Source organism: Hoplias malabaricus, chromosome 2 (genome assembly GCF_029633855.1).
Source record: "Hoplias malabaricus isolate fHopMal1 chromosome 2, fHopMal1.hap1, whole genome shotgun sequence".
Classification (NCBI taxonomy): domain Eukaryota; kingdom Metazoa; phylum Chordata; class Actinopteri; order Characiformes; family Erythrinidae; genus Hoplias; species Hoplias malabaricus.
Genome location: NC_089801.1, coordinates 80,852,591 through 81,071,759, shown reverse-complemented (window position 1 = coordinate 81,071,759; position 219,169 = coordinate 80,852,591). Strand labels below are relative to the sequence as shown.

Genomic DNA, 219,169 nt, shown 5'->3' with positions numbered 1-219,169 from the left:
GTTGATGATGATAACTCAAAAGCCTTTGCTATTTTACGCTGGGTAACACCATTCTGGTATTGCTGCACTCTTTCTGCGCAACAATGGTGGAATTGGTGATTCTCTTACTATCTTGGCTTCAGAGACACTGACACTGAGAAGCTCTTTTTATACCCAATCATGTTGTCAATTGACCTAATTAGTGTTAATTGGTCTTCCAGCTGTTCATTATATTCTCAATTTCCTTTTTCCAGCATGAGTGCTTGTGGCATGGGTAGCTTGCATGTCTGGAAAGGCACCATTTAATGCAGAGAACTATGTTCAGGTTATAGAACAACATATGGTTCCATCTAGACATCATCTCTTTCAGGGAAGACCCTGCATTTTTCAACAAGATAATGCCAGACCACATTCTGCAGCAATCACAACATCATGGCTATGTAGGAGAAGGATCCGGGGACTGAGATGGCAGCCTGCAGTCCAGATCTTTCACCTATAGAGAACATTTGGCGCATCATAAAGAGGAAGGTGCGACAAAGAAGGCCCAAGACGATTGAAGAGTTAGATGCCTGTATTAGACATGAATGGGAGAGCATTCCTATTTCTAAACTTGAGAAACTGGTCTCCTCTGGCCCCAGATGTCTGTTGATTGTGGTAAGAAGAAGGGGGAATGCCACACAGTGGTAAAAAATGGCCTTGTCCCAACATTTTGGGGATTTGTTTATGCCATGAAATTTTGAAACAACATATTTTTGCCTTAAAATGATACATTCTCTCAGTTTAAACTTTTGATCTGTGATTTGTGTTCTATTCTGAAAAAAATATTAGATGTTGGCACCTCCACATCATTGCATTCAGTTTTTATTCACAATTTGTTTAGTGTCCCAACTTTTTTGGAATCCGGTTTGTATGAAAAATAAAATCAAAGTGACTTTTTGCAAAGGGAACACAAGATGAATAAATAAATGTAGTCCTATGTGGAACATTAAACAACTAATAACCTAAGTAATAAACTAAGGCCAAATAGCATGCAAACTAATAAGTGAATATTCAGTTCTTTCTTAAGTGTACATGTGGATACGTGGAGGTAATTTGCATATTTTCCTAAACTGACTGTGTCTCGACAGTGTTACTGAGAACAGCATCTGAGGGGACCTGATGAATTTCAGCAACACAAAGGTCACTGTCAAAGGTGATAGACAAATTGGTTTGTGTCAAGAAGTGTTCCTCAAGCTGCTCTACTAGGTTTAGGGCTTGGAGTTTGTACTGGTTGACATAACTAACCAAAGGGGAATTCGAGAGGGTGAACGCGTATTCAGTATTATCTGCGTGAAGTCTCAGCTGAGAACATTTGCAGCTTCTCAGCAGCTTGAGGTAGGCTGTTGTTTTTTGCATCATATTGCAATTTTGGCACTGATGGAATGTGCTGTGGTGATAAGTTGTCTTGCCTGGTGTTGCAGACTGGGCACTTCATTGATGCACATATTTCAAGTGCACTGATCGTCCCAGTAAGTGATGTCACCCCTATTTGTGGTTGTTGTCGATGTGTCGGAAACATTGAGATCACTGATTTCTTCAACTACTGTCGATAGGGTTGTTGTTAACTGTATATTTCCGTCATATACACGGGTTGATAGGTCTGTGAAGCAGTAAGACGATAGAATCTTAAGGGCGTTCACATGCTTTTCCCACAACTGTAGAGTTACGTGTGCAGTCCTGTCTGAGATGGAGGCATTCTGTAGTTCTCGTTCTGTACCTCGTACAACAATGGTCGGGGTAGTTGGTGCAAGAGACAAGACTTTGGCTTCGACAAGACTGACCTTAAAGAATAGGAATAGAAGAAATCTTTGAGTTTTATGTTTTTATATAAGTTGTAAATTATTTAAATTAAAGCGACCGTAAAGTATATAACTTTCTGCCTGCTGGCATGGTTGCAACCTCTAAGTTCACTCTTTGCTTGAGTTCCAGGGACACAGTATGAAAAAGGCAGAGTTGTAACCGTTATAGCGCTTCAATTATTGACAATGACGTCAAAATCCGACGTCAAAATTCCTCTGAAACCTAGAACACATAAATGTATATATGAAAAAATGTCACTTATGTCATCTCACTTATTGAGATGTTTTAACAATATAAAGGCTGAAACCTGAGGACAAGACCCCTATGTCTTGCAGCGCATTAGTGGACTAGTAGATACATTTACATATATACATGAAACAAAGCAGAGAAGGACAGAAATGTTGTCAGAAAGAGATATAGCTCTATTAAACTTTGTTAGATTACATTTTTTTAGTTTGGATCTAGGTTCATTGATTTATTTTGTGCAAATATTTTTATTGCACCATTTACACTTTTACACAGAGGTACACAAAGAGATTTAGTTATTTGTATTCTATTTGAAAAATTTAAGGTTACATTTGAGAGACAAATTGATCAATGTATTTCTAGATTCATTCCTTTTTGATTGTAGTTTATTATATAAAAATAAACAAAATTAATGTTTACCTTTATCTTGGACTTGGTAAAGTATGGCAATATCTGTTGCATTTACAAATGTTTTTGTAGTGTTTTAGGTTTTAGTTGGTATCCAATAGTTAATGTTTAATAATTAAAAAAGGAAACCTGGACAAGTAATTAGACAACCAAAAAAAAAAGTAAATGGTGCAAAGATGATGTAACAAATGATTTTAGCTACTGATGAATGCTGGAACAGTATTTTAGCTTGAAGCTGCAGTAAAATAATAAATACTATATATATCTGTCAAGACAGACAAAATCTGTCAAGAATACTTAAAGTATTTAAAAAATCTTAATTTAACAAATGACAATCAGCTTTGGGTGAGTGTTCAGATAGTCTAGTTGTGACATTTTAGTGTCTGGGCTGTTTTAAGTCTCGATTTATTGGTTGGTTTCTCTGCCGTTCTTTGGTGAAAATTCTCACTTTCTTATTGAACTATGTAGAGTCCGCCATTTGGCTAGGTTCGAGCAAATGTGCATTCAAAAAGCTAGACGCCATGTGCATTAGTTAAAAAAAAACCTGGAAAGACAATAAGACAAGTCAATAAACAACTAGTATTGTGCAAACGCCTTAGCCTAGTTCTGCATATTCATCCCTGAAGCCCAGAATGCAAATCCTCCCCACTTAGCCTTGCTGCTAACAAAAAACAAACCAGGCTATAACTGTTTCACAACATAAATATATAAAAATTTTATTTTTTGTGAAGAATCAACAACAAGTGGGACACCATCTTGAATAAAATAAAATATCAAATAAAAAACTGAAAAGTGGGGCATGCAATATTATTAACGCAAGAGGGCCGAATAATATTGCTCGCCTCACTTTTCAGTTTTTTGTTAGTTTGACACATCCAATAAAATTCATTCCACTTCACGATTGTGTCCCACTTGTTGATTCTTCACAAAAAATAAAAATTTCATATTTATGTTTGAATCCTGAAATGGGGCAAAAGTTTGAAAAGTTCAAGGGGGCCAAATACTTTCGCAAGGCACTATATATTCTGCTGTTGCATCAGTGGTCTCTTCCCTGCAGTTACATAAGCATGGCATGCTGTCCTCTGGTTTGCTCTGTAGCGGACGGATGCTCTCATTTGATTGGTTTTCATGTAGGTTATGTTCAAAAACATAGACAGCTAGGGTTAGTTTACAACCTATACCCCACCACCTCTAACCCTTCCCAACTCCAACATCCTAACAACTTGAACATTAATAATTATCAAAATTATGAAGAACTTGAATTACTGTGTATTTCCAGATTCTGTTTAAAAACAGCTGTGCAGTCTGCCTTCCAAGCATCACAGAAAAACAACTAACTCAAATGCTTTTGCCATATGATATGAAAATGCACAAGGTCCTTTCCCATGGACTTCAGAAAATATCTTTCTTATCTAAGCGAAGCATATACAGTGAAATTCTACCAAAATCATACAGTTGATAGCCAAGAGGCCCCTCTGTTTAATGGCAGTGGAATGGTTTAGGCATTATGGGTAATTTTTGAGAAATCCATATTGGAATGTATTCAGTATGAGTTTATGATAAAAGTACACAGTGAAATTCTACCAAAATCATACAGCTGATAGCCAAGAGGTCCCTCTGTTTAATGGCAGTGGAATGGTTTAGGCATTATGGGTAATTTTTGAGAAATCCATATTGGAATGTATTCAGTATGAGTTTATGATAAAAGTACACAGTGAAATTCTACCAAAATCATACAGCTGATAGCCAAGAGGTCCCTCTGTTTAATGACAGTACAGTGGTTTAGGCATTATGGGTAGTTTTTGAGAAATCCATATTGCTAGGTATTCAGTATAAATCCATGAGAATATTATACAGTGAGCTACCTCTGTTTAATGACAGTAAAAGGTAATCTGTATTTCTACATGTCCACCAGGATTACTATTCAAAGCCAGTTAAGTGTTTATAGAAAAGTAAAAAAAATACGTAAATATATGAAATAATCAAAGCATGTTTTGCCGATTTAAAACGAAATATATTCCTAATGGCTTGTTAATTTTAGTCCATTTTAGCATTGCGTGCATTTATTTAGTAACAGAGACATCGCTGCTCAAACGCGGGTTTCAGACTCTCTATCTGTCCCAAAGCGGATGTGGTGTTCTCCGCAATGAAAAACCGTAATGACGCGCCTATACGTGCATTCGGATTTGAAACGCGGATGGCTTGACCGTCAGTTTCCAAAGTGCGGATAGCTTGACTCCAGTCTCTCTGCGCTGGTATCAGTAGGTCAGGGAGGCGCAGTGCTGTAGTTTTAAAAGGCTCTAATAATGTAAAGAATGGCCACGATTTTTTTTCTTTCAGGCGAGTACATGTTTTATTCTAACATTTACAGAATTCTCTCTTTGCTTCTTTCTATTTTTGCCTCTGGATTTTGCACTTACTGGTTCAGGAGTACTTCTCTGTGTTCTTGTGCTTGATCTCTGCTCTTTTTTCGTATTTCCGCTATATCATATATCATGTTTAACAGATATTCACTAAATTAAAAAACAAATACAGTTACTATGTACTTGCTCCAGTGCAATCTGTTTGTTTTAATTGTTTTAAGTACAATATACAAAAGTATATTTATTTTTAAAATAATTGGTTGATACACAAAATGATTGACAGTGTCTCCGCCTCCTCGCTGTGCCTATTGGTTCTCCGGGCTGCAGTTACACTTGCGTGGGATAAATAAAGGAGCCAGGTGGAGGTGAAATCGGGCAGGAGCAGAAAGTAAAAGGACCGTGCGCGCTGTTATGGAAAGTCTGAATGATGCGATTTAATGCGGTAAGTGAATAGTCATTGTTTATATTATTTTTTAACGTGATATCAGCTGAGTAGATTCACATCGTGTATAAACAACCTAACCTCTCAAACCCGAGCTTGTAACTAGCGATAGAGTTCGAGGCTTAGCTCTTCTCCGAGGACACATCTCACATGAAGAAACGTCCTGCCGTAGCGCACATCACTGTCACAAAATACTCCCAGTAATAAACTACAAGCAGGACATTTAGGCAGGATACACGACTTTTCGGTCAAATGCCATAGTAAAGTTGTTTATATAATCAATTCTCGACACATATTTGCATTGCTGAAGTGAGGAGTGTTAAAAAAAGCACGACTAGTTTTCCACTTACAGATTCCTTCGACAACAAAACACAACCACATCAATACAGTTTTATAAATACACCACACTTCTCATTAGTGTAACTACAGCAGGCCAAATCTGACAAAAACTTTAAGTGATAAGTTACTGTAGTACAATCGAGATCAATGAGATTATTTATGTCCTCGGTTGTAGGGCTGTATTTCCTGAACCTTTCTACTGAAAACCCCCTCTGAAAGGCTCATAATATCCACCTCAGAATCAGGTAACATCTGATGGATGTTATCACTACTTCATGTGTTTGTCTTGATTTCAGCGTGAAACAGTTGAAGTGAGTCTTCAGTTGTGTGATAATTTATTAAAAACCAGTAGAATCATAAACAGGTTCATTGCTGTCCTGTTCTCAATTTAATCTCGATAGTTAGAAGAATTGTTTACAGTGTATTAAACATTTAATTGATGTAAAACAAAACGAAAAAGTCCAGATGAACATGTTTACTTTACTGACTTCAGTAAAACTTGACCAGACTGTGTTCTGAAAATATGTCTGTGATTACCAATTCAATTTCCTGTTCCTTCTTCTAACAGATATGGATCAATCTATACCTTATTTCCATTGTCTGTATAAAACATTAGGCAGTTGTGCATGTGGCTGACTCCCAAACAATTCCTAAAGCTGTTAAGGACAATGCACTTGCTGGGAGCAGAAGCCAATGTTTGAGCACTAAGTTAAGCACGACGAGTGCTTTTTCTATCCTCATGTGTCCAGTAAATATATTCAAATGTTATCAGTGAATACAGACCGGTTTGAGAAGTCACTGTGTTTTTGGGTTTTAGGGACATGTTGTTTTGAAATGACAGGCTTGTCTAAGTCTCCCCCACCCCCCCCCCCCCTCAACTATCTAGTGACAACCTTCTTGTGAAAATGTATTTCATAATCATAACTCAATAATAAAGCTCAGGTGAGAAAATCAAGTGAGAATGTAATATTTGTAGTCCAACCGTTTGTAGGTCTGATAGACAGGTAAGACTTGTACTCATGTACTGTGTGTTTAAGCCAGAAATATAAAATATAAAATATTTGTTTTACAGAGAGGATGTTTCCATGTATGTCTGTGCTGATTCTCACTGGCTTCATCGAGATTACATCAGGTATGTGATCACATAGCAAATTATTCTTGAGTGTGTTCAGAAGAAAAAGAACATGAAGGATCGCCTTTATTGATCCTCTTATGGCAATTGATTCTCTGCATTTTACCCATCTGTGGTAGTGAACACACACGCACAACACAAAGGGGGCTGCCAAGGGCACTTCAGCCGTGGATGAATTTTATTCCTGTTGGTCCTGGGAATTTAACTTGGTACCCTGTGGCCTCAAGCTCACTTCTCTAACCTTGGCCTATGGCTGCCCCCTCCGTTTCTGGGAAAGTTGCATGTCACTAATTCAAGCCTATGGGCAACCAACATTTGGTAAGTATTGTGAACAGTTGAGGTCATGTTTATGAATGTAACTCATGTTTGTTGTTGTTCAAGTTGCGCAAAACATTAAGGTGGTTGGTCCAGTTGATCCTGTTGTGGCGTACAGTGGTGAAGATGTGATTCTGCCCTGTTCTCTCCAACCTAACACCAGTGCTGAGGATATGAGAGTAGAGTGGTTTAAACTGGAAGAGACGACCCTAACGGTGCACCTCTACAAAGATCATGCAGACAGAAGTGATGAGCAAGCTGAGCGTTACATTGGGAGGACGAGCTTATTTAAAGATCAGCTGAAAAATGGCAACACTTCTCTGAAACTCTCAGGAGTCCGACCGTCTGATGAGGGAGTTTACAATTGTTTAATTGAGTCCAGCTCTGGGTACGATGATATAAATGTTCATGTTAAATTTAAGGGTAAGCTTCATCAAAGGTTCAAACAACCCAGCCATTTTCCTGAAACCATTTTCAATATACATAATATATTCACATATATTATTATATACTATCACCATTACCACGTATTTATTGTAAAATTTACAAAAATAGTTCCTCTCTGAGAATATATATATATCTATTACCTTATTTCTAACACTTCTGTAATATCTTGTTTTATCTTTCAGGACAAGGTTTTCATGCTTGGAAAATTGCTGTTATGTGTATTTCACTTTTTAGTTTTGGATTAATTATATTTGCAGCTTTTATTTGGAAAGGTAAGTTTAACTAACCAAAGCAATAGGACGATGTTCCACACCGTGTGACAGACTAGCCATTAAACAGATTTCGACCACACACAAAACTAAACAGAAAAGTAGAAAAAATTACTTCCATATCAGATATCAATATAGAAACATAAAAAGGGTGATACAGAAGTAACATCAGCATTATGGAGACAAACAAAATGTGATGACGATGTTGGTCTCAGATATAACACTTGCAAAATTACATTGTTTCTACGTTCTCTTTATGTAGAATGTATAATGTACATCTTAAACTATCAAAATCAGATTTTTTTTTGCAGTGATCAGATTATGTTCATTTAAACTTCTTTGTAATGTGCTATTTATTAGTAAAACTAACAGACATGTTTGTATGTGGATTGGCTGGATAAATAGTTACAGACAATGAATAAATGATATACACAGATCAGTCATAATGCTCTTACCACCTTGCTTCCTTGTTGCTACACTCACTTTCCATTTATCTCAGCTCCATTGACCATACAGGAACATATTGTTGTTCTACAATTATTGACTGCAGTCCATATGTTTCTCTGCAAACTTTTGACCCCTTCAACTCTTTTCTTCCAAGGTCAGGACCCCCAAATAACCACCAAACAACAGTTATGATTTTGGTGGTGAATGATTTTCAGTAATACAGGGGCCCTGACCTTGTGGTAGTGTGTTTTTTACTGGTATGAATGGATCAGACAAAGCAGTGTTAAACCCCTCAGTCACTGCTGGACTGAGAATAGTCTAAGCAAAAATAACCAGCTGAAGGCATGCTGTGTCCAACACAAACTGTGCAGCAACAGATGCGCTACTGTCTCTGATCTCTAAGGTGGACCAGAATTGTAAGTGTGCCTAAAAGTACGGAGACATATTAAAATACATTATTGATTTTCAAAATGAACACGGTCGTAACTTAAAATTACAGCTTCAAAAGGATTTTGACACTCCTCCAACCTGCAAAATTGAGAAGCGTACCTCTCTCACTGCCCTGTGCGGCTGCTTCTCTAAAAAAAAAAAAAAAAATGATGCCAACTTAGCGATTTTTCTTAGTTTTTTTTAAAATGAAGCGACTACTGACAAATCTAGCAAATTTTTCTGGTGTTATTCAAGACGTATCAGCACTTCTTTACTGTCCTCAATGAGTGAGCCCCTCCCCCGTCCCAAACACTCACTGGCTGTCAGTCTCCCAGTAGGTGCAGTCAGAGCAGAGAGACCCACATCCTCTGCACTCTGCATCCAAACTTCAGATGAATCGCTCATGTGTAAGCTGCTAATTATCCCACCCTGGATCAGTGCTTTGAGGTGACAGTGTATAATATATGTTTATTTCAAATTACTGAGGACAAAACAAAAAAAATCCACATTTTAAGATTATATAGGTAAAAGATCTAGATAAAAAATTAAACATTTGTGCTTATTACCTCTTACTTAATACAAATTTCATAATATGAAATCATCTGAAAATTCATTCATTGTCTGTAACCCTTATCCAGTTCAGGGTCGCGCTGAGTCTGAAGCCTACATGGAATCACTTATGGAATGGATTTAAAAGAAAAAGAACTGTTTTTTACAAGGCTTAGGTGTAAGTTGTCTGTAAAACTCATTTGTAACTGGAGATGTTTAGTTTTGGAGCTCTGTCGCTAATGCAGTTAGCTGCCTCCCAAGAGATATTTCCACCTTAAGTGATCCAAAACAGCAACAATAATCCAATATTACCCATCTATGGAGCAGGAATAGAGCAATATCCTCATCTTGGTTAGTGCTTTTGAAAGTTTGGAGTTCTCTCTGTTGTCTAAAAAATGACTGATGCCTTTTCTGTACCATGAGCAGAGAGAGAAAGATAACTAGCATAATGGACTAAGACTTACTTTTTACTCATTTACTTACACTTGGGCTTCATAAACACATTAGACCCATTTTAAGCATGCAAACTAATTGAAAAGCAGAAAATGGTATGGAAACAACATCCGAATTTAACAAAAAGTGTTTTGTATTACAATTGTGAATGTCACCTTTAACTACCTTCATGTTTTTGGATGATAACAGTAAATATTTTTATTTCTAGGTTCTCCTCTACATTCCGAAAGGAAGCTGTCTCCTGCACAGTGCTCAGCAATAGCCTACATGCGTCTCCACTCAGTGAATACGAGGAAGGAGTGGGATCTGAAGAAATACAATACATCAGAGGATGGTTATAGGAGACTTATCCCAGCGATCACAAACTGCAGAAAAGCTTGGTGAATGATAAATACTTTAGTACTAGTAAATACCAGATGCATAAGGAAATTGTTATAGTTTATATACACATACAGGTTGGAGAAGAACTGCTGGATTTCATATTACATGAGCAAAGCAAATTAATCTCAAAATCATGTCACTGCAGCTCATGGCTTAAAGTGAATAACAAGAATAACATTGATTTGAATAAAAGCTACTTTTTCTACATTTGTAGCTTAGTTGGTTTTAATCTCAATGAAGAGTTAATTATCACACTGAGTGAAGCTCTACAGTCAAAAAACACTTCCCTAAAAGAACTGGATCTCAGTTACAATGAGCTGCAAGATTCAGGAGTGGAGAAGCTCTGTGATGGACTGAAAAATTCACTCTGTAAATTGGAGATACTCAGGTCAGTGTCACTGATAATCAGTTATGATCTTTTACACTTGGTACAAGTAAAACAAGAGGTTGTATTTACTGTGCTTTTGCAGACTTATGATGTGTAAACTTAGTGAAGAATTTTATGACACCCTGCAATTAGTTCTACAGTCAGAAAACACCACTCTGAAAAAGCTTGACCTCAGCAACAATGACCTGCAGGATTCTGGAATGGAGAAACTCTGTGCTGGACTGAAGAGTTCACACTGTAAACTTGAGAGACTCAGGTCAATATCAACATTTCATGTAAATCTGCATTTTTAAAAATACGTAAAATATATTTCATTAACATTATTTCATAAGTACAGTGTAAGGTATGACGGTCTAAAAGAATTTGCTCAGGTCCACACACAGAGTTTCCAGTTTATTAGATAAGCTTGTCTCATATCTATCTTTCCAATGTCCACCTAACTTTATTTCCACTTGGTGTATAAATATAAACTGGATGGGTTGAGCTGGGGGAAAGTCATGAAAACATGTCATTGAAATACAGCTGTCACTTTTGGCTACACTGACTTAGAATATGAGTGTGGTGTGCAAAATATGCAACATCAAACTTGCTTACAACCGTTTGACAAGTACTATGTTCAGTCACAAAGCTAACGCATCCTGCACTGTTGCTTGATCCAGTAGGAGAAAGTATATCTAAGGCAAACTTCAGTGATGGTGTTCACTTACAGATGGCACAAAGGTTATTCCCTTACTCTGAAACAAAGATGGCAGTGAGAGATTTGCTGCCTTTCATGTTTCATAGACAGTAACAACTTCGAAGGACTGATGAGCCATGTAAAGTGTGTCCAAACTTTTTCAAAGTGGGCCAAACTGGCTCATATCATATAAGGGCCAGTCTCACTTTCCAAATATATTATTCATAAATTATTTATAACAGTGTATTCAGAAAATGTGAAAAACACACATTTACAAAACAGTGTGTATATATTAACTACTGAATTTCATCTTAACTGCCGCAGGAGATCAAAAGTGTAAAATCCAACATTTTACTGCAGTTACCTCTCTTGAAATCGCCAGTTCTCAATGTGAACTTTGCATTTTTAATTTTTTTGTTTTTGCTGTACCCATCGCCAGTTGTTGTTCTGTGAATTACTTCATTGTCCTAGAGAAACAAATACTTTTATAGTTTAGCTTAACACAATGGTGCAATATCCCATACATTAACACAATGCTTCCACCATCAGGTGAAAGAAAAATCTGCCAAGTGCCAGCAGGCCACTACTGATGTATTCTTAAAAGTGATACCACAGAACAATTAAAATTTACAACAGGCCGCATTTGGCCCGGGCCGGACTTTGATGTCCGCTCCAGAAAGACCATCACAAAAATAGTAGGAAGGCTATACAAAGAGAGTTAATGACATGAAAATGAAATCTAAATGACAAATTATGTGGCATTCACAACAGATGCCTGAATTGCCTTAACAAGAGGGTTTACATGAAATTAACCTGGCAATACATCCAATGAGAGGATACCATAGAGTTTTGTTTTGCAGACACAAGGTATGGAAGAATAAAACTGCACAAAATATAGCAGCTCCTCTCACAACAGGCACTGAAATATAAGGCTTGCAAAACAAATCAAGATGCTCTATTAAAGCTTCCCAGCAGTTGGTGGAAAGTGGATTTGCAGGTTTTATTGCTGCTGGGGGTTTTGTTTGTTTGTTTTATTATTTTTGGATCTCCCATGCCAACTGGTTACACATTTGCTAACTTACAGTTACTCAAATAGAATTTTTCTTTTGAATGCACATTACTAGTCTAAAATGAGACTGTTATATTCCATATTTTGTTTACTCCACAAGTTGTCTTGCTTTTAAAGATTCTTGTTACTCTCTGAAAGATTGTGATCTTGCTATTTTGTATATGGGCATGCAGGTTGAAGAAAATAAAATGATGAACCACATATTACAGGAAATATATCTTTGAAACTTGCATTCATTTACTCACTTCTTTTTCTTCCTCTTTTGTAGATTAGCTGGTTGTAATCTCACTGAAGGCTTAATTAAAACTTTAAATGAAGTTCTAAACTCACAAATATCCTCTCTGAAAGAACTGGATCTTAGTGACAATGACATGCGGTGTTCAAGACTGGAGAAGCTCTGTGTTGGATTGACGGGTTTGGAGATACTGAGGTCAATATAATTATCCAGACTCTGAAAAATTGGGACAATATGGAAAATACAGTAAAGAAATTTCCATGTTTTGTCTGGTCAATTTATTTTTTTTATATATACATACATTCTTTATTTCAGGCCTGAAACACTCCAAAATGTTAGGATAGGAGCAATTTAGAGCTAGTATTAAGGTATAAAATACAAAACAATGATGTGATTTCAAACAGGTGATGTCAACATGTGACTGTAATCATTATTTGGTACAAAAACAGTATCCAAGAAAGTCGGAGTTTTTCAGGAGAAAAGAGCTGGTTCTACACTGTTTTTAGAAGCACAGCTGGCCAACTAACAGTCAGCTGTGTTTCAACACACCACAGCTGATGCTTTTCCAGTGAACTGAGGATCAAAACACACATATTTAAAGGATATACACTCATACCTGTGAGCACAAAGTCGAGGGAAGTGTCTTCTGAGTATTATGTCTGTTTTCAGATTCCTACCTCACACTTTTAATTTCAGCAATAAACTAAACACTTGGCTTGGGTTTTTCCCCACCCATTTTCAGTGTGAGACATCACCACTCTGCTCTTACAGTGTCCTCTCCCTGTGGCTCTCTTAAATGCACATGAATGAAACCTCTGTCCTTGTACTTGCAGACACAAGAGAAATTTGACACAACACACAGACGTCATAAATACAGCCTTCTTTTTTATATACCATGGCACCACCCAATCCTATTGGCAACAATTACAAAATGAGAAATGCTTTACTCTCCCAACGTTTTTAGGAATGTGTTGCTGGCCTAAAATGCAGAAATTAACAAATGAAATTAAGTTGACCTAAAACATGAAATATCTTTGGTCTATGCAATTTTATTTGCTTTTTTCCATATTGTCCCAAGTTTTTGCAGATTCAGGGTTGTAAAAAAAAAATTAAAAACATCCGGCTTTGTGAATTGTATATAAGATCTATTATATATATTGTTTTAATATAGAATTATGATGTGTAAACTCAATGAAGAGTCCTGTGACACTGTGCAGTTAGTTATACAATCAGAAAACTCCTGTCTGAAAATTCTGGATCTCAGCTACAATGACCTGCAGGACTCAGGAGTGGAGAAGCTCTGTGCTGGACTGAAGACTCCATGCTGTAAACTGGACACAATTATGTTAGTATTACTGATAGCCTGTTTATATTTTGTCTGTTTCCAGATAAACATAATGATAATAATAATGAACAACAAATAATAAATATAACAACTTAATTAACTAATAAATAAAGTACATTTTAAATAAATAAATATACATTTAATCTACTCAAAAATGTTAGTTGCTTCACAGTAATTTGTTTACTTTCTTCATATAGACTGTCTGGGTGTCATCTTGGGGAACAGACTTGTGAACATCTAAGTTCAGTTCTACAACTGGCAAATTTCCCTCTTAAAGATCTTAACCTCAGTAACAATGACCTGCAGGATTCAGGAGTGGGGAAGCTCTGTGAAGGACTGAAGAGTTCACACTGTAAACTGGAGAAACTGAGGTGAGATTCTTGTGAATTACTTGAAAGAGTAGTACAATTTTAAATCTTCCTCTTAAGTGTTTAAGCGAATTTAAATATTAATAGTAAATGAGTAAAAATTATATATTTCATGGTTCTTAACACAGACTCCAGGTTTTTCCACACAGGTTTTTAAAGTGGGAGCTTCTTGTTTTAAATTTGGGAACAGTTCTCATCCACATAAACATTTCTGATGCACCTCAGATGTTTTATAACATGCCTCATAAAAACAAACACATTTAAAGGAAATCATGCAAATTAGGAAAAAATCCACAGGTGTTTATCCCTCTATGAGAGACTACAGAGAGAGTCAAATGGGCCAAAACTCATAGAAGGAGCTTGTGTCCAATATAAAATGCCTTTAGCTTCCTTGCAGCTTCCCTCACTTTTAGCAGAGTGCAAAGGACTTAGACCCTTAAAATGAATCTAAATAAGAGTGATGCTTGTATAAATTTATATATAATTATAAATACAAAATAGGATATTCTTTTTTAAAGGAATGTTTTGTGAGTGACTGTGAAGAAAAAAAGTTGTTTCCAGATGATTTTCTTGATGGTATGAATTTGTGATATAAACAACACACTTTATTCAGTATAATGATAACCTCAAATAAAACTGCACTGCCACAAGGAGAGATGTTTGACACAGAATATCACTATTAATGTTATTTGTTTCTATTTTTATTTCAGCACATAATATCTTACTGCTCAGATAATAGCTTCTTAAATCTATTTTCTCAGGTGCCTAAAAACTTTTGCACAGTACTGTGTAACTCTTAATCCATTATTCGTCTAATGCCTCACTATGCTTTCCCATAAAAATATACATAGAACAAAACTAAAAAGTACAGATTTGAAAGTACCCTGCATCTGGCCCAATTCACATTGGCACTGTCGGCTGGTGAAGCGATTGCCATTGCAGTTAGCACACTACACTGATCAGAGCTTTTTATTAAATACTGCATATTAATCGTATGTGGCCCATATCTAAAAATAAAAGACAATACTCGTAACTGTCTGGAAAACGTTAAATGCCATACAGTTATAGGTAAGCTTTGTTAATATTGTAATATTTTTGAATACTGATGTAATGACTGGGACACGAACGACAGAAATCATTATGATAAATAGGGTTAATAAGGAGACAGTGCCGTGCTGAAGGGAGGACACTGTTATTTAAGTTTTTGAAGATGACTGGACTGGAACGACAGCTTTAAAATGAATGAACTCTGCATGAGAAAATGGAAGCTGGCAGAAGCGAACCACGTAAAAACACAGAAGAAGCAAACCAGCCAGAACATTTGCTTTCTTTTGCTTTTTTGTGTTGATTTTAAGGCTTTCTGCTGCAGCTCCTCAATCTGAGTGCTTCCTTATAAGGTGGACATTTGAAATTCATGGGCAGAGAGTATGGTAGTGATATGTTAATTAAATGTTAGTTAAAGTAATGTGCACGTCCTCCCAATTTGCAAACATTTGGTATGCACTAAAATACATGTTCTACGAAAAAAAAAACCTGGGGTGCAATTCTCAATAACAATATATCTTAGTGATTTAAGAACAATTTTAAGAGTGATCTAACCTTAAGAATGCCATTATTGCAACAGTTTCCCAAGAGCCTCCTAGTCTCCAAGCTTATGAAGGACATTTAAGTAGCTCTTTGTTGACTCCACCCCAGCGTCTGTTCTGAATAGGCACTGCCAATAGAAAACTGAACCACTGATTTACATACATTTGTTCATTATAACACAAAAGTATCATTAATAATAATTATAAAAAACAAACAACAAATAAGTATTTACATAATTTTTAAGTAATAAAAAGAAAACATTTCACTTGCAATTGCTGTCATGTAAAGACTTTAAATAGGCACACAATTTACTTTTTTAGGTATTGTGGCAGTTTCATTAACTCCAAGCCTTTTTTTCCAGACCTCAGTTCTTCTCAGATAGTTCAGCAGATGCAAATTGATGCAAGGATAATTTTTGTTTCTTTCTTTTCTCAATTAAATGTTGCATTTAATTACATGTCTGTTAAGTGGTGTCTCAATAAAATATTTGGAAAAACATTACTTTCACTCAATAAATGCCTTGGAGACTACTTTAAGTTTTTTAAAAAGAGAGACAGGAAAAAAAAGTTAATGTTATTAAGTTAAATAAACGCATCCCTAATGATTTGCATTCGTGCCTCCTATTGAGCCTGGTAAAATCCTTCTCTCCTCATTCCTGGTAAAACTGCAGGAATATGTCCTTCCTCTCCCTCCTCATCTCCCTCAATCTCCTCATCAGGACGCTGTATGCCAGCCTACACTGCAATGTTATGAAGCATAGCACATAAATCAATTATGGCACAGCTGCCTTCTGGTGAACACTGAAGCCCCCCTGATGAAGGCACCGAAAATGCATTTTCAAAATGCCCAAAGCTCTCTCCATGACACTGGGTGTTCTGTGGTGTGCCCTGTTATATCTCTCTTCAGCCTCTGTCTGGAGATTCAGGACAGGAGTAAGTAAATAGCTTTGGAGTGGATAACTGCCATCACCCAGGATATGTCCACCAGCAAATGCACCCTCCCTTGCTATCTGACACACTCCAGAATTGATCTCCACCCTAGGCAGCCTAGGCAGTGTCACAGAGCACATCATACCATCATCTTCTCAAATGGCATCTCTGATTTAGGAACAATATTCTTTGCACCATTGTCAGCCTTCCTCTTGGTTACATTTGTGCTTAATTAATCAGTCAATTTGTTTGGTTAAGGGTTAACATGCTCAGTAGGCAAATTTGTAACTGTTGCTTAGAAAATAATACATGTATTAATTTATTACTATGACTGTTAAACTGGGGAAAAATTGAAGTTATATCATTCATATGTGTATATCAATAAATGATATGTTTGAGTTAAGAAGAACTTAGTAAGTTATGAGTGGGTCAGACTGCTCTTACATTTATGAACTGGTTTAAGTACTTGAAAAAAATTGTGGGTTTAAGTATGTGAACATTCCTCCGTTTTAGGCCATTAAATGGCATTTGTGTATACATAACTAGGTTTTGAGACAGACCCATGAATTATAATAGTTTGGTTATCTTTGTTAATATGTTTCAGTTACATCATGTTTTATATATATATTAGGTTTGCTTTCTAATTTGTAATTATTAGTTTCTAAACACCAGGTGAAATTTCTTTACTTTGTTTTCTCTGCTCCCTGCAGTTTATCTGGATGTATGATCATGGAGGAAGGTTGTTCTACTCTGGCTTTAGCTCTGAACTCTAACCCTTCACACCTGAAAGAACTGGATCTGTCCTACAATCACCCAGGAGACACAGGAGAGAAACTGCTCACCAATAAAAAGGAAAATTCAGATTGCAGTCTGGATACACTCAGGTATATAAAATTGTGTGTGTGTGTTTATGCTGGCCACACTAAAAAGGCTGTTTAAATGCAGTGCACTTTAGGTGCACACAGCATCCTCTCACCACTCCTGGAAGTCCAAACTACTTTTTAGATACCTGAAATATTTACTGTCAGTGCATCACCTCTGAGTGAGGAGGGGGAGGTTCTGAGGATAAAAAGGCTGGGTTTTTAAAATATAGATAAACCTGTGTGTGTTTTTCATTTTGCATTTGAATTTGCTTACACCATATGTTTATAAGCATTTGTCAGAGACATGGCTTCATGAAGCTGTTTTTCTCGAGCTATTGTGTTTCATAGTAGTTTGGAAATTTGCTTTACTGAATTCCATGATGTAATATCAATTGAGTAAATAGCCTTTAGGACTGCTGGTGCTGCTTCATTGCTGTTGGTAAGTTTTTTGAGCCCCTTTTGCCTGTGCCACTCCTTTTCCCATGACTTACCAGGGTGACTTCAGTTTACGTGTAGACACTATGTGAAACGTCTAATGATTTAATGGCTGTACTGGAATGTTTTCATCCTAAACAGCATGTTAACATTAATGCACACAGTCATGACTACACTCTTGTTCTAATTTGTATTTCAGGATTAGAAAGGGTCTGTGTTACTTGTTCACATGTTGGTACTTTTTTAACCACGACTATGGAGGGAGAGCTTGATTTGAGCAATAATTTGTAGGCTTCCCTGTGAATTTCAACTTATTTTTATAAGCAAATTTGCATGATGGTCCACCTGAAAATTAAAAAGAGATGTGAAAAATTAAGAAAAAAAAAACACAGACAATAGGTGGCACATTACATTTTTTGTCTCTGAAAGTGCATTTTCCTTTTTAATTTGAATCTTTTGCACAGTGCAGTTGAATTTGCACATTGCATTTTCATTTTCATTTTTCCACGTATTGTGCAGTTCATGAAGAAAAAAAAGCCAAGCCAAAGTAGTATTAGTGTTACCCACCAAGTTAGCCCTTTCTTTTTAAGTTTGACTATGAAATACCACAATGGTTTAGGAAATGAAATGAAAAAAAGCTTTTCTTAATTTTTTGCCGTTATTTCAATTAATTTTTAATCTTGTCATGCTATTTGCACACACATAGAGAAAAAGAAATTACAAAGGTATTTGCATTTTAATTTTGACTGGATTTACCTCCAATACAACACTAACCGTACACGATGAAATCTTAAAATTCTTTATTATTTAGTATTTTTATCATCATCATCATTATTATTAATATTATTATTTCTTACAGGATGGACCATGCAGGAGAAAGCAGAATAAAACCAGGTCCAAAGAAATGTAAGTTAACTGTGATCAGTGTAAATGTTCACACAGGAGTTAGGATGTGCTCTGTGTCATCAAATAAATTTATGTCAACCATGTGCTTGTGACTCTTCATGTGATCTCTTGCCACACCACTTTTATGTCATGTGACTGATGTTCACAGGTGCCTCTCCTGATCTCTTGCCATGTCCCTTCATTTTTGTTACACGATTGTTGTTTACAGGTGTCTCTCCTTTCTCAGTATGTATATAAGCCCTGTTCCTTTGTTTTTGTTTGGTAAAACGTTTTATGTGCTTACCTTAGTGTTTGTCTGTTCCTTGCTTTGTCTTGTTGGTTACCAGAAACACAAACTAAGAAGAAAGACAGGACAGTGCGTGTGGTCTGAGAGTGATGGAATTTTATTTAGTTTAGTCCAGTGTGAAGTACTGTAATGTTATTAATATAAATCAGTGCTTATATTTCATTCCTCTTTTAATCAGTAAGTGTTTTTAGCAGATATTCAGGACAAGTGTGGCTGAAAAAAATAGAAACAGCTTCAGGCTCTGCAGCCCTGCCTTCTAATCTCCATCACTGGAACTGGTGGAGAAAGGGACCTTTCCATAGCCTGCCTGCTGAAAACAATAGTAGTTGGTGTTTTTGTTTTTGTAATTATGTTATGTACTATTCACATGGCATTATATGTGTGATTTTGGATTAGATTAGATTTGTGCTCATTTTACAGCTTTCAGTGCCTTTCCATTGTATAATGTTAATATTTTCCAAAATATAAAACTCATATAAGCAGTAGCTAACTGTAGCTGATTCTGAAACATCTGGCTATTGTTTATTGTTGGTTTGATCCCCACGAAGGAACAGCACTGTCCTCTTTCCTCAATCCACAGCTGAAGTGCCCTTGAGCAAGGCACCAAACACACTTTTGCTCTCACTCTGGTTGTGTGTTCACAGCCCTGAATGCACTAGTGAGTGTGTTCAGTGCCACAAGTGGGTTAAATGTGGAAGACACATTTTGTTGTCCATTGTACAATTACAAATAGCTGCACATTACAATACACACTATTAACCAAGTAGCCAATTTTGTGATAAAGTTTGCTAAATATTTATGCTGCTGTTTCCAAACATTATTAGCATAGTTTATATTTTAAGGGTTGCCATGACCTGTCACAGAGGGGTTGTAGAGTCCAGTGTAAACTTTTCATGGGGCCCAAAATCTCTCTTAGTAAAACTTCCTGTTATTAATGCTAGTTAAGGACTAATATCACATTTTCTGCATAAGAAGTCCAACTATTTGCAAGAAATTTTAGAGAATTGTATTTGTCATATAAATGTCATCTTTGGGCTAGAGAGATCTTATTCCACCCAATATTGGGCTGTGGAGCAGTATACTTGTGTTCTCTGCAGGTGATGGAACTCCATCCAGTACCTTTGTGATGAGTTGGAATGATGGTTGTGATCCAGAAAAAATAATTTAATATCATGACTTCATTCAGGTTTTCATGACTGAAAGCCACTGAATCCTCAAAGAAAAGAAGCCGGACAATCTCACTATTAGGGGTATTAGTTATTACTCAGTAAATGAGGAAACATATGTGTTTTTAAAATAATTGAGTAATTCTCAGAAAACCTGTGGTTTAGTTAATCATTAATTGTTAATTGTTATTTCATGTCTGTTATTGTCATCTTAAAATTAGAGCTGGGCAATTAATCGAACACTAATCGACATCCAGAACTTCTAATTCACATAATATTGTCTATATTTTTATTCTCTCATGCCCCCACTGTGTGATCATGTACTGTCCCTTTAAAACCATGCTACCAAGCTGTAGTCATGTGATTCTGCCACAATTTGCCACATGGAAGCAACCTAAATGCTGAAGCAGACCAAGTGACTCAAGCAAAGAAAAACACAGCGTCTGTGGTTTGGACATGCTGTGTTTTGACTTTAATTAAGATGACACTGAACAAAAAGAAGTCAAATATAAACAGTGCTCAGAAAAAAAGAGAGGAACAGTAAAATTACAAAAAATAAAACTGGAGCATATCTACAGCACAAGCCTCATCACTGAAATATGAGGTATCATAAATACAAAAACAAAATAATATTTAATTAATCGTAGTTATGGTAAAATGTACAATTAATCATGATGTTGATTTGTGCTCTTATCGCCCAGCACTACTTCATATTGTTATTTGACAGTTGTTTTTATTTTCATGTTTTCTGGTGTGATTTGTACTCACTTGAGTTGTGTATTTCATTGTCCTTTGTGTATCTTATTGTGTGCAGATGCCTGTGAGCTCACACTGGACCCAAACACAGTGCACAGACGGCTCTCTCTGTCTGAGGGGAACAGGAAGGTGGAGTGTGTGGAGGAAGAACAGAGGTATCCTGATCATCCAGAGAGATTCAGTGTCTGGCCACAGGTTCTATGTAGAGAGAGTCTGACTGGACGCTGTTACTGGGAAACTGAGCGGAGTGGGGGGAGGATTGATATTTCAGTGGCGTATAAATCAATCAGGAGAAAAGGGTACAATGTTGACTGTGGGTTTGGAGAAAATGAAAAGTCCTGGAGTCTGATCTGCTCTAATAACAGTTACTCTGTCTGTCACAATAATAACATCACTGCTCTCCCTCCCCCTCCCTCCAGCTCTAATAGAGTAGGAATGTATATGGACTATGAGGCCGGGACTCTGTCCTTCTACAGCGTCTCCCCTGACGCGCACACACTCACACACTTACACACACTCCACACCACATTCACTGAACCTCTATGCGCTGGGTTTAATCTTTGGAGTTCAGACTCTTCAGTCAGTTTGACTCAGATAGAATAGTTCTGTGTTACTGAGTATTATTTGATGATTTTTAAAGTACACACACACACACACACACAAGCACACTAAACTGCACTATGTATTTTTAATTATCAAACAAATATTTCCAGCCACACTGTCTGAGAAGCGTTCTAACCAGTTTGAAATATCCAGTGACAATGAGGCAGTCAAATTTTCTCCAGGACTTAAAGGTAAACTAGTCCACTTCAGAAATATGCTTCAGTGAACTAGAGTCTTACAGTCCTTATTGACTCTGTGAATGAATTCTAATTTGTTTTCAAGAATGTATTCACACATTTGAACTAATGCAAGTACGCATTTTAACAAATTGCTATTACATATGTTGTCATCACATTACAGCTACTAATGAAACAAAAAACTTTACTTCAATTTCTATAAAATATAATTTCAATAACAAAGACATTTCCTAAGTCGGGTTCTGCATACGCCTCGAAGCAGCTGACTTCACAGCATGTCATGTTTGTGTACAGTGGCAATGGAGGAGAACACTTTTCCACGTGTGTGTGTGTGTGTGTGTATTACCACTATTACAGAGGTAAGGGAGCAAACAACATTCCTCAGCGGTGGATTCTGAGGAGTTTTTTTCTGAGCATAGATTTAAGCAGCTTCATGTACGTTTTAAAAAAGTCTCTTGCAGATTTTTTCAATTTTAATTTATGATTTGTACATTTTTACTAGGGCAACAATAAAGAGCCATGTGCTGAGAACGAGCACATGGTCGGGAAAACAGACATGACAGGACGAGGGCGTGACACCCCTAAAAAAAGTTTTTTTTTTATTATCATTATTATTGCTTAAATATATATAGGCAAAGAAAGATAAATTCAATTACAGTGAAGGTAATTTTATACATGTTTAATATTGCTGCTATTGCTGAATAATGTTCCTAAATAAAGTATGGAAAGAACTATTTTGTAATTTTTGTACTTTCCAGATTTGTTCGTTGATTTTAGTTAAACGAGGGCGGCGGCGGATGGGATGCCAGTAGTAACGTAAACTTTCATTTCGCATACTGTGTTCGAATGTAGGATGCTTGATTTGTGCCACCATTATTTTGAATTTTGCAGTGCTACCAATTTTCGCTTCATAGCGAAACGCGGTATATCGCTATGTTTTTGAATAACCTGACTAAAAAAGACAGTGAGGGTGTGAGTTTTCACTACGTTTTCAAACACAGCCTACATAACAACCAATCAAATAAATGCATCTGTCATCTACAGCAACACAGACCAGCACTTATTTCCCATTTTATCCATTTAAAACACAACCAAGTTTTTAAACGACCAAGTGCACATCATGTCACTAAAACCTGTAGCTACCTACTAGAGAAAAACTTACATTTGTTGTGTAATACCAAGCTTGATTTCTCCATTCCACCTTAAATAGGTGAATAAGTGAGGCTCTTCTACACAATTCTTACTTCTTAATTTGTTTAAAACACACACACACACCACAGAGAAAAACGCGAATCTGCATCAATTTCTTTAAAGCAAACAATATTATTTACACCTTTCAATCATGTTGTTATTCACCTTCTTCGTATAAAACAAAAACAGTCCTAAAACCTTTCAAACGTCACCATGCCTCATTTTTTTTTAAATAAAATACAAAATCTATGGTCTTTACTCCTTTTAATCTATTCATAGGCATCTGTACTTTGTTCAGAAATGGCTTGCTGTTACCTGTTCAGGAGGACATTTGCCAGCTTTTGTTCTGTTATATGTTGCTGCTTGTCTGCCTCCACTTTTCAAATACTCTGGTCATGGAGATGTTTAGAAGGGCAATGGGTCTTTTTGGGTCTGGTAAAATATAACATTAACTCTGTTCACTTGGTTATTTCATGGCTGCAAGACACTATAGAGCTGGGCACACGGTGGACTGTAAAATCTTTTTTTTTTTTTTTCCTGGACTGTAAAATCATTGGGCAGAGGGTGGGATCACAGGCAGGGCCTTGGAGGGCAGGATCATAGGATCTCCGCTCTGGACTGGGTGTCACGCCCTCGTCCTGTCATGTCTGTTTTCCCGACCATGTGCTCGTTCTCAGCACATGGCTCTTTATTGTTGCCCTAGTCCCGCCTTTGTTCCGCCTCCTCGTCTGTGTCTCATCTGTTACCCTGCCCCCTTGTTATCTGTCCAGGTGTATCTTGTCTGTGTCTTGTATTTAAGTTCCCTTGTGTCTCTCCTGTTTGTCTGACTTTTCAGGTTTGTTTGTTCTCAAGTTATGGCGTGTTGTTTATCTCCCGCTTCTAATCAGGCTGTTATTGTTTCCTACTTTTGTAATTTTGTGTATTTCCTGTTCCTAGTTATATCGTGTTGTTTCTTCCCATTCCAAGTCATGTCGTTTTGTTTAAAATCTTAGTCTTGTTGTTTCCGCTGTTGCCTGTCTTTGTTTTGTTATATCCTTTGTTAAATTAAACTCGCTGTGTTTTAGCAAGTGCGTTCGCCTCCATCAGTCCGCTCCGTGATCCCTGACACTGGGACTCTCAACTCTTTCTGGAACAGCACTGTCACAGCATACCTGCCAACTAAGGACATCTCAATGCTGCTCCTTTAGTATTCAATGACTTTCATGGCAGCTACTAAACCACTTCCTGCTGGCTTGATGATCTTAGCTGTTTTAAGATCAACTCTGATGACTCTATCATGTTGTGCAACTACTGCCCTTTATTGCTGTGGCATTTTGAGGGCTTTTATTACCATTCACACCATCCCTCTTCACTCTAGAATGTTCACTCTAGAATTGTGGATTCACTAACCCTTTTTCACTTACCTAATCATGATCCAGGGCACCAATCAAACCCTCAACCAAACTACCTCTTAACCTGACCGTTCTGTAGCACTTAACTAGCATTCCTGTCATTTTTGGGGTACGGCTTCATACGCATTCATAAGCTGCCCTGTACTCCTTCCCAAAAAATTTGAGTTCACCTCCCGTTATCAACGCTTCGTTCAGAAGCCTGCATCACTGATGGTATGGGGTTGCATGAGTGCTTGTAGCATGGGCAGCTTGCATGTCTGGAAAGGCACCATTAATGCAGAGAACTATGTTCAGTTTCTAGAACAACATATGCTCCCATCTAGATGTCATCTCTTTCAAGTAAGACCTTGCATTTTTCAACAAGATAATGCCAGACCACATTCTGCAGCAATCACAACATCATGGCTACGTAGGAGAAGGATCCGAGTACTGAAATGTCCAGCCTGCAGTCCAGATCTTTCACCTATAGAGAACATTTGGCGCATCTTAAAGAGGAAGGTGCGACAAAGAAGGCCCAAGACGATTGAACAGTTAGAGGCCTGTATTAGACATGAATGGGAGAGCATTCCTATTTCTAAACTTGAGAAACTGGTCTCCTCTGTCCCCAGACGTCTGTTGAGTGTTGTAAGAAGAAGGGGGGATGCCACACAGTGGTAAAAAATGGCCTTGTCCCAACTTTTTTGGGATTTGTTGACGACATGAAATTTTGAAACAACATATTTTTCCCTTAAAATGATACATTCTCTCAGTTTAAACTTTTGGTCTGTGATTTGTGTTCTATTCTGAATATAATATTAGATGTTGGCACCTCCACATCATTGCGTTCAGTATTTATTCACGATTTGTTTAGTGTCCCAACTTTTTTGGAATCCGGTTTGTAAGAAAAATAGAATCAAAGTGACTTTGTTGCAAAGGGAACACAAGATGAATAAAAAAATGTAGTACTATGTGGAACATTAAACAACTAAAACAGCTAATAACCTAAGTAATAAACTAAGGCCAAACTTAAAAAGTGAATATTCAGTTCTTTCTTAAAAGTCTGCATGTGGATACGTGGAGGTAATTTGCATCTTTTTCTAAACTGTCTCGACAGTGTTACTGAGAACAGCATCTGAGGGGACCTGATGAATTTCAGCAACACGAAGGTCACTGTCAAAGGTGATAGACAAATTGGTTTGTGTCAAGAAATGTTCCTCAAGCTGCTCTACTAGGTTTAGGGCTTGGAGTTTGTACTGGTTGACATAACTAACCAAAGAGTAATTGCAGAGGGTGAGCGTGTATTCAGTATTATCTGCGTGAAGTCTCATGGTCCCAGATAGCAGCTTGAGGTAGGCTGTTGTTTTTTGCATCATATTGCAATTTTGGCACTGATGGAATGTGATGATGAAAGTTGTCTTGCCTGGTGTTGGACCGGGCACTTCATGATGCACATATTTCAAGTGCACTGATCGTCCCAGTAAATGATGTCACCCCTGGTTCTGTGGTTGTTGTCGACGTGTCGGAAACATTGAGATCACTGATTTCTTCAACTACCGTCGATAGGGTTGTCGTTAACTGTATATTTCCGTCATATACATGGGTTGATAGGTCTGGGAAGTGGTAGGATGATAGAATCTTAAGGGCGTTCACATGCTTTTCCCACAACTGTAGAGTTGTGTGCAGTCCCGTCTGAGATGGAGGCATTCTGTAGTTCTCGTTCTGTACCTCGTACAACAATGGTCCGGGTAGTTGGTGCAAGAGACAAGACTTTGGCTTCGACAAGACTGACCTTAAAGAATAGGAATAGAAGAAATCTTTGAGTTTTATGTTTTTATATAAGTTGTAAATTATTTAAATTAAAGCGACCGTAAAGTATATAACTTTCTGCCTGCTGGCATGGTTGCGACCTCTAAGTTCACTCTTTGCTTGAGTTCCAGGGACATGGTGTGAAAAAGGCAGAGTCGTGAGCATTATAGCGCTTCGATTATTGACAATGACGTCAAAATCCGATGTTCCTCTGAGACCTAGAACACACGAAAATGTATATATGATGAAATGTCACTTACTTTTTCATTGTGACGTTTTAACAATATAAAGGCTGAAGTTTAGAACCTGAGGACAAGACCCTTATGTCTTGCAGCCCATTAGTGGACTAGTAGATACGTTTTGTTATATACATGAGACAAAGCAGAGAAGGACAGAAATGTTGTCAGAAAGAGATATAGCTCTATTTAAAATGGTTAGATTACATTTTTTTAGTTTGGATCTAGGCTCACTGCTTTATTTTTGTGCAAATAGTTTTATTGCACCATTTACACTTTTACACAGAGGTACACAAAGATAGATGTAGTTATTTGTATTCTATTTGAAAAATTTAAGATTATATATGAGAGACAAATTGATCAATGTATTTCTAGATTCATTCCTTTTTGATTGTAGTTTATTATATAAAAATAAACAAAATTAATGTTTACCTTTTTTTCTGGACTTGGTAAAGTATGGCAATATATTTGAGGTAAACACTGTTGCATTTACAAATGTTTTTGTAGTGTTTTAGGTTTTAGTTGGTATCCTATAGTTAATGTTTAATAATTAAAAAAGGAAACCTGGACAAATAATTAGACAAACAAAAAAAGTAAATGATGCAAAGATGATGTAACAAATGATTTTAGCTACTGATGAATGCTGGAACAGTATTTTAGCTTGAAGCTGCAGTAAAATAATAAATACTATATATATATATATATATATATATATATATATATATATATATATATCAAGAGAGACAAAATCTGTCAAGAATACTTAAAGTATTTAAAATTTTAATTTAACGAATGATAAGATCAGCTTTGGGTGAGTGTTCAGATAGTCTATTTGTGACATTTTAGTGTCTGGGCTGTTTTAAGTCTCGATTTATTGGTTAGTTTCTCTTCCATTCTTTGGTGAAAATTCTCACTTTCTTATTGAAGTATGTAGAGTCCGCCATTTGGCTAGGTTCGAGCAAATGTGCATTCAAAAAGCTAGACGCCATGTGCATTAGTTAAAAAAATCTGGAAAGACAATAAGACAAGTCAATAAACAACTAGTATTGTGCAAACGCCTTAGCCTAGTTCTGCATATTCAACCCTGAAGCCCAGAATGCAATTCCTCTCCACCCCCACCCCCCACTTAGTCTTGCTGCTAACAAAAAACAAACCATGCTATAACATTGTTTCACAACAGGCAAGCGGTGGATATTTGCCTTAGGAAAATATCATTCCTTCCGAGCTCTTAGTGTTAATAGATTACGAAATTACTTTCGTCTTACATCGTCTTTTTGACATTTTGCAGAGATAACACAGTCCCATTTTGTGCTGCTTGAAGAAAGGCTTGCCTCTTGGCCGGACTAAAAACCACTGTATCGTGAAATTCTTCTCGGTCAGTTTGAAGGACAGCGTTGATTAATTGTGTGAATGAATACTCTTAAAAGACATATCATAAGCTAACTCTATGGCATGATAACTCACGTGATATTTACACATTCTTAATTCTTAACGTCTAACCTTGAACAGATGTGCACTCCAGGCTTTTAACACACTGACATCAATCATAGTGTTGGCCCAGGAGGGCTGAAGTGTAGGTGCATGTTGTTGACATTGAAGTGCATTTCTGACTCCCTAAATTTTAGTCTCTCGGGAGAGGAGTGCTGGGAAGAGAGGCCCATTGTCAGCCTGGCCGATAACGAATGTCTTCGGGGTCACAGCATTCACCTGAATCTTGCATGTGGGGCATTGCTTAATCTTAATCTATAAATATATGTTTAATGAAGGTTAATGTGGAAGTGGAGTGGGGACATTCAGGGACATCACCACAGTCCAGCAGTTTCCACAGTCCTCCATTTTCATGGAGATACGGGTTTCTGCTCTGCCAGTGGTTGATGAAGCCAATTAGACTAGCTTACACACTTCAGAGATCAATGAGTTTCTCCAGTTCTTGACTTCAGGAAACAGTCATTACAATGACACCCAGTGGCTTGGAAGTGTCAGATTCTGTAATTAACCAACGTGATGTGAGAGAGACACTCTCTGGAATATAAATAGCTTCAAAAAGATTATTTCTTAAATAAGTTGCACATTTATTTTTATGTAAAAATAACAAATAGAGAATTTTAAATTATTTTTTAAAATAAAACCTTTTTCTTCATTTATGTCTACTATACATTAACTGGCATAATGTGGGAAAATATCATATTACAGTTACAATGCATATACTCTACTGGTATTGCTCTATGGCATGAAAAATGGTGGCGGTAATATCCATATTAATTATTGGACAGTCGCTGATAGGGCTGCATGGATCTGACCTGAGACCTCCTTATATTTCTGGATGCATTCATTCCCATTTCACAAACAGATCTTGTGGAACATCTGCAATTTTCTGGTGTGTTTTCATGAAGCAACAAATCATTGATTGTTTTAGCGCTTTGTACATCAGCACTCACTGCAGAGCCTTTGTTTCAGTGATTGTTTATCTTTGATTAAAAATAATAATAATAATAATTATATATATATATATATAAAAGAATATATATATAAGAATATAACATGCTCCCAATTGCAGATTCAGGTCAAACAATATTTCGCAACTCAACGAACAAAAGAGTAAGCTTAAATATTCAAAAGATTCTCCACAAGAGGGCGCAGTTAGATCACAGATTAAACCTTTGAAATCACCTGCCATGATGTAGTTTATACAATAATAATTTGCAATGTAGCTTTTATTATATTTTTACAAAAGCGTATTTTTAGATGTTTTATTCAATATTTCAAGTAGTTTGTGATTGAAAAAAATATAAATGTACTGTAAAAATTTGGTTACATTTATTCATCAGTTTGTTACCAATGATAAGTTACATTCACTATAACTTTCAATGGGAAATGTTTCATTTTCTTTCTCAGTATTAACAGTATCCTCAATGATTTTTGAATCTTCCACTGTTTAGATTTGTCTAGTTATTATTATTGTATATCATATTTTATGCATGTACAGAGCTTTTTCTGCTGGTGTACTGGGATGTCTATGTTTTAAATAGTAAATAAATTAAATAATCTTGGCTAATAAGGACTTGCTTCAGTGTTGTAACAAACATTTTTTTCAGTTGATGGTGAAATCCAATAATTGGTCAAATTAATTTATTTTTGAAACTTTAGGTTCATGTGCAGATGCCCCAGATCATCCCTCTGGTTTTTAGATGTTTCTATGTCATATACAAGCTGAATGTGAACAACTAAATGGGGTCACAATGTCATACTTAATTTCACTCAGTAAAAGGAGGGTGTGTAACTTTTGGTGCATAGTATAATATATATAACTAAGATAACGTAGCCTATTTTTAATGTGACTAATACTACTGCTTTCATACTGATACTATGAGGCTAGTACTTCTACTGTGGCACTGAAGAAAACACCAGGTATTAACAACTATAGACACTTCACAGCTAACGCCTTCTTGGACTTATTTTCTCTGATAAACCATTGGCTGATGCCAGAAATGATTGACAGTGACTCCGCCTCCTCACTACTTTTATTGGTTCTCCGGGCTGCATGGGGTACATGACAGAGACAGGTGGAGGTGGAATAGGGCAGCAGGTGGGACCAGAAAATAAAAGTAACACCGATTGTGGACGCCGTCAAGGAGAGAACATGAGATATAATGTGGTAAGTAAACAGTTTTTATTGATAGCAGCTGTGTAAACGTTCCATATCATGTCATTTACAGCTTAAATTGTGTGTGTTACCAGTGCTAACGTAATGATCAACATTTAGCTTCACTTCCAGACCACAACTCCCACTGTGAATTAAACATCCTGCCATAGTGCACATCACTCTGTCAGAAACATCTCCCAGCACTATAATTACAGACAGGGCGTTCTACTGACATATCCTCAGTAGAGAAGATATGTGAAGATATGATCTTTTGTGATTAGTTACAGTAGTCAAATTGAGATCAATGACATTATTTATGTTGTAAGACTGGATTCCCTGATTAGGACAGAGCTGAACTTCTTTACTGAAGACTGAAAGAATCTTTGGTCTCAGATTTCTGATGGGTTGTATTGTTTGTCCTGGATTTCAGTGACAAGTCCAGTGACTTTTTAAATTAAATATTATTTTACAGTAGTATTATTGAATAGTTTTTATGGCATCCTGTTATTTTTTATGGCAGTAGCTGGGGGATTGATTTGCAATATGTTAAAATTATTGACGTGAACAAAAACAAGTCCAGAAAAATATGTTTGCTTCAGTGACTTTTAGTGAAGCCTGCCTGGAATGTGTTCTGACTTGTTTTTGTTCTTCTTCCTGGTTTATAATGCCATTCAGAAAAAGGTGCTTGTTATTGCAAAATAAATTTCCTGTTCCTTCTAGAAATAAATAAGACTAAATCTCTAGTTTGTTTCCACTCTCTGTATTAAGCATTAGGCTGTTGTGCATGTGACTGACTCCCAGACAGCTTTTAATGGTTTTACAGTATAATGCTCCCTCTGGGCACAGAAGCATGAGTTATGCATGACCAGTATGGAGCCATTTCAGATGGAGAATGAGAAAGAAAAACTCAGCTGTTTGTAGAAGACTTGTAGAAGTTTCCCCAGTGACAGTGAACTAACTTGTGACCATTCATTCATAAAAATGTACTTCATAATTCATAACCCAATAATCAAAGTAAGCTGATTACTATGTAATCATTCAACCATTTGTAGTTCTGATAGATGAAGTTTGTGCTGATGTGGTGTGTGTTTGTGCCAAACATAAAAGATAAAATATTTGTTTTTTAGGGAAGATGTTCCTCTGTGTGTCTCTGCTGATTCTGACTGGCTTCATGAAAACCATATCAGGTATGTGATTACATAGCAGATCAGGTCACTAAAAACTCTGAGTGTGTTCAGAGCAACAACCGGCCCCCAAAAATGTATTTGGCTATTGTTTGTTCAACAGATGAGGTAATATTTATATTTGTTGCTCTCTTAGTTGCACAGAGCATTAAGGTGGTTGGTCCAGTTGATCCTGTTGTGGCGTACAGTGGTGAAGATGTGATTCTGCCTTGTTCTCTCCAACCTAACACCAGTGCTGAGGATATGAGAGTAGAGTGGCTTAAACTGGAAGAGACAACATTGACGGTACACCTCTACAAAGATCATGCAGACAGAAGTGATGAGCAAGCTGAGCGTTACAGTGGGAGGACAAGTTTATTTAAAGATCACCTGAAAAATGGCAACACTTCTCTGAAACTCTCAGGAGTCCAACCGTCTGATGAGGGAGTTTACAATTGTTTAATTGAGTCCAGATCAGGGTACGATGATGTAAATATTTATGTTAAATTTAAAGGTAAGGTTCATTAGTTTCAAACAACCAAAACATCTTCCTAAAATCATTTTCTAAAATATTTTAATGTATCATTTATGCAAACCTGTAATGTCATCAAACTTTACATATATTATACAATTCAATAAATAATTGCTTACTGAGAATATATATTTATAAATTAACAGAAATATGTTTTTTTAGGACAAGGTTTACAGGCTTGGAAGATTGCTCTGATCTGCATTTCACTTTTTAGTTTTGGATCCATTATATTTGCATCTTTTATTTTGAAACGTAAGTTTTACGGACCATTTCAAAAGCATCTCGCTAATTATTGCATATAATTTTAATACATAAATAACTTGTTAATTTGCACCCAGTGATTCTGGGTAGGCTCAACCCTGACCCTGAACTGAATGATTACTGACTGACAGACTTTGAGTTATTATTTTATTAGTTTCTAAACAAAGATTTTACATAGGTAAATGTGTAATGTTATTTGTATTTTGGATATTTTATTTAGATAAACAGATACACACACATGTTTATGGATTGATTGGCCATGCAAAAGGCCATGCATGTCTGTACCTGTGAGTGACTGAGTGAGTGTGTGGTGCCCTGTAATGGACCCATGCCCCATCCAGGTTGTGTCATCCTACATTGTGCCCAGTGATTCTGGGTAGTCTGTGTGTTGTAGATTAGGCAGGTGTGTCTAACAGAGTGGGTCGTGAGTGGGCACAGTGTTTAAACGCTCCAGCACCACTGCTGTGTCTGATTCACTTGTACCAGCACAACACACACTAACACACCACCACCGTGTCAGTGTAGCACTGAGAATGATCCACCACCACATCATACCTGCTCTGTTGGGGTCCGGAGCGCTGAAGAACAGGGGGAAAGTGGGATAAGAATATGCAGAGTAGTGGACTACAATCTGTACTTGTAGAACCACAAAGTGCTCCTGTATGATCTGATGGTCAGGTTGAGATGATAAGGTGGACACTGAAAGAGGTATTCAGTTAAGTGTTATGGGTGATCACTGTTTTAAGGCAAGCCTAAGAGGAAAAATTTAAATAACTTTTACTTTTATGGAATGAACATTGATATATTGAAAGAATTATATAACATGAACACAGATTCCATCTCAGTGTTCATTCCATTTATATCAAAATTCATTAAATATAGAGGGCATGCCTAGTAGAGATGCACCGATTACATTTACACATGTCCATTACACAAAGACAACAGAGAAAAAACACAGAAGGGAAGGAGGTGATGGTGAAGCAAAAAGCAAATGAGTGTCATTCATTTGGCCACTGTGACTGACTGTTGGTTTTGGTATTGGAAGCCACAGCTCTCGAATAATCACCTGGATTTAGGTGCTTGTAGTGTTAAACAAGCTGATGCTGATGTTATCTTCTCATTGATTTTTTCCCCTTAAAGCTAAAATGTAATTTAGGTAGGCAGCCGTTTGCTTCTTATTTACAGTTTTCTTATTCAGTTTAATGGGTCAGTTTTCAAGGCCATGCAGGGACATGCCGCACCTGTTATCTTTTGGTAAATTAAAAATATTGATCTTTATCTTATGTAGAAGTTTGCAAATGTTTAAGATGCCTGTTAAATAACGTCTCTGGAGAGAATAAACCTAAATATGGAATGTTACTGCTTTAGTGCATAGTTCAGGGTTTTTTTTTTTTTAAACTGTGGGGAAAAAAGTCAATGTTTTATTTTCCATATGTTTTATTTATACATATATATATATATATATATATATGTGTGTGTGTGTGTGTGTGAAATGGTCTAGGTCAAATAAACTTTTGTTAAATTATTAATTAATTTAATGACATTTTTATTTGAAAAAACACTCATCAAGTTTTATTATGTTTAGGTTTTTGGATGATACATGTAAATATTTTTTATTTCTCTTTAGGTTCACCTTTACACTCCAAAAGGAAGTTGTCTCCTGTACAATGCTCAGCAATAGCATACATGCATCTCCACTCAGTGAATGTCAGGAATGAGTGGGATCTGGGAAAATACAATACCTCACAAGCAGGTTATAGGAGACTTATCCCTGCGATCACAAACTGCAGAAAAGCTCGGTGAGTGAGTGATGTAGTAATTGTATACTGGTAAATATGCAGTTTAATGAACCACGTTACATTTTAAATATGTATGCCTGTATTCCTCTTCAGCTCACCCCACAATTATTACGATTTCATGTAGTAATGAAAAATTTCTTGGTTTTGGAATTTTGAAATTGTGATTGTTTGCATGCACATGCAGGTTGGAGAAAAATATTTTGTTGGCCTAAGCAAATTCATCTGAAAACCATGTCACTGCAGCTCATGCCTAAAAGTGAATAACACAAACAGATTCAAATACACTCAACTAAAACCCCAATTCAACAGAAAGTGGAACCCTGAGCAAATTCATTCATTTGTTAATTTTCTATAATCACTTAACCAGTTCAAGGGTGCGGTGGGTCAGGGGCCTACACAGAATCACTAAGCAAGGGTGGGAACATATCCTGAAGGGTGCGTTAGTCCATCACAAGAGAACACACTCTCACACATTCACTCACACATATGGACACTTTTAAGCAAGCTGATCCACCTACCAAAGTGTATTTTTGGACTATGGGAGGAAACCGGAGCACCTGGAGGAAACCCACATGGACACAAGGAGAGGATACTAAACTCCTTATAGAGTGACTCTGAGCAGGGCTCAAACCCACAACCTCAGGAACCTGGAGCTGTGTGACTGTGAAACTACCTGCTGTGCCGATGTGCAAATCTTTTAAAATCTATAATTATTTGAAAATAAAACAAAGACAATACTGCAAATGTTGAAACTGGGAAATTTGTTTAAAAAAAAATATTTGCCCATTTTGAGTTTGATACCTGCAATAGGTTTCAAAATATTTGGGATGGAGGACAAAATGCTTAAAAAAAGGAGATAAATTGACAACATGTCAGTGACAGGATTGGGTTTATGAAGAGCCTCTCAGAGAGGCTGAGTCTTTCAGAATTAAAGATGGGTAGGGGGTTCACCTCTCTGTGAAGGACTGCATAGACTAACAGTGAAATAATCCAAACCTTAAAATAGTACATAAATGGGGTATTTCATCACATACAGCTCATAATATTATTAAAACTGTCAGAGAATCTGAAGAAATCTCCATATGCAAGTGACAAAGCCCAAAACTAATATTAGCTAACTCTGGTCCTGTGCCCTCAGACGGCACTGAATTAAATACAGATTCATTTCTATAGTGAAAATCACTGCAAGGGCTCAGAAACACTTCCCAAAACCACTCTCTGTGCACACAGTTTTTCACTGCAAACACAACTTAAAACTCACAAATGCAAATAAGAAACCAGATACAAAGAGGAATATATAAACAATGTCACCATCTTTGGGCCCAAGCTCATTTAAGATGGACTGAGTGGAAAAGTGTCCTGTGGTATGACAAATCATGGATGCTGTGTCCTCTGGGCTGAAAAGGAGAGGGATCATCCAGCTTGTTATAAGCACAAAATCCAAAAATAAGCATCAATGCTGGTATGAGGGGGCATAAATGTACATGGCATAGATGACTTGCACTTCTGTGAAGGCACCATTAATGCTGAACAATATAGATGATGCAGGTTTTGGAGCAACATCCTGCCACGCAGACATATTTTTCCATTCATATTCAGAACTACAGTGGCAGGTCTTCTCAGTTCCCATGTTTACAGTGTATTGTTTAAAGAAGACGTGATGTAACACAGAGGTAAACATGACCCTCTTCCAACTTTTTTGGGAATTGTTGCAGGCATCAAATTCAAAATGGGCAAATGTTTTTCAAAAACCTATAAACTTTCTCAGTTTAACAATTAAAATATTATCTTAGTTCTATTTTAAATTACATTTAGGGTTTAAATGATTTGCCCATAATTGCATCTTTTTTATTTGCATTTTGCTCAATGTCACAACATTTTTGCAAAATGAGGTTGTACCTTCTATTTCCTCTATTGTAGATTAGCTGGCTGTGATCTCACAGAAAAGTCCATTGAGGTTTTGAGTGAAGCTCTACAGTCAGAAAACTCTTCTTTGAAAGATTTGGATTTTAGTTACAATGACCTGCAGGGTTCAAGACTGGAGAAGCTCTCTGAGGGACTGAAAAGTTCTGTCTGTAAATTGGAAATGCTCAGGTCAGTGTTACTGGTGCTGGTAATGTTTTGTTATATTTTACAAATGTATATGAATAAATTAAAATATCTTTCTTATGTCTTGTTTTCTACATAATACCTGTTGTATTTGTTGTCCTTTTTACAGACTTAAAATGTGTGATATCAGTATAGGATCTTATGACACTGTGAAATTAGTTCTGCAGTCAGAAAACTCCTGTCTGAAAGAACTTGACCTCAGCTACAATGACCTGCAGGTTTCAGGAATAAAGAAGCTTTGTGCTGGACTGAACAGTTCACACTGTAAACTGGAGACACTGAGGTAAATATCAACATTTGATGTAAGGTTTTAAACGTTTTGTTACTACTAAATGATATGTAAAAAAGTATTCCATCAATGCACTGTAAGATCTGTTATATTCTGACAGTCAGACAGAATCTGCTCAGGTGTACATATAGAGTTACCAGTATATTAGACATATACATAATATTTACTTAAGTTATAAATTTACTAGGAGTTTCATTAGAGTGCAACTTGTTGTAGTCCACATGTGCCTCCATTCACCATCAGTTTCTGACCACAGGACTCTTTCAGTCTTGATCTTATTTGAGTGGTTAATCATTGTTAGACCAGCACTGATACTGATATGGTGTCAGAACAGAATTGTTCTTTTTACTTCTCTAAACAAAGGGTATTGTTACTGACTGTAGCTCATCTGTTCATGCTCATTTGGAGAATTCCAATCGAGGACTTTATGTTTAAAATTGTAGTGGTTAATTTACATAAAATTTCCTGCTTCAGGTCCAGATAAACACATGAACAAAAAACAACAAAGACTGCCTTTAAATGAACAACAGTAACTGCATCTTTAAGAATGTATGAATCTGCTTTTTTTTACTCACACTCTTTTTTCCTCTTTTGTAGATTAGCTGGATGTAATCTCAGTGAAGAGCTAATAATAATTTTGAGTCAAGATCTACAACCAGAAAACTCTCTGAAAGAACTGGATCTTAGCGACAATGACCTGCGTAGTTCAAGACTGGAGGAGATCTGTGATAGATTAAGGGGTTTGGAGATACTCAGGTTACAGATTATAATTAATAATATATTTAATGTATATAGTTTCATAATTTTATACCATGAATTTATAACATCTTTTTTTTATACTGGGGATAAGATCTGTTGTGCTTTTACAGACTTATGATGTGTAAACTCAATGAAGAGTCCTGTGACACTGTGCAGTTAATTCTACAATCAGAAAATTCCAGTCTGAAAAACTTGGATCTCAGCTACAATGACCTGCGGGACTCAGGAGTGGAGAAGCTCTGTGCTGGACTGAAGAGTCCACACTGCAAACTGGAGAAACTTAGGTCAGTATTACCGATGATCTGTTTTGTTTTTTTTTGTTTGTTTGTTTGAGGATTTGTTTTGCAATAATACAAAAAATATAATTATTATGCTCAAAAATATAATTTTCTACACAGTAATTTGTTTGCTGTCTCTATACAGCCTATCTAGGTGTAGCCTTGGGGAACAGAATTGTGAACAGCTGAGTCCAATTCTACAACTAGAGAATTTCTCTCTTAAAGATCTCGACCTCAGTAACAATGACATGCAGGACTCAGGAGTGGAGAAGCTCTGTGCTGGACTGAAGAGTGAACACTGTAAACTGGAGAAACTCAGGTTACATTTCTGTGAATTAATTTAAAGAGCGATAAAATTTTAAAGCTTCTTCCAAATTGTCTAAATTTATTTTATAAATATTAAAAATAAACTGGCTAAAATTATATTTTCTCTGTCTTTAAACAAAGACTCCAAGAGTTTATATTCATGGTATAGTATATTATATTGTTTTATTTCACATCTGGGACCAGTGTACATGTGTATGTAAGTTAATTAATTTGTGTACACCGTGCTTGAAATCTTCTTTTTAAAAAATCAAATACAGGAATACTTCATAGGCTCTCAAAGTTATGACATGTGCTGATTTCATATGTGCACCTCAGATAAAAAATATCCCTGCTTGATACTTACTCTACATCTATATCTTTTTGTGTATATCTGATATGTATCTGTAACAATTGTAATAAGGTTCTGAAAATTACAGTTTCTATTGCTAGCTACATTTTGGACAGAGTTGTGAGAGTGGAAAATTTCAGTAGAGTCACATAGTGTAGGAATCAAGCAGTGGAAATATGGCATATGACACTTGCTTGTGTTGTATCTTGCAATCCATATGAAATAGTTGTAAAACATCTTCTGTGTTGAAACGCAGCAGTCAGCACTGCTGCCCTTTTAACTTAGACAGGGCAAAAACACTACAGAGCCTATCAGAGGTCACAAAGACAAAAACCCAGTGTGACCGCAGCTTTACATGTCCCTGCTTAACTAGCTAATCAAAGCACAGTGGATACAAAATGATGCAGGTGTAACAACTTAAACATTACATCTGAAACAGCCATTTGATTTATTTTAATCAAGATGCATAGTCTTGGACCTGTCAGTCACGATTGACTGGTTGGTCACCACTGGTTTAGGTGATGCCAACACTTTTTCCGCCCACAGCACGAGACCTGGATTTCCTTTCCTCAGCTCAGAATTGTCTTAGTGTGAAGCTTCATGGATTCTAATCTTGTGGTTTTACTGCTGTTTTATTACATTGTGTCAAGAACTGAGAAATTAGCATATTCCACATGCTGAACACAGAAATAAAACAAAAAGACAAACAGTACTTGGCACTATTTTGCTAGACCATGCCCGTAGAGGCTGAAATTTTGAGGTGAACTCAGAAATCTTTGGGGAGGAGTTCAGGGTGGCTTATGAATACGTACGAAGCCGGACCCCCCCCCCCACAAGGAGGCTTGTGGCTTTGATAATGGCCAAACATGGCTCCGAATATGGGGATCAGCAGGAATGACCTAGCGCAGAGCAGTGAGCTGATGTAGTGAAGCAGTCAAATCGAGATTCTTCTCCTGAACTAAATGAAGCGTGTTTGTCTGATGCGGAAATGACGTGAATTTGCAGGGTATATATAGGGCGAAGAGGAGGAGTTTGGGCGTGGTCCTACTCCGAAAATTATGTTATTGCATAACTTCAATAAACAGAACCTTTCTGGTAAATATTGCTCTTTCTGGTAAATATTACTCTAAACACTCTGACGGCAAAACAACAGGAAACTAGTTCAGACACAGTTTTACTGCACTGCCACTTTTGTTGAGGATGCATCAAAACCTGTGTAATTAAAAGGATTGCAGTAGCAGCAGGTTTTATAATTAAGAACAAGGACAGGATCAAGAGCGCATATCATGATGGTGAATACTGTGTATATAGAGGTTCTCATGTAGACCTATTCATTACATTATTTTTGTAAACTATCATAATATGTTTCAGATACATAGTGTTTGATTGTTGATTTATTCTTTCAAAGTTTTTAATTACATTTACTGAACCCCATTTGAAATGTATGTAATTTTTTTCCACCCTGCTCTCTGCAGATTGTCTGGTTGTATGATCACAGAGGAAGGCTGTTCTTTTCTGGCTTCAGCTCTGAGCTCAAACCCCTCACATCTGAAAGAACTAGATCTGTCCTACAATCACCCAGGAGACAAAGGGGGGAAACTGCTCTCTGATAAAAAGAAGTATTCAGCCTGCAGACTGGACACACTCAGGTGTGTATGTTTGTGTGTTTACTGGACACTTTCATGTAGCACCCAAGCACACCAGAGAAAAGTGTTTACCTGTAGTTTATCAGTAGTGATCAACATACAAAATGTAAGATAAAATTAACTCAACATACCACATGTTCCACACTGCAAAGGGCAGTGTGTGTGTTCCCACATTGCGCCCAGTGATTCTGGCTAAGCTACAGACCCACCACCACCCTGAACAGAATAAATGGTTACAGACAATGAATGAATTAATGAATACCACATATTCTCTGTCAACTTACCTCAGACTCCCATTCAGGAATATTTCCCTGATCACCCTCTTCATCATCTTTACAATTTTAGACTTACTAGCCAATCTTCTGTTTGGGAGATCATTATGAGAACTAACTCATCTTCCATTCAGATAGATCACACTTCTCTTGTGGTATATCTGTTATTTCTGTACCTATTTCCTACCTGATCAGCTGCTCTTTTCTCTTTTTTTTGTTCTGTCAGTGCTGCTGTCACGTGTTCTTATAATATGTGGCATGGGTCCTAATGAAACTCTGAATCCTGCTTGGGAAAACCGTAAACAAGTAAAATAAATGATTTTTATTATTATTATAATAATTATTATATTGCTTCTTTCAGAATGAACCATGCAGGAGTGAGCCGAGTCAAACCAGGTCCAAGGAAATGTAAGTTCATTGTGTTCAGAATAATGTTCACACATGAAAATACTAATAGCCAGCATTTAAAGGTGACGTTCACAATTTTAATCAAAAAACACTTTTACTAAAATTCTAAGGACGTTTCCTCACAATTTGTAGCTATCCATACTGTTTGCTTTGGAAACTGGTAAATTGTGTTTATGAAGCCCCACTTATATTAAGGGTATGTGAACTGACAGTAATTAAGGGATTAAATCATCAGGAAATAATGAAGCATTAAAGCAGGACCAAATGAGTAAGTCATGTATTAACTAAGGTTAATTTACTTAGCATTAACTAATTAATGTAACAATGAATGAATATGTAAGTAATAAAGGGTTTCTGCATTGTATGAATATATGAGGTATTAACATAATAATGTTGTTGTTTTTCACATAATACACACTGTAAATAACCTTAAAGGTTTGTTCTATTTATTTTGGGTTTTTATGTGTTTTAACGCCTGTGTTTTACATTTTCAAACTGTACAAACACATTTGGTCAGACTAATGTGATGCAACGTGGGTACTTACATTGTATGTTGCAGCTCGGGAACAGTTCTGTCTGCATACGCATTTTTCAGTACATGTATCAAGCTCAAGCACATATACAGAGACACACACACACATAGCGAGAGAGATGCTTATAGAAACTGAGGGCAGTGTTGATAGCATCAGCAAAGTACAACAAAAAACAGCAAAGCTTACCAGGCAACTTAAGAACACTGGCTATTTCCTGCCATAATTTTTCATGTGCATGCCTGTCATGGTAGAATGTTGATGACAGATCATATAAGCAAGAATGCTGCTGCCAAAGCTCCGCTAGCCTAGCCTCCAAATACTCAGTCCACACAATAGGTTGCCTTTCAAAATTTCAAATTTTACCTACCAAAAAAAAGCATATATTCAGTGCAAACCCAGCAACAACATGAGATTCAACTGTTTTTTTAAATTAACTCTAAACATTTGCTGATATATAGTGAAAAAAAACACATTTATGAAGTCTTTAGAGCTCTGAACTTTGTAGACATGTGTGTTGGCTACCTGTGTTTCACATATTGACTCTTCATGATAGGTGTGAAACACAGGTGCGAAATCCCTTCCCCCTTGTCAAAGATAATGTCCCATTATTCCCCACCCTACCCCATCAGTAAGACCAACTGAATCATTTGTCTGTAAACAGTGCTCTTTCAGTTATTTAGCAATGACACAGACATACATCTGAGCTTCAGATGACTGTTTGAAAGCAGCAGAGAGCACCCAAACTTTACTACAAGCAGGTTTTTCCCTAGCAGCTGAGCTCTGTGCCTCTGTGCATTTACAAAACATTTACTGTCAGCTTCACAAATTCTGTTGCTGGAATATATACTGAACTAGTGTAGTATTGAAGCTAAACAGTGGCAAACTTGCTTCAGAAAAACAAGTCAAAAACATTTAGATTACTCATCACAGAATGAAGCCGTTCCTCCTCAGGCAGCTGAAATGCATGGCTGTGCAGTCTTGGAGCTTCATGCTCAGTGTAAACAGCCATGCACACAGCCATGTGCATTTGTTTATATGATTAAAAAATACTGTTTTCACACATCGTAATCTTCCAATAAGAGTGGCAAGATTATCATGCTATTATCATGTGAATGGGTACTTCTTGTTACCTATCTTTTTATAAAAACCAGGTAAAAATACATTTATTTTCAACCTCCATATATTTAAGACTCCAGAGGGTTAAGTCAGTGCCTTATGCTGTTATTCCTGTGCATTAGGAATACTTTGTGTATGAGTCTATGTGTAATGTCTATGAGTGTCTGTGTGAGAGTGGCAGTATTCTGGAAATTTCCACCATACATTTCCCATGAGAGGACCCTGTTCTCTTTGAACCCTTTGGTGTAAGAACTGTGCAGATTGAACAAAAATTCTTCCTGTTATGGGAGTGTAAATACACACAAACATTTTAAAGAAAGGTGTGCTCACCTGGTCAAAAAATACATTGAATTCTATGGGGCCTCGGACCCTCCCTAGTGCCAAACAAACACTTATAATGCAAAAATTCTACTGTGAAGAGATTTCAGATTTATAGGTATGAGAAAGGGGGATGTTTCCTACCATTTACAGTTTAAATTAAGTTTCCTGGTGGAAGTATAAGGATTTTGGAGGATAACATTTAGCTGAAAAAGCCATTTCATAAAGACACCCGAGTTAGTGGATTATGACATCACCCCCATAGCCTTCCCCATTCAAATAAATGGAGCAATAAAATGAGATGGATAAGTGCGACTGGTCTGAAATTTGACAGAGTTAGAGCAAGTTGAAATTTTGGCCAATATATTCCTATGGGAAATATTCCATATTTGGAAGCTTGAATTCTAAAAATCCATAAGTCTGATTGCTCCAATTAGCATAAGCATAAATCTATGCTAGGTTCTACTGTGTGTGCTGAATTTGGTTGTAGCAGGAAAAGTGTGACCTGTGAAAATGTTTGGAAAATGTGTGCAGAATACAAACTTAGCTATAATAATATAAAGAAAATGAAGAACAGCAATTAGGCAAGACAAAGCCAAACATGTCCCTGTTTATAAAAAAAATCATTAAATTAGTAAACATAACTCATATACACTGAATGATCTCTGCAATAGAGACACCAACCTTAGAATTATATATGTGTCATCACTTCAGGGAGGTCCTAGTCTGAAAAACTGAAACTTCCAATTAGAGTTGAGAACTAGGGTTGGATTCTTCTCCCTCTGTCACTCAGAAAAAATCAGCACTTTAACCCACCACTAACGCACTGGTCATCATGCCTGATGTAAACCACTGGAACCCAAGCATTTGAGTGAAAAGGCAAAGAAAGAGAGTACACAAACTGGTCTGGGTTTGTACTTCCATCCTGGAAGATCAGCACTGCAGAAATGGAAAGAAAGAGGAGAACTAGAGATTCACCCCAGGAGTAATCTGGTTCCAGCCAGGAAGTTCAACTAATTTAAAACTATTGCTGCAAGCCAATAGAAATTACAGCCAGATATTTATTAGGAAATTTGTGAAGCTGTACAGTAGTTTAGTCCAGTGATGCACAACGCCACACCCTGGGCTTAAAGGAACCCTCAGACCTCTGAACCCTGAAAAATGTGAAACAAGAGCTTAAGGCCCCAGTCTGCAGCCCCAAAACAAATGTGCCTGTGGTTTGCCAAAGGAAGCAGATCTAATGACAGAGAAGGCCTCAGACTCCTTCAGGTTGCTCGCTCACTATGGCTGTGTTTCTGACAAATGTCCTGGGAAGGCTGGGGATATCGAATGACTTCTGCTGCAAATCAACCAAGCCAATGGTTCCTGAAAGCTCCATGATCAGTGCATCTAGGAAGTCCTTTGCACACAAAATCCCAGCACCATCTCCTGGTCACAGAGGTTGCTGTTGAGGGTATTTATGGGATAAATAATAGCTCCCTTTTACAATTTAGAGTAGTTATGATGTCATTTTATCAATTTTCCCTCCTCCTTCATGTATCATTCTAGTACATTTATACACTGTAGTACAGTTATTATGTATTTGATATTAAATTGAATATACCAGATGTGTTAATAAAACCAATACTTGGTCATTTATGTGTGTGCATTGTTATTGTACATAAGTTTCACTTTTATGTCAGATTCAGCCAAGAACACTTCAGAGGTTCTGTTATAATGAAAACAATCAAATAAGTAATTATCACTGCTTCCTCTGCACTGTATTTGCTTGTGAACTCTCTTATTTTGTGTACTGAGTGTCCTTGTGTTCGTGCTTTTTTCATGTGTTGTCATACTGTATGATGCCTCTTTCATATGTGTTTTTGTGGGTAGTGTGTCTTTTGTGTGATATGTATATCTTTGTTTGTTGAGTTTATTTGTGTGTTTTACATTTAGGGTGTATCAATTTTTAGGTAATTTCTTGTGTTGTATCTTCATATGTTTTGGTATCTTTTGTGTTGTGTATCTGATTGTTAGTTGCACATTTGATTGTTTGCAGATGCCTGTGAACTCACATTGGACCCAAACACAGCACACAGACATCTCTATCTGTCTGAGGGGAATAGGAAGGTGGAGCGTGTGAAGAAGAGACAGTTGTATCTTGATCATCCAGAGAGATTCAATCACTATGGGCAGGTTCTGTGTAGAGAGAGTCTGACTGGACGCTGTTACTGGGAATCTGAGTGGAGTGGGGGAGGGGTTTATATTTCAATGGTGTATAAATCAATCAGGAGAAAAGGAGACAGTGTTGACAGTTTGTTTGGAGGGAATGAAAAGTCCTGGAGTCTCAGCTGCTCTGAAAGCAGTTACTGTGTTTTTCACAATTATATCAGCACTGCTCTCCCTCCTCCTCCCTCCAGGTCTAACAGAGTAGGAGTGTATGTGGACTATGAAGCCGGCACTCTGTCCTTCTACAGCGTCTCCACTGACAAACACACACTCACACACTTACACACATTCACCACGACATTCACTGAACCCCTCTATGCTGGGTTTTATGTTTGGGTCAGTTCAGACTCCTCAGTGCATTTGTGTCAGATTGAATAAAGTGTGACTACAAACTTGTGATGTGCGGATTGATACTGATATATCAATACCTCAGATAACCAAATCTTTATGCTCTAAAATCAATTTTCAAGTCAAAATATCGATACATTTGATACTTGATAAAGTCATTTGATGTAATGTGTATCATTAACAGGAACACAGTGGAAAGTAACTAAACTACTGAGGTCTTGTCTAAATGATAGGATTCAGGTCTGGACTGATCAGGCAACCTGTTTGGCTGTTCCTGTACCTGTTTAGAAGAAGCTTTAGAAGATCGCTCTGGTTTTCCTGTTACTTGTTCTACTGTTATTTCTGTACTTATTTTTGTTTTTACAACTTACTAACCATCCATAGATCTATCTTATAGATTGTCTCCACAGGAATATTTATTACAGAGGCACTAAAACTGCCACTGGACCTTGGAGTAACATTTCTGGTGTAAGTAACTAAAATCAACTAAAAGTGGTAAGTACCTGCAATTCCATGGCTACTACTGGCTGTTTTGCCTGCTCAGAGTGTGGCATTTTTAGTTTAACTTCCTTTTCCACCTCTAGCGACAATGATAGTGGTTGTGTTTGTGCTAAGTGTCAGCTAGTTAGCTCTCTGGTGGATAAAGTGGACCAGCTAAAAGTGCACATCCAGAGCTTATTATTGTCAAGGGATAAACAGTGAGATTCAGTGCTAGCAACTCCGGGTGCCTTAGGGAGAGTTAGCACCCCCTCGATTCCGGCATTAGAGCCCTCACAGCGGGGTGAATGGGTGACGTCTCGGCGACATAGCGAGAAAGCTAAGGCTGATGCTAACGCTGAGGCGAAAGCTAGCCCACCGGGACACCACGTTCCTCCGTTTCACATGTCAAACAGGTTTGCCCCACTCAGCGAAGCACCCGCTGAGGAGTCTGTTAAGAGTGCTCTGGTTATAGGAGACTCTATTGTTCGACAGGTGAAATTAGCTACTCCTTTAGGGGCACCGGCAGTAACAATTGGCAGTTTTTCGGGAGCCAGAGCGCCGGATATTAGTGGCAACCTTAGACTGTTAGCTAATAGGAGATATTCGAGGATAGTCATTCATGTAGGGGCCAATGATATTCGTGTGCGGTAGTCTGAGGTAAGTAAGGGTAATATTAGAAAGGTGATTAAACTGGCCCAGACGATGTTGTAATCTGCTCTGGTCCCATACCAATGCAGCGTGGCACTGAAGCCTACAGCTGACTTTCAGCGTTAAACTGTTGGATTTCCAAGTGGTGTTCCGAAAATCAAGTGGGCTTTATAGACAATTGGTTACGTTTCGAAGGCAAGCCTGGTCTTATAGGTAGGGATGGTATCCACCCCATGCGGGAGAGTGCTGCCTTACTTTCTTGCAGCATAGCACATAGTCTTTTAGCTAGTCAGCAGAGTAGTGTAGACAGCTGTAAACAACAATCCAGAGCCGGTTTCTGTCTCACGGAAACGTGGGTTAGACCAAATGAATATTCAGCACTAAATGAAGCCACCCCCCTAGGCTACAATTATGTACATAGCCAAAGATTATCAGGCAAAGGAGGTGGAGTATGTGTAATTTACCAAAATACCCTAGAAATTAGTCTTAAACAATGTGACACCTTCACTTCTTTTGAGGTTCTCTCCACCATTATTAAAAACCCGGTCACAAAAAAGGACGCATTTTTATTATGCAACATTTACAGACCACCAGGGCCTTACTTAGAATTTCTGAAAGAATTCAGAGATTTTGCTGCAAACCTAGCGGTTTGCAATCATAAAGTTATAATTATAGGAGACTTCAATATCCATTTTGAGAAGGAAAGTGACCAACTAAAAAGGCATTTACCTCAATCTTAGACTCTATTGGTATTACTCAAAATGTAACAGGGCCTACACACTACTGCAGTCACAGTTTGACTTAGTTCTGACAGTAGGTCTTAATATTGCCAAATTAATATCTTACCGCAATCCTCGGCAATCTCCGACCATTACCTAATTTCATATGAGCTGTGTCTTAGCCATAATATATTTAAGACCCCTCGCTATTCTACAAAGCATATAATAAAACCATCTACCGCCCTACAATTTATAGAAAACCTCCCAGAAATATCAACACCAGTTCCCATTCCATCAGACCCAATGGACCTAATGTACTAACTGACTACTTAGAAAATACCTGTCGATCTACTTTAGAAAAGGCAGCACCAATTAAACATAAAAGTATAAGACAGAAAAAGCTCGCACCATGGTATAATGATAAAACCCGTACTTTAGAACAAACATCACGGAAACTAGAGCAGAAATGGCGATCAACCAAGCTAGAAGTGTTCCATTCTGCCTGGAAGGACAGCCTTATAGAGTATAGAAATGCCCTCACTAAAGCTCGCTCAGCATATCTGGCCTCGCTGATCTCCAAAAATAAAAATAATCAGAGAGTACTGTTTAGTGTGTTTTCCAAAACTACATAAAATCAAGCAGGTTCCGAACAACTAATTCCAGCAACTCTCACCAGTAAAGATTTTATGGACTTTTTTAATAATAAAATTGAGAATATTAGACAACAAACTCAAGCCACAGTATTAAATCCGACCTGGCTGCCACCCGATGTGACTGACATAAAACATAATGTAATTGTAAAAGAAAGACTTGAAACCTTTTACCCACTCCCACAGTTAGAACTAGAGAAGATTATCACCTCTGCAAACTGTACAACTTGCACACTTGATGCCATTACCACAAAATTAAAAAAATAATTAAAGAAGTACTACCAGCTATTATCAATCCTCTTTTAACTATAGTAAACTCATCCCTTAGCATGGGCCATGTACCCAAAGCTTTTAAACTAGCAGTTATTAAACCTATGATCAAGAAACCATATCTTGATGCTAGTACACTGTCTAATTACAGGCCTATTTCAAATCTGCCATTTCTGTCCAAGATCTTAGAAAAAGCCGTGGCCCAACAACTTAGTTCATATCTACGTAGAACATATCTATAAGAGTCATTCATTCATTCATTCATTCATTCTTTATCTGTAACCGCTTATCCAATTCAGGGTCACGGTGGGTCCAGAGCCTACCTGGAATCATTGGGCGCAAGGCGGGAATACACACTGCAGGGGGCCATAAGAATCATATATATAAAAAATTCCTATCTGGATTCAGGCCACATCATTGTAGAGAGACAGCTCTAGTCAAGATAACAAATGATCTTCTTGCTTCTGATCAAGGCCACGTATCCCTGTTGGTGCTTCTTGACCTCAGCGCAGCCTTTGATACAATAGACCACAATATTCTCCTAGGAAAGTTAGAAAACCTGGTTGAAATTACAGGGACAGCCCTATTATGGTTCGAATCTTACTTAAGGGAACGTTATCAATTTGTAAAAGTAAACAATCTAAATTCACATTATTCTAAAGTAAGATTTGGAATTCCACAAGGCTCTATTTTAGGATCATTATTATTTACATTATACATGTTACCGCTAGGCACAGTTATAAGAAACCATGACATTAACTTTCACTGTTACGCAGACAACACGCAATTGTATATTTCAGCCAAGTCCGATGATAAACACAGAAAATAGAGGACTGTGTAAAAGACGTGAAAGGCTGGATGTTGCGTAACTTCCTCCTCCTAAACCTTAACAAAACAGAGGTCATGCTTTTGGGTCCAAAGGTGGCAAGAAATAAATTATCAGATTTAATTTTAAATCTCGCTGACTTTCCAGTTAAACCTGGTTCAGCAGCAAAAAATCTTGGTGTCAAAATTGACCTGGATTTATCATTTGATCAACACATAGGCAGTATCACTAAGACAGCTTTTTTACATCTTCGCAATATTGCTAAGATTAGAAATGCCTTATCCCTGCAGGATGCAGAAACATTAGTACATGCCTTATATTTCTTCAAGGCTTGACTACTGTAACGCACTACTGTCAGGATGTACCAGCAGCAATTTAAGAAAACTTCAACTAGTTCAAAATGCTGCAGCCAGGGTCCTCACTAAAACTAGAAAATTTGAACATATTAGCCCAATTATATCATCACTTCATTGGCTGCCTGTAAAATTCCGCATCGACTACAAAATTCTGTTATTAACATATAAAGCCCTACATGGGCTTGCTCCTGAATACCTTCAAGATACAATTTCCTATTATGAGCCTCCACGTATACTCAGATCACAGAATACTGTTTTTTTAATTGTTCCCAGAATTCAGAAGGCCTCGGTTGGGGGAAGAGCCTTCTCTTATAAAGCCCCCCAACTCTGGAATGATCTTCCAGAAAATTTTCGGGACTCAGACACAGTCGCAATCTTCAAATCTAGGCTAAAAACTTATTTGTTTAGTTTATTTTTTCGTAGTTAATGCTCCCCCATAGATGAAGGTGGCAGATCCGGGGGGTCCATGGACACAGGGAATTATAGTAAACTGAGACGCTGGTGCTGTCGTCCCGCCGCTTCACATGATCACTCAGGTTTGTTGACGGTGGAGGGGAGGGATGCCAGTGTTTCAGAATGCTCCCATGTCTGTGTCCTTCTGGTTCTCTCTTTTTAGTTAAAGCTGTCATAGTCAGATCTGCCGGAGTCATTAACCACACTCTGGAAATGTTCACATTTTCTGCTTTACAAACACCAAACAGTTCAAAATTAATTCCATCCCTTTACATTTTTCCGAGTAAACGACTGCCCACCTGTCTGTCTGGACACTGATGGATGACTGTCAAGATCCTCCTCCACGGTTCAGACCAGCTGCCCACGCTCCAGCAACCACCAAGTGCCTTGAAGCTGCCCCTACACTGAAGTTCTCATGGACTACTAACTATTATTACCAGTAGATTGACCAGAGGAGGATAGGTGGTTCCTCCCAAGGTTTCTTCCTTAGCTAAGGGAGATTTTCCTTGCCACTGTCGCCCCTGGCTTGCTCACTTGGGGGGTTTTACATTTTTTTTTCTACATTTCATGTCAAATCTTTGTCTTACTGGAATTCTGTGAAGCTGCATCAGTTGTAAAAAGTGCTATACAAATAAATTTGATTTGATTTGATGATACACGGTTTGAGGGAACTACTGTTTCTTCTGCCTGGGTAAGTGCGCAATGCGTAAGTGCAGCAGCACCCTGCTCAGTAAGTCAGTCACTCAGTCTGTAGACAGACACAATGGCAGAGCATAAACAGAGTCATATGTGGAGCTATTTCAGCTCTGTCTATCTTCAGTCTCTGGTGGAGGCCTTCTGTGTTGCTGGAGATGTTCAAAATAATAAATATGGTTATGAATAAGTAACAAAATAAATAAATGCTTCAACAAATAACTACATGAGTTCAGCTTGGAGTAGTAATGGGTAACACTGATATAATCTCACATAGGCAAAAAGCCTGGGTTTATTCAGGTAAGGTTTCCTAAAGAATTGATCATTTAAAGTGAATAGACTAGTTGTCATTAAATTATATCTTTGCTATATTGTAAATGAGGCTGCTACCTCAATATATTTCAGAATTAAAAATAAATTAAATAATAAATATACAACTGATGTTTTGTATTCTTTATGAAGCTATGAATTGAAATACACTACTTTTTTAGATTTACCAGACACCCCTGATAACAAGGAGGCTGTGGACCATGGTGATTAAACAAAATTTTAGACAAAATGCCACATTTTAGTACTTTTCCATTCACAGTCCATTCATTCATTATCTGTAACCACTTATCCAGTTCAGGGTCGCAGTGGGTAAAGAGCCTACCTCATTGAGCGGAAGGTGGGAATACACTCTGGAGGGGTGCCAATCCTTCACAGGGCAATACACACACACTCACACATTCACACCTAGACACACTATTGAGTTGCCAATCCACTACCAACTTTTTGGACTGTGGGAGGAAACCGGAGCACCCGGAGGAAACCCACGCGGACATGGGGAGAACACACCAACTACTCAAAGACAGTCACCCTCAGCGGTAATCAAACCCACAACCTCCAGGTCCCTGTAGCTGTGTCACTGCGACACTACCTGCTGCACCACCGTGCCACCCAGTCACAGTCCAATTTAATAATTTTTCATTCATTAAGTTCTTTTTTATTCTTTATAAATTAGATTAGTAAATAATTTTAATCCAGGACAGTGTCAACATTTTCAGCATAATCATTTTATATCAACACTCATTCTTGGGACTCCATTGTTCTGCTGGGGGACTTCAACGCTCACGTGGGTAATGGCAGTGAGACCTGGAGGGGCGTGATTGGGAGGAACGGCCCCGCTGATCTGAACCCGAGTGGTGTTCAGTTATTGGATTTCTGTGCTCGTCACAGTTTGTCCATTACGAACACCATGTTCGAACATAAGGGTGTCCACAAGTACACCTGGCATCAGGACACCCTAGGCCGCATTTCGATGATCGACTTTATAGTCGTATCATCTGACCTGCGGCCATATGTTCTGGACACTCGGGTGAAGAGAGGCGCTGAGCTGTCAACTGATCACCACCTTGTGGTGAGTTGGATCAGATGGCGGGGGAGGATGCCGGACTGACCTGGCAGGCCCAAACGTGTGCTGAGGGTTTGCTGGGAACGTTTGGCAGAGGAACCTGTCAGAAAGATCTTCAACTCCCACATCCGGCAGAGCTTCGACTGCATCCCGGGGGAGGCTGGTGACATTGAGTCCGAGTGGGCCATGTTCCGGACCTCCATTGTTGAGGCGGCTGAACGGAGCTGTGGCTGCAAGGTTGTCGGTGCCTGTCGGGGTGGCAATCCCCGCACTCGGTGGTGGACACCCCGGGTGAGGGGGGCTATCAAGCTGAAGAAAGAGTCCTATCAAGCCTGGTTGGCTCAGGGGACTCCGGAGGCAGCCGACAGGTACCGGGGAGCCAAGCGGCTTGCGGCCTCGGCAGTCGCTGAGGCAAAAACTCGGGTGTGGGAGGAGCTTGGTGAGAACATGGAAAACGACTTTCGGTCGGCTCCAAGAAGTTTCTGGCAAACCGTCAGGCGACTCAGGAGGGGAAAGCAGTTTTCCACCAACACTGTATATGGTGGGGGTGGGGAACTGTTGACCTCGACTGGGGACGTCATCAGACGGTGGAAGGAATACTTCGAGGATCTTCTCAATCCCACCAGCACGTCTTCCGCAGAGGAAGCAGAGCTTGGGGACCCCGGGGGGGGGGCTCGTCTATCATTGGGGCTGAAGTGGCCAAGGTGGTAGGGAAACTCCTTGGCGGTAGGGCCCCGGGGGTGGATGAGGTTCACCCCGGGTTCCTCAAGGCTCTGGATGTTGTGGGGCTGTCCTGGTTGACACGTCTTTGCAACATCGCGTGGACATCGGGGGCAGTGCCTCTGGACTGGCAGACTGGGGTGGTGGTTCCCCTTTTCAAAAAGGGGGATCGGAGGGTGTGTTCCAACTATAGGGGGATCACACTCCTCAGCCTCCCCGGTAAGGTCTATGCGGGGGTACTGGAGAAGAGAGTCCGACTGATAGTTGAACCTCGGATCCAGGAGGAACAATGCGGATCCCGCCCCGGTCGTGGAACACAGGACCAGCTCTTTACCCTCGCTAGGATCCTGGAGGGTGCATGGGAGTTTGCTCAACCAGTCTACATGTGTTTTGTGGATCTGGAGAAGGCATTCGACCGTGTCCCTCGGGGTATTCTGTGGGGGGTGCTCAGGGAGTATGGGGTACTGGGCTCTTTGTTACGAGCTATCCAGTCCCTGTACAAACAGAGCAGGAGTCTGGTTCGTATGGCTGGCAGTAAATCTGACTGGTTTCCAGTCAGAGTTGGACTCCGTCAGGGCTGCCCGTTGTCACCGGTTCTGTTCATAATTTTTATGGACAGAATTTCTCGGCGTAGCCAAGTGGCGGAGGGTGTCCGGTTTGGTGGTCTCAGGATTCCATGTCTGCTTTTTGCAGATGATGTGGTCTTGTTGGCTTCATCAAGGCGGGACCTCCAGCTCTTGCTGGACCAGTTTGCAGCCGAGTGTGAAGCGGTAGGGATGAGGATCAGCACCTCCAAGTCCGAGTCCATGGTACTCAGCCGGAAAAGGGTGGAGTGCTCTCTCCAGGTTGGAAGTGAGATCCTGCCTCAAGTGGAGGAGTTTAAATACCTCGGGGTCTTGTTCACGAGTGAGGGAAATATGGAGCGTGAGATTGACAGGCGGATCGGTGCAGCGTCAGCAGTAATGCGGGCTCTGTACCGGACCGTTGTGGTGAAGAGAGAGCTGAGCAGAAAAGCAAAGCTCTCGATTTACCGTTCAATCTACGTCCCAACCCTCACCTATGGTCACGAGCTTTGGGTAGTGACCGAAAGAACGAGATCGCGGGTACAAGCGGCTGAAATGAGTTTTCTCCGCAGGATGTCTGGACTCTCCCTTAGAGACAGGGTTAGGAGCTCGGACATCCGGGAGAGACTCGGAGTGGAGCCGCTGCTCCTCCACGTCGAAAGGAGCCAGCTGAGATGGTTCGGGCATCTGGTTCGGATGCCTCCTGGACGCCTTCCTGGAGAGGTGTTCCGGGCATGTCCAACGGGGAGGAGGCCCCGGGGCAGACCAAGAACACGCTGGAGAGACTATATGTCTCGACTGGCCTGGGAACGCCTCGGTATACCCCCGGAGGAGCTAGAGTCGGTGGCTGGGGAGAGGGAGGTCTGGGTTTCTTTGCTCCGACTGCTTCCCCCGCGACCCGGACCCGGATAAGCGGTGGATAATGGATGGATGGATGGATGGATCATTTTATATCAGGTTCATTATTATATCTCTCATAGTTGTTAGTAATATTTGTATTAGTTTCTTTTTTCTACATAAAATTCTCTGTGAATTTAAAATGTTTGAGGAGATTAATTATTTGTTATATCCTGTGGTGGACAAGCAGTGGTCTACAGTCAGGTATCAGTATTGGATTGGTATCACAGATACCATCCTAAATTTGACTAAGTATCATATCAGAAAGGAAATAGCTGGAATCGAAAATCACTATTACAAACTGGTATAGGCCCCCTCCAGGGTGAATTCCTGCCTTGCGCCCAATGATTCCAGGAGGGCTCTGGACCCACCGCGACCCTGAACTGGGTAAGTGGTTACAGATAATGAATGAATGAAAACTGGTACAGTATATATTTCAAAATTAGAGGACATAATAATTTTCTTTTTAAAATGTATTAAATCTAATGCTGTTTGTGATTTTTAAAAAAATTAGTCACAAAACTTTGTGAAATTAATATAGATTAATTGCATAGTCCCTTCTAAAGACTGAAGCTTATAATAAAAAATAGTTGAAAGTCAAATAAATAATGTAAGGTAAACACAATGGAATTATATTTATATTCATTCATTATCTGTAACCGCTTATCCAGTTCAGGGTCACGGTGGGTCCAGAGCCTACCTGGAATCATTGGGCGCCAGTCCTTCACAGGGTAACACACACGCGTACACTTTTGAGTCGCCAATCCACCTAATGTGCGTTTTTGCACTGTGGGAGGAAACCGGAGCACCCGGAGGCAACCCATGTGGACACGAGGAGAACACACCAACTCCTCACAATCACCCAGAGCGGGAATCGAACCCACAACCTCCAGGTCCATGGAGCTGTGTGACTGCGACACTACCTGCTGCACCACCGTGCCACCCTATATTTATATTAGTAGTGTCTATTGATATAAAAATATAATCACATCAGTAAAGTTAAAATGCTGGTACTTGAATTTTTGGGATGGAGATAAATTTGTAGTGTGATATTCATGACAAACTGGTGAGCGGAAACTTTTTTATTATAATATCTCAGTATAGTTTTAAGGATTGTTGAATTAGAATCTCTTAATTTGTCAAGTAAACTTTTCTGGGAGAAAGTATCTGTGTTCAGCTTCGGACCCAAAAGTTTTACATGTGGAAATTAACACTACAGTGCAGCTCATGACTCAAACATGCAAACAGGAGCTGTGTGTGTGTGTGTGAGAGAGAGTGAGAGAGTAGGCAGAGAGATGATGAATGGTAAGAGTTGCAATATTTAGTACATATTTTAGAGAAAATAAAATATAATATTCCTTCAGACCTCAACAATGCTAGCAATGCTGTGTTTACATTGATAAATAAAACTTCTAATAGGTCACTGGACTCTGTAAAAAGAATGAATTATGAGAGAAAGTTGTGACCAAATTTGGACAAATGATTAAAAAGTTTTAAAAACATTAACAAAAACTTCCCATGTGAGTTATTGGGTAATAGTAACTGCACTTGTTTGGATTTTTTCCCTTAATATTAAAAACAGCATTTTGTGTTTACTTGTGTTTACTAATATTTAAAATTGTCTGATGATCTGAAACATTTAAGAGTGACAAACATGCAAAATAAAAAAAGAAATCATGAAGGAGGCAAACACTTTTTCACACCACTGTATTACCAAAACGTGGTACAATATCAAAATGTATTATATAATACTAAATTATTTTTATTGCATTATATACCTATTTCAAAAAAGTTATATGGTGTTTATGCAGATACGATATACTCCAATCTGAATAGCTAGATTAAATTAAAGAAACACTACACAATATTTATAACCCTTAAAGTTTCAAAATAGTTGTGATTCATTGTATAGTATTTAAGTTAGTTATTAATTTAGTGTCAAAGTGAATGCAGTAATGCATTTTAAATAGTTTAATATTTGCTATGATAATAATACAGGAGCCTATTACTGTTGGTAAACAAGCACAATACTGCACTTATTTGTGTAATAAAATGTAAGATTTTTATCAGTATTTCATTAGTAAAGTATTTTATCAGTACTGTGAATAATAGTTCATTATTCATACTGTGAAATTAACCACAGCAACTAATTGCTGCAAGTTACTGAACATTTCACAGTATTCATGTTTTAATTCTATCCTTTATTAATATTCTTGAACCTTTATTTAACTGACAAAATTACAAAGGAAAGCATACACTGATTTCACTGAATAACTTGATTACCTTTTCATAAAAATGATCAAGTTTAGAATTTGATGCCTGGATGTGTGTCAGTATTAGGCACTACTCTATCTTGCCTTATTTTTGTTTTCTGTCCCAATGTCTTGTCCTTAGAGTTGTTTTGTGTTTCACTAAGCTTTATATTACCAGTTGTTTGTCTGGTGTTTATCAGTTATTACTCATTTTGTTTTGTTCCTGGTTAGTCTGTTCATAGTCTTCTCTGTTCATATTTCCTCCATATTTCATTATGGTTGTGTTTTGTTTCTTAGATTTCTCAATCTGTCTTTTTGTCCATCTAGTCCTACTCCATTCTAGTATCTGTCTTTGTTAGTTTCCAGTACCGTTCCTTATTTACTTTGTTTGAATGGATGTTTTCTATTTTCTCACATCCCTCCTTTTATGTCCTGGTTGTTCTCTATTTTAAATTGTTTCCTATACATCTTTATGATTATCTGTATTGCCTGGATTTCTCCTAGTTTCCTTTATTGGGTTTTTCTGTTGAGTTCAGTTCATGAATACCTTTGATGTGTGTCCCTGTCTGTCACTTTAGGTGCCTTGTTTTCCTTTCTCTTCATTCAGTATTAGGTTATGCTAATTAAGTTATTGTTTGTTCTGTTTTCTCTGTTAGTCTTTCTGCCTTTTTACTTTATCTGTTTATTTCTACACCTTTAGCTGTTTCCTGCTCTTTACACTATGAGATTTTATGTTTTGAACTGTTGAAACGATAGCTAAATGTGAAAAGTTAAAATATTTGTCTTAATTGCTGAAGCCTAAAGAACAGCCAAAAACAGAATTGGATATAAATGGATTACAAGGTTTATTTCCTTCAGCTTAATCGATATTGAACAAAGAAAAATTAACACATCACATTTCAAAAAAGACCTTAATTATTTGTTGTCTTTAACCAAGGGACTAAGGGTGCAAAAATTATACTGGCAAATTCATAATACTCCCTTTATCAATATATTTATTATTATTTTATTAGATTAAGATATTAACTTTGCCTCATAATTTGGTAAATATCCCAAGTGATCTTTCATTTGATCTATCCATCCATCAGCTTGACATTTATAACTGCAAAAACTAAAGGTAGGTCAGACTGACCGGTCAGAGGGTTAAGACTAAGAAGAAAGAAAGTACAGACACAACATTACACTCTTTATCATTTCAAATATAATTTCACAACAAAGGTAAATTAAGGTGAAATAACAGATTAATCAAAATAATGAATAACATGTTTATTGGGCTTCTTCACTTTCCCTGCACTTTATTTTACTTTCTATTCTTGTAAAATGAGCGAGCATGCACACTCATTAAGTAATATCTGAACAACATGAAACTATTGCATCTAACACAAACGCACTGAGGAGACCTTACTAACCCAGAACCCAGCACAGAGAGGTTCAGTGAATGTGGTGGTGAATGTGTGCAAGTGTCTGAGTGTGTGTGTGTCAGTGGAGACTCTGTAGAAAGATACAGTGCCAGCCAGACAGTCCACATACACTCCTACTCTGTTAGAGCTGGAGGAAGGAAGACAAATAACAGTGTTCTTCTTATTGTGACTGACAGAGTAACGGTTATCAGAGCACTTCAGACTCCAGGACTTTTCATTCTCTCCAAACCTAGAGTCATCACTGCCTGCTTTTCTCTTGATTGATTTATACGCCACTGAAATATAAACCTTCCCACTCCACTCTGTTTCCCAATAACAGCGTCCAGTCAGACTTTGTCTACACAGAACCTGCTTCCACTGATTAAATCTCTCTGGATGATCAGGATATGATTGAACCTTCACCACACGCTTCACTTTCGTGTTCCCCTTAGACAGAGAGAGGAGAGGGTGTGCTGTGTTTGGGTCCAGTGTGAGCTCACAGGCATCTGCACTCAACAAGATACACAAGATAAAATAATAAGAAAAACAAGACAATAAGAGAGAGAACACACAAAAACGGGACCACACAAGAAGAGACAACAATAAACAAAAGAAGAAACACAAAAAACAAACAAACACAAGATTCACGACACAGTAATATACACAGTACACTGGAACAAAACAAACAAGTAGAATTCAATGCACAAGACACATCACACCACCCAAAAAGACAACATAATATTAGACACAATAACAAAAACCAAACTAAATAAAATAATAAAATTACACAAAAGAAGAAAAGGGGATTAAACTGGCAACCTTCTCTAACCACTAGCCTATGTCTGCCCAAATGTCATAGTGAACTCAGTGCTCAGGATTTAATGGTCATGTCCTTTCATCTCCAGAAAATCAGCCTCCTCATTATTCTCACGTCTCTCTACACCAGGGGTTGGCAACCCGCGGCTCCAGAGCTGCATGCGTCTCTTTGATCCCTCTGATGCGGCTCAGCTTTTGTAAATAATTAATGAGTCTTTAATTAAAATGTATTTTATTTTGGTTCGTTCATTTTCAAAATGTAATTCTATGAAGATTATGGCGATCTTGTAACATCTAAAATATTTTAATATTTTAATATTTTTGTCACTCTTAATACACGTCATAACTTCCAATGTGCAACATCCGTCAGTGTGTGGTTTCTTGAACTTTTTGACAGCTCACTGCATGGCGCCAGTAAAATAATGATGGCATGCAGAGAGAGGACAGCGTTTTGGTTTGCTGCCAGTGGATAAGTTGTGCGTTTTTTCCATTACTACAAGGAGTCAAATAGACATTGAATATTTTACTTAACCGTCAACCCAACGTCTTTTTTTCTGAGTTAAAAATATTTTGTTGCATGCAGAAATGTTATTTCATTTTATCTGCAGTCGTTCATTGATTTCATAAATGTAACACAGTATAGTTTGTTTATACATAGCACAAAGGCAAAAAAACCCGTTATGTGCAGTGTTATTTCATTTAAAATTTCAAAAGGGTTTTGTGGCTCCCATTGTTTTCTTTACTGTGTGAAATGGGTCCAAATGGCTCTTTGAGTGGTAAAGTTTGCCAACCCCTGCTCTACACTTATATGAAATTTATTCATTAATATGTATTAATATTCACAACTTTACACTGAAAATAGTGAACTTACATTTCTTTGGACTTGGATCAATTCGGATCTTCCCTGCATGTTCAACACTATAAGAAGAAACACATTTGTCTAAATTTTAAAAACCCACTATTGGTGATGATTTGTTACTTCAGTTTTTAAATATCTGTGTTGAATTAAATAATTCAGTATTCTGGGTTTTTTTTTATTTTTGATGATAATTTATTTGAAAATAAAATTCCAGAGCCTACTAAGAATCATCGAGTGCAAGGCAGGAAAACACCCTGAAGGGGACAACAGTCCTTCACAGGGCAACACACACTCACACATTCACTCACACCTATGGACCTATCGCCAATCCACTTACTAACATGTGTTTTTGGACCATGGGAGAAATCCAGAGTGCCCAGAGGAGACCCACATAGACACAGGGAGAACACACCAAACTCCTCATAGACAGTCACCCGGAGCGGGACTACAACCCACAACCTCAAAGCTGTTGGAGTTGTGTGACTGCGACAGCTGAAAGTTTGTAAATTTTGCTAATAAGCTTAATTTGCAATGGGGGTTAAATACTACTCATCACAAGTTTATTTATTTCACAGCAATGTTGTATCTCACAAAATGTTCAAATGTATGCTATGCAGCACTGTTGTGTTTGGTGTGTATTTTCTGTCTGTCTGACATTTAATTTCAATCTTTTTTTAGTGTTATGAATATTATCTTAATTAAATTTACAGTTTTATATGTTATAAAATTTTAATCAATGTCTCAGCCAGAAATATAAACAAAAGATTATTTTACTTCAGGAATTTTTAACAAGCACTTAAGTACAAAATTCAATGCCGGATAACAGCAGGTTAACAAGTCACTCTGACGTCCTGAGGTGCTACATGGAAGTGTCTAAAGAACTGGACACATGAAGTTCTACACAATTTTACCTACCTGAGTGTGTCCAATCTGCAACCTGAATCCTTCTTTTTTTCAAACAGCAATTTCACTCCTGTGGCTCCTAGGTGATTATAGGACAAATCCAGTTCTTTCAGGGGAAAGAGGTTTAAATTCAGAGCTGTATACAGAGAAGAACAGCCTTCCTCTGTGATCATACAACCAGACAATCTGCAGTCAGGAAAAACAAAGTATAGAAAGTTGCTAAATAGAAAAAATCTGCTATAAAATCAGCTTATATCAAATTGCATGAGAAAGTAAAAAGAAAAAGACTGAGGGCTCAAATCACTCTATATTTATCACTCATGTCCTCATTTACACTACACTGAATGTGCTGTGGATGGCACTGTGGTGCAGCAGGTAGTGAGGAGTGAGCAGGTAGTTTGGTGTGTTCCCCCCTTGTCCATGTCCGTTTCCTCCCATGTATCAAAAAACACACGTTGGTAGGTGGATTGGGAATTCGAAAGTGTCCATAGGTGTGAGTGAATGTGTGACTCTGTGTGTAGACTTCTGAAGGACTGGCGCCCTCTCCAGGGTGTGATCTCATCTTGTGTCTAGTGATTCTGGTAAGGCTCTGGACCCACCGCGACCCTGAACTAGATAAGGGCTACAGACAATGAATGGATGAGTCTTTTGAACAACTTATAATAAAACACTGACTATGAAGCCAAAATATCTTCCCAGTCATTTAAGTAATTAAAAAAAAGCTGACCTGAGTGTCTCCAGTTTACAGTGTGGACTCTCCAGTTCTTCACAGAGCTTCTCCACTCCTGAATCTTGCAGGTCATTGTTACTGAGATCCAGTTCTTTCAGGGAGGAATTCTTCAGCTGTAAAACTGACTTTAGGTTTATACATGTCTGTTCTCCAAGATTACACACAGCTAATCTGTATACAGACAATAAACAAATGAATGAGTATATAAAATATAATTTGGGTATAATAATAAAAAATTATTTATCCATCTATCTATACATTTTAAAAATAAATAAATTGATTCAGCAATACTGACTTAAGAGTCTCCAGTTTACACTGTGGACTTTTCAGTCCAGCACAGAGCAGTTTCGCGCCTTTATCTTTCAAGTCGTTGTTACTGAGGTCCAGGCTTTTCAGGCAAGAGTTTTCTGATTGAAGAACTAACCACACAGTTTCACAAGATTCTTCACTCAGTTTACACATCGAAAGTCTGTGAAAGCACAGTAAATACTATTGATTTCATACACAAAGGTCAATGTGAAATAATGTTTTGATTCAGTTGTATTAAATTTTATATAAAGTTTTAACATTTACCTGACTATCTCCAGTCTCTTCAGTCCACCAGAGAGCAAAAGCAGTCTTGAACCTTGAAGGTCACTGTAACTAAGGTTCAGTTCTTTCAGACAGGAAGCTGACTGTAGAGCTTCACTCAACATTTTAATTAACTTTTCTGAGAGATTATTTCCAGCTAATCTACAAAAGTGAAAGAAAACATAGTGAGAGTATGTTTTGATTTGATCTATTGTTGATACACTCTCAGACAAAAGGTACTGTAGAAGCACATTATTGTCACTAAAGGCACAAACAGTGTAAATGTACATTTAAAAGATACAGAAGTGGTGTTAAATATCCAGTTGTGTTCCCTAAAGGTGTATTACATTCTCTCCTCCAAACGGATAGGTGAATATATGTAATCTTTCATTATAGAACTGTGTAAAATTAAAGAATATAATATAAGTCCTGGAGAATAAATGGTGTGCATGAAAGCAGCACATATTTAAGATCTACAATTGATATAGAACATCAGAGAGAGTATTTACTTTAGGTTACCATAGCACTGATATATTTCAGTAAAATTTGTGAATTTCCTGTAATATGCCATACAGCACCATTTTCTCAAGCTTGCATTCACAGATGAAGTCTTTTTAAGATTGTCAAGCAAGATAATAACATTTTATTTAATAAGTATTTAATTAAAAAGCAAAAGGAATTGAAGTGGAATAAAGGAAAAAAAAATTTACAATGTATATTAATACATTCATTTTCAATGTCAAGCTTGATCACTTCTGACACTGAATGTATATTAATACATGCATTTTCACTGACAAGCTTGATCACTTTCAGGTCATTGTTACTAAGGTTCAATTCTTGATTTGATTATATAATTTTCTCCTGTGATGTTTTTTCACTATTCTCTGCATATATTATCTTCAGTGATAGGATCAATTAGAAAATTAACCATCATAAACAATTGCTGACACTGACGTAGTAGTGGATATGATAATGTGTGAGTGTGTGTGTGTTGTAGGTCTGGATGTTGCAGACATAGCTAGGCAAAGAATGTTTGTGTATTTAAAGTCAGTAAATTTTATGTACTTTAGCAACAGCAAAAATTACATGATGCTGATACTAACTTGAGTGTCTCCACTTCACACTGTTCACTCTTCAGTCCAGCAAAGACCTTCTCCAGTCCTGCATCCTGCATGTCATTGTAGCTGAGGTTAAGTTCTTTCAGGCTGTTTTCTGATTGCAGAACTGACCACAAAGCACCACAGAATTCTTCACTGAGTTTACACATAGTCAGTCTATAAGAGCACAATAAATACAATTGATCTTATATAGAAAGTTTGACAAGAAATAAAATGCTTTAATTTAGTTGTAAAAAAACTCTAAAATGTCAAATAATAGTTTATCAGTAACACTGACCTGAGTATCTCCAGTTTCTTCAGTCCAGCAGAACATTTCTCCATTCTTAAACCAGGCAGGTCACTGTAACTTACATCTAGTTCTTTCAGAGAGGAATTTTCTGCCTGTAGAGCAGCAGCTAATGTGTCGGTTAACTGTTTAGTGAACTTAAAACCAGCTATTCTACAAAAGTGGGGGGAAAAAAGTGAATCAGAAAGATTTATATTTGAACAGATGTGTTGTTTTTTTTTAACCATTGGGAGATTTAGAGATAAATTTGATTAATCCCTGTAATTTGCAGAATATTTGTAAAATAAAATCACAGTCTGTGGTGGTGCAAATAATAAGAGAAACAGATTAACTTTAAACATTATAAGTGACAAGTATGTGTCGCTTATAGGCTCAGATTTGTTTTAACACCCTGAAGTATCCAGTCAAGGGAGGGCAGTTACTCCAAATATATGGGACCTGTTTTACTATGTGTGACCAGATGCCTGCACTAATAATTGATAATTGATCATTTAAAGGTAAACACTTGCTGTTTACCCTTGTTAGTTGAGCATGTGGATCTGAAAAAGGAAACTTGAATATTCAGGGACTGGAACATACAAATGGAGCATGAACATCAACAGAGTACACCAGCATATATGAACTAATAGGGAAATATTCTGTTCCTGAAACCATATCAATATCACTGCTAATCAAACATTCATATAAGATCTGGCCTAAACCAGACGTGAGGTGGACAACAACAATATACACTCTGTAGTTATGCATCAAATGAATCATTAAGGTATGGCGGATATGTCATGAATGGTCCTGTTTAGTGCATTTCTGCCTTGTCTCTTGTTTCCCTTGTTTGTCATGTGCTTAGGAGCACATGGGTCTTTGTTTTGCTTTGTTCTTGTTCTCCTTCCTTGTATCTGCCTTAGCCCCACCTTGGTCCTTAGCTCTGCCTTCTCATCAGTGTCTGCACCTGTGTCTCCTTTGTGGTCCTGCCATCTTGTTTCCCCTCCCAGGTGTTCCTTTTCTGTTCTATAGTTTATAAACTCAGTCCTGAGTCTCAGTGTTTGTCTGCCATTTTACATTCCAGGTCCCTTTTGTTTTCATCAAGCGTTCTAGTTTTAGCTGTCCATGTTTAGCTTTAGCTTTCTGTGTTTAGGTTTAGCCTTAACTTTCAGTGTTTAGGTTTAGCTTTCTGGGTCTCTCTGTTTAGGTTTGTTCAGATCTGTGTGTAGTGTTTTTGTCATGAAGCTTGACATTCTGTTTAATAGTTGTTTATAGTTGGCTTATTCTTTGATTTGTTTCCTTCATGTCCTGATCATTTAGTAAAACATACCCTGCATTTACCTCTGTCTCTACAAGTACTTCTCGTGACAGTATATTAGTGATACAAGGCAGAATTATTTAATAAACTGGAAAATTGGTGTATGTGCACCTAAGCAATTCATTTTAATAACATTAAAAAAAAAGTTATTAGTAATACTGACCTGAGTATTTTCAGTCTTCTCAGACCATCAGAGAACTTCTCCAGTCCGGAATCCTGCAATTCACTATAACTAAGATCCAGTTCTTTCAAACATGAATTTTCTGACAGTAAAGCTTCACACAATGCTTCGATTATCTGTTCAGTGAGATTACAACCAGCTAATCTACAAAAATAGAAAAAAAAGAAAGTGTGTTTATTTTCCTGGATTTGTTCTTGTTAAAGACATTTGCCATCAACTGAACTAAGATTGTTTCAAGATTGATTTACTTAGTGACCATGTCATCTGGCATTTTATTTTCCACAACCTGCATTCACACATAAACCACTGAAAAATCACAATCCTTCCGGGAATCTCTGAAAGGATTTTATTACAATTCAAACCCCAATTAAAAAACAAAACAACAAAAAAATAACCAAACAAAAAAAATGTATTATAAATAAAGCGTGCAATGATTTGTATATCTCATAGACACATACTGTATTTACAGTATACAATATTAACTCATTTAAAACTTGATGGCCGCAACGCATCTAAAAAAGTTGGGTCATGACAGGTACATATCTACCACTGTAGTATCCCCTCTTCTTTTATTACCTGTCTGTAAACGTCTGGAAAATGGGAAGAAGAATGTCTGAATTTTTTTTTGATTGTGGAACCTTTGCCCATTTTTGCTTCAGAGGGATTCCGTGTCCCTCTTTTATACACAGTCATGTGACTCCTCCAGTTGTTTTCCATCAGTACCACTAACTTTTCCAGCCTTTCATTGCCGTTCCAACTATTTTAGATGAATTGCTCCCATCAAATTCTAAATGTTTTAATATTTTTATTAAGTTTATTTAAGTTTAGTATATTTAAGTTTCTCATTTTCAACATCTGATATGTTTTATGTTCTGTTTAGTTATGCAAATAATAGATTTTATTTACATAATTGTACACAATGTCAATTTTTGTTGTTGGAATTTTGATTTTAAATTAAAATTTAAAATTTGTGGTTTGAGCTGAAGATATGTACAGGGGTACATACTTACTGTGTACTATGTGGTCCAATAGTGTATTAACACAGATCAATTAATAATTTGTACATAATTAATAACACTTACCGAGCCTTCTTGCAATTTGTGGTAGCTGCAATGAGTCTCCTATAACCCTCTTCTGTTGTGTTGTATTTCATTAGATTCCATTCATTTCTCACATTCATGTGGCGAACTTTGTAGGCTATGGCTGAATATATTACAGGAGAAAGTGAACCTAGAGAGAATGAGCACATAGTTTACTGCAATTATCCCAAAGGTCATCAAAGAAAACGACATCAACAGTTTTTAATGTCTTTTAAAGTTTTTTAATGTTTGAACAGGTATGTCTAAATTTTTACATGACTTAATTAATATTTGACAAAAACCTTGACCATAATTAACACTCCTCACTTTTCTTAGTGCACCTGTGTGTTCCACTAATATAATATAATAAATTTTGAAATGACTTCATCAAATATCCAAAGATACATGTACACACCACATATATGTCAACACACTGGGAACACAAGCCAGAAGAAAGCCGTATCTGTCACTGAGTAAAAAATGTAGATATTAGAGTTTTCAAAACACTAACATGGAAATGCGGTTTAGTTTAGGACATGTTCAGTTTAGATATCATTGTGCGTGGTGTAAAACAGAAAGAAAGAAAGAAAGAAAGAAAGAAAGAAATTGCTATGAGTATTAATTAGCATCTGTAGCGTATCTGACTTCCTCATATATGTATGACTGTCCAGTGTTACATGCAAAGAAATAAACATACTGGGTCTGACTGAAAGCATTTGCTGCTTTATGAAATATTTTGGGGCTTTATGGGAAATGTAGTGCCTGTTATGAATTTGCGTGAGGTATGTTGTGTATGTTCTGATTTAGCTAGGATTCTGTGAAGCAATCAATACTGCACTCATTCTCTCTCTGTATCTGAATCAGAGCAGAGTTTGTCCATTATATTCACTGGTGACCACACATGTCCCATGACGATGATGGAAGGGAGACAGGGTTTATATCTGTCTGCCTTATCATGATTACTAAAAAAAAACATATATATATATATATATATATATGCTGGCGTGGCCTTCCCCTTTCTTTTACTGAAACACCATTGAAAATATGTGGGCTAATTACTAATTATAATTCTGATCTGAGAAACCTGGACTAATTTCTAATTTCTTGAGTTTTATTGACAGTGATTATTATTAAGAGGACATTTATAGAAATGGCCCAATTAAATTTACCTTTTAAAATATAAGTGGCAAATAGAGTTAATCCAAGAGAAATGTAGTTCAGAACATTATTCCAAGCATTAAATTCATCCTCTGAAATACAAAAAATATGAAAATATTTCAGTTAATACTCATATTCAGACACAGAATTTTCCCTCTTAGATTTTACAGCAAAAATCAATTAATTAAGAGCCACATGATGATCACTGTATTTCGACTAATATTTTGGATCTTTGAACCAGTCGTGAAGCTTACCTCGGATTTTAAGATGAACTGTTACGTCATCGTACCTAGATCTTGACTTAATTAAACAAATGTAAACTCCCTCATCAGAAGGTTGGACTGCTGAGAGTTTCAGAGAGGTGTTGCCAGTCTTCAGCCCTTCTTTAGATAAGCTTGTCCTCCCCTTGAAAACCTCAGCCTGCTCATCAAGTCTGTCTTTATAGTCTTTGTAGAGATGTACTGTAAGGGTCATCATTTCAAGTTTAAGCCATTCTACATTCATATCCACAGCACTGACTTTAGGTTGGAGAGAACAGGGTAGAACCACGTCTTCACCGTTGTCAACAATAAGAGGAGCAGCTGGACCAACAACCTTAAATCTTTCTGTAACTTTATATAAAACAAACTTTCAGGTCATTGTTTAAATATTCATCATCTGTAACATGTAAACAAAATGATAAGTCGGACAGTCCCCATTTTATTATTTGTGTATTTTGTGTTGATGTTTTCAGTGTCATCCAGTATTCTGTGTCACCTTGTCAGAAACACTGAGTAGTTTGCTAAGTGATCAAATACCTGATGTAGACTTCACAAAGGCAGTGAGAGTCAGCAGGGTCACACAAAGAAACATCCTCCCTGAAAAACAATCGTACACTTTTTATTTTTGGTTCATCAGAACATATTTCATCTGTCCATCAGACCTACCAAAACATCCCTAAAATGATTAAATAAACTCATCATTTAAAAGTACTTACACAAAGAAGGAAGTGTCCAATTGTAATGATATTGGAAAGAAAATGAAGGTTTCCAGGAATACTAAATTATTTTTTTATTGATATGGGCAGTATTTATTGAGCTACACATAGCTCAATGGGGTTAATGTGGCCTGGTGGTTAGGGAACTGGGTATGTAACCGAAAAGGTTTCTGGTTTGAGCCCTTGAGCAAGGCAGTGTGTGTGATCACTTTTAAAATTATATTTCAGTGCAATGTTTACAAGGTGTTTAAATGTACTTTGCTGTATTTGAGCTAATTGTTTCTGCACTACTTCCATGATGTTTCATGGAGTTGTTTGTGTTATGCATCAGTAAAGACACACTTTAACCTGGCTGTGTAGCCCAGGCATCTCATGTATAACATTGACTGTATTATAAGTAGAGGTCTGCGTGGACTGATATTTAATCCTGCTTTACATTATTTAATATAGATTGCTGCGCACAGTACAGTGCCTCACACAGCATGTCTACTGCCTCTGGTGGAAGCAAAAAGAAAGCAGACAATTACAAATAAATATCCAGTTTAGGCATAGTCCATTTATTATTATAAATATATATACAGCAAAATGTAACCAGTAATTATTAATAAAGAGGCATGTTTAATAACTGTAAATGGAGTAGCAGTAACCTCATATCAACTCCATCGTTACCTATGATCCAATGTCCGTTCTCTCAAACTCGGTAGAGAAGCTGGGTGTGTGTAGAGCACAGATAAAGATTCGAGTCTAAGACTCACTCTTGAGTCGCACTTAAGTCGCTCAACGAGTGACTTCAATCTCAACATGAGACCTGCCTTCAAGTGACTCTGACTCAACTTGGACTTGAGATTTGGGACTCGTGAAAAATCTTTGTGTAATGTAAATTTTTATTATTAATTTTTCTAATGTGGGGTGGCATAGTGGTGCAGCAGGTAGTATTTCAGTTGCTCTGGATAACTGTCTGTGAGGAGTGTGGTGTGTTTTCCCCCATGTCTGCGTGGGCTTCTTCCGAGTGCTCTGGTTTTCAGTCCAAAAATTCCCACGTTGGTAGGTGGATTGTCCGTAGGTGTGAGTGAATGTTTGAGTGTGTGTCACCCTGTAAAGGACTGGTGCCCCCTGCAGTGTGTTCCCACCTTGCACCTAGTGATTCCAGGTGGGACCCACCACAAGCCTGAACTGGATAAGCGCTTACAGACAATGAATGATTGAATGAATTTTCCTAATGTATATCTCTTTTATATTATATCTCGTTTATTTGATCACCTGCGTTCAGTTACCTTCCTGCTATGCACAACATAGCATTTGCATGCAGCAACATATATCAGCACTGACCATGGCAGCAATAAATTCACCATGGAGTTGAGCATTGTCCCATTACATTTGGTAAGAACAAGAAGCCAGGTTCAGATTTTAAGTGAAATATAAACCTGATATTTAAGTTCTAAGTTATTTTTTTCTTTTGCACCAACAGCCCGGTGATACATACAAATGATTTTTAGGATGTGGTCGCTAAATATAATCTAACCCCATTAACTAACCCACCTCCTTCAGCTTCGTTAGTGCCAGTGTGTTGAAGTCGTCAAAATACACAGTCAGCGGTTTATATCTGCTTTGAAACTATAATGATCCAAATAACAGGAGCTCTGCTGTGAACTCAGTTTGAAGTGTTTATCTGCAGCTACAGCAACTTACCCCCCAAAATATAGTGATAAACATCAGGGAGATATTCATCATTTTCACACCTCCGTGTTTTTGTCTTGGAAGAAAAACTAAACCTCAAGCAAGTCTATTTTAGCGCTGGTAACACACAGAGTAGTCAGTGGCTTTGTGCTGTTTATACACAGCATGCAAAGGTCACACAGCTGATATCACATATTAAAGATGGTTAATGAATTTGTGTTAAATCCAAAATGCTGAAACGGTAGTGTTTAATTATAAATATTTGGCATTCAACGTGCCATATAAGAATATTACACCTTCTCTTGACAAGTTCGTTTTTTTGATAAAAAAAATCATACTAATTATATTTCAGAAGCCAATTTTTGGAACTTTGCATATTCAGTATCTAATTTTTTTCAAAGAGACTTCCCTGTATAACTTCTACCACAAACTTCCATGTAGAAATCCTAGTGTTTTGTCTGGACAAACACAGCTGATATCACACATTAAAGAATCTTAATGAACTTACCGTGGTCTGAAACGCTGAAGTGTGGAACCTGACTCCTTCTACCTCAGTAACAGCCCCCTCGAGATTTATATTCACTTTCAGACGCCACCCCCAAACCACTTCCCACTCCCACACACTCACAGCTTACCCTTTTAAAAGTGAGAGATCCAGGAAGGCAGAGATTTTGACACTCCTGTTTTCGAAGTGAAACTGACAGGAACTAATAAGAAACAATACGTTAAGAAACATTTTACTTACTTATATTCATACTACAATGGCAAAAAGAAAACATTAAACAGTCACAAAATTGAAAGTTGCATATTTTTTATATTTAAATTCATCAAAAAAGTTTTTAATGTAAATTATCAATGATGGCCCTTAACAAGATGAACTTAGGGCAAAAAATTTGGCAAATTCTTCTGAAGTCGAGGTTAATAGTTGTGCACATAAAACATGATTATATCTCTTTATATGTCAGTGTAGGTTGTCAGCATGGTCAAAATGTGGGTTTTCTCAGGGGGCCATGTCAGCCAACAGCACACTTGGGTAAAGTGTAATTGCTCACTCTGGAGCTGGAGAACCTGCTAGGTCACCAGTGGGAGGTCACTGTGTCACCAGAGGGAGACACAGAGCTGGTCCTCATTAACTGTGCATAGTGACCTTAGGCATGTTTGTTAAATGTATTGAACCTCTATGAGCACTCATTTCTGGAGAGATAGAAAAATGGGTCCACAAATGTATTTCATGTTTGCTTTCTCCTAATCAATGAATTCAGGTGTTTCATCCAAATCCATCACTGCAGGTTTATACAACCCAGTACTTAGCTCTGTAGTCTGGTTTTAGAAACATTTAAGAAACAAAGTGTAATTGTAAAGGGCTCATGAATTTGAGCATGGTTCTGTAATAGGATTGGAGTTCTGGGTCCTTTTGTGTTTTGATTAAGGCCCATACAGTTTCAGGTAGAAGACACCATCAGGTAGAGGACTTTGAGTAAAGATGCTTTGATACCAAGTTTATTAGCACTTTTTGTTTAAACACGAAGTTCATTATGGACGATAGTCCATGACAATCACAGAAGTCCAATAACTCCCTTCCTGGTTCCCTGGGCATATATGCACACAAAAAGTTTTCCCCTGTGCCAGGTGAAGGTGTATTGAGGTGAGACACTTATTTACAGGGAGAAACTCTGACTGTACAGCCACCAACCAAGAACTTGTGAGAGTATCCACACATGCCCTATGCTTCTTATCTGGGGTGGAGTTTGGTTCTACAGCCCACACTGTGCTTGGAGGTGAGTCCAACTATAACTACATCTGCCATAACATTAAAATTACCCACAGCCATACAGGAGCATTTTGTTATTTAGAAAGTAGCACATTTTACATTATTTTTCAGTGCTCAAGACCTCCAAAGGACCACTAAAAAGCGGGCATGATTTGGTTTGTGCATCATTTTCAGGGCTGTAGTGTTTCTTTAATGGTGGTGGCATGACCGTGTATGTTGCACTGGTCAGAGTTGATCAGATGCAGCCACATTCTTCTGCAGCTACATCAGCCTATTTCCATAAACAGCAGTATACCATCAAGGAGATACTGATCAATTTCACACCTGAGTTTGACACTGAAGACAAGTTCAACCTCAAGCATGACTATATTAGAGTTGGTAAAACCCAGAGGCTTCAGTGGTTTTAAGCTATTAATATGCGACAGGAAAGACCTACACAGCTGGTATCACAATAAAGGTGATTATTGATCTTGATGTGTTCATTTCAGAATGCTCAGTGTGAAACATTTTCTATGCCATGCTGCTTGTGTCCTCATGTCTTTCAGCTCACCCTAAATCCAGTCCACTATTAGTTCATTTACACGTCTCTCTCTCTCTCATTAGTTTTGTTTACTGTTTTTCTGAGTCACGCTAATAATAATAGTTTTCTGCGTAATTTGTTCAAATCAAGAGGCTTTGCCTTTTGCCAGACTGCCATTGTAAATAAGAAGTTTTTCATTGTAAGTATTTGTTTAAAAAAAACATGTACAAATGTACAATATTAAGCATGCCAAATAGGCATAAGGCAAAGACAAAATTGGATGTTTTGTTTTTTATTGCAACAGGAACGATCTAAAGTAAAACAAACTTGAGTCGCCATTACACATTCACCATTGTAAACACGGAGAGACATGGTTGTTTTTTAAAATGACGGTGAGCTGAAACTAATGGCCCAGCAGCATAAAGCAATGATAACAGAGTCAACTTTAAACATGTAGAGTTCATCCACATTTTGTATTTCTTTCAGCTGGGTTAAAAAATATGGTCATATTTTACAATATGTACTTACTAAACAAGTAAGCCGCAATTAATCATTAAGTAATGACAGAAATGAACAAACATTATTTAAGTATTTTTATTTCCATCCTAAAAGAATGCTAGCTAATGCTAGACCTTCTTTATTATTTAGTAAGGCTTATTACTGTCTTAAGTAACAGGAATTATGTACTTGGTTGTAAACTCTAACCTAAAACACAATCAAAATAGACAAAACCCCACAGCTGATAAACTACAGCAGACTTCTTACATCCTCAGTGCTCTGTCTAGGGAGGTATGTTAGTTTTGCATGTGGTGTCACTGCCTCACACTTCAAGGATCCCAGGGCCTGGGTTCATTCCCCAGCTGCAGTTACAGTCTGTGATTAGTGGCGTGTGTTCTCCCTGTGTCTGTGTGGGTATCCTTCAGGTGCTGTTTCCCTTCCACAGCCCAAAAACACATGCTGCTAGGTGGACTGGTTGTATGAATATATAAGTGTGAGATACTGGATGAGTGGTTGGACAGAGATGTTCCCATGTTTTGGCCTCCACACATCACAACAAAACAAATATCTGATGCTCTGCTCTAAACAGAGGTTTAAAATGTTCATCTGCAGCTACATCAACTTACACACAAACACAGCAGGGAGATAATGATCATTTTCACACCTGCCCTCACACCTGCCTCTTTTTAAACTGTGCGTTTTTCCTGGAAGAGCAACTAAACCTCAAGTGTATTTTAGGGCCTATAACACACAGAGGTGTCAGTGGTTTTTTGGTGTGTACGGCCCTCAGGAGGGAGAACTCAGCAAGTGGTCAGCTGGAACACCTTTTTGGCAAATACTACTGAACTTGATAAAAATCACATTACTTTTGCCTTATTAATGTTGCATTCTCAACCTTTCTCAACCTTGCACTAGTGTGTTTTCACTCTCTTGGCCACCATAACTGTGCCTGTTTGCAACATTTGCATAGAGTGGAATTCATTGTTTGATGGAAGATTGATACCTTTCAAAAAAATGTGCTACAAGACATTTTTAAAGTTTAAAAGTTGTCACTGGAAAACTAGCCTAATATTAATAAAAATTAAAAACGCTAACATAATCATACATTACCCTGTTTAAGATAAAATGACCTTTATCATAAAACTTACAAAAATATAAAATCTGCAGCAGATTTCTGAAGTGCATTTACACACCAATTAGAAAATAAACATGGAATGTGTGAACTTTTATTAGAAAACTACACATATAAAGGAAATATTATTACTTTTATTATTATTTTTATTAAATTCTATAATTGGAAACTTCCCATGGGGTGAAGTTTAAACTAATCATAAGAACATGTGCAAACAGACAGGGTCAGATGTAAATGAATAACCATTTCTATTTCCTTCAGTTGAATCAATATAAAGCAAAGAAAGATAAACACATAATTGCAATGTTTATGTGGTTTGACAAACACAAACAAAGCAGACTCCCCTTCTCCATCGTCTCTAACCATCATCTTTAACCACTGACCCCAAGGTTGGTCAGAGGGGTCGACTAAGGCTAAAATTCTCAAAACAAGGTAAAATTCTATTTTCAATTTGTAAATGTATGTTTATTTATCAAATTTTTAATTTAATTATGGTATTATCTTAAGCTACAACTGAGGAGAAAGAAAGTCCAGACACAACATTACACTCTATCATTTCAAATACATTTCAAATTTTATAAGTCAAATATCAGATGAATCAAAATAATGAATAACATATTGATCACTTTATCTGAGGAGGTCATTTAACACTTAATAATAAAACAATGTACAACTGTGAGTTTAACTTGGTGAACATGTTCATCCAAAGGTTCCAGGCTTACATTAACACAAAATATTTTAAAACATCCTAAAATGTTCAGCAGTTAAAGCAAATATTTACATTTCAAAAGTAGATTAACTTATTATCCATCAATTAATCATTCATAATCATCCTATTTAATCACAATACCACTTAAACACATGATCAGCTTCTAGAAACAGCAGAGAGAGCAAAAGATAGATAGACAGAGAGAGAGAGAGAGAGAGAGAGAGAGATGGTTATAATGTTTTTGTCAGATCCTCAAAATGGCTGGTCTAGTGAAGAAGACTGAATACCGCCTAAACCCTGCACAGTACAGTGTAAGTGATTGACTGTCCTTGTTTTTATTAGTCTGTGCGGAGGCTCTAGAAGGACAGAGTGCCCTCCCCATGGTTCACTCTGTTAGAGCTGGTGGGAGGAAGAGAGATAATTTGTCCCAGTTTGATTTATATGCTACTGCAATATCAACCCTCCTCAACACTTCCGCATTCTCAACCCTTCCTTCACTGAAATCTCACCAGTGTGTATTCAGTTTACTCTGTGGACTCTGAACCCTGCTTTCCCAGTCCTGATTCCTGCAGGTCATTGTCGCTGAGCTTTAGTTCCTTTAAAGAATATTGAGCTGAATTTAAAATAAATTCCAGAGCCTCACAGGAAGATTTACTAAGTTCATACCCAGTGAGTCTGCAAAAGAAAAGTTGCAAAAGTTTTACTTAAACATTCACATTATTAATCATACCTATAAATAATAATTAAAACATTAATATTGTTCCTCTAGACATATGCAAAGTATGTTTTATGAATCTTGTCCCAAAATCTAATACATATCTGCAGCATTTCACACTGACTCAACTTTGCTGTCTCAAGGCTGTGTGACTTGCCAAAGCAACATAAACCAAAGCTCATATATGAGCAGTGGAGGTTGTGTGTGATCCACCTGCTGTTTTGTAATTTATCTTAATTTTAACATACACACAAATGTGTTAATTAAGAGGAACAGGGTTCAATTTCCAATGCTGTGTACTGTACTCTGTAATATAAACAAAACATGTTGAGTAGAATAGTATCATTAGAAGCCAAGGCTGTCAGTCACTTCATTCCTCTGTGTAACACTGATTTCTTAGCTGCAGTGGAGCTGTCAGGCAGCTATCTATTATTTATAATGTCTTATAATTGTTACATTTATGGGTTTTGACAGTCACGTCCTAGTGTTGTTTGTATTGACCTGCGTCAGACACTAGTGAAATTAACTTCTGATTAGAACCTTAACAGATGCAGCCTTTCCCATACATATGGTAATCCAGAAAAGATCTGAATTTTAACTGCATTCTTTTCTGTTTGTTGTTAAGTTTACGTTTCCAGGTGTTTCTCTAGTCTCTTTCTCTGCCTGTTCTTAGTATTTGTTTTATTGTTCTTTCTTTTCTTACACATTTCTGGTTATTCTTGTTTAAGTTCAAGGCACCTCCTCATCTTTTACAGCAAGAGTAAATGCATTATTCTACTGGAAGTTTGGACCACTGTTCTTTAGCCAAATGGTCCAGGACTCTGACATGAAGGTACCTTTGTTCAACTGCTTTTCTAAGATCGCTCCACAGGTTTTCTATGGCATTTAGATCTGTATACACCGGTGATCATTTTGGAACCCTCCATCTGGATTATTTTCAGATCTGTCTCCTACCATAACGTCCTATTTTAGTCATATGGTGATGACATTATTGGTCACTATCAGTGGTGGTATAGTCCAATTGTGTTCCCTAAAGGTACATTACATTCTCTTCTTCAGAAAAATAGGGGAATAGTTGTAATGTTTCATTATAAAACTGTGTAAAATAAAATGAACACAATTTAAACATCTACAATTAATATAGAATAAGGTACAATAAGATTCCCTGACCGTATATGATCAGTGTGGTATGTCAGTGTGTGGTGTTACTCATTTATTTACTTACATCAATTTTGAACACAGTGCTCTCACTGGTTTTGAAATTAAAAAAAGATCAGTGTGTGGATTCATTTTAATTTTTATTATTATAATTATTATATTTAGAAATATCATGTACACAAATCAGTTAGAAAACACTTTTAACGTTTAAATTCATTTCAGACACTGAAGATGATGCTTGAATTTTGTACCACATATTGAACTAATACCCAGAAATCTCACCTGAGTGTCTCCAGTTTACAGAGTGAACTCTTCAGTCCTTCACAGAGCTCCTTCACATCTGAGTCCTGCAGGTCATTGTTACTGAGGTCCAGTTCTTTCAGAGAAGAATTCTCCTGTAAAGCTGAACTCAGTTCAAATGTCTTTCCCCGAAGACTACACCCAGCTAGTCTATACAGAGAGAGTAAACAAATTACTTTCTAAGCCAAGAACAAAAGAAAAGAGATTATTTCTTTCTTTCATTATTTGGGTTAAATATCTAAAAAGTTAAAAAGTATCTATGATACTGGCCTCAGTGTCTCCAGTTTACAAAGTTTATTCCTCAGTCCTACACAGAGCTCCTTTACTTCTAAGTCCTGCAGGTCATTGTTACTAAGATCCAGGATTTTCAGACAGTTTTCTGATTGTAGGACTGACCACAAAATGTCACAGGACTCTTTTTTGATTTTACACATCTTAAGTCTGTAAAAGCAGAATCAACACACAGTGCACCTTACACAAAATCCATGACATGAAAAACAGAAAAACAGGGGGAACAGTGAGTTTCTCTATTCAAATTCATCAGTTTTTCTTGTGTCACTTTTATCCATGAACTGCACTAAGATATTGTAAAATACAGTCACCGATATATTTTCTCCAACTACTATATGCATTTAACCATTGCAACACAATCCTTCTGGGACTAAGAATTTCAGACTGCAAGAAATTAAAATGAACTTAATATCTGTGGCGTGAGCAGAAGAGGAATACATGAATTCAGAATTATAATGTAATATGTGGTTCGTTAATCATTCACTCATCAGTACTAATAAATGGAACACTCACTGAACTATTCTGCAGGCAAACATGTGTATCTCCTCCCCTCTTTTGTTGTTTTTCTTCAGATCCCTGCCATTATTTGGAGTCTGATTCTTTTTATTTTTCTTTCCTGAGAATAAATGTAATTTTAGAGAGAGATGAATGCAGCATTTATTGCTATCATCCAAAAATGTCAAGGTTTTTCATTCAATGTACTTTTAAATCAAAAGTAATTAAAATCATTTTAAAATTTACTTTTCATAAAAATTATGTTAGTTGTTTTTGTACTTGGCTGAAAAATCTTTCCTTGAAATCTGACTTCAGATATTTTTCCACTCAAATGAGAAGAGGTGATTTCTCAGCCAATAATTCTGAAAACATTTACCCTCTCTGTCTATATAGGTTTTTTTCTATGCTGTGACTATGATACAAGTGGTTATTAGTTGGTTGCTATGGTAACAATAGGTTGTTGCTATATCATATGTGGTTGCAAATATGCTGCTTGGCAGAACCTATGGTATCTTGCATGGTTACTAATGTGTTACTAGGCATTTGCTAAATAGCCATGGTATAGCAGGGGGTTGCCAAATTTTTGACAATAACTTGCTAGACAGTTGCTAATGTATACCAGGTAGTTGCTAAAGTGTGGCTAAGTGGTTGTGGTTACTAAAGTGTTGCTAGGCAGTTGCTATGGTATTCCAGGTACTTGCTAAAGTGTTAGCAACTTTACTAAGAACTTGGATTCAGTGGGGGATTACACTGAAAGAAATATTTTTTGTTACATTTTATAGTATTTTAGAATGTTTCACCTGATTAAACACATTTATTTTGTTAATATAATATTAGTGAATAAATACTATTGTGTACACATTCCATGCACTTATTAGTTTTGTCCCTCTTTTAAAATTTTGTTTCTAGGACAACGCAGGGTTCAGACATGCTGTCAACCATCTCTCGAGTGAAAACACTCCTCAAAGGCAAGGCAAGTGTGGCACTAGTGACGGAGAGGGAATTTTTTGAACATTTGATACAAAGCCATTAATTCAATGCCAAAAAATCTGATACTAGGACCAAATTAATAAAGGTTATAGAGCACACTTTCTACACATAACAAAATATGAAATAGTTAAAAAGCTTTTAAAAAAATCTTACTCTTTTTTAGGAAAAATAGTCCAATGCCTATAAGTGAGATCAGAGTAATTGTCCCAGGAGAAAAACAATCTGGAAAATAAAATATATTATAGAAATGCAAATTAAATGTATTATAGAAAGGTAAATTAAAGCAGCAGTATTCACGCAGTGATTTAACTTAACATTTTACGATAAGTTGAAATGAACTAGAGTTCCACATGTATGTTTTTTAGAACCACTTATTGTGTTTTAGGCTAATGTCTGTGACAGCAGAATCTGTGATGGAGCTTACCTTCAGTGTTAACTTTAACAGAAACATTTACATATGAATATCCAGAATTGACCTCGACACTACAGGTGAAATACCCATCATCAGAAACGAGGATTTCTGAGAGTTGAAGTGAGAAGTTGCCAAACTTCAACTCAGACTCAGCTTGCTCATCATTTCTGTCATCAGGTTCAGAACTGGTGCTGGGTCGGAGAGAACTAGACATATCTTCACCAACTTCTGTACCAACTCCTTTACAGGCAACTAAAATGACAACAATTAAAAATATATAACCGCATAAATATTACCTCATCTCATTGGATCAGATGTTACATCTGAAAGTTCTACCATGTTTTAGATGTTTTTATATGTTGTTTCATTTTGTTGATTTTTGCCCACGCATTTGAATCAATGTCATGAAGAACTCTAGGGCCAACTTGACTCGACTTGGATCAGCTTTGTTGCTTTTCTACTACCCAAATCTCGTCATGGAACTGGGTACTTTTTTAGTCCCTGCTCACGTCTGGTACGACTGTTACATTTAAACCTTGTTAAGCACTGATTGGCCAGAGAGACCTGTCAATCACCATGAAATGCAGACCTCCGGCACAAACTTGCCATCAGTAAAATCTCCAAGTTATAATCACAGTTGTTTTTATCCAACCCACTATGGCATCTAGTGAAATTGTCAGTGTCTTTCGAAGCAGTTCAAAGGCTTCTTGGATCAGTGGCTGATGAAAAACTCCAGTATGTCACAACAAGGAAAATAGCGCCTAATGTTACCACCACTATTTTTGTAGTTTTCAAAGCCCACACTTCCTATTAGAGATGGAGATTTACAACAAAACAGTGGTTACATACCTTGGGGAAGCTGCGCTAGTGTAAAAGTGACCAAGGAAAAGTGCACTGAGTCGTGCTGATTCGAGCCCATGCCATGCAGTGGGAAAGCACCAAGAGTGTAATGTTAAGTGATCCCATACCTGACACAGTGAGAGTCAGCAGAGTCACCCAGGGGAACATCCTTCCTGAAAGACAAGTTTAATACTTTTTATTTCTGCTTCATCAGGACAAAAACTCTGTAGACACCCTTTAAAACTAGTTAAAACATCTCCTTTTAATGTGGATCCATTGTAGTACACTGTAATACAGTTGTGTATGCACAGCTTACAGAATCACAGAAAGCACTTAGAGAAAACTGTACCCTGAAGATTTCTCTCTGGGTTCTTTCTGTCCCTCTTATTTCAACCAAATCCAAGGAAAGGCACTAGGACATACTAAAACTTTCTTGCAGATTTCATAGCGCAGTAGTGGAGCACAGGAACAGCACTTCTGATACTCACAACACTACAAAATGGCTGACATCCGAAATATAAAACACTAATTACTGTATCAGGTCTAAACCCACACATACCCATTGGTTTTTGATTAATAAAATCATTTATTTTCTTATGTTGTGTATGTGGTTCTTGGTGCCAGAACTAGGACTGAACTAGAAAATATTAGCAGTTACCTGATTCTGAGGTGGATCTTCGGTCTCTCAGAGGGTCAAAGATCAGCTTGGTCTTTATAAGGGAATCTAGTCCTACCACAGAGAACAGAAATAATTTATTGTTTTTATACTGAAACTTCCCACACAAGACCATAGTGTCACTTTTCACACCTCTACACACACCCTGCCAAAACACACACACACACACACACACACATTGTAGGACCTACAGTACATTATTAGTACGAATATCTGTTGGCCTTTCCATCACTGGGAATGATCCAAAGAAACTTTTTTAAAAAATCAGACATAAGGAAAAAAGTAATAAAATAAAATAATAACAGAAAAAAAAAAATTAAAAAAAAAAAAAAAAAAAAATATATATATATATATATATATATATATATATATATATATATATATATATATATATAAAGATGTTTTTCACATTTCTTCAGTGGGGTGGAGATTGTTGGGCCTTTGCATATGGCCTTTGCATATGAACGTATACATTTGGATAGGGGTTTATTTCCTGAGGTGATGATAAAGTCCAAGATTGGGAACATGAGCTCATTTTCTGTTAGAGGTTGAGTATCAAACTGATTTAAGCTGTAGGTATTCAAGGTACAGGTTACTCCATGTGCTATACGACAGATTTAGATGAGAAGATGATACAAAATTAGTGTTCTACAAGATGGGCTTGAAATGTGTTACTCCCTTTTCAGTCCTGTTTTGATGACTTACATTCACATTTTTAGTTCAAGCAAAATTTCAAATTCTAATCCTGGGTGAAAGCAATTTTGAGAGAAAGTTTTTTTTATTTATTGTTTTTTTTTTTGATAAGATAGTATTCTCATTAGATAAATCATATATACATTTTAAGGCCATGGGAAGCTTCTTTAAACCATAAGAGACAAAGCACATTATTGATCTACTGTTTTATGTTTTTTTTTTCTTCCTAGAATAAAATTGTGCCGTTGTTTATATTGGCCCTCAGGAGGTAGAACTCAGGTCAACTAAAACATCTTCTCAACTTGATTAAAAATAACTATATAAAAGATCACTGTTACACCTGTGCATTTTCAGCATGCTCAAAATTTGAGTTTGTGTCAGGAAGCCATCTCAGTGAACAAGCCACTGTGGGACAGTGTAATTGCTCACACTAGAGCTGGACAACACGCTAGGTCACCCCCCGCCACCAGAGGGAGACACACACCTACCATCTTGTGAGATTATACACGGAAATCAAGAATCAGTATCAACTGTGTCTTAAAATAGTGAAACTCACTTACGGGACACCTGCTATTGCGTTGTTAATGTTGCATTCTCAACTTTTCTCTGCTTTCCAAATGCTGTTGTGTGTTTGACTCTCCCTAGCTGTGCTAGTTTGCAATATTTGTGTAGAATTAACTGTTTGATGTAAGAAATGTGCTACATGCTGCTTTTTTACAGTTTAAATGTACAGTTCTTCAATGGGAAACTCTATATTAATGAACAATGAAAAATAAATCTAACTTAAAAATACATTAACCTCTCCAATAACAAATAGTTTTTATTATCTATAGAAAGATACAACAAAGAAAATTATACAAACTAGAAATTAAACAGTTGTGAAAAATATAAAATAAAAGGGGATGGATGATGGCAGGATTAAGGTCTATAGGTCAATATTATAATATAAAAATACAAATGGTAGACGTTTGTAAAACACTAATCCTAGCTATTTGAAAAAGAATTATAATAATTTTTAAAATTATGATTGAATTAGTATTATTAGTTTCTCTTATGATAATCAATTCTACTTAAGTTGATGAGCTGCTGCAGATGGTCTACAGTTAGTAACTGGACACAGCCTGCTTGTGTGTTTCCTCTGTGTCAAGGACGTGTGTGTTAGAAATTAGAGTTTTGCCCCCTGCTGGAGAGGGGGGTCAATCACAGCTTGAAAAACAGCGCTGGGATTTTATCAATACAAAGCTGTGTTATTTTATATGTGACGCGTGAATATTGGTCTAGAAATTCAATTAGGTTTGTATTTTTATTTGTAGAGCACTTTTACAACATGAAGCAGAATGCCAGGTCCACATAAGGAAATTAAGATACTGATTCTGTATGCTAAAATCCCATAATCATACAATGTTTCTTCACTACTTTAAAAACATTCTTGTTCATTCAACACAGTTTGCAGTTCTGCTGCACTCATTTAGCAAAGCCCTGCCCACAACTTTGAGCACACTATTCACATTTGTCTCATTTCCCTAATCATTGGCATCACCAATCAAAACTCTGTATGCCAATAAACTAAACCTCGTGATAAAATAAACCTCGTCCCACATGTGAAAACACAATTCATAATTATTTACTCACTTCTACTAACCACCTGGAGCATTTAAACACACTGTTACAAAAATGTATTTGTGCCAGCTTCAATAAAACTTCTAAACTTTAACAACTAGAGGTTTGTGCAATACTAAAGGAAAGTGCAATATAAAAATGTCACAAGTTGTGGTTTTATTTGATTATTGTATATGAGACTGCATGTGTGGGTTGTAAATGATGCAGCAAATGTAGCTATGTGAAATCCAAGAAACATTTCTCCCATGGGGACAGTAAAGTATTAAGATAAGAAATATCTTATTTCTTATCTTAATGCGTGTTATGTGATTACTGATTTTACAGTAAGCACTGTATTTTCTTCAGAGAATTCTTGAGTTTGATTCAAGTCCCCACTCTATGGAATATTTTCATGTAGAAGAGGTTGGCTTCAGTCTCACCAAAAGGCATCGCAGAGTGTCACACATATCGAGTCTCCCCACCTCTCTATGAATCCTCAAGAGAGAGTGGACTCCACTTCCCGTGATTCTACACTGTCCCAAGTTCCTGTCACATGCTCGCGGTCAGCCAGTCAGGAGTGGCATCCCCGTTCATCATTCCCTGAGTTCTGATCTGTTTCACCTGCTTCCCTCATTTAGTGTGTATATGTAGGATGGGGTGTTAGTTGCTCATTGCGAAGTATTGCCTTTGGTTGCGTTAGGGTATACTGAACTCTAATCACCGTGTTTCTATAGTGTTTGTATTTGTACCGAGTTTTCCGTTGGCTTCTGGGTTATGCTATTTAGACAGGTTTTCCTGTCCTCAGTTCTCCTGTGTTTTGTGCGCTGCCTCGTCAAGAATCATCCCCTTGTCAATAAAGGGGATGATTCATCTGCAAGCGCCTGCCACGTTCCTGTTTCGTTACACAGAGGAAGAAACAGGGCAACAAGAAAAAGGGAAATAGTGGTGGCCCCTGGGCAAAGAGGGGGTGTAAGAGACAGTCCCTGCTGCAATCAGTGTACGAGATGCTGTCTGACATTGTGTGTGGGGGGTTGTTTGATTGTTTTATTTATTTATTTTATTAATGTATTTATTTATTTATTTATTTAATAGTTAATATTATTTGCTTTGTGTTTTTATGTAAGTAAACGCTAAACATGCATTTGCACACTGTACTAAAGCAATATTGATTCATTTTTACACCAGAATTTTTTTTTCTGTAGCACTGATTATTTTGTGACTCATCGTAATTTATGAGTAACTTTCTGAGCATTTACACTGATGTAAATAAATGGCTTTTTTGGGGGCTGTCTTTGAGTTCTATTTATTTTGAAAAAGTGTGTTTTGTGTTTTATAGCACACAATATAATTCTGTGGGTTGTGTGCATACAAACCTGCTGTGTGTGTGATGCTGTGTGGAGTGTTTAGTTTTGAGCTGTGTGTAGAGTTTTTTCAGTCACAAGTCAGTTTTTCTCTGCTGATATAACGTTTAGAGACTAGTGTGTATGGATAAGAGCTTTGAGTTTTTAGTCTGTGTGAACTGTGTTTAATGTTAAAAATGTGTATCCACATGAGAAAAACTGTAATTTCAGTCTTACATCTCGCTATCATTCACAATATAATGTACAATGTGAAAGGCTGAATCACCAACTCATGACTGCTCAGTTAATTTAACATGAAACGATGTTGAATGAGCTGAGAGAGAAGGTTCATACTTCTAGAAAACCAGAATATGAATAAAGAGTTAAGTGAATCTACTGCAAGGTCCATCATCATCATTACATTGTGAGGAAACTGAAATGTGAGTAAATCAGGTTCTCATAGCTGCTGAATCAGACATTAAAATATCTGATCTATAATCTGTCAACTCCAAAATATGTTTGTTTTTTCAAACATGGAAAAATATCAGGCTTTAACTTACTGTTTCAAATACAATGTCGGAATTAGTTCTTACCAATATTCAGCTTCTGATTTGCAGGAAGACATCCTGGTGTTTGTAATTAATGCACTATATGTTTTTTCAAGTCATTGGACTTGTTTATGGGATTGTGTGACTGACATTGTTGTGAAAGCGTGAAGGATATGGAACAGATAAAGGCCAGCTTGTTCAGTGGCCTTTAGTCATAATTGCTTTGCAAACAGTTCAGTGAATAAAGATAAGCTCTCTCCACTGAGGAGGACTTACCTTCACTAATAATCAGTATAGTTTTTTCAGCAATAATTTAAAAATTATTTTTGATTGTCAATCTGAAAACAGATTTCTACAAAGTAAAGTCAATTTAAAAAAAATGTATGTCAAATAAGCGATTACATAAATATTTATCTACTTTGGCCACAGTCACAGCACTGAGTGTGTGTGGATTGTTCTCAGTCAGGCTTGCACATAGATAGACAGATATATAGATAGATAGATAGATACTTCATTGATCCAAAAAGGAAATTTAGCAAACATCTGGACATTACAAATTTACTCCATTTCTCTTTGCAAAACTGCTCAAGCTCTGTAAGGTTGGAAATCAAGCATGAACAGCCTTTTTCAATTCCAGCCACAAACTCTATTTGATTGGAAATGTTCCACATGTTTAAGGCATAGGGAGGCACCTGTGCAGCGAATGAATTAGATACTGTGTGACTTGGACTTTACCCAGGGTTTCTACGAGGGTGCTGTCAGTATAAAGTCCAGGTAAAGACAAGAAAGGGGACTGAATCAGTGTTGACGTGGTGGACTGATTTCTTGATGCAGTTGTACCTGACTCTGAGGATCCAGGTAAAGAATCAGGTAAATCGGTTCACATATTTCTGATGAGTGACATTACATGTGTCACTTTACATTACATTACATGTGTTTGTGTTCGATTTCAGTGGATTTTAGTGTTCAGGGATGTGAAATGTGTGATGCGTTATTGAAATATCTGTGTAAGACCTTGAATCTTTTTTTTATGTTTTCTCATTTTCTTTATTACCTTAAAATTTCTGGACAATCAGTCCAGTAAAACACATGTTTACTCCACAGTCTTCAGTGTAACATGATTAAAAAGTGTTCTGACTAGCTTCTGTGTTTCTGGTTAAATCCCATTTAGAGAAATCAGATGAAGCCAGAGAATAGTCCCTCTGAACTTTAAAAGTAAAGTTGTGTGTGCGTGTGTGTCTTGTAATAAATACAGTAAATACGGTTCAGCTTGCTTATGTATTCATTCAGTTTTGTAACTTGTGCACATATCTGAATCTGCTTCCGCCTGGTATCTGTTATGTTATGTTACAAACCCAAAATTCAGAGCAAAGAAGATCCAGTGAACAAAGTGAATATGAAGGAGAAGTGAGGTTTTCTGTGTTAGACGTGCTGAAATGACATTTAACTGTAACTTCCATCACTGTTCCTACTGTTCAGAGTGTATTAGTCTGATAGTTATTAATATAGGTTACCAGTAAATATTGTAAACACCAGTTGTTAAAGTTAAAAAAGTCAAAGACACCCAGTGTCTCACAAATGTCCTCACTGAAAAGTTTGAAAACTTCTTTCTTTAATTTCCTCCTATTGAAGTAACTGTTGAACACTGCTTTTTAGGCTGTGTGTGTTAATGATGTCAATTGTAATTTATCTCACTGCTCTCTGCTCCCTCTCTGAGTAACTGGGATTGAAGTGACAGCATGTTTATTTTTCAGTCTTAACCTCAGTAGTGAGGGTGTGTGTGTGTAGAGGTGTATAAAAGATCATGAGATTATTTCTGTTCTATGTGGAAAGACTAGATTTCCTGATAAAGACACAGCTGAACTTTTCTACTTTAGACCCCTCTGAAAGACACTGAAAATCCACCTCAGAATCAGGTAACTCTGCTCTCAGATTTCTGATGGGTGTTATCACTGCTTCATGAGTTTGTCCTGAATTTCAGTCTGATACAAGGTTTGTTTTCATTGAATTGTGTCCTAGCCACATGTGTGTTATTTTCTTATGAACTTATGAAACACTTTCATTTCCTTTTTACTCTTTAGTGTTTCACAATGACAACAATCTCAGAAGTGCTGCTGAGTACTCTTCTTGACCTGGAGGGCAAAGACCTGGAATTATTTCAGTTTTATTTGACCAATGGTGTGGATAATTTCACCCATATCCCACGGGCTGAGCTGGAGAAGGCAGGCAGACCTAAAACTGTGGATAAAATGATGAATGCATATGGGAGGAATAGAGCTGTAGAGATCACACTGATTGTCCTGAAAAAAATGAACCAGAACCAACTCGCAGAGGAGCTGAAGACCAAATTGAAACTTGGTACTGAATCTGAAATTATATTCATTGTTTAAACACACACCCTTCTTTTTCATATTCATATAATTTTTTATATTCCCTTTTTATTCTCTTGCTCCTGTTTTCCAGCCCAAACACCATTATTTGTTGGTGTCCTATCTAAATGTAATGCATGTAATATAAAAAAAATATGAGAATTAATATTCAGTGTATTTGGCGGTGCAGTGGCGCAGCAGGTACTGTCGCAGTCACACAGCTCCAGGGACCTGGAGGTTGTGGGTTCGATTCGCACTCCGGTGACTGTCTGTGAGGAGTTAAGTGTGTTCTCCCCGTGTCCGCGTGGGTTTCCTCCGGTGCTCCGGTTTCCTCCCACAGTCCAAAAACACACGTTGGTAGGTGGATTGGCGACTCAAAAGTGTCCATAGATGTGAATGTGTCTGTGTTGCCCTGTGAAGGACTGGCGTCCCCTCCAGGGTGTATACCTGCCTTGCACCCAATGATTCCAGGTAGGCTCTGGACCCACCGCGACCCTGAATTGGATAAGTGGTTACAGATAATGAATGAATGAATTCAGTGTAATTGCTAAAGAGCATGTTTTGCTTGGCTCCATAGTTGCCAATGGTAAGTATGAAAGTACGTTCTAATCAAATTTGCTTAGAAATTTCATGTCTGAGAGAGGACATCAGATGTGTGTTGAATCCTGAGCCGAAACAAGAATCAAGTAAAACTCAGCGTTTATAACCTGTTTGCTGTCCAAGGTTTTGAGGTGTTGGAAGGATGTCATAAGTTGCTCCCCGCAAAAACTTATTACGACTTGCCTTGATCACCCACAACTCTTGCAAAGTGATCTTCCACTTCCCTGTGAAGCCTCTGGCCTTGTTTTGCTTGTGACACTTTTGTTGCACACCGTGCCACCTCTTCCTGCTTGCAAATAAAAATTGCATGACCTTTGTCCACTGCGCCAGAATCTTGTTTTATGCTCCTAGCAGGCTGAAGCCTTGTTTAACATTGGCCTCTAACACTCACCTGTGGTTTTCAAAAGACCACACAGCTGTTTTGATAAAATCCTGTTTTCTTAATATCTTTGTTTATGCATAGCCTGAGTGTTTTTTCCTATTCAGTGGGAGCTATAGATAGGGGTTTTAACTTAAACTTTTGTTCCCTCTTTCAGTTGGAGACAGAAATGTAGAAGTTTGTGATAAAAGTGCATCTTCCTTATTCAGTGCAATTCCGACTGGAGACTCAGATAGAGTGCTGACTGCAGGTGAATTTATCATCACTGTAAATCATATCCTACAGAAACAGAGTTTGAATTTGAATCAACACAACAAATCACTGTTTAATTTCTGTTGTTGACATACTGAATTTTATGAAGAGTGATTGTACACATTCACACCTCAGCATCTATACTCACTTCTTTATCAGCAAAGACTCTATGAAAACTATATATATTTTTTATTTGTGATGAATAAAGTCAGGTTAAAATGTCTATTGATCACAATTTGTTCTTCTCATGTCATGAAACTCATAACCATGTTTTGTTCTTACCTTCCGTAGATAAACAGCAATGTATTGTCAAAGGAACAATGAAAATAAAGTTTAAGAAACACTTTGCTAAGTTTTATGAGGGGACTTCAGAGGAAGGAAGTAATGTGCCACTAAAGGACATTTACACTGAACTCTATGTGATTGAAGGTTGCACTGGAGGAGTGAGCACTGAACATGAAGTTAGACAGATAAAGACTTTTTATCCCAAACCCGATGAAACACCCGTTACATTCACAGAACTTTTCAAAGTGAGGTCTGATGTGTGTAGTACAAGAGTACTCACACTGGGAATCGCTGGAGTGGGAAAAACAGCCTCTGTACACAAGTTCATTCTTGACTGGGCCGAGGACAAAACCAACCAGGACTTAGACTTTGTATGGTTCATTCCATTTCGAGAGATGAACTTGATCAAAGATGAAGAATACAGCCTCTGGACACTTCTGCTTTATTTTCATCCTGAGTTCTGTGGTGGAGATGCACTGGAGATTTTGAATGACAAGTGTAAGATGGTTTTTATATTGGATGGACTGGATGAAAGTCAACTCAGTCTGGATTTTAAGCAGAAGAAAGTATCTAATGTAACAGAGGAGACCACTCTCAATAAACTAACAATAAACCTCATCAAAGGACATCTTATTCCTTCTGCTCTCATCTGGATCACCTCTCGACCAGCAGCAGCCAATCAGATCCCACGTGAGTACTTTGATCACGTGACAGAAATACGTGGATTCAATGACCAACAGAAGGAGGAATACTTCAGAAAGAGAATCAGAGATCAGGATCAAGCCAGCAGAATAATCACACACATTAGAAGAGCTAGAAGTCTTCACATCTTGTGTCACATACCAGTCTTCTGTAGGATCTCAGCCTCTGTGCTTCAGGAAATTTTGAAGAATGAGGAAGACATGAGGAATGCTCCCACAACTCTGACAGAAATGTACACGCGTTTCCTGCTGTTTCACACGAGACAAAAGAGTGAGAAATACAGCACAGTGCAGAACAAAAACAGCACAGTTCCACCATCTGAGAGAGGTAAACTAGGAGCAGAGGGTGTACTGAAGCTTGGAAAATTAGCTTTTCTTCAGTTGCAGAAGGGACAGATCCTATTCTATGACAAGGATCTGAAAGAATGTGACATTGAGGTTGAAAAGGATTTAGTGTACTCTGGAGTGTGTACACAAATCTTTAAGAAGGACGAGAAGGTGTTCAGCTTTGTGCATTTGAGTTTCCAGGAATTTCTTGCTGCTGTATTTGTGTTCCTCACTTTCAGTCAGACATCCAACCCACTTCTTCAGACCGCACTGGAGAAAATACAGTGGATGTTTAAACACACACTGCTTGACCTCTTCAAAACTGCAGTGAAAAAAGCCTTGAAAAGTGAAAATGGACACCTGGACCTTTTCCTCCGCTTTCTTCTTGGTCTGTCACTGGAATCTAATCAGAGACTTCTCATGAGTCTACAGCCAGAGATGCAAATAAATGAAGAATTTCTGAAAGGCATTGCAGACTACATTAAGAGAAAAGTTAAAAAGGAAACATCCTCAGAGAATACCATCAACCTCTTCCACTGTCTGAATGAACTGAAAGACAGTTCTCTGACAAGTGAGATCCAGAACTACCTGAACTCAAGAGATCTCTCAACACAGAAACTCTCCTCCACACAGTGGTCAGCTCTGCTTTTTATGTTACTGATGTCAGAGGAGACACAAAAGAAATTTGAGCTGAAGAAATACAGACCATCAGATGAAGGATTGAGGAGATTACTGCCAGTGGTGAAAAACACTCAGCGAGCTCTGTACGTACAGTACCCATAAAACGTTTGAACACATCCACGCAGTGAGGGTTTCCTTTGTTTTGGGCCATTTTCCATATAGTGTGAATGTACAGCACCAGTCAAAGGTTTGGACACATCTTTTCATTCAATGAGTTCTGAAGAATTAAAGTTCTTTTTGGACCGTTCCCAAAGTAATTAAAATTTAGAAGATCTCCAAAAGATCCAAAATACACCCCCTCTCCTGAGGGAGGCGTGCTCGTTCCGGAAGCGTTACAAAAACCAGTCGAGTGAAGTTCAAAGCAAACCAAAGTATTTATTTTAATACTGGAACCAGGAGAACTAATACATGAGAAACGCAACCTAGTGCACTTCCACGCAGAGTTCTGACCTCTCCCCTCTGACTCCATAGTTTTATACCCCAAATGACGAATACCCTGCTGGCAAGGCGTTTCTGGCTGATTAACATATATTAATATGCATAATTAGACATGTTAGTACTCAGGTTTCTGCGTGCATGTTTCCCATGCACCTGTGACCCCAAAACACTCATCTTGCCCTTCTGACTCTGTAGGTTTTATTACCCACACTCCTTTTCTGTCACCAAGATACAGAGGGGTCACTAATGGAGTTGAGGTCACTAAGGTGCCCTAAAGTTCAACTGTCCTAACTAACACTTGGAATTTATACTACAAGCCTAAGTGCAGATCTGTTAAAGATCTAAGGAATTAGAAAGATGTAAACACTGAGTCAGCATGTCAGAAGGTGTGCAGATTCTAAACTGTTTAAATGCATGGTTAAAATACTGATTAATCATTCATATGAATACAAGGTTTCATACAATGAATATGTAATTATACTTTCTAATTTTAACTAATCATCATTCAATGATATTTGTCCACTAATACAAAGTGATAAAATTATTTTTCACAACAATTCCCCCTTTTGACCTGTCCAACTGACAGGTCAATACATTTAAATAAATGGTAAGCAATTAATGTTAAATTGGTCTGCCTAGGTCACCCCCGGTTTGACGAGTTACTTAGGTAGAGCGTGATGGCAGATTGTGGTGGTAGCGGGCAATTACACCACTCCTGTTAGGAGTGGACACCTCTGTCCTACCACTCACTCTCTGGACTAAGAGATTACAATGAGCCCTATATGTGTATGTGTTAAAGTGTATTCTTCATCCGTTGGTAGGGATCTGCGCTGGGGGCAAGGATAGACTTTCCTTGTCGTGCCCCTGCCTCAGGGGATTATTCTGCCCCTATGTTGGTTGAGGCTGCTTGATCAGCCTCTTCTGAGGTGTTGTTTTTCCTTCAGTGAATGTTTGATGTTAGGTGTCGGTGCGGCTCTGCACTGTTGTGAGGTGGTACCACTATAAGCCTTTACCCTTCAACCGGACTGCACAACTGGTTCTCTCTGTCACTTGGTAGGGTCCTGTCCAGCGAGGTTTGTACCACTTCCGCTTGATGACCTTCAGGAGGACCCAGGGTGAGACTGTCACTTCTGGATCCTTCTCCTCCGTTTCTTCTCCTTCTCTCCTTTCCTTCACCTGTATAGAGAAATCTTTACAAACAGCTTTTAGTTCTCATATAGCTGTCGGTACTCTACTTGAGGTAGTTTCTGGGGGGACGCAAGCGCGCTGGAGGGGCCTTAAAAAGGGATGCCCCTCTCTAATTCAAAAGGATTTAACCCTGTATTTCTGTTCACTGAACTATGGACACTAATTAAAGCAATTGGAAGGGCATGAAGCCAATTCATGCCCTTGGCCAGTTTGATTTTTGCTAATTTAGATTTCAAATTTTAATTCATCCTCTCCACCTGACCTTGTGAGGCAGGATGATACACACAACCATAGCTATGGCGCAGCCCCAACGACTGCTCCACCCACTGCAGTGTTTTACTCATGTAATGACTCCCGTTATCTGAAAAAATATAAAAAATAAAAAATAAAAAATTTTTTCCTAGGAAACCCATGGTCCGTAATCCAACAATTAATCAGAAACTTACAGACTGATTTTACATCTTCCCTCAGAGTGGGGAGTGCCTCTACCCACCCCGAGAATCTATCTACTACGACCAGGAGATATCTATATCTCCTAATGGGGTCAATCATATCTGTGTAATCCATTTGAATCTCATGTCCATAAGAATCTGGCAATGGAAACCTTCCTGGAGCTAGTTTAAATGCTTTTGTTACATTCTGAATGTTACAAATCTGACATTTAGTGATGTAATCAACCACTAATGCTGACATGTATGGGTGCCACCATTGTTTTTAATTTTCCAGTGTTTTGTTGTTTTCCTATATGTGCCACTTCTAATGCTGAAATTACTGCTAGCAGTTCTGCCTTCTGCGCCGATGGGTTTTGTTTCACTTCGTCTGCAATAACTGTCTGAAACTCATGTGTTTCCCCCTTCGCTTCCTGAACTACTGCGTATCCTGCTCTGACTTCACCTGTATCTGCCCTGTACCCACACCCATCCGTCCATAAATTCCATGACCCTGGAATGGGTGTGGCTTGTAAGTCTGGTCTTACTTTTCCTTGCCTTTCCACCTGTTCCTCGCATTCATGTGGTGGACCTTCCATCATCCCATCCGCCATATTAACTCCTTCGTGTGTAGGTGATGTTGGGTGCAGTCAATGCTTTGTGAATGCGTCTCTGTCTCAATGTAGTGAGTGTGAACATCTGTGAGTTTATGTACGCTACTACTCCATGTGTGGTTAGAATGCGCAATGGATATCCTGCTACCAAATGTGCTGTTTTCTGAACTAATTTAGTCAGTCCTGCTACATGTCTTGTGCACTGTGATTGTCTCCTCTCTATAAGGTCCAATGAGACACTTAAATACATTAGTACTGCTCTACCATCCCCCTTTTTCTGAAACAGTACACCATTAATCACAGTGTCTGTTTCAGAAACATCTGCGTAAAAAGGTAATTAATAGTCAAGTCTGGCTAAGTAAACTGCAACTGATAAGGCTTGTTTAACGTCTATAAACGCCTGTTCAGACTCCACCGTCCATTTAGCTTACCAGACAAATTTCTCATCCCTAGCAATTTCACCATGTCTAAAAGGTTATGTTCGTCCAACAAAGTCAGTAATGTATTGTCTGCTGTAACCAGTCAGTTCTAAAAATGCTAACATGTTCTTACACAGTCTCTGGTTTGTTGTTTATATTGGGCAATCCAAATTGGTTGTGTAATATTCATACAAAAATAGACAAGTGTTTGATTAGTCTATCATACATCATCTGGTCCTGTGGACCACAATGTGTCAGGTAGTGATGCTAATAAAACCTCCATCTGTAGATAAGCACAGTCCTCACAACCATGGTGTCTAGGCAGCAATTAATGGTGCAATGTGACTAAGATTAGTGAGTTATCAGTGATGTGATATGTCTGTGTGGACTGCGAAAACATGAGACCAAGCAGCTGTGTCCTGACCCAATCCGTGGCCTCATTTGCTCTTTTTACCATAGGGCCCAACTGCTTGGCCTTGTGTCTCTGATCGAGAGCTAGTGAAATGTGTGGTGCCACGGTGTCAGACAGTTTGTACCAACAATGTTGTTGTGGTGTTAGTGAAACAGGAGATGCCACCCCTTCAGGACCCACACAAATCCCTGTGGTATTAACCGACCACTGTATGCCCTCTAATTCTGTTTGAAAATATTCATAATAAGTTAAATCTCCCCCTACCTCATAAAACAGAGTGACATGGAATGGGTCGGGCGGAGGAACGTAGGGTGCCATGGCTGTAATCCAAGTCGACCAGTGGTGGAACAAGGCAATGAGTCGTGGTGACCGGTCCGTCTGTCCAGTCACTAAAGCCCAGGAAATGTCTATCGACTCATCCTGTTGAGGTCTCATCAGGTACATACCGTCAGTGTACCCCACCACTGCCACAGTTTTGTGTCCGTCCAACCACATAAGTGTGATCCCATCTGGTTGGCATAAAATAGTCAACAAGTCTCTACCACAAATGTTCAAGGGTGCTTGTGGTGGAATTAAAAATGAATGTGACACAGTCTGTGTACCAGTACTGACTGGCAAATGTCTTGTTTTTGGCAGTGATGTAGGTTTCCCCGAGAAGCCCCTTACTTGCACAGTGTGTTCGCTCATCAAATGTGCAGGTAATACAACGTTGATGGCTGACCATGTGGCTCCCGTGTCCACCAGAAAAACAATTTCGGAGGCCCCCACAGTTAATGACAGCATGGTTCTGCCCTGGCCCTGCTGTCCTGGTGCTCCTCATGGCCCCGTCAATGTCCACCCCACGGCTCCATGCTGTATTGGCCAGCAGGAAGATGTGATGGCTCCGGTTTTGGTGCCGCCTGTGGTTGTGGTGCCTGTTGTGGATAGCTGGTGTCAGTAGACAGTGGTGCCCTACATTGTGCTGCCCAGTGGTCCAAAGCTCCACATCTTAGACATGCCGCTGTCCGACGGCGGGCCCTGCCCCTCCTCCCACCATTACCACGCCCCCTGCTCCATGAGTAGGGCTGATATGGGAAATATGGACTTAGTCCATAATTATATGGTGGGTTTTGTGGTGGCCCTGATTGAGTAGGCATATATGTGTTTTTGTTTATAAATATTTGTGGTGATTGCATATGTGGCAGTGCAGTCATAGGCATCATGGTATCAGACTTTATTTGCTTTTTATTATTATTTATAGATTTCCTGGCCTCTGCTAGTTGAACAGTTAGTAGGTCTCTTTGTAACTTAAGTATCTCCTTGTCTTTATTATCAAATTTTTCCTTATAATTGTTCATATAGAAAAGATCATAGTCAGGTTCAGTAAATGTCTCAGCCTTTTTCTCTATTTCAGCTGCTTCCATGGAAGTAGTTGATCTTTTAATACTATTTCTAAAATCCCCAAGTGCTACAGTCACTCCACCTGTCAGACTGTCCAGCTTTCTAATCCAAGCAGCCGCTCCACTACATAAAGGCAGAAGCTGATCGACCAAAGTCTGTGCATCAGTTAATGATAATGGTACATATTTATATGTTCCTGTACTAGTGGCCACTAATGGAAACATAGTGTCAACGTTAGTGTCAGTCTTATATCTGTCAGGTGGGTGTCGAGGTCCGGTGCTACGTCTCAAAATGTCCGTTTTGTCTGAGGTGTGCATGTCGCATTCTAAAGACTGTTGTTTTAAGTCCAATTGTCTCTGTTCTGCTAGTATAAGTTGTTCCATGGCACGCAATGTTTTGTTCAAATCAGTAATCCGTCTACCACCACGACGTTCATTCGCACTGTCCTCATCATCTGCTATAAGTCCCTCATCTTGGTCAAAGTCATCCGTTGTGACATGGCCGTCTAAATCTGCTTTAATCCTGATGTTTTGTTTATTTTTACGTGACATCAAGTTCTTAAATGGAGTAGTCAGTGTTTGTTTATCGACAAGACGCGGATTATCCTGTTCTACATGCTTTCCCGTGTCATCAATAATGTCATAACGGTCAGTATTAATATCCATATGTGTATTTAAAATTGACTCATGTGGCTTTCGCAATTGGAATGGGTCGTCTGTGTGTGCATTTGTTTGTTTGTCACTTTGAGCTGGCTGCTCGCAAGCAAAATCCCGACCTCTTGTGTCTGTCTGTACGCTCACTTTGCCGGAATCAACACTGAAAACAGGGAGGATATTATCAACTGGTGGGACATTATCAACTGGTGTGACGTGACCTATGTTATATGGGGGAGGCGGAGCTGTAGGAGCTGTAGGCTCCTCCCCCTTGTGTTTCATATACTCAATGTCCACTTCCGTGTTTACGGCAGTGAGTGATAGAGCGTCCGAAGGTGACGGACCTGGTGTCTTCAATAGCACGAGCTGCGGAATGAGACTGAGGAACGCCATTTTAAAATTTTGAAGCTCCGCAATGTCCGTTTTAGCTATTTTTAAACTTTTATTTGCCTTAGGTCTTTGGAAAAGGCTAGCCTTACTAACCTCTACTTCAGCCTGACATAATCTTTCCTCCAGCTCTCATTTCAACTGATTAATACCGGTATTTAAACAAGTTTTCTCCCCTGTATGTAATTTAGCCCACGTTTCAAATCTCTGTAGCACACTTTTGTGCACAACATCCCGCTTTTTCAAATGTATTTCTCCCAGTTTTAATCCCTCAGTTATTATGTCAATTTGTTGTACAAACGGTTTCCATTCCCAATTCCCCACGCCGTAAATGCCGTTTAATTCATTATGTAAGTCTCTAGGAGTAGCCATAGTGTCTGTAAGAAGCTGATTAAAAAATTGGACCTTACCTGAATTGGTCTTCGTTCTAGTTCACCCTTTAATTGCAAATCAATTATCACCGCTAGGTTTCATTGCAATTCAGAGTGAATTAAAACAGTTCCCCAGCACCCACGCAAATCGCCCACGCAGCCGCCGCTGCTCTCAGCACAGTCCGCCTTAGTTTATATAAAATAAAAAGTCCAAAGTTTTAAAGTCAAGTTTAGAAACTCAGCCAAGAAAAGCAGAACCTCCTCAACCCTGTGAAGAATTTCACAGATGGATAGAAAACATAAGTTTGTCTTCAAACACAGTATTGAATTTAAAAGCAAGTCAAGCCTAATTTACATGAAGTATGAAACCGACCCACGGAGAGAGAGAAAAAAGCTTATTAGTCAGAAGGAAATAACACACCAATATATGAAACAAAATTTGTAGGAAACGAAAAAGCAAGAAAAGCAAGACTAAGATCCCACAACACAGAATTAAACCAACGACTATATTTTAGTAACAAAACAAATGTCCATAGACACTCAACAGTCCTCAAGCCACAGTGAAATCACAAGATATATTATAGCAAGTGAAAGCAAAATTTAATGAACTAGAGAAATAGCAAGCAGGTTACAAAATATGTTATGATTAACGAAAAATTCAAACCGTGGCAGAAAATAAAATTATTATTTTTTTTTTTTTGTAGACTAATTACCATAGTTAAAAATACTAACTAAACCAGAAAAATAAGATTCTTAGGACAATAAGCAGTAAACAAAATATATTTTATCCACCACCAGCCTAAATTAACAATATCAAAGAAACCAGATTCAAAATTAGAGCAAGTGTTCAATTAACAATTTTCCCTGTAATTCCCATATTTAAACCTTACAATTACCTCAATATATCCTATTAATAACTCAGCTTTACACCTTGCTCTCCTTTCACCTATTCTCAACCTCTAAAAACGTCTTTCTGGAGCTCATTGTCTATATTTTCTTAATGTATAGTCTCCAAGAAAGCTCATTTAATTAACTTTATATATTTTACTTTAAAACGTCTTCCGTTCAGGCTCATTGTCATAGATAAACAAACCCCTCATTTTATTGAGGTTCATATTCTTTAAATAACTGTCCTTGAACGAAGCTCATAATTTATACCATTACAAATTTCTTTCCCTATTAATTTCTAAATCTCTCTTTATGACATTTTCCGTTCTCATTAAACACACTCTCTCTCTGACACTCTAAAAACAGAGATGTCCTTTCCCCTCTTTTCTCTAAACACACTCACATAAAATTTATGGCTCTTTACAGCCCATGGAAGGTTTTCCACACACACACAGTCAAAAACAACCGCACAAGAAAAGGGGGTTGATCAGTCCCCCACTTTCTCCATTCTCTCCCAAAAAAAAAAATTCTTTCAGCTGACACACACACACACATACACATACACAGCAAGACACTCCTCTATCGCCCTCTAGCGAGCAGAGACATACACAACAGTCATGCAAATAGCCCCAAAAAATAACACAGCCTCTTAGAACATAGAACACACTAATACACAATCAGGTTGCATTAAAATACACTTCAAACCGTGGCGGGAACAACTTCCGCTGTTTTTAAATTAATAAATACGCGGGAACAACTTCCGCTTTGAATATACTTTTAGGGGAAACCAATCCCACGGGCGGGCTTCCCGACCGGGCAATTAACTGGACACCTCGTCAGATTCCAGTGGAGGACGCCACCACTCAGTTCCAAGATGGGAACCAATCATCCATCTATACCATATTAAATTCCATTATAAATTCCATGATGGGCACAACATCCATTTAAACCATTATAAATTCCATTTTTAATTCCATAACCAAGCAACCCCAAATGTATAAACCAATAACAAATTATAAAAACATATTTAAAATAAATAGATTTGCTCATTACCTCACTCCAGACCGCCTTCAGACCTCCGCACCACTCTGATTTAGAATTTCCAATATGCAGAATTTGAATAAAACAGGGTCTGCTCACCCACCTCAATAAATTGCGGCCGCGAGTGGAAAGGAGTCCGAAGTCGGTCTTGTTCTCACACTTCCGCACGTCCGGGGTCACCAATTGAAGAATTAAAGTTCTTTTTGGACCGTTCCCAAAGTAATTAAAATTTAGAAGATCTCCAAAAGATCCAAAATACACCCCCTCTCCTGAGGGAGGCGTGCTCGTTCCGGAAGCGTTACAAAAACCAGTCGAGTGAAGTTCAAAGCAAACCAAAGTATTTATTTTAATACTGGAACCAGGAGAACTAATACATGAGAAACCTAGTGCACTTCCACGCAGAGTTCTGACCTCTCCCCTCTGACTCCATAGTTTTATACCCCAAATGACGAATACCCTGCTGGCAAGGCGTTTCTGGCTGATTAACATATATTAATATGCATAATTAGACATGTTAGTACTCAGGTTTCTGCGTGCATGTTTCCCATGCACCTGTGACCCCAAAACACTCATCTTGCCCTTCTGACTCTGTAGGTTTTATTACCCACACTCCTTTTCTGTCACCAAGATACAGAGGGGTCACTAATGGAGTTGAGGTCACTAAGGTGCCCTAAAGTTCAACTGTCCTAACTAACACTTGGAATTTATACTACAAGCCTAAGTGCAGATCTGTTAAAGATCTAAGGAATTAGAAAGATGTAAACACTGAGTCAGCATGTCAGAAGGTGTGCAGATTCTAAACTGTTTAAATGCATGGTTAAAATACTGATTAATCATTCATATGAATACAAGGTTTCATACAATGAATATGTAATTATACTTTCTAATTTTAACTAATCATCATTCAATGATATTTGTCCACTAATACAAAGTGATAAAATTATTTTTCACAACAGTTCTGAGTTATTTTTTTAATTATTATTTTCTACATTGTAAATTAATGTGGAAGACATTGAATATATGAAGGAACACATATGGAATAATGTAGAAAACACTTAAAGAAACCAGAATATGTTTTATACTTTAGATACAGAGTAGCCCCCTTTTGCTTTCATGACACCTTTGCACACTCTCGCTGTTCTCTCAGTCAGCTTCATGAGGTTGTCACCTGGAACGGTTTTCAGTGAACAGCTGTGGCCTTGTCAAGAATTAATTTGTAGAACTGCTTCACACTTGGGTTGTGAAGGTGTAAGGGCTGGTGTACAGTTCTATACCTGGCCAGCCCTATTCCACCAATCACTAATAGAAGATGTGTCAAAATCTTTGATGTGTACTGTATCTTTTTCATTGATGCTAAATTCATTTTTGTTTCCCCAAGTCACCCATATTATGGTTATAAATACAGACATGGCCAAAGGTGTTGGCACCCCTGAAAGTCTTCCAGAAAATGAAGTATTTCTACTAGAAAATGATTGCAATTACACATGGTTTGTTATACACGTTTATATTTGTGTATTGGAACAAAAAAAAAGTCAAAGTTGATCAAATTTCACCCAAAACTCCAAAAATGGGCCAGACAAAATTATTTTTCAAAATTTTGATTCCAGCATGTGATGCTGATTTAACCTCACCTGTGGCAAGTAACAAATGTGGGCAATGTAAAAATCACACCTGATACCAGATAAAAAGGAGAGAAGTTGACTTAATCTTTGCATTGTGTGTCTGTATGTGTCACACTAAGCATGGAGAACAGAAAGAGGAGAAGATAAATATCTGAGGACTTGAGAACTGGAAAAATTGTGGAAAAATATCAATAGAGTAATCAAGGTTACAAGTCCTTCTCCAGAGATCTTGATGTTCCTTTGTCCAGGGTGGTCAACATAATCAAGAAGTTTATAACCCATTGCACTGTAGCTAATCTCCCTGAATGTGGATGGAACAGAAAAAATGAGGACAGGTTGCAACACTGGATAGTAGATATAAGCAGCCCCAATCAAGCTCCAAAGAAATGTTCTGCAGGTTCAGGGTGCATCAGTGTCATCAGTGCCCAGAACTCCAACCAAATCTCCTGAGTTTGTCCACCACACTTTTCTCCAGGTTATTTAATGGGGACATTCCTCAATTTTCACGCACAGTTCTGGAGTCTTAATGAAATCTCTATGACATGCTTGATTAAAAACTAGGGCTGTCGTGAATACAATTTTTAGGGCTTCAGCCAGGATATTTGGTGAATATTCGAATACTCTGGGTACGGGGTGGTGTATATGGTTGTCATTAACAAAATATGCTTCCAAACACTGCTTTAATATTCCTCTCTCCAGACTGTGTTAAGGCAAATAATATACACTATTTAACCAGTTAGAGTGAAGATGCTCACATTTCAGGCACAAAGCTGACAAAATTAACTGCGGCATCGCCTTGCTCCATTGTAAGTGTGTTGTTTTAGCATGTTAGGCTGTTTTGTATCACTGAGCTTTAGGCTTCATTTCCTCAAAGACTTTTATGTTGATTAACCTAAATAAAGGTGGAGTGGGGAAAGCACCGTTTTTACTTCTGAGGCCTGAATGTGTTGGAGGTTTTCCGTTACGGACAACCACATTTTTGCAAAAAACTGAATATCTGAATCTCAAAATTACGAACCAAATATCTGGAATAATATATACCAAATATAGGAAACAAATATCTGAATACCCAAATACTTGGGGCCAGTCATTAATTTTGGGTTTTTTATTACACCTATTTACAGTGTCTCCCATCCTAATGCTAGAAGCAATGAACCAAAATGAAATTATTGTAAAAAAAAATACAAAATCCACACAAACATTTTTCATGTAATTATCTCTTTTCAGACTGGATACTTGTAATCTTGTGGAGAAAACTTGTGAATGTCTGGAATCAGTTTTACAACAGTCAAATTCCCTCCTAAAAGAACTGGACCTTAGTAACAATGACCTGCAGGATTCAGGAGTGGAGAAGCTCTGTGCTGGACTGAAGAGTTCACACTGTAAGCTGGAGACACTCAGGTCAGATGGCCTATGATTTATATCTGAATGCAAAATCTAAGCTGTGAATTCAGAATAAGGCTGTTTTTATATCCCTGAAGAAGTGCATGAAATTCTAGGGTGAGAGTGTGGGATAATGGGAAATAATGCATTTATCATCTGTAGCCATGTATAAAGAAAGTCATGCATAGTCAGTCTGAATCAGAAATCTGAAATTCCTTCTCATCTGAGATGTATTTTTGAATTAAACAAACTATGAGAGAGGGTCCCTAAATTAGTTCATGGTCATGGTGGGTCTGGAGGCTACCCAGAATAACTGGGCACCTAGGGACACATTTGAGTCACCAAATCCACCTACCAAGGTGTGATTTTGGACCATGGAAGGACACTACCTGTTGCACCACCATGCCACACACCAACCACATATAATCATGGAATTGTAATCTAGAGATCTGGACAGCTGACATTCTCCTCAAGCCCCTTGAGTCTAGTCACATTAATGGCAGTTAAAGAACAAGAGATGGCTGAATTCCCATGTAACACTGGAATAAAAAAATAAGATTGCAAATGCTAGAGATGGACATTCAACTATTATTATTATTATTATTATTATATGGAAAACAGGTAAATGACAAATAAAACAACTCACAAATCCTTACTTATTTGCTACTTTTTCGTTAATATTGAACCTGAGTTCCGAGTTTTGTCAGTCAGGATGAGGGCAGGAAGAACACATGACAAAAGAACAACCAGGAACCAAAACAGAACAGAACCAAGCACGTTACAGGTGCAGACATCAACATTAAAACATATTTTTGCATATTTTTAAAACATTATTCATTTCATATGAAAATAAACCTGAATGATGTAAACAACACTGAATACCTTTTTGTGCAGCTTAGTATTTTCATATAACCAACATGTTTAAACAACACTGAATACTTTTTTTGAGCAAATCCTTGAAATCAAAATGAAGCTATTTTACCTTGTTATATATAACTCATGTAATGTATGTTTTACTGCATGTGATTAATCTTACCTAATCTTTTCTCCCAGTGTGTACTCACACTAGGCATCTGTAGTCTTTAAACAAAGCTAGTGATGTCTGTTCAAAATTTAATCTGATTTTTAAATATATCACAGTGAACAAGTGAATGGAAAAAATAACATAATTACCCATTAGTACCATTTTCTCTGATTCCTCTTACGTCACCCTTGCCTGTCATCCAAAAAAATGTATAAACTAGATAAGGGTTACAGACAGTGAATGAATGAATATAGGTTTGTTTACTCTGTTGTGGCTCTGAGGACCTTCAGGTACCTTAAATTATGAAAAAAAACAAATACTTTTAATTTAAACATGTTGGTTATATGAAAATACTAAGCTGCTCAAAAAAGTATTCAGTGTTGTTTACATCATTCAGGTTTATTTTTATATGAAATGAATGAATTTTTATATGGTTGGATGTTTTGTTTTATGTCAGAGTGTTTATCCATAATGTACAGAATTTGGTGCTTGCTGGTTTTGTACTAAACATCAATCTGCTTTGCATCTGTAAATACTACAGCTCTTTTTTTCTGGTTTTCTCCAGATTGTCTGGTTGTATGGTTACAAAGGGAGGTTGTGCTTCTCTGGCTTCAGCTCTGAGTTCAAACCCCTCACACCTGAAAGAACTGGATCTGTCCTACAACCACCCAGGAGCCACAGGAGAGATGTTGCTCTCCGATAAAAAGGTGGACCTAAATTGCCGACTGGAGATACTCAGGTATTTAAATTATGTACAACTGTGTACAACTGCATGCACATGTGTACCATGTAGCACCACACAACCCTGAAAATATTGTTTACCTGCAGCTTTAAATTTACCTGAGTCCTTAAGCTCATTCCACAACTTCAGGGCTCTGGTCTGAAGTCTCTTTCCTGCTCAGGGCATGGCGTTGAATGTTGCTGGACTAAACTACAGTTTCTTAATTTGTTAATATATACATAGGAATATAGGAATTTGAAGGGGTTTCGCACTCAGCTGGATTTGCACCGGTGACGGACATGTCCGTCTCCATATTTCTTATGATTCTAGAGTTAAATTGCTCTCCAGCCCATCATTCACTCCAGCGCAATGTTTTTTTTTGCCCTTTTATTTTAAGTAGTATTATGTACAAGTATACAAAATAACTACTAAATTACAGTTACATGAGTACAAGTATTTTATTACTTTCAACCTCTGTTGTACACTAAATGGGTATTTGAACATTCTTAATGAAAAATTATCTGTTCTTAAAAATCACAGGGAAAAACACATTAGCAAGATCAATATTAAGAAACAGCTTGGATAAGAATGTTTCTTCTTTCAGGATGGAATATGCCGGGGAGAACAGGATCAAACCAGGCCCAAAGAAATGTAAGTTCACTGTGGTCAGTGTAATGTTCACACGTGAATTATTAATAATTTCTAATAATCAGTATTTAAACTGTCAGATATCATTAATGCAAACCTTCAGTATTTTATGAACTCCAGCTTTATGTCAGGATCTATTTATATTTAGGTTCTGTTAACTGTGTTTTGCTCTGTTTTATTTTTTGTCATAGTCACGTGTTCTCCTTGTGTTTTACCTTAGCCTTGCCCCACACCTGTGAGCTGCAGATCATTGTGTCTCTGTATATAAGCTCAATGTGTTCAGTCCTGTCTTGTCGCTCATTGTGAAAATGACTCTTCTCCTTCCAAATTGTGTTCAGACTGTGTTTTGTGCAAGTCACTAGTGTATCTGACTGTATGTAGAATATCTGATTGTGTGTAGAGTATATGATTGTGTTGTGTGTCTGATTGTGTGTTGGTGTAGTGTATATGATTGTGTGTTGTGTCTGATTGTGTGTAGTGTATATGATATTGTGTTGTGTATCTTGTTGTGCGTTAGTGTTGTATGTTAGAATGCGTGTTTTATATCTGATCGTGTGTGTGTGGGGAGTATCCGATTGTGTGTAGTGTATCTTTTTGTGTATCTGACTGATTGATTGTGTGCGGTGTGTCTGATTGTATGTAGTGTATCTAATTGTGTGTTGTGTGTCTGATTGTGTGTTGTGTATCTTGTTGTGTGCAGATGCCTGTGAGCTCACACTGGACCCAAACACAGTGAACACACATCTCTCTTTGTCTGAGGGGAACAGGAAGGTGACATGTGTGAAGGAGAAACAGTTGTATCCTGATCATCCAGAGAGATTCAGCTACTATGGGCAGGTTCTTTGCAGAGAGAGTCTGACTGGACGCTGTTACTGGGAAACTGAGTGGAGTGGGAAGTGGGGGGTTTATATTTCAGTGGCGTATAAATCAGTTGGGAGAAAAGGACGCAGTGACTGTGGGTTTGGAGCAAATGAAAAGTCCTGGAGTCTGATCTGCTTTAATAACAGTTACTCTGTCCGTCACAAAAAGAACATCACTGCTCTCCCTCCTCCTCCCTCCAGATCTAACAGAGTAGGAGTGTATGTGGACTGTCCGGCCGGCACTCTGTCCTTCTACAGCATCTCCACTGACACACACACACTCACACATTTACACACACTCACCACCACATTCACTGAACCCCTCTGTGCTGGGTTTTATCTTCATTTAGACTCCTCAGTGCGTTTGTGTCAGATAGAATAAACCCAGACTCTGCAGCTGGACACAGCTGTGTGAAGACAGCAACACTAGAGTTTAGTCCAACTGCATCAGGAAGTGGATTTTCAAAATAAAAGACAAAATAAAATGATAAAAGAAAATTTATCATTAGTAAACATTCATTATATACTTCATAAAATGTTCTAAAACACATTTCGTTTTGTTTCATTTTCCCTTTTTCATGCTCTCTCCTTCCTTCTCTTCTCTCATCATATATCTCTGTTCCTCTTTTCCAATTTCTTTCTCCCTCTCAAGCAGGGGCACATTTCCCATACATTGACAGAGCCTAGCATTGAACTAACGTGGTACGATGCATGGTTAAACTAACCACCATCTGAAGTCAGACTGTTTCCCAAAACCGTCATACTTTGTTAGTACCACAATAATTTGAACCATGTTGGTTTTAAATCACTGTAGTCCGAACTACAGTGGTTGCAGATGTGTTTGGACTGACTTTTACACTGGGAAACTTGCAAAATCAAAAATTTTTAAAATTATGCAAAAATTTCAAAAAATATTTTGATGAAATAATTCATATTGTAATCATATATAATCAGCAGCAAAAAGAATAACTTTGGCAGCTATGTGTCACAGCAGGTAAAAGTAAAAAAAAAACAAAAAAACATTATCGTAGATAAAAATTCATTCATTCATTCATTATCTGTAACCGCTTATCCAATTCAGGGCCACGGTGGGTCCAGAGCCTACCTGGAATCATTGGGCAGGCAGGAATACACCCTGGAGGGAGCACCAGTCCTTCACAGGGAAAAACAGACACACATTCACTCACACCTACGGACACTTTTGAGTCATCAATCCACCTACTAACGTGTGTTTTTGGACTGTAGGAGGAAACCGGAGCACCCGGAGGAAACCCACGCGGACACGGGGAGAACAAACCACAGACACACACCCTCACAGACAGTCACCCGGAGCGGGACTCGAACCCACAACCTCCAGGTCCCTGGAGCTGTGTGACTACGACACTACCTGCTGGGCCACCATGCCGCCCGTAGAGAAAAATTATATTATTTTATTTAAAATTTGCATATAGTTACAGATATACATGTTACAGATATAAATAAATATTGTAATACCCGCTTCCTCCACAAGGGTAGTACTGAGTGTTTACTGTACTATTGCTGTACAGTATGTGGTTGTATCCCATAATTAATTAAATACAAATAATAAATCCCTCCTGTGTGTGTGTGTAAACCCTAAATGCAAAATATATGGGTGGCAAATCCAGTGAAAATACAAATACATTTTTGCCATTTCTTTTTTCATAACTGTGTGCCAATATCATGACAAAAATGAAATAACCTCATATGAATTTAAATTTTACATACAACAATGGATTATCACTGACAAAAATAAATGCTTTTTAACTGAAATATTCTTTAGATGGGCGGAACTGAAAATGAAACATCAAAGACCATTAAAAATTCCATTTGCAAGCAGCTGCATGAGTTTCCTTCACCCAGTAAGGCACTGTGAGTGAACTGCAAACTCAGATTTGTACTGTACCTTCTCCTCTCAGAAAACCACAGGCTGTGTCCATAGCAAGAGACTATGCAGAGTAATGCACTATGGATATTTTCAACCTGTAATCCAAATATTGTTCTTTATTTCTCATTTAAATCAGTTTACAGGTTGATGGATGTTTACCATTCTTTATATTCTGTTGTCCTAAGCATTGTTTGTCATAAAGGTTACAGTTCGTCTTTAGGTTTAGGTTTCAGTAAAGAACCCAGTTTGAACATTTAGGGTTCGACATAGAACCACTGCCTTGACTGAGTCACTGTTTAAAGAGTGTTGGCCTTCAGACTACACTTTACATGAAGTCTGGTACTTTCTTAGACTCAAAAGATACTGCAGAACTTGTACACACCACCTACACACAGTTTCTTTCACTTTCTGAACTAATGAGTGACATCTGTTATGTAACGAGATCTAGAACCATATGTTGTATGCACAGATGTGTTCTAGACACTTGAAGAAACTGACAGGACAAAACTGCACTGCTGTACTGAGAACAGTAATGGAGAATGTTTTACAGTTGTTGTTGTTGTTGTTTTCTGGAGATTAGCACAGTGTCATTGGTGTAAAATTAAATACTAATAATCCATGTATGAAGCAGAGACCATAGCCTTTCATACCCTGCAAAACAATGTCCTCAAAACTGGATGTTTTTGGGATGTGGCCACTTTAGTCTCCTGACCTCAGCATCATTGAGCCACTTATGGCAGTTCATGCAAGACAGCCCAACAATTTAAAAGAACTGGAGGCATTTTGCAAATAATTGGCAGATTTCCCATCTGAGAGAATAAAGTTCCTGACCCAAAACTACCACAAAAGACTTCAAGTTATCACTGATGTTAAAGGAGGCAATACATTGTATTAAGAACTAGGGCATGTAAACTTTTGATCAGGATCATTTGGGTATTTTCTGTTATCATTATGATTTTAAAAATGACACACACACAGGTTTCTTTTGCACACTTTAAAATGATCATTCTAATCTCTTTGTTTTCCAGATTTTCAGTCAAATTTATGTGGATTTGTAATTCAAAGAAAACGATATGGAATGTATCACTACATTTTTTGAGGCTTTTCAAATTAAACCTCACCAAAATGTACAGTGCTTTCAAATACATGACAGAGACAAATCTGTTTTTTCTTGGCCTCAGATGGTTTTGTTAAAATAAATTCAAGTACACAAATGAATACTCGATATTGTGAAGCAATAAAATGACACTTTTTGAAGCAATATAATGACACAAGGCAGCAGCTCCTTGTGGTTTTGCTTAATCCGTACCTCGTCAAAGAAATTTGCTACTATGAGGCAATTACCCCAGGTTAAAGCTTAGCCCCTCATCATTCATATCTGACGGCCCTGGAATATACGTTGCTTCTGTGTGACATACTCTTACATGTCCTCAGGTCTGTTTTGCTAGCTTGATTATCTGTTCTGATAAAAATTCCAGGAAAACCCTAATAAACTTTCTTACTTGTGTATTACTTCTACTAATTATTTTTATTAAATCAGATTAACCTGTGGAAACAAGTGAGCAGATCACACAGGACTGTGCTTCCCAAACTATTTCCACATTTAGTTTCCACATTTTGATGAGTCTTATTTCCTGTCCAGGTGGTTGTTTCCATTTCTAATCAAAACGCTCCACGCTAGGAGCAGAGAAAGTGAAAGCATTGTTTCCAGACTCTCAGACTGTTAGAACGTTCCTCTGGCCAGAAAAGGTAAAATTGGTCATGTTTGTATCCCTTAAAAGAAGAAATTTTATGTTAGGCCTGTTTTACTACTGTTGACATGCGTATCATTTTAGGTTTAGTTGGTGGGACACGGCCTTGGAACGAATAATTAATAGGCAACCTTCCCCTTTAAGTGTATACAGAGGCGCTCTCGCGTTAGTTTGTTAGTTGGGAAGTATCTGGGTCGTGTGGGTGCGGTTGGTGGCGCAGTTTTATTCACGGTGTGTCTAAGGAGTGGAGAAGCAGATCAGAGAATTGTGCCCAGCAGGTGCTGCTGAAGTAGTCTCACTAAACGGACTTCAAATACAGTGGTGAGGGACAGATGTGGGCTGTTTAAGCTGAGAGTCTATTTAATTTGAATGATTGTAGAAAGGTAACTCAGTTAACCGTTGGAGCAGACAATGTGAATTTACTGGCTCCTGGGCTAGTGCATCTTAAGTTTAATAAGGATAACATTGGTTGTGGGGAAAGTAAAAACATGAGTACTGGTTAATGGGTGATATCTTATTGTTTTATTTGTAGTCTTAGTTGGTTCCCATGAGAATGCTGGGGTGTTTCTGTTTCCCCTTCCCCTCCATGTTTTAAGTGGATGTACCTATGTAAAAGTATGTCTTATCATTTTTAGTCATTAAAGTTACTTTGTAAATGAGTGTGTATGTGTAAGTATATGTAGTCTTATGATGTGTATCTTGGTAGGAGTATGGCTGTGTTTTATTGGCCACTGTATCTTTGTTTCTGTGGTTTTCATAATTTTTTTTTATTTGCCAGTACGCCTTGTAAGAGCATCAAAAAACATGTTTTTGATTAGTGCCATGGGCAAACGGTTGCCACATCAGTCCTTATTTGTGCATGAGGTTTGTTTTGTGTGGTTTTGCAGTTTAGTGATAATTGTGGGCAGTGGGGTGGGAGTGTGAATCCCTTTTGGTAAGTTGGCCCATTCAAGCTTGAATTTGTATTTACTGTGTATTTCAAAGAGTTTGGAAATACCATACTGTTAAATGTAATGCAGTTTTTCCTCTTGCGATAAGGCTGTAATATTGTTAAACTTATTTTTGATGGTAGATTGTTTGATTATTGGGTTCTCCCACCTTAGTAAATGGGAGTTGCATAGTCTAAGGTTGTTGGTGTTGTCAAACTTAATAAATAAAACCACCACCTAAGGTAGAGACTTGATCTCATGTGGGTAATAACCAGTGATGCACGGTATATCAGCGGCCAATATATTATTTGCCGATATGTGGATGTTTTTTATTTATTTTTTTATTTTTTTAAGTTATTGGTTTGATGTGTGGATGTTATTCACAGTTTCTACAAAGAACTGTTTCTGGGATTAGATTTCTCCATTGTGAAAACTTATTTAAAATATCAGCAATGTTCAGTTCACACACACACACACTCACAGCAGGTTAAACCACAGACCAATACTCTCAACCACCGCAGTGCAGGAGCCCTTCATATATAAAACACATGAAAATAGTCATTCCACATCTGCATTTATTACTGAAACACGATGATAAATGATTACAATCACTCGCTCAAACACTCTCCCTCGATCGCTCAGAGCCACTTTATGCCGCTCTCCAAATCAAACCCGGTGCTGTACTAATTTGTGCCTCTCTCAAATCCATTCATATGGAACCGTCAACATGAACCATTCAAAATGAACAACAACTAATAAACTTAAATGATAAAATTAAAAAGTACATAAGTGTACATTACAACCTGAAAAAAAATTAGATTTGCTTTAATTAAAAAAAGTTAAAATTATCAGTTATTAATATCAGTATCAGCTACTCAGATGTGCTAATTATTGGAGAACGTTTTGCCCCAAACATTAAAAAATTGGTGCATCCCTCGTAATAATAAAATGTGTGCCCAGGACAGGGTGCCATGTCCTGCGTGTTTCTGCTTTGCACCTAATAATTCCAGGTGACCATGAACAGGATGAAGAGGCTTAGAGAACATGAATGAATAAGTGAACAGAACAGTTAGTATCTGATTCTGGCAAATGTGCAAATTTTGGGAACAGTGATTTTACAGGAACCCCCTCCCCAGCCCCCTGCCCCAGTTATACTAAGAGACTGCAAGCATAAACAGAAAAATCAAATTTTTTAATCCTGGTATTAAACTGTAAAAACTAACTTTGTCAGGACCTCGTTATGACAGCATGAACTCTGTCTGCTAAACTCAAAATTGGCTGCTGCACCTGTGCTTTTGGCTCTCAGCTTGTACTCTGTAGAGATGACCACAATTGTAGACTGTTAGTTGATTTCGGTACAATACCCCATATAATTAGTTCCAGTTGTTTAAGGAGTGTTTTAAAATAAGAGCAGTATTTCCAATGAGGGCTACAAGGGGGCAGTGTGAGCCTGCAGCGCTTTACCTCCTCTCCCTCCCTTAATGATTTTGTTGGTAGTTTTGGTGACTTTTTAGACCTTCTCAGGAATTAAAAAAAACCCTGACTAGCACAAGCAACTATCTCTACAAACTTTACCTACTTTTATAGAAGAGAATCCCTCTTCTATCTTCTATAGAAAATAGCCCTTGATGTTTTAGGTTTTTTGCAATGGTATCGATTCAATATCGGTATCAAGATATTTAGACAGGTATCATATCTAAAGTCAGAATTTTGGTATTGTGACAACACTACAAAAAAACACAATGAGTAGATAAACCGAAACCAATCACAAAACATGCAGGCTGGACTTTTATTTTTAACTTCCCCAACCAAGAAAGATCCTCTATTACCTGCCATGTGACGCAGGCCTCCAGGATTTGCCTTCAAAAGCATGCCACAGCAAGTAAGCAAAAGCGTTACGAGATGACCATCTGAGAGTAGCTCTCCATTCACCCTGCCGGACCCCCCAATACAGTAAAAGTAAACTGCACATTTTAGAGTGGCCTTTTATTGTGGCCAGCCTAAAGCACACCTGTGCAGTAATCACGCTGTCTAATCTGCATCTTGATATGCCACATCTGTGAGGTGGATGGATTATTTCTGCAAAGTGCCCACTAACAGATTTAGACAAATTTGGGAACTATATTTGAGAGAAAAAGGCCTTATGAGTACATAGAAAAAGTCTTAGATCTTTGAGATCAGCTTGTGAAAAATTGGAGCAAAAACAAAAGTGTTGCGTTTATGTTTTGTGTTCAGTATATTACTGTCAATGGTCCGAGGCCCCACTAAGTGAACACTAAAATGAAATTAAACATGGAAACTTATGATGCTCATTAGCTGTTTACAGTTAACGGAGTGTTGAATGAGAAATGGTTGCGTTCTTGTATTTAGAGGTCAAAAATGAGGGTAAACAGAGTGAAGCAAACACAGGGTGTCAAAATACACTGTATATTTTATAAAATACCCAGAGCATTTATTAAACAAGAATGGGAAATCATTAAGTTTCTTGCTTTCTGCTACTGTTAAGGCTACTGTTATAATGATTTCAGTTAATGTTTGGTTTCCCTCCTAAAAGTTATTGGTTTGTGTTAACTGTTATGTAATGTTTTTTGACAGATACAAAAATGGGAACAAACTCCTCATCTGTACCTCCATCACCTCCGCCATCTCCATCAGGTGAGTGAAGCAAGAATGAAGATGAATTTACTACAGGTCCAATAGTTTCTAGACAAAAACAAACACCCAGTGTCTGTTCTGAAATTAAGGCTATTAATAGGTACTCTGTCCTCTTTGCTGCAGTGCCAGCTTCTTTTCTACTGGGAAGATTTTCAGTGCATTTGGCATGGATTTGATTGCAATCAGCCACATTAGTATGGTCAAGGACCAATGTAGGATGACTAGATCTGGCATGTCAGTTCACCACCAATGCATTGGGTGGAGCCCCATCACAATGCTGGGGGGTTTTATACACCTTTGGTTCATGCTTGGCATTGGGCATGGTGACCACATGCTTATGACCACTTCAAAAGGTGCATATTAAAGTGGACAAAGTCACACAGTATATGCTTTAAATACACCTTATGTTCATCATCAGACATATTTCTTAAGGCAGTTTTTTTTCTCTAAAACTGATTAATTTTATCTTAATCAGAACTGGAAAAACCTTGGAGGAAGGTTCCATGGGGGTAAGCCAATTTTATGTATTTATTTTTTTAATGGACAACAAGGATTAATTACTACAAACACTTTTTTTGTTACTTAGCATTATTTAAATGAAAAAAAATACAAATAAAAAATGTTTTAACAGGAAAACTTGACAGCATTTTTAAAATAACTGAAAAAAACAATAACAAATGTAAAAAGAGATTTAGGTGGTGGTTCAACACATTCTATCCAAAAAGAGACATTTGCCAAACAGTTCAAAAACACAAGTTGCCTCAATCTCTGGGTGGATAATTTGTCTCCTCCTCTTCTTTTCTAGTGTATCTAGCTAGCATTGTGGTATGTCAGTTGATGTGACAGATCTGGGCAGTGTGCCTTCTTCATAATGAATCTTTAAATGAATTTAATCAAATAAACTACAAATAAATAAATAAATATGAAGTTTATTTAATTAAATTCATTTAATGTTTCTTGTTTTTTCTGTATATATTTTCTAAATCATTTTATATTTATTTATTTTTTGTTTACTTTAATGGATTTTTTAATTTAGTTTAATATAAATTTAAATGCAATATTAGATTAGATAATTATAATGAGTGTGTGAATATGTTTAAAAAAATTATAATAAAAAAAAAATTAAAAAGAAATAATGTTGATTTCAATTGCGAAAGAAGTTGCTATTAGTGACTGCACATTCAACAAGATTACTGTGTGGTTTCTGCATAGAAACTGCTAGATTGCCATCCCCACCATGCTTCTAAAATAGGCGCTGCTTCAGCATAGGTCTGCCTATTCAGTTATGCTGTAGCACTGGTGATATTTCAGTCAGAAAGTGTGTCCGATGTATAACATGTCCCAATGAGTTGTGAAACATTTTTTTAAAAATACAATTAAACATTTTACCTTCTAAAAATTGTGACCTGTCTGTGTTCTTAGGAAAAACAGTGCAATACTGCAGGAACTGGGTGATTTTCAGTCAAGTTTAGATGTCCTAAGAATTCTGGTGATTGAACCAGTAGGAGCAGGGAAGTCGTCCTTCATCAACTCTGTCCAGAGGGCCCTGTTGGGCCGGAATTTCATTGGCGCCCTGAAGAACAGCTTGGATGGAACTAGCTTCACATCATCAGTAAGTAACTGTAAACAGATTTTTAGCTACAGTGCTGTGAAAAAAAAAAAATGAATAAAAATGCTTTTGCATGTTTTTCTAATATTGAGTATTAAATGTTTAAGGTTGCTGTTTACAGGGTGTAGTGTCCCCCGCTTCCTTTAAGGAATCATATGCTTGTATGAGCCGTATGGATGGCTTCCTTGTTGTAATGTCACACTAGGGAAATTTGCATAGATCCAGTCTGGCATTTGTGAAGGTGTTTGTACAGGCAGACCCGGACCGCCCTATACGCTCACTACCCACATTGTGTATGGCCCCACAAACTAACGAAGGCCCCCTCGTCTCAGATTAGGGAGGGTTTGTGTATCATCAGAAGATGAAGAGAAATTATCCCTCAGGAAATAAAAAGAGGAAAAACACCCCACGAGACTGAGATGTGGAAACACCAGTGAGGTAAACCTGTGACTGTTCTTCACGAGGTTGGATTGTTAAAAAATAATAGTCTACAAACACAGCCACGGGAATATATTTAGAGGTGACGTTCACAGCACAGCTACTCTCCATGACCTTAAAATCCTCACAGTGCCACAGTATGAAGCAAATGAACCAAACATGAACCAAACTTTGAAGCTGAAAAGTGAACATATACTGGTGTTTTTATACGGTCTAGTAATTGTTTAAACTTCCCCAAACACACCAGTACAGTCTAAAATTGCTTACTATTTCATACCACATAAAAAAATGACAGTTACTTCCAAGTTGAGTTCTTCAAAGTTTCAGTTCCACCTTAAATGCTGTTGCTATATTCACACAATCACACTAACACTGGCATATTTGAGGTTTTCATTGAACACCTTAAACAGTTAAGCAGTTACAGGCGCCTGGACAAAACTACTGCATCATTTAAGCTGACACAATTTTTAAGCTGGAGAATAAACAGCTAAGTTTGTTTCTTTTGTTTCCTATTCCACTTTATGGACTGCAGCTGTTACAGAATCAGACAAATACCGACATCTTCTTGCTCTGGGTGCAACACAGGGCCAAACATATAGGGTTGGATTGCGCCTCTGAGTGACTGGGTGAGTGTTAGAAACTGTCCACATGTGAGAGCGACTGGGTGAGTGTGTAAGTGATTGGGTGAGTGTTAGAAACTGTCCACATGTGAGAGTGACTGGGTGAGTGTGTAAGTGATTGGGTGAGTGTTAGAAACTGTCCACATGTGAGAGTGACTGGGTGAGTGTGTAAGTGATTGGGTGAGTGTTTGAAACTGTCTACATATTTGAATGTGTAAGTGTGTGGTTGTGTGTGTGAGTGAATTTTCACATGTGGTAAACGCTTAGCGTAAATATTGAATTGGTGGGGCGTGGCCAGCAACAGCTTATTTGCATAAAGGTAACAGAGCTCTTTAACAGCTCATTCTGAAAGGGACTGAAACTGGCAAGAATAGAGCTCTATACTAGAGGTCTCTTTGTCTGAAAGTGATTTTGTGCAAACTTCATGAACATGTTTTGTAGCCCATAGACCTATTCTAACATGTATATTGGTATAATATGCCCCCTTAAATGTCCATGTATTTTTCTCTGAAATATTTACACACTTTGCATAACCTGGAGTTCAATTCAGCATTTCCAATATTCTGTCCTTAAAGCTAGTCTTGCAAACATCCTGTAAATAACATTAGAGCCTGTTATTAAATGGAGTGAGCTGCACGAGGTATATGTATGTGATTTCTGACTGCTAAAGGGATTGTCTTTACACAGTATGAGGATATTTTTAGTGATGTACATAATATTTCTATCTGTAAATATATACAAAGCACCTAATCCAAAGAATCAGCAAATAAACATTTAAGAAAAGAGAGACTGCCATGGAGCTGGGACATTTTTTGGTTAAATGTTGTAAATAAACCACGAATGTGTTTTTGTGGTTAAAAGAGAATATTTAAAAGTATATCAAACTTTTTTGATAATAAAGTGGTTAAGATTTAAATGCTGTGACGTGTATCCTAAGTTCAAATCTGACATGTCAGGATGAGATTTTTATCAAACTTGTATTACAGTGTGACAGACCAGCACCAGGTGGGAGGTTAGGGTCCAATTTTTTTGCGCCTGTGTTTACATATTGTGTCTATTAAAGCCTAACAAGCACAATATGTAAACACAGGTGCAAAAAATTGGATAGACAGCTGGGGGACAAATGGCTCCAAATTCAAAAAGAAAGCACAAGGTGTCAGAGTCCACAAATTAAATTTGAAAATCAGGAAGGGAGGCCAGGCAAAAGGATAAAAAATCATGAGGACTAGAAGCAGAAAAAGGCTTGGAATTGTAGCTGAAATGACCATGCTTTGAGGGGACTGAGGGGATGGAGTGACATTTCAACCTGCGGAAATTATGAGCTGCAGGTGAGATCTATCTCATAGTCATGGGAATGAATAATTTACAGTAGATACTGCATAATGTTTAATGAATAATTACTGCATAATCAGTTGAATACTTAATAGTTTAGAATTACTATATCATTAGATCTGAAATTAGTTCATCTGTGTTAATTAGTTTTCGTCAAACTGACAACTTGGTCAAGCTTTGTGTCTGGTGTGGAGGAGGAGGAGGAGAAGGAAGATGGCTCACTGTTTTCAATCTGTATTGTAATTCCCATTTTAAAAGTATGGTGTCAATATTACAGATTACTTCTTTAAGTTTCAGATCTTCAAAGACAACATTGAGTAGCACATTTGTGCTTGTTAATGTGGATGATTTAGCAGTAAGCTGTTCTGACTAACCTATAAAATTGGGTGTGATATGATTCTGTATTTCTAGATGAAATCATTCCAGATGAAGAAATGTGGAGGTGGTCAATACCCTTTTCAATTGATTGACATCATGGGATTTCAAACAGATGTAAATAATGGGGTACATACAGGAGACATCATCGAAATAATGGAGGGGCATATTTTGGATGGCTACATTGTAAGTACACCAATATACTCAACTTTTTAGGGTTTGTTAGAATGTGTTGAAGTTTTTATAATCGGGCGATCATGAGTTCAAGACCAAATTATGCCACAGCCATTAATAGCCAGGGGTCTAAAAGGGCACTACTGAGTTTGCTTTCAGTGGAATTGCCCTCTCCTGATCACTCTGCACAATGCTAGCTGGAGTAGTTAACATATTGGAACTGGGAGTTTGTGTTCACTTGCAGGCCTGCTGAAATGTCAAAATACATGTGTGTTATGCTGGATTCTAAGGAATCTTACACAGAGATGCATCCTTGCACTGTGTGATTGGCTAGAATTAATTGGTCTTCATGTTTTGTCCTGTCTTTTAGTTTAATCCTCAACGACAGATACATACTGATGGGCCATATTACAACCAAAGCCCAAGTCTGTGCGACAGAGTTCACTGTCTGGTGAATATTCTTCCAGGATCATCTCTCTCATTTATCAGTGAAGGAACTTATGACAAGTTAAAGAATGTCAGAGAAAAGGCCAGCGAGTTGGGTATGTTCAGGTTTTTACTTTAGGACTTTAATTAAAATATGATGTTTGTTAATGACAGATTGTATATCATGTAATTATTTCTCTTAGGAAAACAGTGGATCACTTACTTAGGATTAAGTTTACTAATAAATATAAAGCCTTTTAAAAAACAAAAGGAAAGAAGGACATCTATTCATTTTTTTCTTCTGGTGTACATCTTTTCAATTTGTAGGAATCCCACAGGTCATTGTTTTGACTAACATAGATAAAATATGTGGGGAGGTCGACAGGGATGTAAAGAAAATCTACCTCAGTAAAAAAGTAAAAAATAAGGTAGGTGCTTTATAAAACAGAAATAACTGAAGTGACTTTTATGAAACTGAATTTGAAATTATGTTTTGTATGAGTTCATTTACTATTTAAAGGGAAAATAGTAACTACTTTATGTTTTTAATATGATCAGAATTTGAAAAAAAAAAAAACATGCAAAGTATTTCACACTTATGTGTTCTCAGAAAAAGTGTACACTGGCATCTCAATTACAAAATCAAACAATGTATCATTTGACCAATGTATGGTTATATTTTGCATATGAATGTATAAAAAGGCCAAAATTGACAAGAGTATATTACCTAAAGGCTGTACAGGATGATATTTTAGGAAGACCTGTTTTTCACTGCTGGAATGTACTTTTCGGATTTTTATTATATTTATCTATTTTATTTTTAAGTTTTTAAAGAGGAACAAACAGATAATATTTTGAAGTACATTATGACCATTTTTCTGTTCTGCTCAGAGTCCAGATTCTAATCCTAGAGAAATATATCTTGACTCAAATTAAAATCACATGATTGGAAATGTTTTAAATTTCCAAATGCAGTTATCAGTTGTGCCAGTTACGGTCAACATTTTAATTTTCTTTTATCATGACTGCTTTGTTAATTTTTCTTGTCAGGTGCAAGAGTGCAGTAGTAAGCTGGGGATCCATGTGAACAGTATCTACCCTTTGATAAACTACCATGAAGAAATTACCCAAGATGATGATTTTGATCTTTTCATCCTTATGGCCCTGAGGGATATTGTCAATTTTGCCAATGACTATGCAGAAACTTTGAGAAGTAATAGAAGATAAATCACAAAAATATGTGGAGAGCTGGTGTCCCCTAGTGTACCATATTCTGAGGCAGCAATTTACATTGACCTCCATTTAAGTAAAACAAATACTGAGCATTTTGCAGCCCTTCCAACAAATTATGAAACTGAACTAAGTCTACAGATTCTTCTAGAATAATTTCTGACGGTCAGAGCAGGCAAGCATCTATGAGGCGGCCTGTACAGCCTCCAGAACCATTCTAAATAGATATTTTTGCACATTTAACCACATGTAACAGTTGCAATGTTTTTTTTATTATTTTAGGTGAATTTCATTGAATTAAGCATTTGTCTATGATGTGATGGTATGTGTGCGCCCCTTAGTCGTGAGTGGTGAACTGCAGGTTGCGTAGTTTTTGTCCGTCTGGGCTGCCATAATCCTCTTACGGGTAGGCACCAGAGGCGATTGCTCTAAGACTGCAAGGGAAGCTCAGCTTCCCCTAAAATCTCAAAAAATAAGTGATCAAATATATACTGTTGTGTGTACATGTCATTGAATAAATATGCACTACAACGCGCTAAACTTTTGTTCAGAATCAGCTTCTTATCACTGGTAAAGACGCGGCTTTCCTCTCAATCATTCCCGCAGTGATTTAAACAGAGTTCAATAACGAAGCAGTGAAGTGCAGCGAAACGAGACGAGTCATTGGATAAATGCTGGGCTTTGTCCCGCCCATCGGACGCTCAGCGTCTCTGAGGGTCTATGGGGCAGTGGGCTGGCCTCGGCTGGCCCGGACGCTTAGCTTCTGCATGATGATTGGATGATCTGTCTGAGGCTGAATCCCTTTTTGATTGACAGCGAAATGAGCGAATCAGCGATCCTTTGGTGTAAAGATCCGTGGGAGCAGTACATTTTCATTCTGTTCTGAGTTGAACCAGACTTTCTTAATCCTCTTAGCGGCATTTTCTTTGTTAAAAACGACTAGCGACAAATCTAGCTTCTATTTCTGGTGGAGTTTTTTGTAGCTGCTTGTGTTTGGAAACTGACTTCTATCACTCTTTCTGACTTCTATCGCAGTTTCTGTCCAGCGGGTGCTGCTGAGCCCCTCCACCGTCACAAAGCACTCACAGGCGGACACACTTCACATGGGCCAAGGCCGTTTAAGCAGCCTAGCTCTGCTGGCCATTGAGAGGACACTAGTCAAGTCCCTGGAAAAGACGCCTTGTTGGTACGACAGGGTCACAGATCATTTTCTTAAAAAGGAACGGAGGGTAGAATTTACGTATAAATAAACCGACACATTTTATGATGTAGGCCGAAATTGAGCTTCCCCTCCTTGAAAGACCAGCATCCGCCACTGGTAGGCACTCACCATTCTCTCGCTCGTATTTAGATAAAATTAGAATTGAAAACATGTTAAAAGTTAAATACACTATATATTATGATTATTATACAGAAAAGCACCATTGTTGTGAGAAATATCTTTTTCTGCTATCACCCTCGTGGATTAAATAAAGCTAGGGAGGCTCTCCTTCAGTGTTTTCTACACTTATGCTTATGGATAATAAACATTTTTATTATACATAATTGTATTCTTATTTCTTTGTCTAGCCTCTAACCTGTGGTCATCACACCACTTAAAGGAAGATTTTCAAAGAATATCCATTTCGTGTTGGAATGGAAAACAGATTTGTTATCTGATCTCGGTAACACTTTACAATAAGGGTACATTAATTTACAATTATGTATTGTCACAATCAGCAAGTCAGGCTAGAAACAAAAAATAGCATTATATTAGTATTTAGTATATTAGATTATATACTAAAATCTTAAAATAATACTAATTAATGCTAGTTCTTGTTTCTTATCATTGCTTAATTCTTAATTGTGATATTTTCTAACCATTTTAGTTTATTAATGTCTGAAGTATAGTTAATTAATGCACCCTTTGTGTAAAGTGTTACCCTGATTTCTAATTTAAAAACTAAATTACCTGATTTGGAATCATTGTTTTATTTCTAGGGCTTTTGTCCAGGTGACTCAAACCACTGGTTTCACTGTTCACTACAATAACCATACTTGGAAATTATTTTAATCATGGCAAAACAAAAAGACATTTTAACAGCAATATCAGACACTTATCTGAAAGATAGTGAAGAAGAAAAAGAGTTTTATTTAAAATTATATTTCTCCTCCATCACTCCTGTTTCTCTTTCTAACAGCCATGTCTCCACCACTCTCATTCCTTTCTTTGTCTTCTCTGACTCTGTGCTCTGCATCCAACACAGGAAGGAGTGGCTCACCAGTAAGCATTCATTATTTTCAAGTTCATTTGCAGGTCTTAAGAATGTATTTGTTTACATGTTTAATGTCCTTTATTCATCTATGTGAACGTGGTGCAGATTGTAACACTTTGACATACCACACAGTGAGTGGTTGAGCAGTCAAACAACTTTGCCTTTAAGTAGTTTTTTAGTTAATTGCCATGTACTGTACAATTACAATGACCAGAACCTGGATGAGTAACCCCAAAAGACACAAAAGATAATATATACATTAACATAATACAGCTGCATAACCAAATGAGATCACATGTTTGGGGTGTGACTAAAGTAAAAACTGGATTTCAAAAAAGTTGGGACACTAAACAAATTGTGAATAAAAACTGAATGCAATGATGTGGAGATGGCAAATGTCAATATTTTATTTGTAATAGAACATAGATGACAGATCAAAAGTTTAATCTGAGTAAATGTAACATTTTAAAGGAAAAATATGTTGGTTCAAAATTTCAGTGTCAACAAATCCCAAAAAAGTTGGGACAAGTAGCAATAATTGGCTGGAAAAAAAGGAAATTGAGCAACATGATTGGGTATAAAAAGAACTTCTCAGAGTTTCAGTGTCTCTCTGAAGCCAAGATGGTAAGAGGATCACCAATTCCACCATTGTCGCGCAGAAAGATAGGGCAGCAATAGCAGAATGGTGTTCTTTATGGAACACTGGGACGTCATGTCATCCGAGAGGACAAGAATAACCCAAGTTGTTATCAGCGCTCCGTTCAGAAGCCTGCATCACTGATGGTATGGGTTTGCATGAGTGCTTGTGGCATGGGCAGCTTGCATGTCTGGAAAGGCACCATTAATGCAGAGAACTATGTTCAGGTTCTAGAACAACATATGCTCCCATCTAGACGTCATCTCTTTCAGGGAAGACCCTGCATATTTCAACAATATAATGCCAGACCACATTCTGCAGCAATCACAACATCATGGCTACGTAGGAGAAGGATCCGGGTACTGAAATGTCCAGCCTCAATCCAGATCTTTCACCTATAGAGAACATTTGGCGCATCATAAAGAGGAAGGTGCGACAAAGAAGGCCCAAGATGATTGAACAGTTAAAGGCCTGTATTAGACATGAATGGGAGAGCATTCCTATTTCTAAACTCGAGAAACTGGTCTCCTCTGTGCCTGTTGAGTGTTGTAAGAAGAAGGGGGGATGCCATATAGTGGTAAAAAATGGCCAAAATTTGTTGACGCCATGAAATTTTGAAACAACATATTTTTCCCTTAAAATGATACATTCTCTCAGTTTAAACTTTTGTTCTGTGATTTGTGTCCTATTTTGAATAAAATGTTAGATGTTGGCCCCTCCACATCATTGCATTCAGTTTTTATTCACAATTTGTTTAGTGTCCCAACTTTTTTGGAATCTGGTTTGTACACACAAGGAAATCACGGAGAATACACAAAGGTGATGTAAACAGAACAGGAACACATTCTGACCCTTGAACATGCTTCCTAGATGAGAAATAAGAACCTCAAACCTAGAACATGGCAAAGTGACGACATTAAAATCAAAACACAAACACAGAACCCAATACAATAACAACAATGAAACTGAAGATACAAGAGGAATAAATACAAAATCTCAGGAGTGTGATGCATCCTGAAGGAGTCCTTGGAAATGAACAAGGGATTGTCCAGATGGCCACACTTGGGAATGACTTGTGACTGGTCCCCAGGGTAACTTTCAGAGTATTTTATCGGGTGCTGTATGAGGAATTACACATGTATTAAACTGGGCTTGCATTGGGTAATTACTTTCCAGTGTAATATACATTTTCTAACAAGCCCTAGGGGTTCATTATGGCAAAAGTTTATTATCCTGCTTCCTTAGCTTGTTTAACATTAGTCTGTGTTTGGCTTTTTGTTTGATCTGTGCATTGTTAGAATTTTGTTTTAAGTAAAATTTCCTTTAAAATTTTGTTGAAATATTATTTTGATAATTATATTATTTTAAAAACACAACACTATATAAAAGTTTCTCACATGGGGAAACTCAGCTTCACTACTTGACTGAGAATAGTCCACCAACCAAGAATGTGTAGACAGTGTTTAAAATCTCCAGCAGCAATGATGTGTCTGATCCACTCGTACCAACACCATACACACTAACACACCACTATTGTCTGTGTCAGTGCACAATCATACCTGCTTTGTGGGGGTCCTGAAACATTGAAGAACACGGTGAAAGGAGGCTAACAATGTACCTGTATGCAGAGAAACAGACATACTACAGTCTGTAATTGGAAAACTAGTGTTCCTCTGTATGGTATCACTCAAAGAATATTCTGTAGCACCTTAATCATAGTTGTACTAATGTCAGCTGTAAGGAACTGCATAGTTTCATAGTTAAGCAATTACTAAAGGAAAAGACAACAAACATGGTGTACTCAAAACATTAGGACAGCTTGGCCTTTATTTTGAAATCACAACCAAGACAGTCACTGACTGCAGGGAACAAAATCAAGAGCTACTTGTATTTCTGACTTTGCTTTAGGTGTGGTCACATAAACTGTGAGGTCCAAACAACAGAATTCAGAGAACCTCTGAACTTGGCTTGAACACATTCAGCTGTTATATATAGTATATACAGCCCTCCAACTGGCAAACTGTGGCTCAATTCCCAGGTCAGTCATAAATACAAATTTTATTCATTAATAAGTACACTCTAATCACTGAATGTATCCATCTTGGTAAAAAAAACAAAACAAAAAAAAAACATCCCTAATGCCAACTGCTGGCTAAACTTGTACAGAACCCCTCTGCTTAGTGCTATAGAACATCACCAATACCTGACCTTACTATTGTTTTGTGGATGAATATAATCAAATCCTCACTGCAGTGTTCCAACAGGCACTGCGGTCTTCTTAGTGTGCAAAGAGCATCAAACTCACTGTTGCTTCCCATAATTTCAGAAGAAGGCCTTCTAAGGGAAAGTAACAAAAAAGTAACAAAATAAAAGTCAGAAAATTAATATTTATATAAAAATGTAATTACCTAAAACATATCAGACAAACAAGCTAGAACAGAAAGAACATGCTCTGGCTTGACATACAGGTAGATCCTTGTCTCAGTGAATGTGTTTATTTGCATAAAATAATAATTTTACAGCAGTAACCTGATGATGATACTAATCATCCAGTTTAAATAAAAAGATGATTTCATATATATATAAATAATAATAATAAGTGCTGTTATACGGTTTCAAGAAGTCAGAAATAAGCAGGATTTCAGCTCAGTAATCTGTAATTTTACACCATGTCTATCCTTACTCTTATTTTGTTTGTTTGTCAATATCTGCACAGAGAACGAGATCAAGATTAGCTTCTCTAGAAAAAACAAACACTACTTTCAGTGCTAAAACTATGAAATTATATTTGGATTAACATTTACAGTTAAGGGACTCAATGGTAATGAGCAAATGGCACCAAAAATTTGGATATTATATTGCTTTTTTAAGTTTCTCAGTCAGACATTAGGTATTGGTAAAGAAATCTGATTACTGAGTGACTCATGCAGACTCTGAGTTTTCTCTTTATCAAATTACCACAGGGCTCGTTTAAAGGATTGCTGGCAAAATCATTTTTCTGAAGTTGACAGATTATTGGGAACATGTAAACACTCTCCACGTGTTATTGTGGCATTCCACACCTGGAACTTTAGTCATAAAGATCCTCCACATAGTCGTTGGCAAAGTTGAGAATATCCCTCAAAGCCATGAGGATCAGGACATCAACGTTGGGATCCTGGATGATCTCCGCATGGTAGTTCTTCACAGGGTAGATACTGTTCAAGGAGATCCCCAGTTTATTACTGCACTCATCTACCTACAGAAACAACACAGAGATCCATAATTCAAGGGTCCATCATGTTGTAAACCTTCTCTCTGACACTTATCCAGACCGCTAGGTGTCAGTATAACCACTCTTTCATAACACAAAGAAGAATTGTAGGTTAAAATGATGTCTTCTTTAAACCTACTTGAATAGGGACATAGTGTAGTATTAATCATGGAAAAAACTAATTTCTTAGCTCACCTTCTCTTTGATCTTTTTGCTGTGGTAGATCTTAGTCAAGTCTTTGTTCACCAGCTCACAGGCCTCATCCACTTTGGTCATAATAATAACTTGTGGGATATCTACAAAAATCATGGTATAAAATATAAAATCTGAGAATATGAACATGTTAAAACAAGTCCTTCACAGAAAAAACTGAAAATTCAGTTTAATTTTTTTATTAAGGAAATGAATGAATCTTACTCAGTTGAGCAGCTTTCATTCGAATGGCCTTCATTTTGTCAATAACTTTGTCGCTCATTCTTGAGATGGAGTCTGCAGGAAGAATGCTCACCAGACAGTGAACTTTCTCACACGGATGTGGGTTTGTGTTGTATTTCCGGCTGTCTGCAGTTATAGGTGCCATAGGATTGAACTAGATGAACAGAAAATCAAAAATGTGGACTGGTGTTATTTAATTTTTATATCCCTGCTTTTACTTCATAGTAAATGTTCAGTTCATGTATTTTTCACTTATATTCTTTTCATTTCGCCCCATTCATTGTTGGCGAGCAGCAGTCTGTCTCCTTCTTAAAATTAATTATGTGATATTCCTATCAATATTTATTTGGGTTGTATTTCCAAATACCCTTCACAGGCAGTGACCTGAGGTGGGAATTGAACACAGGATTGAGGGTTTTTTTTGGCAGAAAAAGGAAATTGGGAAATTGCTAACAGAAAATGATACAAACATAGTCAGAGTTTGTGTACGTACAATGAAGCCATCCATAATCTTTCCCTCCAAAATTGCAGTGATATCCTCAGTGTGTATTCCTCCTGACTCTTCTGGCTCCAGCCCCATGATGTCACAGAAAACAAAAGGGAAACGCCCCCCTCCACGTCTCTTCATCTTGTGTGTTTTGAGCTAAAATTAAATTATTTAAATAATGTAAATTATACAGACAATGATAATTCATTCATTCATTCAGTCATTTTCTGCATCTGCTTCAAACTGATCAGTGTTGCAGTAGGGCCTACACTCTTCCAGATCCAACAGTCTAGGCATCACCCACTTACTCAGTCACTCCCACACCTGTGGATGATTTCACATACTCACCCAATCACTCACACCTGTGGACAACTTCACACACTCACCCAGTCACTCACACCCTCACACCTGTGGATGATTTCACACACTCACACTCACACCTTTGGACAACTTTACATACTCACCCAATCACTCACACCTGTGGACAACTTTACACACTCAACCAGTCACTCACACCCTCACCCAGTCACTCACACATGCACACCTGTGGATAGTTTCACACCCTCACCCAGTCACTCACACTCACACCTGTAGATGATTTCACACAGCCAATCCACCTACCAACATATGTTTTAGGCTGAGGGAGGAAACCTGAGCCCCTGGAGGAAAACCATACAGACACAGGGAGAACACACCACACTCCTCACAGACAGTGACCCGAGGTGATGTTCTAACCCAAGACCTTGATGTCATGGAAGAGTGCGATACCATTCTAGCACCAAAATGCCACCCAATCAGTACAAAATTGATGTGAATTTCCTGATGTATGTATTTCTGAATTTCTACAGATGTACGTATGTATGTATACGTACTGTGCGAGTAAAACTGGCACCACTTCTCGTCGTTTGTTCCAGAGCCCCAATGGCATTACGACCCAAGAGTATTCTCTGTACAGAGTTTATGAAGCATGACTTCCCTGCTCCAGTAGGTCCATGCAGCAGAATTTTGAGCAAGTCCAAACTTGGTGAAAAACATTGCAGGTGTCCTAAAATCTGGTCCCTTTCTCTGAGCGAAGACAGTAAGAAAAAAAAAGAACAGTTTTTTTAACAACACTGAAATACCCATGACTGATATTTCTTATGTCAAAAAATTATAATTATACATTTTTCATTGTATTTTCATTGTCATTTTTCATTACATTGTCTGTAACCCTTATCTAGTTCAGGGTTGTGGTGAGTCTGGAGCCTACCAGTGTACACAGGGCGACACTCACACACTCACACCTATGGACACTTTTGAGTCGCCAATCCACCTACCAACATGTGTTTTTGGATCGTGGGAGGAAACCGGAGCACCCGGAAGAAACCCACACGGACCGAAGTGGGACTTAAACCCTGGAGGTTTGACTGCGACACTATCTGCTGCGCCACCATGCTGCCCTATAATTGTACACTATATTAATTATAATTATAAATTATAAATAATATGGAGGCACCTGGCATTTAAAATTTATTCTTTTGTAACACAACTTGAGACCAATCAAATTTATCCTGCAAAGTTTATTTTTTTCTCATTCTGTGCCTCTTCTTATGACATATAGCCAGTTTTTTTCCCCCTCTTTTCAAATGGTAGTAGGTGCCAAGGTGGAGATGTGGTCATATTTTGTCTGAACACTAGAAATCCAGTCAGAAAGTAAAATAGCCACTGGTGACCACTGATGATATGCTAGAACATGCCTAGAAAGGTCTCTTATGCCGGGCAGTCAGTGTAATTCCTCTAATGTAATTTTGTATGCTATCTATTATATCTCATAGACTCTTACCTCCAAGTCACTTGCCTCCAGGGTGTATTTAGTTCTGAATATTAAAAAAAAAAGAAATTTGTTAAGTTAGAAACAGTGCTTGGTAAAAATGCTCACATTGTATTCATATATAAATGAAATAATAATTTAAATAATTATTTGTCTTTGTAGGGAATCACTGTTCTCTGGTTTGTTTATGTTCAGAAGCTCTGCGTCTTTTAAGGTGGAATGTTATGTTTGAGGGGTATAAATTACTGTATGTGGCTGAAGTTTAACTGGTCTGCTTTTATTCACCATTTAGTTACCAGAAAAACTCATTTGCAAATCGAGTTTTTTAGATTTGTAACATTTAATGCTCTTTTATTGAGAGTGTTGATTCATTCTCTGTAATTTCTTAGTTCCTGTCTTTGACAAACAAAAATCAGTTACAGCATTTAATATCCATGTGTTCCAAAATCACTGAGCTTCCACTGAGATCACTGACTTCATTGCACAGACAAACAACTCTGAAAGAAGGATGTTTTATCATCAATGATCCATCGCATGCCTTATATCCTGCCTTTGAACTGTTATCACATGGTCATCTGTACCAATGTCCTAGATGTTAGGCTGTGTGACGGAGAGTAACTTTTGTACCAGAAGCCATTAGATTACTCAATGAGAATCCTCATTAGTTGTTTGGATTGGTTTTATTTCTAGTGATTTAACTATTTGCTTTTTGTCTATTGGGTCTATCTTGGGTTTCAAAAATAATTAAAAGTGACTAGTGCCCACACTGTCAATGTTCTCCAAAAACTTCCTTTGGAATTGTTAAAGCATCCTCCCTATAGTTCTGATCTTACTCCATCAAACTATCACCTGTTTGATCCCTGAAATGAGCCCTGTGAGGATAAAGATTCACATCTGAGGAAGACAACAGTTCATTTGTGGCTCACCGCTGAGCCTTAAACCTTTTTAGTGAGGGAACACAAAAGCGAGTTGATGGACAAAGTGTTTTTAAAAGCAGGGAAATTATATTAAAAAAAATATGTATTTGCCTCTTTTAAAAATCGATTACAATACATTACAGATAGAATGTGGATAATTTTTTACTCACCCTTTTTTTTTTATTTAAATACAATGTCAGTATTAACTTCATCGAAAAAGTGAAGAACACATTTGTTGCAAGATCAGACTTACCTCCTGCAGGAGCAGCAGCCATTTCTTAGAGTAACATACAGCAAACCAAGCTATGTGTCTAAAACAAACAAACAAACAAACAAAAAAATCAAATAGCTTATAAACTTCAAAAATGCCACATAAGGCTCTTATAAGGAGCTATACCTGATTATTGTTACTTATATACATATAATTTTAGTTTCACTATTCATTCTAATGCCTTTTAAATGGACTGTGCATAATTATAAAGCATTATAAAGTAATACATTTTAAGGATTTTAAACAAATTATAAATGTTTCAAATCCCACCGTTTTGTGTTTCAAGTAAATTATTCCTCGTTTATATTTATAATAAATAAAAATGTAAACCATCAATCACTTTACTCAAAGCTCTCCTTTTAAACATTTATAGTGTATATATAATTGTTAATATATATTATAGACATTTTATAATTATGCACAGGTCATTATCCATTTAAAAGTCTTATAATGAATACTTGATTATTTACTAAATTTAACATAATATATACTTTACTATTAAATCAAAGTATATAATAACTTACAAATATAATAACTGTACTGAACCTGATCAGGAAGAAGAGCTTACAGCTTAAAGCAAAAACAAGATATTTAAACCAAAGAACAATACCGATTCAGTACTTGGATAAACTTAAACACTTGAAAAACAAGCGTGGAATGACTATTTCACAGACGTGTTTACATCAGCGTGTAGAATAACCAAAGTGCAGGTCAAATTCAGTTTAACTGAAACAGCAGCACGGCGTGGGACTTTCCTTCAGCACTCTCCTATGTCTCGGGTATAATTCCACTTTCAAGTGAAACAAAGAGTTATAACATATTCATCTGATATCCATCATATATTTTATTGACTGCTTACTGATTAAGCCTTCTGTTACATGCAAGCACACACTGCTATAAAGTTAACAGAGATCAGATACTGGAAAAGGCAGTGAGAAAGCAGCTGGGAAAGTACTGTATCAAAAAATAAATATAAATATACTCCATATTGTTTTTGCACCCAAACAGAAATGTTAAAATGTTTTGTTAATAAAGTAATTTTACAATGTAGATATTACTTATTTTTTTATACTAATAGGTCATGAAATCTGGAATTTTCTAACCATGGAAGAGTTTGACTGGACCATGAACTGGGTAACTCCTCACCATGGAACTGGAGTTGTATTGGGCCAGAAGTGGAGATCTTTTCACTATAGTAGAGTTCTACTGAGCAAGAGATGCCCCATACATAATAATAATAATAATAATAATGATAATAATAATAATAATAATTTTTACTGTAATTACTATATTAGAAGCATTCTGTATTCAATGTATTCTGTATGACAAAATATGAGCAAGGATATATTGCCCTGCTCCAAGGCCGCTGCACAAATTGTTTGATGTTAGCATCACTGCTAACTCTAGCTATATTGCAAAACAAGGCAGCTGTCATTTCACTGGTGTTATCTACAGGCCAACATAAAGCAGCTCTCTGGTCTGAAAATTATTAAACCCTGCTAGCCAACATGATAGCAATTGTATCCAGTAAGCCTAGCATGTATTAGCAGCTGTCATTCTATGAGATTTTCACAATATAACATTTATTCCTTACACAGCTGCTCTATTTTAGCAAAGGTTGGTAGCTATAGCTAGCAGTAGTCATAAGATTTAGCTAGCTATGCTAACTGCAGCCTTCTAGTTAGGATTTTAAATAGTACTCACTGTTTCAGTGTTGTTAGATAAGTCAAATATTTTTCCATAATATCTCACTTCATCCAGCTCATCCCAAAAGAGCTCAAACACTCCAGAAAAGTACTACAGTTCAACCCTTGTGATGAGGATTGGGAAAATGGATTGTTCCAGAGTGTCTCCTTGAAAAGGCAGCGCCTTTTCATAGAGACATAAGTTTTGTGAGCGCAACATTGGTGTGTAGAAACTGTAACTAATATTCTAGGGTGTGTCTGTATACTTTAGGAGATACAGTGCAGTTTAGTGTTTAATGCATTACAAAGACTGAACCTGTAAAATCACCTAGTGAACATTTTTTTCCAATGATTCTCCTTCATGTTCAGAGACAGCTGTTATACTCTGGCCTTATTAAATTTTAATGATGGCTACCCTGATGTGGGTGACCCTCTGCTTTCAGGCACGAGAAAGCAGTTTGGTTCTCCTATCTCGTTTACTGTGACTTGTGTAAAAAAATTTACAAAAAGGCAAAAATGAATAATATGAATAAATATTTCTGTTATTTTAAACACACGGTTGGTTGTGAAATGAAAGCTTCCTAAGGAACTAAGGAATATTAGTGGCATGTTCACATCTTATTAATACATAGTTGAATGAATAATTATATAATATAATATTATATATATCAAAGTTTAAAAATTCTGCTTTCAATTCTTTGAGGCCAGATAAAACGAAGGAAAGATTATGTTTCAATGTGTCAAAGTATATTTATATCCTTCTGTGAATTCCGGTGTTTGCTGAGTCATGCCGGCAGGAAATGTGTGCTCAGTGCTTTTATAGAGGTAAGCTCACAGCCACTGTCACGACAAACAGGGGTCAAAAATCAGGCAGACACATATCACACAGACTAATCTACTCATAAACCCAGAAACACAGAAAGGGTTGAAAAACCAGGAATCAGCACAAGAACCAGGGTGGAGGCAGGACAGATCTGGAGCTGGACTGAACCATTAAACACAGGGAATGGTTCAGTCCAGGGTCCCACAATGGAGAAACCAAGCTAACAACTTCCGAGCTACAAAAATACCTCAATGAGTTCCACGTGTAACTACTTACAAGCATTCATATAGAATCAGGTCTGGTGTAAGCTGCTTTATCTTCTTTAACCCAAGTAAAGCCCTTTATGTTTTACCTCATTGGGAACTACAAGCCTCTCTTTACACTGTGTTACAGTTTCAGCAGGAATCCACCAACAGAAAAGCTCCAAAATGACCGTTTAAAATGTCTTCACAGTAACTTATAAATATTCACATTTAGGAACATTTCTACTATGTTTAGATCTGAAGTCTTACCTTCGTCACAGAAATCTCTGAGGAGGAGCTGAAGCTCTGCTGCTGTGAGTGAGTCAGGGTGTGTGTGGTGGGGGCTTTATATAATTTCCTGCAAAGTGAAAGTAAAAGTGCAGCAGGTCTCTGACAAATATAAACCTGAATGTTAGCTACATTTGTATTTATTTCCTCCTTCATTTTCTTTCCTACATATTTTATTGTATTGAAAATCATATACTACTGAACGTTCAAGCTGGACACTGCCCTTAAACCCTTGCCAAATTGTGTTGTTACATGGCCGCAGCTTAAAAACTGTTAAATGGGACATAATATAAAAAAAAAATCAGTGCATTAGTCTTTTAATCTGGGGATCTGGAGCTCCTCCCAACCCACACACTGTGAAATAATATCACCCAGTCAGTTGTCTGCCCAAGTCAGAAACCATGGCATGAAATGAGTCATTCTAAATTTGTGCTGTACCTCACACAGTGTACACAGACTATAGAACTCGTCTGTGCCCCGCCCCCTCGTCAGAACCTCTCCAGTCACAGCACTGGACCTATGTTTATATCAGGTCACAAAGGCCAGGTTAAACAGAAAAAAGAGCACCAAGTAAAAAAGGAGAAAATGAGAAGGAGAAAAAAGAGAAATAAAAAACCCAACAGGTTTCTACTAAATGATCAGGTTCTCTGCAGAGGGACTGTGACCTGAATAAAGACTCATTTGTTCTGGGAGGGTTTCCCAGAAACCACAGTGATTCTGATAAAGCTTCAGCTGCATTGCAGAGCACTGTTTATTAGACTCTCTTTGTGAAAGTGAAAGTAAATATTAGGGCAGGGTATGTCTGATGGATACAAGTGTGTCCTGTTACATTTGCCGTGACGGCACTTAACAACAGCACATACAGCTTTGACACTTCTGTGAGCCATTCTGTAACAGCTGCAGTCCATAAGGTGGAATAGGAAAAATAAATAAATAAATAAAATTCAATGAAAAACTCAAATATGCTAGTGTGTGACGGTGTGAATATCACGGCAGCATTTAAGTTGGAATCGAAACTTTGAAGAGCTCAACTTAGTCACTTTTAAGGTGGAATGGGATGATGATAAACTTTTAGAGTGCACTTGTGAGTTTGGGCAAGTTTAAACGAGTAATAGACCGTATAAACACTGTTTATAGGTGCGACAAAGATTTATCTCTCTGTGTTTACTAATGTGAACTAATGTCTTTTTAGTAGGACTTCTTTCCAACCCCACCCACACCGACTGGTTGCTCTAAAATCACCTACCCTAGCTTTAAGGTTCTTCACATATTTAAACATATTAGCAAAAATGCTTCCATATGGAACCAAAAGTGAACCCTCAAAGAACCCTTTGTAGCACCTTTATTTTTAATAACTACTTGCATGTAAGTACTTATGGCATATAATGCCTTGTATATTCATATATAAATTGTTTATTTATGCAAAGAATATGCATAAAAAATATAACACCTTCAATTCCTCATTAGTTTAAGAGTACTGTCCAATTAAAAGATCAATACTTTTTTAACTTTAATTTGATTTTTAATGCAACAGAGGACAAATGCATGTCCAGGGAGCAGAGGAAACAGAAACCAGCCTGAGTAAGGGTGGGGGGTCTTGTGGTTATCTATATTTGTCACAGATCTGCTGCTTTCATTTTCACATGGTTGGAGAGTATAAAAAGCTGCCCACAACAGTTACTCACACACACACACTGACTCATTCACCCCCTGCAGCCGAGAATCAACTCCACACCCTTGTTACTGAGGTAAGACTTTATACCTTGATACAATAGGAATATCACATAATATACTGAACACTACTTAACCTTCAAAATGACAGAGTTGATCAGATTGTAATTAATTCTTGGTTTCACTTTCGGTGGATCCTGCATTCATAATGCCTGCTTACTTAAAAAAACTGTTATATAAAGCCTCTAGTGTAAGTTTCGTCTCAATATCTCTATAACATTGATTAAAATGGAAGCAGTAAAAATTTTCAGTGAAAGTTAATGTGATGACATGTGAATACAGGTCATTTCGGAGGTTCTCTGTTGGTGGATTCATGCTGAAATTATAACATGCCGTAAAGGACAGCTGGTGGCTCCCAGTAGTGTAAAAGTAAAGGTAGTGAGAAAAGGAGATTCAGGGTTTGCTTTGGAGAAAAATGTCAGGCTTGATCCTGTATGAATGCTTATGTGTGATTAGTTAATATCTAACTTTATTGAACACACTAGCGCTATAACACAGTGAGTGCATCTGAAAACAGTGAAAAGGAAAATCAGCACCCATGGTTTAGCAATCCATGCCCTTAGTTTAGCAAAACCCAACTCTCAGGTTTGTAAAGTGCACTCTAATTGCTCGATTATGTTTATATTAATCCCTCATGCTGTTATAAGGACCCAGTGAACTTGTGGTCTTGTAAACAGGACTAAATGACTGCTGGTTTTTTGTTGCGGTTTAAATTAAGTGTCTCCACTTTGAAATCAAGAGCATGTCTCTGAATTCAATCTTGACCACGCCACACAAAACTATGTGCTTAAACAACTGGCCATTCCCTGCCTACAGCAAAAATATGGAGTCACTGCCTAGAGGGAAGAAGAGTAGATTAGTTTTGAGAAATTATTTATTAATAAACTAAGATATTAGAATATATTATATGTAACAGTACAGTAAAATGTTCAAATAGGGCCAGAGATGAATTTGAAGCATTTGGTGGGGGGAGGACTGCAATAGCTTTGACCATTTTCCAGACATGTTTCTATAGGACCAATAGAAAATTCAGCCACACTGATGTTGAGGTGGTGTGTTAGTGTGTGTTGTGCTGGTACGAGTGGATCAGACACAGCAGTGGCTGCTGGAGTCTAAACCCCTCTTTGTCACTGCTGGACTAAGAATAGTGCACCAGGCAAAAACATCCAGCCGACAGCGTCCTGTGTCACTGATGAAGGACTATAGGACGACCGACACACACTGTGCAGCGACAGATGAGCTACTGTCTCTTGTACCAGCACAACACACGTGACACATCACACTGGATAAGGGTTACAATGAATGAATGAATGAATAAATGTGGAATCTGTTTTAAAGGATGAATATTTTGGGGAAAGTCCTCGAGGGCGTTGCATTAGCATTTGTTCCTGAGCTTGTTTTACCTCCTCGTCGTTCTCCTTCTCCTCCTCGTCGTCGTCGTTCTCCTTCTCCTCCTCCTCGTCGTCGTCGTTCTCCTTCTCCTCCTCCTCCTCCACCACAGGGTAAGTCCAAATATTTAGAAAAAAAGAAACATCCATTCATAAAAGATCTTTTCTGCCATGAACACATTGCTGTGTATTAACAGATAATGCCAGATATTGCTACTACCTATAACTCCAAACAGATTTCTCTTTTAAAAGATGTTCATTGACACTCTCTGTGTGGTTTAGATGCTCTGTAAAATTATTACTCACTCACATTTATAATTGTCATGTTGTTACTTAGAATTCGTTACAGCATGGAGGCCGGTGTATTGGAGGTAAGAGATTATATGCTTATATCATAGTAAAAACAAGAACACTTAACTGGACTGAACAAGTTCTAGACTTTAAATAAACCCTAGTACAGGTCAGTGAAGCATCACAATGATTTTGAAGCTGTAATGTTAAAGTAATAATATTAAGTAGTGTTCCTTAAACTTCAAATACATGTTCCTTGTTTTATTTACTTCTTTTTTTAACAAGAACTTGTTCTTAATGTCTTGTCTTCTTAAATAAAAAAGTGTGTTCTTATCACTTTGTTAACTCCACATTCATATCCAGTTATGAAGTATTTCTCTATGTACTCAAAAAACGTTCAGTATCCCAGTGTAATTTAGTCTGTATTCTAATTTTCCCCCAAATAGTTCAGTGTCCCTTTAACATAATGTTACTCAGAGTACTGGGATTGTAATTTGGAAATTGTAACTCAGATTAACTGGTTAATACTCAATAATTAGTTAGTGGTTAATGGATGTAACAGTGTGGGTATGATACGTTTATGTGGGATCTCTAGGGCCAAGGAGTTTATGACTAAGCATTTGTGTAGTTAATATACATAGAAGTTCCAGTGGTGATTCTATTATAATAATGAAATACTGTCTTACAAGAGAAAATGGCTGGTAACCTTAGTTTGCTCACCATCTTTCTCAGCAAAAAAGAGGCGATACTGAGAGACTTGGACAATTTAAGGCCAAATTTGTCGAACCTCAGGATTCTGCTGCATGGACCGATCGGAGCAGGGAAGTCATGCTTCATAAATTCAGTCAACAGAGCCCTCTTGGGCCGTAATGCCATTGGTGCTCTGGAACAATCGCCCTACACTCAAGGCAGCTTTGGAACCAGCTTCACTCGTACAGTAAGTAACTGCAGTTAATTTCATAGAGTCATAGAATCAGACTAGGGTGATCTTCCATGATCTCTTAACTATCTTGAAAATTAATTTAAATGGCAAAAGTTAAAAAAAAAAAGCTTAGTGTAGGGTGGAGACAATGTCAGACCCAAATATTAGATGAGCACAGTCGAGAAGTACATGTCTAAGAGTTATTTTGCTCCCACACTGGTAGGAATCCTTGGTAAAAATAAAATAAAAAAAAAATAAAAAAGGAAATTATTAGCTATAAATCACAATGAAATAAGTTTATCTTATGAAATATATTGAAATCTATTAAAATATAGATTGAAATATATATTATAAGAAATAGAACATTATGACCCAGTACAGAAATAATTCTATTGATGGCTCATTGGAATATGGAATGTAATTCCAGTATCTCCACCAAAATCAATACTAAAATGTGGATAGCTGTGGGGGAAATAAAGAGGTTTAAAAAGAGCATCTCAGGGCCCAAGCTAATTTAAGATGGACTAAAGTGGAAAAGAGTCTCTCAAAATTTGAAATTCTTATTGGAAATCATGGATGCTTCATCCTCTGAGCTAAAGAGGAGAGAGACCATCCAGCTTGTTTTAAACACAGAGTTTAAAAGCCAGCATCCATCATGATATGTACTTGCAATAGCGCATATGGCATGGGTGACTTGCATATCTGTGAGTGCACCGTTAATGCTAAATGATGTATACATTTTTTAAAGCAGCATGCTGCCATCCAGACAACATATGTTTCAGGGAAACTCTTGTTTATTTCAGTAAGACAAAGCCAACTCACATTCTGCATGGATTGACAAAGCATGGCTCTGTCATAAAAGATTCCAGAAGCTAAATTAGTCCAGACTCACGTCAAAAAACTATTGGCGAATTATGAAATGAGAAAATATGATAACGGACACCCTAAGCTGTTGAGAAGCAGAAATCCTACAACAATTAAGAATGGGAAAACAGTTCAAAAGTTAAATATACAGTTTAATTGATTTGCACATCATTGAATTTTATATTTATTTACAATTTGCAGTGTCCCAAAATTTTTAGAAATGGGTTTTGAATTTCAGTACTCTTTAGAAATTCAGTAAGTAGGCAAAATTTTTAAGAATGTATTGGGGCAAACTACATAACAAAAATGTTCTTTAATGCATATTAAAATACATTCAAGAATCAGGTACAATATATTTGCATTTGTTTCTAGATCAAAACACACAAGATGAAGAAGCATGGAGGAGGATATTATCCTTTTGTTTTTAGTGATGTCACTGGATTGGAGCCAAGAGAAGCTGGAATACAGACTGACGACCTCACGTTAATATTAAAAGGACATATTTTGGATGGATATGTGGTAAGTGAATTAATATTTTTCTAGTTCATTAAATTAATTGCTTGTCAAGACAATCATTTGTCAAGTGGTCACACTGTATTTATTTCTGTTTCATAAACTTTGTAGATAATATTCATTATCGCTTTTGTATATTTGTTAAACAAAGGGGTTGAGTTCATGCCAGTTGCTGTCACATTCACAATTTATGCAACTCTCAGCTTAGAAGGAGCTGTCAAGTTGGCAAATCCCAGAATTCTTGCTTTGGAGGCTGCCAGTTAGACACCACTTTCACTGGAGATTTTATATCATGAATGCTACTCCAGCACCATTTCCAGACTCTCCAGATGGTTTATCACTATGGTGTAAATCACAATAACACTCTCAGGGTACAACAAAAAGGATTTGTAAAGCCGGGAGTTAAATATTTCCTTCATCAGTCTTTGAAACATACTGGGATCGTTGCAAAAGTCTGACAGTTACCACTAAACAAGTCCACAGTATGGAAACCAAAAGGCTCCAGGCAGCATGCAACAATTTCTTAATATGGATTAAAGTTAATATGTTCTCCTCTTACAGTTACTATACTATTAGTTATTATTCAACTGGCAATAGTTAATATGCAGCCATGACAATGGTGAGGTGTGGAGACTAAGTTCCTTTATAACCTGGTTCTTTAAAAGTTTAAAACTGATTCGCCTTTACAATCCAAAGTTCTTAAATGTAGAGGTTTCAACAGTAATATAACAAGTGTAATAAAAAAAAAGAAGATGAAAATTTTTACAGCCTTGTTGTTCCTGTCTATTATTGGTTATGTCAAACCAATCACTGAGTAAAAGGTAATTCAGAACTTGAAGTTCCTCCATTTGGTGACTACTGTTTATGTTCACAACATGTGGGAAAGCATGTGATCAGAGTACATCTGCCTGCTTTCACAAATCTATTCACAGCACTACCCATGAAAAATAAAATGTGTGGGCACGTGATGTGAACATGATCTAAATTTCAAGGACTGGATAATTTAATTGTTTGATAATTTAATTGTTTGATTATTAAGCAAAGCCAGAGCACCTTGGGTTACTGGTAGTGTAGCACTTCATTTACGTCCTAAAACCCTCTGCAGCTGTTTCAGCTTTATGTTTTATATTTAACAATACCCTGATACCAGTGGCGGATGCTGGTCTTTCAAGGAGGGGAAGCTCAATTTCGGCCTACATCATAAAATGTGTCGATGTATTTACACGTAAATTCTACCCTCCGTTCTTTTTCAAGAAAATGATCTGTGACCCTGTTGTACCAACAAGGCGTCTTTTCCAGGGACTTAACTAGTGTCCTCTCAATGGCCAGCAGAGCTAGGCTGCTTAAACCGCCTTGTCCCATGTGAAGTGTGTCCGCCTGTGAGTGCTTTGTGACGGTGGAGGGGCTCAGCAGCACCCGCTGGACAGAAACTGTGATAGAAGTGAGAAAGAGTGATAGAAGTCAGTCTCCAAACACAAGCAGCTACAAAAATCCCCACCAGAAATAGAAGCTCGATTTGTCACTAGTCGTTTTTAACAAAGAAAATTCCGCTAAGAGGATTAAGAAAGTCTGGTTCAACTCAGAACAGAATGAAAATGTAATGCTCCCATGGATCTTTACACCAAAGGATCGCTGATTCGCTCATTTTGCTGTGGGATTCAGGGGGGATTCAAGGGATTCAGCTTCAGACAGATCATCCAATCATCATGCAGAATCTGAGCGCCTGGGCAGGCCGAGGCCAGCCCACTGCCCCCATAGACCCCCAGAGACACTGAGCGTCCGATGGGCGGGACAAAGCCCAGCATTTATCCAATGACTCGTCTCGTTTCGCTGCACTTCACTGCATCGCTATTGAACTCTGTGGACGCTCAGCGTCCTCACTGCTTAAAGCACCGTGAAGGGAATGATTGAATCTTTACAGGCGATAAGAAGCTGAATTTGAACAAAAGTTGAGCGTGTTGTAGTGCACATTTATTCAATGACATGTACACACAACAGTATATATTTGATCACTTATTTTTTGACATTTTAGGGGAAGCTGAGCTTCCCTTGCAGTCTTAGATCAATCACCGCTGCCTGATACGCTTTAAATATTTTTCAAAAAAGGTTTACTATTTCCTTTCTTAATATTTATAAATAATACATTATTTTAAAAAAATAATACATTTTTACATTTACATGGCACACAGAGTCATCATGAATTGCACACAGTTCATATTCACAGTGTTAGCAGCTTGTTTTGACCTGCAAAAATCAGTCAGAAAGTCATAAATAGTTGGTCAAAAAGTGTAGCAGAGTTTAGGTATTCTGGTTGAATTGTACAGTAAGAAAAAAAAATTCATTTTCTGTTTTAGTTCAATCCTTGGGCCCCTATTACTGAGGACCACCCAAAGTACAAACAAAACCCAAGGCTGTGTGACAAAATTCACTGTCTGGTGAGCATTGTTCCTGCTAATGTCATCTCATTAATGGATACAGATGTAATTGAAAAAATGAGGAGAATTCGAAAGCAAGCTTCTCGACTGAGTAAGTTTGGAAATTTTGCATGTATTTGATTATTCCATGTTGATATATGAAATGATATGTGAAACTGAGAAGCAGTAGAATAGTGTACTGAGAAGAATTTATTTTAAACATACATTGTTTATTATTTATGGTTTTAACTTCTAACGTTACAAAAAAAATCTCAGTTTCCGGTGAATATAATATGTGTAAAACTGGCGTCCACCAAAATCTCAGTTTATGCAAACAATGATGGGTCATATTTCATCACTTTGCCAGAGTTGGTGAGATATTAGTATTCAGTGAATCCATAGAAATCTCAGACCCCATCCATGGATCTAGAATTATTTAGAAAAACAAAGGTTTTTGTTTGCATTTTGTCCACCTATCCACACAAAAAAGTGTTTTAAGTCACTGAAAATTTAGCTTTTCTGAAACACTGACATCACACAGCGTGCCTGTCTCCAGATGAAATTCAAATAGTTGTGCATTGTTCATGCATTTTCACCCTTATGGCATTCTGTCCTGTACAAGGCAATTGTAGTTCTATGCTAGGGTATTGTAGTTTTACCAAAAAAAAGACAACCTCAGTAAAAGAACCAGTGCGAGAACCTGAACTTCAGCCTCCCTCTGTTTATTTGTTGTTAAGTGAATTAATCACAACAGTACAACAGTTCTTCACTCCTTATAGAGTCAATTACATGAGTCATAAACTACAGTGTCTACACGCAGATAGCATTAGACTTCAGATTCCCACATACGGATAAATCGTCACTGTCAAGTTCAAACATATAGCACCCCCCAAAGTAGTAACATTACAGGAGAAGAACACCAACAATATATAAAGGTTGCATTAGTTAATTAATTTTAAGAACTAGGAGCAGTGATTTCATGATTTGTGTAGTGTACTACATAGGGAGTATGGAGTGATTTGGGATTAAACCTCTGTGTTCCTCATAACTTTGTGGTGTTTTTATGTCTGTCGTAAAGAGGTACTATACCCCTACTGGACTGGTGTGGTAATGCAACCATTTTCATATTCATCTAATGGGGATATTTTCAAAAACGGAGGAAGGAAAATATATATATTTTTTAAAAATATATGAATCCTTGTGGGTGGGGCCTCAGCATAACCCTCAGATGGCATTGCATGAGAAACATTCTTATTAATGTGATAAATGTAATCAAATCAGCTTCAGAGTCCCTCAAAATAACGTTGTAACTTAACACAGTCCACCACTGCATCAAGAAATGCAACCTGAACCTGTTATTTAAGAAAAAGACTCAAAGTGCCATGGTGAGATGATTCCATGTTTCAACTCGAAAAATGGTTACATTTTATTGGAATAGCAATAATGTATTTTTACAGCTTCCAATTATTTATATAGAACTCCCTCATATAATTATTTATTGCTAAGCTTTCTTATATATGTGTTATCTCCTGCTTGATTTTGTAGACATACCTCAGGTCGTTGTGCTGACAAAGGTGGATGAGGCCTGTGAACTGGTCAGAAATGACTTGAGAAAAATTTACTACAGCAGAAAGATCAAAGAGAAGGTAAGGCTCTGTTTTTTTAATTTGTTTGTTTTTTTGTTTTTTGTTTTTATTTTTAAAATAAAATGTAGGGTGGCACGGTGGCACAGCAGGTAGTGTCGCAGTCACACAGCTCCAGGGCCCTGGAGGTTGTGGGTTCGATTCCTGCTCCAGGAGACTGTCTGTGAGGAGTTGGTGTGTTCTCCCCTTGTCCGTGTGGGTTTCCTCCGGGTGCCCCGGTTTCCTCCCACAGTCCAAAAACACACGTTGGTAGGTGGATTGATGACTCAAAAGTGTCTGTAGGTGTGAATGTGTGTGTGTGTGTCTGTGTTGCCCTGTGAAGGACTGGCGCCCCCTCCAGGGTGTATTTCCGCCTTGCGCCCAATGATTCCAGGTAGGCTCTGGACCCACCGTGACCCTGAACTGGATAAGCAGTTACAGATAATGAATGAATGAATGAAAATAAAATGTGTTACATTCCTGGTTCAGATGTTACTTAACTGTAAACTGGATTTAAGCTTTACTTTGGAAATTAACAAGAAAGCTATTAAGTACATTAAATAATATCAATTTCGACCAGTGTAAAAATACCTACAAAGAAAAATGTCAGACATGCTTTTACCCTCAAACATAACATTCCACCTTTAAAGATTCAGAGCGTCTGCTTGTAAACAGATGAGAGAACAGCGTTTCCCCATCATAGATGTTACCTTTTAAAGTGAGCAGTAAGAAACATGGTATAATAGGGTGACCAGATTTGAGATGGTGAAAAAGAGGACACGTCTCCTGGGGGGAGCTCTACAGTCAGACCGTGCAATCCGAAGATTTTAGGCTACTTCACCATGCACCCTTATCACTCAAGCGAACCAAACAGAGTAGGGGAGGGCGTGACTAGTTTGTGAACAAAACGCTTCTCAAAATTCTATATAAGCTCTAGAAAAACAAAATCACGGACGTTTGTGAAATTCCGCCCGGACATGTTTTTAAGCCTAAAAAAGAAGACATGTCCAGGTAAAAGAGGACATCTGGTCACCCTAGGTACAAGGTGGATGCCTTTCTTTTTCTCTGTTCAAGCACTTTAGCACTTCCCTGTCTGAAAACACACACAAAAGCTTAACATCTCTCTATAGTATAAGGGGACATTCTTTCTCAGTTTTCCAGTTAGTTTTCCTTTTACCTCAGTACTTACAGTAAAGAAATCATTTTTTTCCCCTTTACCCCTTTCCCCTCTCCTTTTGAGGTGGCCAGTTTTATTCTGGCAGCCCTCCATTTCTCCAAGAAGTTGCATTTTAGGGCAGTGTGTACATACTTTTCCTGTATCCTCTGATGTTGTTGAGTGGTAGAGTATGTGCCTGTCAACATGGTGGCCCAGGTTTGAATCCTGTAGCCAGTGATTTTTGGTTATTTTTACTTATACAGGGTTTTAACTGTTCTGAGATCTAGCTGTTCTGCCCTGGCCTATCCTGCGTTAGCTCACCCACTAAGCAAATACACCCCCAAACCAGCTGGCCTGGGTCCAATCCCCTGCTGGGTGAACTTATATCTTACAGGAGCAATGTACTTTGCACTTTCCAGTGAGTACAGCTTTGGTCTGGATGTAACTTGTAGTCAGTCTACTTGTTCATAGAGAAATAATCTGAGAGCCATCTGAGGCCAGACGTCCAAGATAGCACAGCTGGCATCACTTTCTGTTTGGGAAGTATGGCCCTCCATCTTGACTCATTGCAAGCACAATACCATCCAACATGGTCATTGTTTAGCTGGCAGAGAAGGTCACTTTGGCATTAGTTCACCTGTCTCAGAGGAAGCATGAGCTTGCACTCACACTCCAGCACTGGCAGCACTGTCTGTGTTTGGATGAGTCTTGACAAATAGATGGACACGATGATGACTAAATATTGATGAAATGGAAAAATTCTAGGTATATCTACCACGTAATATCTAGCCAATTTTACATAAACCAGTGTATCTCAATCCTAACAAAAGACAGCAGTCATTGACTGAATATAGAGCTCCCCTTCATTTGGTGGATCAATGTGTTAGGTAGAGATTAGCTCAACTGTGCAGTGCTGTGGTTTGCCAACAGCAGGATTCATGTAGTCTAATCAAGAGCCTTCAATTAACAGATGCTTGTTGTTGTTTGCTTAGGTAGAGAAGTGCAGTTCTGAGTTGGGAATTTCCTTGAATTCTATCTACCCTGTGAAGAACTACCATGCAGAGATCACCCAAGATAATGACATTGATGTTCTCATCCTCATGGCCCTGAGGGACATTGCCAACTTTGCCGATGACTACGTGGAAGATGAGCAGGAATGGGGTACCACTCATCGTCGTGTTCAGAGCCAAAAGGGGCACACCATTAAAGTGATCACGTAACCTACTTAACTATTTATATTCTCAGTCACATTATCTGTTTCTTGTCATTCATATTAATGAATTATGCTTGTGCTGCATGTCCATACAAGAGAAAAAGAAATTTCAGTTCTTTAAAACATAAATATGCTACAGAGCTGCAAAATTCAGTCCCCAGTGTTCCCTTCCACATATAATACCAGGAGTTTGTAGGATGGCCCTCCCTCTCTTACATAGAGGTGAATCCCATTTTGCCCCTTAGCCCCACTCCTCAGTTTTGCTTAGGGTAAGAAGAAGGGTAGGTCCAAGGGGTAGGGCTTTGTACCCCTTGAAATGGAGATTATTCAGGGGCACCTTTAAAAGGGTTACGAATGCCTTGTGAATCACCAAGAAAATGGCAGGGAAGTGACCATATAAAGCCACACATCAGTATCTTCTCCTTTAAAAACTGATGACAATTGTATTAACTTAGTTTAATATAGTTTCTGTATCATTTCCCTTTACTTCACAACAAGCATAAAACATTGCTTTTCCGTGCCACCTTAAACAGTGAAGCAATTACATTCTAGTACCTGTGGCTACTGCAACACTCCAGGTGGAACTGGAGCTTTCAAACACACAGCTGTGGAATAAGCTTGTAGCTTTTGTAGATACTTTGGAGAATATGTAATGTAGTTTGTTACAAGTTATTTGGTTAACAGGAACGTCTACGATTGTGAGGAAACTGTTCTAAGCTCTGCATTTTTTAAGATAGAACAGTGTGTTTGAGGGGAAATATGACTGTACGTGGCTGAAGATTATCTTGTCTGTAGGTTTTTATTCACTGTTTGAATTCATTTGTAAATCAAGTTTAGTTTTGTAGCACTGTCTGTAATGTAGTTAAATGTCTCTCGAGTTTGGAGACATTTTCATCTTAAGTTATCCGAAACAGCAAAAATGTAAATATTACCCACCTATGGTGCAGTCGTGAGCAATATCCTCATTTCGGTTCAAGCTTTTCAATGCTTGGAGTTCTCTCAGTTGTCCAAAAACCTCCAGTTGCCTTTTCTGTGCCATGAGGAGAGAGCCTAGCATACTGAACCGAGCCAGCTTGTCTTTTCACTCATTTACAGACACTGGGGCTACATGGCAAGGAAACATTTTCTGAAGTTATAAAAGGTGTTTTTTGTTTATCTGGCCCTGGTTAGGGTTTAGATAAGTTTGAGCTCCTACACCACCTTGGGAGTTCACCCTAGGAAATAACCCTAAGTACGTCTCAAAAGCACACAGGTTTGTTCAGAAAGGAACAGAGACACAAGATGGAGTTCAGTATACAAAATCCTTTACTCAATATCAATTAGCCCTATAAATATTAACACAACATCTTTATTGATAACTTTATAAAAAGTAATTATTAAAAAAGGAATAGTGGGATTTTACCCATACACACCTAAAAGATAACCCAAAATTATTGGCTATATTTGTTAGCCATATGATCTCACCACTTACACATTCTTCAACTGGTTTCCAAGTAGACACTCTCCTATACAGATTTTCCAATTCTAGAGACTGAACAAACCACACACAGATTACCAAATCTCATAGGGTAGTGACTCCACACAGCAGACCAAGTGCACAAGGAGAAGAATAGAAATCTCCCAAGAGGATAACCTGTCAGTCAAACAAATGACACTCATACACCAGGTTGTTCTGCAAGAACAGATAAAATACACAATTAATGTATAACAGGCCGATCATATGACTGAGGACTGCAATACGCCTTATGCATAGAAAGAAACTGACCATATGCATAGAAATTCACTGGATATATTACTAATATTTAATTGCACAAAACTGATATTAATTTGTAATTTATTTATTTTTTTGCAAATTCTTATTGATGTAATTAATTAATGTAAATCCCACATTCATATTGTGTTTCTGGTGATCTGTCTGTTTTTGACTCATTCACACACACTTTTTTTCCCTTTTTTAAATGTATTTATTATTCTTGAAAATCTTTTAATTACATTTGTAATGTAGACTACATTATATCTGTCTATTATTTGCCAATTTTAACCATGAGACATTGTTGGACAAAAAAATCTGAGCCTTTATTCGATGCCTGGGGTGTCCAAACTTTCAACTGTTTTTGATGTGTTATAGAAGCAGAATAAATAAACTGTGTGGAACTTTAAACGTTTTTATTTTTAATCTTACCCTTCATGGCTTCCATACACGTGCATGTGCTAATAACAAGGAAGTTCTATACTGTGCTTTGCATCTAACAACTTGGTACCATAACGTTTACAGAAGATTAGGGTTATATTTTAATATATATACATTTGGCTTCTTGAAATGGACAGATGTTCTTTACCTGTACAAAGGGGTGGAAAATTTATGTTAAATTTCCAGTAAATTACCGGTAACTTTCCATGGGAACTTTAGCTCAGGAACTTAAATGTAAAGTTTTCATGGAATTTTTGGGAACTTTGGGAATTTTTTTTTATATTAATAGGAAAAATTGGATAATTTAAAGGAACTATATCATACACTATCATCAATGTACCTTCTTTGTCAACAGCAGACATGAAGGCATAACAATCCAAATAATAACTATGCCACATATTTAGTTGCAAGCAGAACTTTATAAATGCTTAATTCTTTCATTGAACAATCAAAATTCAATCAAAAAACAATCAAAAGAACACAACTCCTGCCCCCCACCAACCCTCTCAAAAAAGTGCCATTTAAAAGGTAAAATAAAGCAGCCTTACTTTCTTCATACAAAAAACATAAAAGATCAAATTTAACATCAAACCAAATAAAGTTATTTTCCCACAAGTTTCCCAAGCCTGGCTCTACATATTTGCTTTAAATAATTTCAGGCTTTTTCCTGAATCTCGGTATCCTCCATGTTCAAATAAATTATTGAAAAGTATTAATTCTTGGTTACAGAAACCTGTTGAGGCAAAAAATATAGTTAGCTACTCTATGCTAGCCTTGCTAAGCTAATCTCTTGCTAGCCTGCTAGCCTTGGTAAACTAGTCTCTTAAATGTAATTGCCCATTAAGCTTTTCTGACTTAGCAGAGAGCAAACAACTGTTAGATTACACCTGGATTTAACAGTTGCTTATATGTATCAATACTATAATTATCAATAAAAATATGAACCTCATCATCTTTAGGTTGTGCTTTGGTCGAAAAGTTTGCTTTCAATAGGTGAATGTCAGATTTCTAGAAATCATCTGGATATATGCTGTACATATGATGGAGGAATGAACAGTGCAGGGGTGTGGTCTCAACAGCCCTTCAGTGTGTAATGAGCCATGTGCCTGGGATTGAGGAGCTTTGCTATTCAACTGTTTTTGATATCTAAAAACATATTTGATAACACATCTAATTATGTTAGCCAAGAATATGCTTCAGTGTATTTTTTACCAACTATATGCAAGTTTCTCAACTTTAGCTTTGAATAATCCTGTTTTATTCCTATTAATTCCCATAATTACCTGTTAATTCTACTTAATTCCAATGGTAAATTGCACAATTTTGAAAACTCCTGGAATTTTGCAACTCTAAATATAACAGAGATACACTTGCAGAAAAAAAAGTTATGATAGAGGTACATTATTGGTCACTAAAGCTGCAAACAGTGTAAATGTACCTTTAAAGTCCAGTTGTGTTCTCTAAAGGTACATTACATTCTCTTCTCCAGAAGGAGAGGTGAATATTTGTAATCTTTCATTATAGAACCCTTTAAAATTAAAGAACATAAAATAAGTCCTGGAGATTAAACGGGGCATATGAAATTAATAAAAATTTTAAAATCTACCATTATAATAGAATAAGGTATAATTATGCTCCCTATTAAAGGTACAGAATATGTTCCCTTAATGGTACCACCAAAGTGACAGCAAAAGGTACCACAACAGTTAAACATTTTCTAACAGTGTAGGCATAATAACTGGTTCATGGTTGTGGTGTTGTTAAACATATATACAGTATATTTTGTAAAATACTGTAAGTATACAGGTGCAGTAGAATAGCAATAGATGGAATGAAAGGACCAGAGAGCACAGAATTATGGTGCATTAGCTGGTGGCCCTCTTTTAATGGCAGACTTGGACAGCAACCTGGCAATTATCATGAAATAAACCACAATACTGTGTGTTTTAATAAGAAATTATAAGTTTTATCTTAATATCAGATAAAGAAAGCAGAAATAGTTCAGTATTAGCTCAGTATTTTATATAAGCTATAAGCTAATGGCACCCAAATGTTGGATTTTTTTATTCTTCAGCAAGACGGTGAGTAAAGAAATCTGATTTCTGAGTAAAGGAGCATTGTCCAAATGTGTTTTCTGAATTTATCAGATTATTGGGTACATGTTGCTGTGGTATGCCCCACCTCAAATTCTACTTATATTGATCATTTGCATAGTCGCTGGCAAAGTTGAGAATATCCCTCAAAGCCATGAGGATCAGGACATCAACTTTGGGATCCTGGGTGATCTCTTCATGGTAGTTCTTCACAGGGTAGATACTGTTCAAAGAGATCCCCAGTTTATTACTGCACACTTGTACCTGTTGAAACGACACAATGCCCAGTCAAAAGAATGTTCATGTGTTCTGATTTTCTGCAGTCATTCTTCTTCATGTGCCATTACACTGACCCCTGGTGATCTGGATGTAAAATTCTGTGCCAGACAGATTTCAGTCATGGCCTTATCCATCTTGGGGACACTCTCTATGAAACATTTGATTCATTCATCGTTCAGCTTAAACAACCAGAGAGACCTGCATTTGCCCACAATCATAGATTCATAGATCATAGTTCCCGTTAAGCAATTTAACCAATTCAATGTTCATCAACATGAAGAAGAATCAGAAAAAATGGTTGGCACTTTAAATGTAAATGAATCCAGACACAGTCGAAATCATGGAGAGATCCATTTTTTTAGCTGACCTTCTCTTTGATCTTTTTGCTGTGATAGATCTTTGTCAAGTCTTTGTTCACCAGCTCACAGGCCAGATCCACTTTGGTCATAACGATGGCTTGTGGGATGTCTACAAAATCGCAGCACAAAATATAAAAATATGCTTAAGATCATTTTAAAACCACCAGTTCTTAACAGAAAAAATTAACAGGAAGTTAAATTTCCTTTTTGTATTCAGGAATTTAATGAATCTTACTCAGATGAGAAGCTTTCTGTCGAATGACCTTCATTTTGTCAATGACTTTATCACTCATCCTTGAGATGGAGTCTGCAGGAAGAATGCTCACCAGGCAGTGAACTTTCTCACACGGATGTGGGTTTGTGTTGTATTTCTGGTTTTCTGCAGTTATCGGCACCAGAGGATTGAACTAGATGATCAGAAAATCATATTTATGTATAATAATAATAATAATAATAATAATAATAATATGTAATATTTATATGGTCTCTGTCTTTGTTAAATTATTGTATTTTTATATCTGTTTTATTTTATAATAATGCTTTAAATACTTTCACACTTTTGTTTTCTGGTGTGGTGTTGGTGAAGGGATGGGGTGGGGTGCTCTGTGATGTGTGAACTTCTCTCTTTTGTCTATTGCCTCTATTAGGTGACATTCCCAACATGCATTCATTATAGACACATAACACCTGACCAAATTCTGCCCTAGTGTAGAAAGTAGAAAATTAAATTAATTACTGAGGTTAGCTTCTAGGTTGAAGCTTTGAGTACCTTTTATTCTATTTTGCAGATACTTAATTTCACTAAAGATCCAAATGGAAAATAAATGCATTTTGTTGTAATGGTGCTGTAGTATAAACATTGTTTTTTTTCCTGGAAGATGGAAAATTGGAAAATTGTTAATAGACAATTATGTGAATAGTCAGTGTTTGTGTACGTACAGTGAAGCCATCCATAATCCGTCCCTCCAAAACTGCAGTGATATCCTCAATTTTTATTCCTCCTGCTTCATCTGGCTCCAGCCCCATGATGTCACAGAAAACAAAAGGGAAGCACTCGCCTCCACGTTTCTTCATCTGGTGTGTTCTGATCTGGAAATAAATATAAATATACAGTTACACAGACTAAAACATTTTATTCATTCATCTTCTACAAACCATCCTGATCAGGGCCGCGGCTGGCCAAGAGCCCACCCAGACCCACTGAGAACCAAGCAGGAATACATTCCAAACTGAACAACAGTCTATTGCAAGACATCATAGATTCACCCAGTCACTTACAAACCAGAGGACAATTTCACACACTCAGCCAGTCACTGACTGGCTGTGTGTTACTGTGATCTTCCTGCCTTGCGCCCAGTGATTCTGAGACCCTGAACTGGATAAGTAGTTACAGACAATGAAAGACCCAGTCACTCATACATTCATACCTTTGGACAGTTTGCCATAGCCAAAAAATAAGTATGTTTGGGCTCTGGAAGGAAACCAGAGCACCCAGCAGAAACCCACGTAGACATAAGGAGAACACACCACACTCCTCACAGACCATCACCCAAGGTAGGTTTGGAACCCACAATTTTAGGACCCTGGAACTGTGGGACACCGACACTACTGCCATCATGCCACAGTACAGTAATAAGTTGTTTTGTTTTTATGGAATCCTGTAAATTCTTCTTACAATATGTAATTGCACAACCTCATTTTTTCTTAATTTTATGTTCATAAAATATAGCTATGATGACTTACTGAACGAGTAAAGCTGGCTCCACCTTGCGTTGTATGTTCCAGAGCACCAATGGCATTACGGCCCAAGAGCACCCTCTGGACAGAGTTTATGAAACATGACTTCCCTGCTCCAGTAGGGCCAAGCAGCAGAATCCTGAGGGTCTCCAATTTTGTCCATACATTGTCCAAGTCTTTCAGTATCTCCTCTTTATCACTGAGAATGCCAGAGAACAAACAGAATCTTAATGTTACCAGACATTGTTTATTTTGTACACTATTTTCTCATTTAAAATATTTAGGACTTAGAGACATTACTAATAAATTTATTCTTGGATGTAATGTTATTGTGACAGTACAGAAAGTTTTGGTCATAAACAGCTTAGCTAATCATACCCTACACTTCAGCTCTTTATTTTAAAGTCCATACACTGTTTGGATAGTAACCATGTTTGTACAGGAATGTATTCCCAAGTACTTTGTGTTAAATGCTTCAATTACACTTTTCAGTGGGAAAAAAATCATTTGTGCATCTTCTGTAACTAATTCATGTGTTGGTTCCAGATTTTGGCAGGAATCCCACATTTACACACACACACACACACACACACCTGTGGACATTTACACATAGCCAGACCACCCAGCAACATATTTTTTGATTGTGGGTGGAAAATGGAGCACTTGGAGGAAACCCATACTCCTCATAGGCTTGAGGCAGGGTTTGAACACAGAATCCCTGTGCCCTGGAGTTGTGAGACAGTGACACTACATGTTGCTAAACAGTTACACTGAGATACTGAACAGGTTCCTAAGTGTTAAGCAGCCAAATGATAGGAAAATACATCCCATTGTAGAAGAATTTGTAGTTAACAAGGTGCTGATTACACACAAACTTTCAATAAAACAGTTCACTGTAATGTCATATGTTTAACCCTTTCTGCACCTCTAGGTTAATGAGACAGGGATCAAATTATTGATGGGGACAATTCAATATTCGCTCGATATTTGTGGAGACACGTCACCTCCGTCCATGCTAATTCTACGCCCTTATTTCAAATGAAATCTTTTTACATTTACTTCCACTGAAACTCGTTTTTCTGTGGACAGCAACAATATACACTTCAGTTACTTTCACTTTATTATAGTTGATCAGAAACTTTCATATAACCAGCTAAAATCCATATTTTAACATGGATCACTGAAATCATATGACTGGAACAGAGCACTGCCATGGAAACATGTGGAGCATTCTTGGTGAGGGTAATACTTCTTTACACACTATCTACCCCTTTCATGAATGGTCATTTTCAGACCATGGCATCACAGTGGTCCAGAAATTCCTTGGGTTAGGGGTTATTTGGCAAGGTCCTAAATGAAAATATAGGTTTGTGTTGAGCTCCTGCAAATTATGCATGCAAATAAACAGATAACTCTAACTCTATATGACCAAAATGGACTAACAGGAGAGTATCTTCCAGTGATCAGTGAGTTTATATATTTAATGAACACCCACTTTTTTAATGTACTCACTTTTAATTTTGCATAGTGTACCTCTTAGTGAGAGATTGTTGACTGCTAGACATAACCTTTATGATGCACCTGAAGACGTTTGACAAGTTTGAGAGGAAGCACATCATTGGACTGAGAGAAGCAGGATGGTGATATTGACAAATTGCCCGATATCTAGGCCATTCTGACCAAGCCGTTAGTAGGTGTTGGGGGCAGTTGTGTCGTGAATAAGAAATTAGACTGCTATGGACCTGAATCATACCATCTTTAGTGATTAATCCAGGTTGTGTTTGGGATCCAGTGACAGTCTGTTTCGGGAGTATGGAGGCCTCATGGTGAGCCCTACAATCCTGCCTTTGCTGTGGAGCCCCAACTGACCTGCGTGAGCCATCGCATACTACAGTTATTCACCCCTAGTAGTGATACGACTGACACTAACAGCAGCCTCTCTTGTCAGGGTTTCCAACTGCCATTTTAAAGCAGGATAACAGACAGCAAGTGTTTCCTAGGAATGTCTCTGCCAGATAGCAACTCTTCTTTGGCCTGCCTAGTCACCAGATTTATCAGCAATTAAGCATTTATGTGACCTTCTTGGACACCAACTACAGCAACCTTTGAGTGTGCAGGATCTACAGGCCCAACTGCAACATCTGTGGGTAAATATGTTACAGGATGCCATATGGAAGTTCTGTGCCTCCATGCCCAAATGTATCTCATCTTTTACCCAGGCTAGAGGTGGCCCAGCAGGGTACTAGAGCATTCTTTCAACTGTACAATTGTCCCTAATTAACTTATCCTTTCATTCTATTACTGTAATCACTTACAATAATAATATAATCATCATTACTGTAATCACTTACAATAATAATATAATCATCATTATATTCACACATATGTTTCATATTATCCCAACACCTCCTTGGTATGATTTGTTTTTTCTTTTTCAATTAGTGTATTTTAAATATTTTAGGCACAATCTCCTACCTCAGTGTCATTGGCCTCCACGGTTTATCCAATTCTAAGATATTAAAATCATAATGGTTAGCAAACTATATTTACACATTTACATCACAGTAATTACACAAATATTTTTAAAACAAGAGAAAAATGTGTGGATTGCATGTTGAATTGAATGGCATTCTGTGCAGTGTAGATTATATATATATATATATATATATATATATATATATATATATATAAGAAATAGAGATGTACCATCTCAGACAAATATCCCTGATGATATGGGAGTGTGGAAAAGTGGAAAAGAAGATGATGATGATGATGATGATATGAGTGTGCATTAGTGTACATGGCATAGGTGACTTGTACATCTTTGAAGGCACTGTTAACGCTAAACCACATACACAGGTATTGAAACTACATAATACCATCCCGACAAAATGTTTCTCAGGGAAGTCCTTGCAAATTTAAGACAAGAACAGTCAACATTGTGCCTGGATTACAACAGCATATCTTCTTAGTTCGGGAGCTAAACTAGTCCAGACCTGTCGCTCATTGAAAACAACTGATGCATTATTAAAAAAAATTGAACTGAGACCCCGAGCTGCTTAGAAGCTAAAATCCTACAACAAGGAAAGATTGGAAAAACATTTCACTTGCAAAACTACAGCAATTGGTCCCCTCAGTCCCAAACATTTACTTGTTGTTAAAAGAAGAGATGATGTGATAAACATGCACTTGACCCAACTTTTTTTTTTTTTGCTGGGATCAAAATCAAAATATTCACAAAATAATAAACAAAATAGTAAACTTCAGTTTAAACATATGAAATGTTATACTTTTTTCAGTTAAATATAGGGTTTACATAATTTGAATTTCATTGTGTTTTGTTCTTATTTCAGTTTGGTTCAGCATCCCAACTTTTCTATAAATGGTTTGTTCATAAATTATCTTAACATGGTAAATATTAACAGTATTAAAACTGTGATACATCAACATAAAAAATTTCTCTTGCATGTTGGTCATAATAACAATGTATTGATAAGGCACCTGTTTCAACAGACTCCTGTGGAGGGAAAAAGGTTTATCATGAAATAATTTTAAGCTGGCTGTTTTGCTGTCAGTGGATAGTAGGGAAATGGACCCTAGTCATCAGTTTTTACTGATCTGTGCTTTAACCAAGCAGAGATTTGAAACCTAGTCATCAATTCTTACTGATATCTTCTTTACCAGAGCAGGGATTAGAACCCTAGTCATTAGATCCTACTGATCTGTGCTTTACCCAAGCAGGGAGTCAATCCTTAATGTGAGATGCAGTAACTGATATGAATACAGACAATATTATAAATATTTACTTAAAAAAAGTCAGCTCTTAAACTATTTAAGTGTGAGTTTAGTGCTTTGATTTCCAGAACACTATTAATTCTCTTGTAGGTAACTGTAACCAAAACTGACCTACTTTCATAATTCCATAGTCTAGTAAGTTTGACTTGAGATTTAATTTATTTCATATAATTTATCAATAGTAATAATAAAAGTTTGACCAATTTTTGTTTATTAATCATTACTTGTGTGCCATTTGGACTTACCTTGTGGAAGACAATGAGATGGTGGAGGAAGAGAACTACACTGAACAGCACGATGACAACGAGCAGGAGGAGGAGCAGGAGGAGGAGCAGGAGGAGGAGCAGGAGGGGAATGATGACGAGGAGAACGACGACGACGAGGTGGAGGAGGAGGAGGAGGAGGAGGAGGAGGAGAAAGATCCCTTCCAGATTCAGTCTGCCTCATGAAACCCCCATAAAAATAGACCCTTTAAAAACACAAAAACATGAATATTTCTTTCTCTCTCTCTCTCTCTCTCTCTCTCTCTCTCTCTCTCTCTCTCTCTCGCTCTCTCTCAAACACACACACTTAAAGGATCCTATATTATATCAGTAGTTCTGTGCAAATAAACCAGGTAATCATGTCTAACTGTATTACCAAGATGAACCGACAGGAAAGTGATGTGATCAAAGAGTGTAATTGTAGTGCGGGCATATGTGGTCACCTAAGGGATCACAAAAAAAAAAGAAAAAATATAATTTGAGTTGAAAGTAATGTTTTAGCTCGGGCTTCCCCAACCCGCCACGATTGTTTTCCCCCGCGACGGGCCCCACCGAGGGAAGTAGAAGGGGCTCGAGGGCCTCCGTCCTCGTGCCTCCCCACTCCTCCAAATCCGCACGAGGAGCCAATGCCTACAGAGCCCGAGTTAGGACCTCCTCCCCAGCCGGTGAAGACCTGGCTCGCTGGGTGTGGTGTGCATGGGAATTTTCAGAACGACGGGTCCCACTGCCTGCTGCACGTAGATGGCCATGTCATCTGGGTATTCATGGACTCAGGGAGTACCGTCACCCTCCTTCGCCCGGCAGAGTTTCCCTGGCTCTAGCCCTCCCTCCAAACCCTACCCATCACCTGCATGCATGGGGAGGTGCGGCAGTTCCCCACTGCCCGCGTCCTGTTGGGGAAGCAAGGACACCAATGGCCCTTCACCGTGGGCCTTGTTCCAGATCTCCCTGTGCCATTGCTCGTGGGACGGAATTTTCTTGGGTTTGGCCAGGGCCAAATCTCAGCGACGACGTCACCATCACAAGGGCGGGTCCAGGCCCCGGTCGACTCTGTTCGCCTGGCCCCAGGAGAATAGCGCAGAAGCAATTGAAGCAGGCCTGGGAGAATGCTGCGGTTCTGGACGGGATTCCAGGCCCACATTCCAGGCCCTCTCCCTGACCCACATTTTGCTGTCCATAAAAATCTCTTCTACCGGGTGCGCCAACTTTCAGAGGGACCTCAGGAGGCGCTCGTCCTCCCCAGGTCCCGCATTGATGCGGTCATGCACCTAGCTCACCACCACACACTGGGGGGACATCTAGCCTGGCAAAATACCTTGGCACGTATCCTGCCCCGCTTCTACTGGCCCTCCATCCAGGCAGAGGTCAAAAACTACTGCCAGCGTTGCGCGAGGTGCCAACTAACTTCACCCAAGAAACCACCACCGGCACCCCTTATCCTGCTCTCCATTATCGGAGTTCCTTTTGAGCAGATCGGGATGGAAATTGTCGGGCCATTGCAGAAGTCTGGCCGGGGACATGAGTACATCTTGGTGATGGTAGACTACATCACTAGGTATCCGTAGGCTGTACTTCTCCGGAAGGCCAACTCCAAAGAGATTGCCCAGGAGTTGTTCTTGCTTTGCTCCTGAGTGGGGATCCCCAAAGACATTATTACTCCATAGGGCACGCCCTTCGTCTCCCGGCTGGTGGTAGACCTCTGTAAGCTCCTGCAGATAAAGCACCTCCCCGCCTCGGTCTACCACCCCCAGACAAACGGGTTAGTGGAATGTTTCAACCAAACTCTGAAGCGGATGCTCAAGAAAATGGTTGCACAAGACTGGGACCTGCTGGTGCCCTACGTCCTCTTCGCAGTCCGGGAGGTCCCCCAGGCTTTGATAGGCTTTTCCCCCTTTGAGTTACTGTACTCTCGTAGGCCCAGGGGATTCTCGATGTGGTGAGGGAAGCGTGGCAGCAGCAGTAGCGAACTCTGTACTGTTCCATCATTGAATATGTGCAGGAGATGCAACAGCGGGTGGAGGCAGTAGCCCCGATCTTACAGGAACATATGGAGGAGGCCCAACGGGCCCAACAGCGCATCTATAACTGTGTCCTGGTTTTGGTCCCCACGACCACCTGTAAGTTCCTGGCTACTTGTCAGGGACCCTACACCGTCCACGAAAGAGTCGGCCCTGTGAAGTATTGCCTTGACCAGCCTAGTTGGAGAAAAACCCAGCAGGTTTATCATGTGAACCTGCTTAAAAAGTGGGTGGAGCCGAGCCCTCAGGTCTCGGGTTCGCCTCCACTGAGATTCCAGCTCGGGCGGAGATTCCGTGGGGCGATGACCTCAGCCCCGCCCAATGCCAGGAACGAGTAGAGTTGGTGGAGCAGTTCCAGGATGTATTCTCTGCCACCCCAGGGTGGACCCAGGTTGTTCAACACGACATCTGAACCCCTGTGGGAGTGACAGTTTGACAGCGGCCCTACCGTGTCCCCGAGGCCCGTCAGGCAGCCATAGAGGAGGAGGTTGAGCATATGTTGGCCGCCGGTATCATCAAGCCATCTAACAGTCCATGGTCCAGCCCCATTGTCCTGGTCCCCAAACCAGTCAGTTCGTGGAGATTCTGCAACGACTTCAGGAAACAAAATGAAGTCTCGCAGTTCGACTCCAATCCTCTTCCCAGGGTGGATGACCTGATCAATTGTTTAGGTAAGGCCCATTTCATTTCCACCTTAGACCACACAAAGGGATACTGGCAAGTGGCTCTCACTCCAGAGGCCCATCCAAAGATGGCTTTCTCCACCCATGCAGGTCACTGGCAGTATCGGGTTCTCCCGTTTGGCCTAGTAAGGCCCCAGGTAAGGAAGATTGAGGCCATCCTTAACTGCCCGAAGCCTCGATCCAAGAAACAGGTACATGCCTTTTTGGGGTTGGCTGGCTACTACCGGTGCCCCTCTGCCGTGGCTGGCCTGAGACAAGGATTCCAAACCTCGGGTCACCCGTTGGTTCCTCACCTTACAGGACGTCTCGTTCCAGGTACAGCATAGGGCAAGGGTCCTACACAGCAATGCGGATGCCCTCTCCCGCCTGCCAGTCTGTTGGATGTCCAGAGGCCCTCTTCCTGGTGTGTGACTAACGTTCTCTTGTGGTCCCTCACCACCGTCTACAGTCTCTCAATATATATATATATATAATGTACACTCAATGACAAAATAAACAATTAATCTTGACAGAAATGTTATATAGTAACAAAATTTTGTTAGTAGGACCATGCCCAAACTCCCCCTTCAAGCGATCTTTCAGTTGACTGTAGTGACTCTTTCATGTTCAAACACCTGTGACGCACAGTTATGAATCAGTGTATTAAAGACAGTTACACATCACTGTTACAGACGTACTCCCTTCCATGACCATTCTGCAACACTTAAATGTCTAGCATGCCTGTAATTTTGGGGGCTCATCTTCACTCACGTTCCAAAGCCACCCTGAAATTCTGCTCAAGAATGATATGTGAGTTTTCAGCCCGATTTCAGCCTTCTTGGGCTTGGTCAATACTAGCAAAATGCCAGATATGTAAATGAGTGTTGTTGTAGTTCATATTTTTACCGTGTTTTTAATGTTGTAGGCATGTAAGCTCTTACCTTGGTGTTACTGGCCAAATTGGTTCATCTAATTATATGAAATAAAATTACACATATATGTTAGTAAAAAACACTTATTTTAGCAGTGCATTTACATCATATAGTGTTAATGAAAATATTGAAACAAAATGTTAAAACCTTTAAAACAAAAGAGAAAACATCTGTGTCTGTGCTTCGAGTCAGAAGTCATATCCTATATGGTTACATTGTTCTTTGCTAAGGTACAGTCAGTGCAAATGACCCCCAACAGGGGTCTTAAAGTCCAGCTTTTTACCTTGAAATTATACTACATTCTGTTCACTGAAAATACAACCCCATTTCTAAAAATGTTTTTTGAAAAACATTGTGCAAAATGTAAATGAAACAAATTGTAATGATGTGCATATAATTTAAATCCTATATTCAATTTGAAATAGTACAAAGACAACATTTTAAATCTTGAAATTGAGACAGTTTTTCGAAAAACATTTACCCGTTTTGACGTTGATGTCAGCAACATGTTGGGATGGGGGCATATACCACTGTGTTACACCACATCTTCTTTTAATTTAATAAGCATTTGGGAACTGAGGAGACCAGTATCTATAGTTATGAATCTGAACTGTTTTTGATTTTTGCTTGTTATAGGATTTCAACTACTCACCAGTACAGGGTCTCCATTATAGAGTTTTTTTGTTTGAAAATGCACCAGTTGTTTTCAGTGCATGACAGGTTTAACTCCCAGACTCTTTTACTATGGAGTAATTTACTCCAAATACTAAGGAGAGCTCGAAGACCACAGCCACCTAATACTGGTTTAGGGCTTTGTCCTTTGCATATAGAGATTTTAATGACATTATGTAATTTATTCTTTTGTTCTATTTTTTTCTTTTGTTCCCTGTCCCAACTTTTTTGGAATGTGTTGTTGGCATCAAATTCAAAATGTTAAAATATTCTTTAAAAAACAAGAGAATTACCCAGTGTCAACATCTGAAATATTTGCACATCATCGCATTTTGTGTTTATTTAAATTTTTTTACAGAATCACCAAATTACTGGAAATGGGGGTTTGACGAATATATTAACTATTTAACTGTAACTATTTAATTGTGAACATTGTTAATTATATTGTAGGTCATCTGCAAAGAAAACAGACCAAAGGGTGGTTTCATAATCTATATATTATCAAATATAGATAAAAATAAAATTTGAACATTTGGACTTACTCCATGGTGGGAAACACGAAGGTGGAGGAAGAGAATAACAAGGAGAAGAAAGATCCCATACTGACAGAAATTCCCTCATTACTCTCCTTCTACAGTGCATCCTTTAAAAACACATGAACATGAATACTTCTCTTACACACTCACACACATACAAAAACAAGTCAAAACTTTGAAATTACCTTCTTGTTTATACTCATATTATCTATTTAATCAGCTCTACTGACCATACAGGACCATACATACATTTTGTAGTTCTACAATTACAGATTGTTGTCTATCTGTTGCTCTGCATACTGTTAGTCCCATTCCACCCTGTCCTTCAGTGGTAATGATCCCCATAGGACCACCACAGGGCAGGTATTATCTGGATGGTTTATCAATCTCAGTATCACAAACTGACAGTGTCACTCACACACACCTGGGGACAATTTCACACATATCCAGTCATTCACTCACTCATACCTGTGGCCAATTTCACACTCACCCTGTCACACACACACTCACACCTGTGGACAGTTTTACACACTCAAATTCTCATGTCCAGCCCACCTACCAACATTGTGTTTTTGGGAGTAAACTAGAGCACTGGAGGAACCCCAAATCTAATAGTTTAGCAGCCAAAGGACAGAAAATGTATTACATGATAAATCACAAAATAAAACTTTATCAATAAAACAATTCACTGCAATGTTACATGTTTATACAGGGAAGTACACTGACAGACCTATTCAGTCCCGTTAGAATATTTCCCTCATGTTTGTCAGAATTATTTTGATTTATTTTGGGCTGTGGTCCTTACACTTAGTCATTCAATACCTGGAACTAATATCTTTCATGCTTACACTAATTATACTCATCAGTTACAGATGGTAAAACTTCTTTACACACTATCTACCCCTTTCATGAATGGTATTTTTCAGACCACAGTAGTCCAGATATTCCCTGGGTTGGGGGTTATTTGGAAATGTCCTAAATGCAAATATACCCAGTCAGTGTTTCTGTGTTGAGCTCCTGCATATTATGCATGCAAATAAACAGATAATCATCTTTAACTCTATATGACTGAGATGGACTGACAGGAAAGTATCTACAAGTGATCAATAAGTGTAACTGTAGCTTATATTTTTAATGTGTTTTTAGTTTTGTAGCCACATGAGCTCTTACCTGGATGTCACTGGCCATTCTAGAAATAAAATGACAAACATATATTTCAGTAGATAATGCATATGAATCAGATTTTTTAAAACTGAAAGTTTTTGTCTACCTTGTCTCTCCCATCCAAATGAAATTAGAATTAGAATCATTTTATTGGCCACTGTGCTTGCACACAGAGGAATTTGTTCTCTGCATTTAACCCAACCTATTTACACACACACACTAGTGAACACTAGGGGGCAGTGAGCACACATGCCCGGAGAGGTGGGCAGCCCTAGCCACAGCTGTTGGGGGTTGGGTGCCTTGCACAAGGGCACTTCAGTCATGACCTGCCGGTTACATGTTTTTGAAAAGTCAGTATTTAGTTTTGTCAGGTTTACGGGATACCACACAGCTTTTTCGAAATTGCTACAAATACATTTGGACAGCCAATAAACATATCCCTTTCATACAGAGATTTCTCTGGATTCTCCTGGATTCTCTGAATATTTTAATGACATTATGTTCCATAGATAAAGTAATTCCCAGGTTCAATTTTAAGTTCTGATCTGTTATTCTTAAATTGTTGAATAGTCTTTCAAAGAGTTCTTTACTTCTGAAAAAAATGGCCATTCTGAGAGGCTCTTTTAAACCCAGCCTTGTCACTGACCTGTTGCCAATGAACCTCATTTGTTATTATGCAGCAATACATAAAGTTTGGTCCATCTTGTGTTCCCCATCCCAGCTTTTTTGCAATATGGTGCTACCATCAAATTCAAAACAGGCAAATATTTTTTAAATAATAAGTAAATAAAATAAAATTTCTGTTTCAGCATATGAAATATTTTCTTTGTAACTTTTTAATTTTAAAATTTGCACAGTGTCCCAACTTTTCTGGAAAAGGGGTTTGTAAATGGTTGACAGGCAGAGTGCTGCAACATGTATGAACATTAAGCAATAAGGACTGTCTGTCTATAAAGCTCCTCCTTGGATCACCACCTTAACGTGGTGGAGGGGTTTGCGTGCCTGCGTGAGCCTAGGAGCTATGTTGTCGGGGGCAATAGCCCCTGGTAGGGTCTCCCAAGGCAAATTGGTCCTAGGTGATGGGCCAGACAAAGAGTGATCCATAAAGACACAGATGAAAAAGACAACGAGGACACAGCCTCCCTTGCCCGGAGCAGGGTTACCGGGGCCTCACCCTGGAGCCAGGCCTGGGGGAGGGGCTCCTTGGCGAGCGCCTGGTGGCCGGACTTTCACCTATGGAGTCCGGCCGGGCTTAGCCCGAAGGGGATACATGGGTCCACTCTCCCATGGGCCCACCACCTGTGGGAGAGGTAGTAATCCGGGTCTGGTGCATTGTGGATCGGGTGGTGGTCGGGGTCGGGGGCCCTGGCGTTCCGATCCTCGGTTACTGAAACTGGCTTTTGGAACATGGAACGTAACCTCTCTGGTGGGAAAAGAGCCTGAGCTGGTGCGCGAGGTTGAGAGGTACCGACTAGATATAGTTGGGCTCACCTCGACACACAGTATGGGCTCTGGAACCAATCTCCTCGAGAGGGGCTGGATGCTCTTTCACTCTGGAGTTGCCCAGGGTGAGAGGCGTAAGGCAGGTGTGGGCTTACTCATAGCCCCCCGGCTTAGCGCCTGTACGTTGGGGTTTACCCCAGTGGACGAGAGGGTAATTTCCCTGCGCCTTCGGGTTGGGGAAAGGGCTCTGACTGTTGTTTGTGCTTATGCACCGAACAGCAGTTCAGAGTACCATGCCTTCTTGGGGACCCTAGAGGGAGTGCTGGAGAACACTCATTCTGGGGACTCCATTGTTCTGCTGGGGGACTTCAATGCTCACGTAGGTAATGACAGTGAGACCTGGAGGGGCGTGATTGGGAGGAACGGCCCCGCTGATCTGAACCCGAGTGGTGTTCAGTTATTGGATTTCTGTGCTCGTCACAGTTTGTCCATTACGAACACCATGTTCGAACATAAGGGTGTCCACAAGTACACCTGGCATCAGGACACCCTAGGCCGCATTTCGATGATCGATTTTATAGTCGTATCATCTGACCTGCGGCCATATGTTCTGGACACTCGGGTGAAGAGAGGCGCTGAGCTGTCAACTGATCACTACCTTGTGGTGTGTTGGATCAGATGGCGGGGGAGGATGCCGGACAGACCTGGCAGGCCCAAACGTGTGTTGAGGGTTTGCTGGGAACGTTTGGCAGAGGAACCTGTCAGAAAGATCTTCAACTCCCACATCCGGCAGAGCTTCGACTGCATCCCGGGGGAGGCTGGTAACATTGAGTCCGAGTGGGCCATGTTCCGGACCTCCATTGTTGAGGCGGCTGAACGGAGCTGTGGCTGCAAGGTTGTCGGTGCCTGTCGGGGTGGCAATCCCCGCACTCGGTGGTGGACACCCCGGGTGAGGGGGGCTGTCAAGCTGAAGAAAGAGTCCTATCGAGCCTGGTTGGCTCAGGGGACTCCGGAGGCAGCCGACAGATACCGAGGAGCCAAGCGGCTCGCAGCCTCGGCAGTCGCTGAGGCAAAAACTCCGGTGTGGGAGGAGTTCGGTGAGAACATGGAAAACGACTTTCGGTCGGCTCCGAGAAGTTTCTGGCAAACCGTCAGGCGACTCAGGAGGGGAAAGCAGTTTTCCACCAACACTGTATATGGTGGGGGTGGGGAACTGTTGACCTCGACTGGGGACGTCACCAGACGGTGGAAGGAATACTTCGAGGATCTTCTCAATCCCACCGGCACGTCTTCCGCAGAGGAAGCAGAGCTTGGGGACCCCGGGGGGGGCTCGTCTATCACTGGGGCTGAAGTGGCCAAGGTGGTAGGGAAACTCCTTGGTGGTAGGGCCCCGGGGGTGGATGAGGTTCACCCCGGGTTCCTCAAGGCTCTGGATGTTGTGGGGCTGTCCTGGTTGACACGTCTTTGCAACATCGCGTGGACATCGGGGGCAGTGCCTCTGGACTGGCAGACTGGGGTGGTGGTTCCCCTTTTTAAAAAGGGGGATCGGAGGGTGTGTTCCAACTATAGGGGGATCACACTCCTCAGCCTCCCCGGTAAGGTCTATGCGGGGGTACTGGAGAAGAGAGTCCGACCGATAGTTGAACCTCGGATCCAGGAGGAACAATGCGGATTCCGCCCCGGTCGTGGAACACAGGACCAGCTCTTTACCCTCGCTAGGATCCTGGAGGGTGCATGGGAGTTTGCTCAACCAGTCTACATGTGTTTTGTGGATCTGGAGAAGGCATTCGACCGTGTCCCTCGGGGTATTCTGTGGGGGGTGCTCAGGGAGTATGGGGTACTGGGCTCTTTGTTACGAGCTATCCAGTCCCTGTACAAACAGAGCAGGAGTCTGGTTCGTATGGCTGGCAGTAAGTCCGACTGGTTTCCAGTCGGAGTTGGACTCCGTCAGGGCTGCCCGTTGTCACCGGTTCTGTTCACAATTTTTATGGACAGAATTTCTCGGCGTAGCCAAGTGGCGGAGGGTGTCCGGTTTGGTGGTCTCAGGATCCCATGTCTGCTTTTTGCAGATGATGTGGTCTTGTTGGCTTCATCGAGCCGGGACCTCCAGCTCTTGCTGGACCAGTTTGCAGCCGAGTGTGAAGCGGTAGGGATGAGGATCAGTACCTCCAAGTCCGAGTCCATGGTACTCAGTCGGAAAAGGGTGGAGTGCTCTCTCCAGGTTGGAAGTGAGATCCTGCCTCAAGTGGAGGAGTTTAAATACCTCGGGGTCTTGTTCACGAGTGAGGGAAAGATGGAGCGTGAGATTGACAGGCGGATCGGTGCAGCGTCAGCAGTAATGCGGGCTCTGTACCGGTCCGTTGTGGTGAAGAAAGAGCTGAGCAGAAAAGCAAAGCTCTCGATTTACCGGTCAATCTACGTCCCAACCCTCACCTATGGTCACGAGCTTTGGGTAGTGACCGAAAGAACGAGATCGCGGGTACAAGCGGCTGAAATGAGTTTTCTCCGCAGGATGTCTGGACTCTCCCTTAGAGACAGGGTTAGGAGCTCGGACATCCGGGAGAGACTCGGAGTGGAGCCGCTGCTCCTCCACGTCGAGAGGAGCCAGTTGAGATGGTTCGGGCATCTGGTTCGGATGCCTCCTGGACGCCTTCCTGGAGAGGTGTTCCGGGCATGTCCAACGGGGAGGAGGCCCCGGGGCAGACCAAGAACACGCTGGAGAGACTATATGTCTCGACTGGCCTGGGAACGCCTCGGTATACCCCCGGAGGAGCTGGCGTCGGTGGCTGGGGAGAGGGAGGTCTGGGTTTCTTTGCTCCGACTGCTTCCCCCGCGACCCGGATCCGGATAAGCGGTGGATAATGGATGGATGGATGTCTATAAAGCGTGAGCACCGTGCCATGTCCACATCCACGGTAGATATGAAACCTTTATGCTTCACAAATATTTTCAGACACATTTGTTTTGCTAAAAAAATCTTTTAAACACATCAAGTTATCAGTGTGGAAAATATAGTCAATTATGATCAATGTTTCCAAACACAGGCATTTTCATTCTTAAACTATATTCTCTGAGTAGACTGTTACATTTGATAAGCAAAGGATTAAACAAAGCTTAGTTTTAGCTTAGATATGCTTATATATTTACTTGAGCCCCTTTCACATATGAACTCCAGAGTATCAGGTGATGTCCCAGAGTTGTCCTTTTCACACATGCAGTGCACAGTTGGAGATTTTCTGTGTCAGGTGTGTTTTCACAGCAAGACATGTGCTGCATGCTTGAGGCATGGAGCAGCGCCTGTGCTATGAGTGCAGGGGTAACTCCAGAGTCCACTTACTTAGGTTATACCCAGAGTCTTTACTGTGGCTAAAGCAAATACATGGGAACATTTCTGGGTTACTGTGCATGTGTGAAAGAGGCCTTAAAAAGTGTGGTTATGTGTTCAATTGTTCTGGGTTGATTGTTTGTGGCTTTTGTCTAATAATTTCAGGTAATTCCAAAGTTTTAATTATTTTAGTTGCCTTTATATTCCAGCAATGTTAGAATAAGCTTATTTAAATAAATCCTACATGCTCTCCAGTTTGTAGTCTTTTAGTATTTTGAGAATCCTACACCACATAAGAGAAATGAATTGGTGTTAAATTACACAACAATTAAATTAAACACCAAAACAACTAAAACATATAGAATGTATATTTATTTTTTTATTCTCTGTCTCAAAATATTTTGAGATATTTTAAAGAAGCACATATATGTTTAGGAGGGCCATAACTAGAGATTTTTCTTTGAGCTGTTTCATTTCACATACATATATTATGTGGGTTTTTTAGACTTTACCATTTGGACTTACCCAATTGAGCTGGTGGTGGATAAAGAGAATGTTGAGGTTCCCATATTGAATACTCAGAATCCTCCACAAATCTCTCCCTAACACACATCCTTTAAAAACACATGAACATGAAAATAAACATGAATATAAAATCTTCTCTCACTCTCACTCATACAGACATACAGAAGCCAAAACACTGAAATTACCTTCTTGTTTCTACACACATTTATTTAATCAGCTCCATACAGGAACACTTTGTATCTCTATATTTTCAAACTGTAGTCATTATGTTGCTCTGCATACTGTGATACTCCAACAGGCTGTTTTCAGTCACATGGTTCCAACAACGCACAAAATCCAGATGAAGGGCAGGAAAAGTAAAACAGAATGCAGATGACTATGCGAGGAGCCCGTACTGTGTTCCGATATAGTGAGAGAAATGTACAAACAAATACATCACAACATATGTAGGGTGTGACGCATATGTTTTGGAGAGTGATGTTTAACTGAACTGTAAGATTATCTGATGTCGAGGCAGTATTACAACTGTCTTCTTCTCCAGATGCCCTTTAACTCAAAAAGTACTGAGATGTACAGCTTGTTTTTAACTGACCGATCATCCACAGTACCAAGGTGCTTCTTGAGGATTGCTGTGTGTTTCTCTTTCTTTGTCCTGGGAATTAACCAGGACTAACTAACCACTAACTAACTATTATTACCAGTAGATTGACCAGAGGAGGATGGGTCACCCCTTGTGAGCCTTGGATCCTCCCAAGGTTTCTTCCTCAGCTGGGGGAGTTTTTCCTTGCCACTGTCGCCTCTGGCTTGCTCACTTGAGGGTTTTACATTTTGTTTTTTTTACATTTCATGTCAAACCTTTGTCTTACTGGAATTCTGTGAAGCTGCTTTGTGACAACATCAGTTGTGAAAAGCGCTATATAAATAAATTTTATTTGATTTGATTTAACCAAGAAACAAAAACATTCAGCGTGGGTTTTCAGTCAAATTCTTGTACTTTTCTCCCTCATGAACAACAGCTTTTGGTATTTTACTGTAAAAAATTAAACACTGAGAAAACAAAATATTACAGAAACGTGATGCATCAGGATTTTGGGGTTGTCCTTGTTTAATTAAGTTGGGACCGTGGGAGAAAACTAGAGCACCTGGAGGAAACCCACATGGACACAGGGAGAACACACCAAACTCCTCACAGACAGGACCCCAGTTGGGGTTTGAACCCTTAACCCCTGGGCCCTGGAGCTGTGAGACAGTGACACTACCTGTTTCTATACAGTTACACTGAAATACTGAACAGGTTCCTAATTTTTCAGCAGCCAAAATGATGGGGAAAGACATCACATCTGTGATTACACACAACATGTCAATAAAACAATTCATTGTTTAACAAGGGAAGTACACTTATAGACAAATTACTATCTCATTTACCTGCTTAATATCAAGAATCTGTTCAGTTCAGTTAGATAATCTTGCAGCTTCCCTTGTGTTACCCAGAATTATTTTGATTTACTTTGGACTGTGATCCTTACATTTCCAGTCACTCAATACCTGGAACTTGGTAAAAGTGTAAAAGTGTAAACTGTAAAAGACAGTATTACCCACCAAGCAATTTTCATACTTACACTAATAATAGTCATCAGTTACAGATGGTAATACGTCTTTACACACTATCTACCCCTTTCATGAATGGTCATTTTCAGACCATGGGATCACAGTGGTCCAGATATTCCTTGGGTTGAGGGTTATTTGAAAGGGTCTTAAATTAAAAATCAGTACATTTGTGCTGAGCTACTGCATATTGTATACAAATAAATGAATGATCATCTCTAAATCTATATGACCAAGATGGAATGACAGGAAAGTATCTATAAGTGATCAGTGAGTGTAACTGTAGTTTCTATTTTTAATGTGTTTTTAAAGTTGTAGGCACCTCACTCACATGTAGCACTCACCTCGATGTCACTGGCCACCATGGTTCATCCAGTTCTAGAAATAAAATTGGTGTCAATGCGTATTTTTTGCAGTGCATTTGCATCATAGTTTCAATGAAAATATTAAAACAAAATGGCAGAATAATTACAAAAACATTCAAGAGAAGTTATAATGTAGTTATACTGTTGTTTGCTAAAAGGTACTGACATAGTTAATGCTCCTTCAAAGTTACAGTCAGGGTTTTATATCTTAGTAGCTGTAGGTTTTCATAATAGGAGTGTTTTAAATAGAAACATAAATAAATCTACTTAAAAACATCTACAATTAAAACAAAATAGGTTACAATTGTGTTCCTGAGTCGACGGTACTGAGATGTACCATTGTTGGACTCACCATCAAGTGACATCAGGAATTACCAACACAGTGGAAAGTTTTTCTGTGAGTTTACATAGTAGTAAATTTGGCATGAATTATGTCCCTGTTGTAAGTAACTTTACAACTTGACAGACAGCTGAAAAGATGGACTTTCGACTAAAGTAAAATCCAAGACTTCTACCCAAATACCAAACTACAATTTGATTATATTCACAAATTCGCATTTTCCACTATTGACTCTTCAAATCTTGTGCTAACACTCAGCTAACCTGGGCTGCTCTGAACATCTGCGAATGAAAGTAATAAGTGCCCACAAAGCTGGGAAAGGCTATAAGAAGATAACCAAGCATATTTAGCTGGCCGCTTCTGCAGTGCCAAATGTTATTAAGACACTGTGAAGTTCAAGAAGAGGTCTGGGAACACCTGGAAAACTGTTGGAGAATGCTTTTATAAGCAGGTAAATAGAGGCAATTTAAAACCCATTTATGATTGTAAAGAACCTACAGAAGATGTTTGAGGCAGAAATGGTGGTGCATCAATACTTTGTGCAGGCAAAGCTAACTTCATGGAAGAAAACTGATTGCAAACTGCAAACTCTTCCTAAAGCTCAACATTTAAAGTATGTTACTGCATATCTAGACAAGTCAAAATCTGTCTAATCCGTTCTCTCTGGTCTGTGCTTTACCCGAGCAGGGAATAAAACCCTTAGTTTTATACTATTAGTTTAGTGCTTTGAGGCCTGGAACACTATGAATTATATGATTTGTGTGTTTGGACTTTTAGGATTTGGACTTACCCCATGGATGAGATGGTGGGGAAACAGAACGATGTCGATGACGACGACGACGAGGAGGAGAAGGAGAACGACGACGATGAACAGGACGAGGACGACGCCGAGGAGGAGGTGAGGGAGAGAGACAAGGAGAAGGAGGAGAAGGAGAACGACCACGATGAACAGGACGTGCACGACGACGAGGAGGAGGAGAAGAAACTACCGGTACTATAGATTCTATCTCCCTCCTGAAACCTCTCCAATGATGCATCCTTTAAGAACACAAGGACATGAATGTCACTCTCTTTCTCTCTCTCTCTCAAACACACACACAAACACCTTCTTATATTCTATATACAAACCGGATTCCAAAAAAGCTGGGAAACTAAACAAATTGTGAATAAAACTGAATGCAATGAGGTGGAGATGGCAAATGTCAATATTTTATTCGTAATAGAAGATAGATGACAGATCAAAAGTTTAATCTGAGTAAATGTAACATTTTAAAGGAAAAATATGTTGATTCAAAATTTCACAGTGTCAACAAATCCCAAAAAAGTTGGGACAAGTAGAAATAAGTGGCTGGAAAAAGGAAATTGAGCATATAACGAACAGCTGGAAGACCAATTAACACTAATTAGGTCAATTGACAACATGATTGGGTATAAAAAGAGCTTCTCAGAGTGTCGGTGTCTCTCTGAAGCCAAGATGGTCAGAGGATCACCAATTCCACCATTGTTGCGCAGAAAGATAAGCAGCAATACCAATACCATCAACCATGCCTAACATCATCAAAAGATTCAGAGAATCTGGAACAATTGCTGTGCGTAAGGGTCAAGGCCGTAAAACTCTACTGGACGCTCGTGACCTCCGGGCCCTTAAACGTCACTGCACCTCAAACAGGAATGCCACTGTCAAGGGAATAACAGAATGGGCTCAGGAATACTTCCAGAAAGCATTGTCAGTGAACAAAATCCACCGTGCCATCCGCCGTTGCCAGCTGAAACTCTACAATGCAAAGAGGAAGCCATTTCTAAGCAAGCTCCACAAGCTCAGATGTTTTACTGGGCCAGGGGTCTTTTAAAATGGAGTGTGGCAAAATGGAAGACTGTTCTGTGGTCAGATGAGTCACGATTTGAAGTTCTTTATGGAACACTGGAACACCATGTCATCCGGACCAAGAATAACCCAAGTTGTTATCAACGCTCCGTTCAGAAGCCTGCATCGCTGATGGTATGGGGTTGCATTAGTGCTTGTGGCATGGGCAGCTTGTATGTCTGGAAAAGCACCATTAATGCAGAAAACTATGTTCAGGTTCTAGAACATATGCTCCCATCTAGACGTCATCTCTTTCAGGGAAGACCCTGCATTTTTCAACAAGATAATGCCAGACCACATTCTACAGCAATCACAATATTATGGCTAAGTAGGAGAAGGATCCGGGTACTGAAATGGCCAGCCTGCAGTCCAGATCTTTCACTTATAGAGAACATTTGGCGCATCATAAAGAGGAAGGTGCGACAAAGAAGGCCCAAGATGATTGAACAGTTAGAGACCTGTATTAGACATGAATGGGAGAGCATTCCTATTTCTAAACTTAAGAAACTGGTCTCCTCTGTCCCCAGACGTCTGTTGAGTGTTGTAAGAAGAAGGGGGGATGCCACACAGTGGTAAAAAATAGCCTTGTCCCAACTTTGTTGGGATTTGTTGACGCCATGAATTTTGAAACAACATATTTTTCCCTTAAAATGATACATTCTCTCAGTTTAAACTTTTGATCTGTGATTTGTGTTCTATTCTGAACACTGTTCTATTCTGGCGTTAGATGTTGGCACTTCCACATCATTGCATTCAGTTTGTATTCACAATTTGTTTAGTGTCCCAACTTTTTTGGAAATCCGGTTTGTACCTCTTTCATCATTTATTGTACAGTGTCCTCATTTCATCAACTCCACTGACAATATATGAGCATTTTATACTTCTACAATTACAGACTGTGGTCCATGTGTTGCTCTGCATACTTTTGCCCACTTTCACTCTGTTCGTCAACTGTCAAGACCACAAGAGAGCAGGTATTATTTGCAGAGACAGAGTGTAATATTTGCTCCAGTAGCTCATCTGTCGCTGCACAGTGGGTGTCGGTCTTCCTCTAGTCCTTCATCAGTGACACAGGACACTATCGGCTGGATGTTTTTGGCACTATTCTCAGTCTAGCAGTGACACTGAGGGGTTTAAACTCCAGCAGCACTGCTGTGTCTGATCCACTTGTACCAGCACAACACATACTAACACACCACCACCACATCAGTGTCACTGCAGCTCTTTTCATATCATGTGAATTGGGCTTTATCAAATGTTGTGCAAAAATGTTCAATGTGCAATTAAAATCAGCTATATAAGTATGTAAGAATTCATTCAGGCTTAGTTTTTTGCTGCCTTTATGATATTTACGTAATTAGAAACCACCAGCTGTTATTCACATTGAGCATGAATGGACCAATAGGCAAGCACCAAAATGACCTTGACTACATATTCCCCCACATAAACTGCCGTTGAAATTGTGGAACATTTCTACTGCCTCCATTTTAAGTGACCATTTTAGAGATTTGGACACTGATGACACTGTACACTACATACGCTATAGCATGATATTAATGAAAATACAAGGCATGATAAATACAGGATCTTAAGAAAGTGTGACCCAACTGGTCAAAATTTCATCCCACTTGGATAAACACCATAATTTATCATAGTGAAGAATTCTGAAAGTAAAAAATGAGTACAGTGTTCAGTTTATTCAAATGTCTTTCTGTGGTGCCATGCTCTAAAGTCTTACCTCAATATCAGGAGAGTTACTAGCTATTTCCAGAAGCCTGAGAAATGCAAATGTGGTGAGTCTGTGTGTGTGGGCATATTTAAATACTATCCAACAAAAGTGAAAACAAAAGTACAACTGGGCACTGATAAGTAGAACCATAAAGTAACCGCCCCTGGATTTATTTTCAGCCGTATTTATGTATTTCCTGCTTCCTCTTTGTTCACTCATCTTCTAATGTATTATTCCATCCATCCATCCATTTTCCACCGCTTATCCGAGTCCGGGTCGCAGGGGAATCAGTCCAAGTAAAGAAACCCAGACCTCCCTCTCCCCAGCCACTGCTTCCAGCACCTCCGGGTGTATACCAAGGCGTTCCCAGGCCAGTCGAGACATGTAGTCTCTCCAGCATGTTCTTGGTCTGCCCCGGGGCCTCCTCCCTATTGGACATGCCCAGAACACTTCACCAGGAAGGTGTCCAGGAGGCATCCAGACCAGATTCCGAACCACCTCAACTGGCTCCTCTCAACGTAGCTTAAAACTATATTGATATTGACTTTGGTGCTGCAGGTAGTGTCACCGATACACATCTACAGGGTCTCGGGGGCCTGGGTTCAATCCTTGCCTTGGGTCACAGTTTCTAAGAAGTTGGTTTTTCCCCCCATGCCTATGTCAGTTTCCCTGAAGGTGCTTCAGTTTCCTCCCACACTCAAAACACAAGTGGTACATGTTGGAAAGTGGACTGGCTATGTGAAATTACAGATGTCTGAGTGAATGGGTGAGTGTGTAAAATTGTCTACAGGTGTAAGTGACTTGGTGAATGTGTGAAATTGCCTGCAGGTGTGAGTATGTGGGTGAGTATGTGAAATTGTCTACAGGTGTGAGTGTGTGCCATGTCAGTGGAGGTATGCTAACAAAATTGAGCCATTACTGGGTTTTAAGCAACCTTTTATTAAGCATGGCTAATTTTAGCTAACTTAGCTGGCTAGGTGTTAAGTAGCTATTTTACTCTATCAATTCCATTGAAATTATATAAATATAGATTTTAATCTGCAATCACATATTTGGCATATTGTCTCCAAGTTAGTTTAAAGGATAGACCAAATCACTGAATAAAGTATTACATAAGCCAGACATAAGCTGTTGTGAGTTTGAGACGTTCTGTAAAATGAAAGGTTGTTTTGCAAAAGAAATAAAGATAAGCCACTAGCCATGACACTGCCAACCAAATAGTCGAAAAAAAGGGGATAATATTTCAATATATGTGAAAAATCTGTGAAAAATTAAATTTCAATTACATTTCTCTGTCTGGGGGGTGATGGGTGTCCTTAATGCTACCTACCTGAAATGAGTTAGAACAAGTAAAAACAGCCTAGAATAACCCAGACCTGATGTAATTATAGGCAATAAGGAGCAGTGAGCACACACACCTGGATCAGCATACAGCCACCCTTGTTGCCTTGGGAGCATTTTGGGTTTTAGGAGCACTTTAAATGGGGATGTTAATGTCCATTCTAGGGAATGAACTAGTGACCTTCCAGTCCCAAACTCACTTCTTTAGCTGTTAAGCTCATACAAACTGCCCTGTCTTAATTTGATTCTCAGAAAACACAGAGAAAAGCACATCCCACAACTAAAACAATACTTTAATTCCAGTTACAGTGGATTCTGTTTTATACAAGATGGTTGACAAACATAGGGCTTGTACTGACAAACCTTTTTTTCTACATTGTTCTGTTTAGAAGTGGATTTGAAGTGTTCCTGAAGTTTTAATTTATGTCAAATATTTTTTGTGTTTTATCTTGACTTTTTTGTATTGCTGGTTTCATGTAGGTATGTGTTATGCAACAGTGATGTCCAATGCTCCGTGGAGTCCAGAGTTCAGTCTTTGGCTCAGGTCACTGTCCGTGTGGAGATGAGTGTGTCCTTCCTGTGAGTATATATATGTATACACTGCATATTCAAATAATATAGATGCATGTTAAATAATGCACATTAAAAATGCAAATTAAAAAACATTTATGTGCATTAAAAACAAACATACACATTAAAAAAAGTGCATGCAAGCTTATTGCTAAAGCTAGCACATAAAGCATTATGTAAGTTATGGAGTTTGCCAAGCCACAGAAAACATGGCCGTCATGAGAACTCATCGTGAAATACTCAAGGAAATATAGTTAAGTAATTCCATACAGTGTTCCCCAAGGCTAACTTTGTTGTTGTTCCATGTTTAATGTGGAAGTGAATATTTTAAACGCTTCTTAGCTAAGTCATATTTCAGAAGTGTATTTAGCACACATGATTACATACATATTTCATGCATACTGTCTAAAAAACAAGTTCAGAAGTAAGTTACGTTTCAACATGTGGTAACACTTTAAATTACAGCCTATTAATTACTGGGTACAGAGTAAGTACCTGTATAGCAAGCTGTAAGATACAATACTGAGTAAGTCAAGGACATGATAGAAATATGTTGTCATTACTGGGTATCTTACAATTCATTTCATCACTTCCTCATTAGTCAGCTATGTACATGTAATGCATCGGTACATATCGGCTAAACAGTGTAAAATATCTCCAAAGTATGTGATGATGATTATTGTGGTAAATCACGTGCTGAACCTAATGAGCACAAAGCACCATGAAACTCTTCTAATGCCTGTAATGAAACTGTAGGTGCACTCAAAATAATCTGAAAGAATCTATAATTACATTCAGAAACACAGTGAATTCAAAATAGTAGCTGCATTCCTTATTTTTTTTTTAAATGACAGTAACAGTCACTTGCATAAACTGTCATACTTTTAATTCAATTTTGAAAATCTATAATTACGCTTAGAAGTACAGTGGATTCGGAACATAATTACGTGCCTTATTTGTAAAAAGATTGTTAGATATACCAAGTAATAACCACATATTTCTACTATCATACACTTTACTTAGTACTTATTTTATCTTACGGCTTATTTAACAGGTGCATGCTCTGTTAATCCAGTAATTTATCCAGTAATTAGTGGGCTGTAATTTTTTTTTTTTTTACCCAATATCATGTTAATCAAGAAAATTATTTAAGGCGTAAGCAAAGAGTTGCAATACAACTATAAGCTCCTGGGCTAACTCAGTATTCAGAATCAGTAATTCATGTGCATCTTTATTATTTTAATGCGCATCTATACATTTTTTGTACATACATATTTTTATTACGAGCATGTGTTATTTTAATGTGCATTTGCCCTTTGCCCTTTTCACCGTGCATCAGGAATGGCATCTGGTGTAAAACCTGTGCCAAGCTGAATGTGCAGATGGGCAGATCTTTTGTGGCAAACACCCACAATAGCAGCTGAAAGTCAAATTATGTCAACAGCAACACTGCTTGTTTAAAATACTTAAAAAGTTCAATTTTGCAGCAAAAACAAAATGTCATCATCAAAATTGTTTACACTCTTTAAGTGCTTTCTTGGTCAAAGTGTATAATAATTGTATGACCTTACATAAATTACCTTTGTTGTTGGGGTTAAAAGTTTGATCTGACCACAACAGTGTCCTGCCAAATGAATCTTTTGCTGAAGGGCTCTGACCTGAGGAGAAATGTATTTCCCAGACATGGCTTCCCAGAACCTTGTGTGATTGTGTGAAAATCTGCTCTCATCCTGAAAGTGAAAGTAAAGATTAGGGATTGCGCAGGGAGTGTTTGAAGGAAACCATGTGTGCTTTGGACAGAAGAATGTATCAATAACACAAGGGATTAGCTGTAATGAACCCTGTGTGTATGTGGCTTCATGAATGTATTTATAGGGCATCATATGGCAGACCTAACGTTCTCTGATATGACGGCTCATAACTACTGCACTGACGGGCTTAACACTTTAAAAAACAAACAAAAAAATGATACTATTATCATTATATTTGAGTAATACATGAGAACATTGATAACTTAAAGTAGAACCAAATACCATTAAATGAATACTACATACTAAAGTGTGAGCACCGTTTTCTACCTGATATTTTTTGAGTTTTAACAGAAAGTTTTTTCTTTAATTGCTGCATCATTTAAACCTAAATTACTAATATGACTCCTGATTTTGATGTCATACATGCATTGCTTTATTATTTGTCAGGCATGTAAATGTAAGTATGTATGTCATTTAATGTCATATATATTTATCAAGGGTGCTTACAATACACTGAAAACATTCGTAGTATTTTTAATGCAAAGGGGTCAAATACTGGAGGAGCGGGAAACAGAAATGAAGCTGAGGAAAAATGAGGGTCTTATGATTAAAGTCTATATTCTTTTTCACTGGTTTGGAGAGTACATAAAGCTTCCCACCACACAGTACACGCTCACACACACATAGGGCACCACGGCTTTGCAACTGCTTCAGACCTCGATACAACAGAAATATCACGTAAAAGACTGTACTCGACTGCTACCTTCAAAATGACAGAGTTGGTCTGAGTGGGAGAAATATCTGAACAGCATTTGAATTACTGAGAGAATCCTTTATTTATGATGCCTGGTTACTTCATTAACACTGTCTCTAGTGTGTGGTCACCCCCAGTGTCTATAAAATGTCGACTTAAAATGGAAGCAGTAGAAATGCTGCTGTGAAAAAAAATATATATTAGTGCTGGTCATTTTTGGAGCAACTAGTTTTTGAATTATGTAAAAACATAAATGAAGAAGCAAGGCTACTACTAGTATTTTAACTTGTAATTTATCACAGAACAGTGTTGCAGTGTTTAGATTATGGCAGAGTTTCCCTGTGATAGAGCCGTGGAGCCCCTTTTTAAAAACAAATCACGGAAAATTGAGTGCTCTGAGCCAGGCACCAGTCTACAGCTGTATTTATGAAAATAAACAGTGTGTAAAATGTATTGTGCTGTGTATATATTCATCTTCGCTGTTTAATAATAGTTTCTACGCGGTTGGGCCAGGGGTGTGTAGGGGGTTGAAGAGCCTCCCACAGCTGCAAAAGAAAATTCTAGAAGAAACGCTGAAGTAGAGTGAGATACAGCAAGCAATGGAACTATAGTCATTTTTATATTCTGCATTTATTAAAAGTTATTTTTAAGAAGAGAGTGTTAATCTTCTTTAAATGTTCTTTAATCTGTCGTTAATCTTAATGCGTTACAGACGGATACGTGTGAGAATGGTTTGCACCTTTACTTGCAATTCCCTATTTTACCACATAATGTCACCGTTTTGCGCTCTCTCCGCAAAGTCCTATGGCTTCCCATGGTGAAACCTTGCTTAAACATACGCTCTTTTTTTACGCAAAGTATTTATTCATAAATCACAGTTTATGCATGAGATGTTTCGTACGCACATTTCAGACCCATCGTTTTATAAATGAGGTCGCTGGTGTTTTTTCTGTTCCTTTCTATACATTAATTAGCCTCCACACTGTCACTTTTAAAAGCTAAAAATAATACTTCTGTTTTCCTCACAGCTTTAGAAAAGAAGATATTAACAGAGGAAGGAGCTGAGCAGATGCAGAGTCAGCACAAAAAACAGTAGACTGACTGTTAAAAATATTTATCACAATGGTCAGGACGTCACATTACATACAGATTGTTTATTTCTTATAATTTGGAAGCAACTGCTGATTAAAATGAATTGGCAACCAATGACAGATCTCCAAGTTAAAAACATTCAATGTCAAAAAGATATCTGCATCCCCAGTTTCAACCAATGATAAAATCTTAAGAGTTATTAAAGAAGAAGAATATACAATGATCTTATGTTGTTTTATGATGACACACGGACCGGGAGAACTGCTTGAATCTGCATGTTAAAGACTACCGAGACTACTCTGAGGCCAGGGAAATCTGCTATCAATACAGAAATCAGTGTGACATTTACGACAAAAAAATTCCCTCTAAATCTTGGGACTTTAATTTTTATCTTTACACAGTGTTTCTCAGAAGCAGTAAATTTACTAATGGATAAAAGTAGTTAGTCATGGGCTTTCCTGTTACTGTGGGTCCATATAGGCCTGCGTTTCTCTATAAAAGCTCTGATGCCCTCTTGCCCATCATGTAGTGCCAGATTGTCCACCATGACCGCGGTGGCAGTGGCATACGCTGCATCTCGTCCTTGCGCCATCTGCCTCTGGAACGCTGCTTTCCCCAGGGCCACCACCGCTCGACTAGAATCACACACTCTGCGTGCGATGCCCATTGTCTCCTCCTCCAAGTGCTCCTCGTTCACAACTTTACTCACGAGCCCATGGAGCAAAGCTTCCTGTGCTGAGATCGGGCGGCCTGTGAACATCATCTCCAAAGCAACCTGGGTCAGGAAGATCAGGACATACGGTTCAGATGAGTGTAGAGTATGTTAGTGTTTCTCAGCCCTGGTCCTGGAGTAATCCTGTCTTTCACTGCACTGTGCCTCAATCAAACTAATTTACAATCACTTACTGAAACTGTGGAGATGTCAAAAACACACTGAACTGGGTTTGTGTTGCGAGTTGGACACAGCACCCAATAACACATTTCATTCCCAAACAAATTAGTCAATAAACAATAACGTCTGATTACAGCTGCCAGTGTCTGTGTGTGTTTTGGCTTTCAGATCAAGATAGTATGTTTGGTGTTTCCTTTTTAAACATTAGGTGAGTGTGACTTCATATTGGGCAGTCTTTTAAAGGGTGCTGTGATCAGCGGAAAAAGATTGAGAAATGCTTGTTTAAACAGCTGAAAACTGGTTAGTGGCAAGTTTAATTTATAAACAAGTGCATATTTATTTACATCTGGACAAATTTACATCAAAACAAAACTATTCACTCAAACTGGTCCTCAACATAATTCTGCCACTGATTCTGTTCTTGATCAAAGGCTACATTAAGGGCACAGGGGGCGATAGTGAGCACCCCTTTGGTCACTAAAATAATTATAATGTGACACTAAAGCTTGGCCTTTCACATGCACTGAAACGGGCTGCTCAAGAGGCATGGTTCAGAACCACCGAACCAGACCCAATGCTACAATATTTCATGATGTATGTACCTTTCTTGGTACAGCTCTTCCGATGGCCACTCCCGGAGTGGAGCAAAAGAGACCTACATTAACTCCAGGTGTTGCAAAGGTTGATTTGTCCGTTGCCACAGCAATGTCACAGCTGGCAACCAACTGGCATCCAGCTGCTGTGGCAATGCCGTTTACCATGGCAACCACAGGCACGGGAACATCCTGGATCAGGGTCATGACCTTAAACAATAGTGAGATTGTGTGAAAGGAATGACCAAAACCTACTGTAACAGAAGATGAGTACAGACTAAATGTTTTATAACTGGTGATCATATTCTCACTTCTGAGCACGTCTGGAACACACGTGTGTGATATTCTCTGCCCCGTGTTGAGGTCAGTTCCTTAAGGTCATGACCTGAAGAAAACACAGGTCCTGTTGCTAGAAAGAAAAAGAAAAATCGTTGCGTACAGATGTTCTAAGAAACGTTTATTTAAATAATCAGTTCTGATAAATAATGACATGCCTGATATTATTATGACTCTGATGTCCTTGTCATTTACATTGGTCAGGATGTCGTCTCTCAGAGAGTTTAGCATGGCCAGAGACAGGGCATTCCTCGTCTTAGGGTTGTTCAAAATGATCCTCCTAAAATGACAACATAACATACATATGTGATCAGTAAGTCCTAGTAGAGAAAGAACATTCTTGTCTACATTTTTGCAACCGCTGCTGATGTTTAACTTTGTATTTGCAGCTGACAGACTGTATGCACGGAATACTGTGACGGAGGCTAGTCCATATTAAGCTCTTGATAAAATGTATAATAACATTTACAAGGTTACAAGTCAATATGCTAATCCTATTTAAAAACAATAATTAATTATTATTATTATTATTATTATTAGTTTTTTTTACCGCAGTCTTTTTGTAAATAATATTAAATAACATATACATTATGGCCAATAGTTTGGGGGCAAACAGCTTCTCTTCTGAACTATAGAGTATGAATAAGTCGTGTATATTCTTTAAAAACTGGATGCCTATACATTATTTTAAAATAAACAACAATAAATCGGAAGTCGTCGTCGTGGCTTCCGCTCCTGATAAAAGTCTATAACCCACTCTGTGTGCTTTATTATGTCGTCTGTAACCTTTGTTTTGCCTAGGACTTTTCTCAGGTGGTCCACATAAATAAAATGACCTTTTTACACTTTAAAATATCGCTAGACTACGTCCCTCTTTCTGACTCTGTACCTGAAACCTTTAATTATTCCCTTTTACTACATCTAGACTGTTTTATGTTTTACTTGTACTGTAAAGCGTCTTTGTAAATACAAAATAGCGCTTCTAAATAAAATTCCACTAATAAATAGATTAATAACTAATTAAATGTGGAAACTCTTTTCTGTAAAAAGTTACCGCACCTTATTCCATCGTCGTCTTCGCGGAGGGTTAACGGAGGAGAGTTTTCAGTGTTCACAGACCGTGTCCAACAGCTCGGAAAAACACTACGGACAGAAGCCCGAGCAAATCTGAGGGACCTGAGACACACTGCGTGAGACATATTTAACTACAACACACCATTCTCACACTGACGGCCTCACACAAGTAACAAGACTCTGACCGATTTTCATAATAAGAGCATACGGTCCAAACTGAAATACTTCATGCAGTCGGTGATGTTTTATTATTTTTTGTATAATTTTATTGAATAATCGTTAAATCGAGCAAAGTATGTGTCAATAAGATGAACAACACGAACTCCCGAGCCCGAGTAAACCTGAAGACTGAAGACTGCCACACTGTGCTCACAGCCCTCAAATTCAACTACACATCTCTCAGCGAGTGGGAGGGGCGTAGTTTCTCTCCAACAGAACAAGGCACCCTCCACTATCCATCCATTATCTGTAACCCTTATCCAATTTAGGGTCGCGGGGGGTCCAGAGCCTACCTGGAATCATTGGGCGCAAGGTGGGAATACACCCTGGAGGGGGTGCCAGTCCTTCACAGGGCAACACAGACACACACACACTCACTCACACCTACGGACACTTTCGAGTCGCCAATCCACCTGCAACGTGTGTTTTTGGACTGTGGGAGGAAACCCACGCGGACACGGGGAGAACACACCAACTCCTCACAGACAGTCACCCGGAGCGGGAATCGAACCCACAACCTCCAGGCCCCCGGAGCTGTGTGACTGCGACACTACCTGCTGCACCACCGTTCCGGCCCACCCTCGAACGAAGTGCATACCACCCCTGATATTTTAATTATATATTTATTGCAGATTTGATCATGGGGTGAACTGCAGACTTAGACTGAGGTCTCATTAGTTCTCTCATTTCTACAATTATTCATATAATGTGATTACAGAACATTATGGGACTGTATTTGTTTTGTACTCAGCACAGTATTGGATTATAATCAGTTTAAATGTGTAAACCCTTAAGTAACACCCTCGAAAATGGCCCACTATTGAAATGAATATTTACAGCAGCTCCTCTCCATTAATGGACAATGGTAGAAATGGTGCTAATAACTTACAAACAGTCGTAATATTCAGCAAACCATGAGCACTCAGTCACAGTGGGTGTATATGACAGTGTAGTCAGTGCATGTAGCTACAAGTGAGGTGAACTTAGTGAAGTGGAAACTCACTGTAATGTAGTGATGGTTTAATGAATTCTGAGACAGTGGTGCATGTGTGTGTGTGTGTGTGTGTTTGTGTGAAGATAAAGTAGAAAGACACACTCCTGTTTTTTAAGAGATTTATTAAATGTTCATAATATTAAACTTTAATAAAAGTACATTTCAGAGTTCTTCTTTTCCACCAACAAACATCACTCTTTCATTTCCCCCCACAACAAACCCCCAGAATCCAATCTCACAGAAAGGAGAAGAGTTTCTTAGAGAAGCCCCATCTTTTCCTTCTGTTCCTATGTTTGTGTTTCCTTTCAGCTTTAAGACACATCTCTTAACCCCCGTCCACTCAGCATCAACACACTGTCTGTGCTCAGTTTACACCATTAACCAGATTAACAAGAACAAAGACAGTTCAGTGTTAGCCCACACTTACATTGTGTTTGGCGTCGTTTGAAAACTAAATATTTACAAATATCTGAAGAGTTCTGGAGGTGGAAGTGCACTATGACGAGGGTCTGTGTTTACACCGACGACACAGATGAACACAACCCACCCATTACACCCTGATCCCCTCTGTCCTCTTTCCTCCTACAGGAAACACCTTCACTCACTCACACCCTCACTCCTTCATTACAGAGTAACAATAGAAACCTCTCCCATGTTCTGGGCTAAGGCTGGTTCTCTCTGTTTGAAGCTATATTTCCTGCTGTAGAGAAGAGGCGCTCAGATGGTGTTGAGGAGCCTGGGATACAGAAGTAGGACCAAGCTGGACACGTCAGAGACAGAGAATCCACTGTTTTGTAACTGACTCCCCATAGATTTGATGTGAGAGACGATGGAGACCAGCGCACAGTGTAAATAAACACAGCGCTTTATAACGAGAGAAATCAAATATACAGCTGAAAAATCCTGTTTACATCAGGGATATAAAAGAGAGAGAAATGCAGGGGTGTAGTGTTCACTCAGATCCAGGTTTTATCACTGTTTTGTCCCTGAAGAGTCTCTCTGCTCGCTTTCTTGTACAAACTGAGCTTCATTTCTGTTTCATCGTCTTTTGTGATTCTCCTCACATTTTAAAGCAGCAGCTCGTTTGACAGAAAAGACCAATCAAAACAATAGATCACACACAGCACTATTTTATCTGACACAGACTCACTGAGGAGCCTGAATAAAGCCTAAACCCAGCACAGAGGGGTTCAGTGAATGTGGTGGTGAGTGTGTGTAAGTGTGTGAGTGTGTGTGTGTCAGTGGAGACGCTGTAGAAGGACAGAGTGCCGGCCGGACAGTCCACATACACTCCTACTCTGTTAGAGCTGGAGGGAGGAGGAGGGAGAACAGTGCTGTTCTCATTGTGAAGGACAAAGTAACTGTTATTAGAGCAGATCAGACTCCAGGACTTTTTATTCCATCCAAACACACAGTCACTGTCTCCTTTTCTCCTGATTGATTTATACGCCACTGAAATATAAACATCCCTTCCACTCCACTCAGTTTCCCAGTAACAGCGTCCAGTCAGACTCTCTCTGCACAGAACCTGCCTCTGGTGACTGAATCTCTCTGGATGATCAGGATACAACTGTTCCTCCTTCACCCACTTCACCTTCCTGTTCCCCTCAGACAGAGAGAGGCGTGTGTTCACTGTGTTTGGGTCCAGTGTGAGCTCACAGGTATCTGCACACAACACACAATCAGACACACACCACACAATAAGACACGATACACAAACAAGTACGCAACAAACACAATCAGACAATCAGAAACATGACACACAGTCACAAAACAGATGTATAAATGCTTTAAAAGCCTGTTATTACATGGTTATTAATTACACTGTGAACACTTTAAAAGTGATTAATAATCCTTTGTAACACAGAGAAAGGAAGTGTGACAGTGAACACTTTTGTGTCTAATACTGACAGTGTGAGAGATCTTAGTGAAAATATGGAGGTAAAGAATAAGCTCAGACCTGAGAATGTGAGTTTAGTCATTTCACATGTTAAGGTTCACCACATTATCATTAAAGTAGAAAAAGACACTCTGGTGGTGGGTAATTCATTAAAGGGTTAAACTCATTAACAAATATGTGCTGGAGCTGACGAGGTTAATGTCGACTGATGGAGGAGACACAGTGAGGTCAGTATTCAGCAAGATCTGAGGTTTAACTGTAGATGTATGTGGGTTCACTATTTGGCAAACAACATGTCACTGTTGCCCTTTATATCAATTTGTTAACAACATAACTATTAATAAACAGACATTAAACTGTTTATAAATCTTTATAAGTGAAGACTTATTCTGAAGTGGTACCTACACAACACACAAACAACACAAAATGAGATACAACGAATGAAAAGAAAAAAAGCAGGAGAGAAAAGGAAAAGTGATAGCAAAACAGAAAAAGCAAAAGAGAGAGAGAGAGAACCTACATTTTCTTGGTCCTGGTTTTATCCTGATCTCTCCTCCATGTTCCAACCTACAACACACACACACACACACACACAGTTGTGAGTTGATGGTTGTGTTTGAGTGGTGTGTGTTCTCACTGTTCTCTCTGAGCCCCACATTCAGCTTCATTACAGAGTCATTTTTGATGTCATTTTTGGAAATAGAAGAAAGATCATCATCTGTGGTGTTTCATCCTCTCTGTCTTGTTATCACAGAGAAATATTCTGTTTCTCTTTGTCTGTGTTTCATTTCCTCCATGTCCCTCTGTTCCTCTCAGCCTTCAACACAGAATAATGCAGCAGAGTCGCTCTTCTACAACTGCTCCATTAAACCCTTTCTAGATCCTACACTCAGCTGCTCATTTATTAGGTTCTTCTGCCTTGTACCTGCTCTCACTGACCCTAACACTGGGTCAGTGTTCAACACAGACCCCTACACTGCCCGACCAACACAACTCACATACTCTAATATTTCACTGGACCACCTTTAACTTTGATTACGCTCCACATTCACCACGGCTGTTTCTACGACCTTCTACAACACAACATTTATTTCCTCCAGAGCTGCCTTCATTTTTGGTGGAGATCTTGTATTGACGATGGGAGAGTCGGACCACTCCATAAAGTCTTCTCCAGCACATCCCAAAGACTCTCAGTGGGTTCAGGTCAGGACTCTGGGGTGGTCAGTTCATGTGTGAAAATGATTCCTCACTCTTTCACAATCTGAGCCTGATTAATCTTGGTGTAGTCCTGGAACACCCAATGCTGGGTTGAACTGGTCATTCAGTCCATTCAGGTCCTCAGTGAACTTCATTTTACTGCCACACACCACTGCTGAATCTAGACCTGACCCACTGAAGACCCCCAGATCATAACACTGCTGAGTCTAGACCTGACCCACTGAAGAACCCCAGATCATAACACTGCCTCCAGAGGCTTGTACAGGGGGCACTGTGCATGATGAGGGCATCACTTCATCCAATTCCCTTCTGACACTGACACCCTCATCGCTCTGGAATTTCTCCACTGCTCCAGAGTCCAGTCTTTATGCTCCATAGCGAACTGAAGCCTTGTTTTCTGATGAATCTCTAACACTGAGCAGTGGTTTTCTAAAGACCACACAGCTGTTTAGTCCCAGTCCTGTGAGAAATGCTCTTCCTTTCACTGTTAAACACAGCAGTGAGTTCTACTGTCCATTTTATACCATTCTACTTCAAGCATTTGTGTGATCTCTGATCAGGATCATTCAAGAAGAACAAAACACACAGTTGAACAGAAATGATGGTCTGTAGCTTCACAGATAAATATAAAAACTCTTAGAGAATCTAAACTGAAACGCCCCGAATAACAGAATAACTTTAGGAAGAACACAGATTTGACTAGACTTTTACATTATACTCCCCAGACTCTCTGTAGATGACATTACAACCAAAGAGTCAATGGCTGTATATCACTATAATAAATAAAGCTCCACTCTGGTTTGTAGCCTGTATGACTGATAACACCACTCTGGGTATTAAAGTCTGCTCTTCAATCTGTTGACCATTGATCCCGACCCATTTGTACATCATTTATATGATAGGAATACAGAGATAATGATGGACTAGTCGACTCATTTTCAGGATGCAGCAGGAGTGCAGGATCTTTCGGTCTGAAGTGTTTCAGCATTGAGGTCGTAGAACTGTTGTACCAGAGTACTCCTGTACTTCCCTAAACATTGAATGTACATTTCTGAAGACTGTTCGAGAAACAGTCTACAATCCACATAAAGAGACTGTTATATGGGGCTTAGTTTTACTTCAGTGTCTAACAAGCCTTCAGCCACTGACAAGAGTTATACTGAACAGTGGAGACAGAGCTGTGAAGGGTGATACTCTAACCATTAAATACTACTAGAGCAGAGCAGAGGCTAAATGAAGGAACAATGAGCTGTAGAGCTTATAGAAATACAGTAACAGCAGATGACATCAGTAACTGAACACACACAAATACAGAAAGCTGTCTGTACCTGAGTGTGTCCAGTCTGCAGTGTGGATCCTCCAGTTTAACAGAGAGCAGCTTCACTCCTGCGTCTCCTGGGTGATTGTAGCTCAGATCCAGTTCTTTCAGGTATGAGGGGTTTGAGCTCAGAGCTGAAGCCAGAAAAGCACAGCCTTCCTCTGTAACTAAACAAAAAGACAATCTACAGAGAGAGAGAGAGAAGTAAAGTTTGAGATGTGGTATTTACCAAATCAGCATGCACCAAATTCTGTGTAATTTGAATAAACACTTTAATATCAAACAGGTTGAAATCTAAAGGTACAACTTATTTAAAAAACATAACATAATAACATAATTTAACATAATAAAAACAAGATCTGGATGATTGTGATTGTTTTCATAAATCTAAGACATTTTAGTGATTGTCCAAAACCTCAACAGAAATCAAATCAAATCATAACACAACATTATCACAACAGTGTCCCACAGAGGGGTTATTACTAGAAGTAAATATACAGGCATTAATCGAGTAAAGGTTTCTATACCATGACCTGCCTGTTTACGTTATGATCCTAATTTGAGTCTTTTAAATTTTCTCCATGATAAACCATTTAAAACATTAATGAAATTATTGAAATGACTGAATTAATAAAATAAACCCTTTGCTTCATTCGATGTTGGTAAAGTTATTTGTGAAATTTCTTAAAGTAATAACGTCTTTTTAATATTTGTAACTCATTTCCACACACAACTAAGATGTCTATGATACGTTTCTATGGTGTCACATCCAAGGTCAAAAGCAGAGGTCACAAAAACACCAGGTGTAAAATTTAAATCTGCCTTTTTTAAATGTTTTTTTGTATAACTATCCCTCTCACAATTGATCATAATCTCACTCTCAAAATTTTTTCTCAAACGGTTTTAACCCTCATTTTATTCTCAAGAGAATTGGGATGTGGGATGGCCTTGGAACCATACTCTCAAAGTTATTTTAGATACTGTGTAGTCTCCTATTTTACATTTTCCCCGAAAAACAAATATCCACGGTACACATCCTCTATGTTTGTTTTTCTGTAGAAGGCTTCTCCCAGTAGGAGGGACATACACAGTGTATGAGGCAGTGACAGAACCAGGAGACATCAGCCAATAGCATTCACTGAAGAACGGCCCTGCCCCTAAACTGTCACAAATCATCCCATTTTAAAACACTGAAAATGAAGAGGATAAAAAGCCATTTGAGAATAAAAAACAGACCGGTTGAGAGTGAGATTATGATCTGTGCGAGTGTACAATTACTCTCTCTTTTATATTTTCCACCTGGTTTTATTGCATCCTCTATTTTTATACTGATGTGATGCAGTATGTTTCCTTTAACCTTTGTGTTTCAATCCAAATGGAGTGTGGATTCTAATCTAGTATGGTCTTCTCATTAATATTTTATAGAGCATAGAAAAAAATTATTTTCTTTTTTTATGTTAAAAGTCATGTTTGTGAGGAGTAGAAAATGAAGAATAAAATCCCAGAACTCTGACCTGAGTGTCTCCAGTTTACAGAGTGAACTCTTCAGTGCAGCAGAGAGCTTCTCCACTCCTGAATCCTGCAAGTCATTGTTACTGAGGTCCAGTTCTTTCAGGGGGGAGTTCACCAGTAAAACTGAGCCCAGATCTTCACAAGACTTTTCCTCAAGTTTACACCCAGTTAGTCTGTAAAGAGAGAGGACATTACTCACTGAATAGGCACAGGAACATTTCTGAAAGGATTAAGAAAGAGATGTTGATTTCTTTTAGAGGAAGATGAACTGATTTTTGTGAGTAGTGAATTATAATCTAGGAATCCAGCAACTGACTTTATCTTAATATTTCATATTGTATCCTCTAAATAAAAATTTTAAAGATCTATAAAACTAATGTTGGCGATGCATTAAAAAATCAAGTCTGAACTGACAGAACTGACCTGAGTGTCTCCAGTTTACAGACGGAACTCTTCAGTCCAGCAGAGAGCTTCTCCACTCCTGAATCCTGCAGGTCATTGTTACTGAGGTCCAGTTCTTTCAGGGAGGAGTTCACAAGTAAAACTGAGCCCAGATCTTCACAAGACCTTTCCCCAAGTTTACACTCAGTTAGTCTGTAAAGAGAGAGGACATTACTCACTGAATAGTTACAGGAACATTTCATGAACAGGTTCTCCTTCATATATTGACCTGGCAAGGAACATCACGCTCAGTGACAGAAGGAGAAATGTCACTGTGTTTTCTTTTCTCACAAACTGCCTCATTTCTCTAACATCATTCAGAGAGGTAAGGTCAGAATCAGCTACAGTTTGTGACAATTTAAAAAAAAAATTTTTTTTTAATTTATTTAAATGGAGGTTCCCCTCCCTGGATCACCACCTTAATGTGGTGGAGGGGTTTGCATGCCTGCGTGTGCCTAGGAGCTATGTTGTCGGGGCAATAACCCCGGGTAGACTCTCCCAAGGCAAATTGGTCCTAGGTGATGGGCCAGACAAAGAGTGACCAATAAAGAAAAAGATGAAGAGATTAAGAACAGGGACACAGCTTCCCTGTAGGGTTCCCGGAGTAGGGTTACCAGAGCCTCACCCTGGAGCCAGGCCTGGGGTAGGGGCTCCTTGGCAAGCGCCTGGTGGCCGGACTTTCACTCATGGGTTCCGGCTGGGCTCAGCCCGAAGGAGTAACATGGGTCCCTTCTCCCATGGGCCCACCACCTGTGGAAGAGGTGGTAATCTGTGTCTGGTGCATTGTGGATCAGGTGGCAGCCAGGGTTGGGGCCCTGACGTTCTGATCTTCGGTTACTGAAACTGGCTTTTGGAACATGGAACATAACCTCTCTGGTGGGAAAAGAGCCTGAGCTGGTGCGCAAGGCTAAGAGGTACCGGCTAAATATGGTTGGGCTCACCTGGACACACCGTATGGGCTCTGGAAACAATCTCCTTGAGAGGGGCTGGATGCTCTTTCACCCTGGAATTGCTTAGGGTGAGATGCGTAAGGCAGGAGTGGGCTTACTCATAGCCCCTCTGCTTGGCGCTTGTACGTTGGGGTTTACCCCAGTGGATGAGAGTGTAATTTCCCTGTGCCATTGGGTTAGGCAAAGGGCTTTGATGGTTGTTTGTGCTTATGCACCAAACAGCTGTTCAGGGTACCATGCCTTCTTGGGTACCCTAGAGGGGTTGCTGGAGAACACTCATTCTGGGGACTCCACTGTTCTGCTGGGTGACTTCAACGCTCACATGGGTAATGACAGTGAAACTTGGAGGGACGTGATTGGGAGTAACGGCCCTGCTGATCTGAACCTGAGTGGTGTTCAGTTATTGGATTTCTGTGCCCGTCACAGTTTGTCCATTACAAACACCATGTTCGAGCATAAGGGTGTCCACAAGTACACCTGGCATCAGGATACCCTAGCCCGCATCTCGATGATCAATTTTATAGTCGTATCATCGGACCTGCGGCCATATGTTCTGGACACTCGGGTGAAGAGAGGTGCTGAGCTGTCAACTGATCACCACCTTGTGGTGAGTTGGATGAGATGGCGGGGGAGGATGCCGGACAGACCTGGCAGGCCTAAACGTGTGCTGAGGGTTTGCTGGGAACCTTTGGCAGAGGAACCTATCAGAACTTCGACTGCATCCCGGGGGAGGCCGGTGACATTAAGTCCAAATGGGTCATGTTCTGGGCGTCCATTGTTGATGCAGCTGTGGCTGCAAGGTTTTCGGTGCCTGTCGGGGTGGCAATCCCTGCAATCGGTGGTGGACACCCTAGGTGAGGGAGGCTGTCAAGCTGAAGAAAGAGCCCTGTCGAGCCTGGCTTAGGGGACTCCGGAGGCAGCTGCCAGGTACCGAGGAGCCAAGCAGCTCGCGGCTTTGGCTGTCGCAGAGGCAAAAACTCAGGTGTGGGAGGAGTTCGGTGAGAACATGGAAAACGACTTTCGGTCGGCTCCAAGAAGTTGCAAATCATCAGGCAACTGTATATGGTGGGGGTGGGGAACTGTTGACCTCGACTGGAGACATCATTAGGCAGTGGAAGGAATACTTTGAGGATCTTCCACTCATCTATCAGGCTCGTCTATCACTGGGGCTGAGGTGGCCGAGGTGGTGGTAAAACTCCTTGGCGGTAGTGCCCCGGGGCAGGATGAAGTTCGCCCCGGGTTCCTCAAGCCTCTGGATGTTGTGGGGGTGGATTAAATTTGCCCCGGGTTCCTCAAGCCTCTGGATGTTGTGGGGCTGTCCTGGCTGACACATCTTTGCAACATCGCGTGGACATCGGGGGCAGTGCCTCTGGACTGGCAGACTGGGATGGTGGTTCCCCTTTTTAAAAAGGGGGATCGGAGGGTGTGTTCCAACTATAGGATGATCACACTCCTCAGCCTCCCCGGTAAGGTCTATGCGGGGGACTGGAGAAGAGAGTCCGACTGATCTCGTGGAACACAGGACCAGCTCTTTACCCTCGCTAGGATCCTGGAGGGTGCATGGGAGTTTGCTCAAGTAGTCTACATGTGTTTTGTGGATCTGGAGAAGGCATTCGACCGTGTCCCTCGGGATATTCTGTGGGGGAGTGCTCTGGGAGTATGGGGTACTGGGCTCTTTGCTACGAGCCATCCAGTCCCTGTATAAACAAAGCAGGAGTCTGGTTTGTATGGCTGGCAATAAGTCAGGCTGGTTTTCAGTCGGAGTTGGACTCCGTCAGGGCTGCCCGTTGTCACCAGTTCTGTTCATAATTTTTATGGACAGAATTTCTCTGCGTAGCCAAGTGGAAGAATGTGTCCGGATGGGTGGTCTCAGGATTCCATGTCTGCTTTTTGCGGATGATGTCTTGTTGGCGTCATCGAGCCGGGACCTAAAGCTCTTGCTGGACCTGTTTGCAGCCGAGTGTGAAGCGGTAGGGATGAGGATCAGCACCTCCAAGTCCGAGTCCATGGTACTCAGTCGGAAAAGGGTGGAGTGCTCTCTCCAGGTTGGAAGTGAGATCCTGCCTCAAGTGGAGGAGTTTAAACACCTCAGGGTTTTGTTTACGAGTGAGAGAATATGGTGCGGGAGATTGACAGGCAGATTGGTGCAGCATCAGCAGTAATGCGGGCTCTGTCCCGGTCCGTTGTGGTGAAGAGAGAGCTGTGCAGAAAAGCAAAGTTCTCAGTTTACCGTTCGATCTACATCCCAACCCTCACCTATGGTCATGAGCTTTGGGTAGTGACCGAAAGAACAAGATCGCAGGTACAAGCGGCTGAAATGAGTTTTCTCTGGAGGGTGTCTGGACTGTCCCTTAGACAGAGGGTTAGGAGCTCTGACATCCCGGAGAGACTTGGAGTGGAGCTGCTGCTTCTCCACGTCGAGAGGATGTGGTTCAGATGCCCGGATGCAGAGGATCCGGACCAGATACCCAGTGGTCTGGGTATCTGCTCCGGATGCCTCCTGGACGCCTTCCTGGTGAGGTTTTCTGGGCTTGTGCAATGGGGAGGAGGCCCCGGGGCAGACCAAGAACACACTGGAGAGACTACATGTCTCAGCTGGCCTGGGAACGCCGGAGGAGCTGGAGGCGGTGGCTGGAGAGAGGGAGGTCTGGGTTTCTTTGCTCCGACTGCTTGCCCCGTGACCTGGACTTGGATAAGCGGTGGATAATGGATTGAATGTAATGGATGGAATAAAATGAGGTTTAAGAGTTCTGAAAGAGTCTCATCCTCATTTCTTTACCATATTTAATATTATTATACAGACTAGTCTGATTATTTAGGACTCCTATTACAGAATTACTTTGATTCTAAAAGTCTGGCAGTTTTATTGTCATCACAGGTGTGTTGAGGGTGAAATTAAATGTAATTTCTTCAGGACACAGTGCTAAAATAAGTTATATCTTTTACAGCACTGACCTGTTTCTCTTAGCACAGCAGCAAAACAAAAACCTGTAGGTGGGACTGTGACTCCATTGGCTGCAGCACTAAATGATGGACAGCCAAATCTGGCTGCAGATTGGCTTAATAATAGTGACAACCAATGAAAAGCCCATTCTCTGTTTAGGAGCCGTGGAGAATCGGGTCCTCCTCTGCCTCAGGGAGAACAGCGTGTCTCAAACAAATCATAGTCTCAATCTCACCTCAAAAACACAGGATAAAATGTATCCTGTATCGAACCAAAACACAACACTGCTTTTATTGTCCAAATATGAGATGGCTGATGACTCTAATCACATCCCCTTTTGCTCTGAATCTGACTCGTGGGAATGTGTTTGTGCAGAACAGTGAGAAAGGTGTGAGTCCGTGAACGTACACTCAAACGCAGGGATTAACTCTGGCTGACTGGGTGGGCCTTGGTCCAATTTGGGTGGCCAGCAGAGTCAGATCACCACATTTATAAAGCATGTTGTGGCTACCCATTTAGCGTGACCTGCTGGATTTGGACTGCCCATGTGCAGAACTTCACGCATGTAGCTTACAGGAGCATAAACATGAGTTAGTCATTCCTCGCGGTCCTTTACAGTTTTAAACAACTGGAGCCCCTGAAAAATGTGTTTATTTACTGCTGAAGATATCTGTGTAGATTTATTGAGGTAGTCTTCTGTTTAAACAAAACATGACAGAATAACATTGTGGGACACACCATTCAGCCAAACAGTGCTGTGTCTATTTACAATTATCCTCAGAGAAGAAATTAATACAATTTAGAGTTATCAGCAAAGTCTACACATGCATGATGTTCTGTGCATATGCAGTCCAAATCAGGCAGCAGGCCAAATCTGGTAGCAACACATGCTACAGAAGGAAGAGAGACTTAAGATCGAGCCCAGTAAAACCGATACAGATCAGTAAAATAATGCTGTAATCAGACCCGATACTGATCTTTGAGATTGGATAAGGACATCCCTATAAATTACCAAAATGACACTGGCTGCATATCACAATAATAATAAACCCGTTTTGTTTTGTAGCCTGTATGACTGATAATATCACCATGGGGAAAGTCTGGTGTTCAGTCTGTTGTTCGTTACTCCAGCAGTGGAAAACAATTTACAGAAGTCCTGAAGTGATTGGAGAGACAATGAAGGACTAGCCAATCAGATTTTGTAAATATAAAAAAAACATGTATTTTTGTAAAGAGTCATGTTAAAGAGCGTTAAAAATCTGGTCTGAACTGACAGAACTGACCTGAGTGTCTCCAGTTTACAGACGGAACTCTTCAGTCCAACAGAGAGCTTCTCCACTCCTGAATCCTGCAGGTCATTGTTACTGAGGTCCAGTTCTTTCAGGGAGGAGTTCACAAGTAAAACTGAGCCCAGATATTCACAAGACCTTTCCCCAAGTTTACACTCAGTTAGTCTGTAAAGAGAGGAGACATTACTCACTGAATAGTTACAGGAACATTTCATGAACAGGTTCTCCTTCATATATTGACCTGGCTATGAACATCACGCTCAGTGACAGAAGGAGAAACATCACTGTGTTATTTTACTATATTACTTTTACTGTTTTACTGTTTCTCACAAACTGCCTCATTGCTCTAACGTCATTCAGAAAAGTGAGGTCAGAATCAGCTACAGTTTGTGATGGTGTGTGAATGTGGTACAGAACCTGAATGACTCACTAATCTTTACTGAACCTGTGTGAGTTCTGAATGTGTCAGTTCTGAGTTGTGTGTGGTGTTTGATTTCAGTAAAACCCTCCCTTGAGACAAATCAGCTGATGATATGTAGGTGCAGACATCAACATTTACAGTTATTCTGAAATCACAGTGGACCTCTTTCACCCTGTGACTTTATGTTCTTTGTTACATTTAGCTCCAATTTTTAAACCTCCTCTTTTCTTCTAGGCTTTTTCTAGGATACTGATACTGAAGTGAACATGCCAGTGAGAAAAGTCTGATGTGTGAAGTCTGAAACGGCTGATGAAGATTTTAAACCTGTGCAGACATTAACATTTAAAGTCACCTAAGACCCCACCTTCCTCTTTCACCCTGTTACTTTAAGTTCTTGATACGTTAAGCATGATTTATAAAACTTCTTATTGAACAAAGGTAGTGGCTTCTGTTCTGCTCTAAAATTTAATCTGAATTTCCATTACATCACCTTTCACCAGTGGAGGGAACGGGAAAAAGGCAAGTCTAAGTCTTTGCTGGACCGCTATTGCACTGCAATGCACTTGTCACAGAAGCATCAGTAATATTTCAGTAAAGTGAAGGCAGTCATTCTTGTGCTTCCCCTGTCGATATATTTAATGATTTAATGTCCAAACAGTGGATAGGTGTCTTACAAACAGTTTTAATGGAAAGAAAAATAAATGATTATTTCAGTAACATAGCATTGATTGGACAATATGTTTTATAATATTATTTCAGGTCGAACCTTCCGGTCCCAAGTCTATTTCCCAGATCACAGCTGTGTCCCCGTGCTGTACATTAAATGAGCAACAAAAAGGAAGTTTGGGGTGCTGCAGGGAGTTTGTAAAAAATGGTTCTTTCCAAGGTTCCCCTGATAAACTATCCTGTCCCTACAGGTGTGACTACTTTGTTGCATTAGGTACTTTTTCCTCTAAACATCATAAAATAACTTGAATATAATTAACTTTTTTGAGATCCAATACCTTTCACAGAAAGAATACGGTCTCTATCAAAGAATCTATTTAGAGAAATGAAAATGAAGCATTGGGAACATTACACCTGTATGAATAAATGAGCCAAAAAATATCTGTAAATCTGTTTTCCTTTTTCCTTTTCTGTATGTACGTAGAAGCACTGAACACACTAAACAAACAAAATAATAGAAATATAGATACACACTGAGTTGTCAATGCCTTTTAAGACATATGGACATATTCCCCTTTAGCTCATTTCTGGTGAAATCAAAGACCAATCAAAACAGTCTTAACTTATTTCCATTCAGGAATGAAATCACAGAAATCTCACCTGAATGTCTCCAGTTTACAGTTTGAACTCTTTAGTGCCTCAGAGATCAGCTTCACTCCTGCATCCGGCAGCTCAGTCTCACCAAACTCCAGCTCTTTCAGCGGTGAGTTTGGTGATTTCAGAACAAAGCAGAGTGTTTCACAGGAATTCATGAACAGCTTATAGCAATGCAATCTGCAATGTGAAGTAAATACAGATGTGAAATTCAGAGAGAAAAAGAGACAGTAAATGTTCATTTTGGAATTGTGATTCTTAGATTTATCATATTACACCTACACAGAACATCCCTAATGTACACACTGAGGTGAATTTGATACTGCAGAACAACCTGTTGTGTAACATTTTAGACACTGCCCCAAGACCAACTTGGAAACTTGTCTCATTCAGCATCAGCACTAAAATATTAAAATAAGTTCACTGAGACAACACTCACATGGCCTTTCTGCAGTTGCTCACAGCTGGGATCAGTCTGCAATAACCCCTATCAGAGGTGTTGTACTTCCTCAAGTCCAGTTCATCCAGCACCTCGTTTGAGTTCACGAGCATGTAGGCTAATGCTAAACACTCTCCAGTAGACAGTTTCTTATCTGAGTGTTTCTCTGATTTGAGATACTCCTGGAATTTACTGGATAAAGAGGAGTGATTCATTTCATTGAGACAGAGGAACAGGTTGATAGATCTGTCAGAAGGAAGATCCTGTGATTGTAATATGCGTTTGATGAACTGAATTGTTTCCTCAATGCTCTCAGAGCTGCTCACTGTGTGTGTCAGTAGGTCCTGCAGGAGTTGTTGATTGGACTCCAGTGAGATGCCCAACAGAAAACGGAGAAACAGATCCAGGTGTCCAGTCTTACTCTTTAAAGCTGTACGCACAGCTCCCTTCAGCAGCTCGTCCAGTGAAAGTTTGTCAGACCACTTCATGTTTTTTGGCTTCAGAAGCTTCAGTTGCTTCATGTTGTTGCTCTCATAGCAGTGAAACACATAGAAAGCAGCCAGAAACTCCTGAAAGCTCAGATGGACAAAGTAGTAAACCTTCCTCTGGTAAAGCACAGACTCCTCCCGAAAGATCTCAGTGCAAATCTCAGAGTACACTGAGGCCTCAGTGACATTAATCCCACACTCTCTCAGGTCGTCTTCATAGAACATCACATTGCCCTTCATCAGCTGTTTGAAAGCCAGTTTAGACAATTTCAGAAACATGTTCCTGTTGGATCTCAGGAGTTCCTGTAGAGTTCCGCTCTCATCTTCCTCCTCATACTTCTCCTTCCTCATGATTTCCTGAGTGCACAGGAAGTGTGTGTACATTGCAGTCAGAGTTTTAGGGATTTCTGTGGTCCCTTGTTCCATGATTCGCTGAAGCACAGTTGCTGAGATCCAGCAGAAGACTGGAATGTGGCACATGATATGGAGACTCCTCGTCGTCTTAATGTGGGAGATGAAACTGTCGGCTTGGTGTTGGTCACTAATCCTCTTCCTGAAGTACTCCTCCATCTGTGGATCATTGAATCCCTGGATTTCTGTCACACGGCTGATGTACTGAGAGGGGATCTGATTGGCTGCTGCTGGTCTGGAGGTTATCCAGATGTGAGCAGAGGGAAGCAGGTCTCCTTTGATGAGGTTTGTCATCAACACGTCCACTGAGGACTTCTTGGTCACATCTGAAACTTTCTCACATTTTGAGAACTTCAGTGGAATTCTGCTTTCATCGAGGCCATCAAATATGAACACAGTTTTACACACGTCATATTCCTTTGTGTCCAGACCTCGGAGCTCAGGATGGAGGGCACACAGAAGTCCATGAAGACTGTACTGTTTGTCTTTAATCAGGTTCAGCTCTCGGAATGGAAGCACAAACATGAACTCTATATCCTGATTGGCTTTTCCTTCAGCCCAGTCCAGAATGAACTTCTGCACAGAGACAGTTTTTCCAATGCCAGCAATGCCTTTAGTCAGAACGCTTTTCAGTTTTTCCACTTGTGGATCTTTATCTTCTTCTCCTTCTTCACGTCTCACATCTTCATCCATCACAGCTCTGGTGTCGTCTTCTTCCATTTCTCCCATCGTACACTGTACAGGGTTAAATATGTCTAAACAGTTTATTGGTGTATCTGGCAGGTTTTGTTTCCAGGGTTTGTTTTCAATCTGTAAAACTTCATGTTCTTCATTCACTCCTTCCCTCTCTCCCTCGATGATGTAGAGCTGAGTGTAAACCCTGTTCAGGAGGATTTTATTCTCTTGTGTTTTGAATCCCTCAAATAAGCTCTCGTACTTGTTCTTCAGGCTGATTTTGTTTCTCTCTGAGACACTGAGCACGATGTCATCCACTGGTTTGTATTCATCCAGCTCCATGGACTCCTCCGTCTGTGGAAACTGAACAGAGCCTGTTTTAAACCTCTTTCTGCAGCAGGGACAGGTCAAGTCTCCTGAGTGGACAGACTGGTCCCAAAGGCTCCTGATACACTGTCTACAAAAAGAGTGTCCACAGGTGATAGAGACTGGATCTGTCTGAATCTGCTCACACACTCCACACCTGGAACCATCCTGAAGCAGGACATCCCTCCCAGAGCTAGAGGAGAAATACAAGAGTTGATGAATCAGAATGTGTAAGTGTGAGAGAGTCTGAAACTTGAACAAGACTTAAACATAAGTTCGTACAAGTAATTAATTCACTGTCAACTCAGTTCAACCAAAGAGAAGCTACTCTCCATTTCTTCATCTACTAATACTCATTTTAGCACAGAGGGTAATGTGTTACTGACACAGAAACACGGCTTAAACCTGAGAAAATAAACACGATTTGTATTTACAGAAAATAAATCAATGTCACATAGTGAGAAAAGTGGATCACCTGCCTGACACAAGGCGCTAAGAAATGGAACCAATGTTGTTTCTCATCTTTACTTCAGTAATGTACTGTTCACAGGATTTTACAAAAAAACAACAACAAATGAACACCTCACTGTTTGCATATTCCATTTAGAACTGATCTTAATATTTTAATATTTAAAACTCATTCTGAAATACATCAAAGGAGTGGAATTACAAAAACTAAAAGTGAATGAGTACATTTACACATTCTCACCATCGTACTTCAGCAAACAAAGAACAAAGCCTGAAATATATTACTGGAGGATTTAGAACTACCTCTGAAAAGCAGAGGTTTCTGGTAGTGGACTCTGTAAACTAAACTAAACTTAGCACAAAGATTATTTCTTTGTTGTAACAAAGCTTCTTGGCAATAAATCTTATACCGCTGGAAAGTCTGTTAATTTCCCTTTTAAATGGTGTCACATTTGTAAGGAACATGCATTTGTGGGATGAGCAGACACTGCACACTCCACTAACACACCACACAGACACCGCACACTCCACTAACACAGCACACAGACACTGCGCACTCCACTAACACAGCACAAAGACACTGCGCACTCCACTAACACAGCACAAAGACTCTGTGCACACCAATAACACAACACAGACACCGCACACTGCACTAACACACCACACAGACACCGCACACTCCACTAACACACCGGACACTCCACTAACACACCGGACACTCCACTAACACACCGGACACACCACACAGACACCGTACACTCCACTAACACACCACACAGACACCGTACACTCCACTAACACACCACACAGACACCGTACACTCCACTAACACACCGCACAGACACCGCACACTCCACTAACACACCACACAGACAACACACCACACAGACACCGCACACTGCACTAACACAGCACACAGACACCGCACACTCAACTAACACACCGCACAGACACCGCACACTCAACTAACACACCGCACAGACACCGCACACTCAACTAACACACCGCACAGACACCGCACACTCAACTAACACACCGCACAGACACCGCACACTCAACTAACACACCGCACAGACACCGCACACTCAACTAACACACCGCACAGACACCGCACACTCAACTAACACACCGCACAGACACCGCACACTCAACTAACACACCGCACACTCAACTAACACACCGCACACTCAACACACCACACAGACACCGCACACTCAACTAACACACCACACAGACACCGCACACTCAACTAACACACCACACAGACACTGCACACTCAACTAACACTCCACACAACCACACCTCACAAACACATCATGCAAACACTGCACACTACACGAATACAACAAACACAGCACACTAAAAGCACCACACACTCTCCGCTAACACACCACACACTCCACTAACACATTACACTCCACAAACATGCCACCCAGACACCGCACACTAACAAAATGCCACTCAAAAACACTTTCACCAACACGCCACACAAACAATGCACACTTCATTAACACACGACACAAACCCTACAAACACACCACACTCCACAAACACACCGCACAGACACTGCACACACAACTAACACACCACAAACGCCACACACATCACTAACACACCACAAACACACCACACAGACACTGCACACTCCACTAAAACACCACACTGCACACTCCACAAACACACAGCAAACACACACACACAAAAGAAAAGCCACACACTGATAAAAAGGAGAAATATCTGTGTTACTAAAGAATTATCAGTAAAAACTTGAAACCTGCTGCCAATTATTTTTATTATTGATTTTTATAAATTTTGTCAATTAATTTTTGTAGCTTTATAAAATGAATAGTACAATTATCACTAGAACCCCCTCCATTCACCACATCACTCCTGTCTTTAAAAGCTCCACTGGGTCCTTGTCAAGTGCTGCACCGATTACAAAATCCTTCTGCTCACATTCAAGGCCATCCACAGTTTTTCTCCTCCATATCTTTCCAATCTTCTCCATGTTGCTACTCCCTCTCGCACCCTCAGATCATCTCTCTCCATTCATCTGTCTGTCCCTTCCACCTGTCTCACTACCATGGGGAGTAGAGCCTTCAGCCGATCTGCTCCCCAGATTTGGAATTCTTTACCACCGGACATAAGGAATATAAACTCACTTTTACAATTCAAGTCCACACTCAAAACCCACCTGTTTAAGACTGACTCAGTTGTGCTGTCTTATTCTAACTTGTTTTAATGTTGCTTACTCTTTTGTTTCTTTATTATTTAATTCTATTGTCTACTTTTTTCTGTAAGGTGTCCTTGAGTGACAGATGAAATAAAATGTATTATTATTATTATTATTATTAAACTCAAGAAAAACTTAAAGGCTCTTGGTTACTAGGGATGGGACGTTCCACACACTGTCGAAGCATTTCTCATGAAACAATGTTTTTTTTTTTTTGTATTAGGTTGAATGTGTGTTTTCAAAAGCTGGTGATATCATCAGTAAAAGAAGGAGCAGATTAAGCCGCAGTGCAGCAGAACAAGTAATCTTACTGAATAAAAATACTTACGTCTACATCTGCTTAAGACAATGTGTGCTACTTATTTAAACTAAACATTCTGATTTATCCCTCAATTATTCCATAATTAAATGCTGCATCGTACGACTGGGACCTCTGGGAATCAACATCACTGACAAGTGAGCAGCAGGAATCAATAAAACTGGAAAAAGTAATGATGTATAAAATCAGTAATAGAAGGTAACGCACTTTGAGTCTGAAGTTCTTTTTCCGCTGCTGAAGTCATGAGGCTCCATCATGAAGTTCCTATACTTTATAGATAAAGCTGGACACTGGATATTCTTCTCTGCTTCCTGTGAAAAGATATTCTCATTAAAGGCTGGACGATACGGAACAAAATTTATATCACAATATATTTCTTAATTTCAGTCAATGCGATAATTCTCATATCGATATGAACAATAAAAAAAGCCAAAGAATAACTGCCAAGAACTGAAAGAAACAAGACATTACCATCAAACAACACCCTGTTGGCTTTGTCAATATTAATATTTATAAACTAACTTTAAAATTGAGGGCAGTGCCCTGTAATGAACGTCAGTCAGTAACATGTGCTGTAAATAATGTTTACAGTAATATGGAAATGTGTTTTAAAATCATATCTTTGTTATTGAAACATTTAATATTGTGATATATATTGATATAATATTACTGTCCAGCCCTAAGACAATTCAATAAAATAAAGCAAATCCAGCATAAACCAATCCATCCCACAGCAAAATGATTAACAGACTCAGGGTCAGAATTACAAACAAAGTCTAAAATGAGAGAGAGAGAGAGAGAGAGAGAGAGAGAGAGAGAGAGAGAGAGAGAGAGAGAGAGAGAGAGAGAGAGAGAGAGAGAGAGAGAGAGAGAGAGAGACGGACAGACAGACGGACAGACAGACAGAGCACGAGAAGACAGACAGACATACAGAGAGAGACTGACAGTGAGAGAGAGCATGAGAGAGTGAGAGAGAGAGAAAGTGAGAGTGAAAGAGAGATAAACCCATATGAAAAATAACCAATAATTAGGGGGGCTACAATGGTGAGAACACCAAGGGTTTAATAAGGACACAGTTTCACTGATGCAAAGCAACGAATAGCGTCCCCTATAGATCAGTTTGTGAGCAGTAAAGTGACTGAATAATTCTAAACTCAGCACAAATGTTTATAGTAAGGGCTCTGAGAACCTTAAACATTGTGTAAATCAATTGTGTAAATCACAAGAATAATATACAGCACATCCTATGTGCTCATGTTAGAAGTACGAGCTCAGCAGCTAGTGCACAAAATACTGAAATATTACAGTTTCTTATTAACAGGGAGTGACAAACTGTTGCTTTAATAACGCACATCATACCAAGCCGCTGTTGCATCACAGTCTGACATTTTTTCATAAGCAGAATCTCAACTTCCTGTAAACTCTGTAGTGCACAACACACATCATAAAATAATATTTTCTGCACTAAATAGTGCACTGTATGTAGGTTAATATTAGGTTCACATCTCTGTCTAATATTTTGTACGCTGTCTGGGTGCTAGATGCTAATTGTGTAGTCTGTGAAGTGCACTAGGTAGAAAGTAGCGTGCTATTTAGGACAGAGATAATTACGCATTATAGATACTTAGTAAACTCAGCTTTGACACGCAAAACGATACTTCACACTATACATTCAAAAACTAGCTATTATTACAATCAAGTGTGCAATTTTGACACACCCAAAGTGTTTATTCAATGAGGCCACTACATACAATTTTAGCAGGGCTGTGAAATCCGCTGTCTGCTCTGTTACATTGGTTGTACGCTGCTGATGGAGGTGTGTTGTGGATTGTTGAAAGGCACTGAAAATAGTGCACTGTGTGTTCAGACTAATGCAGAAATGTCAGAACAACAAAACAACAAATGACTTAATGACTAGGGCACTGACACAGCCTGTGACATTAACACATACACAGTGAGTTTGTGACACACAGACAGAGCTCCTGTTTCATCTACTATCTCATATATCGCTCATATGAAGTAATTACTGTAATGTACTGTTTAAACTGTGTTTTAAAGTGTGTTTATACCTGAAAGTCTGGACCATGCTCATGTTTTTGTTAACGTTGTGTACATTTGATTAGTAAGGTTTGTTTTATCGAGCTCATTAAAGTTAAAATTTGTTTTTAAAACTGTTTATTTACCTGCGTTTCATTTGTATGTTCGGTTCCATCTTTAAAGGCTCTACTCACTGGTGCGTCTGATTAATGCTGTGTCCCAAACCACAACTGACTGAACTTGACCTTCTACAGAGTGCCCTTCTGATAATGAAACATTAACATTTTTATACCCTTTGTAGTACACTAGTGTGCACTTTGGAATAATGCAGAAGTAATGCAGTGGGAATCACAGTTGATTAAATATTAAAATGTATTTATGTTTACTACAGTATCATACAATATAAAAATAAGGCAGTTGCTGTGTCAGAGACTGAAGACAAGCGATATGTTATTTTTCCCCTCATCTAAGTTAAAACACTCAGAACCACGTTTTAAATTAAATGACGTTAACTGATGACACACTTTGTACTTGGTTTTGTATGGTTATGGAAATGAATTTCAGTTAAAAAATAAACAGATCTAAACAGTTTTAGATCTGTTCTGGGTGTTTTTTGTTTGGTTGGTTGATTTTTTGTGATGGCAGTGAATAAATTGACCGTTAACATCGACCACTGTCTTTTGTACTGACTCAGCTTCCTGTTATTTGTCATAAAGTCTAAACCATCCAAAAAAAGTGTTTTCGTATGGCAGGAAAACCTGATCAGATGAAACAACACAAAGTCTACATTGAGAACAATAAACTCTATCTAGAGGAGGTTTACACACTAAACCCCTAACAATTTTGGGACAATAAAAGTAATCTCAAATTGCACCCGTATAAAACATAATCCTGATTTTCTAACAGTTTTTAAGTATTAGCGCAGTATTTTCGCCGTTTTTCCCCTTTTTGTCTTTTGACAGAAAGCGCCCTGATTCTGTTTCGTTGCGGTTCACTGCTGGGTTTTCAGTTGATCTGCTTTAAACCAATAGCAGCAACAAACCCGCGTTCTTCTAGAGCAGGGGTGTCTAACCAGATCCACGGAGGGCCGTGTGGTTGCAGGTTTTCTTTCCAACCACGCAGAAGCCACACCTCATTCCACCTGTTTTTAATCATTGGATCTAATCAATAGATCTTGACCTACAGTAGTGTGGGGCTTTTGCGTGGTTGGAAAGAACATCTGCACCCACGCTGCCCTCCGTGGATTTGGTTTGAGACCCCTGTTCTAGAGAAACTAAGAAGATTGGCTGACGTGGTGTTGGTGATTGGCTTAAAAAACTAACAATAACTCGAGCATCTGATTGGCTGCAGCAGTAGGAAGAAGAAGGGTGTAGAGTTGAAACCGAAAGCAGTTCAATAGAACTGTAAACTGTGATAAATAATGACTCTAAAGTAAGTAATACTCTTGTAGAAGTAATACAAACTCAGATGTGGTCTATATTTGACTTCAGCAACACAAACACAGAACCAAACTTCGTACAAACAGCTGTAGTTCACTACGGTAAAGTTAGTTTTCTTTTCAATATTCGGTTTTCCGGCATCTATACCTTTTCAAAATAAGGTTATATCTGACACAGGGTTACATATTCTGAATGGTACAGACACGGAGAACAATGCACACTGTTTTTATGGACGTTCCGGGGCATTTTATATATGCTTCTTTTCCTTGCAATAGCTAAAAGAAAAACAGATTGTTTTTGACATCGCAACAAAGTGCATTCGTTTCTAGACCCTGTCTACAGCACCGCACACCATCGTCTTTCAGCCTAATTTGCTTAAATACGATTAATTGCGTACTTTCCTGTCGGCGCTAACAACAGAAGACAATATTCAATTGCTTCGTTTTACCTGTGTTTATAAAGATCAGATTGGCCGTGTTAGATACTTGGAGTGATGGGGAAGAATGCACAGCAATGTGTTTTCATACTGACCTCTCATTAACAGTTAAATTCAGAATTTAGGTCTCTCTCTCTCTCACACACACACACACACACTCAGTCTGTCTCACTCTCAGTCTGTCTCTCACTCTGTCTGATCTGATTCCCCCAGGAGGGGTCAGGTAGTGAGGACTGTGGACACAGTGAAGAATACCAGAGACTGTGAGAAGTAGTGAAGCAGAAAGCTTTATTTAAAGAGAATGTTAAAGTTCTAACTGTGTAATTCTGTTTTTGGAATCTCTTCCTTTTAAATGTTAAGCCTTTATTTTTTTTAATATAAAGTGTACATTGTGTTTGATAGCGTGCACATGATTTATTTTATCAATAAAATGATTGATGGATGGAAAATTCTTGGTTTTTATTGAATTTTTAAATGTATTTTTTAATAACTTTTCAACCAAGTTACTTAAGACTTTAAATACAGCTGTGCATTGTAGACATTAATCACACTAATCACGCACACCCTTTGGTTTTTCTGTAAAATTAAATTCTTATTTTTTATTGAATTTTTCAAATTTTAATTTTGAATAACTTTTTAACCAAGTTAAATAAGACTTTAAATACAGCTGTGCATTGTAGACATTAATCACACTAATTTAATTTTAATTTTTTAATTTAATTTTTTAAATTTTTTAATTTAAAATTTTTAAAATTTTTAATTTTAATTTTTTAATTTATTTTTTATTGAAATTTTTATAATTTAATTTTCAATAACTTTTCAACCAAATTACATACAAGTTTAAAATCAACTGTGCAATGTAGACAAATTCAATAAAAAATAAGAATTTAATTTTACAGACAATCCAAAGGGTGTGCGTGATTAGTGCGATTAATGTCTACAATGCACAGCTGTATTTAGAGTCTTAAGTAACTTGGTTGAAAGGTTATTAAAAAATACATTTAAAATGTCAATAAAAAAACAAGAATTTTCCATCCATCAATCATTTTATTGATAAAATAAATAATGTGCACGATATCAAACACAATCTACACTTTATATTAAAAATAAAGGCTTAACATTTAAAAGAAGAGATTCCAAAAACAGAATTACAGTTAGAACTTTAACATGTTCATTATTCTCTTTAAATAAAGCTTTCTGCTTCACTACTTCTCACAGTCTCTGGTATTCTTCACTACCTGCCCCCTCCTGGGTGAATCAGATCAGACAGACAGACAGAGAGTGAGACAGACTGAGTGTGTGTGTGTGTGTGTGTGTGTGTGTGTGTGTGTGTGTGAGAGAGAGAGAGAGAGAGAGAGAGAGAGACAGAGAGAGAGAGAGAGAGAGAGAGAGAGAGAGAGAGAGAGAGAGAAAGATCGTCTTCTGTTGTTAGCGCCGACAGGAAAGTACGTATTTAATCGTATTTAAGCAAATCAGGCTGAAAGACGATGGTGTGCGGTGCTGTGGACAGAGTCTAGAAACGAATGCACTTTGTTGCGATTTTAAAAACGATCTGTTTTTTTAGCTATTGAAAGGAAAAGGTCATTTAAAAAATGCCGCGGAGCGTCCATAAAAACAGTGTGCATTGTTCTCCGTGTCCGTACCATTCAGAATATGTAACTCCGTGGTAGCTATAACCTTATTTTGAAAAGGTATTGACGCCGGAAACCGAATATCGAAAAGATTAACTTTACCGTGGTCTGTCGTTGACTGAACGCCATCGTGTCTGAACCAAAAACACGACTAAAGCTGAGAGTAAACCTCCGAGAACAGCTACAAACACGGGACTCTCTCTTTACCCCGCGGAATATTGTTCACTTTAACGTTATAATGTTAATAATGTTTAAATGTTATTGAGGCTCACCGATTCAAACCCCAACGGCTTTGTCTTGCTTCTCTTCCGACCCCCTTCGTCCGGTTCTTCCTGTAGTTTTCAGGAAATGTGATAATTGCGTCATGGTGACACCCGCACAGCACTCTGGGAGTTGTAGTTCTCTTCTCAGCTTCATGAATCCAGGCAATCCGTTAATTTTATCTCTAAATAAACAACTTAATAATTCATAAAGTAGTATATAATTGCTCTTAGCCAAAAGGCTAATCCGTGACACAGGCCGCTAGCAAACTGGAGTCAAGCTATCCGCACTTTGGAAACTGACGGTCAAGCCATCCGCGCTTCAAATCCGAATGCACGTATAGGCGCGTCATTACGGTTTTTCATTGCGGAGAACACCACATCCGCTTTGGGACAGATAGAGAGTCTGAAACCCGCGTTTGAGCAGCGATGTCTCTGTTACTAAATAAATGCACGCAATGCTAAAATGGACTAAAAGGGGGTAAACTTAACAAGCCATTAGGAATATATTTCGTTTTAAATCACTTTAAAGAGGCAAAACATGCTTTGATTATTTCATATATTTACGTATTTTTTTACTTTTCTATAAACGCTTAACTGGCTTTGAATAGTAATCCTGGTGGACATGTAGAAATACAGATTACATTTTACTGTCATTAAACAGAGGTAGCTCACTGTATAATATTCTCATGGATTTATACTGAATACTTACCAATATGGATTTCTCAAAAATTACCCATAATGCCTAAACCATTCCACTGTTATTAAACAGATGGATCTCTTGGCTATTACCTGTATGATTTTGGTAGAATTTCACTGTGTACTTTTCTCATAAACTCATACTGAATATTTACCAATATAGATTTCTCAAAAATTACCCATAATGCCTAAACCATTCCACTGTCATTAAACAGAGGGACCTCTTGGCTATCAGCCGTATGATTTTGGTAGAATTTCACTGTGTACTTTTCTCATAAACTCATACTGAATATTTACCAATATAGATTTCTCAAAAATTACCCATAATGCCTAAACCATTCCACTGTCATTAAACAGAGGGACCTCTTTGCTATCAGCTGTATGATTTTGGTAGAATTTCACTGTATTCTTTTCTCATAAACACATATTGCATATGTACTGATATGGATTTCTCAAAATTTACCCATAATGCCTAAACCATTCCACTGTCATTAAACAGAGGGACCTCTTGGCTATTACCTGTATGAGTTTGGTATAATTTCACTATGTATTCTTTTCATAAACTCATACTGAACATTTACTGATATGGATTGGATTGGTAATCCATGAGAATATTATACAGTGAGCTACCTCTGTTTAATGACAGTAAAATGTAATCTGTATTTCTACATGTCCACCAGGATTACTATTCAAAGCCAGTTAAGTGTTTATAGAAAAGTAAAAAATAGGTAAATGTATGAAATAATCAAAGCATGTTTTGCCTATTTAAAGTGATTTAAAATGAAATATATTCCTAATGGCTTGTTAATTTTATTCCATTTTAGCATTGCGTGCATTTATTTAGTAACAGAGACATCGCTGCTCAAACGCGGGTTTCAGACTCTCTATCTGTCCCAAAGCGGATGTGGTGTTCTCCGCAATGAAAAACCGTAATGACGCGCATATACGTGCATTCGGATTTGAAACGCGGATGGCTTGACCGTCAGTTTCCAAATTGCGGATAGCTTGACTCCAGTGCTAGACACAAGCTAACAATTGAACCGAAAATTTTTCAATATATACACTGCATATACCTTTTGTGTTCTGATTTCTTTCTTTCACTTGTTCGTAAACATGGGGAATATTTATTTATTTTAGTCACAGAACAGAGTGTAGCAGGTCCGTAAAATTACGTTAATTTGAGATATTCCGGATATACTGTGGAGTAGTGATGGGAATTTCGGCTCTTTTTGGGGAGCCGGCTTTTTTGGCTCCTAAATGGCCCTTTGTTTTACCACTTATTTCCACTGGTACAGAACAATATTACCTACATTTTACATTACTATATGGACAAAACATTATTGTTCAATATTAAAAATAATAAATAGTGTTGCAATGGCCAATTGTTTTTATGGCTGTCTTGTAATAACTCACTGATTGCACTCACACATTAAATTGTATAAATAACTGGATTTTTTGTTTAAACACCTTATTAAAAAATCACTTGTAAACTCTGAAGTATAGCCAATGGAACCCAAAAGGTGGTTATTACAAAATAGCTTATTAAATTAAATAATCATCCATTTCTGGGTAATAAAATAAACAAATACTCTGCAAAGTGCAAAACAGCAGCATTCAACGGTAGTGATTAAAACAACCACAACTGTCAACAAACATTTAACTGATTTAACATTTTCTTCAACTATTGTTTGGAAGGCAGAAGGCATTCAGGAAGTGTCTCAGCTTGAAGGGGTTGATCCGGCCACCCTCCCTGCTTGGTGGAATAACTCGTCGCTGATTGGTACCTTTGCTTGTTGTTCTCTGATTGGTTGAATGACAAGCCTTAGAAAAAAATGGCTCCGTCTTAGACGGGAACCGGCTCTCATCGTTCACTTACAAGAGCCGGCTCTTTGAATCAGTTCGTTCGCGACCGACACGTCACTACTGTGGAGTAAGATCACTGTAGAAAATAAATGTGGACACCCATGTATTATCGGTTTGAGTGAAATTAAAGACTTGTACATATACTGTGTTTTAGCATTGTAATTTAACAGGGGTTAGGAGACTGCATTTTATTTTTAATGGATTATAAAATCATCTTTAAAGTAAGTTTCATGAAATTAAATATGCTTTGCCTGCTTATAAAGTTTTAATTATAGATAATAAACATGGGAATATTTCTATTATCTGGCATTATAATTCCACAGAACAATACGTTATATGTTATATTATTATTAGTATCATTATTATTATTATTATTATTATTATTATTATTATTATTATTATTATTATTGTTAATGCTCCAGACACATAAGCTTCATATTTCACAAAATGGAAAAATCACAGCAAAACAAAATTGCGTAGCTAAAAATAAAATACCAAAATAAAACTAAATAAAACTCAGATGATATTATTTTTAATAAACATTTCCTTTTCATGAATATAGTTATCTCTCTGTGAAACGCACAGTTTCAAACTGAACTGAAAGTTTATGGTTCCACACACTGTTGGTTCCAGACTTTGTTTGTATTGTTGTGTAAAATTTGGAGAACTAATGAGGAATCTGCTTCAAACCTAAAACACAAAATTAAAACGCAGACATTTGAAAGGGGACGGAAATTAATAATCTGTGCAAAAATAAATGTCTTCCAAAAGTTATAAATCATTCACACAAATCACATTTTAGAGTGATCTTACATTTACATTTTACATTTACATTTATGCATTTGGCAGACGCTTTTATCCAAAGCGACTTACAAAAGAGGATCTAACATTTGAACTACAGCACAAATTATACAAAATACAATTTTCAATATGCCAGGAAGTAAATAAGTGCATTAAAGAAAGACATTCAGTGCAAAAGATACTCTCGGAAGAGCTGGGTTTTCAATGATTTCTTGAATGCAGAGAGGGTTTCTGTTGCTCTGATGGTGCTTGGAAGCTCGTTCCACCAGCGTGGTACCAGAGATGAGAATAGCCTCAACTGACCTGTACGGGGGGTTAGTCGTGTTAGTTGGCGCTCCTTTGAGGAACGGAGAGGGTGGGCGCTAACGTATGGTTTTAATAGTCTATTGAGGTAGATGGGAGCAGAACCAGTGAATACTCTGAAGGCCATCATTAGTGATTTAAAATTGATGCGAGCAGCTAAGGGTAGCCAATGCAGCTCAACTAATAGGGGCGTGACATGTGCTCTTTTTGGTTGGTTGAAGACCAGGCGTGCTGCAGCATTCTGGATCATCTGTAGCGGTCTCACAGCACAGGCCGGAAGACCTGTCAGGAGGGCGTTGCAATAGTCTAGATGGGAGATTACTAACATCTGAACGAGGAGCTGTGTTGTATGTTGAGTTAGGTATGGCCTAATCTTCCTTATGTTGAATAGGGAGAAGCGGCACGATCGAGCTACAGCGGTAACGTGATCTGCGAAGGTCAGCTGGTCATCAACCATGACACCCAGGTTTCTTACAGCCTTGGTGGGAGCCACTGATAGGGACTCTAGCTTGATGCTGATGTTGTGGAGAATAGCTTGCTTGGCTGGGAGGACCAGTAGTTCAGTTTTGGATAAATTCAATTGGAGGTGATGTTCCTTCATCCATGTAGATATGTCGGAGAGACAGTCAGAGATTCGAGTTGCCACTGAAGTGTCTCCTGGAGGAAAGGATAAATAGAGTTGTGTGTCATCTGCATAGCAGTGATAGGAGAAGCAGTGCGAATGTATGACTGGGCCTAGAGAGGTGGTGTACAAGGCAAAGAGGAGGGGTCCCAGCACCGAGCCTTGGGGCACACCTGTGGTGAGGTGGTGTCGCGCTGATGCTTGTCCAAGCCATGACACACTGAAGGATCGTCCAGTGAGATAAGACTCAAACCAGGAGAGTGCATTGTTCTTGAAGCCCATGTCAGTGAGTTTGTTTAGTAAGATGTGGTGGTTGACCGTATCAAATGCTGCTGATAGGTCGAGCAAAATGAGAACTGAGGACTGACCTGTTGCTTTGGCATTTTTAAGAGCTTCCATTACTGACAGAAGTGCAGTTTCCGTCGAGTGGCCGCTCTTGAAGCCGGATTGGTTAGAGTCAAGAAGGTTATGTTGGGAGAGGAATTTTGTTGCCTGCGTAAAGACAGCTCTTTCAATGATTTTAGACAGGAAGGGGAGGAGAGAGACTGGTCGGTAGTTCTCTACTATAGAAGGAGCAAGAGAGGGTTTTTTCAGTAGAGGTCTTACTTGAGCTTTCTTTTATTATGGCCAGCCTAAGGCACACACACGTGCAGTAATCACGCTGTCTAATCAGCGTCCTGATATGCCACACCTGAGGTGGATGGATTATCTCAGCAAAGGAGACACATGGATAAATGTCTTGACACTTGCTCATGCTGTAATTTTGGAATTCATTCATAGGAAGTTTTTCTTCTCTTTGCTGAAGTAACAGCCTCTATTCGTCTGTAAAGTCTTTACATTAGATATTGTTATACTGCTGTGAGGATTTGATTGTATCCTGACACTTTAACCGTAGTGAAGTCCGGTAATAATGTTGAGTGATTTGTTCTGAGATTCTAACTCATTCAAGACGTGTGGATTAGAGCTCAACTCACTCCAGAGAAATCAGTGCCACTGTTGTAGTGCTCCACAGCTCATCGCTGAGAGGTTTACATTTACCCATCTAGGAGACAACTGGCATTGGGCATGTGTGTGTGTAGTAGTAGAGGAAATAAATCAGGAGTAAAAGGGTATACAGTCTCTTTAACTATGAAACTGACCTCAGTCTCATAAGTAATGGAGCTAAGAGAATGAGAAACTGAAATGTGAGCTGATATAAAGGATCAAGTCCTGTATTTGCTTCCAAAGTTTTTATTACTATATCTACTATATATTTTATATCTACATTTTATTAGATATGTCTGTCATTTCCCTGAATAGCTATCCAAGGCCAGGACACATACAAAGAGAAATAGGTCTCACTTTATCTGGGTGGGTCTGATGGCCCATTTTCCTCATCAACAGAAGCGCAGTGCCAAATGATGTGTGTCTGTTGGCTGGTGTAACATATTTGGACATATAGAGATGACTCTTCCAAAAGTGTTGAGCTGTCCAATGGCATTGCATTAAGCAGTAGTTGATTTACAAATATAAGAAGAAGCATGTGCGTGCCTGTCCCGTCCAACCGGGCTGATTACATTGCATGTAATTGGGGATGTCTTGAGCCCTGTTCAGACAGGGTAGACTTGTGGTAATGTAATTATTATTAAGTAACTCAGTGGGTTTAATCACGTCCGACTTGACCATTAAAGTCATTTTTCTGGAGTGCACCCTCCCTTTGTAGGAACAATAACTGAGCCTTTTACTTACTGTAGAATAACCCCAGGTTATTAACCCCGTCTGAATTGACATTCATTCATTCATTGTCTGTAAAACCTTATCCAGTCCAGGGTTGTGGTGGGTCCGGAATCCACTTGGAATCACTGGGCACGGGGCGGGAATCCACCCTGGAGGAGCTGGCAGTCCTTAGCAAGGTAACAAACACTCACACATGGATGTGTTTGAGTCGCCAGTCCACCTACCAGCGTGTGTTTTTGGACCGTGGGAGGAAACTGTAGCACCCCGAGGAAACCCACGCAGACACTGAGACAAATTGACGTGTGAGGGAATATTCCGGCATATCCACGGTAAAGGAGTTTTTCACTGGTTTTCACAAGAGCGGAGAAGCTGATGGAGGCATTTAGTGATATAATATACAGTTTAAGTAAAATGATATGTTAAGATATGTGTGTCCTACTCATTATTCATTCATTCATTCATTATCTGTAACCACTTATCCAATTCAGGGTCGCAGTGGGTCCAGAGCCTACCTGGAATCATTAGGCGCAAGGCGGGAATACACCCTGGAGGGGGCGCCAGTCCTTCACAGGGCAACACAGACACACACACATTCACTCACACACTCACACCTACGGACACTTTTGAGTCGCCAATCCACCTACCAACGTGTGTTTTTGGACTGTGGGAGGAAACCGGAGCATCCGGAGGAAACCCACGCGGACACGGGGAGAACACACCACACTCCTCACAGACAGTCACCCGGAGCGGGAATCGAACCCACAGCTTCCAGGTCCCTAAAGCTGTGTGGCTGCACCACCGTGCCGCCCCCTACTCATTAGGTTATGATTAAATGGTTTATAATATCAGTTATAATACCTGTGTGAAGGATTAGTGAAGGTTTTACCATCTTCTTGCAAGATCCTTATGTCACTCTTTATAAGCTCAGTGTGTTTAGTTCTGTCTTGTCACTCATTGTGAATATATCTCTTCTCCCTTGTGATTGTATTTAGACAGTGTTTCGCATATTCCCTTTGTTTAATGAACACATAGTCGTCTCAGCATGAGCCTCCACCTCCTTGTTTTCCCTTTCCTGTGTGAAAAATACAATCAAACCTGAGGAAAAGTCTGTATGTGAACGTTTAGTCTAATGACAGATACATTTGGTGCAGAAGAAGTGGACTGTATGTTGTTGTTCCTTAAAAAATACACATATATAATATTAGTTTTTTTTTAAGCATTCAAGCGTTTTCTCCTTGAGGTTGATTTATGACACTGCATGTTTTTATATTTCAGAAAATGTTCAACTAACTCTTTGTAATTTAAGGCAAAAATAACTAGGAACCACCTTTTTGTCTCTACACTCCCTGTCCATTTTATCATCTCTACTGACCACACAGGAGCATGGTGTACATCTGTTTTTAAACACCTCAGATTCACTACTGGACTGAGAATAGTCCACCAACCAAAAATGTGTGGACAGTGTTTAAAAACTCCAACACAAAGCGTTATTTATATTTGTTTCTTGCCGTTTATTTGATTGAAATCCTTATAGTTGCTTTTTTTTATCAGAAAAGATTTGTAATATTTAATATTATTTTATATGTCATAATAATTAATACATTAAAACAGTTTAAAATGTCTACCTTTAACATTTTTATTTCATAATGTTTATGTCCAGAAGAAGAGTATTTTAAATTTTAGAGATGTAATATTTGTTTTACTTTCTTTTACTTTTGCTTTCTACAAATAAGTCAAATGCTTCTTTTTTTTCTAATCAACCAAGAAATATTTATCTTTTGTCGTTTACAATGAGAGATGCTGCGCTAATTTTGCTAATGAAGATTGGACAAAGATTTACCAATTTCATCCTCACAAATACATGCTAAAATCATTTATTTGCTTCAAACAAGTATTGAAAATTACCAAAGTTAGAGGTTTTATTTGGTTGTTCTGTGATAAAACAAGTCAATTTAAATTTATTCTAAAATATGTTCAAAGGCGCTCCGTCTCTCTCCCCGACCCAGAGTGAGTGAGTGATCTCGGCACATCGACTCTCTTTGTCTTCATATGAGTCCCTGCTATTGGATTACAGAGGTGTCAATCACTTCTGACCCGCCCCCTCAGAGCTGTGAGCAAATCCCTGTGGAGAGCGGCGTCCAGCAGCGCAGCCCTCCCCCGGGGAATAGGACCCCGCTCACAGCCGGCAGCCGCTCATTGGTCCACAGCTGCACTGAATCTAAGAAGGAACGCCCTCAACTTTGAATTCACGAAGACTTTACGTCAAAACTTACCATTGCCTGGGCGCTAGGAGCTCCAGAACAGTGCGTTACCGTTACTCAGGAAATAAAGGCACGTTTACTGTGGCGTGGTGAGTAAGGGATTGTCTTTTGGAGCTTTTCACCGGTGCGGCGCCTCTCTCCTGAGACTGTGTTTTTTTAAAGACAGAATCTGAAGAGATTTTACAGTCTGTTATGGTTTAAATGTCCGAGTTTAAATGTCGTCCTGCTCCAGGTGTAAACAGTCAGTACCGAGCAGGGGGCTGAAAGTCAGTGTGTGTGTAGTGGTGTTACTACTGAGACATATGAGGTGGTGTTGAGGGCTTTTTGATCAAATCATTTGACGCTATGAACTAATTAATGTTGATTAACAATAGAGGGCTTCAGAGTGTGTGTGTGTGTGTGTGTGGAGATGCAGTACAAAGACAGACTTCTGTTTTTTAAGAGATTTATTAAATGTTCATAATATTAAACTTTAATAAAAGTATATTTCAGAATTCTTCTTTTCCACCAACAAACATCACTCTTTCATTTCCCCCCACAACAAACCCCCAGAATCCAATCTCACAGAAAGGAGAAGAGTTTCTTAGAGAAGCCCCATCTTTTCCTTCTGTTCCAATGTTTGTGTTTCCTTTCAGCTTTAAGACACATCTCTTAACCCCCGTCCACTCAGCATCAACACACTGTCTGTGCTCAGTTTACACCATTAACCAGATTAACAAGAACAAAGACAGTTCAGTGTTAGCCCACACTTACATTGTGTTTGGCGTCGTTTGAAAACTAAATATTTAATATTTACAAATATCTGAAGAGTTCTGGAGGTGGAAGTGCACTATGACGAGGATCTGTGTTTACACTGACGACACAGATGAACACAACCCACCCATTACACCCTGATCCCCTCTGTCCTCTTTCCTCCTACAGGAAACACCTTCACTCACTCACACCCTCACTCCTTCATTACAGAGTAACAATAGAAACCTCTCCCATGTTCTGGGCTAAGGCTGGTTCTCTCTGTTTGAAGCTATATTTCCTGCTGTAGAGAAGAGGCTCTCAGATGGTGTTGAGGAGCCTGGGATACAGAAGTAGGACCGAGCTGGACACGTCAGAGACAGAGAATCCACTGTTTTGTAACTGACTCCCCATAGATTTGATGTGAGAGACGATGGAGACCAGCGCACAGTGTAAATAAACACAGCGCTTTATAACGAGAGAAATCAAATAAACAGCTGAAAAATCCTGTTTACATCAGGGATATAAAAGAGAGAGAAGTGCAGGGGTGTAGTGTTCACTCAGATCCAGGTTTTATCACTGTTTTGTCCCTGAAGAGTCTCTCTGCTCGCTTTCTTTTACAAACTGAGCTTCATTTCTGTTTCATCGTCTTTTGTGATTCTCCTCACATTTTAAAGCAGCAGCTCGTTTGACAGAAAAGACCAATCAAAACAATAGATCACACACAGCACTATTTTATCTGACACAAACTCACTGAGGAGAATGAACTCCAAAGCCTAAACCCAGCACAGAGGGGTTCAGTGAATGTGGTGGTGAGTGTGTGTAAGTGTGTGAGTGTGAGTGTGTCAGTGGAGACGCTGTAGAAGGACAGAGTGCCGGCCGGACAGTCCACATACACTCCTACTCTGTTAGATCTGGAGGGAGGAGGAGGGAGATCAGTTCTGTTCTTATTGTGACGGACATAGTAACTGTTATTAGAGCAGAACAGACTCCAGGACTTTTCATTCGCTCCAAACCAACAGTCATCACTGACTCCTTTTCTCCCGATTGATTTATACGCCACTGAAATATAAACCCCTCCCCCACTCCACTCAGTTTCCCAGTAACAGCGTCCAGTCAGACTCTCTCTGCACAGAACCTGGTCCCAGACACTGAATCTCTCTGGACGATCAGGATACAACTGTTTCTCCTTCACCCACTTTACCTTCCTGTTCCCCTCAGACAGAGAGAGGTGTGTGTACACTGTGTTTGGGTCCAGTGTGAGCTCACAGGCATCTGCACACAACAAGATACACAACACACAATCAGACACGACACACAATCAGACACACAGTGGTACCACAGTAAAATAAGAATACATTAATAAAGGTTTATAAATGGTTTAAAAGCCTGTTATTACATGGTTATTAATTACACTGTGAACACTTTAAAAGTGATTAATAATCCTTTGTAACACAGAGAAAGGAATTGTGACTGAACTCTTTTGTGTTCATGTGGAGGTAAAGAATAAGCTCAGACCTGAGAATGTGAGTTTAGTCATTTCACATGTTAAGGTTCACCACATTATCATTAAAGTAGAAAAAGACACTATGGTGGTGGCTAATCCATTAAAGGGTTAAACTCATTAACAAATATGTGCTGGAGCTGACAGGGTTAATGTCGACTGATGGAGGAGACACAGTGAGGTCAGTATTCGGAAAGATCTGAGGTTTAAATGTAGATGGATGTGGGTTCACTATTTGGCAACAACAGGTCACTGGTGCCCTTTATATCTGTGTTATAACTGATTATTAATGTGTTAACTACATAGCTACTAGTAAACAGACTTTAAAACATTTATAAACCTTTATAAGTGAAGTCTTATTCTGAAGTGGTACCTACACAACACACAAACAACACAAAATGAACAATCCACTAATGGGACGACTTGGTCATTCAGTCCATTCAGGTCCTCAATGTATTTCATTTTACTGCCACACACCACTGCTGAGTCTAGACCTGACCCACTGAAGACCCCCAGATCATAACACTGCTGAGTCTAGACCTGACCCACTGAAGACCCCCAGATCATAACACTGCTGAGTCTAGACCTGACCCACTGAAGACCCTCAGATCATTGGTCACTGGTCGAGTGTCTCCTGTCTGCTTCTCGGGTTAGAGTACACTGGCGTCGCTCTGTTGACTGCCGCTTCTCCCCCGTATGTTTTGATTTGTTTGATCCCCGTTCGTGCTGACTTTGTGGATTCCCGGTTGTAATCTTCGCGGTTATTCAACTGTCTTCCCAAACCCTGCGGATTCAGGCCGGTTTGCACCGAGACTGTCCTGCCCTAGCTCTGTGGATTCCGGCCGGTTAGCTTTGCTGCTGTCCTGCCCAAATCCACAGTTCCCGGCTGCTGTTCCAGTTGGCTTCGCCGCTGTCCTGCTCCAACTTTGCGGATCTCGACTGCTGTCCCGGTTAGCTTCGTTGCTTTCCTGCCCCAAATCTGCTGTTCCCGCCTACAGTGTTTGCTAGCACTGCGGTTATGCAGTTACTTTGTTCCAACACACTGACAATGCACCTGCTATCTGCTATGACTCTATTGCTGGCTATTCCACATTTTCCCATCCTTGATTGCCCCCACATGAACCCAGACCCCCTGTTCAACTCACTGTTTGTTAGTTATATGGCTGATGAACTACGTCAATATAGGTATTCTCACTGTCTTTCCCAACATTCTGCTGTTGCTGCCTGCAGAGCTGGTATACTCAACCGGCGACGCTATCTTCACCATGGCTCAAGGCTAAATCGCAATAAATCTGTACACTATTCCAATGGTAGTAACATTTGCTCTTTCTGGACCCTGTCTCGCTCACCTTCTCATTCTACAAAACATTTTTCTAATCTGTCTAATTTACGCCCTCTTACCCCTGTTCCCCCTAGTTCCTCGTTTGCCCTCCTTAATGTCCTCTCACTCACCAACAAATCTTATCTGTTGCAAGAATTAATATTGGACAATTCACTTGATCTCCTTTTCCTAACAGAAACATGGCAACAACCAGGTGATTACTATTTTCTCAACCAAGCAACCCCACCCAACTTTAATTATGTGCAAAAACCACGTTCCTCAGGCCGTGGGGGTGGTCTGGCAGTGACCTTTAAAAACAATCTCAGAATTACTGAACTTGTTTTCTCATCACCATCATCTTTTGAGTATCTTGCAGTCAAAACACCTGGCTCTATTACTACACTCCTCATCTATCGCCCCCCCAAATCTAATTCATCCTTTTTCTCTGAACTATCTGAGCTACTCACTCTCGCTAACTCTTCTTCTTCTCGACTGTTGCTACTAGGTGACTTCAATATACATGTTAACACTCCTGATACCAGGTTTGTGACTGATTTTTCAGCTCTCCTTGACTGCTTTTCCTTCACTCAACATGTAGATTTTCTTACTCATGACAAAGGTCACACACTTGACCTAGTCTGTTCTTCTTCTGTCCTGGTTCACAACCTTCATCCTCTCCTGTTCCCACTCTCTGACCATAAGCTCCTTCTATTCTCTGTCCCTATGAATGTAGCTCACCAATCTGTTAAAAAACTTATCTCTTTCCGTAATATTAAATCTGTTGATCCCTGTTCCTTCGCTCAGTCCATCAATATGAGCTTTCCTGTTCTCACTGCTCCATCCTCTCCTGAGGTACATGCCACAGTGCTTAACTCTGCTCTTTCCGCGTCCCTCAATGCATCTGCTCGTATGAAAAGCAAATTGGTCTCTTTCACCACTTCTGCTCCCTGGTTCACCACTGAGCTGTGCACTATGAAGCAAGCCGGGCATCAGCTTGAAAGGCTGTACAAAAAAAAAACAAATTAACGGTGCATGCTGATGCTTATCTGCAACACATGCGCAAATACAGAGATTCCTTATACACTGCCAAGTCTAGGTATCTCTCAGGTCTTATTAACAGGTCTAATGCTAACCCCCGTAATCTCTTTACAACAATCTCTAAACTTTTCAAAGCCCCTGGCAGCAATATGACACCCTCCTCTGAACTCCGTAACTCCTTCTTACACTTCTTTGAAGATAGAATTTCCAATATTAATAACTCTCTTACGATCATCTCATCTTAATCTACCTTTCCTTCCTCACTGTCTCCACAGCCCTTAGTCTGTTCTATATCAACGCCTTGTTTTTTCTGATTTCAGCCCGGTTACTCCTTCTCTTATAAGTGATATCATTACCCATTCTAAAAGTACAACCTGCTCTCTTGAACCCCTCCCTACCTCACTAACAATAAGCCTGCATGACTGCTTTGGTCCTTCATCTAACCTCTATTATTAACCAGTCACTGTTTTCTGGCTATGTCCCCTCAGTTTACAAATTAGCTGCAGTTACACCTATCCTTAAAAAACCTGGTCTTGACCCAGCAAATCTAAATAATTTCCATCCGATTTCAAATCTTCCATTTTTTTCTAAAATTCTTGAGCGTGTCATAGCCACCCAGCTGACAACATACCTAGAATCCAATAACCTACTTGACTCATTTCAGTCTGGTTTTCGCCCTCACCATAGTACTGAAACTACCTTGGTCAAAGTTATCAATGATCTGCTGGTGGGTGCAGATACGGGAGCTCTAAGTATTCTGGTCCTCCTTGACTTAAGTTCTGCCTTTGACACAGTAAATCATGCCATCCTCCTTTCAAGACTGCGTGAGCTGGGTGTCACTGGTTCTGCCCTTGACTGGTTTAGATCTTACCTAACAGATCGAAAACATTTTGTCACACTTTCTGGACATAGTTCAACCATTTCATCCATCTCACAAGGGGTCCCACAAGGCTCTGTCCTTGGCCCATTACTATTTATTATCTATGCACTTCCCCTCTCCCATATATTCCATCATTTCAATCTTGATTTTCACTGTTACGCTAATGATACACAGATTTACCTCCGGACCAATTCTTTCAACAACCCACCACTCTCCAAATTTGAACTATGTCTCTCAAAAATCAGGCACTGGATGACACAAAATTCACTGATGCTTAATAGTAATAAAACTGACCTAATCCTCATTGGCTCCAAATCTACGCTCAATAAAACTAGCTCCCTCACACTCTCAATTGATGATGTCACCCTGTCCCCCTCCACTGTGGTCCAAAATCTTGGTGTCACCCTTGATTCTTCAATCACGTTTCATTCCCATGTTAGTTCCATCATAAAAACCTCATTCTTCCACCTTCGCAACATTGCTAAAATCCGTCCTTCTCTTTCCCAGTCTGCTTCTGAATACCTCATCCATACATTCATCTCCAGCCGTCTTTACTATTGTAACTCTTTTCTTTCTGGCATTAGCTCCTCACTACTACATGAACTCCAAATGGTCCAGAACTCTGCTGCCCATCTCCTCACCCACACCCGGTCCCACCACCACATCACCCCAGTTCTCCACAACCTCCACTGGCTTCCTGTTAAATATCGTATTCAGTTCAAAATCCTCCTTTGCACCTACAAAGCTCTCAATAACCAAGCTCCCTCTTACTTATCGGACCTTCTTCAATCATACACACCTAATCGAATTCTCAGATCTTCCTCAGCTGGTTTACTCACCATTCCCCCTTCTAAGCTGCGTAGTCTTGGAGATCGAGCCTTCTCCAGACATGCCCCCCGCCTCTGGAACTCCCTTCCTCTAGAAATTCAACAGTCAACATCTCTATCACTATTTAAATCGGCTGCATTTAATCTCTCTGTTTCTTGATTAGCCCTTGTTTGTTTTTACCCTTGTTCCTGTTTTGTATCATTGTGTGTTATTTGTTCCTCTTGTTTTGTTTGATTGTGGATGTGATTGTCTTTATGTGTTTATCTGATTGTAACAGCATCTTTGGGTTACTGAAAAGCGCTTTAAAAATTCCATTTATTATTATTATTATTATTATTATTATTATCATAGCACTGCTGAGTCTAGACCTGAACCACTGGGGACCCCTGGATCAGAACA

General features: G+C 38.8%; 9 protein-coding genes across 13 annotated transcripts; 4 read left to right on the top strand and 5 right to left on the bottom strand.

Annotated features, from left to right (window-relative positions):
• Positions 1 to 5,205: 5,205 nt before the first annotated feature.
• LOC136687348 (ribonuclease inhibitor-like) lies at positions 5,206 to 24,035 on the top strand. 4 transcript variants are annotated; one of them, XM_066661735.1, is made up of 14 exons: positions 5,214 to 5,277; positions 6,689 to 6,748; positions 6,868 to 7,066; positions 7,227 to 7,486; positions 7,693 to 7,782; positions 9,866 to 10,037; positions 10,253 to 10,426; positions 10,509 to 10,682; positions 12,440 to 12,601; positions 13,578 to 13,751; positions 13,949 to 14,122; positions 17,346 to 17,519; positions 18,793 to 18,839; positions 21,106 to 24,035. In XM_066661735.1, exons 4-14 carry the CDS (start codon positions 7,237 to 7,239, stop codon positions 21,648 to 21,650), a joined length of 2,136 nt encoding a protein of 711 aa, XP_066517832.1. In that variant the 5' UTR covers positions 5,214 to 5,277; positions 6,689 to 6,748; positions 6,868 to 7,066; positions 7,227 to 7,236; the 3' UTR covers positions 21,651 to 24,035. The 4 variants fall into 4 exon arrangements, with proteins under 4 accessions (XP_066517831.1, XP_066517834.1, XP_066517832.1 ...); XM_066661734.1 differs by lacking the exon at positions 6,868 to 7,066 and having other exon boundaries at positions 5,206 to 5,277; positions 7,130 to 7,486; positions 21,106 to 24,033; XM_066661737.1 differs by lacking the exons at positions 6,868 to 7,066; positions 10,509 to 10,682 and having other exon boundaries at positions 5,206 to 5,277; positions 7,130 to 7,486; positions 21,106 to 24,033.
• Positions 24,036 to 30,018: 5,983 nt separating this feature from the next.
• Positions 30,019 to 44,829, top strand: LOC136687347 (uncharacterized). Its single transcript, XM_066661733.1, has 13 exons — positions 30,019 to 30,105; positions 31,221 to 31,280; positions 31,414 to 31,770; positions 31,951 to 32,040; positions 33,677 to 33,848; positions 35,769 to 35,942; positions 36,067 to 36,240; positions 36,844 to 37,002; positions 37,116 to 37,289; positions 37,429 to 37,602; positions 39,414 to 39,587; positions 40,218 to 40,264; positions 44,270 to 44,829. The coding sequence occupies exons 2-13, from the start codon at positions 31,226 to 31,228 to the stop codon at positions 44,815 to 44,817; spliced, it is 2,298 nt and encodes a 765-aa protein (XP_066517830.1). The 5' UTR covers positions 30,019 to 30,105; positions 31,221 to 31,225; the 3' UTR covers positions 44,818 to 44,829.
• Positions 44,830 to 57,083: 12,254 nt separating this feature from the next.
• Positions 57,084 to 197,858, bottom strand: LOC136678518 (NLR family CARD domain-containing protein 3-like). The gene is made up of 13 exons (XM_066656566.1): positions 197,731 to 197,858; positions 193,443 to 195,575; positions 193,010 to 193,183; positions 191,257 to 191,427; positions 186,062 to 186,232; positions 185,641 to 185,811; positions 184,137 to 184,310; positions 62,089 to 62,259; positions 60,989 to 61,147; positions 60,413 to 60,586; positions 59,698 to 59,871; positions 58,795 to 58,841; positions 57,084 to 57,613 (listed from the first exon to the last, which is right to left on the bottom strand). Exons 1-13 carry the CDS (start codon positions 197,856 to 197,858, stop codon positions 57,084 to 57,086), a joined length of 4,377 nt encoding a protein of 1,458 aa, XP_066512663.1.
• On the top strand, positions 85,535 to 103,897 carry LOC136687343 (NLR family CARD domain-containing protein 3-like). Its single transcript, XM_066661727.1, has 7 exons — positions 85,535 to 85,802; positions 86,950 to 87,042; positions 87,336 to 89,121; positions 100,107 to 100,280; positions 101,852 to 102,025; positions 102,612 to 102,658; positions 103,356 to 103,897. Exons 1-7 carry the CDS (start codon positions 85,535 to 85,537, stop codon positions 103,895 to 103,897), a joined length of 3,084 nt encoding a protein of 1,027 aa, XP_066517824.1.
• LOC136687356 (interferon-induced protein 44-like) lies at positions 107,363 to 118,467 on the top strand. Its single transcript, XM_066661753.1, has 8 exons — positions 107,363 to 107,493; positions 110,697 to 110,756; positions 111,232 to 111,265; positions 112,179 to 112,368; positions 115,167 to 115,316; positions 115,675 to 115,846; positions 116,058 to 116,158; positions 116,781 to 118,467. The coding sequence occupies exons 2-8, from the start codon at positions 110,705 to 110,707 to the stop codon at positions 116,955 to 116,957; spliced, it is 876 nt and encodes a 291-aa protein (XP_066517850.1). The 5' UTR covers positions 107,363 to 107,493; positions 110,697 to 110,704; the 3' UTR covers positions 116,958 to 118,467.
• LOC136687362 (interferon-induced protein 44-like) lies at positions 121,649 to 125,088 on the bottom strand. Its single transcript, XM_066661761.1, has 6 exons — positions 124,900 to 125,088; positions 124,034 to 124,183; positions 123,523 to 123,694; positions 123,301 to 123,401; positions 122,915 to 123,090; positions 121,649 to 122,189 (listed from the first exon to the last, which is right to left on the bottom strand). The coding sequence occupies exons 2-5, from the start codon at positions 124,166 to 124,168 to the stop codon at positions 122,923 to 122,925; spliced, it is 576 nt and encodes a 191-aa protein (XP_066517858.1). The 5' UTR covers positions 124,169 to 124,183; positions 124,900 to 125,088; the 3' UTR covers positions 121,649 to 122,189; positions 122,915 to 122,922.
• On the bottom strand, positions 146,415 to 150,401 carry LOC136687652 (interferon-induced protein 44-like). Its single transcript, XM_066662165.1, has 6 exons — positions 150,370 to 150,401; positions 148,843 to 149,035; positions 148,039 to 148,188; positions 147,335 to 147,506; positions 147,108 to 147,208; positions 146,415 to 146,725 (listed from the first exon to the last, which is right to left on the bottom strand). The coding sequence occupies exons 1-6, from the start codon at positions 150,399 to 150,401 to the stop codon at positions 146,558 to 146,560; spliced, it is 816 nt and encodes a 271-aa protein (XP_066518262.1). The 3' UTR covers positions 146,415 to 146,557.
• echdc3 (enoyl CoA hydratase domain containing 3) lies at positions 174,180 to 178,839 on the bottom strand. 2 transcript variants are annotated; one of them, XM_066661752.1, is made up of 5 exons: positions 178,463 to 178,839; positions 177,562 to 177,683; positions 177,379 to 177,470; positions 177,077 to 177,277; positions 174,180 to 176,357 (listed from the first exon to the last, which is right to left on the bottom strand). In XM_066661752.1, exons 1-5 carry the CDS (start codon positions 178,600 to 178,602, stop codon positions 176,025 to 176,027), a joined length of 888 nt encoding a protein of 295 aa, XP_066517849.1. In that variant the 5' UTR covers positions 178,603 to 178,839; the 3' UTR covers positions 174,180 to 176,024. The 2 variants fall into 2 exon arrangements, with proteins under 2 accessions (XP_066517849.1, XP_066517848.1); XM_066661751.1 differs by having other exon boundaries at positions 174,183 to 176,357; positions 177,379 to 177,476; positions 178,463 to 178,836.
• LOC136687649 (stonustoxin subunit beta-like) lies at positions 180,817 to 183,184 on the bottom strand. The gene is made up of 3 exons (XM_066662161.1): positions 183,123 to 183,184; positions 182,111 to 182,157; positions 180,817 to 181,355 (listed from the first exon to the last, which is right to left on the bottom strand). Exons 1-3 carry the CDS (start codon positions 183,182 to 183,184, stop codon positions 180,817 to 180,819), a joined length of 648 nt encoding a protein of 215 aa, XP_066518258.1.
• Positions 197,859 to 219,169: the final 21,311 nt, after the last annotated feature.

What these genes read in the sequence shown, in the direction of transcription:
- LOC136687362 (XM_066661761.1), bottom strand. Translation starts at nt 124,168, where the DNA reads ATGAAGAGACGTGGAGGGGGGCGTTTCCCTTTTGTTTTCTGTGACATC. An exon ending in AGATTATGGATGGCTTCATT is followed by an intron (nt 123,695 to 124,033) that starts GTACGTACACAA and finishes CTGTTCATCTAG; the next exon opens with TTCAATCCTATGGCACCTAT. An exon ending in AATGAAAGCTGCTCAACTGA is followed by an intron (nt 123,402 to 123,522) that starts GTAAGATTCATT and finishes TGATTTTTGTAG; the next exon opens with ATATCCCACAAGTTATTATT.
- LOC136687356 (XM_066661753.1), top strand. Translation starts at nt 110,705, where the DNA reads ATGGGAACAAACTCCTCATCTGTACCTCCATCACCTCCGCCATCTCCA. An exon ending in TGGAGGAAGGTTCCATGGGG is followed by an intron (nt 111,266 to 112,178) that starts GTAAGCCAATTT and finishes CTGTGTTCTTAG; the next exon opens with GAAAAACAGTGCAATACTGC. An exon ending in ATATTTTGGATGGCTACATT is followed by an intron (nt 115,317 to 115,674) that starts GTAAGTACACCA and finishes CCTGTCTTTTAG; the next exon opens with TTTAATCCTCAACGACAGAT.
- LOC136687652 (XM_066662165.1), bottom strand. Translation starts at nt 150,401, where the DNA reads ATGTCTAGCAGTCAACAATCTCTCACTAAGAG. An exon ending in GGATTATGGATGGCTTCACT is followed by an intron (nt 147,507 to 148,038) that starts GTACGTACACAA and finishes CTGATCATCTAG; the next exon opens with TTCAATCCTCTGGTGCCGAT. An exon ending in ACAGAAAGCTTCTCATCTGA is followed by an intron (nt 147,209 to 147,334) that starts GTAAGATTCATT and finishes GCGATTTTGTAG; the next exon opens with ACATCCCACAAGCCATCGTT.
- echdc3 (XM_066661751.1), bottom strand. Translation starts at nt 178,602, where the DNA reads ATGTCTCACGCAGTGTGTCTCAGGTCCCTCAGATTTGCTCGGGCTTCT. An exon ending in CAGAGTCATAATAATATCAG is followed by an intron (nt 177,477 to 177,561) that starts GCATGTCATTAT and finishes TTTTCTTTCTAG; the next exon opens with CAACAGGACCTGTGTTTTCT. An exon ending in GAAGAGCTGTACCAAGAAAG is followed by an intron (nt 176,358 to 177,076) that starts GTACATACATCA and finishes TTCCTGACCCAG; the next exon opens with GTTGCTTTGGAGATGATGTT.
- LOC136687348 (XM_066661734.1), top strand. Translation starts at nt 6,694, where the DNA reads ATGTTTCCATGTATGTCTGTGCTGATTCTCACTGGCTTCATCGAGATT. An exon ending in ACAAACTGCAGAAAAGCTTG is followed by an intron (nt 10,038 to 10,252) that starts GTGAATGATAAA and finishes CTACATTTGTAG; the next exon opens with CTTAGTTGGTTTTAATCTCA. An exon ending in TGTAAACTGGAGAAACTGAG is followed by an intron (nt 14,123 to 17,345) that starts GTGAGATTCTTG and finishes TGCTCCCTGCAG; the next exon opens with TTTATCTGGATGTATGATCA.
- LOC136687347 (XM_066661733.1), top strand. Translation starts at nt 31,226, where the DNA reads ATGTTCCTCTGTGTGTCTCTGCTGATTCTGACTGGCTTCATGAAAACC. An exon ending in CTTCATGAAAACCATATCAG is followed by an intron (nt 31,281 to 31,413) that starts GTATGTGATTAC and finishes TTGCTCTCTTAG; the next exon opens with TTGCACAGAGCATTAAGGTG. An exon ending in TGCAGACTGGACACACTCAG is followed by an intron (nt 39,588 to 40,217) that starts GTGTGTATGTTT and finishes TGCTTCTTTCAG; the next exon opens with AATGAACCATGCAGGAGTGA.
- LOC136678518 (XM_066656566.1), bottom strand. Translation starts at nt 197,858, where the DNA reads ATGGAGAAGATTGGAAAGATATGGAGGAGAAAAACTGTGGATGGCCTT. An exon ending in TTAAAGACAGGAGTGATGTG is followed by an intron (nt 195,576 to 197,730) that starts GTGAATGGAGGG and finishes TTTCTCCTCTAG; the next exon opens with CTCTGGGAGGGATGTCCTGC. An exon ending in TGTGAAGTGGAGACACTCAA is followed by an intron (nt 61,148 to 62,088) that starts GTTAGTATCAGC and finishes TCACTTTTGTAG; the next exon opens with ATTAGCTGGAAATAATCTCT.
- LOC136687343 (XM_066661727.1), top strand. Translation starts at nt 85,535, where the DNA reads ATGACAACAATCTCAGAAGTGCTGCTGAGTACTCTTCTTGACCTGGAG. An exon ending in TGTAAGCTGGAGACACTCAG is followed by an intron (nt 100,281 to 101,851) that starts GTCAGATGGCCT and finishes GGTTTTCTCCAG; the next exon opens with ATTGTCTGGTTGTATGGTTA. An exon ending in CAAACCAGGCCCAAAGAAAT is followed by an intron (nt 102,659 to 103,355) that starts GTAAGTTCACTG and finishes TGTTGTGTGCAG; the next exon opens with ATGCCTGTGAGCTCACACTG.
- LOC136687649 (XM_066662161.1), bottom strand. Translation starts at nt 183,184, where the DNA reads ATGGAGCATAAAGACTGGACTCTGGAGCAGTGGAGAAATTCCAGAGCG. An exon ending in AGAGCGATGAGGGTGTCAGT is followed by an intron (nt 182,158 to 183,122) that starts GTCAGAAGGGAA and finishes TGTGTGTTGTAG; the next exon opens with GTTGGAACATGGAGGAGAGA. An exon ending in AAAACCAGGACCAAGAAAAT is followed by an intron (nt 181,356 to 182,110) that starts GTAGGTTCTCTC and finishes TGTTGTGTGCAG; the next exon opens with ATACCTGTGAGCTCACACTG.